The sequence below is a fragment of the Rhamphochromis sp. 'chilingali' genome, assembly GCF_963969265.1.
Source record: "Rhamphochromis sp. 'chilingali' genome assembly, chromosome: 10".
Lineage (NCBI taxonomy): Eukaryota > Metazoa > Chordata > Actinopteri > Cichliformes > Cichlidae > Rhamphochromis > Rhamphochromis sp. 'chilingali'.
In genome coordinates, this window is record NC_137937.1 from 20717969 (window position 1) to 21002649 (window position 284681).

Sequence of the window (284681 nt, forward strand, 5' to 3'; positions counted from 1 at the left end):
GTCTAGTGTTTGTATTTTAATGCCATGTGACAAAAACTCATTTCAGTATTTGGACTTCGTGTCTCTTCAGGAAATTGCTAAGTGTCAAATTCTTAAGCCAGACCTGCAATGCCAGCCTTTGAGTGATAATTATAGGCCCTTAAAATCACTCTCACCCACATTACACATATTCAAATTCAAGGCAATACAAACACAAATACACACACGCATACATTCATATCATAGTGAGGACATTCATTGACATTTTGATATTAAACCCTAAACCTAATTGCAACCCTAACACTAAATTCTTTACTGTCGAACAGCTCATTAAGTGAGGCTTGAACTCAAAGACAAACCCGTCTTTATAATGGTAAAAGTAACAACACACACACCAACTTGTACCAGTCAATACGAGATCAATGTGTGTGTGTGTGTGTGTGTGTGTGTGTGTGTGTGTGTGTGTTATTTGTTTGTTTAGAGCGCTTACTCTCCATGCGTATGATAAAAAATACAGATTTCAAAGCAGCTGTCAAGTGGAAGCTCAGTCGTGTCACCACCATCCATTCTGAACGTCCCCAGGAGAGCTGACCCACTTCATGGTGCAATTTGTCTCAGTGACATCCTCCTTCTCTTCTGTCTTTTTCTGCCACTGTCGCCATAAATAAGTGCAGATGACCTCAAAAAGGAAGTAAAGTTAACTTCTGTGTGTGTGTTTTTTTCTACCCATGATGGCACTGTTCTGACAGTAAAATCAATAAGGATCAACAGGAATCCACACCTCTGTCGGCGTGACACAGTTATCCCTGCTTGGCCCCGACTCTGATCTGCTTCAGTTCTTCCAGACACCTGCACAGATTCTGAACGGACCGAGAGCGACCGCAAAAAATGTGCATGAAGGTTAATGCTATAAAGTGGTTTCTCTCCATAGTGGAGATAAGCTTGACGCTGATGTTAACATGTTGTTCAACTCCCTAGAAAATGTTGTATTTTGTAAATTTATGAACTCAAAGCACAACTTCAAGCCTGCTAACTAGCCACATGTATGAGTTGGAGACTTAAAGTAGTGGCTGTATGGGGAAAAAAACATTAAGATATGAATAATTTTCCTGTTCTCTCATACCTTGGTTATGTAAAATGGGAGTCTCTTTTACATGTTTACTTACTGGGTGGTTGGCACAGCTCCACCAGCTCCAGTTTTAATGTTGGAGCTGGTGGAGCTGTGATACAGCTGTGATACAGATTTTTCTGTTGAAACTTGCTGTTCTCCTTTTGTTGGGTGACAGAAAAGTGGAAATATTGCACAAAACTCAGCTCTATAGATTTATTTTCTTAACACCCTCGTGGCTGCTTGGGGTGTTCCCCATGGATCAGTGCTTAGACCTTTGCTGCTTTTTACATCAGTGTTGTGGGGATGGTACAAGAATACAAAGCTGAACCATCTGCTGGGGACTGTTTAAATCCCTGCGAGGTGTCGGCATCCACAATGTAGGATAGACTTTACTCAGTTAAAAAAAAAGTTGTGCCCTTGACAGTCATCTGTATCAATCTTTTACAAGTACAGTGGATGCACAGAAGTTACATTTATTAGTGTGTCTGTGAAGGTTCTCAGTCATCCAGGTCATCGTAGTCAAAGGAGCTTGCAAAGAAAAGCGTCTGGACTTCTTTAAGTTGCTTGAAGACGTTTCACCTCGTTACACCACGTTTCACCTCAGGTTTAAATCTGGGACTCCCCACCATTTGACCTTAGAACTGAAGAAGCTTCTCGGATGAGAGGTGAAACGTCTTCAAGCAGCTTAAAGAAGTCCAGACGCTTTTCTTTGCAAGCTCCTTTGATTTATTAGTGTGGTAGATTTGGAGAATATATTTTTGCAATACTTGTAGAAAATTGTATCGTATTTGGGAAAAAAGGGGGGTATGGACTGCAGAACAAGTGAGGCTGAATTATGGAGGTGTTTCACGAAAATCTATTTAAATTGAAAAAAGGCAAAGGCACCACCCCCTCAAGTCAAACAGAGTGCAAATTTAGACAGGCATGCAGAAAAACCACAAACCTCAGGGCCATATTCAGCTCTGTCAGACTTATGAAAAAAGACCTGAATGCCTGTGCAAACTCATTAAGTTAGCATAGAAAAAGTAGTTTATTACTGCATCCAAGGAGATGGGAAAAGGGGAAATAATTGTGTTTCTTGTGGCTATGCACAGAAAATGTTGTGTGTCTTTTGCAAGGCATCTGTTCCAGCCTCGTCTAAAATCCAGTGAGTTTCTTTCCATGAGCAGAAGCACAACTGTTTTTTTCTGCCACGCTCCTGCATGAACAAAGCAATACATCCATTCTATACATGAGTTATTATGTGCATGCATATTCAGAGACACCTGCAAAGATGCAACTCTTTCCCCAGCTCACTCTCAGGACTTTTTGACAGCGTACCTTATTAATGCCCGTCTGTATATTTTATATGCGCTTCAATGCCCCGGCACATTTACCACCCAGTTACTATTTTCTATCATCTCATTAACCTGCTCTCTCCTCTCTGATTCATCCCTCCTGCACACCTGCAAATGCAACCCAGAGGAGGCGGGCGTATAGCACACTCTCAGCTCAAGCACGTCTCTTCATTTACTTCTTAATTATTAGTTGAGTTGGGAGTTATGAGTAGGCCTCTTTTAGATTTTGAGTTTATTAGTTTAGTTTGCTTATATTAGTTTAGGAGAGCAGTCTGAATCAGACAGTTTCATGGTGTGGGTGGTTTGTGCTCTTCTTTCTCTTTTGCTTTTGCTGGGGCTCCTCTTCCCCTCGGGTCTTCTCCGCATGTCGTATGTTAGGGTCCTTTAAGCCATGGATTTAGGGACCATGCCACTATATCAATAACAGAATTTACTAGCCATATTCCTGTCAAGTAACTTGTACTTGTATCATGTTAATTATGTGGATCTGAAAATTCTAAATAAACTCTAATGTTGACAAAGAGTTTAGATGTGGTATGCCCACAATTTCATTCACGTGGTAAAGTAGTATGGCTACAATGTCAAAGAAAATGTAATCTGTAAAAGAGCCAAACAGTAGTTCACATTTTTCACAAAGGTCAACAACTTATGCTGTGGGCTGCGGCCTTGTTATCAGCAGGAGGTGAGCTGCATTCAGCGACAGACTTTAAGCCTGAAAGAAACCACCCAAAATCTGCACAAAGCCAAGCAACAGTAGCTTCAAAAGCTTTTCTCTGCATATGGATACTCATGCACAGCCAAGATACACTAATGAGCACTATATAGAGTTAAAGTTACATAAACAAATATGCTTTTCCACGCATGGTGGACAAATGATGTCTGCGTTAATTATATACAGAAGTGGTGCTAAATGTTTGAATAGGCTGAGCATTCAAGCAACCAGCAGTTCCTGATGTTGTTTGCAGCAGTCTTACCAACGGCCACCAAAGTTTTGCTCAGTGCACATCAAATAAACCACAGCGGCAAGCAAATGAGCATTACAGATGCAGTGAAGAACAGATTTGCTTTAGAGATTTGTTTCTGCAAAATGAAAATGTGCTCAATGCAAATCAGCAGCCACACAGAAACTAGTTAAGAATGTATGCATGCATGCAGAGGCGTGAAATAAAACAGCACTTCAGGCCTTTATGACATTACTGTTAAAATCAGACTTGGGTTTGTGTGTACATAGTTGTATTGCTACATCGCCTATTTTATTCACAAGATTGCTCAATATATCCTTAGATATGTGTGGGTGACATCCTCCTCACAAGTATATATGTAACCTCTGAGACAGTAGACCATATGCATAGATACTCCTGTGGCTTCCTTTGATTAAGAAACTAAGTAGTTGTAGCTGTATCATCATGACACATGTATGTCAGTTGAGTGGATAATGAGGAAAAAGTCCCCTTCTTTGATGTACTACTTTGTGTTATTCTCAGCACCACTCCTGTGACCAGTAGCAGCAGGCATATAATCAACTTTGATCTCCACTTCTTTTACTTAATCATTTTCTGTCTCACCCTCTCTCGCACACATACAGACCCACACAGAGACATGCACCCTCATTAAAATTAAACCAGATGTGATCCTCTTACTTTCTATTAGTAGTCTGCAAGTTCAAATTCAAAGTTAGATGTTGAAGTAACAGAAAACTTGTTTACGAGGAAGTGAAATTGCTAACATTTCAAGTTTCTTCTCAGGCTGTTATATTTTGAGCCAGTGGTTTTCCTGGAGCACCACACAAGCTAGCGCTACTCAAGAAAGGCAAGATAAGATCTGAAACACCTCAAGCAGGTGTATCAGTTGCTGGTTCACCTCATTTCCTGGCACATATAAATGTCTTAACACCTCCAAACATGAGTTAGACAGTGTCCCATCTTTGCCTCCATTGCCCATTCAGGCTTGCAAACACTTCCCCTTTGCTATGGATAGCCATTAATTTACTTCCCCTTGGGTCACACAGTCTATAGCTATTGATCAAACAGCCTCCCAGCGCTAATTTAGTGCCTGTGACACATTCTGTCATGAGGGAAGCAGGAAGGCAGTATTGATTAACATACAGTTCTGCTAGGACCACTGCTGCAGCACTCCATGGCAAGGGCATAATTAACTTCCCAAAGCTCTTAGAGCACTGCATTCAGCTCTGCTCTCCTTTGCCTCGAGTGTTTCTGCAGCTCAGTGCATTGACCACAGAGACAGTTATCAGGACCTCAGCTCACAGTGGAGTCATTAAATCTAAACATGTGTACTGGTGATACTCGTAGACAGTACAAAGAAGCCATTTACTCAGTTCCATACTAACATATGCACATAGTCCCATTAGTGCATAAAGATGTCTCACCAAATGATTGCTAAAAGCTAATAATTTTGTCACTGAGGTGATTATAACTATACAGATATACACACACACACACACATATATATATACACATATATACACATATATATATGTGTGTATATATATGTATATATGTGTATATATAATGTGTATATATATATATCATTATGAGCACAAGTACAAATAACAAGTGCTGTATGCAGAGATTTCTCAAATCTCATCTCGCATTTTTTTTTTGCTGCTATGCTGCCCCCTAGTGACATTTGAGGTATTAATTCAGATAAACATTTGCACACTTCATGTTTTTACACAGACAGCACCCCAAAATCACAACATAGTACACATATGATTTTTTTAAGGAGGGCTTTAAAAAATAAAAAATAAAAATAAGAATGAAACCTGATATATTCAGCACATCACAACACATGGCTGCCCATCAAATATAAGCAAGACTTAAAACATTTCTGAACAAAATTATCAATTATTATTATCAATATTTTTAAGTTATTACATTAAAAGAGTTTTGCAATTTTTATGCAGATCATATTAAAATTCCAATTAATAAAAACTGTAAACACTGACCTCTTGTGTTGACAGAATTTATATTTAATTTATAAAAACTTTGTAAAATGTATAAAACTACTGATAAAAGTCTTATCACCTTCTTTGTATTAGTTTAATTTCAGTTCATACGGTCCGTCATCATTACAGATTTGGTCTAAAAAGGCACTCTTTGAATAACTACCAAGGAATTCTGACATTCAGGCCTGTACTGTAGTGCACAAGCTTTTAGCCAATCTCATATGATGGCATCAGTGCAATATTGATGTGTGATTTACTTACCAAAAATATGTAATTTAATTTTTTCTACTTACAAAACAAGACAAAAAATTAACACCGTGATGTCACAGTCATTATCAGTGTTGCTGTTATTTATTTCATTTTTTTAAATTGTTCTCCCAAGTTCTGTCAATCAGGACGAAAAAGTGAACATTATAACTGACAAACCAAAATATTTTTAGCACAGAACGTCTCCAGAACACAGGACTGAACATAAGGTCATGACTGAGACCTCACAGAGTTAAATCAAGGCTTAAAGTTCCAGCACTGGCTGAACCATGTTAATTACATTTAGACTGTGCTCTAGAGACCCTGGATCAGACATTAAAAACTGTACTTTCCACTACAGTGCAATCTTAGAGATAAAGCTTAAAGATAAATTTCTAGTAAACGGAAATTTTTGGCTTCTCCTTCAAGAAAAAAATAGAAATAAAAGTCATAAATTATCAGTTTTGGGGTCAAAACACAACCAACTTGAGTTACCAAATAAGTCCTTCCCCACTGAAGTTATTATAGACTTGTTACCTAGATTCTGTTTATAGCACTAGCTCAAAGGCCCCACTTATAACGTCTAAACTCTTGTGGGTTGCCAGCTTCAGTTTGGTTAAAAATATAATCAAACCTTCCTCTCATGGTTAGACCAGCTTATCCTTTATAGCAGAGGTAGGCAATACATTTTCTCAAGGGGCTACAGGAGTGGGACTGTGGATGGCCACACAAAATAATTGCAAAAAATGGCACGTTTCTGCAAAATGTCCACTTCAAACAGAGTGATATTTCTACTTTGGTTGTAGTTTAATACTTCATCTTCTTTTGTCTTGATCAGTAAGATTAATCTAGTCTGTTTTGGTCTTCTCAAGTGCATTAAAGTCAGGGTCAGTGGCCTTGTATGTGGTCAATGTGTCAGAGGTGGCACCGAACTGAGTAATTTTTCAGACGCCAGGTTGTCAAGGTTTTGTTTTTCCGGCAGGTGAGCCATAACATTCAGGTCTATTGTCGGAGTCATAGCTGTTTTCAGTCTCTGGGGATTAAAGAAGGTAAGGTTTAAGCAATCATCAGTTTGAAAGTAATGTTCAAGCAAAGATTTAAATAAATAATCAGCAAAAGGACTATCCGTAATATCTGACTGTCACTGGAGCCACTAACCCATCACCGAACACTGCCCTTTTTATCAGCATGATTCAAAAGTCAATGGCCGTGTTTGTTCACAAACATTTTACCGCACTACTGTGAAAATGTGACACTAGTTCCCAGAAGATTAGGCAGACTGACTTTAGTCATGTTCTGATCCACCAGCAGGTCAACATTTGAACAAACATTTTAAAAAACAAATCTTTGATAATACATAAGTTTCTGTCACATCCAGGAACAAAGCAATGCCACTGGATTAGGTTTAAAGTTTGCTAATTAACATGCTAGAATAAAAAAAGTAAACATATCAAATAAATAAGCCAAAGTCTGTACAATCATATTTGCTTACCTGAAGAAGGGATCCTTTATTGTTATAGATCTCTTGTATTGCACCAAATGGGATCCATACTATAGAGACCAAAGAGACGCCCCAGCCAACCCATTCAGCCCACACTGGGTACTCGTACTTCCCATAGTGAGGAGGAGTGTACTGAATAATGCTGGAAACCAGTATGCACTATATAGAGAAATGAAGAACAGTCTTATTAACTACTTTACTGGTGGTTTTAGGTGCATTATTTAAACAGGACTCACCAGCACCAACATGGGGCAGAGCAGCAGCCAGCAGACTCGGAAGTAGATATTTGGACTTTTTCCTAGCATCCTCCTGATCATTAAGGAGATACGTGGGATACCTGAGAAAAAGAAAGAGTTTAATTATTTAACCCCTTCTTGCAAAGCGTTTTGGCAGGTGTCCACAAAAATATTAAAAATAACCCACAAAGCAAGCACAATCGAGCCAGATATGGCATGCCATCGCATAGACAGTGCCATCTATGCCAAGCCCAGCCCATATCTGGATGACATACATCTTATCATGCCAGAAGTCAACCAGCAGTGCCGGCTTGTTGCCAGATCTGGGCCAGACCTGCTTGCTATGTGGGTATGGCCTCCTCCATGTCTCCTGATGTACTGGCCTGTATCCTGGTAGCACCTCCATGCTCTGGACACTATGCTGACAGACAGAGCAAACCTTCTTGCCAAAGCTCGCATTGATGTCCCAGCCTGGATGAGCTGCACTACCTGAGCCAATTGTGTGGGTTGTAGACTCCGCCTCATGCTACCACTAGAGTGAAATCACCGCCAGCATTCAAAAGTGACCAAAACATCAGCCAGAAAGCATAGGTACTGAGAAGTGGTCAGTGGTCACCACCTGCAGAACCACTCCTTTATTGGGAATGTCTTATGCTAATTGCCTATAATTTCTATTCCATTTGCACAACAGCATGTGAAATTGATTGTCAGTCAGTGCTGCTTCCTAAGTGGACAGTTTGATTTCACAAAAGTGTGATTGACTTGGAGTTACATTGTGTTGTTTAAGTGTTCCCCTTATTTTTTTTAAACATAAACGAAAAAGTGAACTTCATGTGAATTTTACCAAAGATCCAACAGATGGCAACAACCTCAAAGAAAGCCAAGAACACAAGAGAAACCACAGCAGTGTAGTGGTCCATCAGCTGAAACACGTAGATACCTCCCTGTAAGTAAAAGACAGACCTACATGACAAAACAGTGACTCTTACCACATCCCCAAATGTGTTTCCCTGAGAAGTGTCTTACATACTGTACCTTGGTAATGTGAGGAATCCCCAGTACAAAGCAAACAAAGCACACAGCCAGGACCAGCAGCTCTTCTCTCTTCAGGAACGGCAGAACTTTGACTCCAAATTCATCCTTTATGTATGTCACAGCTACCTCAACTGTGCCAAACTGCAGAACAAAAGATTTAATACAAACTTAATGGTTATCTGCAGACCTTGGAGTTTTAAATCATAATCACAGTCATTCAGATGTCGTACATATTTCTCCTTGTTTAGCCTGTCTGTCTTACTGTCTGTGTTGTGAGTGGCAGATATGGCAATACTCAGCCCTCAGTTCTCTAGCACTCAGCCTACCAGCTCAACTCAGACAGACGAGCATTCTCCAGGCTTCTCAGCCTGCATGCTCTATCTCTCTTGATCCATCTTAGCTTCATCTTAACACTTGTATATTTACATTCAAGCCTTTTATATTAAAGCAAAAGTAGTATGGTAATAAAATATCCAAACAGTAAAGGCAAACCACAGTGAGGGTAAGAGACCTCTTTTGATACAAGTGTGCAAATGTTTCCTTTATATTCAAAAGTGCAAAAGCTAAAGTTTGATGTAAAAAATTAAGTGTACAGCGCTGCAGATGTTTAGATGTTTACCTGACTGTCCACGCCCAGACACAACAGCATGATAAAGAAAAGTGGGGCCCATAGCTGAAAGACTGGCATGGTTGAAAGAACTTCAGGGTACACAACAAACACCAAACCAGCACCTGAAATATAACACAACAGAGGACTTGTTGCTATTTTACAATGCAGACATATACAAATGCAGGATATCCGTTGCTATTCCAGCTTAAGTTGGCTGTGCTGTACTGAGCTGTACTTTAAATGTGTGTTATTTGGAGCATATTTTGAGTTCTGTTAAAATATAAACTGGGATCCATTCAGTGACATGCACATATTTCTTTGCTTGGCAAGAGTTATGAGATAAATATTTAGCTTAGCTCAGTTTATAGTGAAGTAAAGGGCTCAGACATGTTTAAGATAACCCTAACTAAAGTGTAACAAAGCACAACAAGGTCCTTCATTCATGACATGAGCTCCTGAACTCCCTGGAATCATATAGCTAGACAATAAGATTTCGCCTGCACGTAGAAATTAGCGGCAGCTTAAAGAAGCACACTGCAAGACTGTAGTTGGAGACTCGGGAGGACGAGAGAACAAAACTAGTGTACAGTGAAAAAATATTTGCCCCCTCTCTGATTCTTAATATGTCACTTATTTGCAACACTTGAATGTTTCAGATCATCCAATACGTTTAAACATTTGACAAAGATAACCCAACCCAAGGAGTGAGCCCAACTCCTGAAAAACATCCCCACACCGCAATCCACTAACCTTTACACTTGGCACAATGCATTCAGTCAAGTACCGTTGTCCTGGCAACCATCGAACCCAAACTCGTCCATCAGAAACGCAAAAGCGTGATTTGTGACTCAAGCGAACATGTCTCCACTACTCTAGAGTCGAGTGGTGCTGTGCTTTACACCACGTGGGCTAAAGCTCAGGAGGTAGCACAAGTCACCTACTGACCAGAAGGTTGGTGGTTCGATCTCCATCTGCTCCAGTTTCCATGCCAAAGATACTAACCCCATGTTGCTCTATGAATGTGTATGTGTGTTAGATAAAAAGCCCTTACATAGAAAAACCCATTTCATTGCCCCGTAGTTCTGTAGCGATGGAAAGTTAGCGACCCATTCTTTCAGTCGTGTTTGTAAAAGCAGTCTGAATGCCTAGGTGCTCGGAAGTTATTGGAATTCAATGATTTGGATGGGTGAGTGAATACTTTTGGTAATATAGTGTATCTAACCAGCACAAACTGCAATCAAGCATTCTTGTCTAAGGGGCACTTATTAAAAATTACAATTTGTGAAGAAAGTTCAACCAATTAAGAGCAAAGTGATTTTTCAAAGTGAATCAGACCTAACATCTGATGACAGCTGACAGGAACAATTTGACATTGAGATCAGAGGATTTTATCTGAACACACGCAATCTGTCTTTAATAACTCACTGCTTGACTGCTGATGCTTAAATGTTGCTTAAACACTTAACAACACTTAACTAAATTAAACTACACTCTCTCACACAGGCATGTATACACAAGTTATGTACTCAAAAAGGGCACTTGAAAGATTTAGTACTGTTCATTAAGCTGAGAAAGTCTTGCAGTTTCGACTATAGTATGAAAACTGAATTTGCCACAGTGCAGTTAGATTACTCTACTTACAGCAACAGACACACAATTGTTTGTACAGGCAGTTGATGAATAGTACTCCTTATAGTGAATACAGTGAATTTTCCTTATATAATTAGTCGGGAGCCACTTTAGGAAACTGCATCCAGATGTGCACATCCTGAAATATGCCTTTATTTTCCATGGAAAGAAGAGACATGTTCCAAGGACAAGGAAAACAAACATCAGCTCTTAAAACAAGCCTGGGATCTGTCTCCAGTCTTGAACTATGATGATCTATCTCTCTTCTTTTTAAAGTCCTCAAGATAAAACAAAGCTACAAGTCTGATGTTGTTTTCAGCGACTCACCATCTGTAGCTATGTTGTCCACTGGGAGGTTATGTATATGAGACATGTAACCGACAGCTGAGAAGATCACGAAGCCAGCCAGGATACTAGTGAAAGAGTTGGCCACTGATACAATCAATGCATCCCTGGTAAAGAAAAAGGACAATGTCTGTGAAATGTAGTTTATTGCTCTCGTGTTATTGTCAAGCTCGCACTTTATCAGAAATGTCTGAGACCTTCAGTGGTGCACATGCAGCATTAGCACCCCAGGATCTTTAACAGCAAAGCAAATTTTGAAAGAAAATACAATTTGTTCCATAAATAATTTAACTTTGTTCCCCACCTGCTGTGAGCAAAACAGCTATATAACCACATGCCCTCAAATCACAGGCAACCAAGACCACTGCTGTTCATCAAGGAAACTGTCAAGTTTACAGTAACATGCTGTGTCTGTATTAACTACAAGAAAGAGGGTGATACAGCATCTTTTAATTTATTGTGTATTGAAGTCAAGTGAACCCACACTGTTCTTTTTCAGCATTTTGTGTCCATCTTATTAAAAAATGACTGCTTTTTCCACTCTGTTTGAGCTTTTTTTAGACAGAGTGTTATGAATGCTTACCTGAGAATGTTGTTGTTGAACTTGTTGTAACTTGCCATTGAAATCATCGAGCCAAATGCTATTCCAAGTGAGTTAAACACCTGGGCAGCTGCATTAAGCCAAACCTGTGATATAGACAGAGGAGAGCTGAAGATTGATACGAGTATGGTTTCATTTGATTTGGATTTGAAGGCCATGGAAATGTATTTTCTTTATAAGCATCTTCCTGCAGAGGTGAACAGTCTTGAGTGAAATCAGATGAGAAATCTATACGTTGTGATTTTCAGCGAACAAAGTCATGTCAAACATCTTTGTACACTGCCTGCAGTTTAGGAGCTATTGTTGCTAATAACTAATTACAAACAATGAAACTAACCATAATACCCATTAACATGTGACCTGTTGTGGTGGTCTGTGGTGGCCTGCACTGGGGCGCTGGCAGCAGGACCCCTGATTGTTGTCTGTATGATGGACGTAGTGAAGGAGGACATGCAGAGGATTGGTGTGACAGAGGAAGATACTACAGATAAGGTGAGATAGAGGCAGATGATCCTTAAAGGACCCAGTCAAAAGAAAGAGAAGAAGAGGTATTTGTCATGGTCTTCCTATCCTCACTGATTTTCTGCCAAGATTTGTTTCTTTTTCTCTCTCTCCCAATTCTACTTTTTCTGCATAATCCATCATACAACATGTAATCAAATGGAAAAGTCTGTTTTTAAAACTTGTTTTATTAGTTTAAATTTTTTAACTTTATGCATCAAGCAAAAATGTTATTATATGCAACATTCTCTGACTGGAAGAAATTTGTTTAACATTTAAACCTATTTAAACCTATTTTCTGCACATTCCAGCACACAAAATAAAATATTTTTTGTGTTAACACTTTTGTCACTTTTTATGGAATCAAACTTAAAGTAAGGTCAGTACTTCCACGCTTTAAACGCTGCACGCTCATACTCTCTCCCGCACTCGATATATTATCCATTGTTGATCTGCACACAGCTGTTGTCAGGAAGGTAGCACTCGCTTACATCACTGTCATGAGACATTCTCGCAAAAAACTCACGGTTTTAGTAATGCAGTAACGCAGCGTTCCTACGGGAAAGTAACGGTAATCTAATTGCAATAGTAATCCCTTATTTTACTCGTTACTTGAAAAAAGTAATCGGATTACAGTAACATGTCGCCCATCTCTGGTGGTGAGCCAGTCTGTCTGAGAGTGTTTGCTTTTAAAAATACATATTTTCTCTTCTTACAGTCATGTGAAAAACAAGGATTTCACAGGAATAACTACACCTATGATTCAATAGCTTGAAGCATCTTTAGCAGCGATAACTGAAGTAATTGTTTTCTTTTATCAATTTCTCACATCATTGTTGCAGAATTTTTAACAATTATCATGTTAAGGAAAGACTATAGAGTTGTAGTTCTTTGGGTATTTTTTTGCAGCAGTTTCTACTAGAGATGGACCGATCCGTCTGATACTGACCTAAATTACTGGATCGGATATCGGAGAGAAATAAAAAATGTAATCGATCCATTAAATATCAAAAAAGCACTTCACAAAACTTATGACATGGCATATCTCGGCTCATAACCGTAGCACGTCGGAGCAGTGTGCCTCACGTGATAGAGCGGCTGTGGCGTGCGAGACCTGCCTCTCTCTCTCCCTCCCTCTCCTGCTGCTACTTCAATCATGAAACTGATTAATGATCAGCTGATCGGCTTTTCTGTCGTGAATCCGTCTCTCTTGTTTGTTTATCGCCCACTTCGCACCAGAAAGAGGAAACCAGAGGCTGAACAACAGCAGCACGTTTAAGCTTGATCAGCTGTTGTTAGAATTTATTTAATATTACTTTCTACACCAGGATCTTTTTCTACTTAGCTGACGGCTGGTAACTGTGCAGGGGCGGATCTAGCAAAGTTTAGCCAGGGGGGCCGATAGGGCATTAACAGGGAAAAGGGTGCACAAAGACATACTTTTCTTTCTTATTCTCATTTAAAATGTCTAGCTTTTAATAAATAATTATCTGAATTATTCTCCTTTAAAATGTCTCGCTTTTAATAAATAATTATCCGAATCTTACACCCAAAGTTTTAATCTGATGTAAAATGTATAGAAGTCCATTACTGTATATAGTAACTATTAAGTCTAATATACCCTAGTAAGCTATAGTACTTTTTCCTTTGGGAAGGTACCATCTGTGCAGTCTGCAGTTCTGTTGAAGAAAGATGTTGAATCTATTTAATTATTCTTGAAAAATAATTGATTTCTGTGCATTTTTTTTCACCCTGCATCAAATTAAAGTTGATTATGTTGATTAAGCATCATGAGGTGGAGGGTGGTTCCCTATTTTTTATTTTTTTGCTGGGAGTTTGCAACCCTATTGGTTAGGTTGCTTATTCTTTAAAATACCAGAATAGGGAGGATGGAGTAGGTTTAAGTTTATTAGATTGATCAGTTTTGCTGAACTATGAAATATTTTGGGTGCAGTGTATTTTTTGCATACAGGTATAACAGAATAGCTTTAGTGTTTGTTTGTTTTTAAACTTGCGTATGAACTTATAAAAAATGCAGCAAGATATTAAAAAAAACTTTTATTGATTAAAAACACACTATATCGGATTCATATCGGTATCGGCCGATATCCAAATTTATGATATTGGTATCGAACATAAAAAAGTGGTATCGTGCCATCTCTAGTTTCTACATGCTTTTCTTTTCAAATCACTGTATGTGGCCAAGGAACAATCTCAACAATCTCAACGTTTAAAGAGTCCATGGCTGAAATAACCTTTTCAGGTCGGGTCTGGCATGCTTTAAGATTGACCCTTGAACAGACACAAGTTAAAAGCCTACTCTTTCAAAAGGGACACTTCAAGCTTCAAAGAAAGAAAAAGGTGACCTGATTTGTTTTTGTACGCAGACCAGTACAAACTAGTACAAATTGGGTTTTGGTACCAATGTTTAACCAACATCCCAGAGATAAGTAGTCTCACCTTCACTTCAAACAGTTTGCTCCACACCGGTGTGACAAAATAGAGGATACCATTCTTGGCTCCAGGAAGCTGCACATTGTTGATGAGCAGGGCAAACAGGATGAAGTATGGAAACACAGCAGTGAAATATACTACCTATAGAAAAAATGGCAAAAAAAACCAAATGGTGAATGTCAACTTGAAATCCCCCTAAAAAAAACCTTCATCACAATCACCATGACACAGCAAAAGTCATTTTTCTCACCTTTCCTGTGGATTTAACTCCTTTAAATATACATAAGTACACAATAACCCAAGCAAAGACAAGACACCCAAAGAGTTCCCAACGAAGACCACCTAATTCTTCAATACCGCGAGTCTTTTCCAGAAGTCCGTTTCTGTGAAAAGGAAAGAAAAACATGCGACTAAAGTATCTTCAAATACCCAGAAAATTCGAGATAACTGCGATTAGAACATATTAGTAAAGCCTGACCAGCATGCAGTACAATGCACTCACAGAGAGAAGAAAAAACTACAAAACATTTTGAGTTAAACAACAAAAACTGCTTTAAATTTGGTCAAAGACACTTTGCTAATGACTAATGACGGTTTTCAGTAACTTTAAGAAGAAGAACACAACATGATTTGAGCGAGCACTGCTTATACAGCACAAAAGTGCCATACAGAGTGAGCTGCAAGGAAGTGATGTCTTCTCACTCAAAGAACTGTTGGCTAGCAGACTGCAGGTGGGTATCATTGCCAGGAAAGCCACTCGAACAATTTCCAACAGCATTCCAGGTGTTGTTGCAGGACTTCCAGGGCAGAGTCTCCATTCCGAAGGAGTTGAATAAATAGTAAAGTGCCCAGCTCATGAGCACATTATAATAGGTGCAGAAAACGAAGGAGATAACAACTGTGGCCAGACCAACACCTGCAGAGTGACACGTGGGGATAAAGAGAGTAGTGAGAGACAGCTCTACAGGAGTCGTGCCAACTGTGGGAAAGAAGCTGTACGCGTTGCTTTATTCTCATACCCAAAGCATTACTGAGTGCCATATACTTGGGCCTGATAACAATGGCATATATCTTTTGTAGAACAACCAGAGAAGAGCCAGTATCATTAATAACCTCTGCCCAGTTTCCCCAATACACAGCCACAGACGAGACAAATTCCTGGGGCCTTTGAGTAGAAATTACGCCTTGTTGTTCAGCAGGTGAATATAAAAGACTACTGAGTGAGGTGAGATCAAAGCCATTCAGCAGATGTAAATTATTCAGTCTTTTAACACCTGTGGTTCTGAGCTGCGTGTCAGGTTTCAGACTGGGGCAAGTATATGTGTAAATACCAAATGCAAGTTTCAGCCTCCTCCTCAGGGAATTCAGAACAATGACTCGGTTAAAGAGCTCCCATCTGGAAGAGGTATACAGGGTCATTAATTAGCTGAAATATCAGCCCTTTTAAATACAACAAAAAAATCTGTTCATTTGCTGAGTCAGACCGTTTTATGTGTCGAGATCAATGGTTAGAAGACTATGCTGCCATCTTTCAGAATACACTTATTTGTGCGCTTTGGGAAAGTCACTTAAATGACAGCTAAAAGTCTGTAATTTAACACTTGTACAGTTGCTTTTCTTCATTTTCTAGTCTGTTTCCTAAATAGAGACTGTTGGTCATCTAAGCAAAGGTACTGAGGATTAAGAGACACAGTTTTGCACCTTGAGATTTCCAACTTTTGCACTTTTTTTGTCTGCCAGTTGTTTTTTTATGGACTTTTTGTGAATTTCTGCTGTTTATGTAAGATTAAACATTCACTGGAGTATTTTTTAACACTTGTGTCTGTACTTCTACTTAAGTAAAGAAAGCCTGTATTTCTGCCACCTCTGCACAGCTGCTGCTCATTGTCGAAAGGCTGAAATGCCACGCGCCACAGATCCATGTCTGTAAAATATACATGTCTCCATGTAGTAAAATGTGGAGGGGGAGGCAGCTGAATAACAGCTCTGAGCAAAGGAAAACCCTCTAATCTCCAGGATCAGTGCAAACCACTGCTTAGTAAGTGAGCTCTACTTCCTTTTGTTATCACCTGTTTGCCTCTTTCACACTAAATATTATTTCATATTATATTATTTCACACTGCCAAAAAATCTGAAACAGTTCAACTAAAGAAAAGCAAGGCAGAGTAATTAAAGTATTGCTAGGATTAAGGATTAGTGGATAACTCAGACATGGGTATATTTGCTATATTTGTGGGAAGCTGGGAAGCTGCATCATGGATCACAGGTACATGACAGTAAACTGCACTCAAATTGCACAGGTGAGTCATTCAGAAGAATATACAAAAAAAAGACTACCTGCTTTGGGCCCCTGTTTAGCACAGAGCATTAACCAGGAAGAAATGAGCGATAAATCAAGTGAAGGACCCAAACGTTTTGACCGGGTAGATAATCTCTGTCCTTAAGGAGATAAGAAAACTATGGAGAAAAATCCTCAAGTTAGAACAAGAGAGAAAGCATTGTCATTTCACACCCACAAGTAGAGATTGTTGATGGCTGGTCTCTTGTTTGATTTAGAGGGATTTGGACAGACTGTTGGTCCTCTCAGAGTCCATACTTTTCATTTTCTGGAGATGTAAAACTGTGGGAATGTCTCAGCTTCTATATTTTTTTTTAACAACAATCGAACTTTAAGGAATATACTGATCCACTTTATTGGCCTTTTTAATGAACTAATGCAGATTCAGAGAGAACATCTTCAGTCGCTCGTGATTGACTTAATTATCACGGATTTTACTGACGTCAACTTGATGGTTTGAAAGGTTCAATCATACCTCACAAAAGTTAAAATACATGCAGTCACAGAAGTTGAAAATTTGGCTAAACAAGTTCTCATCCATCAACATGAAAAAATATGAAAGAAAATAAAGCAGGATTTATTCAAACCAAAGCATTAAGATAAGATAACCTTTATTAGTCCCACACGTGGGAAATTTGTTAAGACACCTGCATGCCTTCACCGTGGCTAAATATGGATAAATAATTTAAATATTTATCTGAGATTGTGTAAGCCGTGAGACCAGTTTTCCCGTGATTCACTCGCGTACGTCAGTTTGAAGAGGAAAAAGAACTCCACGGGACTCCGATGTGAAAAGATGTAACAAAAAATTTATTCCAGTTTTTGCATCTTACAGGAGTGGTCAGGTTTAACTTGTCCTCAACAAAATAACCTACTACGGTAGGAAAACCGTGTGGCTCTGTTCTACCCTGCTGCCCCGTATAGCTTATGCCGTGTTAACTCCTTTTCTCTCTCTCTCCCCCTTCCCGCACCGCATGCACTAATTTGCATACATCCGTGATGCCCGGATTTTACTATAAACACGAGTCTTTAAGGCACATGTATTCATGGTACTACGTAACCTAGTTCCACCATAAACATGCATCTATTTCCTAAAATTATTAATTACACAAACAAGCTTAACAACAGCGAAATATAAATACTAAAACATATGAACTATCTTAACTTGGCTCCCACATACCGGCCCCTAATTGTGACCCTATTACACAATTACCAAATTACACTTGTGGAGCCAAGGTACACAAACTTCAGTCTCCGCAGTTGATTACTTCAGTCCGATTCCTGCAGAAGGCAAATCTTCGTAATGGGCCTGTCCAGTACACTCGTCTTGGTTTTGATCCTAACCTGCCGCACCATTCCTGCCTTGTCTGAGATAGCATGGATTACTTTCCCTGTAATCCAAGAGTTGCGTGGGGCTGTATCGTCAACAATAAGCACAATGTCTCCAACCAAAAAGTTGCGAGATGGACGGGTCCACCTTTGCCTCTCTTGAAGTTGTGGTAAATATTCCCTTGCCCATCGTTTCCAGAATATTTCCGACATGTATTGCACTTGCCTCCATCTTCTTCTTGCGTAGAGATCTTGCCTGTCGAACAATCCGGGAGGAAGAGATGGTTTGTTCCTGAGCAGCAACAGGTGATTGGGAGTGAGTACTTCCAGATCATTTGGATCACTGGACGCTTTGGTTATTGGCCGACTGTTAATAATGGCCTCCGCCTCACACAGAAGTGTATGCAGGCTCTCTTCATCCAGTGTCTGCAGCCTCAAGGTAACGTTTAGGATTTTCTTCACTGACTTGATCAATCTCTCCCAGACCCCTCCATGATGGGGTCCTGAGGGAGGGTTGAACATCCACTGAATGCCTTGTTGTTTTAGGTGGTCTTCAATTTTGGACACATTCCATTCAGCAATGGCTCTTTTAAGTTCACGCTCTGCACCAATGAAGTTAGTTCCATTGTCAGAACGAAGGGTCTTTATCTGGCCTCGTCTGGCTATGAATCGACGGAGAGCATGGATGAAGGAATCTGTGTCGAGGCTGCCATCTCCAAGTGTATTGCACGAGTGGTTAGGCAGGTGAAAATGACTCCATACCTCTTCACCGTACTTCGACCACGTTTGATCTCGAACGGACCAAAGTAGTCCACTCCGCAGTTAGTAAATGGAGGGTCATCTGGCAGAACTCTGTCTCGGGGTAGGTCGGCCATTTGCTGCTGTCCTGCAACTCCATGCTCACGCCGACAGGCAATACACCTAGCGAGTATTTTTCGTACTGCAGAGTTGGCACCGGGTACCCAAAACTTTGTTCTCAACTTGGAGATAACATGATTGCGACCACTATGAGCCAAGTTCTCATGTATTTCTCTGAGGATAAGCTTCGTGACGTGAAGATCCTTGCTCAGGATTGCTGGCCGCTTAGCCTCCTCGGGTAGTGCTGCTCTGCTGAGTCGCCCTCCGACCCTAAGGATGCCTTGTTCAAGTACTGGACTCAGTTTGAAAAGACTACTAGTCCTCTTCGTGCTGATATACTTGAGTACCGTGGTACTATCTGACCAAAATACAGATGGTTGGAGCGGAAGCTGCAATTCAGACGTCAGAACCCTGTCTATGCGTGCTGCCATGGTTGCTGCGGTAAGTTCCATGCGGGGAACTGTAATGGGCTTAAGTGGGGCCACTCTTGCCTTTCCCAACATGAATGCACAGTGGACTTCGTTACGGCTGTTCCTCTGTAGCAAGTAGCTTACTGTACCGTAGCCCTCTTCACTGGCATCAGCAAAGTGTTGCAGCTGATTGTATACTGACTCTCCAAAGCCCACAGGTTTAAAACATCTTGGAACGCTTATGTTCCCTAGCTGGCGGAGCTGGGTCTTCCACTTGTGCCACTTGTGAGCTAGGTCTGCAGGTATGATGACATCCCAGCCAATCTTTCTCCTGCAAAGCTCTTGCAGAATCTTCTTTGCTTGAAGCGTGACTGGTGACAAGATACCCAGTGGGTCGTAGACAGAACTCACAGTGGACAGAAGGTTCCTCCGAGTGGGTGCCTTGTCTGGCATTACAATCTTGAACCTGAAGCTGTCAGATTGAATACACCATTGGACTCCCAGCGCTCTCTCAATGGGGAGTGTGTCCTGATCCAGATCGAGATCTTTAACCTCCGATGCCCTTTCTTCTTCTGGAATAGCAGACAGAACTGCTCTGCTATTGCTTATCCATTTTGTGAGCCTGAATCCACCCCTCTGACATACAGCTCTAAGAGTGTGGTATAACTGTATGGCTTCCTCTTCTGAGCTCACAGCCTTCAAACAGTCGTCCACATAGAAGTTGTGCAGGACTGTGTCAACCGCTTGGCTGTTGGCTGGATCTCGGTTGTCTTCAGCACATTTGCGCAGAGCAAAGCTGGCGCAGCTTGGTGACGAAGTTGCACCAAAAATGTGAACCACCATCTTGTACTCCACCATATTCTGAGTAATGTCACCAGATGTCCACCACAGGAACCGAAGAAGGTCAGAATCCTCATCAGGCACCTTTACTTGGTGGAACATTGCTTCCACATCTGCCATGATGACCACTTCCTCTTGTCTGAACCGGATAATTACCCCAAGAAGGGTACTGGTAAGATTTGGTCCTTGTAACAGCTGATCATTTAAGGTGGTGCCTTTGTACGATGCTCCACAGTCAAAGACCACTCGAAGCTTGTGTTTCTTGGGATGGCAAACTCCGTGGTGCGGTAGGTACCAAACCTTTCCATCGTCACGATCAAGGTCCTGTTCTGGCACTTTCACTGCGTAACCGTTGGTTATGACGTTACTCATGAAAGCCGAGTACTCTGCGTGGAATGAAGTATTCCTCTCCAACTTCCGCTTTAGGTGTAACGCACGTTGCTCAGCCACTTTGCGGTTGTTGGGCATCTTAATGCGCTTGTTCCGCAATGGCAGAGCGATGCTGTAGTGTCCGTCCACAATAGTAGCTGACTCTGTCGCTATCTCCAGAAACTGCAAATCCTCTCTTGACATTTCCTGTTTCTCGTTTCTTTCACGCTCAGGGAAGTCACTTTTAAACTGCTGGTCCCAGAGTTCATCCAGTTTGCTAACTGATATTCGGTTTGCTGCAACCTGAATCAGTCCGCATGGTGCCTTTTGTGAACTGCTTCCTTGGAGGGGTTCGCTGATGGTCCAACCGAGCCTTGTCTTCACAGCATATGGACCGCCATTCTCACTGGCTATAACTTGCCAAGGTTCAACAGCTTTAGGTGCATTAGCCCCGATTAGCAGTCCAATCTTTGCTTCAATCCTAGGTATAGACACCTGCTGAAGATAGGTCCACCTGTTCACGTAGTCTTGAGAAGGAGCATTGTCGGCAGAAGCAGGAATGTCACTGTGACTGTACATTTCTGGCAACTCAAAGAAGTCATTGCTGTCTAAGCTGCTTATTTCCAACCCAGACACAATGTGGCTACTGACGACCTTTTCCTCTCCCATTGTTTTCAGCAAAATCTTTGTCTTTCTGCCAGACAAGTTAAGCTCATGCATTAACTCTTCAGTACAAAAGCACGCAGTACTGCCAGGGTCCAGAAAACCATAAGTGTGTGTCACCTTTTGTCCTCTTTTAGGTTTCACTTGTACTGGAACTATTGCCAAAATGTGCTCTGTTTTCTCTGCAGCGTGAGCAGGTGCTTCCATTTCAACAAATCCATTCACGATTGACTCTGTTTGGTCTTCTCTTTCTAATGATTCCACTTCAGAAGCTACCCTTTTGCTTGTAGCACTGGGCTTAGTCTTCATGTGTAACACTGTGGGGTGCGGTTGTGCACAAACCTGACAACTTGCCTTTTCTTGGCACGAACCACTCATGTGTCCCTGTTTAAGACAGCTGAAGCATAGTCCTTTAGTTCGCATGAAGTCAATCTTTTCCTTATGAAGTGACTTCTTCATCCTCTTGCACTGTTCCATGGTGTGCTCTTCACCACGACAGAAAAGACAGGGTTTGGAAAATGCACACACCTGCTTCCCGCTGACCTTGTTCCTTTCTTTAGAGGGTACGTCCTGTGTAGTGGTGATAGTTGCAGCTGCAGTGAATCCTTTTCTGTTTCCACTTCTCCTTTGCAACCTCTCATCCACTTGCCCTCTAACTTGGACCTTTAATGTGCTGTCCTTTATATCACCGAACAATGGATGCAAAACTTCTTTGGCCTGCTTATTGACAAACTCCACCAGATATCTGATATCTTGTAGGCATTTCCAAAGTGCTCTTCCAACAGTCTCTTAGCCGTTTGATATCCATGTGTAGGTTCCATATGAAGACAACTCCGTATCAATTCTCGTGGTTGCCCACTTGTGTATTGTTCCATGTAGTACAATCGATCCTTGTCGCTCTCTGTTCTGTCCTCCACACCATGTTCAAAAGCTCGCATGAACAGCCGATACTCTAATGGGTCCCCTTTAAACACAGAAATGTTCTGCGGGGGCAACGTAGCTAACTTCTGTTGCTTAGTTAGCGCTTCGACCACATCCTGTAGAGCACTTGGTGTCTGCGATGGCTGGGAGGTAACAGTGTGTGTTTGCTGTGCGTTTTGGAGAATGTTCTTCTTCTGCGCTTGTCTTTCTCGTGTGGGGGATGGGCTATTTGACTGCTGTGAAGTAAATAAATCTCCAAACTTATGTGATGCCACGTAGGAGTTCATTCCATCCCGAGTGGATACGCGACTGGATGCCTTGGATGCACGACTTTCGTATTCCGATAAGATCTTGATCTTTGCCTCATTTGCTGCAAGAGCTGTTTGTATTTCTAGCTCCTCCTTTTCAGCTTGGAGCTTAGCCTCCCTTTCCTCCAGCAAGCGTTTCTGTCTTAAAGACGATGCCTTAATCAATAAGGTAGCTCGCTCCACCTCTGCCTTCATGCGTGTGGACGACACCGATGACGAAGCGCAGGAGCCGCGTTCTGACAATGCCTTATCACTGCGTTTTGAGACAGATGCATTAGATATGCTGTCAGATGGATCCACATCTTCATTGCATTTTTCAGCCTCCACAGCGCGCATGGCCATCTTGTCAATCCAAGCCGAAGCTGTCTCAGCAAAAGCCTTAAAGGAATCAGCCTTAGGTTCAAACCAATTTTCCTGGTCTTTAGTTAAATCCTCCTCCGGCATTTGCTGGAGCACCTCTTTAACATTTGTGTTCAAACCACAAAACTCTCCAAACCGCTCATTAAAATCCTTCATTAACTGTGTTACTTCTGTTAGGCTGGTATCACATTCATTTTCCATCAGCTGGCGCACTTGTTTCACTGTGCCTGTTAATTTGGCTAGCTTGGCCTTCCGTAAATTGATAATACGTTGCAGCCTTTCCTCCATAGCTTTAGGTGTGATTTTCACCGCCCTAGCTTCCAATTCTGCTACTGTGTCTTCTTCTTCGTTGTTCATGCTATTAATTTCCCGAATAGCAACACCAAAATCCTTATTTTACCATCCAAAAATCATGCAGGTTGGCTACCACACAGTTCAGCATCCACCATGACTCAGCAATTTTTCCTCGTGAATTAGCTCCACTTACTCACGTTTGTTGTCGCTGCAGCAGCTCGGGTTTTTTCCTTCTTTAGTCGCGTCAATTACTCCACAACGAGCATGGTTTTCCTACAAAATGTGTAAGCCGTGAGACCAGTTTTCCCGTGATTCACTCGCGTACGTCAGTTTGAAGAGGAAAAAGAACTCCACGGGACTCCGATGTGAAAAGATGTAACAAAAAATTTATTCCACAGTTTTTGCATCTTACAGGAGTGGTCAGGTTTAACTTGTCCTCAACAAAATAACCTACTACGGTAGGAAAACCGTGTGGCTCTGTTCTACCCTGCTGCCCCGTATAGCTTATGCCGTGTTAACTCCTTTTCTCTCTCTCCCCCCCCTCCCGCACCGCATGCACTAATTTGCATACATCCGTGATGCCCGGATTTTACTATAAACACGAGTCTTTAAGGCACATGTATTCATGGTACTACGTAACCTAGTTCCACCATAAACATGCATCTATTTCCTAAAATTATTAATTACACAAACAAGCTTAACAACAGCGAAATATAAATACTAAAACATATGAACTATCTTAACTTGGCTCCCACAGAGATCCTTTTTTTACTTTACACTGAATGGTAATGTGGGCTTCATGGCTGGAGGAAAGCAGAAAATCCACACATGAGGTCTGTCATGTTTTACATAAATTATTCCCGTTTTTCATGATTGTCAAGTTTTTAAAAAAAACTTGCTTCTGTCAGGGTGTGGCAAGATTTCAAACCATCTCACTCTCATACATGGGTTGACTGCACTTTGTGCTTGGTTGTCTTTATAAAGTGTGTTGCTGTTTGTGTTTCTTAACCCCTTTGCAGCTTTAACTCATCCTTGGCTGAAGACTTTTCTTTTTTCCATTTCTGTGTGTCGTCTGATTCATATGCTATGTTTTAATGTTGACAGCAATTATCTTTGAAATAAACACAGATATAATCTTGTGTTTTCATTGTGCTACAAATTTTAAATACATCAAGCTTGTCTGACCTCTTCTACAGTTACCTGGGTTGGTAGGGCAGTCCATTTTAGAACTCACTGTTTAGACTCTGTATTGATCAGCTGGAGTTTCTGGTGCTGTTGGCTAATAATTAAATATTTGTCTGCAAATATATGAGTTGGACTCTTGGTTTTGGATTTTGAAATCTATTATAAATGCATACGAAGAAAAAACGTGTTTTAAAGGTGGTCCAACAACAAAAATAAATAAGTCCTGGATAGTAACTTACCTTTCAACAAGGGACAGATTTTGGCGAAAGCATGCACAGGCCCTAAACGAGTATACTGCCCAACAGTAAACTCCATGAAGAGCAGAGGAATGCCACACACGAGCACCATGGTAAGATAAGGAATCAGGAAGGCACCTGAAGAAAACAAAATTTAGCAGGTTTACAGCTCTTCTGAATAAACCAGCTGCAGAAAATTCCAAATAAATACTGCTGCCAATGTCCAGATGACAATTGTAAGCTCACAGTGATTGTTTTATAGTAGTCATATATTTATAATAACTAAGTAAGTAACTGCTGAATATCCTCTTTAACAAAATCTAGACAGCTTCTACGCTGTTTAGAAGTTAGTGTTTGTTCCTTTGCTTGCTTGTTTTGCTGATCATTTATGGTCGGTGGTTCGATCCCAGGCTGCCTCCTTGCTGCATGCCAAATATCCTTGGGCAAGATACTAACCCCATGTTTGCCTACTGGTGGTGGTCAGAGGGCCTGGTGGCGCCAGTGTCCGGCAGCCTCGCCTCTGTCAGTGCGCCCCAGGGCAGCTGTGGCTACAATGTAGCTTGCCATCACCAGTGTGTGAATGTGTGTGTGAATGGGTGAATGACTGAATGTAGTGTAAAGCGCTTTGGGGTCCTTTGTCATGGTCCTGGGTCGGTGACCCAGCGCTTTAAGTTTATTATTATCATTTTCCAGTTCATCATGATTATTATTGTTGTTTGAGTTCTACGTGTTATATTCGGTCTGTATCTCTGTCTATGGTGTCACCCCGTCTGTTTGTGAATCTGTTTAGTTCAGCGTCTTGTCTGGTGTCCTGTTTTATTGTGAAGGTCTGTGTCATATGTGAGTGTGTTCAGTTTACGTTTCCCCTGTCTCGTCAGCTGTGATTTCTCCCAGGTGTGTTCCCCTCCTGTCTCTCATCCCTTGATTACTGCCGTCTGTGTATTTAAGCCCTGTGTTTCTCTGTGTCAGTGTCGCGTCGTTAACGTCTGTTCACCCTCAACTTGCTGTGTGTTCATGATTTCCAGTCCTCCTGCATCTCAGTTTAGAGTTTTGTTTGCTTTTGTGAGTTTTATTTTATGTTGAAGTTTTGTTCCAGCAATAAAGCTGCATTTTCAGTTGAAACCTCGTTTCCTAAGAGTCCTGCACCTTGGGTCCACCACTCCTGCCTGCCTGCCACACAGCCAACCATGACATCCTTAAGGACTAGAAAAGCGCTATACAAATGCAGGCCATTTACCATTTTTCCATTTATGCAACAGAGTACAATTTCCACTAGAGGCAGAATTTGCTTGTATAATTTTTTTGTGATGATTATCAAAAAGCATACAGCTGATGCTCAGTTTCTATTTCCTAAATGCTGGTGTCAAATATTTTATTATTATGATAAATGATTATGATATTTTATACCAGAGCAATGTCATTTCAGCCCCAGATTTGAACGTTTCTGTCACTGTGCTTAAGGAACCCACGCACATGCATGTGCCACTTTTCAAATATGTGCATGAGGAAAAATAGCAGGAGCTGTAATTGCGGGTGTAAAAGTTTGAACAAAGTGTATCTGAGCATTATTGACGAAATAATGATGAAAAAAAGCATAACTGAAAACATAACTAAAAGTAAATCTGAAATGTACAGAAAATGTATTTCTTTTATGTTTGTGCCCATTTCTACTTATTTATTGAAGTAAGTATGAAATATTAAAGTCACTAAGAGTTAAACCCTTTTTATTGTCTTTGCATTTTCTCATTCAATTTTATATTACCAGTTATTTTGAAACAAAATCCATAAAAAACAAATCAGTAAATAACTAAATAACCCTTGCTGACCACTTCAATGTTAATCTACTGTTTAACAGACTACACAGTCACTGTTACATAACTGAAGAATCACGATAAATGATGGAGTGCAGGTAACCAATCATATGATGATTGTTAGGTATTTTAGTACCATGGGAGCATTTACTGGATATTGTTTTATAGTGACATTATACAGGAAAACTCTGTCATTCAATAAGGCCCCTTTGTTTTAGTTATTTTTCCTCTTTGACCCAAGAATTGATGTGTGAGAATCACAGGCTGGTACAAGGTTGAAATACCACAGAGATCACTCCCTCAGCTACATTAGTTTCTAAATCTCTTAGGAGACGCCTGTTGAAGGCCAGATGGTTTGTTTCAGAATTCACTAATGAAAGAACTCTTTATTTCGTGCCTTGAAAATATGTCGCTGAGATAATCATAATTGTAGCTGAACTGATAAACTATACAAAGGGTGCTTCTTCACCCAAGGGCAGGAAGACGCTCCCTTATCTTGGTCTGTACTGGTTTAAACTGAGAATCTGCTGACTCGTGAATTTTTCACTCTATATAAACTGTTGTACTTGAGAATAAAGTTGAGTCGATTTGGGAAGACAACCTGAAGCAGTCTCTGTTTTCTTGTTCTCCCAAGCTGCTCCCGAGCTCGTACTAACACGCTGAATGGCATGCTTGAATGTTACTTGAGAATATATTTGACTGTGTTACAGATTAAGGGACAATCTCTGCTGATAGACGCCCACGCCTCGGAGGAAGCCGATCCACGGATTAGGCCCTGGAAGCAGTTTCCTTCAATGATGATTTTTCAGTCCCGCCATGCAGAAGCCTAATAAACTAAAAAAAAAAAAAAAAAACACCAGTAGCTGCTGCTATGTTTACGGTCTGCTTCGTGCTCCGTGTCTTTAGCACTCTTACCTCCACCGCTGTTGTAGCACAGGTACGGGAATCTCCAAACATTACCGAGTCCCACGGCGTAACCCACCGTGGACAGGATGAACTCCAGCCGGCCGCTCCATGTGGGTCTCTGAGCCTCTGCGGTCATCTCGAGATCTGCAGTACCTGATTCCCTGCTATCAGAGGTTTCCCGTGAGTTCTCCACACCAAAATCCATTGTAGCTTAGTGATGAAGGTAAAGAGGGTTTTATTAAATCAAGATGATTCGTGCTTTAATTTGTCACAACAAATAAGTTGACTAGATTTGGTGGAGTGATGTAAAGACGAGAAAAATGAACTTCTAGAGGGTCTGAACCAAAGATGTCTGAGGATAAAAGGGGATGATATGCGCTACCAAGACAGCAACGACATCCCAACAAGGACTCCTAACCCAGACAGGTGTCATGTATGTTAAGGCAAAGCCCACTCCTTGTGTAAGCCTGCCTTTTCACCCTTTTGCCGGTGTTGCACAACACCTGGCTACTGTCAAACAAGTGTGGGTGTTTTGGATTGGCCCGTTCCCTTTCTTTCCAAAATAAAGGTCCAGAATCCCACCCTTTTCGTAATTGACAGACACATAAAAAGAACCATTAACGAAGTCTTCTGGCTGGTATCAGCACAAAATAAATATGAATGTGATTCAAAATATTCCACATCAAATGAGGAGAAAGTTTTAAACAGGGAAAAAAGAACAAGCTGCCACCCACGTGGAGTACACTAGCCCAGACAGTGTGTCACAGATTAGTAGGCAGAGGACTCACTCGCAGGACTCTGAAGTTTAGAGAGAAGGTGAGGGTTTATTTGCAATGTGGAACAGATAACGCGGGGCTCCAGGGAGTAGGGCGTGGTCCGAAGGGAAGGTCCAAGACGGGGGTACACACTCGCTCTTCTTCAACTTGATCCGTAACTCACTCCAAATGTCCACACCAAAAAGCTCACGCTCACTCACACACATCCACAGAAATCCAGACGGCAGGGAAGACGGGCAGGGAGTCTAGAAGGCCTGTACACAGAGAGAGAAAAAAAAAAACAATGTCAGGAGGAAACTCTAGGAGATCAAAGTGAACAATTTCATGGGCTAGGCTACACTGACGCTAGGTAGTGTGACGATCCAGCGAGGAAGCAGCCTCTCTTGCCATCTTAAGTAGTCTGCCAGGATCAGTGTGAATGAGCCACAGGTGCGTGTTCAGGGCGGGTTCAGAGGCGGGGAATCAAGGTCCAGTTCCGCCCTGGTGGGAGAGGCTAAGACAAAAAATACACACACCACGACCTCTCCAGATCTTGAGAACCATGACACAGTGGTAGATCGTCTTGCATCCCTCTTTTATTTTGAAAGGAACCCGTTAACTCTATTGCTGCTCCCGCTCCGCTTTACTGGCCTAATGCGAGTTTGAATCGTATGAATAGATCACTGGCTTTGTTCGGTGTAATATTTACCATGTAGACCAGTTTCCTTTACTGGCATAGGGAAAAACTCATAAAGAGGGATTACTCTAGCCAATATAAAGTTGAATTGAAGGTTCTTTTAAAGTGGTTTTATTTATGGTCCTTTCTGCTCTTTTTACAAAATCTATATTGGATGAGTGTGTGCAGAGTTTTATTGCTTAAAAGCAAATACACTATTCTACTCTGTTCTATAGGGTTTATGTTCCGTAAACGTGTGCCACAAGCTGGTTGAACCGCAGACTGACCCGAAGACTAATTTAGCTGTCAAGTAGCAGCCAATCAGAACGCTCCCTGCTTGCACGAGGAGACTGTTGGTGGTTGTTGGGAAAAGGGAATGGAAAGAGAGCATTGAAGGACTGTAGCATTGATTTATTCCTCAAAGATGACGGTGTGCTTTTGTATGTGTATGCGTGTGTGTACATGTATGCAAGCATGCATGTTGGTAACCAGTAAGCAAATCCAAGGCTTGCTTTCCATGCGCTTAACTGCTTATATTGTGTTTCTGACAACCTAGCTTTGTCCAACTTTGCAACATGTCAGTTGGTTGGAATGGCCTCGTCGGATGGTTTCGTTCCTGTTTATTAGCTTGTAAATTTTGACATTAGAGCAAGTTCATATGCTTTGCACAGTTTAGGCGTTGCATTGCTTTTTTGTTGCATTGTTTTAATGGACAGCAGGCAAGAACTACCGCGTAGCACCCCACATTATATAGAGGCCTCCTTGTTGCGTTTGGGTTATTTGTTTTTAAAGTTGCAGTGTTAAAAATGTCATCACTAGATTTCAGTAGATTGCAGACTGCAGTCAGCTGTTCTGTTTTCTTAACCCTCACAATTCAAATACATACTTTTTGATGGCTATCTGTGGTGAATGTAAGCTGCCAGTCCCCTGTTTACCTCGGCTGTTAGTAGACTGCAAAGCTTTGTGAAAGGGGTAAATAAATGAGAAGAAATCAATTAGGAAAAAAATATAATGTTCATGCACATTTCATGGGTCAGAGCCCTGACTTCAGTGCAGGAGATGAGGCTTGAGGTGTGTTTTCTCTTTCCTTCACGTTTTCACTTTTCTGGTGAAGAGCTGCCCAAGATATGAAGGCAAGGTCTTTCATATCTTGAGTCTGAAAGTACAGCCATGAATTAAAACATGCCTCTGCATTATGTTTAAGTTCACTGGCAAAAAGAGAAGTTTGTGTCTAAATATGTTATATTGCATGTTTACACAGCAGATGTAAACTTGAGGTTACTCTATTCCGTAACCCCTGTTCTCTGATAACATGAGTGAGGTGTCTCACTATGGGGAACGCTCTCTCAGCGTTGTCCTCAGAAGCCTCTATATCATTACTCCAGCCAGTATTGGCTGGCAGTCGTGACGCTTGCGTCAGGGAGGGGCCACCCTCCTCCCTATAAAAGGGTGTGACGCAGCGTCACCCGTCATTCAAGATAAGCTCACCTCTTCCTCGCTTCGTGCAAGGAGGGTGATCTGGTGAGACACCTCACTCATGTTATCAGAGAACAGGGGTTACGGAATAGAGTAACCTCAAGTTCTCTTTCAAACATTCGTTTCGGTGTCTCACTATGGGGATATGCAGACTCCCGTATTGCCAGATAAGCCCATCTGAACGACTGACTGCCAATTTAGGAGGTCTTGTGGGGACCCACACTTAACACAGCGTGGGCTAGAGACGGTGCAGTGACATCCAACCTGTAAAACCTTGCAAAGGTCAAAGGTGAAGCCCAGCTCGCAGCTGCACATATCTCTTCTATAGAGACACCCCTAAAAAGGGCCCAAGAGGTTGCCATCCCTCTGGCAGAATGGGCACGAAGTCCCTCCGGGGGGGGCAGACCCGTGCTGGAATAAGCCAATTGGATCGCCTCGACAATCCAGTGGGAAATGCGTTGTTTGCTAACGGGCTTGCCAAGATGTTGTTTAGCCCAGGAAACAAACAGCTGATCCGACCTCCTGAAAGCCTTCGTCCTCTCTATATAGGTACATAAAGCCCTAACTGGACAGAGAGCATGTAGGCGCTCCTGTTCAGGGGAGGAGAAAGGAGGAGGGCAAAAAGCTTCCAGCTCCAATGGGGTGCATTGAAGATAAGGATTTTTGGGCACAAAGGCCGGATTTGGCCTGAGTGTGACTCTAGAGTTATCCCGCGTGAATCGGGTGCACTCTTTGTGTATTGACAGCGCATGAATATCACTGACACGCTTCGCAGATGCGAGAGCCAGGAGCAATGCAGTCTTCAAAGACAGGATTTTTATTTCCACCTGGTTTAGTGGTTCAAATGGTGGCTGTGAAACTGCCCCCAGCACCAGGGATAAATCCCACGTGGGAACGAGAGGTTTAGACACTGGGTGGAGCCGCCGTGCCCCTTTCATGAAACGGCAGACTAGCGGGTGATGGCTCACCAGGCCATCCACGAAGCCCACATGGCAGGCTGAAATGGCTGCTAGATATACTTTAATTGTGGAAAAGGCCTTTCCTTTATCTAACAGTTCTTGGAGAAAGGAGAGAATTGTTGTCACAGAGCACTGAAAGGAGAGAGTGTGAGACTTTCCACACCATTCCTCAAATACCCTCCACTTGTTCTCATACAATGATCTTGTGGAGGGGGCTCTAGCACTCTGAATAGTGGCTATAACACCCTGGGGGAGTCCTGCCGTACTCAGATTCAACCTCTCACGGGCCAAGCCCACAGGGCGAGGCGCTCGGGGTGAGGGTGAAAAATCTCCCCCCTGGCTTGGGAGACTAGGTCTCGTCGGAGAGGGAGAGGCCAAGGTTCGCTCCACAAGAGGGGCATGATCTCCGCTAACCAATGGGACCTCATCCACCTTGGGGCGATCAATATCATTGTTAGCCCTCTCTCTCTCACTCTGGTTAGAGTGGGAGAAATTAAGGCCAGTGGAGGGAACGCATAAAGCAGAGCATGTGGCCAGTTGTGAGCTAATGCGTCTACCCCTAGCGGAGCCTCCTGGTCCCTCAGGGAGAAATACAGTGGACACTGAGCGTTCTCCCTCGAGGCAAACAGATCGACCTGTGGCTGGCCAAAGCGGGTCCAGATTTGGGTCACCACATGTGGGTGTAGGGTCCAGTCCCCGTACTGCGGGTTTCCCCTGGACATTAAGTCTGCTCCCAAGTTCAGGGCTCCTGGAATGTGAGTGGCTCACAGTGACAACAGATTGATGCTGCTCCACATGATCAGTCTGCGAGCCAGCATGTGCAAAGGACGGGAACGTAACCCGCCCTGTCTGTTGATGTATGCCACAACAGTGGTGTTGTCTGTTCTGATCAGAACATGGTGGTTTCTCAACAGGGGAAGGAAGTGTATCAGTGCTAGAAAAGCTGCTAGCAATTCTAGCCAATTTATATGAGCACCCCTCTGTTGTGAGTCCCAGCTGCCGCTCACTGCTCTGCCCTCGTGAGTGGCACCCCAACCCGTGAGACTCGCGTCCGTGGTCACCACCTTTCTGGCTGTGACAGCCCCCAGTGACACCCCCTGAGTGAGAAATGTGGGATTTCTCCAACAGTGGAGTGCTGCAGCGCAGTCTGCTGTCACTCTGATATAGCGGTTGGTATGGCGCTTTCGATTTAGTCTCAGTGATGCAACCCATCGCTGAAATTCCCTCATATGCAGTCTGCCTAGTGGGATGACTGCCAGTGAAGACGCCATTAATCCCAGCATCTGCAGGCATTTTCTGAATGGGAGATATCTTCCCAACTGAAAAATGCCGGCATGTGATAGCATTTTTTTTTTTACTCTGTCCACAGAGAGACACGCTCTGTACGAGGCGGAGTTTAGAGCTATTCCTATGAAAGAGATGGCCTGAGCTGGCTGCAGGACACTCTTTTGGTAGTTTATGGTGAAACCCAGAGCCATCAGATGATCCACTGTCAACCTGGTGTGCTCCCTTCCCATTATTTCTGACTCTGATAGCAGCAGCCAGTCGTCTATGTATGTTGCTATGCGGATGCCCCGCCTCTTCAGTGGGGCTATGGCCGCCTCTGTGCATTTCACAAATACCCGAGGGCTCAGTGAGAGACCAAACGGCAGGACCTGGTACTCGTACATTCTGCCCTGAAACGCAAAGCGCAGGAATTTTCTGTGAGGCGGGTAAATAGGGATGTGAAAATATGTGTCCTTCAGGTCTATTGATGTAAACCAATCGCCTGGGCGCACTACATGCAGCAGAGTGGTGGTCGTCAACATCCTGAATTTGTATGACCTCAGATGCTGATTCAGAGCCCGTAGGTCCAGTATCGGACGTAGTCCCCCTCCCTTCTTGGGCACAAGAAAATACCTTGAGTAAAAGCCGCATTGGCTCTGCTCCTGGGGTATTTCTCGTACTGCTCCCTTTGATAGCAAGGTAGTTATTTCTTCTTGCAGGATCCTGGCTGATTCGCCTTTCGCAAGAGAGAAAATCACTTTGTGAAATCTGGGAGGGGTGGTTGCGAATTGCAAACGATAGCCTCGCTCTAATGTCCTCACAACCCATTCTGGCGCAGCGAGAGCTCGCCATCTCTCTATTCTTGCTGACAGCGGCCCCAAAGATAGGCGCTCCACAGTAGACGGAGCTCTGGCTCCCTCTTGTGGTGGAAACTGGTCCTTCTGACCAGACCCGACTGCGCATGCGCGAGCGGCCCTCGCTTGACCAGCGCTTATGGGGCCGGACACCACTGAGGGAATCAACCCCGGTGGTGTCTGGGTGCGTGGGGACATTATGTTTTTCAACATACTGTAACGTTCACAAGAACCAGACGGTTGGGGTCTCAGTTTGTCCGTTTATTCGGCACATAAGCCAGCGGGTTGTTAACTCAGGGGGAAGCGCTCTCGAACTACACCTCTCTTCAGCCTGGCACACACACAGAACAACCAGGTCCCCCCACCCCTTCCTGTACACCACCCTCACTACTTCCTGCAGCCCAACCAAACATGAATCTTAAAGGAACAACAACAGTGTGCAGAGAAAACCAACATGTCACTGTCCAGTAACACTTAACCATCGTTACACTGCCCCCCCAGCAATAAGTTCCTCGTCCCCGAGGGAACGACACAGTCTCTGAGGCGGGGCGGTAGCCTACGTTCCCTCCTTGACCTCCTGAGCCCCTGAGGAGGACGCGGAGCTTCGGGGCTTTGGGGTGAAGAGTCCGAGGGGGGGGGAACGCAGCCCCGGTCGGGGGCCCCTCTGAGCAGGGTCATGGACGCTCTGTACACGTCCCTCTGGAAAGGAGGGGAGGGACTGTCCTCTGTAGGGGGCCATCCGGTCTCTGTGCAGCGCTACTATCCTCCCCCTAGGAGGCAACTGCACCCTGTAAACAACCTCCCCCACTCGCTCTAGGACGCTGCAAGGCCCCACCCAGCTGCTATCCAGTTTAGGACACCGTCCCTTCTTCCTCTTTGGGCTGTAGACCCACACCAGCTCCCCAGCACGGAAGTGCCTCCCTTTAGTGGTGATGTCGTAATTCCTCTTTTGGCGCAGGCCTGCCTTCGCCAGCTGCTCTCGGGCGTAGGAATGTGCAGAATCCAGCCGGTCCTGCAGCTTCCTTGCGTAGTCCCGGCCCGGTGGTGCCTCTGGCGCGTCCGGGGGTTTCCCAAAAGCCAACTCTGCAGGAGTTCTCAGCTCTCTCCCTAACATAAGCAGGGCAGGCGTACATTGGGTGGAGTCCTGCACTGCCGACCTGTAGGCCATGAGGGTAAGGGGAAGATGGTAATCCCAGTCCCGTTGGTGTTCTGAGGTAAGGATGGCTAGCTGCTGGGCCAGCGTCCTGTTAAACCTTTCCACCAGCCCATCGCTTTGGGGGTGAAGTGGGGTGGTGCGGGTTTTCTTAGTCCCAAGGCGTTCACACATGGCAGCAAATACCTTGGACTCAAAGTTACGCCCCTGGTCACTGTGGAGGGTCTCTGCTGTTCCAAAGCGGCTGAACATCCCCTCCACTAATACATCAGCGACCGTCTCAGCCTCCTGATCTGGGATGGCGTATGCTTCCGGCCACTTGGTAAAATAGTCCATGGCCACAAGAACATAGCGGTTTCCTCTGTCTGTGCGAGGAAATGGGCCCATGACGTCCACAGCTACTCGCTCCATTGGGGCTCCTGCTGGTTGCTGCTGAAGCTGAGCCCGGGACTGGTCTTGTGGCCCTTTGTGTGAGGAACATGCATCACAGCTGCGGCAAAAGTCCTCCACATCCCTCCGCTGTTGACCCCAGTAATAGCCCTGGCGGAGGCGGCGAAGAGTCTTGGAGACCCCAAAGTGGCCAGAGCCAGTGCTCCCATGGCAGGCTCCCAGCACAGCTGACCTCAGCGACCTTGGCACCACAACCTGCCACCTCTCCTCCCCCGTGGCAGGATCCTTCCAGGCACGCTCCAACACCCCCTCCTTCAGCCTGAGAGCTGCAAACTTGGCCCACAGCCCCCTGGTACAGATGGAAAACCCAGTGACCTCATCCCAAAGGGGTTGCTCCCCCTTCTCCAGCCACTGCAGGACCGGCAGCAGGTCTGTGTCTTGTTCCTGCCGTGCCCTCCACTCCGCTGCATCCACCACCAGAAGAACCCTGCAGGCGAGCTGTGCTGCTCCGTCTATTGTCGTGAGTTCCCGCTCTATTTCCTCTCGCTTCTCACAGTAACGGCAGCCAGCTGCAGCACATGGGCGGCGAGAGAGGGCGTCTGCGTTAGAATGGTGCGTCCCTGCTCTGTGCTCCACGGTGAAATTGAAGGCTTGGAGCTCCTCCAGCCAGCGAGCCACCTGTCCCTCTGGCTCCCTGAAAGACATCAGCCACTGAAGGGCAGCATGATCAGTTCTGACAACAAATGCTGTGCCGCACAGGTAGTATTTAAAGTGTCTCACCCCCGCCACCACAGCCAACAGCTCTCGTCGTGTGACACAGTAGCGCCGCTCGCTCCTGTTCAGGACCCGGCTGAAGTACGCCACCACCTTCTCCCCTTCCGGTCCAACCTGCGACAACACCGCTCCCAGCCCCACATTACTTGCGTCAGTGTCCAGGACAAAAGGCAGGGCGGGGTCAGGGGGGGCAAGGACTGGGGACTCTGTCAGCGATCTGCGGAGGGTGTCGAACGCCTGCTGACAGTCCTGGGTCCAGATGAAGTCACGGTCCTTCTGCAGCAGGTGGAAGAGTGGTGCGGCTATGGAGGAAAAGCCCTTCACAAACCTCCTGTAATAAGACGCCAGTCCTAGGAAGCTTTTGAGCTGTTTCTGGTCTGCTGGTGTGGGCCACTCGGTAATGGTGTGAATTTTTTCCTCCAAAGTGCTGATGCCCTCACGACCCAGCTTGTGGCCCAGAAACTCCACCTCCCTCCTCATGAAGTGGCACTTGTCGGGATGCAGCTTCAGGCCTGCAGCCGCCACCCTCTCCAACACTTGTCTCAGGGCATCCAGGGCAGCATCAAAGGAGCTCCCGTGCACTAGAAGATCATCCAGGTAAACCAGACACCGTTGCCGTGGGACGCCAGCCAGCACACTGTCCATGAGCCTCTCGAAGGTCGCAGGAGCGTTGCAAAGGCCAAAACTCAGGACTTTGAACTGCCATAGTCCCCTGTTAGTGCAGAAGGCTGTCTTCGGTCTGGATTCCGGGGACAGTGGCACCTGCCAGTAGCCACTCCGCAGGTCCAGGGTGGAAAACCAGGAGGACCCGGCTACTAAGTCGAGGGACTCATCAATCCTGGGAAGGGGGTAAGAGTCTTTCTTCGTCACTTTGTTGAGTGGTCTGTAGTCCACACAGAAACGCATCCTAGGACTTTTTTTCTTAGGCACCATCACCACCGCGGAGGCCCACGGGCTATCAGATGGTTCTATGATGCCCGCCTTCATCATTTCACACAGCTCCCTGTCTGCAGCCTCCTGATGAGCCAGGGGCAGGCGGCGGGGGCGCACTTTAATAGGCTGGGCATCCCCGGTCTCAATGACGTGCTCTACCAAGTGTGTCAAGCCAACATCACTTTCTTTCAGGGCAAAAATGTCACTAAACTCTTTTAGTACCTGCCATAGACTCTCTTGCTGCTGTGGAGTCAGCCCCTCACAGTTCTTTGACCAGATACTCCTCACTGCTGAGAGCCTCTCCTCCTCCTCCTCCTCCGCTCGCTGTTCTGCTGGCGGGTCTGCAGGGGTCTCTGCGGTGGAGGTGGACGCCGCGGCAGATGCTGTGCAGACCGGGGGAGGAATAAGCGGCACCTTCTTCCCATCAGGGAGTACGAGGAGGCCTTTGCCTAAGTCCAGTACACCACCAATGGCTCGTAAAAAATCCAGCCCAAGGATGCAGGCGTCCTGCACGTCAGCCACCCAGGCAGCATAAGACACACCGAGGTCCCCCACCTTGAACTGGAACACTCCCTTCCCTCTCATTGGGGCCAGATCACCGGTCACAGTCTTAAGTTGCACGTTAGTCGGTTGTACAGCAGCTCCGGTTGGGACAATATCGGGTCGGACCAGCGTTGCATTGGATCCCGTGTCCAGCAGGGCCGTACAGGACACCCCCGCAATCGTCACTGGAACATGGCAAAAGCCGCCAACCTGGGTCCAGCCCACAGTGATGGCCGCACCGGGTGGAGGTGGCGGTGGTGTGGGGATGTCGTTCTCCCAGGCCCGTGTACTCCCGCCTACACGGGCCCGTGGGCGTTTCCCTGAACCGCTGCAAGCTTGGGGCACTGCCTGATGAGGTGTCCGACTTGTCCACATCCCCAGCAGCTCTGAGGTCGGCGGTGTGGGCCAGCCCGAGGGGAAGGCGACTGCAGCGAAGCTGTCTGCACCAAACTGCACAGGCCCGCTGGCGTCTCCATCTGTTCCACAGGTGCTGACACAGCCCTCACCACGTGTGCGTCGTCAGCGCCCCCAGAGGATCCTGCAAGCATCTCCCTCTCCAACGCTAGCTCCAGGGCTGCACTGAGTGTGGCCGGCCGAGCAAGCTGAGTTTGCATGCGGAGCTCTTTAGGGCTCAGGGCCTGCAGGAACTGGTCCCGAGCTAACTCCGCCTGCACTGATGGTGGCATGCTGTCATACGCCCTCCGGCAAAGGCACTCGACTTCATGGGCCAAAATGCGGAGGGGCTCACCTGGCAATCTGCGTCTGTTGTGGAACTCCGACCTCAGCAGCACTGGTTGGTTATACTGCCCGAAGCGCCTCTGAAGTGCTCCGACCAGAGCATTATAATCTCCCCTCTGCTCCTCGGTCAGCAGCAGCAGGCATGCAGCTGCATCCTCACACAGGCACAAAGCCAATTGGAGAGCTTTATGTTCCTCAGACCAGCCAGCTGCAACAGCTAACAGCTCGAACTGTGCGATAAACACTTCCCATGGCGTCTTGCCGCTGAACTTAGGCGTTTTTATATTCGCTGCAGCTTGCTGGGCGCCGCCATGTTTGTTTACATCACGTGACGGCGCGCCAAGCGAGGTCGACTCCTTCCCGCCGGAATCGCGGCCGCTGTGCGAACAGTTCCCGAGCCTAGTCAAACCTGGAGAAAATCCAGCCTCGGCAGACAGCCGCAGCGCCGTTTCCCTCACTCCATGGGCGGGCGAGCGCGGACGAACCTCCCTCTCCTCCGTCTCCTTCTTAATCCTGCCCGGCAACATCCTCGTCTCGTAACGGCAAGCGTCGCCGGCAACAGGGTCTCGGGCGTTCTGGGGTTCTTTTTTCTTTCTTCACTTCTGACACCAATGTAACGTTCACAAGAACCAGACGGTTGGGGTCTCAGTTTGTCCGTTTATTCGGCACATAAGCCAGCGGGTTGTTAACTCAGGGGGAAGCGCTCTCGAACTACACCTCTCTTCAGCCTGGCACACACACAGAACAACCAGGTCCCCCCACCCCTTCCTGTACACCACCCTCACTACTTCCTGCAGCCCAACCAAACATGAATCTTAAAGGAACAACAACAGTGTGCAGAGAAAACCAACATGTCACTGTCCAGTAACACTTAACCATCGTTACAATACTTTCTGTGTTTTTCACACATTTTTCCCGTGCCCTTGGCAACATGCCTGGATGCAACGGGTGAGTTTTTTTAATAAACAGTGTGTTTTGTGAGACAGACATGCTTGATTCAGCTGAACAGCGTTTCGTCGTCTCTTTTTTGAAATCCGCTCTGTGGGATCCAACTCGAGTCCCAGGCGCTGAAAGGTGGAGGCAGAACACACTTCTCCGAACGGGCTCCGGAACTGAGCCCTGGAGTGAACTTGGAGCCCGGGCTGGTCCGGCTCCGATCTCCCCGTGGGGGATGTTAGGCAGTCCGCTTCTTCTTGCGGTCCGACTGCTTGGCTGGTGGTGGGGCACCCTGAGCGGCAGCAGGCGGGACGTGTTTCTTGGGCCAGTGGGTCTTAGGGTTCTGCGATCCTAGAGGACCCTGGGCCGCGACCTGCGGGGCTGGGCGGCGAGGGATTTTAAACGTCGGCACGCCGGCTGGACGGCTGGTGACCTGAGCGAACGTGCGGCGACCGGGTGGAGGCGCAGCCTGGGTCTTCCTAGGGAGACACAGCTGCAGGGCCTCTCCCTCTTTCTTCTTCTCCTCGCACCGTCTTTGCATGGTGGCAACGGCGGTCCCGAAAAGCCCAGCGGGGTCGATGCTTTCGTCCAGAATGTCACGTTTTTCTCTGTCCGAAAGCCCCGACAAGTTCAGCCATCTTGCCCTCTCCTGTAGGACGATGATGCTGAGGGCTCTGCCCGCCGCTTGTACTGCTGCTCTAGTGAGGTGGAGACACTGGTCCGTAACTACGCCCAGCTCTTCCCACAACTCGCTAGCATCCGGGTTCGCAGCAGCCTGGTCCTGGAGCTCCGCCGAGTAGGCTAGCAGGAGCGATGAGGCGTTCAATGCCCTCGCGGTGGTGGCAACCGATTTATACGCCTTGTCAGCCAGGGAGGACTGCAGGCGTTCGGCCTTGGAGGGCAGGGACGGACCAGATGACATGGAGAGTTTCTGGTTCGGGTGGAGATGAGAAGCCACCAGATTCTCCACTGTGGGAATTTGGTAGATGCCCTTCTCTTTCATTCCAGCGCAGTCAAACGCCGCCGCTCCCTGCACGGGGTTGGGTGACGAAAATGGCTTTGCCCAGCAGCGTGTGACCTCGTCCACGCATTCGGGGAAAAGCGGCAGTACCTGCTTAGTAGTGCGCTTTGCTTTGGGGAGCCTTTTACCCTCGTATCGTGAGGTGGAGGTCTCCGTTGTCACCGCGGGCCATGGGATTGCCAGCTTTTCAGCTGCCCGTTTTGCCACGTCAAATAGCTCCATGCCGCGGGACTGTGTGCCGGGGTTATCACAATCGGCCCCTTGTGTCGCAGAATTCCGACCAGAGGGGGCAAAGAAAACGTCGTCATCCTCGTCCGAGACGAGATGTTCCGACGCTCCCTCAGAGGATTCGCTGAGTAGCTCATCATTAGCCTCAAGGGAATCAAGCATAGCTTCGCAGCTGACCTCGGCATCATCCACCAGCGGGAGGACGACATCCATCTCGTCGCCCCAGCTGGTGCCTGGTGTGGCGGACTCAGTGTGCTCCATCGGTGGGCCGATTGGAGACAGCATTGAGTCCTCCTTCGACAGGCTAGCCTGGCGGGCTAGCCTTCGGCGAAGGCTTTTTAGGGTGAAGCGAGCGCAGTGTTCGCATATACCCGGTGTGGAAATAGCCGCTTGGGCGTGTTGCAGCCTGAGGCACATCACACACGCGTCATGTGTATCTGAACCTGAGATTTTGCAACCGCAGGGGCAAATTCTGGGCAGCGGTTTGCAGTCTGCCATATTAAGGAAGCTTGGTGTAGCTAGCTTGGAATGGCTGGACGGCTAACGCTGATCCTTTTTTTTTTTTTTGTTTCTTCTCTCGGTCGGGTAGCTATGGTGAGGTAGTATGACCTGGCTAGTGTGGTGGCTAGCGCTTGTGCTACTTGGCTTGGTGACCGTGTGTAGCAAAGACAGCTCTCCGACCTGGCTCTGTGGTGAAGAGCAGGCGACTCGAAACGCGAGCCGTGCTGGCGCCCGGTGACCAAGGTGTTAGCTTGCTCGTGTGGACAGTTAAGCTAGCACTCACGTTCGCAGTCAGGAGAGATGAGGTTTCTAAGAAGCGAGAAGAGGAAATTGAATGACGGGTGACGCTGCGTCACACCCTTTTATAGGGAGGAGGGTGGCCCCTCCCTGACGCAAGCGTCACGACTGCCAGCCAATACTGGCTGGAGTAATGATATAGAGGCTTCTGAGGACAACGCTGAGAGAGCGTTCCCCATAGTGAGACACCGAAACGAATGTTTGAAAGAGAACCTAGTTTATTATGTCATTTGTTTCTTGTTACAGAACCAACACACACAGAAGGAAGACCTGAAGTGTAGCTTGCTCCTATTTTTCAATACAAGAACATCTGCTTTTTAATTACCGCCCCCAGAAGGTAGAACTGCGGTAACTCTTAGAACAGGGTACTCCAAACAGAAGTTGCTTAATAATAGTGTTGTGTCAGGATGTGTATGGCAGCTTCATTGTAAGGTCCATCATGACTATTACAGTGTAACAACAAATACTGCCAAATATAATGTGTACCTTGTTTAAATAACAATGAATGGGCTTTCACGCAGCTGCATTCTAAAATCAAGAGCCAAAGACTTAATAATAAGCTTATCGTGAATATCGTCCTGGCTACTGTAAATTCTCCACTCTCAGTTTATTCTACCTTATCTCAGTTTTTCTCCATTACTTTAATGCACTGTTAACAATAGCCCCATTTTCATTAATATGCCACACAAATATTGAACCATGTCCCACGCTTCAAAACAGGAAATTAATGTTTCAGCCACAGTCAGTGAAACTGAGGAACTCATGACGCATTCATGTTCCTGCCTGTATACTGGCCCTTTTACGTAAACTGAAGATTGAAGACACAGTTCTACAGTTTTCCCAGTGTTGTGTGGCTTTATTTCGAACATGTTAAAATAACATAACAATAACAAAGAAAACAAAGAAACAAGCAGAAAAAATCAATGTGACTGTACTGTACTGTACAATGGCTATTTCTGAAGACTACTTAAAAAATAACAAGAAAGCTTGGCTGACAGAGGCCAGGCTGTGCTGAAGAATAAATGTGGATATCAAGCTTGTTGAACTGCGCAAACTGTTTTTTGCTCATATTTCCATATATATTTGCACATGTTTCAATAAATCACTACACCTATTCCCCATTTTCCAAGCAAGACATAATGAAATGAGGTGCGGCATGAGATTTCACAGCACTGTACTAATACTGACAGATGTTACAGTGAATAAGCCACATTTTTTTTTCAATAAACAAAACTGTATAAATTTTAAAATCTTAGTACATACCAGCATTTGTGTTGAATGCTTTGAAACTAAAGCTCATATGTGATTTAAAGGGAAACTAACTCTTTAAATTCAATCGCCTAAAGGTCAACTATGAGTCATGAATCATGTTATTGTAAAAAATGCTTGAATGCTTGTCTTCTGAATTTGGAAGTGTAAATTATAAAAGAAATATTATTCTGCATGGAGCAGAGAAAAGCAAAGAAACAACACGCGCACTTTGCCAGTTTAATGTGTGCTTAAATCTTCTCATTAGGTCTAATACCCTTTCAGTAAATAACATTCATTGCTATTCTGCCTGTGTTGAAATGGTTTTAAAGAGATGATGCCTACTGATTTCAGATGTTGCAGTGAAATTATTGTTTTGCCCAGCCCAGTATTATCAGTGAGCCTTGGCTATATAACAGAAATAAAACAATTTAGAAGCACTTTAAAGGCTGACTTGTTCCTACAGTTAATCCCATGTTTTCCATTTAAATAGGAAAAGTGCAAAACACAAATTGTAAAGCAAACCATTACTGATGATATAGCAGTCATTTATCTTTTATAAAATTTTAAAATAATTAAATGGGAATTTTAAAACAGAGAAATCCTTTGATACAACTGTAGAACTTCAGGAAAGACACTTGTCTTGCGTCTTATTGTACTGTACTTACTCTTTTGCTTTAAGAATGCAATAAGATCTGATGATTATATTATCCTTAATATATTATGACGTCAACACTTTAAAAGCATCCCATCGTTTTTATGTCGCGACAATAACATACAATAACGTTTCATTTCTATCCACAAAAGCCTAGCAACCACATAGCAAATCGTTGTGTAGTGCGGTGATATTGGCAGTAGATGGCGCCACTGTTTTTCCTTTCGCGTTTGGGCCCAAATCTCAGTTTTCTCCTTCTTCCAGGTGCGGAGGTTTGGCCTTTCCGCTCTCCGTACAGGAATGTGAGCACTGCATTACGTCAGTCATCCTGCCAGCGGCGAGAGAACAGCTCCGTCCAGGAGGTCTCAGCTCACTGCTTTCTCTCTCTCTCTGTGGAGGATTAAAGGCGTTTGTGTTTTCTTCCTGCTGTGTTTAGAGGTGGGAATCTCGGACGGGGAAGAACGAAAGCGTGAAGCGGCTCATGACAACTCTCCTCTTCAGTATGAGGAGTTAGTGAAAAAACAAAAAAAGGGACCTGAATATCGACGACACTCTCGCGGAGTAGATGGAGGAACCAGGAGGTAAAGTGGTATTCCACACTGTACCTTTACATTGAAGTGATGCTACATTGCAGTGATGTAAAAGAGCACCATCTCTCTGTCTGAAGCGCTCAGCTCACGCAATGTTTTTACCTTTAAAAACTGGGCTTTTTGGAGACCGAGCGCAGCGGCGCGATTGTTTGCTCGCTCAAATCCAGATCCCAGTTAAACCAGTATTGCAATTTTCACATGAGGTTTCTGCGCTACACCTATTTACAGGGGAGGCTCGTTTCTTTCTTTGCAGATAAGTGTTACTGTGTGGGCTGTAGAGGAAAGATTCAAGACTCGTTTCAAATGAAAGTCCTCCAGGACACTTGGCACAACGCCTGCTTCAAGTAAGTGGCTGCAGATCCTGATTTTAAGGACCCTCATTACTGTCATGAGCACAGTTTTGTCACTCATACTCCGATGGCTGGAGACTGTTTGTGTATAAGGAGGTGTTAGCTCGCGCTGACACAGACAGTTGTTTGTGTGGTTGATTTTGTGTGTGTGTTTGTAGTTTACTCTGTTTGGATGTACTTACAAATGGACCTGTGGATAATCCCAGAATTTTCTGTTCTGTCGCCTAAACACAGACTCGTGTCTGTTTTCAACTGTTCTCCATCGTTTTTGTGCACAAAATGTCCTCTGTAGAATGTCATTCGGCAGTCCCAGCTGACAGATCGCCTCCCCAGGAGAACTTTGCCCCTTCTGCTCTTAAGCTTAATGATTGCCGCCGTGGAGATGATGTGAGCTCTCTGGTTCGTACAGGTCACTGACCATATTTTTGTGTGCAGCAGTAAACCTGCAGTTTGATGTCAACATACTGCACATGCCAATATTATATAACACACAGAGGGTTTTTCCCCATGGAGATCAGTTGAAGGTTGTTGTTTTTTCCCTCCGTGTTAAATAAGGAAGCTCAGGTTGTTTAACAGGAATGACATGCGGTATTTCAGCTTACTGCGGGATCGCAGTTGCATTTGCTGGGTTGTATTTAACTAACTTTATAAAACTGATCAGCCAAAGCTGGCTGACTGAATCTGTGAAATATTGCTCATTAGTGAATGTTTTTTTTTCCCCTCTCTCTATCTCTGACTGAGAAGGCGCACCTAGCACACACAAGTACACCCAAACATGTGTTTGGGAGTGGATCAGGGTTCCTCTGGCACTAAAAATAGAACACATTTAATATTTTCTAGGTTGACTGAATCTTACAGCTGAAAAAAAGGGACTCTTAAGCCAGTATGCATGTGGCAGTGTCCTTGCACAACCTTTGATTTCACTCTTTTAAAGCACACACTTCTCAATAACACACAAAGCCTATTTATCTCAGCAGCAAGGTTCCTGACGCAGCTGCGTTACTCACCCTTGATGCTTTCCCTCCCTTTGTTCTTTTATACCTTTTCACATTTTTGGAATCCTGGTCATTTCTTTGTCTAATAACTTCCCTTCTTTAAAGTTTCTGCATATATGAAATATTTTTCTTGGGTGTTTGTTTTGTTTTTTTTTCTAAGCACCATTGTAAGCTGATGCCATCGTCGCTCACATTCTTTGCAAGACATAACTCGTTAAGCAAACAAAAATAAAAATGTCCTTGCAGATGTGATACCCTGTGGTGATCCCATTCTCTATTGTCAACATGCTGCCCCTCTGCCCTCCGTATACCTCCACCTTCTGTAACATTCTTGTGAGGTGGCGTCACTCTTGTTCCAGTAAACCTGGCAGTGTTATTCAGGCCTATAGGTAATGGCACATTCAGCTCTGCAGCGTTCTGCATTCCTAGACGGCGAATCAGAGATGTGAGCTCTCTGTCTCAAACACTACAGAAGCCTTTGTGTTGTTGGCTTTTTTTTTTTTCTTTTTTCTTTTTTTAGACAAAACTATTTCCTATCTTGTTCACTGCTTTCCACCTGCATAACTGCAGATCTTATTGCATTTTTTCTATGGTTAAAAATAGTCTTTCCCATACTGGGGAGAGTTGTTTAACCAAAAATAGAAGCCACAGCTAGATTTGTACAACGCTACTATTTTTCTTTTATGCCTTCATTTACATTTTGGTGTTGCCTCGTACTTATACATTATAGACTTTAAATTCAGTGAAATTCAACAATTGTTTTGCTTTCAAGGAAAACAACCCCCCCAAAAAGCCTTCTGCTTATGTACACGTTTACAGAGCACCGGGTGCACACGAGCATTATTTAGAAGATGTGGATGAGTGGATGTTTGCGCCTCATTTAGCCTACCTGTGAAGACATTGCATCTGGATGTGCTGTTGGAAGCAGGCCAGCCAGTGGAGGCTGTAAAGGATGCTTTGGAAAATGTGGAAAGTCTTATGTCCTTCTTGTGGAGGTTACTTAGGTACAAGCAGCATTGCAAGTACTTCTCCTGATGGCTGTGTCCTCTATTGGCATAATAAAAGTTGAAGGTGTTGACTTGGCCTCCAAATTCTCCATATCTGACTCCAGCCGAGCAGTTGTGGGGTGTGTCCAGTATAAACGGGTCTGATGGAGGCCCAATTTCACAACTTTGAGGACTTAAAGGAGCTGTGGTGAACTTGTTGGTGCTGATGCTGTTGCACACAGTGAAATACACCTTTGTCAGGCTTTCAAGGCCACATGTAAAAGATCATCTCAGTGTCTATTTCTATCATTACTGCCACACTTTAACAAAGGACTCCAACGGCAATGGATATTTAAGGAAACAAGTAATGTTTACTGTGTAGTGTTTGTGCAGCCAACGTGACTGTAACCACCTGAGTTAAGTGCACACGCCCATTCAGCACCATGTATACGAGGAATTTAGGTGTTTTTATAAGCTTACTTGCATTACTTAATGTAGATGGTAAAAGGAACAAAGTGTACAATACAATTTTGTATATGAATGCTTTTTGTTCAGAACAAGTTTTTCTTTGTATGTTTGTTTTCTCTCCTCCACCGAGACACACAGTATGTTGTACATTCAGTATTTTTGAAGAAATACACCTTTTTTTCTTCTTCTTTGTAACTATTGTATCTATTGAAGGGACAATGAGAGTGTTGATACCTCCAGTCGTTGTTGGTGCTGTGCTGACATTACTTGTCTGTGTGCTACAGTTTGACAAATACTGAATGTTTCAGGCTGATGGCAATGTCTGAGTGCTACAACAATCAAATGTGTATTGTGGCCTATTTATTTATTTTTAACTTAGTCACTTTATTAGTTACATCTTGTCAGTAATAGGTTGGACCTGCGTTTGTGTTCATAACTGCCTTAAGTCTTCATGGCATAGATTCATCTTCAGAGATTATAATCCACACTGATGTGATAGCATCACGCTGTTGCTGCAGATTTCTCAGCTGCACATCCATGATGTGACTCTCCCGTTCCACCACATCCCAAGGGTGCTCTATCAGGGTGAGATCTGGAGATTGTGGAGGCCATTTGAGTACAATGAATTCATTGTGATGTTTAAGAGACCAGTTTGAGATGATTTCAGCTTTGTGATATGGTGCGTTATTTCACTGGAAAAAGCTTTACTTTTACTTTCTTTTTTTTATTATTTTAGAATAAGAATTTATAATTATTATTGTGTGTGTTGTATATTGTAATATGTCAGGGGCAACCTTTTGGGAAATCTGAACAGGTACTAAAACAAAAGCACACAACCTTTTTAAAGCTGAAGACGCCGGACTCCATCAGGCAGCTAGTAATAACATTTTTACCAAAGCAACAAATTCTAAAAATGAGGCTTTTATTTGATTTTATTTTGTGTGAGTTTTCCAAGTTCGCAAAATCATTTCCGAATATTTTTTTCAATTTAAGTAGTTTAAGTTAACTAATATGTTTTTCACTTCTAGTAGTTTTTAGTTTTGTTTTAGTTAACTATAATAACCTCGTGTCAGACTACCATCCGAATGCTGCGGCAGAAACTGAGACTCATTAAGACCGGGCAAAATTTTAAAAGTTGGCACTGTAATTGTATTGCAGCAGAAACGAGTCAATAATAATATAATGCAGCATCTGTATTTTCTCCCACTCCTAATGATGTTTGATAACGTTATTAATCATTTAATGAAAATGCCAAATTTGTGTAATATTGTGTCACACCCAGACATCAGATGTTTGGCCTTTTAGTGCAGTTGTGACCACAGCAGCTTAGCAAGCGTTACTCATGCAATCTTGACTTCAGGATAATTGTTCTGCTCTGTTACTCCTCATCACAGCACAGTGTGATACACCAGGCTGTATCTTGTGTCCTTTTCTTTTATGTTGCTTTCATGTCAGAGGAAAAAGGTTTGTTTCCTGACACAAATATGGATCTGTTTCATGTCACGTCCTCTCTGCCTCAGAGCCAGCTGTTCCCTCATTCTCCACTTTTCTCTCTGCAGCACAGACACAAACATGTGGTCTTTCCTCCAAAGGACAGCTCCTTCTTAAGTAATGCCAGAAAACTCTGAAATATTTGGAGTCTGTGCCAAAGTCAATAATCCTGGATGAACTATACCTACAGTGGAGAGAACAACGTGATACGCGGGTCTCAGCTGAAGACTGGAGCCAGCACCAAAAGAATAAAAATGCGTACGATAAGCATTTAAAATAATGTTTTTGTCTTCATCGAGAATCTGATGCTTTTCATCTACAGTGGGGCAAAAAAGTATTTAGTCAGCCACCGATTGTGCAAGTTCCCCCACCTAAAATGATGACAGAGGTCAGTAATTTGCACCAGAGGTACACTTCAACTGTGAGAGACAGAATTCTGTCTCTCACAGTTGGGGGGGGAACTTGCACAATCGGTGGCTGACTAAATACTTTTTTGCCCCACTGTAACTGGCAAAATAATCATGCTGGGAACCACTCTAAACTGAAAGTAGTTGACTGTTTAATATTATAGCCGTTCCTCTACGCAGCCAGTATATTATCTCACATCTGCTGTTAGTTTTGTGCATAAGTTCGAGAGAAATCAATGCAGTGAACAGCTTTTTCTTTCCTGTTCAAGTCCAAATAGTCGACTGTCCTGACGTCTCTTTTTCACTGTGACTCATTTGTCTACATGTCATCACCAATACATCAGGATTCTTCTTCAGGTGAATGTGTAACCAAGGTGGAGAGGGGGAAAAAAAAAGCTTGAGGAATCATTTGCAAAGTCGGGCAAAAGTGGCTCCAGAGGCTTCAGTAAGCCGATCTCTCATAAAGTGGCTCATCCTGGTTCGGGCCCTGGCAGTTAAATCTGCTGCCATCATTTTTGCATAACCAGTGCAGCTTGTTCAAGGAGCGCTCAGTGCCTGCAGGTGCTTCCCAGTCTGCTGGTAACTTCAGCATTCTTCACTCTGAACACTTTGTCTCAGTCTCAGGCATTAACGTCCTCTTACCTCTGCCAAATATCAGTTTCGATTAGCAGCTAGTCATTTAACAGGAGCAGCAGTTGGCACTATTTATAATGGTAGTGCTAGCTTTTACTATCACGCTTTGTTAGACTGTTGAAGGAAGAGAAGTACAATGAGAGACACTCAGAAATCCTAAACCCCAGGATGGGTTTCTGAGCTAATGTGGCTAACGGCATGACTTGTTAGTATTTAATATGACCTACTTAAGAAAATGAACTGTAATCAAAAGCTGTATTATAGCCCAACTGGATAATTTGAGGACTTTGCCTCTGTAGAGTCTTATCTTGAGCCTGCTTATAGGTTGTTGTCCTGAATCCCATTAAGCACTGAATAAGGACTTGGCAGCTATAAAGGCACTGCGCAGTCATCAAGTAAGAAAAGTTCTCCCAAATCCAACATCTGCTTCTTCAAAAGTGGAGCATTTTTATTTAGTTAGTTACTTTTGTGATCCCTGCCTCTCTAACAGTGCAAGCCCCAGGGCATTTCAGCGACAAGGTATTCGTACTGTTGTACACCTTGTAAAACAAGGCATGTTATATGTGTGGAATTGACAATTGGCAAAGCGATCAGAATTTTTGTTACAGCTTTTCTCGTGTGATGCTTTTACTCAATTATTTTATTTTAAAGACAGTTCTTGAAAAAAAAGTTCCATATTCTTGAGACATTCATTGATAAATCAAAAATTACACTGAGATTCGTTAATATTTTTTGGTACATCACCAAGTATAAATGGTATAAAACACAGATATGGCACTGTGGTGTCACCCTTCGTTTTTGGACTCCACATTTTGAAGCTAAGCTGTAGCCATGTTTTTGTTTGTTTGTTTGTTTTAAGCCAGCTGTTACCTTTATACAGTTGAAGGGTGGAGTGCGATTCAGCAAACGTGGTTCACATGCTGCATTTATAAATTGTGTGGGTGCAACACAGACACACCTATCAGCTTATTAGTTCTAAGCAGTGGATTAATGTAATCTTACTCGCCAAGCAGGAGCACAAGCTTCTAGAATGAGCCAGCGAGCACGCAGCAAGCCATATCATTAGTCAGATAATCCATTTAAAAAGCTCCAATAGCACACACACAATGAAGAGGTTCAATCCAATGACCACATAATTTCCTCAGGGATTAATAAAATATTCTGATTCTGATTTCGAAGGTCTAGATGATGCTGATAACAGATAACTGAATTATATCCATGGATGAGTTATAGAAAGTTCAGCCCCAATATGATTTTCAAAGCTGTGAAGTTTTTGTCACCCTTTTTGGCTACTTGAGGAGTTGCAGTTTTTGCTACTTCTGCATTCGCTGAATTTTTCAGTTCCAGACGTTGACCCTTGATTACAAAGGCAGAGTGAGGAGGGTCTGCCAAGTGCAACAGAGTTAATGGACGTTTCACAGGACGCAGCACGTACAAACAAAAGTCCAAAGTTTTCATTCTTTATGTTTCTTGAAATTTTAAAAACTGCTAGATTAACAAGCAAAACCGATTTTATTTATCCGTGTTTGCTTATTTTTGATTCATTTTTAACTTGTAGACATCAAAGTCACTTGTAGCACGTTTGCAACTGATTAAACTTCTGATTAAAAACGTCAATATTTTTGCAAGAAACTGTCCACATGGCGTTATCACCACAGAGTAAAGGTTTTAAAGTCAGCAGCATCATTGAGGAGGCAGATTTCACTGGCTGACTGCCCACGCTGCACCCCTAGGTATGTGTGGCTGCCCTGACCTCACAGGTGGTTTACTGGATGAGAATTTAGGGCAGTTTGGATTTTGTTTTTTTGGTTTGTTTCCTACGTTGTGCATGAGAAACTGTTCAAAAAACACACTTTTTTTTTTTTTTTTAAGAGATATTGCGGATGCTGAAGTTAAGATAAGAAACATTAGAAATATTGGAAAATCTAAATGCTTGGCTGCTTTTGTGCACAGTCAGTATTCTCTATCAGCATCTTTGGCTGGCTTTTCCCCTGCTGTGGATGTTGGATGTACAACACATATGAGACATATGTGTTGTACATCCAACATCCATGCAGTCAAACAGGCTTTTGAGACTCTGAGCGCCTTCATGTCATCATAGACATCTGCTTCACATTTCAAAATCCATTCTGAAATCTTTTGTTCTGCCTCCGTAACCCTGAGTGTTGGTTTTTTTCTGTCTCCTTAGATGTTCTGTGTGCTGTGACCACCTGACTAACTGGTACTATGAGAAGGACGGCAAGCTGTACTGTCGCAATCACTACTGGGAAAAGTTTGGAGAGCTCTGTCATGGTTGCTCTCTGCTCATGACTGGACCTGCGATGGTAAGTCTGCTGCTTTCATTCTTTTACTCCATTGTATGGAGGGTCTTTTGTTTTTCTTTTTTTAAGCTGTCGCTCAAAGACACTGGAATCTGAGCCAACACCTAATCAGCCCAGACTCCACTAATTTTACATCTCCAAGCACTCTATGGCCTGTAAAAACATTTAGATAACATTGTTAGTTGCTTTTGGCTGAGACAGCACATGTAAGCTCGGGTGTGGTATGTGAAATAGATGCACATCTCAGGCAGTCAGGATGCAATTAAAGGTGCGATCAGGTTGCATGTTTTTTTTTGGGAGGGGGTTGTGTCTTGTAAATCCAATAGAAGTTTTTACACAACATTGGCTGGGCTTCTTTTAATGCTTACATGACACGCTGACCTGGCCTGGCACTCAGCCCTCTTGTGTTAAAGACTTGAACATAACAGAGTATCCATACTCTGGTGTAGAATGAGAATTACAACCCGCCAGATCGGTTTTTTTGCTCTTTGCGCGTCTGGTACGTTTTGTTTTTTCTTTTGGAGACTCTCAACACTGGGTCGAGACTGTTTGACCACTGCTGTTTGCATGTGATTGCCTGGCTTTCAGCGTCTGTCTTGCCATGATCTTATAACACCAGTTGCCAACCTTTTCCCTGCCTACTTAAATAATGCCAGAAAGCCCACAGACCATGTTAGTACGCTCTGTTCCTGTTTCTGCTTACTGCTCCAGATTAACGTGCGTTAAAAGGCAGGGGGCAGTGTTTTTTTTGTGGCAGTTATTACATTTACAGATGAGTGATACTTCACATGGGCTGCTGCTGGACTTTGCAGAATGCGGTCTAGACTTTACTTGTGAATTACTTTCCCCCCCTTGAGGCCCCATTATGTTCCCTCTCAGTGCAGAACTTCTCCACAGTTCTCTGTTAATGCATGCCACACTCTGCCACTCACATTATGATCCGTACTGATGGTATAAAGAACAAATGCGCCTGCTTTTTGGGGTTTGTTTCTCCACAAAGAGAAAATGTAATTGATCAACTTGCCTTTATATTTTTTATTAAAGTAAAGAAACTGACATCCATTAAATTTAACCTAAATGTCAGGCAGCATCGATTTTTTTTTTAATATCTACAAATCAAAAACCTAAAACTGAGGTGGCCACAAATGGGGTCACTTCTCTAGCATGGAGCCAGGCTCAAGTTTTTCTTTTTGCCACCAAGCAACACACATAATGGAGTCCTCTATTTGGTTCTGGCATTCTGCTTCATCAGCCAGCAAAGCCAAGTGTTTTTGGCAGGGCATAGCTGGCACCGGAGCCTCTCAGCCAGAAAGAAAATCATTGTGGTCCATCAGCGGAGGAGGGTCATGCAGCGCTGCTGCTTGTTAAGTATTCAAGTCCAGAACACTATTGTTTCTGTCCTGGTCCAGCTGATTGTTAGTTCATTGATTCTTTGGAGATGTTTTTGGAATTCAGAGCACCGTGTTTATGATCAGTTTATGCAATCCCGCTTTTGTTTTCCACTGCCATATTTTTCTGCCCACAGCGGGGTCACCGTTAATTGTCCCTCACTTTGATCTGGCTTTGCCAAGTTTTTACTGCTCCGCACTGCTGTCTGAGCCTCAGGCAGGTTTGTGGCTGCTCTTAGTCACTGGTGGATTTTCTGTTCCTGGCTTAAAGGCAGGGAGGTACTGACAGACTCCTGATATGTCACAATGATTTGGCTGACATCACTTTAATCTCTCTGCAGCAGCAGGGAATCCTTTCACAGCATGAAGTTTCTGACTCAGAGCTGTGGCAATAATGTGGGAAAAATACTGAGCAACTCCCCATGTGCTTATTGCAAATAGCTGAGATAACTAATCCATAGTTTTAGGACTTTTGTTTGCATCAAAGACAAACAAATATCAAAGCTTTTGATTTATTTTTTCTATTCCAAAACGGTGAGAAAATCAGAGTTGCTGCTCTTCTGCTGGTGCTCCCTTTAAAGGTCACCATGGCAGATTATCTTCCTCTGTCACACCAACCCTCTGCATGGCCACCTTCATTACATCCATAGTTAAACCAAGCCCTGGCAGGGTCCGATATGTTTGATCTGGCAAACATTTTATGCCGTATACCATTCCTGACGCAACTCTCTCCATTTATCCGGGCTTGGGGCCAGCACTAGGAGTACCCCCACCGCTACCAAGCTCTGCTCACAGCTTGAAAGCATTAATATTGAAATCTAAAATCCCGTCCATTCTAGCACTGTTTTGAAAAATCTGTCCACACAAAGAGGCCACATCAGGAGCATGTCGAAACAAGAGATGATGATATAACCCTAAATTTCTAGAAATGTTCTCCAATCAGAAGTGACAAATAAGAACGCGGGACACAGGCTGATGGCAGAAAAAAGGAGTTAAAGGTGCACGGTTCTGAGGTTGCTTTTATTGTCCACTTGTAAACACAGAAAATCAGTTTCTCTAAATCTTTATCCTGGAAGATTTTTTTTAAATTCTCCTTTTTCAGTGACTTAGTCCATTCACAACGACCGTTTTAAGGCCAAAATGCATAAAACAAAATACCCATCCACATGTGGACGGGGCCTGAAACACATGGCTGTATTGGGCAGGTTTTGATAATTGGCGGTCTGGTCTAACAATACCAGGTGAATGTAATCTTTAAACCCTCTCAAGTCCTACTGATCCCCCCCCATTAACTTTCAATCGCTTTCACTTTATCCTCCTCGCCTCCTCCTCCTGTTTTTTCTTGTTGGGTACAGTTTCAGCACTTACTCCCATTGTTCCCAGGTCCACCATTTCAACTAGCGGGAAAACAAGAGCGCCATCCTCTTCCTGTTTTGGTTTCACAATCAAGCCTTCATTTTTGTACCTGGTTGTAGACAAAACTGTCCAATGTGTGCAAGATTGCTAGGCAAACACTTTAAGCCCAGGCATTTTTGTGCAATCGACTTGTATTTCATCACAAGTTAAAACCAAAACTTTGTCTATTGCCTATTTAATTACATAAATAGTCCTGAAATCAACATTTTACTTGTTTGCAAAGGGTAGACATGATCTCATCTTGCATGAAAGGGATGAAAACGGTGTGATGAAACTGAAGTCCTGCATGCATGTCAGAAAGGGATATCGATGACTGATACTCAGGCAGTGTCGGTGAGAAGCAGCTGAAAGTTTCAGACCATTGAAAGGGAGAAAGCCAGTAAGACGAGTGTGTCAGATCCCCAGAGGGTGATGTCATAGCAGATTCCAGACAGGCTGAGAGTGAAGCAGGTGTTACGGCTATGTCACCGCTCACGGTGGGAGGGAGGAGGGCAGAAAACAACACGCAGCTCACAGCTCACCACCAAAGCACAACAGAACAAGACAGCAGGCTCGTCGCGTTACTTCTGAATGGAGAACTAGCCCGTTTGTTTCTGCTTCCAGGTGGCTGGAGAACATAAGTACCATCCTGAGTGTTTTGTTTGCTTGAGCTGCAAGGTGGTCATTGAAGACCGGGACACCTACGCTTTAGTCGAGAGGTCAAAACTGTATTGGTAAGTCACCTGCACTGGATTTCTTTAAAGCTGTTTGTTGAGAACTGCTTAGAGCAGCAATTGTAGGGCCTTAACATACGTGTCTTGGTATGTAGGCTGATTTTCATAGTCTATAAGTAAAGGTTGTAAACTCATTTATACACCACTCCGACAGCCGTCCCATGAAAAATTAGCCAAGTGCTTCCAGCTAACGCCACCAGAGTAAACTGTTTTTATTTTTTTCATGCAGTGTCTTTAGAGTATTTAGTGAAGCCAGATATATTTTTACCTTCATGTTTAGAGTATTTTAAGTTTTTTAATTAACAATCATTTTCCCAGCATTCCTAAGCACTCAGATACATAGATATAGATAATGGGTATTTTATTGATCACACATGGGTAATTAGTGTACATAAAATAATATGTACACTATAAATCTAAGAAAAACCACAGCATAACTTCACTCATGCCTGATGCGGTTTCATCAGTGTGCCATATCTAAACTTCTATTTAACAGCCATAAGCTACACTCACGAGTGTTAAAACTTGACTATATTGGAAAATTGCTTTGATCCAGGAGTAGTCACAGCTTGGAGTCATATACTGTACCTTTTTTTTTGGTCAGCTGCCTGTCCCACATGATGATATAAGACTTAAAAATTTACCCAGAATGCAGTGTTTGAATTTTTATATCCAGTGAGTTATCGCAAAAATGGATAAAGCAGCCGATACACCAAAGCTTGTTTCTGTAACTCTATGGCACTGATATTAAATTGGTGCAATATTGATAGTAAAGCAAAAAGCTGTTGAGCAAAGATTAGATTTTACTTTAGGTTGCAACACTTGGTTGGTCTAAACTAAACTTGATCTTATGTGTTTTTCAACCCTGGACATTTCATGTGGTTCTTCTGCTGCGATTCAGTTTTATAGTCCTTTAATTAAAAATCCTTGTCCCCTCTTTTTCTAGAACGTCTTACATTTAATTGTACTGGCCAATGCCAGGAATGTCTTAAAAAGTTAATGTTCACCCTCAAGTATGTTTGCTCACGATTAGTTGGTCACTTCTGCATGACTTCCTGTTACTCTGTGCCCTCTGAACCAAACTTTAATAAAATGTGCTTCTGCATTCTCCTGGTGTGAACAGCGGAAAGTGCTACAAGCAGGAGGTTCTCACACCCATGTTGGAAAAACGCTCGTACGACTCGGTCCTGGACTCCCTGCCCCACACGGTGACCCTCATCTCGATGCCTTCTGCAGCCAATGGGAAGAGAGGCCTCTCTGTGTCAGTGCTGAGGGATGTCAATGGCTCAGCGAGTGTTCAGGTCAAAGAGTAAGTGGGACCTCGTGATGTCTGACTCCATGCCTGTCCTCGAGGCTCTGTGGGAACAGCATGAGTAATGCTTTACGTAACGTTGATTATAGGTTGACTAAATAGCAGGTGTGTGTAAATAAGCCACTGAAAAAAAAAGTACTTATTGACAGATTAATAATATATGGGAGTTTCTCGAGTCCTGGTGTCCTGGTGGGCAGACAGGACCGGCTGTTTTTAAACCAGCACATTTATTTCATAGTCCTCACTTACTCATGCTGCTGCTGTTTTTCAGGGTCAGAGGAATGCTTATTAGTCCAGAGGTTCGAAATGCCATCCATGTTGGAGACAGGATTCTGGAGATCAATGGCCTTCCTGTGGCGACATTGATGGAGCAGGAGGTGGGCTTACATATTATCTCTGATACTTATGGAGTCATAAGTGAAGTCATTCAGCCAAAGCCGATTAGTTTCATCGTTAATGCAATTCCTTGAGTGCACTTTCGCATAGCAATGTTGTTATACAATCGCTGCACATTTGATTTTTGACATTCTTCCCATTCCTCGATCGTTTTTACATAAGCTGGGAGACAAAGGTGTGTAATGACTGCACTTATAGGCTCATTCCCACGATCTCAGCGTTTTTGTGTTCGACTGGTTGGTTCCTTTTTAATATTTTTGTTATGTTAAAGATAACGAAAATATCAGAACAGAATTTCACCTGAAAAATAAAATAATGCATTAATGAAAAGAAATGCGCAATAAAAGGAAACTCATGTTGGGCAACAACATGAAGTAAGTGACATCATCATGAGCTTATGAATAGTTTGCTGCTGTTGAATGAAGACTAACTCACAGAACTTGATTTAGCTTCTTACTTTACTCGTACCATTAGCTGGTCATCTTTACCTGTCAGACTCTGCTGTGTCAAAGGGTGAACAGAGACACTATTATAACATTGCATGAACTGGGCTTTTAGTTTCCTTCTTCCTCGAACAAAGCACATGGTGCTCAACACTGGGATGGTTGTTCCCTTTAAACGTAAGCATATCTAGACACTCTGATCACAGTAACTTGGTCACTGCTGTCAGCATGCATGTCACATGTCCTGCAATTTATGTGGTGGGAGTGTTACCACCTACAGTGCTGGACTTGCGTCACACAGGCTGAGCCAGTACAAAAACTATGACTGCACCTCAGATTTCACCATCAGTTGTCATTTGGATAAGCAAATACCAGACTTAAAGAATTGACGTTGAACCAGGGCTCTTTGACTGATGCTTTTAAGCATCAGTTTTGAATATAGTTATAAATTATACTGGTATTTATTTATTTTTGCAGTGTTGTTTAGGAAGTTTTATTACATTGCCATCAAATCATCCTAAGGGTGAAGGATGATAGTTTACAGGAAGTAATTGTGGGATTTGTTGTTAAAAAGCCTGAAAATAGTGTAATTGTGGAAAATCCATTAACCCTAGTTAATAAATATATATATGTATAATCTTTTTTTTTCTAACCAGGTGGATGATCTTATTCACCGTACCAGTCACACGCTACACCTTCTAATAGAGTATGACCCAGTCAGGCATCGTTTGGACCGGCTAAGGCTGGAATCACCAGGGAACCGGCTAGGAGTCCCAGCCACCTCCCGCATGCGCATGTCCTCACCATCTGACACGGTGCTGGAGAGGACAGATGTGGTTGACGATGGCACACTGAAAAGGAGGTCTTTAAGGTATGTTACAACAACCAAAAAGCATGCAACTTCCATATTTTGGACTCTGTAATGAAGAAGAGATCAGGGATGCGAGTTATCATTAATGAGCTATGTTGTGTTTCAGGCGCAGTAACAGTATATGCAAGTCACCGGGACCAACTTCTCCTAAAGACCATCCATTTATTACACGAGACATCGGGCGCTCGGAGTCCTTGAGATCCTCCGCTAGCTGCTCTCACCGCATTTTTCGGCCATGTGACCTCCTACACGGAGAGGTCTTAGGAAAAGGATTTTTTGGACAGGCGATCAAGGTGGGTCCTTTACTCTTTTACTCCTGCCATCGAGCAAGTTTTGTGAACTTCATGTAATTCATGTGTTCCTTCTGTCGCAGGTGACTCATAAAGCCACAGGCGAGGTGATGGTGATGAAGGAGCTGATCCGGTGTGATGAGGAGACCCAGAAAACGTTCCTTAAAGAGGTTGGTAATCTGCAGCTGGAGCCTCTGATTAGTCACTGAGAAAGCAGAGTCCACTGTCTCTGTATGGAGCTGTTTATTAATACACACCACTAAAGGCACGGCACATGACCCAGTAGTTAACTCTTTGTATTTGTTGTTGTTGCCAGTGTCTTGTGGAAACGCATTAGCTTGACTTGTATTTTATTCAGTGCTTTTTATCCCACAGACTCTGGTGTAAATCAATTTGGGATCATCTGCTTATAATAATCTGGAGCTTTTTTCTTTTTTTTTTCTGTCACACGTTTAATCTTCAGGTCAAAGTAATGCGAAGCCTTGACCATCCCCACGTTCTGAAGTTTATCGGCGTGCTATACAAAGACAAAAGGCTCAATTTGATTACTGAGTTTATTGAGGGCGGCACGCTGAAGGATTTCATCAGAGACATGGTGAGTCTAAAAAGCTGAAACACTCCTCACCCATAGTGAAGCAGAAAAACAGTGCCAGGAGTTATGTAGGGAGGGGAGGGAGGGTGGTGACCTGGAGTAAACTCTGCACTGATACAGGGCTCTGGACTCTATAATTGGCTGGGTTGCGTATCAACTGACCGGCACGTGGAGTGAGAAAAGTTCTAGAAAGTGTTCTCAGGTGAAACTTGGAGCAGTCGCGCTCCGCTCCCCCCCCCCCCCCCCCCCCCACTGCCAACGCCTATTCAGCACACGCCCCACTGAGGAGAGTGAGGGTGCTTTGTCCCTAATGAGGCTTAAAGCATGTGGGGGAGGACTATTTTAGATTTAGTTTATTTCATAAAGGTCTAATTTCATTTAACATAGCTGTCTCCTACTTGGTGTAAAATCATTATATTTAACGCTGTTATGGTCTCTCAGAGAGCTTCTGTTTGTCTCATTGCTTTTTCTTTTTCCTGACTAACAGGACCCGTTTCCATGGGAGCAGAGGGTGAGCTTTGCAAAGGGTATCGCTTCTGGCATGGTGAGTTGGCCTCCTGCAAAGAGCTTACTAGCTGCTACTGTCACCTGACTGTATGTGTTCAAACAACCACATCTATTAGATATTAAGTGCCACAAATGAGCCGGAAAATGAAACTAATGAATTCAAAGAAAAAATGAAGTTGAAAAACTATAACCATTAAGCTACTGTGTAACAAAATGCTTAACATAGCTGTAGATCAACCGCATGCTGTGACAAAGTGCAACCCTTTTATTCATCTTGTAAAGATCTGATGAAATCCGCGTTTAGAAGATTTAAGCAAATGAATAATTTATTTTTGGATTTACTTTGGATTCTCTGTGCTTACTTGACATGACTTTCCCCCTTTTGTTTTTAGGCCTACCTCCACTCAATGAGCATCATCCACAGAGACCTAAATACTCACAACTGTCTGGTTAAACTGGTAGGTGGCATTTCATCTTCTTGGCATTATAAACCCTGTTCTCTCCTATCCTGGGTAACTAGAGAAGCCTCGCTTGTAATCATTCAACAGGACAACACTGTAGTCGTTGCTGATTTCGGACTGTCCCGACTCGTAGTAGAAGAGAAAGTTAAACCTCCACCTGAAAAACCTACCAATAAGAAGCGTTATAGACGGATTGATCGAAAGAAGCGGTACACCGTTGTGGGGAATCCTTACTGGATGGCTCCAGAGATGCTAAATGGTGAGTGGACATTAAAAAGGGGGAAAAAACAGGAATGAGAGCTTAATTTGTACCCATTTTGTAATTACATTTATTTATCTGTTATTTCAGGTAAACGTTACGATGAGAAGGTGGACATTTTCTCCTTTGGAATTGTTCTCTGCGAGGTAAGACGCTGATTTTTACTCAGTTTACTCAAAGTAATGGCTTAACGAGCACATTTTGGGGTTAGATGACAGACCTTGCATGCAATTAAGCCTTTCAAAGTAAGCACTGATGCATTTATGTGTGAAAGCATTGTATGCACATCACTATCTGTTTAATTGACTGCCTACTGTTTATCCTCCTTACTGTGATTCAGATCATTGGACAAGTCTACGCGGACCCTGAGTGCCTCCCCAGGACTTTGGACTTTGGCCTAAATGTTGGCAAGTTTGTGGAGAAGTTTCTCCCTGAAGACTGCACACCAGCCTTCTTTCCTTTGGCTGTAGCCTGCTGTGACCTCACACCAGACAACCGGTGAGCCACAGCTTTTGTTTTAATGTATTACAGATTTCATTTAACTTGTTATGAAAAGTTAATGTTCTGCAGAGTTGCTGACCGGTAAGGTAAAGTTCTTAATAACCTGAAAGAGTCAAGAGATGTGGCCATATGAGAACTGTATCTGCCTTCACTCGAGACGGTATGCGGCCTTTTAATGAAACTGGTTGTAGGAGGAGGAGTGAAACAAAAACCCTTTCAGATGCCATCTCAACCTGCTCGCTGAGAGACACGCCTCTGCTACCAGATTGCTTCCTCATGTTTTCTCTCAACCTTGTCAGTCTGGTTTTAGCCTCAAACCCCTCTCTGTGCCCTCGTTGACCATTCCTTTTTCTCCCTTTTTTTATTCCTCAGTCCACCTTTTCAGAAGCTTGAGGACTGGTTTGCAGCTCTGTCCCTCAATCAGGAGCTGGGAATCCCCCTGCCAGCCGAACTGGATGAACTGCATCAGAGCCTGAGTCGACTTTATTGGCCTAAAGACGGCTCTCCAAACCAGAGCTCCGATCAGTCGTTAACCCCAGTTGCAGCCTCTCCAGATTGCTCGAGCACGACAGACAATGGCACCTAGGACTTCTGCCTGTTCTGTCTGTATTTACTTTAGTGACACCTCTGACCTGCTGCACTGTGGATGTGTAAAAAGAGGAAAGTTGTATTGAACCCGAGCCGTATTAAAACTGGATAACCTGAGGTAGCTGGATCAATCTGTGTTTTTGGGACTTTAACCCTGTGAATACCAGTGAACTGCAAAGATAGTGCAAAAACATTTCAGAATTACAAGTGTTTACTAATTCCTCCTGTGCCACTCATTACAAAGAAGATTGTTCACTCTGTATAAAGACAAAAGAAAAACGTCCTCCTTGGCAGAGGGAAAGACTCTTTCTTTCTAAGGCGGAGGACTTTATGCTCCCACGTGACAACAGTTTTATTTTCTGTCGGGTTTCTTTTGGCTCTGGAGTTGTTGTTGCTGTGTGTGGAATGCACAGATCGGTCCTTGCCCAACAGAGGAGTCACTTCACTTCAGCGGCAAAGAAAACAAAGATCCTTGACAGTCTAGCTCATTGGCATGTTCAAATAAACAGGGCAGGACACAAAAAAAAAAATAGGTGTGACCTTGGGCAGCAAAGAAAGCAAAACACACCGTTGCTGCTGAGAATTCACACATGATGGCAAAGAAATGTTCAGATTATGTTTATTCCAAGCATCACTCATCTCATTTTTGATCATGGATCTGTGTACTTTCTAGCTTAATTATTTTAATTATTTTACCAAAATGTGGAACGAACACCGTGCAGATGTTTTATTTCTGTCGGGGGGGAAAAAAACGGGACAAAAGCTCTTTTGCAGTTTAGGACTGTTAATAATGATTGTCGGACATAATCATGCAAGAGCTGACTGTTTGGAAAAAGAAAAGAACTGCCTTTGTACAGGACTGGATATTTTCTCCACTGTATATAAGTATGTACATATTGTAGCACTAATTTGACGTCTTGTTTTTTTTTCTTCTTTTTTTAATGGGACTTCTAGATTTGTATATTTTAGACATTTCGTCAGCGAATGACATTTTGGCCTTTTTTGCTATCATCATTCAGGGTACTGACAACCAGCTGTAACCACTATTATTTATATTAATGTAGTGTTTCATAAATAAACCTTCTGAAAGTTGCATTTTTAATTGTCATTATTCAGGTGCGTGGCATCAAACGCACTGAAGAGCGACGACACGGGGCGCCTAAGTTTGTGAATGCAACAACTCGAGAATGAGGCGATGTATGATTTTCAAATTCATGCATAGGTGCAGCTGTGACCTCAAAGGCAAGGTCAGAGGTTAAGTTATCTAAAAATCTTGTGAATGCAGTGACTCAAGATGGCAGTCTCCTGGGATTTTCATTTACCATACCTGAATCTACTTAGGGCTGAGGGATACTGGTGGCCATCAGCATTTTATTTTATTTATTTTTTGTCTCAGAAATGTAGTTTAATAAGCTCATTATTGTCAACTTAGGTCTTTAGTTTTAAGATCTGCCACTGGTACTCCTACTCATGGCTGTTGCGTGATGATCTACAGGGAGTGCAGAATTATTAGGCAAATGAGTATTTTGTCCACATCATCCTCTTCATGCATGTTGTCTTACTCCAAGCTGTATAGGCTCGAAAGCCTACTACCAATTAAGCATATTAGGTGATGTGCATCTCTGTAATGAGAAGGGGTGTGGTCTAATGACATCAACACCGTATATCAGGTGTGCATAATTATTAGGCAACGTCCTTTCCTTTGGCAAAATGGGTCAAAAGAAGGACTTGACAGGCTCAGAAAAGTCAAAAATAGTGAGATATCTTGCAGAGGGATGCAGCAGTCTCAAAATTGCAAAGCTTCTGAAGCGTGATCATCGAACAATCAAGCGTTTCATTCAAAATAGTCAACAGGGTCGCAAGAAGCGTGTGGAAAAACCAAGGCACAAAATAACTGCCCATGAACTGAGAAAAGTCAAGCGTGCAGCTGCCAAGATGCCACTTGCCACCAGTTTGGTCATATTTCAGAGCTGCAACATCACTGGAGTGCCCAAAAGCACAAGGTGTGCAATACTCAGAGACACGGCCAAGGTAAGAAAGGCTGAAAGACGACCACCACTGAACAAGACACACAAGCTGAAACGTCAAGACTGGGCCAAGAAATATCTCAAGACTGGTTTTTCTAAGGTTTTATGGACTGATGAAATGAGAGTGAGTCTTGATGGGCCAGATGGATGGGCCCGTGGCTGGATTGGTAAAGGGCAGAGAGCTCCAGTCCGACTCAGACGCCAGCAAGGTGGAGGTGGAGTACTGGTTTGGGCTGGTATCATCAAAGATGAGCTTGTGGGGCCTTTTCGGGTTGAGGATGGAGTCAAGCTCAACTCCCAGTCCTACTGCCAGTTTCTGGAAGACACCTTCTTCAAGCAGTGGTACAGGAAGAAGTCTGCATCCTTCAAGAAAAACATGATTTTCATGCAGGACAATGCTCCATCACACACATCCAAGTACTCCACAGCGTGGCTGGCAAGAAAGGGTATAAAAGAAGACAAACTAATGACATGGCCTCCTTGTTCACCTGATCTGAACCCCATTGAGAACCTGTGGTCCATCATCAAATGTGAGATTTACAAGGAGGGAAACAGTACACCTCTCTGAACAGTGTCTGGGAGGCTGTGGTTGCTGCTGCACGCAATGTTGATGGTGAACAGATCAAAACACTGACAGAATCCATGGATGGCAGGCTTTTGAGTGTCCTTGCAAAGAAAGGTGGCTATATTGGTCGCTGATTTGTTTTTGTTTTGTTTTTGAATGTCAGAAATGTATATTTGTGAATGTGGAGATGTTATATTGGTTTCACTGGTAAAAAGAAATAATTGAAATGGGTATATATTTGTTTTTTGTTAAGTTGCCTAATAATTATGCACAGTAATAGTCACCTGCACACACAGATATCCCCCTAAAATAGCTAAAAGTAAAAACAAACTAAAAACTACTTCCAAAAACATTCAGCTTTGATATTAATGAGTTTTTTTGGGTTCATTGAGAACATGGTTGTTGTTCAATAATAAAATTATTCCTCAAAAATACAACTTGCCTAGTAATTCTGCACTCCCTGTATGACAGTTGCCAATCCACGTGCATGGTGCTGACCTGTGAGTACAGGTCCCACTAAAGAACACCAGGTCCTCATGGAGTCTGTTTCTGACAGTTTGGTCAGAAACATGCACATCATCAGCCAGCTGGAGGTCATTTTGTAAGACTCCTGTTGTGCTCCTCGCGTAAAGGATTTAGATTCCGTTACCACCTGCAAGATTGTTCCCTTTCAGTGCACGTGTTGTCCCTTTTCATTTGTACCAGAGCAGGTGGAATGGATCCACAAAAGTTTAAGTTTTCTGATGTTTAACTGATTTTGTCCTATAAACAGTCAGCTAAACCTAAGCCTCAGTGTTGTGTTTAAGAACTGCCAGCAGGGGGAGCCAGTGCATAAAAACGTCCTTCCTTTGAACAAATCAGCTCTATTGTATTGTTTTCTTTATTGCAATAAATGTAAGAAAGAACATAGTGAGTCCAACACACCTTATAAGTTGTACTTTTAGCTTTTTTTTTTTTTTTTTTCAGTCTCGGCAGTGAAAATCTGCATTCATAAAAATACAAGTTCTAAATCCAAACGCTGAACAAAAGTATTTTAAACACACTGCTACTATAAACAATGATCGCAGCCAGCGCACAGACACTTAAAATAACGGAGCAGCAGTAACTAAACATTACCAGTGATACGGATCCAGCAATAATCACAAAACAAGATGCTCTGGAGTGATTGGATCATAACAAACAACATAGTAACGCAGTGAAAACTACCATTGCAAAATCTTGATGATGTCTAACGTTTTTAATTATTCTCAAGCAGTCATTTTAGTCCTGTTTTTTTAAGACACAATAAAAGCCTCAGAAGGGGAAACGTACAACAGGCAACCATACACATGCAATCATGTTCTCGAGTGTTTTTATGTGAACACCTAAACTTTGGACTGTTTCTACTATCTACTCCATTCCTGTGTCAACTCTAAAGCATCGCAGCGCACACCTCAAAAGTGTCAATCTAATCTAGACCTCTTCAGCTACACTGCCCTGCACTGCAAAGACAGATTTTTATGTTTTGTTTTGTTTTCTAAACGCGTCTGGTCTGTGTTGCGGCAGTGCTATTTCGTCTAACTACTGTCTCTCGTTCATCCTGAGGAGACTCTGGAAAATTTCCTGTCACTCCTTAACCTGTGAAAAAAAAATAGCAAGTCTTCTTTTTCACGTCTTCCCGGGACCACCATCGATGTTTTCAAATCAAATTTACCCGTCGGCTGAACACGAAAAACAAATCTCCAGGAACATTATAAAGGAAATACATTCAGAAGTATCATGCTAAGGCAGTTTTTTGAGTTATAGGCCTTCCCTTGTCTTTAGTGGGCCTGTCTTACCTCACACTCCCTCATCCTGTCTCAAGAGGGAGACTATTTTTGGACCACATCTGTATCACAAGTGTGCACGCAAGAAAAAGCGGTCTTTGTGCGCACAGGTTTCTTGTCTGTGCCTCCCCGCCAGCACAGCCAGCAGGTCACTACAAATCAAAATAAACCAGATATCCATCACATAATCAAACCTCCCTTGAAAAGCAAAAGGTTATGAACATTTTCCCCGTTCCAAACAACACCTCTTTACACACTGGTGTCATTACGTATTATTATAAACACTGACTTGATATTCGTATTGTTATTTAAGAGAATAGCCCTTATTCTCTTGGCTATCAAAAGTATCAGATATGAACATTAAAGACCTCCAGACGTGCTCATTAACAACAGATCCACTGTAATGGGTTTCTAGTTGTTAAGGCTGTGTCCACTGTGTGTGAACTTATCTTGTTTGTGCCTCACGTGTTAAGAACAAATACAGAAAGGACAAAGCTTCATTCAGTTCAAGTCTCCGGAGACAACACTGCCCCCTGCTCCTTTAAAATAGACATTACTCAGGGAGGTGGAAAGGAGAAACAGGGAGATGGGAGTGCTTTGGTCCATAAAAGAAAAGAAACATCATCAGGAACTAGATGCCCGCTCATGCTCCAGGGGTACCGGCTTGCTGGGCCATGAGAGGGTCTCCGCCATCCGCGTCGTCCTGCACGGGAGTGGTCTCATGCTCTGCTGTGATAACAATGGTGTTTTCATCTACAAGCTCACAGGTGGGATTGGAGAAAGCCGACAGGGGCAGGGTGATCCTCTGCATCTCACGCTCATAGACCCGCTGCTCATGCTGCTTCTTCAGGTCCCGACCCCTAAAGGCAAACACAAAACATAGATCGGTTATGATATCTCTTTATATATAGTTAACCCTCAAAAGATGAATCTGCAATAACTGATTTTTCTAAATGGATTTTTGTTAATTAACAGTAGCATTTGTTCATTCTCCCTTTTAACTCTTAGCTATCATGCAAACAACCAATCACAGTCAAGTCTTGTTTTGTTTTCAGCATCATGAAAATATCTATCATTCGCAGGCACTCAGAAGCCTTGTCGCTGATCCTACACACTGTATTTCTGGGCGTCACCCGAGGCAGCATATTCACGATAAGGGTCTTCAGAGAGCAGGATGTAGACGTAGATAACACAGCCTGTTACACCAAGCGCTGCATTGTCAGCAGTGGGACAGATGGCCAGAGGAACCCAGAACTCACAAGCTGGCAGGGAGTTTATCTACTCCAAGGCAATGCAGCGACGGGAAGCAGCACGAGGTGACCTTCTGCTGATCTGAAGCCAAAACAGGCCAATATACACCTATCTGCCTGCTCCTGTGCTGTCTTTGCTCTGCCTTGAAACACTTTATATCACCACAAAGTCTTTAGACTTCTCACAAATTTCCATTTCTTTTCAGGACCAGAGGGTTAGCGATACACGAGATGTAAAAAAAAGATTACTTGTACTTAATGCTACAAAATGAATCAGTGCACTCCTGGAGGTAATCCAAATGGATGGTGTTTGGGGTAGAAGGGAAGCCTCGAGGGGATTGGTTTCCTTGTCAATAAGCTATCTATTCCCACTGCAGGCTGTTTCCACTGGGATATAGTGTGCAATCTTTGCCTGGAGAAGTCTGGGGTGAAATCTTTCCTCAGCTCTTCTTTTAGGTGGCATAAGATAATGCAGAGTCAGTCAAAGACAGCGAATTGCAAAGAATGTAAGCATGTCTCCCACTCATCAAACTCATTACTGGTGGTGATGCTGCCAGTGTATGCTGAGGCCACTTATAAACCCTTTGACATAATATGCTTCTCCTCCTTATTAGTAATCACTTCCTAATAATAGAAAACGAGGACGGGGCAGCGCTAATCAGATAGGACAGCCCAACACAGATCCGGGAGGGCATTTTGTGTTTGCCAAAGGGAACCCGAGTTCCCTCTTTCGTAACATCGGGGCTAACGTTTTGCACGTTACATAACTGTACGCTTCCTGTCCCATTCAGCCCCTCCTGCTTAAAATAAACTGCAGGCATTTCATTTCATGCCACGTTTGCCCTCATGTTCTGTTGTGGTTTTTGTGAGAAAGCTCATAAAACTGCTGCCTTGCTTCTGAGAAGAACAACAGAGACCATCGGTAGGGAATCTATTTAATAGTCGATGGCCTAAACTTAAGAGTACGCCGATGACACGTGATGTCGTGTGAATGAATCATTCCGGTATTCCTCCTCCACCTTTCAAAGCTATCAAAAACACTACAAGCCGGTTTAAACTGGACGATGCAACTCTGAAGGATCGCATTTTGGCTTTATCTCACATCTAAGTAGCTCACCATCCATGAACAGACAATCCTGAACATCCTCATGCACACAAATCCCTCTGATACTGAACCAGCTGGCCTGCTGTGAGTAAGATGCTCACCTCTTATAGAAGTAGCCCAATGTGATGCCCACTCCAAGGACGATTATAATCCCCATCATGATGATAGCAAGGACATATCCTGAAAAACAAAAGGAGAAGAGGAAAATGGTTAAAACAGAAGATACAGATATATAAGAAAGACTTTCAGCTCCTTTAAAAACTAAACTGTGTAATTTATAATTAAAACGTATTCAAGCTGCAGGTTTGTGCACAATGCCAGCATCATACATGTTTTTAAAGTACAAAAAAGCACAGCATACCAATAGCGCCAAGGTCCTTCTTCTTTTTTGGTCCTGTATGAACTCGCTGGCTGATCCCCATCACTGGCTGCAGAGCTGGAACATCTCCCCGCGAAGCTTTGGCTGGCTGAGCGCTCTCTGTGGAGGGAGTGGTTGCTTTTGTACTGAGGGATTCAGTCTTTGCTGGTATGGAAGAGTATTGTTCTAAACATACAGCAAAACAACCTTTTAGTGGTCTTTCCCCAAGTCATGTTTTGCCATATAACAGAAGTAATAGGTTGTTTTTTTGGCCATAAAAAAACTTTTTAGTATACTGAGGATGCTTGCTAATCTGTGAAGGCACTATTAATGCTAAACATTGCACAGTGACGTGTAATGTAAAAGTAGTAACAGTCGTTTTGGAGAAACATATGCTGCCATTCCAGAATGTGAAGTCATTGCATGTTTGAAAAGGCAATTCCAATGAACATCCTGCAAAAACTACAGCAGCATGTCTGCGTAGTAAAACACTCTGGGTCTGAACCTGGAGTTTTTCCATTTCCTACCTTTTATCTCTACTTTTACATGAAGTAGTTCACTTTGGCAACCCTAACCCAAGAATATGTATTTATGCTTTTAAAACCTAATATATAGTTTTATTCTTTAGTGTGTGGCGGTACTTCAATTTGACCAGAAGTGGACCATGTGGTGTCCAATTACTGCTGGTCCAACAACATTACCGCTGACGCAAAAACAGCGGTAATGTTGTGGCATGACGAAAGCTCTGAGATTTCTCTCAACAAACTGTTGGGATGTAAATCAATAGGGGACTGACGAGCACGTGCCTTTTGGGTTGTTTTTTTCCAATGTACCAGACACAAACAAGCCCAGCACAGCCAACTGCCACTCCAACAGATGACAACGTCTGCTCTTTAAATCTTTTGTTCCCCGTTTCCTCCACAGAACTTGTTTATCAACTCTGCCCCAGTTAAAGGGCAGGAAGTCATAAACTGATTCAGCCAATTAGCTGCTGTCTCCGTGGGAAAAACCTCTCCTCTGTGCCAATAAGCTCGGTGCTGGGCGTGGTCAACGGCTTTCATCAAACAGAAGTTTGAGACGCGTGCGCTGGTGCTTTGTTATTGTATGACTTTTGTTGGCTCCCCAGAAGAGACGGAGACAAAGGTCACGCGAGATTCCTCAGAGTAACTTAACAGCGCCCAGCTGACCTACTACACTCTTAAAAGCAAGTCATCACTGATCCATCTGCAATGAGACTGGAACAAGTTTTAGACATGTGCTAGATGGAAACTTTGTTTTTTAAGTGATAAGAGTTTCCAACTTGGCTGCACACTTTTTGCATTGACTAATAAGTTTTACCTCAAGCTGAGAAGCTAGAAAACATCATTATTAGCAAAAAAAAAAAAAAAAAACCCATTTCTACTGCAAGGCCAGACAGTGCAGCTTATTTTTGGCCATGTTTCTACAAATGTCGAATTTGTTGTGCAAATGGCAGTTGTACTGTGCATACAACTCGTATAGTATTCATAATTACCGCTGTGTATAGGGTTTACCAACCTTTGCATGTCTCAAGTGCACAGGATTCTCTCTGAATTGCTCCATCTGGGCCAGCAATGTAGCACCAAGGCCTCTCAGAGGCGTCTGGGTTTCGGCAGTAATTGTGATCTCCAACACCTACGGGAGGAATGATAAAAAAAATAGCATGTGTCTGATACCATGCCTTGTAGAAATAAAGGCCAATCTCTACATGTCTGTCCCCACTGTGTGGATTCATTAATCATTAACACTACTTCATCACAGTACAATGAACGGCCTGGTATGAGCACAAACAAAGGAAAAGAGCAACTGGTGCATAAAATAGGCCACTTAACACCATCAACAGGCACAGATGCTGAAAATTCACATCTTTTATTGTATTTCACAGCCTTTCCTCTGATTTTGCCATGTCAGCACCTCAGCCAAGATGTTCCATGCTGTTTGTTATCCAGCACGGAAACTGTTGTGCCCAATAACTGTGGGCATTTCAAATCTGACTTCATTTTAAGGGGGGCATTAGATCTAATATAATTTTGTACCTTTTTCTGAATCTGGATGGATTGTAACATCATAGTCCCTTGTAGTATTGGTCCAGATTAGGCAGCTCAGACCTGAGGAGGAGTTCTGTTGTTCTCCTCTGTAGTCCACACCATGGGATCTCACGCAGTCTGAGCGAAACAGCAAAACAACAAGTGAGCGCAAGACATGAACTTATTTGTGCAAAGAAAACGAAAGGATAGAAAAATAATATAAACATTCACTCGGAGCACAGCTTTTAGAAAAACAAAAAAAGAAAGAGGAATTCAACACACACATACATAAAAATCAGTCTATAAAGCACAAGTTTACCTTTTTGGTCTCCATTTGATGCCCTGCTCTCCACCAGAGCCACGCTCAGGAAAACAACGTGTAAAGAGAAAAACACTTTGCAGAGCTGACGGGCTGATTTCACAGACAGCATTTTCCCTCTACACCAAAAATGTATATATATATATATATATATTTCAATATATACAAAGTGTTTCCGATGGAGGACGAGCCTGTGCTGGATTCAGACACACTGCCCCTCTTGCTGCAGTCCCAGCCCTTGTTTTTGTCAAGACGAGCTCTCAGCTTACTTCGTAAACAGCCTTCTGCGGTGGAGGCGGTGGTGGTGGAGGAGGAAGAGGTGTCCTTTGCAGTGCAAACCTCAAGGTCCTAAAGCCTCACCAGATTCCTATGCAACGCACACACACACACAATGAACATGCACAATGAAGAGCATACCCTGAAAAATAATACGTGCAGCCTTGATAAGAGATTGTTTTGCTTAAGCTGTGAGGAGAACTTATTTCCCCCCCCCCCAACTATCAAGCCTCGATCCTGTTCCTTAACCAAGACTATTTTCCACACTTACAGCCTTTTCTCTGGTTTCCTATAAATAGCTGCTCTACTTTTCCATTTCCATGAAAAAAAATTTAAAAACTTTTCCATTTTTAATCCCTCTCCAACTGCAAGGTCTTATCTGGCTCTAACTACTTGGTGCATTTATCCAAACTCCCTCTTCCTGTTTCCCATGCTTCCTCTCCACCCCAGGAGGCTTTCTTTTTTTTTTTCCCCTCCCCCCTTGTTTTGTTCTTTTTTAGGTGGATATTGTCAGAAGTTGACTCTGCTGAACCTAATAAAGCAGGGCTGCCAGTTGTCTCTTCCTGTGCACAGGGAGCTGTATGCTCAAAGCAGAGTGGAGGCCTGTGCCATTGTTGGCTGACTAATAAAGAGGGCAGCCAACCCGTGACTCAGTCAATGTTCACTCTGCCACTTTTCAAATATATGCTTACTCAGTTTTCAGGCAATCACCAGAGCAAACAGTGAACATGTGTGCCGTACGCTCCAGTACACTCTGGCCTCTCTGGATCTAATTATTTTGTCTCATTGAGACTATCTATGTCATAAACACTTGCACTTTTTATCAGCACGACTTTCTCCAGAAATGAGCTGCTGTAAAGAATTCTCCTAAGAAATTTCTCTCCATCGTGGTAAGGAATCAAAAAGTCAACATGACCATTCGATTATAGTTTCTCCAACCTGATGAGGAAGACTTCCTTACCTTCAGAAATGTGTCTGAGCCCTATCTGAAATCGACTAAATTATAATAAATATGCCTTGTTGGAGATTAAATGAAAGAAATCTGTGAAAACACATGTTGGCATTGTCTGCATTCATCTTTGTTCTCCTCCACAGAGACCTGCTGCGCTAAATGTTCACGTTAAAAGGCTAAACTTCCTGAAATGTTCCAGCTCATGCATATAAATTAAACAATTAAACTACTAAATCTGAGTGATCTGAAGCTTTAGGCTGTGTAAGGTTGACCATTCACATTGACAATCCAGATGCCTGTGCCTAATATTTGATGATTTAAAGGTTTGGAAAATGATAGTAAGCAGCACTAATCATATTAATGACTAACATTTTTCCAAAGTATCACCCTTAAAAAAGTTCTTGATTATATAAACTGCATAAGCTTTTTTTTTTTTTTAAATCAAGATACAAGAAGCTGTCATTTCAGATTTCATATAAGATTTAAGTCATTATAAAAAGAAAACAAAACTAAGTGTGGGTATTTTCTCACTGCAAACGCAAAGATCAGCTGGGTCCCTGTGGTAGAACAGTGGAAAAACATGACGTCCAAACAGTGCAGTGCACACACGTCAGTATTTATTTACACATCACATAAAAGGGGCTTCGCATTGTTTCACGTTGCCATAGTTAATCATTTCATTACCAAGGGCACGGGCTTACTGAGAACCCAGAGACTGTCAGTCACAAAGGCCGTCAGAGGCTTTTCTTGAAGCAGATGGTCATTTTCCAGTTTCATGCACTTTGCCTCCAGGAGGAAATCTCTAACCATCATGACCTTAAACTCACTTCTCATACTTTGTTTTCAAGTTTAAGGGGAATAAAGGAGCGTTCAGTCAAAAAAACACAATTAAAATAGCTTTTCATTAAAAGTACACTTTTATTTTCAGGCATGTGAAAAAGCTTTCAAGAGTTAAAATAACAAGATTATTAAAAAGTAGGAAAGTAAAGTGTGTTTAAAACTAAGGAAGGGAAGCATGGTTTTGTTTTTATCTGCAGCTGCAAGCTGTAGGCACTATTTAAACTCTTAAAGGATTCTAGATAGAATGATTATGTTTGTCCAAATATGGCCCCCACACTTGTGTTCTCCTGCTTCCATTATTTAAAATGAGCCGGTATCAACACGGCCCACACGGTTTCCTTTGAGGCTCATGCTAATCTCACAGTACTCAGGTGTGGATTTTGCCATGGCTCATAGAAGACACATTGCATAAGTTTAATCTACGAGCCATTAATACAAGCTTATAGTCATTACTGTTGCATAACCTAGATGCACACAAGTGCAGCGCTTCATATATGCACAGTGCAAGCACATATAGAGGTAGGTTCAGATACAAATAAACTGATAATGCTGCACTACTAATCATGTCCAATGACAGCATGTACACCCGCTTTGATGTCCCTGTTTATCTAATAACAAGAGCTGCCCATCTCAAACAAAAGCAGTGATGTAAGACTGCTCAAGTGTGCGGTCTATTGCAGGGCAACCGCCGGCTCTCAATCACATTCAAGTCCATAATCATCAGCCCTCATGTGGTTGGAAAGGGAACACTTATCCAGGCAGAAGGCCTCTAATGGAACAATAAAGCATGCACTGTATTCCCCTGGTGGGTAGCAGGCAGATAATTTCTCCAGATGCTGTTGCATTACATCACTGCATCACTCTGAGCCTCACTGCTGTCGATGCTCAGACACAGCAAACTTGTAGCTGGGAAACTGTTTATGGTGATCAAAGGCAGACCTGCTATTCTAGTGACTGTAGCTCTACAAGAAATGAACCAACCCTCAGAAAATGTTATTAAACTTTATTAAAAGGCATTGTATCATTAACATCCCTCTAGAGATTAGGAGGAGCAGCTGTTTTCTTTTTCTTCTCTTTTTTTTTTTTAAGCATATGTTCAGTTGGCATGAAGAGCCTGGATGGTCTCTTTTCTGTAGAGCAAATATTATAATGTCCAGAAGTGGTAGCAGCTCTTACATAACCTTGTACTGCAGCATCAGGATCTGCAATACTCATTCACGCCTTGGGCCTTATACGAGTATGCCATCATCATCATTCTTCAAGTGTCTGCAGGTAATTTTATCCACAGCCACATCAGCCAAAAAGGCTCTGCTCATTGAGCGCTCTGTCGTAGTGGCAGCTCTCCAGCCACAGCAGCTGTCAAAGCAGAAGGAAAGTGGACACCGTTCTGAGTGAGTAGACTACAAACGTCCTGTAAATGCGTGTTCACGGATAAAGGATCACAAAGGTGTTGTATACAATTAGATGTTTTCAGTAGTCGGAGGAGGAAGGCAGCCCTGGTCAACAGGCCACACAGGGTGCTGTGGAAACGGGGGTCCACAAGGAGAGCCAGCCATAAGGGGGTCAATGATTCAGCTATAGAAAGAATAAATAATTGAATTATAACATTGAAAATTCACAAATATGCAAGAGTATGTATATGGCGTTTGGCATGCTAATGTGGCACCTGGCTGGACTTCTTTGCAGACTGCAAGGCCGTCTACCACCTGTGCAGCATTGTCCTGTGCCCATGAATTCAGGCTCCGTGCCAGAGAAGAGGATTGAGAGTACTTTTCAGCCATCTGTAGCAGGTAAGGCAGTACATGCACGGACATCACAGAGGGCTCTGCAAACACATTGGCCTCATCCTGCTCATACAGACTGGAACACCTGAGAGAGGGAGCAATAAGCCACACGCAGTTAATATGGTTATATGGTTACGTTTGTACAAATGCATTGATTCAGTGATGAAACGTACCCCTCCACCGAGGCATGTCTCAGCACAGATCTGAGGTCAGACTGAGGCAGGTGACACATCAGCACCTCCAGTGTGCCAGGAGCATCCCAGCACTCCTCTAGCAGCACATCCAAGAGGAATGGCAGAGCTTGATTGACCTGCACAAGGTAGACATTCCTCTGGCTTTGGCCTCTTCTTGCATGGTGGAGCACGGAGGCGAAACAAGCCGCTTTAATCCTCACCTCCTGGCTTTGGTCCTGCAGCAAGTAAAGGCCTGTGTTGATCAACCTAGGAGGGAAGATTCAGTGTTCTGAAGTCTTGCTCATCAGAGTGCATCACCTGACGACATGCTTTGACTTCCTTAATACCTGATCATAATGGGAACCAGAGTGCTGTATTCTTTCATTGTGTGGCTCATGAGTGGCGCTCCAGCCACACACAGAGCTTCAGCGCATGCTATCCTGAGCACTTCAGGGACATCTGGGGCCCAAAGGCATTCCAAAATACCACACCAGCGCTGGATCATGGATATCTTTAGACTGATTGGCAAAAGAAAAGAAGAAAATTAGGGCTGCAGTGAGACGTACTCCAATATGGGACTTAATAAAGAAATAAAGTGGGGCAATAAAATGTGTAAAAACCTGGATTGTGGCCAATGGGACAGCAGCAGGCTAGCAGCAGAGAAAGCCTGGGATAGAAACTCTGGCCCGCCTCTCTGGTCCTCCAGGTCCCTAAGCAGCAAATCCAGACACTCAAGCAGAACTGGCTCTTCCAGTGGGGCCAAGAGTACAACACGCTGGGATGAAGCGGTATCACCTCTGGCCATCACTGCCACCAGGGCTGCAAGGTAGCTCCTGCAGTACTCCACACTGCGGCTCAACAACGCCTCCCTTAAATTTGCCTGGAAGTGGATTTGATTGTAAGACGTTCAGGTTCTTTTTTGTCTTTTAACAGATAATTTCTCTTTATTTTCAGTTTACTGAAAGCAGTGCTTATGCATTGTTACCAAATCAGATGAACAGGTTAAAAAAAAACTGCTGGAAAATAAACACCAAACCACAAAAGAATCATCTTTCCCACTGTGCAGGTATTCAGGATCTTATCGGATCTTTTTTAAAATGGGTGAGTAACACTGGCAGGAAACAATGCAGTTGGTTGATTTAGCGATAACATAACACACAAGTGATATAAAGGGAATATATCCTCAGCACGACTGTGCTAGAGTCGCCCTTTTTCCAAATTATAATAGTGTACGGGCACACCCTTTCTTTTGCCAGCTGTCAACCTCGGCTGGCATTATATTTAAGATTATCTTTGGCTCAAAGGTTTCCTCTCATTGTATTATAAGAAGGTCGTTACAAAAAAAGCTGCTCGGCTGGTTTTGGGAAAGTCTGCTTTCTCTGTGCTGCCTCAAGTGTAGGGAACAAATCACGTTTTACCTGCAGCACCCTCTGGACCACTTCTTTCAAGCCAGTCTGCCGCAAACTCTGCCCATCCAGGACCCATGCAACCAATGTGAGTCTAAGATCAGGGCTCGCTGAAGAGAAGTTCTCCCAGATTTTGCATGCCCACTGTTGATCTGCACATAGAAAGTGAATGGCTTTTTCATGGAAGGATGACATCCCAACCTGTGGAAACAGGTATAGACAGGCTCAATACAGAGCGGATTAGGCAAAAACAAAGAAAGACTTGTGGTAAAAGCAGCTGCAAATATATTTTCTGAATCAACTAGATACTGAGTGACTGAGATCAAGAGAAGAATCCTTAAAAAAAATGTAATTATATTGATAACAGTCACATTTGTGCTTATTTTATATAAAATGAAGGAGCTACATTTGCACCAGCCACATGTATCAGGCTTTGGAAGACCTTTTATGGGCCCAATAAACGGGTTAGTAATTCACACACCTGAAGACTCTGCTGAGGTGTTTGGAGGTGACGCAGGAGTGTGCTGCTGAGATCTGAAAGGTAGGTCTCACAGCAGAATCTTCTAAGAGCATCGACCACATCGAGATAGACTGCTCTCACCAGGGGGCAGCGTTGAGCTTCAGTCACCATCCACAGTGACGCTATTATCCTGCTCAGCACCTCAAACAGGTTATCTGAAGGGGTGCTGCTAATGGAAACGCAGCAGGATTTCAAAACCCGACATTCTGATGAATGAACAAAGCCCTTTGAAAGCCTGAAAGTGTGAGATGAAAGAATAAAGAGCTCTTTTAAGTCTCACCTGTTGCCGCAGAGAGCTCTTTCTAGAATAGCTTTGATCTGCAGCAGCTGTCCATGGAGCCGGTTGTGAGAGCACTGCTGCTGTGGACTGGGAAGTTGAGATGTCAGGTTGATGAGGATGTTCATGTACTCAGAGGGAGGAGTCATGGCAACCAGAGCCTTTGAGGCCATCATTCTCACACTGTAAATCGGACTGGCAGACAGCTGGAGTAAAGGAGGCAGGAAGTCTGACAAAGTTCTGGAAGAAAGGAGGAAAGCCAGGAGATTCACTTAATTAAATATTGCTCAATACAGAGATTTATTAATGTGCAACTAACATATACCAGAAATGTATAAATGAAACAAAATGCTGACCTATACAAGGAACATTTTGATGAATATACTTATTTTTATTCTTGTCAAGAATTCCAGCAAAATGAGATTGCTTATTTCTAAATGTTTTATTCTTGCTCTCAGTAGTTATGGTAGATAGCTATAGCTACATATTTACTGTGCAGACATGAGAGTAATATTGATTTTCTTATCTGACTTTAAGCAAAAAACCAAATGTGAAAACTTCCTAAAATGCCTTCCTTAAATCGCTGGTCTTCAGTGACATTGTAAAGTCACTGTAATGTTTCAATCTTACTTCTAATCAAACTGTTTAAGAGAAATGTAAACATTACACACTCTTCTGAGTCTTGAACACCGGGCTGGAGTTGGGCTAGCAGAGTGAGAACAGGGTAGAGCGAGGGTTTGAGATGTAGCTTGGCCTCATTGGGTGGACCCTCGAGGTCTTGTGCCGACCCTCTCAGCTCGCCCAGGAGGAAGGGCTGGAGTGCAGGATAGTGGAAGAAGAAGGCAGCAGGAGACATAGCATGCTGCGTGGGGCCAGCCTCTTCAGAGGTCGACCGCTGGCCGAGCATTCGTGTGCAGAGAGAACCTGGAAACAGAGGATATTTAGGGCTGAACTTAATAGCCATATTCCTCAATAATCAAAATCGGTTTCTTCTTTAAAAGGAAACTGAGGTATTTCTGGTATTTGTACAGATATTTAAAAATGGAGAAAACACAGTAACAGTCATGATGAAAAACTACAAATACATAGTAAAACTAAAACTCTAAATGAGTGAGTGTCTCACTGTAAAGTTGCAGAGCAGCGTTCCTCATGGCCCAGCAAGGAGAGCTGAGCAGAGTGAGTGACAAGATAGCTACATCTGACGCAAACTGAAGGATAGCTGCTCCCAAAGCCGTGCTCCGCACCAGAGCCTGCAGGGTGTGCACTGCACACACCTGTAAGAGGAAAGCACAATTATTCCACCACCTCTGCTGTTTTTTGTTTTGTCTTTTTTAATTACAAAAACCAACATCTTCCCTCTGTAGCTACGCACCTGTGGCAGGTCCAACGTTTGGTCCCAGTCATCATTTAGAGGAGTTCTGGCTGTTTCCAGCAAGGTTTGCATACTGTGGGCTAACAGTGGTCTTGCTTTACTCGCTTCTTCTGCAGACAAAATGCACAGGATCAGCATAGGCAACCCCGCAGCCCGCCGGGTCACAGATGTAGAACGAAGACACTGAACAACCTGCAGTCCCTGTAAACAGAAACGAGTGGAAAAACTCAATCTAAAAGCCAACAATCCGTGTAAAGCTTTCAACCCGGGAATGCACCATCACTTACTTTTTTCAGCATTTGGGCTGGGATATCCCTGAGCTCTGGATCACTGCTGCTCAATAGAGAAGCGCAGAACTTTGTGAAACCTATACAACATCCCTCTACTGCCCCCTGGTGAGGAAAAAATATAGTTTCATAAAGTTTAGAACATCCAGACTCAGTGCCTCTCAGTGGGCTCTATAAAACTTACCCAGTGACGGCATTTGAGAAGAATATTCTTGAATATTTCTGCAGCTTTGATTAGATCCTGTTTTGTTAGAAGGCACTTGCTGGGTTTGGATTGTGTGAGAATTTTCTCCACCAAAGAGCCTAAAAATATTCCTATTTCCTAATCAGAAAACAAATAATGCACATTTATCAAAGTGGTAAAAACATCTTCAACGTTCAGCAATCAGTTTGTGCATCTACATCTACAGCTATACCTTGAGGGAGACCCAGCAGCAGGTGAGAACAAGGCTGTGCTCTTCAGAGAGCAGGACACACTCCTCTCCCTCTGCCTGGCCACCTGCAGATGTTTGGGCTATCAGAGAGCTGATGGCATTTCCCATATCACAAAAGGAAGGCGGTGCATCTAGGACGAGACAGAGTAATTTCTCGAGAGGTGTAGAAATAAATCTCAACTAAGTGAGAAGTGTTTCTGCAGACTGTTCTGTTACCCTTCTCGCTGGCACATGCTTCCGGATCTCCGTAAAGAACACCGAGCAGCAGCAGAGAGATGTTCTCCAGCAGGCCCAGCACCTCCATGTTCAGACTGGGGTCAAGTGTGTCATATACACTGTTGGGTGTCTCAAGCAAACACCTCTGAAGAGCACTTAGAGCACCTGCAACCCAATTCGTGACAGGATTTAAAGGACTGAAACTTTTTTTGAGGTTTATCTTAAATGTCTCTCAGTCTCACCATGTATAGGCTTTTCTCTGGCAGCAAGCATCATGTCTGCCTTGGCTGTTAGATAGTGCTCCTCGAGCTCCTTCACCAGGACTTTAACCATGCAGAAGGCCTTTGAGTTACTTTCCCTACTGTTCAGCCTGCAGCCCTCACACTGGTGTTTTGATCTACAGTGACAAAAAAACGGAAATTAATTTTCTTCCTGGTGTCCCCAGAAAAAAAAAACGGCACAATGGATCCGATCGTCACACCACAGTGAATCTAAATAGTCCAATCAGAGTCCAAAATATACAACGAATAAATGTCATCAGTGAGAATGAAGCTGTTTTTAAGCAGTTTGTTCCAGTTTGATGTACATTACAATTATCAATGCTAAAAACAAAGCTCTGTTTTTATGTAAAACATTGCATGTCTGGTTTCATAATACTGTGTCTCCTTAGTTCATATTACCTGTGAATACAAACAAGTATTTTCAAGCCACAAAAGTTTCTTATATAGAAGACTAAACTGCACGCCATCCTTTCTGCACTGTTCTTCAATGAGCAGTGGCAGCTCTGTTTTGAGTGAGCTGGCTCTTATTAAGCGTGAGGTGAGAACAAAGCTTCTGGTACGTCTGTAAATTTTTAAAAAATCACATGTTCTTCTAGTGGAAATGTCTTTTTATTTTAGCAACTATATTACTAATCTGAGTTAACCCTGATTTATGTTTTTTCACAGAGTTTGGGTGTTCAGTAACTTCCCCTGCCAAAGAAATCTCACTACCTGTGAAGCATTTTCTAAAGTTCCTTTGTATTATCAGCAGGCAATGCAAACTGTTCCTTTGACTGCCAACTGCATCTACACAATCAGGAGTTTATGGACCTACAGCATCATTTAAAGAATCTTATCATTTCAATTCTCCAAAAGCAAGAAAAGTACTGTAGCATTGGGAATGCTACAGTATTGTGCAATAGTGACATATTGCAGGGGACCAAAACACACCACTCTCTAATAGACTGCAACTCTTAATTAATCAACAGCTTGTGCTTTGAATCCACATGCCAAAAAAAAGAAATATAATAAGAACGACAGCCTTTAGAGAGCAGTTCTTACTTCTGAAGGAGGATCTTCATCATCAGTGCTCCCATTTGGGCCTCCTGCACCCGGGGACTGCATAGAAGCTGTTTAGTTCTCGTATGCAGCACTTCAGTGAGATCATCTAGAAAACTGGGTGGAAAAAATCTCAACAATAACCCAGCAGCGAGCTCCCGAATCTGGGGGGGGGGGGATTCCTTATATTCAGCTTCGATTGATTTAAACCAATTAAAATTTCAAGGTAAGAAACGGCATCTCTACCTCATTTGTAGAATCTTCCAAACAGCTGAGAAGTACTAGCTGTTTCGTCCTGCAGAAGAAATCCCACTGTCCTCTCTGTCTGGCACAGCTAATGAGAGAACTGATATTTGCTGCAAACATGTTCCACAGATATCATTAAAAGCCAAAAAACAGGAGGGAAAAAATCTGTTAAGTGTAGAATATCAGCATCACATTTTCCAAACGTACCCGGAGGTTGTCCCTTCTTCCTGTCTGGGCTCCAGGTGTCTGTGCAGGTCTCCAGCACTGCTGAGAGCAACAGCAATGCCGTCTTCTTTCTCTGATAACTGTGTCCTGGTGCCAGATAGGTGTATGGAAGCTGACTCAGCCATTCCACAAATCCTATATGACATATGAAAAGAAGAAGTCACTCACCTACGCACTGTTCAAACCTGTTTGAGACTGCCTATCAATCAGAAGAAGCTGGCTTAAAGGAACGATCGCCTTAAAGGGAGGAGAGTTTGTTTCATACAGAGGACCACCTGACTGCCCTGGTGTAGGTTAAATGGGGATTATTTTGAATTGTGAATCATGCAAAGCTACTCTAGTATAGTCTAAGGACAAAAATGGGGAACTAGAAAGGTCTCATTCAAAAATGATGATTTTCTCACCTATTCCCTGATCTAAGAGATCCTGTGTCCTTTCCGAGTGAGAGGATTCTCCTTTCTTTTTGCCCTTCTGTCCTCTGACATATGCCAAACAGCCATCTCTGATCCGAATCAGAAATTTCTTCACTCCAGCCTGAAAATGTTGGCGAAAAGGCGAGGAGTCGCAGTTTAGATTCTGAGGTATGAACGTCCTCATGATCGCCATCTCCTGCGGAGTTGGTGTGTCTTTGGTCTTCGGGCAGCAGCAGAGCAGATTGAGAGCAGCAAGTCGTACTTTGTCATCTGCAGATCCTAGAGCTAGCTGGAGGGTCTCTAAGGTGGAACTACCCTGAAGGGCCCAGAGGGAGTCTCCAGTTACAGCTCGATAAGAGCTCAAGATGCAGGCCCAGGCGTGGAGGTGACCTGGGGTGTATGGGTCCAGGGAGGCCAGCATGTGGTCCACAGCAGAGGGGAACACCTGGAAGGTGCAGGGTAATAACTGCGTTGCACTGTTGTTCTGTAGAAGAGGCACTTCAGATGTCAGCGCCTCATGAAGGACAGATTGCCAACGCCGTGCCCAGTGACTCGCCAGATCCAGCTCCGCGTGTGAAGAAGAGCCATCACACAGCTCTCGCCTCTGCTGCTGGATCAGACTTTTATAAAGCTCTGACCCACACGGTGCCAGGTGATTGGTAGACAAGCACTTCAGGAGATGACTGGATATTTCAGGACACTGATCCAGCAGCTGAAGACAGGAAGGGCAAAAGAAAGACAGAAAAAGTAAACAAAGACATGGCCAATAATGACTAGCTCACAACATTAATTAACACTGTAACTGCCTTTAAATTCTCACCTTGTCAGTACCCAGATACGGCAGCAAGGCGCACAGGCGATGATACTTAGCTTTGGCTTCCCAAGGTAGCTTCATTATTCGCTCGAGCAGAGTAAGATAAAGAGCCCTCTTTGTGTCACAGAACTGTTTACAGTCCATCTCATAGAGATCCAGCAGCAGAAAAAATGCACTGCGAGCAGTTTCTGACACCCCGTCCACCTGCAAACACACAGTACGACAACCCTGGCTGTAATATGACTTTATTATTCCAACATCAAAATGGGCTACAGGGCCAGACCTTTGCCACATCTGGGTCAGTCTGACCACTTGTCACTGTTTCTAATCCCTGCATATGCCCCCCTCAAGAAAACTGCTCTTACCATCACAAAGAATATTACCATATGGCCAGAGGGTGCCTCTCAGCAGCTGCAGGACTGTTTTGACAGGACTAACTGGGATATCTTTGAACATCAGGACTTGGAAATGTTCACAGACAGTGTCCTCTGCTATATAAAACACTGCATAGGCACTGTTACAGCAGTCAAACGGATCCGGGCTTATCCCAACCAAAAGCCCTGGATGACCCGGGAGGTCAGGCAGCTGCTGAAGGAGAGGAACATTGCGTTCAGGTCTGGCAAAAGGGATTACTACACCACAGCCCGATCCAACCTGAAGAGAGGCATCAGAGAGGCAAAGGGGGACTATAGGAGGAGGATTGAGGACCATCTGAAGAGTAATACCAGCTGGCAGGTGTGGCAAGGCATCCAGCACCTAACCAACTATAAGATCAATCTCGGAGCTGCGGACGGTGACCTGGAGCTGGCAGAGGAGCTGAATATCTTCTTCGCCCGCTTTGAGACCAGGGTACCGGAGGTATTGGAGCCACAGCAGCAACACGCCACCCATAGCAGCACCACCCTCACCCTGGAAGAGCACGAGGTGAGGCGCATGCTGCAGGCTGTTAACCCGAGGAAGGCGGCGGGTCCTGATGGTGTGCCAGGTCGAATATTGAGGGATTGTGCAGGACAGCTGGCTGGGATCTTCACCAGGATCTTCAACAAATCCCTCGCACAGGCGACTGTCCCACTCTGCCTGAAGTCCTCCACCATAGTCCCCTTGCCTAAGAAGCCCCACATCACCGGCCTGAATGACTACAGACCGGTGGCACTCACCCCAGTGGTAATGAAATGCTTTGAGAAGCTGGTCCGCAGACACATCACAGCAGCCCTGCCCCGCAGCCTGGATCCACACCAGTTTGCCTACAGAGCAAACAGGTCCACGGAAGACGCTGTAGCCACAGCACTCCATGCTGCATTAACTCACCTGGAAGAGCATGGTAGCTATGTGCGGATGCTCTTCGTGGATTACTGCTCAGCTTTTAACACCATCCTTCCACACAAACTGGTGGCCAAGCTACAAGACCTGGGGCTTCCATACAGCACCTGCATGTGGATCAACAGCTTCCTCTCGGGCCGTAGACAGCGAGTCAGAGTTGGCCATCGCACATCCTCAGCCCTGAGTCTCAGCACTGGCTCACCCCAGGGCTGTGTGCTCAGTCCACTGCTCTACTCTCTCTACACACACGACTGCACTCCTCGCCACCACAGCAACATCTTTGTGAAATTTGCAGACGACACCACAGTGGTGGGGCTCATTTCCAAGGGAGACGAGTCTACGTACAGAGACGAGGTGGAGCAGCTGACGTCATGTTGTAAGGCCAATAACCTCCTCCTCAACACTTCAAAAACCAAAGAACTCATAATAGATTTCAGAAGGAAAAAGGCAGAGATCCAACCACTATTCATAAATGGGGACTGTGTAGAAAGGGTGGCAAGCTTCCGCTTCCTGGGAGTCAATATAGAGGAGAACCTTTCCTGGAGTGTGAACACCTCCGAGCTGCTGAAAAAGGCCCAACAGAGACTGTACTTCCTGAGAATTCTCAGGAGGAATAACATCACACAGAAACTGCTGGTGTCCTTCTACAGAGCCACCATTGAGAGTGTTCTAACTTACTGCATATGTATTTGGTACACTAGCTGCACAGGGGCTCAGAGGAAAGCACTCCAAGGGATCATTAACACCGCCCAAAAGATCACTGGCTGCCCTCTCCCCACACTGGAAGTTCTACACAACGCCCACTGTTTTAAAAAGGCCCAAAACATCATAAAAGACACCTCACATCCTGGCCACTCCCTGTTCGAACTGTTGCCCTCAGGGCAATCAGAGCAAGGACTAATAGACTCAAACACAGCTGTTATCCAACTGCAATAACACATCTGAATACTACAAAAAAATGTCCATCACGCCACTCTTGTGTTAATCTATGCACGGCCTGAAGCATGTGTGTGGGAATGTATGTGAATGTTTTACTGTTACATCTTATTAGTATTTTAAGTATTCTTATCTATTTTATTTATTGAATTTTATTGTTTTATTTATATTTTGATATTGCTAGGGATGATGCAATGATCGGGGACCATTCTTCATTTCATTGTTCTCGTGACAATGCCAATAAAGTTTCTGATTCTGATTTATTGAGCAGCTAATATGACATCAACCAAGACAGAATATAAACAAATTTGATTCCAATTACAGTCTATTTTAAGTCTTTTGTCTATCAGACATAAAAATATACAAGACAAACATGGTTACTAAAGAATTATAGAGGAGAGGAGTAGAATATGATAGGATATTTTTTCTGCTCCCCTTTCCTCTGCCTATCCTACTCCTGTCCTCTGTAATTCTTTCCATATTGCCAATTTTGTCTATCGAAGAGTTTGAATATTAAAAACGTCCCACTTCACTTAACAATAATAGTTCTGTTCTCACCGGGCTTTCTGCATTGGTCCAGATGAGGTGAATGAGCTGCTGCAGCAGAGTGCAGTTGTCAGGAAGAAGGCGAACACATGTCACCTTCCACAGATCAGCCAGACATTCTTTCACCTTCTTCAGCCATAAGTTTAACACTGCAACAACACCTCAGGTTTATGTAGGCCACAGAAGTGTTGCAAAGCATGAACAAACAGCTTAGGCAGCAACTCACCTTCGAAGGCAAAGTAGTGACAATCCAGCTTCTCCTCGCACAAAGTAAACACCAGAGGAAACAAACCGTGCAGCAGCAGGCGATTCTAAAGAGAAAAGTTTGGAAATGAAAGCAAACACAACCACAATGCATGCTCTGAGGTGGACTTCAGGTAGATTTACTTCTGGGGCGTCCTCATGTGAACTGAGCAAAATGTGAGGTCGACAGCAGGTCAGGAGACCTCTGCAAACAGCCAGTCTGGCCACTCCATCCTTCTCTGCAGGGTTGCACTGCACCCGGAGAACACCGACAGCCAGCAGCCAGGGCTCTGAGAAATAACAGGAAGTGGGAGCTATTCAGCAACGAGTGTCCACACACTTACAGTGTGCTGTAGAATCTGTGATAACACATTGTGTGCATAGTTTCTGATCAATTTTTAGACATAGTGCAACATATATTACATGTATTGGCAGATGTTCGCTTGGGTAAATATCTGTTCAAATTCCAGTGCTTGATTTGCTTCTACATTCATGTCACTGCTTCCATACCCAAGTGAGAGACCTGTAGCAGACTCCAGGCTGCAGCTCCTCCAGCTCCGTTCTCTGAGGCTGTGTTGATCAGCATGGCCACGGCGGTGCCGGCAAGAAGACGAGTGTCTCTGTTGCAGCTCTGCACGACAGGACACAGTCAGCATTAAGCTGTAACAGCTGACATTTATCCCGTAAGTGAGTGATTAATTAATTCTTTAGAAACCTGTACAAGTATTATGGCCATAAGGGTCTGCAGGATCTTTTGCACTGGGGCTCTCTGTTCCTCATCCCACACCAGAGGAGCAACATCACTGGACAACAGCTGGAATATCTGCAAACACACCTGCAGAGATTACAGTTCTCCGGTCAGTGACAGAGGTCACGCAGTAAGTTGATGATGATCCACACTGCTCCTCGCATACCTTGACTGTAATGTAGCACAGCGGTCCATCTCTCAGGGATTCTTGCTGCAGTGCGACAGGGAGTAACTCAGAAACTTTGTTCAGCACGGACATGTACGACTCTCTCCACACCTCACGGCCAACAGTGCTGTCTTCCAGGAACATACAAGCTGCAGACAGTGTGTGTATATATATATATATATACGCACAGGAACAACAGTTAAACACAAGTTAAAGGTGGCAACTTACTAAAAATAAATGTACGTTTAAATTTGTTCTGACCTCTTTGCAAATCCTCAAAACACAAAATCTGAAATGAAGACAAGGTCAAAGTTGGCTGCAGTCCTTTTATGGAAATGTGCGACAAACCAAAGCGAAGTGAGGACTCTGTACCTGGTCACTGTGGACTACGGAGTGGAAACACTCACGGGTCTCTCTAAAAACCAGCTGGTGGTCCACCTTTGCTAAATGTTGCAACATCTGTTAAGGAATAAAATAAAGGTGTAAATGTGCCTTTCTGTCTTTAAGCTGCGAACAGCCACATCGGACACAAAGTAAAGCCAACCTGGTCCACTTTGCGACAAGCTGTGGAGATGCCGACCATCTGCAGCTGCGTGGATATGAGCAGCCTGACGAGAAGTGTGAGATGGTCGTTTTCTAAACCAGACAGCTGTGCTTCAGAAAGTTGTCTCAGCAGCTGGACAGCTTCCTCCAAGCAGCGCTCCTTGCATCTCTTCACGCCGCTCCTGTTCACGGAAGCGCACTTATTCAGCCAAACTTTTCAGAACAGCATGCAGTGTTTTAGAAAATAGCTATGCGTGCCTGAGGTGCAGCTGCTACCTGGACGATTCAGACAGTTTCTGAAGAAACTGCCTCAGAGTCCGGCTGACGTTCTCAGCTGCTTCATTCTCGGAGATCACACAGTCCTGCAGACTTCTCAGCAGCTCTTCAAACCCCAGCATCATCACATCGATTCCACAGTACAGATGTGTACTGTTTCCAGACTCCCAGCGAGCACGTTGATTTACAGGTCACGTGACAAGACTCTTCTTCTACTATTTTTTAGAGCAGCTGTCATCGCAGACTTACAGCCACATGCTGCCACCTAGAGGCCGAAGTGTTATTGTTGCTATCCATAGATTTTCAAATTTGAAATGTACTGGTTTGCAAAAAAAACAAATAAGCAATTAAACAAAACAACAACAACAAAAAACCAAACAAACAGGAAAAATAGTGACAAACTTTTATTATTGGATTTTATGTGTAGTCTTGTTTTGTGACACACACAAGTGTGACACGTCTTTAATTACTGACCTTTTGCTAAATATTATATATACTGTCCTCAAATGTTGATCTATATATTGTTAATATTTTAAGTGTTTCTAGTTGATTTTGTGATGTTACTCATTATTCTGGTACTTTGTATCCACAGAATCGTGGGATGTATTGGCGAAAAATAAAATCAATCAATCAATCAATCAATCAATCAATCAATCAATCAATCAATCAATCAATCAATCAATCAATCAAATATAATGTAATATTTTGGTATGCTTTTCTTCACCAGAGGCCAGTGAGGTTCTGAGTGTATAGGTATAAATCACTCCTGACCAGATGATGTCGCTCTTTCCGTTAAGCGAGATCCTCTCCGGTCTCATCGTGGGCTGTGATTGGTTAAGGACGTTGCTAGGACATCACGAACAGTTTACAAATATGTCGACTTCCTGAGGCAAACCAAATGGCTAATGTGGTCGTATTATTATATTCTTCGTTCTTTACACATGTTTTACTCTTCGCTTGCGTGGCTTACACTCAAAACATTGTCGGTAAGACCTTATATTTAATTTGCTTTGAAATAGCTGACGGTACCTTCGCAAAACCTACCTGAGAAACGAGCAGTTGCTAATTTTTTAGTGAATTTTTGTAGCTAATATGTGACATAACTGTTTTGAAAGTTTTCCAGCCTTCCTTTGTGATTACAACGGGACCAGTGGTCACTGCAGTTTTGCTGGGAAACACCTCGGGTATCTCTCTTAGCCTGAGGACAGTTTCTCCATCCAACACAACAGGTAAAAGCTCCAGGACACCACATATCCTCTTTGGTCCACCAGCCCCCCAGCATCCCAGCATGGTCTGGCAGTGATATTGTTGTACTAGTTTAACTGCATTTTATAAATTCACAGCTTAGAAACTCGAAAAATGAGAAGAATTTAGCAGTAGTAGTTGTCGCGGTTCGAATTTTGAGGAAGAGACATACGAATGAAAGTCCATAGTGGGTCAACACAAATTATTTTATTAAAACACATATGTGGTGAAGATAGGCTCTGCAAAACATCAAGCTCCATCTTCCCCTTACAATAGGTGGGTGTAATATTTATACTTATGATGACCAGTACCTCGCGTCACTAAAACAGAACAGTTCCTCTTTCAGTTCCTCCAGATGCATCCTGTTATTCTACTTGTCCAGACTTCATCTGTGACCAGGCCAACTCCAGTGCAGCCTGCTGAATGCACACAGGCCACATGTAGTAAATTATACTGTAAACATGTAGGCAACCTTTCAATAGCTGAACTTTGCTCCATTGATCGGCCAGACATCGCGCTGCCCGTAGCTTCAAACCATTAATTAACTTACCCGAGCTTCAACCCTTTAATTATGCAATATGTGTATAACATGATTACAGTTGCACCTGCAATGAAAGATTATGTGCTTATGCTAACACCTGAAATACAGACTTTAATATAACCTCACCAGTTTCAATAAATGTGTCAATGAAATGATAACAATGATAAATCATAAATGATGCAACAATAATAATAAGGATTATGAATAGTGACAGTAAAATAATTTTGGATGCATTTGGTTGTTGTTGATGGTTTCCTTTTAACAGGAAACATTGGTTCTCCATCATGTGTAGCAGAAGAAACAAATTGGGTCCTCACAAGGGAGCAGCTGGGAAAGGTAAGAGACTTGTCCTGTCCTTTTTGTGGCATAAAATGGAGAAAATACACACCAGAGTTGTTAGAAGCATGAAGTTTATTTCAAATATTAATTAATGAATTGATCTGAGTTAAGAATGTACAGTGAACAGATGCAACAATGATGAAGTAAGACACAAGCACCTGAGTTAATTACAACAAAAATTTAATTTCATAAAGTTGATCCTTGGACATGCATTTTCTTCATGGTCTTGTTTGTCTCATTTGGTGTCCCAGACTGCAGTTCGAGTTCATCTAAGACTGAATCAAAGTCTGCATTTATGTGGCAACAATGATACAAACACAGACTGCTGTGAAAGAGCATTGTGCATCCTGGAAGCCCTTCAGGTGTCTGCCTGTGTGGACGGTACACCCCAGGCATCGCTGCTGATCCAGGCTAAGATACATGCCCTGTTGGTTCCTGCTAATCCAGGATCTGGTAATTCAAATGAATCTTGTGTCTCACTGTAATGTGCTTTCATTTAAAAAAAAAAAAATTCAAACAACAAAAATTGAAATCTCCATTTCAGATAATAAAACAGTTATTCCAAACCAAGTGTACCAGCCCCTGGGCCCTTGTCCTTGTGACCTGACATCCGGAGCGTGTGACATACTCTGCTGTTGTGACACGGTAATATTTTTTAAAAGACAGGTGTGGATGTCAGACAAATATTTTCTTCTGTGTTGATCATCAAGTGATTAATTTGTGACTTCCCCCTCAACAGGATTGTTCCAATGAAGATTTGAAGCTGTTCTCATCCCATTGTCTGCCAGGACCCTTTGGTGGGCAGGTCTCTCCTGCTCCAGATTATCAGTGTTCTGTGCAGTCCACAGGAAATTCCCCAGATTGGTTTCCATTTTTATGTGTCAACTCTCCCCCTGAAAACAACCCTTACCTTGGTCACTTTTACAAGGGAGACACAATGTGAGAAAGGTTTAAATATATTTCAGTCTTGCAACTTATCAAGGAATTTCATGTTTCATGTTATCATCATTTGTCTTTCACCTGTCTAGTGCACCTAAGCCTGGTCCATCATTCCAAAGTCCAGTTTTACCAGCTCCAGTCCCAGTTGATGTTTATATTCAAGGAAATCCAATTTTCACATTAAATGGCCAATACTTCACTGTTCCTCAGGTTAGTGTTAGCGTGTACAGTGGCCCCTCGTTTATCGCGGGAGTTACGTTCTAAAAATAACCCGCGATAAGTAAAATCCACGAAGTAGCCAACTTTATTTTTTACAATTATTATAGATGTTTTAAGGCTGTAAAACCCCTCACTACACTCTTTATACACTTTTCTCAGACAGGCATGAACATTTTCACACTTTTCTGTCTTGTTCAAACACTCTCAAAGTTCAAACCTTGTAGAAAAATAAGTGCAGTATAATAGAATGAAACCAAAGGGACCCGCAGGTGATGACATTTCGTCGACATTGTTGTGTTTGTTGGGGAGAAAACTTACAAACATACAGTACAGCACTTCAGAGTCACGCTGCTAGCGATCAAAGATTTATGTAAATTTGACAAGCTGAACGCACTTTGTACTGTACAGGAGTAACGGCACGAGATTGATTGACAATGGTCAGCTAATCGGGACACAGAACACAATGCGTTGTAAAAAGACAAAAAAAGCACGCAAAATTGCACCTCAAAAAAATCCAAGAAACAGCAAGGCTGCAAAAGGTGAACCGCCATATAGCGAGGGACCAGTGTATTTAATGCCTTTTATTATAGGAATGTTTTATATGTAAGTATTCCAAAGCAGTGACAGCTAACACTTAATGTAACAACTGTTCTGTTCAACAGAAGGTCCTTGGACTTTGTGTAAACAATGCTCCTGTAGCATTTCTGAAAAATTTCAACTATGAGTGTACAACTCTGCTGCTCTCCTGTCCAACTGGATATCCTCTACAGACACTGTCAGGAAACCTAAGCATTAAAGTGAAGAATGGACAAGGAGGTAGTTTTTAAATATAATAAATTATAGAAAAGCTTTGAAGTGTTTTAAAGCTATCTGAATGTCGAGCTGTTTAAAAATGGTTTTGTTTATTCCTGTATTTCAGGTGATGTTGTGGTGGATGTAACTGATGAAGTGGCTGCTGATACGAGTCCATTTATTTCCATAATAGATGCAGTTGCCCCCTCAGGTATCCACATTACATTACTGCATTACTAACACAACTCAAATGTTTAATTGACCTTAATGTTGGCATGTTTGGGCATTTTTTTCAAAAGATGAGATGCTGGTTTGTGAAAATTTGACGTTAGCGCTGGATTACAAGTTTTACTGGAGAGAAAATGGCATCACAGGCATCACGCTGACAAGGACTATTGGGACTATCATTTTAAATAGTCGTGGTAAGTGCTATAACGCTTGGCCGTTGTTTAGCTTGACTAATGGTTCTGACTAATATTGTTTTCTTTTCCTGTAGTTTAAACTCATTTTTGGTACTCTCTTGTCTTAACAGCAACATTAAGCACAAAGTATTCTGCCACATTTCTAAATGGAGAATTTTCTGGCAAGCCAAACTCGGGCAACCCAGGTAGGACCAAGAGGAGGTTTTGTATAAAATAAAGTATTTACAGTGCCTGGGAATAACATGTGTACACATTTTTAATGACAGGTTACCAGGTGGGAAGGCCTGTTGTTGCTGGAATTGTGGAAGCTTTGGACAGCAACAAAGGCTTAATAAAACGGACATCAGTTAATGTTTGGAAACCAGGTAAAACCCATAAAGATTGCTGATTAGTAGATGACTGCATGTAACCTACATACTGCCATATAAAAAAGAAGGTTTTCACAGGACTCTGTGCATTTATGTGAAAAACTATCTCATGATTCAGGAGCATGCAGAGCCATTTTTAGTACCAAAAACTTGAAGTGATCATTTTCTTTATGACTTGATCAGTCTTTCACATCATTGTGAAAGAATTTTAGTCAAGCCTTCTGGGCTTTGTTTATACACAGCTCTCTTTAGTCCTGTCACAGCATTTCAATCAGGGTGAGGTCTGGACTTTGAATGGTGCGTTGCAGTTAATAAAAAGTCTTTGATTAGGAGCCTCTGGGTGCTACTCACCCTCTTCATTACTATGGAACTATTAAGGGGGCACTTAGTTTTCCACGGGATTTCATGGAGTCCTGTGAAAATGTTATTTTTTACTTGACTGTAAGTTTCAGTCCAAACAATTTGACTTACTGTACATTGAAGATAACCAGTCCTCTCCATTTTCTGATCTGGCTTCCAGTGAGTGATGGACTCTGTTCCACTGCTGGGATGAAACCGGTTCTGTTTGGAGAGAATTCAACATCAGGGTGTTTGCTGCCTGTCAGCCGGCAAAATCTAACTCAGTGTAGCCTTCTGAGGTCAGTGGCTTTGCATGATTACTTCTCTAATGTATATATGTAGATATATGTGTTTTTTTAATATAGTTTCTTTCCTCTTTAGAGAGACTGTTACTAACCTACAGGCAGATTTGATTGCAGCCACATATGTGGCAAAGAGTGGAAACCCAGATTTTCTAACTATGGCAGATTGGATAAACATAAGTTGTAAGTACACAGTGCAAAGAAAGAATTTCCTTTTTTTTTTTTTAAAAAAAAAAAATTGTCTACTTTTTAATTATATTAAACTCCTTTTTGCCATTCTCGTTCTGCCATAGTATTTTTTTTATGGTTCTAAATGTTTTTCACAACATATAAATTCCAGTTGTGACACTGAACTCAAGCACAGCAATGAAAAACAGCACAAGTACATGTTACGATATTCCGGCCCACCTGCATATCCATATTTGGAGTGTTACCACCAGCGTGGTAGAGGGTGTGCCTCAGAGGGAAATTCGTGCTTTGCAAGTCAGGTATGTATTAGAAGGGGCTATTGATTATTGCACATAATGAGTCACTTCATATAAAGAATTCTGTTCTGTTTTAGCAATAGCCCATCTAACTGGGCGCTGGACTGTGGTGGAGGTGCTATCTCTTCATGTGTGGACCCAGAGGAGCCTCAGTTGTTCTCCATCACCTCCTCTGTCACATTTATTGACATTCCTATCAACACCAGACCAGCGAAAACCAGGTGCCTAATCCAGCAGAAACAGTTTTTATACCAGATACAGATTAAAGGCCGATTAAAAACTTCCTGTGTACTTTGTTTCTAACAAAGTGTTGCTTTGTTAATTAATTTTTCCCTTAGGTTTTACATAAACTTCACAGAATATGACTGTAACAGGAATGATGTGTGTTGGCCTGAACTCGCCTTTCCCATCACCAAGTATTACACAGGTGAGAATTTGTTAAATTCTAGAAACTGTGCAGTGTTTTTACTCTTTCCTTTTGGACGTTATTTAATCAATTAGGAAGAGTCCTTACCCAGAGAATAATTCCTCTGTATTCTATTTGTGGTTTTAAAATAATTTTATCCATTGTTAGACCTAAAAGCTTAAACAAGAGCAACACAGGCTCTACTCCAAATTACAATGTAATATTCAGTGTAATTGTACCAAAATCAGTTCTAGATTAATAGGATTCTGGTTAAATGTATCTTTAAATGCATTAGTGAATAAAACTGATCCTGAGGTGGATAATAAAAAAAAAAACTCTCATGTGTTTCACTTTTTCCCCCTAGAAACATTTCTAAAAGTTTGGATTACTGAGACTACAGTCAGTGACCTACTTTCCCTTTATCCTTCACAGGCGAGCCATTTTCTCAGTCGCTGGCTAAGGGCATGATCTTGGTTTTCTTCTTTATCGTTGCCTCAGTTCTTGGCACCCCGTGGAGACAAATCAGACAGGCGTGGAACAACTCTGCTCACTAAAACTCAGTGATGATGGTTTAAAGTGTCACTGAGGATAATGACACCTTTTCCTTAATAACATAGTAACTTACATGTTTATTCCTATGATTGTTGTAGGAGTATAAACTGTTGTATTTGTGAACCTTTTTGCAATAAAAATATTTTTCTATTACTTTCTCGTGCATGGGACTTGATTCCTGGTTGTTGTTTTTTCAGATTTCAGTTGTTCTCACATGGCTCAGGGTCATCACCCAGAAGCAAAATATTATTTCAGCGTCACACAGACAGGCAACAGCTGTAACACAGTTACTGTTCCTTAGGATTATAGACCTGGGTTTAAAGTTATTTACTATATTTTATAGTAATAGTAATTTAAATTACCTCAAAGTTGATGTCACAGAGTGATACTGAAATAAATCACCAGTGCAATTTAAATTAAGAAGCAGGAATATTAATAAAAAAAGTATTTATTTGTGAGACAATGTGCTGCTGACAGTATTTATTAATGTGGTATTTCATGCTGTAAGAGATAATCATCAAATCATTACTGAATGCCGCCTACAGGCCGATATTTATTGCAGCCACAGATGTGCATCAGTCAGCGTTCTGTTGCTGTTTATTGCTGCAGTGTGCACTTTGTGATGAGGTGTGTACGCAGCCACATTGCTTCCTCTTTTGTTAATTTGTGTTTCCTTTCCATTTTGCACTATTTTATTTTTAGAGTAATTGTTCTTTTTTTTTTTTTTTTTTTTAGTCATCACACTTATTGAATCTACATTTTATTTATTTTTACACAAACTATTCTGTGTACTATCTTCAAATGTCCACTAGATACACAGTGAAAATGGAACATAGTATAAATGAACCTCTGGCGTCTTCTTTACTGCTCTGAGTACACTAACAGCACAACAAAATGGAAACGGGGAAATTACACAAATGAACTCAAACAAAGGATTTGGGGCAATTAGGCTTCAGTTTGGGCTGTTAAATTACTACGTTATTCTTTTCATTTGTTTTTGGTGATATGGCTTGTACATACTCTGTGACAGCCAGTTACCAATGTATGTGCTAAGATTGCTAAAAATGCAAATGCATTGTATGAATAATGCAGTTCAATAGCCATTTTGGGGAAGTGCATATTCAAATGTAATTTTTAAGGAGGATCTCATTCTCTCAGTTTCTCTGTTTTTTCAGCAATACGTAATAAACTTCCTAATATTTTCAGTTCACTTCAGCAGCATCACAACCATGACTCCAAAATGGTTTTAGAAGAACCTAAATGATAAAATATAGATTTATTCTGTCTGTGAAATCAGATTTATGCGACCTATTTTACCTCCTGTAGAAGCTTGCTTCTGCCACTGAAAAGAAAGCCATCCACAAGTCAAAATTTGGGGTACAGTGCTGTGAAAAAGGATTTGCTGCCTTCCTGATTTTTTTTTTTACTCATTTGTCACATGTGTTTCAGACCATCAAATAAAATTCAACTTTAGACAAAGAAAGTAAAAAACTTTCTTTTTCTCAAGTAAATACAAACTCTAGTTCATTCATAGAAAAAAGCTATCCAAACATACCTGGCCCAGTTCTAAATATGCCCTCAAATCTAATAACTGGCTGTGCCACGCTTGGCAGATCTTTTTTTTTTTTCAGATCATTGTCCTGCTGCTTAATCTGAGCGCTCTTGAGCTTCAGCATAGTAACTGATGGCTGGACATTCAGAGTTCATGGTTCCATCAATTACAGCAATTTGAACACGTCCTTAAGCAGCAAAGCAGCCTCAGACCATCACACTGCCACCACCATGTTGGACTGTTGGAATGTTGCTCTTTTTTTGAAATTCTGTGTTCGTTTTAAACCAGATGCAACAGCACTCAAACCTTCCAAAACGTTTTTGAGAAAACTTTTCTCAAAAGTCTTGGGGATCATCACCATGTTTTTTTTGGCAAATGTGAGACAAGCCTTTGTGTTCTTTTTTGGTCAGCAGTGTTTTTCTCCTCAAACTCTCCCATGCATGCCATTTTTGCCCATTCTCTTTCTTACTTTAATCATGAACCCTGACCTTAACTGAGGCAAGTGAGACCTGCAGTCCTTTAGATGTCGGTCTGGGGTCTTTTTTGCCCTCGTGAGTGTGTCATCAGCACGATCTTGGAGTAATTTTGGCAGGCCAGCCACTGCTGGAAAAGTTCACCACTGTTCCATGTTTTCTCCATTTAGGGATAATGGCTTTCACTCACTTAAGTCTTACAAATGGCCTTGTAACACTTTGTAGACTGATAGATGTCAAGGACTTTGTTTCTCAGCTGTTTCTTTAGAACGTGGCATGATGTGTTGCTTCTTGAGGTCTTTTAGTGTACTTCACTTTGTCAGACAGTTGGTCTTTTTAAGTGATAACAGATTCTGCGGGTGTGGCAGTAATCAGGCATGACTATGGCTTTTTGCCACTGAATCTAGCTTTCAAAATATTGTGGTTAATCACAGTTAATTCACGATTTAACAAGTGAGGACAATTACTTTTCTCATATGGCGAGGTTTGGATTGGGTTGGGATTTTTTCACTTAATAAATAAAAGCATTATTTAAAAACTGCATTTTCTATTTACTTAATTTGTCTTTATTTATCAATATTAAAATGTGATGATCTGAAACATGTAAGTGTGAAAATTATGCAAAAATAGTAAGGAGGTGGAAAATACTTTGTCATTAATACTTTGTTATGTAAAAATGTCAACTTCCTCAGAAGTTTGAGTCTTTGCGTTCGGCTTTTTTTTTCAGTGGTGTAAACAACCTTCCATATAATTCTTGAAAGAATCCAATAAAAAACTTCTAAGAGGTCGAAGTTTTTGTCTCAGGTCATGAACCTTCAGTCAGCGTTCAGGGTTTAGCGTTATGTTGACTGTGTTGTGCGCAGATTCCAGGAGGCTGCCGTCATTGGTCAAAGGTACACTGGGTGCCGTGGAAGTTGATCGCATTCAACAGTGTGAAGTGCAGTGACGTGAGTGTTACGGACGTAGGCTAAAACTTCGTAAAGTCTAAGACTTTTCGCCACGTACTAGGATTTAGCGGTCGTAACACTTATTATTTCTTAGCTTCACATTCAACTTTACTGAAACATTTTTCCCCATCCAAGAGTCAACAACACGGCACTTGGCTAGCCAGTTAGCTAGCTAACAGCGATAGTGTGCTGTAATGATAGCTATGTAAATCAGGAGTTATGTAAGGGAAGTCTAGTTTTATCACCTGAGCCACATCATGACAAGGGCTACGGACTACTCGACTGAACATTGCTAACATAAAATCTGGAGAAACAGCACCGTTTAGCTTGCTAACATTAGCCCACCCGCGGAAGAGGGGAATATCAGATAGAACTGTCACGATGGCTTCTCTGCTCCGTGGTGAAGAGATGTGTTTGGCCCAGCTGTTTCTACAGTCTGGGTCTGCGTACGACTGCATCAGTGAACTTGGAGAACTGGGGCTTGCAGAGTTCAGAGATGTAAGTACGAAAACAGACCGCTTTGAATCTGCTAGAAACAGTAATTCATCACTTAAAAAGTTGTAGCTGAATTTTTTGACAGTAATCTAAAAGTTCTCTACAGTCATCAAATAATGCAGTGACGTTTGCTCAGTACATAAAGTGAACGCGGAAGTCACCGGCATATGTCTTAATGCTATCATAAATGGGATCATACATAGACTTATTGCACAGTTTTTTAAGTTTATTCATGAGATATGTTCAGAGTCCTGCATGAGAAGGTGCTAACGAACATGTACTTTTCACCTGTTTCAGCTCAATCCCACTGTTAACGCATTCCAGAGAAAATATGTCAATGAGATCAAAAAATGTGAAGAAATGGAGAGGATCCTCGGTAAGCATATGTTAGTCTTTGACATTTTAATAGTTCTTGGCTGCTTATGGTGGGAAGAAGATCTCCTCACTGAAGGTAAATCGAGTCATGGGAAATGTCAGCTGGTTGTAGATTTAGTTGAATGCTTAACTCGGTTAACCAAACCCTGGATTATTAAATTAGGAAGAGAGTAGCACACTGTCAGACTTGTCTTCAATGTCAGTGTTTTTCAAAGGCTGGTCACGGTGTTTGGAAGCGGTTATGATAGTTTCATAAAGTTAAAAATCGCTTGTTGTTTATAACAGGATACCTTCTGAGGGAAATCAAGAAAGCAGATATTTCACTGCCAGAAACAGATGTGAACCCAGCAGCTCCTTTACCCAAGCATGTCATGACTATAATGGTTAGTTACTATCTTATTATTATTTTTATCATAATCATCATTTTTAGTATTATTATTGCTGTCATGTATTGCTAAATATTACACGTTCCTATCGTTTCTCAGGAACAGCTACAGAGGCTAGAGATGGAATTAGGTGAAGTCACCAGGAATAAGGAGAAGCTGCAGAGGAATCTGCTGGAGTTGACAGAGTACACACACATGCTGCGCATCACACGCAACTTTGTCCAAAGAAATGCTGAGGTTTGTGTTGGCTCACCTCTTGAAAAACCCACATTCTCACTACGATGCCACATTGTTTTTCTTTCATGGCTCAGAAATTAGTGTGCTGGCTGATTTCATTTCAGTTGCCTTCTTTACCCTCCTGCGTCTTGTCTTCACTTATAGCGGGAGCCCTTGCAAGTACAGTATGAGGAGTTTCCCTTCCTGGAAAAAGACACATTGATGGACTACAGCAGCATGCAGAGGCTAGGAGCCAAACTGGGGTGAGGGATACAATTCTGTCAGCCTTATCAGTCAGCATTTTATTTATGTTATACAAAGTGAATGCTCCACATGAATGAGGACAGATGCACATTTATTTTCTTTCTGAATAGTTTTCTGTTTCCTTTTCTGTCTGCCGCTGCTCTTCTTACTCACAGATGCACTTTATACTTAGAACACCCACAAACAAACAAGCTATTCACAAAATGCTCTGAAACTGTGAGGCAGCTGTGGCTTTTTGAAAGAACTGATTAATGAAGCAAAAATATATTTAGACTTTGTAAAAACAGAGAGATAGTGTGGTGGGGCACAGATTTAGTTGAATGTGTAGTGACAATGAGGGCTCAAAGAAAAGGTGGCTAAACTTACAGTGCTAGTGCAGTCAGGATGTACTTGGTGTCATTCCCTTTATATTGATACATTAAATTTTTATTTATATTTAATTAATTTAATTGATCTTGATAGAGGATGAGGTCTGACAGCTGCTCGTTTGTCTTTTGCAGTTTCATTTCTGGCCTTATTCAGAGGGTGAAGATCGAGGCGTTTGAGCGAATGCTTTGGAGAGTATGTAAAGGCTACACCATCCTTAGCTATGCTGAAGTTGAAGAGTATCTGGAAGATCCTGACACGGTAGGTTAAACATGATTTGGATTCCAATTTACTTTTGTTATATTTTGTTATGTTTTACGGTGTGACGTAAAAACATGAGACAGAAAGAAACAAAAGAAGCTTCTTTTAAAATTTTGCCTGTATCTTATTTCCTAACTAGGCTTGATTAAGGATATTTGACTTTGTACAACAAGTTAATGAACCAGGTTTATTTGATTTAAATCAAATTAACTGTAAGTTAGCTTTAATAGCACACTAAAAACTTTAGTACAAATTGATTTTAACATCTTTGTCCACATGTAATAATGAGAAAACATGCTTATATACCTAAGTAACTCTCCCGCTATGCACATTACTTTCATTTCATGGTAGAAATGGGAAATAAACTCCCGTCTCTTTTTCTGTCTCCCCCCTCCCTTGCTGTGTGCACACATGGTATTGATGTTATTAAATATTACTGAGAACAAGTCCGTCTTGTTTTGCTGGAGATCAGAGGATGGAGGTGGGAGAGTATCGTAGAGAGTTGTGAATCATGGATTTGCTCCTCTTGGTGACCTGCATGTGTGGTTTGGCAAAGATTTTATGTAGGATGTCCTGACTTCCTGACACAACCTTCCCAGTTTATCCAGACTCGGGACCACCCAAAGCTTAAATCCCAGATTTGTTATGGGACAAAATAGTAGATGACTCTTTTGAAGCTCTTAAGTATTCTTTACTAGTTGTTGATATAAGCAGTGAGTGCTGTGATGTTGTCTATTCATAGTGAGAGATACCACTAATCCACTTGGGAATTTCCTCTGCTTGACCAGAGGCATGACCTCACTAATGGAATGTCAGATGGATTTTTACTGATGGAAGATCGGAAAGGCGTGCTAACGCTCATCACTAAACTCCACAAAAAGAGAGAGAGAGTCGTGCTTTTTCAAAAATTGGGGTTTTCAAGGTCAAAGAGCTTTCAGGTCATCAGCTGTATTTCCTCTCATTTTTTTTGGTAAACAACAGCTGATTGTACAAATGCATCTAAATCAGTTTTTTGTTTTCCTTAGATTTTTATTAAAGTTACATATATAAGTAAAACCTGAAATCCTTCTCATATTAAACTTGTATTTTTTGTGTCAGTGGTGTCTCCTTTATTTTTTTACACTTCCTTTTTCTGCAGGGTGAACCTACCAAAAGTGTGGTGTTCCTGATTTCCTACTGGGGAGACCAAATTGGTCAGAAAGTGAAAAAGATCTGTGACTGGTAAATATTTCACAGGACTCGTTAAAAGGCTGGCATCTGTTTTAGACTCTATGTCCAATAGTAGTAAGCTATAAATAATGGCATACTTTTTTCTCTCCACAGCTACCACTGTCACCTGTACCCCTATCCCAGTAACAACGAGGAGAGGGACGATGTTGTGGAAGGACTAAGAACTCGCATTCAGGACCTGAAAACTGTATGTCTGTTGTTTGCTTAATTATCTGATCATACAAGTGTTTAGTTAAGGACAGAAAAAGTTATTATGTGTGACAAGAGAATACTCTTTCTTTATGTTATACACACGATTTCTGCTTTGAACTTCTTTTCACGGTCAAAGAACAAAATGAAATGGTTGATCTGTTTTCTGAACGATTAACCTGGCTGTTGTTCTTGTTAGCCAGTGAGCAAAACTGCACAAACAGCTCAGCTCCTAACAAGAGCATTGCACTGTGAATCCTTTGGTAGCATTAACCCACTGTGACTGAAAGATGGAATTCCACTCAGCCGCTGTAGCACATGATCAACATGAGGCCTCAGCTGAAACTTTATACATGCCACTCTCTCTTTATCTCCCCACTGCTTTGTCTTTTGCCTGTTTTATAGCTTTTTCCTCTTATATTCACACACAAACACTCACAAAGGTCTAAATTTGAACATGTTGTTCTTTTTAAATGTCACATACATCATCTTAAAATAAAATAAAATGTTTTGTAACTTTTAATCTCTCTCTTTTAAAAAGAAATTCTTAATAATCTGAAGCTATACATCACACTAACAGTCGTGTTTACCTGTTACTGTATCCAGGTGCTTCATAGGACAGAAGACTACCTGAGACAGGTCCTGATCAAGGCTTCAGAATCTGTCTACATCTGGGTCGTCCAAGTCAAGAAGATGAAGGCCATCTACTATGTTCTGAACCTGTGTAGTTTTGATGTGACCAATAAGTGTTTGATCGCAGAGGTGTGGTGTCCTGTCAGTGACATTCCTGCACTGCGGAGAGCGCTAGAAGACGGATCGGTGAGGAACTTCAGCCTGACTGGAGGCTTTTCTGTTTATTTAACCTTTGCTGTTGTTTAAAGGGCTTGGTTTTATTATGATAAAAGCAAATGCTGTGTGAGGCATCAGTCTTTGCCCCACTTTATTTAAAGAAAAACACATTTTGCGTTGCTTGGGTACTGAGGGCTCACTATTGATTCATTTTGCAGGTTGAGAAGTGTAAAAGTGTGTATTTGTGAAAAAGAACTACAAAGATGTGTTATTGTTAATACATGTTTATGTATAGATTTTAAAATACATATAAAATATAAGTTATTTAGAGCTGGCGCACTTTATAGATCTAAAAACGGTACATTATACTGTCTGTACGGCTTTTTAAAAATGATTTAGAGTTCTGTATATATTTCTTATATGTACATTTGTGGAGAAAAGCTTCTTGTAACCTACTTACATGTTACATGTGTAACTTCCCATTGATGTTTCAGAGGAAAAGTGGAGCAACAGTTCCTTCCTTCGTTAATCGTATCCCCACAACTGACACTCCTCCCACCCTGATAAGGACCAACAAGTTTACCTCTGGATTTCAGAATATTGTAGACTCCTATGGAGTGGGCAGCTACAGGGAAGTAAACCCTGGTAAGTGAGATTTGTACCTGTCTGTCTATCTCTCTCACACACACACACACACACACACACACACACACACACACACACACACACACACACACACACACACACACACACACACACACTCACTCACTCACTCACTCACTATGGGCCCAACTAATGTATCAAAACCAGCACTTTATAATTCTGAATGTTTGAACGATTCTGTATTGAAAGTAAGAGCTGACGGCTACATCAGCACGCATTAAGCTAAGGGGGGCGGGTCCTGAGATACACTCTCTCAACTGACATGCCTATCAGTGAGAGCACAGGATACCAGTGATTGATACATTACACTAGGTGTCGGCAACCCTGGGCACGCGTGCCACAGTTGGCACGCAAAGGGTTAACTGATGGCGCGACCATTTGCCCGGTGGGCCGATGGTGAGTTTTCATTTTTATGGGCCGATGATTTTATTTTATTTTTTTTTGTAACGGTATAAACAATGAAAGGTGGTGGATTGGCCAGATGCTGGCCGTTGTGTAAAAATAAGTCAGTTGTTTGGTGGCGGATATGGCGGAGCTTCCCCAGGTTCAGTAACATTAGCAAGTGGTGGAGGCCAGCAGGTGGATGAGGGAAAGGGGAGGCAGGAGGAGGAGAGACCTGAGGCGGCCGCCGGTCCAACTGTCAGGTGAACTGAACTTCAGGTAAGAAGTTATGACCTGCAGTCTATCTGGGTCAAATATAAACCAAGTTTAGGTGGAGTTTATTTTTCATTGGGCTGACTTTTTACAGTCAGTTATAATAACTCGTACTGTGTATTAGCTAGCTATACAGCTGGGTGGGTGCTATGATGTTGCTGATAGTAAACTTTATTTTATTCATAAGGTTAGTTAGTAGAGTTGCCAACCGTTGCATAAAAAGACTGAATTGTCTGGTATTCAGAGAAAACATCACGCGTTTCGTGTTGAGCTGAAAAGGAGAACAGTTTGTCCCGTACTTCAGCTAGAATGGAAAAAAGACACAAAGCTGGAGTTATTCTGTCGTTACGCTGCACAGCTGCCTCTTCTTCTCTCATTCTCTTCTTTCAGTTTCTACTTCAATCATGAAACTGATCAATGATCAGTTGATCAGCTTTTCTCTCTTGTTTGTTGATCGCCCACTTTGTGCCAGAAAGAGGAAATCGGCGGATGTCGCGCTAAACAACAGCAGCACGTTTAAGCTTGATAAGTTGTTGTTAGAATTTATTTAATATTAATTTCTAGTATCAGCTGATGTTTGCTGGAGCCACAGCTGTAAAGCTGCTGGTCATGATATCGGTTTGGTTATCTGGTGAGAGGGAAACATGAGGATGAAACCAGGAGATGTCCTTACTGAATCATCAGAGCTGAACAGGTGATGGAGAAACAGATTTACCTTTAGGTGACATGAATGAGTTGAAGTTATGAACTGTTTCTGAGAGACAAATAACACCAGGATCCTTTTCTATGTAGCTGACAGCTGGTAACTGTGCAGGGGCGGTCCTAGCAAAGTTTTGCCAGGGGGGCCAGGTAGGGCATTAACAGAGAGAGGGGGGCACAAAGAAATACTTTTCTTTCTTATTCTCATTTAAAATGTCTGGCTGTTATTAAATAATTATCTGAAGCTTACAGCCAAAGTTTTTATCTGACGTAAAATGTATAGAAATCATACATATACCAACAAGACTGTACATCACTGTCACAACAGCGTTTGTTTTCATTCAAAGGCTTTATGGCTTTAATACCTGGTGGGCCGGTCTCTAGTCAAAATGTCCGGGCCGATTTTTGTTTGTCCCAGTCCAGCCCTGGGCACGACACGCAGTGAATTAATCTGAGGTGCATTAAAAAATAAATGGCCGGGCCAGCGGTGCACATCGCAAATAAGCTCACATAGAAACATTAGTTGTGCCTCTTCTTAATGACGGTATCTTAACTAACAACCCCAACTACCAGATTCAACTTGTAATTGGCTAAAAATAACTTGATGAGAGGGATGTTGTTAGCTTTCCACGTTCCGAAACTTCAAAAGCTTCAGGAGCTTTCCGCTCAGTGCAGCATCAGCACCACGGAAATACATGGATACATCCGTAGACTCGAGACAGAATTCACAATGTGTTTTTGGGACTTTCAGGTGTATGGACCAATGTTTTCTTTTCTGATCAAACCAGAAATCTTTAATGAGCAGCTGAATTTGTCTCGCATTAACTGGCCGAGTTAATGCCAGTTAATGCAACATCGAAATGCAGCTGATTGAATGGTAAATGGCCTGCATTTGTATAGCGCTTTTCTAGTCCCTAAGGACCCCAAAGCGCTTCACACTACATTCAGTCATTCACCCATTCACACACACATTCACACACTGGCGATGGCAAGCTACATTGTAGCCACAGCTGCCCTGGGGCGCACTGACAGAGGCGAAATGAAATGAAAACCTCGACTCTGTGGGGGTCAAAGTTTGCAGAACTACAAACGCAGCTGGAACCCACAGCTGTGCGTGTTCATGGAGCTTGCATTTTCACCTGCTGGACATCACTACCTGACAAGTTTAACTGTCTTCAGAACATTGCAGAGGCCTTATTGACAGTATTTGTTTCTACATATCTGTGTGAGCAGATTTTCTCTCACATGACTGTCCTCAGGTAGCTGTCTGAATGCTGGACACTCGGAGACCTGTGTCTGTGAGTGGGAGACCAGAGATCAGATTAACATGTGTATTAACAAACATGCCATATATCTACAAAGTTGTTCTATATAGTGTGTAACTGTTAATATAGAGCGTTATTAAATTTATTGCTAATGTAATCATATGGCACATTGACTTCTGAGGAAATTTTTAGATGGCACTCGTCATCAGAAAGGTTGCCTACCCCTGCATTACACTATTACCTAGGCAACCACAGCCTGAAATGGTCTGTGCGTGATAAGCAAATTGCTCCCTGTAACAATGCAGGCAACCTTCAGATTAGCTTTTTATGATATTTTAGATATAGCATGATTTATCTTAACTTAGTATTAGTAGTTTTAGTAGCTATTTTTCTGTTACTTTATAATAAAGAGATTTAAAAAATCCAAATGAGTAATAATTATTAAAAAAAATAAAGGTTCCAATGATCCAAAAACCATTTAATAATAGTATAATAATGTATTTGTAATACTATAGTAACCTCATTATAATAAATATCTGTACTTTATCTAGATTAAAAATGGTAGTATGGTGATAATAATAGGGTAACATGCTCATAATTATAGCATAATTAATATAGGTTAATTATTATAGGCTCCTATTAGACTAATATGTTTAAAATTGCACTAAAATTCTTGCAAGTCAAAGTTGATAACTATCATATTTTATTGCAGAAATGATTATCCTTTATGAGTGAAACATACCCTTTTGTTTCAATGTTAATATTTATATGTGTAAAAATTGGTGGAAGAGTCACAAAATTATATGTATATATGTGTATATATGATGTGACTTCTTATGTTGAAATGCAGTTTTTACAGGTGTTTCAGTATAAATGAGGCCTTCAAAACAGTTTGTTGTAGCTGCAGTGACATTACTTTACTATCAAGTTATTACATTACAGTTATATTAATACTAATGCCTTTGTTGTCCACCCTTGTACTATCGTATTTATTTTTAAAAAGCTTTAAATGATCATTCACTGTGCTTTTTTTCCCCCTTCTGCTTATTTTTAGCTCCATTCACAATCATAACTTTCCCATTCTTGTTCGCTGTGATGTTTGGTGACCTTGGTCATGGCGTTCTCATGGCTCTGTTTGCTTTCTGGATGGTTTTGTATGAAAACCACCGCAAATTTAAAAACACCAGGAATGAGGCAAGTACTCCAAAGTTTTTTGAAAATGCCCTTTCTAAAGTTTATTTGTGTTGCATGGGTAAAAGCAGTCTCTCAGAAGTATAATTAAGTGATTTTAATGTGCACGTGCAGATCTTGAACACATTCTTCGAGGGGCGTTATATCATTCTGATGATGGGACTGTTCTCTATCTACACTGGGCTGATATACAATGACTGTTTCTCAAAATCTCTCAACATCTTTGGTTCTGGATGGAGTGTGCTTCCCATGTTTAAAGAAAAGTGGAAGTAAGTACCTTTTAATAAGAAGAACTTCATATAACAGGAAGTTTACAACTGTGTTTTTAAAGATAAGATGAATATAAGATGAATTTTGTAAAATCAGTTTCACAATCACAGACACTACTACGGGTTTCATTTTTGCCCTACAGCAATAGTGTCCCCTGTAAGAATTGCCAGCTAACTTTGGATCCAACTATTCAAGGTGTTTTTAAAGGGCCGTACCCTCTGGGAATTGACCCGGTGAGTAGACAGTTTTAAGAGCTAGCTTAAAAATATGATATCATGTCATATATATACTGATCATGCATAACATTACGAACACTCACAGGTAGAGTGCATAACAGTGATTATCTCTTCATCGTTGGACCTGTTATGTTGGTGGGATACATTAGGGTGCAAGTGAACATTTTGCCATCAAAGTAAATGTGTTAGAAGCAGGAAAATGGGTAAGCATGAGGATATGAGATGACTGGGTCAGAGCATCTCCAAAAGTGCAGCTCCTGTGGGGCTTCCCCGGTCTGCAGTGGACAGTATCTATCAAATGTGGTCCGAGAAAGGAACAGTGAGAGCAACAGTGTTAGGCAGTTGGTCATAATGTTATGCCTGATTGGAATAATGGATTTTATCATTACTTTTTATGGTTTGGTGGTTTATAATGTGATTAATCTTAATTTTTGATATTTTGCACTTGAATCTTTTTATTGACGTGTGAAATTTAAATCCTGTTATTTAAAAAGGTTAAAGAAAATCAGTCACCAGGATGTTGTTGATACAGTAAACTGGATCAATTCGTAACTGATTAAACTCATTAAAAGCAGTCAGTTTGCTTGATAACCAATTTCACTCATACATTATCAGCCACACATTCTTCAATAAAGCAACATTTCTGGTGTCAGGGTTGCTGTTATTGAATCACTTAGGTAAAAGTAACCTTATTAGACACGCAACAGTAATAGTCTTATAATCCTCATGTTGGTAATGTATCACAGTAATAAGCAGAGCTACTTATTCTGTTTGCTCCAGTTAATCCCTGAAGTCACCAGTAATAACATGTCACCTTTCCTTTGTAAAGATTTGGAACTTGGCAACGAACCGGCTTACATTTCTTAACTCCTATAAGATGAAGATGTCAGTGATATTCGGGGTCATACACATGAGCTTTGGGGTAATCCTCAGCACCTACAATCATCTGTAAGTACTAGTTTACTGTTTTCATTACCCTGTGAAAGCCCTTAAGAGCCAGTATTTCGCTTTGGAACAAGTTGTCATTTTAGCTGCTGGAGCTGGGAAAGAATAGAGACATGTGTTCGCTCTTGTAGACGGCAACAGAACCTTTAGTTTTCTTGGCAAAAAATGTTTATAACTTCTTTAAGCCTACGCAAATTACATGCTGGCAAACATAGAGATGGAAGAAAGTCTTGCAGTGTAAAAGGTTATTTCATGTATTGTAGGAGTATTTTCTGTGGGAGAGAATACCTCTGTCCTATGTAGACATTGAGCTGCACAAAAAAGCATGATGTCAGCTCCTTAAGTAACATGATATCGTTTTTAATAGTCTGCCTTCTTTTTGTTTGTCAAAAAAACAGATACTTCAGGAAGAAGTACAACCTGTACTTGGTGTTCATCCCTGAGCTCGTGTTTATGCTGAGTCTGTTTGGATACCTGGTGTTCATGATATTCTACAAGTGGCTCGCCTTCTCGTCTGAGGACGCTCCGAGCATTCTCATCCACTTCATAAACATGTTCATCATGCAGGATGATAGTTCATTGAAGCCCCTTTACCCAGGACAGGTAAGCAGCTCCACTCTTTCAGCTGTGTGTTTACGTGCTTAATGAACACATTCAGTCTAATGTTATTTAAAATATCCCACAGAAGTCCCATACCTTCATTATTTAAATTATTTATTTATTTCTTCCAGAATGGTCTGCAGATATTTCTGGTAATCATTGCTGTTCTCTCAGTGCCTGTTTTACTCCTGGGGAAACCCATCTACCTTTATTGGCTAAAAAATGGAAGTCACCGCTTGGTAATGTACAGGGTAAGGGTTTGAGATTCATGCCTGCATTTAAAAGATGTGAAAAACGTCACCAAATATTTTTCCTTGGTGTAAATTTTCAAACACACTTAGTTTGTCCGTTCGATTTTAGGGATATGAGCGTGTGCGACGCAGCAGTGATGAAGATCTCTGCCTGATGAGGGCTCATGACATGGAGGAGGGCAGCAGTCACAGTGATCTGTCTACTAGTGAGGATCACCATTCAGAGGAGGTCAGTGTTGCAAACAGCTTGGTACCTTTTCATCTCGTATTTGCTCATAAGCAAACATTTTTACCAGTTGCTACATTCATTTATCTTTTTTATACAATAGTTTGACTTTGCAGAGGAGATACTTCATCAGTCCATTCACACCATAGAGTATTGCCTGGGTTGCATCTCCAACACAGCCTCTTACCTAAGGCTCTGGGCTCTAAGCTTGGCACATGCCCGTAAGTACAAGATCATTAATAATTATTATGTGTTCTAAAACAAAGTGCTTCTTCACAATGTTACAATGGACTTTGCTCTTAATTGTTACTTAATTTTTCAGACTTTACTAGGTTAGTCAAGTATCAAGTTGTGGCCTCTATTCCAGTTCCAGTATTTCTCACATAACCTGTTTTTACATTGTCCACATTTGTCCTTTCTAACATGCAGAGAAAATGATTAAATATGCAGGCTATGAGATGGCCACTCACTAGCAGTACATTCAGCAGACTATTAGCTGCCTTGTTTCATTTGTTGTCAGAAGCTTGCATGCACTCTTCATGGGCATGAAAGGCATTGTCATTTTTGGCTGTTAATGATTTCTTTGAACTCTAATCTTTTTCAAGGTTTCATAATTGTACAGGATACATTTTTAAGGACTTAAAAAAAACAAGAATAGTTTTGAATAGTTTGAATAGTTTGGCTAATCACACAGGGTCAAAAGTATACGCAGAGGCTTAAATATATACCTACGTCGCCACTAATGTTTGGTTAAATGTCCTTAAGGAAGCTGCGACTCAGTCAGAGGCTTTTTGTAGCCGTCAACAAAATTCTGGCGTAAATCTGGCAGAATATTTGACACTTCTTGGCAGAACTGGTGGAATTCATTTAAATGGGTCGGTTTCCTGGACAGAGCTGGCTTTTAAGCATAGTCCACAAATTTTCTATAGTGTTGAGGTCGGGGCTTTGGGAAGACCATTCCAGCAGCTTTATGTTAGGCTGTTTTATCAATTCCAAAACAAGTTTTGCTGTTTTCTTGGGATTATTGACCTGTTGGAACACTCATTGGTGTCCAGGTTCACCACCCATGACCATGACATTAATGTCCATGATGAGTGAGTGTAAAAAAATTTTCTTGACCTGTGATTTGCCAGAATTTTGTATTTCTCTAAATGGATGCTGAAGTAGATTTTATTATTTGCCATCACAGAGCTGTCAGAGGTGCTGTGGGCCATGGTCATGCGAATAGGACTAAGAATGGACACAAAACTTGGGGTTGTAGTCCTGGTGCCATTGTTTGGCCTGTTTGCTGTCCTCACTGTGTCCATCCTCTTGGTAATGGAGGGTCTCTCTGCGTTCCTTCATGCTCTTCGGCTACACTGGTAAGACAAAGCACTAAAGTACTGTGTGTGATAGGATCAATATGTTCTGAAGTATCTGTTTTCGTGTTTATAATTTCGGTTTCTCATCTTTTTATCCACAGGGTGGAGTTCCAGAATAAATTCTACAGTGGGACTGGCGTCAAGTTTTGCCCGTTTTCCTTCTCTCTCCTACCATCTTGCTTTGAGCAGGATGGGTTACTGTGAAGTGACTATTGAGAAATTGTCTTAGTTGGTAACCAGAACCAAAACAAGCCAACAGGGTTCTGTACTTGTGAAGACCTTTTCCAGAGGTATGATCAAATAGTTTGGATATTTATTCTCATTTTTTATTATTTACATTTCATGTAAAGAAATTTATGGCGAGATTCAGAAATTCGTGTAACTTTCGATTCTTTTGTGTCAGGATCATTAAGTTTCACTGCAGAGTGTTTTTCGGGTGAAATGTTAGCCTCAGATTTAACATGCAACTCATCAAATTTTTATAAGGTACAATTGTTAATGGTCATTGATGTCACTTGCATGGAGAGACAAATCTTCCAAATGCAGGATCAATATAGGAAAATGTAATGTATAAAATTTTAGTATTAGCCGACATTAGCAGTAATAAGAAAGCGAAGGGCCGTAACATTTGGCTACTTAGAAAACACCTTTGGGATAAATATGTTGGTAGTTTTGACCTTACTGTGGACATTTGTGATCTAATAAGATGGAAGTTTATTTATTACTTTGTGTTTCCTCATTTTCTTCTTCTTTAACAAGCTTTTGTCATTCATTTCAGCATCCTGGTTTATGTGTTTATATTAATTTTTTTTCCCCAAGGCGTTTTTGTTTTTGGCAGATTTGGTTTCCACACAGTAGAGAGTGAGCCAACCTCTCATTTACATTGCTCGACTTTATTGCACTGACTGCCTTACCAAAATTACCACCCCACGACAGCATAATGTATCATCCTTAATGCCCAGCTTGTAGTACCAAAACAAAGCAAAGGATCCCTGACTTTTAACTTTTGAAAAGTGCTTGAGCAGGTGTGTGAAGGGATGTAAATACTTTTACAGATTAAACAAAAAAAAAATTACATATATATTTTGTAATGTATCAGAATTGCAGATGAATGTTAAGGAATGTGATTATTACTTTCATGCATTCACAGTGTTGCCTTTGCACCTGCTACTTACTGTATAGCTTAACATTCCTACCATGGAAAAGCTCACATCCTTTGACTCAGCTCTGCTGGTCACGAGCCTTTTACTTTCAAACATCCTTTGATGGGTGAAGATTGGAGGTATTGTACTCGTGCCAGGCACTAGTGTTTGCTTATTTTCTAAAAGTGTACTGTTTAGGATTGGTATTGGAGTTGGTAAAGGGAAGTTCTGTCAGTATGTTTTTCTTTTTCTTTTCAGTGGTTCATTGTAATGTCAAATCTTTGAGACAGAATTAGCAATCTTTGTTTTGTTGAATCAAATTGTTTCATTATTAATTGATTCGTTAAAGCTAAATTGTTAAAATATAGATTGAAGGTGTATTGTAATTTCTTATGATGCTACCCTTTTAATATCATGTATTTTCTGATCATACACTTCAGGTTCTAACTCTTTTACAACAAACGTCTGTTCTTTCTTAATGTCAATAAAATGTATTTGAGGTTTGTTTGTTTTTTCCTCTTCAAGCCCTTAAATGTCTTCCCTCCTTGGGTTTATACAAGCCTTACTGAAGGGATTCTGTCAGGTCATGTTTCACATCCATGAGTTTTATGTAATGTAGTTACAGATCCAAGGTATTGTGGCACTAACACCACTGACGTGGACCCGTGGTTGGTGTGGTTCAATAGGTAGCCTTTAGGGTCTTTACTCTTTTTTTTTTTTTCACCACAAAGGAATAACGGGCGGATGGAATATTGTCGTCATTTGTGTGCATTTTGACTATTTTGCTATATATACCAGAAATTGAAATTGACCCTTACAGTCAAAGCTCCGGGAAATAATGCCTCTCACCATGTACGCCACGAGACGTTTGGTTGCCGAGGCAACGCAAAACACCGTTTACGGTGAGTTTCAGAGCTCGAAATCGCTGCCGACATGATGATGTTAACTAATGGTAAATAGGTGGATAAAATATTGTGGAAAAATATGGTGCACGACGATTTACGAGTGGAGTGGATCCTACAGCGGGTGTCTGCTGGGTTTAATTTAAGGAAATGTCCCGACTGTTTCGATGAACTGCTCAGTCGGAGAGATGGAGAAGAAGAAGAGAAAATTATCCGTTATTTGAACTTCGTCTCCGAGGAAGACTCTCCATCGTGTCTTCTGTTTTTCAAAACTGTTAGAGAGGAAGAACGTGAAGTAGAAGTTCCCGTCGGTAAGTCCTGGTGCTTGTGCCCTCACTAGGGCTATCAGTCACCCGCAGGTCAGAAAGCCCAGTGTCTCTGAAAGCTAATTCAAGTTTGCAAAAGTGAATAAAGTTTCGATGAACCCGTATCCTTTTACTGTATTGCTTTTGGGTTAATGTAGGATGTTTTTACTGGTACCTTTTACCATGTTTCAGCATACTCTCAGAAAGTTTATTACTTATGTACACTCAACAAAAATATAAACGCAACACCTTTGTTACTGCTCCCATTCCCCATGGGATGGACGTAGAGACCTAAAATTCATTCCAGATACACAATATAACCATCCCTCCCAAACAGTGGTCACAAATCAGTCCAAATGTGTGGTAGTGGGCACATCTGCCATATTGAGATAATCCATCCCACCTCACAGGTGTGCCACATCAGGATGCTGATCTGACATCATGAGTAGTGCACAGGTGTACCTCAGACTGCCCACAACAAAAGGCCACCCTGGAATGTGCAGTTTTTTGCGCTATTGGGGGTCTGGGGACCCAGAACCGGTCAGTATCTGGTGTGACCACCATTTGCCTCATGCAGTGCAACACATCGTCGCATGGAGTCTATCAGATTGTCAATTGTGGCCTGTGGAATGTTGGTCCACTCCACTTCAATGGCTGTGCGAGGTTGTTGGATATTCGTGGGAACTGGTACACGCTGTCGTATACGCCGGTCAAGCACATCCCGAACATGCTCAATGGGTGACATGTCCGGTGAGTATGCTGGCCATGCAAGAACTGGGACGTTCTCAGCTGCCATCTGCCCTGAACAATGTGAACCATGATTCATCCGTGAAGCGCACACCTCTCCAACATGCCAGACGCCATCGAATGTGAGCATTTGCCCACACAAGTCTGTTACGGCGACGAGCTGGAGTCAGGTCAAGACCCCGATGAGGACGACGGGCATGCAGTTGAGCGTCCCTGAGACGGTTTCTGACAGTTTGTGCAGAAATTGTTTGGTTGTGCAAACCAATTGTTCCAGCAGCTGTCTGGGTGGCTGGTCTCAGACGATCTTGGAGGTGAACCTGCTGGATGTGGAGGTCCTGGGCTGGTGTGGTTACACGAGGTCTGCGGTGTTGAGGCCGGTTGGATGTGCTGCCATATTCTCTGAAACGCCTGTGGAGACGGCTTATGGTTGAGAAATGAACATTCAATGCACGGGCGACAGATCTGGTTGACATTCCTGCTGTCAGCATGCCAATTGCACGCTCCCTCATTGCTTGTGGCATCTGTGGCATTTTGCTGTGAGACAAAACTGCACATTCCAGGGTGGCCTTTTGTTGTGGGCAGTCTGAGGTACACCTGTGCACTACTCATGATGTCAGATCAGTATCCTGATGTGGCACACCTGTGAGGTGGGATGGATTATCTCAATATGGCAGATGTGCCCACTACCACACATTTGGACTGATTTGTGACCACTGTTTGGGAGGGATGGTTATATTGTGTATCTGGAATGAATTTTAGGTCTCTACGTCCATCCCATGGGGAATGGGAGCAAAAACAAAAGTGTTGCATTTATATTTTTGTTCAGTGTAATTTAACAACGCTGTGGACATTTGGACCGCAAGACAACATCTAACAATAATGTTTACATTACCAGAAAAGAAAACTGGAGATCCTGAGCCAGGTGGGGCAGAGAACACCACCGACTTCATTACAAATGATGATAGGGAAAGTCATGTGAGATCAAACTTTAAAACTGATATAATTATTAATGCATTATTGATTGAGAGGCTCAAGATAGTTAAGGTTTAACATATTTCTGGTTTGGTGATTTCAGAGGACTGAGATAAATCTGGTCTATCACACTGAGCTTCACGTAGCTGTCAACCAGTACCCACAGAGATTTTTGAAATCTTGTGTCTTCTACTTTCTCAGGAACACAAAGGGTGAGATGCCAGTTCCTCATCGTCATACTTAAACATGTTCAAGCCTCTTATTTGCTCTCTTTAGGGGTCACCACCCTGGATCACCTGGCTCCATTTCCCCCTATCCCTAGCATCTTCCTCTGTCACACCAACCCTCTGCACATCCTCCTTCACTCCATCCACAAATCCTCCCTGTGTTTTTGCTCTTTTCCCTCTTCCTGTCAGCTCCATATTTGACATCCTTTTCAGATTAAATCCACTATTCACTCTTCAAATTCATTCTTCTGCACATGTCCAAACCATCTGAGTTTTGCTTCTCTAACTTTATTTATCCTTCTGATGTACTTATTTCTAATCTTGTCACTTCTAATGTTCCATATAAAAAAGCAATAAACAAGATACTGTGTTGTTGTATTATAAAACAGAGACTATTGTTGAACCACTGGACATGAATGAGGTCAATATCATGATGCCCTCGCTGTTTGACATCGGCATGCATTGTGGAAACCCTCTTCAGGTGCTGCAAAGCAAACTTGCCCATGTAAGAAAAATAAGAAATACAACTGATCAGGAGCAACTTTTGTTAGTAGGACTGAAAGTTGATGTCACAGCAGCATACTAGCTTTTAATCTTATTATTGTATATGGAAAAACATCAGATTTTCTAATGAATATTTGACTGCATCTCCTCTCAGGTCTATATACCCATGCTTACTGCCAACCAAATGGCAGTAGCTGGAGCAGGTGATCAAAGTGAGGAAGTTTCTCATCAGGAGAAGATGAATGGGAAGAGTGAAGCAAATGAAACAAAGAGTTTAGTGAAGCCAAGTGGGCAATTTATTATTCGTGATGAGTTGCTCAACATAACGCATAAACATTTGGGACTGCTGAACACGACTCTCCAACACCTTCAGCTTGAAGGTTCGTTTAATTACTTGAACCAAGGGCTTGCTATTGTTAAAGGCAACTCACCATGATTTTTAATTTTTATTAGAGTATATAGATTTGCAAGCAAATGCTTTTTCTTCTCTCAGTTTCCAAGCAAGAGTATCGACTAGTACTGATAAATGTCTACAGGACATTAGTTATTTTTTATGCCCATTCACAAAAAGTGATTCAGTCTAAAAGCATTCTACATGTCACAGATGGGATTTTACTGCACATTCCTGAGCTGGAGTTGGAAGACCTGCCTTCGAATCCAGAGATGGTAGAAAGCTTGGAGCAGTGCTTGATGAACTGGCAAACGCAAATAACCATTGTTATTGAGGAGCAGAAAAACAAAAAACCACAGGTTTGTAATTGTAATTTCGTGTTCTGAGATTCAGTCCAGGAACTAAAGCAGGAGAAATAATTTTTCTGCTAAATTTATGCAATATTGTCAAGAATTTAAGAAATACCCATCGACCTAAAAGGAAAACTTTCAGTTAAAGAATGTCTCAACTGCACCTGGTGACATGCAGTCGCTAGACTCAATCATTCACTCTCCATTTTCCTCCAGGCGCCTGGTCCTTTGGCTGAGATAGCACTTTGGCAGGAACGTGCGTCTGTCCTTAATGCTCTGAGTGAACAGCTTAATCATGCTGCAGTAGGGAAGATCGTGGAGGTGATGACCAAAGCAGGTGCAGGCATTGTTCTTACACTGGAGGGAGCGATTGCTGAACTTACTAAATACCGTTTGGAGTCAGATGAGAATTTACGCTTCCTCAAGACACTAGAAAGGCATTTCATGGTAAGAACATTATTGCTGACTATAAAAAAAAAAAGGTAGTTACATGAAACTAAAAGGTTCCATGAATCTATAAATTTTTTGCAAGGACAAAAGGAAAAGGAATCAAAAGAATGATTGTGGATCTGTTGTGTTAACTTCTCCTTCACTTTTATCAAAGCTACCATTGTCTGTTTCAGAATCTGGCTACTGGAGCAAATTTTGGTGTGATCTTGGAGACCATCCCTCCTTTAATGGAGAGCCTGCAAATTGTATGGATGATCTCCTACCACTATAACACGAACGATTGTATGGTCCCCTTAATGGAGCGAATTGCCTGGCAGCTGTGTGAACGTGTGACTCAAGCCATAGATGTCCACACGCTGTTCAAGTATATGTGGACCCATTTACATATTCTGAGACTTTTTAATTTATAGTAAAACCAAATTTATTGTTCAGTAGTCAAACAGAATCATTTATTCAAATGTGATGTTTTCTTGTGTCAGTATAATAGTGTGTTGTGCCTTAAACAGAAACAACAGGGGAGTTGCCAAATCCAAGGTCTACGAAGCTAAGCAGGTTTTAAGTCAGTGGAAGACATCCTACTTTGAGAGGCGTGCTGAAATTGAGCAATTGAGCAAGGCTTCACGTTGGGAGTTTGACCGTAAGAAACTGTTTGAGAAGACTGATTACATGGCTTCTATCTGCCAGGATCTGTACAATGTTTTGCAGGTTGGTGTGAATATTTATATGTATAAAATACATATATAATTCATAAATACTGACCTCTCACACAATATCTGAAGATTTGAATGTGTAAAATAAACTTCAGATTTTTATTTCTCATGTGTTTGTGTTGGGTAGATTTTGGAGGAGTTTTACAATATCTTTGGCCCAGAGCTATTGAGTGTGACAGGTGACACAAAACACATTGATGAAGTGCACCGCACAGTGGAAAATCTGGTTGTGCCCCTTGAGGAGGCCGTTTTTAGTCCTTTCAACATCTCTAAGATGAGCAGCTGGAAAATGATCATGCAAGACTTCAACACGGCAGTTCAGGTGGGTTTCAGATATTGCAGAAGCTGTTTGGTTGTTCTAAATGCACAAAGTAATTAAACAGCTTGGACAAATATAACTGTGCAATATTTCAAGCTGAATGCGTGTGTCTGTTTAGGCTATTGAGGCAGAAGCGATGCACTTTATTGATGAGTCTTTTAAGACACTGCACTCTTCAACTGATGCCTTTGACATGCTGCTGAAGTTTAAACACATTCGCACCAGAGAGGTCATCAGTAACCATCTGATGAAAAAGCTTGACGATATCTTGGAGCAGTACTGCAAGGAGGTAATATGCTATTGAATAAAACATGCTGGCATCTATTTAACATTAAAGTTACTGTTAAAATCATTTTGAAGCTTCAGCTGAGGAACAGTCCACCCAAGACAATGTGACTTAAGTTGGTGAGCATGTGTGTATAAAATAATGCTACAGCTAACTAAAATCTACTAACAAATGACATTTATTCTTTATACCTTTGATCTGTCAAGCTTTGGCTAACTTATCCTTATAAAATCTCGACGTAAACATTTCATAAAGGTAAATACTAAAGTTTTGTAATTTATGTGAGTGACACGTCATTTTGTTGGTGTGGTTGTAGGTGGACAGGACATGGGAAATTTTTGAGACAATGAAAGACAAACCACCGTTAAATAAGAATGAGCCTCCTGTGGCTGGGGCAATCAGATGGGCACGATTTCTATTCCATCGCATCAAATATGCCATCCTCCCCTTCTTGAAAGTGCCGGAGATGTTGGACTGTGAAAAGAACAAAGTGGTGAGTTATTTCAAAACGCTTTATGTCACCATTAATGTTAAACTGTTTATACACTAAAATGCTTTTTAAAACAACTTTCTGTGATTTTCTTTCTTTCTTTTTCTTTTCTTTCTGCTGTAGTTTGCTCAGGCCAGAGAGAAGTATGTAGAAGTGGCAGAGCAGCTGAAGGACTATGAGGCAGCAAAATATGAAAGCTGGATGGCGGAGACAGAACATAATTTGCCTTTGCTAATGAAAAAACCCATTTTGGCCATGGTTACCAGTAAAAACTCAACTCAAACAGAACTAGTATGTGTCTTTTGCTATTTCCTCATAACTGTTGTATCTTATATTGTGTGTTTGTGAAGGTTCTCTTATATTGTGTGTTAAGACTCTCTAAAATTCCCTGCATTTTTCTCACTTTAAGGACGTCCCGCCACCTGAAAGTTGCACACCAAAGGGTTTGCGATACATTGTGAACTTTGCTCCGGAGATCAAAGAAATAATTTCTGAGGCTTACAGTCTTGAAGCCCTGGGCTACACTGTGCCTGATCTAGCTCAAAATGTTGCACTTCAGGAAAACAAATTCATCAGGTGATGAGACTCACCCGTAACTGACTAGAAAACTCAAAAACCAGTACTTGATCTCCTTTCTCTCTTGAACTGTTTCGTCCTTCATCTTAGGTATGTCAGTGATCTGAGCAAGCTTATCAACCGCTATCACTCTGCATTGGACAGTTTGAATGAAGCACATGTCGTCATGCTGGCTCCACATATAAAAGTAGTCAGAAAAGGCATCAGTTTGGGATTCAAAAGACTCAACTGGAATTCCTTGGGTACTATTCATACAAAGGCTGACATCTCTGTTTATGCTTGCTGTCAGATGAAATTACTTTTGTATAAAACTGAAATCTGCTAATGTTTGGTTTTAGGCATCCAAGATTTCATCAACCAAAGCCTTCAGACTGTAACTAAGTTTGAGTTTGTCGTCAATCAGATTCATGAACATGAGAAGGCTATTGATTCTAAGTTGCAGTCCATGATGATGGCCAACTTACTGAAATTTCCATCACCAGATGCCTCAAACGACTTACCAGGTAGATGTATTAGAAGTATACTATTAGTTTACTGGAAATAAAGAATTTGTGCATACATTATTTTAATAGTTTCATATTTTTTCCTAAGCTATTAAGGGGTTCTGTGAACACATTGAGCGAGAGCGAGTCAAAACTGTGACGATGCTTGCCAAGAAGTATGCTGACATTGGAGTCCTTATAACTAGAATAGAACAGCTGAGTGTGGAAACCAGCACTGGCAGAGCCAAATGTATGGTAGATTATTACCAACACTGGGAACACAGAATACTGGACACTCTTACAAAGATGGTGCAAAGGTAATGAGTAATGGTTTTGAGCCTGCATAGATTGTGAGTGGTAATAATCACCACATTTCTAACAAGTAGAATGCTGTTAGTCTTAACCATTGCAACATCTGTCATGTTTGTTTTCATATTCAGAAACATTCAGGCCTTTAATATAACGCTGATGGGAGATAAAGCTCTTTTTCAAATCACCGCCATCCTGTCTGCACCTAAGATTGTGTTGCAGCCCCAAAGCAACGAGATCTACCGCCTGCTCGTGCAGTGTATCACAGACTGTGTAGTTAGCACCAAGGTGGGCTCATCACAGTGTTTTGTTTAGTCTTTTTGTCGCTGCATTAAAAAAATAAATGATTTTCAATTTACCACTAATAATATATCTTAACTTTGGATTTATTTTTGTGTTCAAGCAATTTGTGCGTTGGATGCATGGGACCTGCATTAAGTGCCCTCCACAACATGTGGGTGCTGAAGATAAGCTGGTGACATTTAATTTCTACAGTGACGTGTCCCAGCTTCCTCAGATCAAGGAGAGCTGTGTAACTGTATCTCAGAACATCCAGCGTCTGCTTTTCTCCATCGATCAGTACCTTTACCACTGGAAGCGCTATCGGGTTCTTTGGGAAAAGAACAGAACCATTGTCAATGAAAAGTTTGCTGCAAGGAAGCCGTCCTTTGTCATGTATGATTATAAGCTGCAGTCCCTTGCTCGTATCAAGCAGGAAGTGATGCTCGAGCCTCAGTTTAAGAATGAGCACAGCGTATGCCTAAACCTGGAGCTTCTGGCCCACACTGTGAGCGAAATTGCTGAAGCCTGGATCAGTTCACTTGGTAGCTTACTCAACAAGCCTGCTAAAGAGGACATCTTTAACTTGAGAGATGAATTCATGGTAGTTAATCATAATACACAGTTTGTGTTTACAGTCTTTATCCTAAATATTCTTTGGCTTTTATGTGATTTATCTTTTTTGTGATTATTTTGTACAAAAGCAACTGTCTAAGAAGCTGAAACAGAGTCCTGACACTTTTGACGACCTGAAGTCTGTCCTTGGCACCATCTCAGCCATCAAGAACATGTCATTAGAAGTGGAGATGAGAATCACAGATATCCAGGAACAATACAGAACACTGGCCATGTATAAAGTGGAGGTACTGTGTCTTTTTACAGAGAGAGAGTGTGTGATCAGTTTGTCTGTCTGTTAGCAGTCTGTGCAACTCACTTTTAATTTTTTCAGTATGACTCCCTAGAATGTCACAATGATGCCATAATATTTTACAAAATCACACACTGCAGGGATATATTTTAAAATCTCAAGTTTTATAACTTATAGAAGCCAAAGACTTCAGTCATTTCTGTTCCAATCACATGGGTGGAAATAGGAAAATGTTCAATTTTAGTATGTAATGCTTCAAGGTTATGGGTTAAAGGTCAGGGTTCTGCAAATTAGGAAAAAGTTTATTTGAGTTCGGATCATATAGTTCTTTAAACTAAAAAAACATTTATTTCAATATAACATTATATGAATTCACAATGAAAAAACAAAACAAAAAATACTACACTAGTTTTCCATATTAATATTGATATCAGCACAAATGATCTATGAAAGCAATGCCGGTGACATTATTGGGGATTTCTATATTACCGATACTAACATCAGCATGGAGTAATAAAAAGAAAATAAAACATCAACATTTCTTTGTATAGCCCTTGCCCTTTGGGGGGAGGCTCTGAGTGCTCTTGTATAAAACCTCAAAAGTGATCTTGTTTCCCATTTTAAAAAGTTTATGTCTTATGTGCTTTAGGCAGGTGAGGATGAATGGGAGCTGGTGGCCTGCATTGGCCAGATGTGGAGTGACCTTTTCATAGAAGCCAGACAAGTAGACCGAAGTCTGAAAGACATCAAGAAATCATTTACTGTGGTAAGATATCAATCCCATACAATGTTCTTAAACCTAAAAATAAACAGAAATGTTCTTGTCTTACATTTATGATTGCCACACTTGTCTCCCATCCACACACCCAAAGATCACAAAGGAGAATATCGAAGAGTTCAAACAGGAGTTGTCTGTGTTTGCCGAAAGCTTCAACATGCATGGTCCTGGAGCTGTAGGAGATGATTTGGAGAAAGGTACTTGGGCACTTAGATGAATGCTGCTGTTGCTGAGTAGAGAATAGTAGTGCATGGTAAATGTTGAAATGTAGTGGAGCAACAAGCCCGTGTCACTTTTATTTTTGCAGGACTGGCCATTATGGGAAAATACGAGGCAGATCTTGCAAAGATTGTAGCAGGTCAACAGGAAATAACTAATGCTGAAAAGCTGCTGGACTTGTCAGTCACCACTTTCCCAGAAGTTCTGAGCATAAAGAATGACATGAATGGCTTGAGACAGATATATGATATATATAAAGCTCAGCAGGTGGGATATGCTTGTAAAACACCAGTGCATAATACACATAAATGTGATCATTAAATTTTTTTTAAATTTTTATATATATATATATATATGCTTGTCCTGTCATCTTGCAGGATGCAAAGACACAGTGGTCTCAGACCTTGTGGATAGATTTAGACATCCAGCTGCTACAACAGGGCATTGAGGGTTTCATCAAACGCTTAAGGCTGCTGCCCAAAGAAGTGCGGGCCATGCCTGTGGCCTTTTTCCTAGACGGACGCATGAAGGAGTTCAGAGAGTCTCTGCCTCTTTTACTGGACCTGAAGAATGAGGCCCTCAGAGACAGGTCTGTCTCAAGATTGATACTAGTGAGAAACCAGAATGAATATAATACCCCCCCCCCCCCCCCCCCCCCCCAAAATTTACAGTTAATAACGTAGCTGGATTTGTTTTATTGTCACTTAGGTTTAAATTTATTGCTCCTAGCGGATTGTTCTGCAATACGCATAATATTGACAATAAGTAGAGTATTAAATACTCTACTTATTTAGATGTAAACTTTTGAATTCACGTGTTCAAATTATCTATGTCCAGATAAAACAAAAAAACTGAGAATAAAAATGTCTTTATATTCAAGGCACTGGAAGGAACTGATGGAAAGGACTGGCACCAGCTTTGAGATCAACCCTGAAAGCTTCACACTGGAGAACATGTTTGCTATGGAGTTGCACAAATATGCAGATGTCATAGGCGACATCGTCACCTCAGCTGTAAAAGAGCTTGGTATTGAGAAGGCAGGTTCTCTCTTTTTTAAAAACATTCTCAAAATGGAATAATCTGCCAGTTCTATCAGTTCATCAGGGAAATGACAGTTACTTCTAAAACATGTTATCTGTATCTGGTTCCAGGGAGTAAAAGGAGTGGTAGAGACCTGGGAAAACATGAAGTTCAATGTTCAGCCCTATTTCAAAGGCACTCAGGAACGTGGCTCCATTCTGGGTGCGGTGGATGAGATCTCACTGAATGTGGACAATGATGTCATGAACTTACAGAGCATGGCTGGCAGCCGCTTTGTTGGACCCTTCCTTGGTACCATACAGCAGTGGGAAAAAAATCTGTCTGTTATTTCTGAGACTATTGAGGTGAGTAAGACTGGCCAAATTTTCCTTCACCCTTAGGCTGATCCACAAAATACTTATAGGAAAAAAAATACGTCTTTCACAGGTCTGGTTGCTCGTGCAGAGAAAATGGATGTACTTGGAGAGCATATTTATAGGAGGAGACATTCGCTTGCAGTTACCTGAGGAAGCAAAGAAATTTGATAACATTGACAAAAGGTTTAAAGACGTAAGTGTTGCTATAATATTGGTCTTAAAAAATTAAAGTACTTTCTTCTAGACTTGTCAAAATTACATCTCTCTTTGTTTGTGTAGATAATGAATGACACAGTGAGGAATCCAAACATTAAGCGCTGTTGCCTGGTTCCCAACCGGCTAACAGACCTGCAGGCCCTGAGTGACGGTTTAGAGAGATGCCAGAAGAGTCTTAATGATTACCTGGACTCAAAGCGACATGCATTTCCTCGCTTCTTCTTCATCTCTGATGATGAACTGCTCAGCATTCTGGGGAGTAGTGACCATACCTGTGTCCAGGAACATATGATCAAGGTATTTGGCAAGTACAAGCGATGGTGGAGTGGTAGACAAGACCTTAATTTTTCAAAGTATAGATAGGGAGGCTCATTGTTTCCAATGTGTGTTTTTTCTTTTGTCTCACAAGATGTATGACAACATAGCATCTCTGAGATTTGACGTGGATAGCAATGGAGAGACAGTAGTTGGAGCCATGGTGTCTGCTGAGGGTGAGGTGATGGAACTAAGACAGCCTGTCGCAGTGGAGGGCAGGGTGGAGGAGTGGATGATGGGGGTGCTACTGGAGATGAGGAAGACTAACAGGCTCATCACAAAGGAAGCGATCTTCCACTACTGTGAAGACCGGAGTAGGTATGTGTAAATAACATGCACCAGAGAAAGAAACCGCTTGTGTTGTTATTTTTTATTTTTTTGAATATTTTCGTACTAGCCAGGGGTTTTTTAGTCCTCATCAATCAAAATGTTTGTTTCGAAACACACAAGGTCATTTCTGATGGTTGGCATGTCTTTGTCTTGAGCAAACTCTACAATACCAAGGTGATACTGGCCAATGTATATGCCCCCAATGTGGATAATATTGAGTGCATTTTCTCTTTATTGCCTGATCCGAGCTCATACTCTCTAATACAGGGTGGGGATCTTAACTGTTGGCTCCCCAACCCCATAACTTTAAGTAAATCTCCATCGTTTGTTCAGTCCTGTCTGTCTAATTGTGGTGTCTTTGACACCTGGCACTGTCTCAGTCCAAACTCAATTTTCTCACAGGTCCACCATACCTATTTTAGGATTGATTATTTTATTATTGATAATCAGTGGCTTTCATCGGTCCGCCCCTGTGACTACCAGAGCATAGTGGTGTAGGATCATAATTTTATAAAATTCAGCGAAAAAACAACAACAATCTTTTGTGTTTCAAACGAATACTACAAATGAATCTTCTAACCTGATTATTTGGGATACATGAAAGACGTTTCTGAGATAGCAAATAATTTCTTATTCAGCAAACATGAAAAGGCCAATACAGAGCAACTTGAATTACCCAACCAAATTAAAGAAATGCTGTATTTTCCCTCCACTGAGACCTGTGGGTATGTCCCCTCCTTACATGCGGAGAAGGCATTTGACTGTGTGTAGTGGGAGTATCTATTGTTACAAAAATTCTACTTTGGACCTAAATTTATTTATTGGATAAAATTGCTATATTTCTTCCCTAAAGCCTCAGTCCTTTTGAACTTCCAACGGTTACAGCCCACCAACCTCCAACAATGAACCTTGGCAAGGGTGTCCTTAAGCCCACTACTACTCTTTGATTTTGCTATAGAACCATTGGCTATCACACTCTGAAGCTATGCAGATGCCTCAGAGATTTGGAGGAGAGGAGTTGTGCATAAAGATCTCCTGGTCTTCCTAGTGGATCTATACCTTCTATGTTGTCAATTATCATTCAGTTTGGCCAGGACACATTTGGAACTTACATAAAAGTGAACTCTTCTGGGTAAATGGAGGAGAGTCTGGGCCAGGATACTCAAACTTCCCATTTAAAATAGCAGAAAACCAATTCACATATCTGGGCAAAACTGTTACAAGGAAGTACAAATTTTCTTACTTCACTAAATAATACAAAACAGTTTCTGACACAGTGGTCCCCCCTCAGCTAAAACTCTGTTAAAATGAACGCTCTTATTCAATTAGCAATAACAGCTAATCGTTCCACCTGGTGTGGAAATATTTAGCAAAGTTCCATCGCTACTCTTTAAGTTTCAACAAGGAAGGGATTCTCTTTTTCTCTCTCTCTCTCTCTCTCTCTCTTTAAATATATAATTTATTTATGTATGTGGATCGTCATTTATTTATATGTATATAATTATATAGAATATATACATATAATTCTATTCTTATTCTATATTATTTATTCTACATATATTTCTCTTTTTACGTAATCCAGCTTGAGGATGGGGTTAATTTTTGGGAAAGTTGTGGAGCATAGAATTGCACACTTTACCTTAACTATGTTACCTCAACAATAATCAAGTCTAGTTTTGTTCATTCTTAGAATTGAAGACCACTTTGCATTCAATGCTTTTTTGGATTTCTTTCTTTTTTTCCCTTCACAAGCTCTGCAATGTTGTCTTTTCTATTGTGTTTGTTATAAATGTGTGCAAATGTTCTGTTTGGTTAAACTTAATAAAAATATCTTTGAGAAAAAAAGTTTTTGATATTCGCTAAGAGGCACAGTGATGACACGTTTGTGACCGAAAGAAGTGCCTGAGTGTTTTTGTCAATGTCTGCGTGTGCAAGTCTGGCCCTCAGGTAATCTGTCATTGCAATGTTTTACAGGGTGGATTGGATGTTGCTGTACCAGGGCATGGTTGTACTAGCTGCTAACCAAGTTTGGTGGACCTGGGAGTTAGAGGATGTCTTTAAAAATGTGAAGAAAGGAAAGAAGCATGCACTTAAGAACTATGCTGAGAAAATGCACAAACAGATTGATGAGCTGGTGTCACGCATTATTCAGCCTTTGAAGAAAAATGACAGACGAAAGCTCAACACTGTGCTCATCATTGATGTCCACGCAAGAGACATAGTGGACAGCTTTGTGCTAAAAAGGTAAACTTGACTTTTGCAGGTTTGAACATTTGTTTGTGGCAGTGTGTTTTAAATAGTGAAAATAATAAAAGAACGACATTTAAAGTTCAGTTTCCTTCCAGCATAATGGATGCACAAGAATTTGAATGGGAAAGCCAGCTGAGATTTTACTGGGTCCGGGAAGATGACAACTTATTTGTGCGCCAGTGCAGTGCATCTTTCTCCTATGGCTACGAATACATGGGGTTGAATGGGCGGTTGGTTATAACCCCACTGACAGACCGGATCTACCTCACTCTCACACAGGTCTGGGATATAAGCAAATTTTTAATACCTAAGCATGTACATTTTTTCGACTAAAACATGCCTGTCCATGTGTATTTGGGATGAAGGCACTGTCCATGTACTTGGGTGGAGCTCCTGCTGGACCTGCTGGTACAGGAAAGACAGAGTCCACCAAGGATCTGGCTAAGGCTTTGGGCCTGCTCTGTGTTGTTACAAACTGTGGTGAGGGCATGGACTACTTGGTAAGAAGCTTTTCTGGGATTTAAAAAAGTGCAGTCATCACTTGTCATCACTCTAGCTTTTTACGTGAATGTCCTCTCCCTTTGTGTCCAGGCAGTGGGCAAGATCTTGTCTGGCCTTGCACAGTGCGGAGCTTGGGGCTGCTTTGATGAGTTCAATCGTATCGATGCCTCAGTGTTGTCAGTGATCTCCTCCCAAATCCAGACTATCCGCAATGCTCTCATTCTACACCTTAACAGGTTTTATGTAAGTCTGTTTAGTTATGTGGGACCAGCAGTGTTGGTCAAGTTACTTGAAAAAAGTAATCAGTAACTAATTACTGATTACTTCCCCCCAAAAGTAATCCCATTACTTTACTGATTACTATTTTCAAAAGTAATTAATTACTTAGTTACTTAGTTACTTTTTAAAAACACGATTTACAACCTGAAGAGGTGATAAAGCGATAGATCTTTCAGCCCAATTCTACTTTTTCTACATAATCCATCATACAAAATGTAATCAAATGGAAAAGTCTCTTTTTTTAACTTGTTTTATCAGTTTTAATCTTTTAACTTTATGCATCAAGCAAAAATTTAATTATATGCAACATTCCCTGACTTGAATAAATTAGTTTAACATTTAAACCTATTTTCTGCACATTCCAGCACATAAAATAAAATATTTTTTGTGTTTACACTCACTCTTTCAAATAGATGCAAGTAAAACACAGGAGAACATAAATAAAGTCAAAGACTCAGCGGTGCTGTTGCTCTATTTTCACCTGTAAAGCAGGACTGCGGTAGGCGGAGGTTTACCCTGGTGCAGGTGTGCCGCGGTCAGTTGAAGAATCCGCGACTTCCTCTGTGAGTTTCCCATTACGTCATGGCGCACTCGGTGCTTGCTTGGAAGTTTAGGGTTTTTTTTCGCTGTAAAAAGAAGTTTTCTTCCCACGCACAATGGACGCTAATGTTTTTGTCACTTTTTATGGAATCAAACTCAAAGTAAGGTCAGTACTTCCACGCTTTAAACGCTGCACGCTCATACTCTCTCCCACAATCGATATGTGATCCATTGTTGATCTGCAGACAGCTGTTGTCACTAACGGCGCACTCGCTTACGTCACTGTGTGAGACATTCTCGCAAAAAATCACGGTTTTAGTAATGCAGTAACGCAGCGTTCCTACGGGAAAGTAACGGTAATCTAATTACCGTTTTTGCAATAGTAATCCCTTATTTTACTCGTTACTTGAAAAAAGTAATCAGATTACAGTAACATGTTACAAGTAACGCGTTACTGCCCATCTCTGGGGACCAGTAATAAATATATATTTTTCATGTATGCATTATATATGTATTACACCTAAACACTTTCCATCTCCCTATACGCATCAGTTTGAAGGGCAAGAGATCAACTTGGATGACCGCATAGGAATTTTCATCACTATGAACCCTGGTTATGCAGGACGTACAGAGCTGCCTGAATCCGTCAAAGCTCTCTTCAGGCCTGTGGTGGTCATTGTGCCGGACCTGCAGCAGATTTGCGAGATTATGCTCTTCTCTGAGGGTTTCCTAATGGCCAAGGTACCACATGCACCCATGAACTTGCATTTGATTTCATTTGCACATGCTGTCAGCTGTACTGCAAGAAATGCATCATAAACTATGTACACGCACAGGTTATATTGTATTACTTTATATTGTTAAATAGTACAAAAAATGCATATGAAAATAGATAACTTGGAGATTTTGACTTTTGACTGATAATAGTGTTATTAATGTGTCTCTACTTCTGTTCTTTTCAGGTGCTGGCAAAGAAAATGACCGTACTTTATAAGCTGGCTCGTGAACAGCTGTCCAAGCAGTCTCATTATGACTTCGGCCTGCGCGCTCTCAAGTCTGTCCTAGTGATGGCAGGAGAGCTGAAGAGAAGCTCACCTGAGCTGAGCGAGGTACAGAAAAATAACAAATAAAACTTTTTCTTTTTCTTTTTTTTTAAATTGACAGAAAACCAAGTTGCTATTTGTGACTTCTCAGGTAAAAGTTGAAGGTTGATTTATCCTAGGAATATGTTGGACATTTGTAAAGGTTACCAAATGCTCGATTTGTCCTGTATCATCCAAAATTTCTTTTTTTAAGATGACACAGAGAATGTAAGATAGAGGTGCAAATCTTATATTTGTTTATCAATAGTTTAATTCTTATTATTTTACACAAAAGTTGGAGCTGTTATTTGTACTGAAAACTGTCCTTCATTAAACTATTGTTACATAGCCCCCATGTTCAAAAAATATTTGTGTGCAACAATTTTATAGGTTCGTTTTTTATTTTTTCAGTATTTTCAATACTGAAATATTATGAAGTTGATGTATAAATGCATAAATTCTTTTTCATTCATTCCGTCGTTCAGTTTATGTATTTATGTCTATCCCTCTGACAACAGGATGTGGTGTTGATGCGGGCTCTCAGGGACATGAACCTACCCAAGTTTGTGTTTGAGGATGTCCCTCTGTTCCTCGGGCTGATCTCAGACCTGTTCCCTGGGCTTGATTGCCCCCGTGTTCGCTATCCCAACTTCAATGATGCTGTGGAACAGACCCTGGAGGACAAAAAATATGTCATACTACCCAACCAGGTGCAAAGTCTCATATTTGATGTTGTCTATCAATTTCTAGCAAAGTTTTGCTGTTTAAATGTGTCAACAGTAAACTGTTGCATCCATCTGTTGTTTCAGGTGGATAAAGTGGTGCAGATGTATGAGACAATGATGACACGGCACACTACAATGATTGTGGGTCCAACAGGTGGAGGAAAATCAGTGGTGATCAACACATTATGTCAAGCTCAGACAAAGTCAGTTTAACTTTACATCGTCTCTCTGATCTTTTGTGTGAACAGTAGTAACTTTTAATCTATCTCACCATCAGAATGGGACTGCAAACCAAACTGTATCCTCTGAACCCTAAAGCCATGAGCGTGATTGAACTTTATGGTATTCTGGACCCAGACACGCGAGACTGGACTGATGGGATTCTATCCAACATCTTCCGTGACATTAACAAGCCTACTGACAAAAAAGACAGGAGGTAGACAATATTTTTAGAAGGCATGTAATCATCCATTTAGGATAACAAGAAATCATTTCTGTAAATCACCTGCTCTTTGACAAACAGGTACATCCTGTTTGATGGGGATGTGGATGCTCTGTGGGTCGAAAATATGAACTCAGTGATGGATGACAACAAGCTTCTGACTCTAGCCAATGGAGAAAGGATCCGTTTACAAAGTCACTGTGCTCTGCTGTTTGAGGTTTGTCTGAATTTCAAGATTTCTGTTAGTAGAATACAATTGCCTGGATTGTGCCTCAAAGAAAGCTTAATGTAAGAAAACTACCCACACAGGTTGGAGATCTGCAGTATGCTTCCCCAGCTACTGTTTCCCGCTGTGGAATGGTATTTGTTGATCCTAAAAACCTGCGATATACCCCATTCTGGCAAAGATGGGTGAACAGCAGACCTGATAAGGTTTGAGAAACAAAATCACTGTTTAAAATGCATACTTCTCTAGACTTTTAAATACTGTTGTCTCTTTTTTTTGTCTAGGAACAAGAAGTGCTTAATAGTCTGTTTGAGAAATATGTCCACAGCTCTATTGACATGATTGTGGATGGTGTTGTTGATGGGAAACAAGGAGAGAAACTTAAGACTGTTGTCCCCCAGACAGATCTGAATATGGTAGGATAATCTCATCCACTGTAAATGCTCCTTTGCACTTGATTGTATTTAAATAAGAAGAAATGAATGGAATTAATGGTATAGTCTCATAACCTGAACTTGAACTAACTATGCATGATATGTGTGTTTAGGTCACTCAGTTGTGCTTAACACTGGATGCACTTCTTGAGAGTGAAAACAGCACTCCCGAAGTCCTGGAGTGTTACTTTCTGGAAGCTCTGTACTGTTCACTTGGGGCTACATTGCTGGAGAGTGGTAGGATCCAGTTTGATGAGTTCATCAAAAAGCTGTCCTGCCTACCTACAGTTCATGATGAGAAAGCCCTGGCAGGGCCTGGCGAGATCCCAGGTAAAAGGGGACGATTTCTTCTTATTTTATGGTGAAAATGACCATTCATTCTCTTGGGTTTATAGTGGATTGATTAATGATTTATGGAGAAAAAAAGAACTATGATAAACCTTTTTCACAGGTATTTGTGCCAGTTTTTAAACTGTTTTACTTAATATTGTTAACGAAGTGACTTCATCCATATAGGATGCCTCCCAACCTTGTATGATTTTCACTTTGATGGAACACAGGGGAAGTGGGTTCCCTGGAATTCTCTGGTCCCCAAATACATCCACAGCCCTGAAATGAAGTTCATTGATATCCTAGGTAAAGGTCTTGTCTGTATACTGTGAAAACTGGGCAACATAGGTGTAAATACATGCATCATGAATTATACATTTCTGCCTTGGTACCTTCATTCTCTCTTTAGTGCCAACTATTGACACAACAAGAACCAGTTGGATCCTGGAGCAGATGGTGAAGATAAAGAGGCCGCTGCTACTGGTTGGAGAGTCTGGCACTTCCAAGACTGCCACTATTCATAACTTTCTGAAGAATATTAATGCAGAAACAAGTGTAAGTTGTACATCTTACTGTACACACAGTATGTACATATATTTCTTTGTCATATGGGTTTAAATGTCTTTCTTTCTGTTCCCAGAGTACTCTTGTCATCAACTTCTCCTCCAGAACAACATCATTGGATCTGCAGAGAAACCTCGAAGCCAATGTGGAGAAAAGGACTAAAGAGACCTATGGACCTCCCATGGGGAAGAGACTCCTGATCTTTATGGATGACATGAATATGCCAAAGGTACCTGTTTTAAGTAGTCTTTTATTCTTTAAAGTGCGATAGTGCTTACATGTTTGAAATGACTGTAATACACTTGTGCAGGTGGATAACTATGGCACACAGCAGCCTATTGCGCTTCTAAAGCTGCTTTTGGATCGAGGAGGCATATATGACAGAGGAAAGGAGCTTAACTTCAAAATCCTCAAGGATCTTGGCTTTATTGCTGCCATGGGAATGGCAGGAGGTGGGCGAAACGAGGTGGATCCTCGCTTCATCTCACTCTTCAGTGTCTTTAGCGTCCCCTTCCCTACAATGGAGTCCCTCCACCTTATCTACGGTTCTATTTTAAAAGGCCACACCAGAGTGAGTACCTCTTTCACATATAAATCAAAACATATTGAAATCTCAACCATCTGCATCACTTTAATTCTCCAATTTGTACGTGATAAAACATTTTAGCTGTTTGAGGACACCATACAGAAAGTTTGTGATCAGGTCACGTCCTGCACACTGGAGCTCTACAACACCATCATCAAAGATATGCCACCCACTCCCTCCAAATTCCACTACATCTTCAACCTGAGAGACCTGTCAAGAGTGTACAATGGACTCACCCTCACCAAACCGGACAGGTCTAATCTAGCATATTCACTCTTGTGACAGACTGACAGAGGTCTGTGATCCTAAATGTCTTTCCTTTCTCTGACTTACAGGTTTTTGACTGTAGCCCAGTTTGTACGTGTGTGGAGAAATGAGTGCTTGAGAATCTTCCATGACAGACTCATTGATGAAACTGACAAAGCTTTGGTAATATTTACTAATAATATTAGCAGATGTTTAATGTGAATTCTCCTTTTTAATGACTAAAGGCAAAACTGTCTTTCTCCTGTCTTCCTCCACTAACCCCCAACGGGTCGTGGCAGACCTCTCCATGAGACTGGTTCTGCTTGAGGTTTCTTCCTGTTAAAAGGGAGTTTTTTCCTTCCAACTGTTGCAAAAACACTTGCTCAAAATGGATCATGGATATTATTGTTGGGTTTTCCTCTGTTTTCTTTGTGTTATTGTAGGATCTTTAGCTTACACTATATAGCGCCTTGAGGCAGCTTTTGTTGTGATTTTGCACTATATAAATAAAATTTGTTAAACTGAATTTAATTAAAAAGGCAAATACTAAGTGGGTAATTGGTTCCATGTTGGATGTAACAATAAGACTCAAAATCTACTGATAGATACTGATACTGAAGATGTGTGTTTTTTTCCCCAAGGTCCAAAGGCACATAAACAACATGACTGAGGAGCATTTTAAGTCAGACATGGAGGCAGTTATGAGAGACCCAATTCTTTTTGGAGACTATAGGACAGCCCTCAGTGATACTGAACCAAGGGTGTATGAGGACATACAAGACTATGATGCTTCAAAAGCCCTGTTTCAGGTAAAGTTATTACCTTAACCCAAGTGGTCATATGGTTAGATTAATTTGTTTATTTGTATGTTTGTTATCAGAGTTACTCCAAAAGTATAAATGAGTTTGCGTGAACATTTTAGCAGAGGTGTGGCTTGGGCCAGGAGATATTTCTGTAAGGATTGTCTGCTAATGTGAGCTAGGACAATATTTAGTTTTCACGTTGTATCTTATACATACCAGGTTAAACAAATCTTGATGTTTTCAAGAAAATATTACAAACTATTCTGGGGGAAAATGTTCATCTTGGTGGAGGTGTGGGGTCTCAGACAGAAAAGTGAAGTAATACTGCCGGTTTGATTCACTGGGATGAGCAGCCAACCACATGCTGCATGGTGGAGAGTGGCTGGCCCGTGTTCAAGTCTGAACTGTGGCCATTTGCTGCATTTCTCTTTCTCTCTCCCTCCACTTTCCTGTAGCTCTTCTCTGTAACTGTCTTATAAAGTCAACAAAATAAAATAATGTAAGAGTATGTTTTGGCATTTGTTATAGTTGTTATACTCCTTTAACAGATCACTGTGTTATGTAATTCTGCAGGAAATCTTAGAGGAATACAATGAGAGCAAATCGAGGATGAACCTAGTGCTCTTTGACGATGCTCTGGAACATCTGACCCGGGTTCACCGCATCATCCGTATTGATCGCGGCCATGCTCTGCTTGTTGGTGTGGGGGGCTCTGGCAAGCAGTCCCTTACCAAGCTGGCTGCCTTTGCTGCTGGCTGTGAGGTGGTAAAATTCATGATTGGTGTGGCGAAGGGCAAATGACTGTCACTAACAAGTGTCATATACACTAAAATTACATTTTAAGCAATGCAAATGAATTTTACTAACATGTCTTGGGATGTGAAAGCTGCAATCTTGTAACTGTAAGGCTACTACATGAGGGCTTTCAATGTTAAGCAGTGCTAAACCTTCTTCACAAATACATTTCCAGCTTTAGATTTTTGGATCTGCTTTCCCCAGGTATTTGAGATAACGCTGAGCAGAGGATACAGTGAGTCTAACCTCCGTGAAGACCTAAAAACTCTGTACTTGAAGCTTGGCATTGAGAATAAGAAGACCGTGTTTCTTTTTACTGATGCTCACGTTGCTGAGGAAGGCTTCTTGGAGCTCATTAACAACATGCTTACCTCAGGTTGGATATGACTATAATCTCCTGACCTCCTCACTCTCTATTTATCTCTCTTAAAAGCTACAGCTGCAGTGCTCTCACCATGCACTCTATTTATAGGCATTGTTCCTGCATTGTTTCCCGATGATGAGAAAGAATCCATTCTCAACCAGCTTCGAGACGAAGCTCTTACAATGGGATCAGATCCCTCTAAAGACAGTGTGTGGCAGTACTTTGTCAACAAGAGTGCCAACAATCTACACATTGTTTTAGGCATGTCTCCAGTGGGAGATACCCTGAGGACACGCTGCAGGAACTTCCCAGGTGAAATATTTGGTCAGGCTTCAATTGACTTAATATAGTTTATAAATTAGTTTTATTAACCCGACGTACTTCTTATTTCTCCCAGGACTGATGAACAACACTGTAATAGATTGGTTCCTTCCATGGCCTCCGCAGGCATTACTTGCAGTAGCTCAGTCTTTTCTTGGTGTGTAATTAAACTTACTTCTATTATATGTATTTGTCGTGGAAAATGTTTATTTTAAAACAGGTGTTTCAGTAAGACAGTTGAAATGTTATATTATTATTGTCCTTCCACAGGTGAAAGTCCGATGATACCAGATGCACACTCTGCAGCTGTTATAGATCATGTATGCATGGTCCACGGCTCTGTGGATCACTACAGCAAGCTATTCCAGCAAAAACTCAGACGCTGCAACCATGTAACTCCAAAGAACTACTTGGACTTTATTAACACCTATTCCAAACTCTTAGAGGAAAAAGACCAATTTATTCTCGGTGAGGGAATGAAACCTGTTGTAAATGCAGGGTTTCTGTTGGAGTTAGTGTGCATTAGAGACCGTTAATGTGTCTTCTTCTGTTCTAGCTCAGTGCAAGCATCTGGAGGGAGGTTTGGATAAACTGAAGGAAGCCAGTGAACAGCTGGCTGAACTGAACGTCAAGCTGGCAGATCAGAAAGTTGTCCTGGCTGAAAAGTCCACGGCATGTGAAGCCCTGCTGGATGAGATTGCCGCCAACACAACAGTAGGTTAGTAAACACTTGCCTGCCGTATGGCCTTCATTAATACAGTATCCTGTAGTCTTCAAATGGAAATTAAGTGCAGTTCGTTCAAACCACTTATCAATAACTTTCTTTTCTAGCTGAGGAAAAAAAGGTTCTGGCAGAAGACAAAGCTAAAGAGATTGAGGAGCAAAATAAAGTCATAGCTGTTGAGAAGAAAGAAGCTGAGAGTTCCTTAGCTGAAGCTCTGCCAGCATTAGAGGCCGCACGTAATGCCCTGCAAGACCTGGAAAAATCTGATGTAACAGAGATCCGGTAAACTGTGCTCCTTATGAAGAACATTCTTTTCATTCTGTTGTAGAAATACATTACATGTAAATTACATTTGGCTCTTGGATAACATAAACCCTGAAAAGGAATACTGGACAGTGCAGAGCGGTTCATTTTCAAGAGACCTTAATGAGTCATCATTGATGCACAGCCATTGCTTATCATGACAATTAAGTCCTCTTTTAATCAGTGTTTTCCCTTTATCGGCTTTTTCCTGTTGGTCCAATGTGAAGATCATTTGCCAAGCCACCCAAACAGGTGCAGGTGGTTTGCGAGTGCATCCTGGTGTTGCGTGGCAACAAAGAAATCAGTTGGCAGTCAGCAAAAGGGATGATGTCAGAAGCGAACTTCCTGCGCTCCCTGATGGAGATGGATTGTGATGCGATCACTAACAACCAGGTCAGGACAGTCAAGGGTAAGTTGAATTTACGTTGAGTACAAAAGTAAAAACAAGTAATGGTGCTAGTATACTGTGCAAGAGAGTGCTAATTGAATTTGACAGATGCTCCACTTTTTGTTTTCTTCTCTTTCTGGCTAGGCTATCTAAAGAACCTCCACACAAGCTTTGAGGAAATGCAGGCCATCAGTAAGGCCGGCTCAGGAATGCTCAAGTTTGTCGAGGCAATCGTGGGTTACTGTGATGTTGCCAGGGAGATAAAACCCAAAAGAGAAAAGGTTATTAAGTTTATTAAATCGCCATTGAATTTTCCTGTTTTGGACGAAACACAGCTTAAACTGATGTATTGCCTTCTTATTTTCAGGTGGCTCGCCTAGAGAGGAACTTCTTTCAGAGTAAGCGGGAGCTGGAGTGCATTCAGAATGAGCTCAACAACATCCAGAAAGAATTGCAGACTCTTAGTAAGAAATACCAAGCTGCTATTTGCGAGAAGCAGCAGTTGCAGGAGGAGGCTGAGGTGATGGAGAGGAGACTGATAGCTGCTGACAAACTCATCTCTGGGCTGAGCTCTGAGAATGAACGGTGAGGTTGAAAAACATGCAGCACTTACTAACCAACCCTTTAACAGGTTGATTTTTAATTTTAAACCCCCTGTTTTTTCTTTTTCCCCCCTGTCTCTACCAATTATTTTTCACCCCTTCTACATACTCCCAACTTAGGTGGACAAATGATTTGGAGGGATTGAAGCAGCGGCGTGTGCGTCTCTTGGGTGACTGTTTGCTTGCTGCTGCATTTCTGAGCTATGAAGGGGCATTCAGCTGGGACTTCAGGAATGAGATGGTATACCAAAAGTGGGTTAAAGATGTGCAGGAGAGAGGCATCCCCTTGAGCCAGCCTTTCAAAGTAGAAAACCTTCTTACTGATGAGGTCGAAATCAGCAGGTGAAGTTGTTGCGTAACTTGCTAATAAATGCTGTACAATCTGACTTTTCTCTATCAAATAATGACAATTAGTATGCTAATTAATGGCCTAACTATGTGTCTACCCTGTGTTAGATGGGGCTCAGAGGGTTTGCCTCCAGATGAATTGTCCGTGCAGAACGGGATTCTCACAACCAGAGGGAGTCGATTTCCCATGTGTATTGACCCCCAGCAACAAGCCCTCAACTGGATTAAGAAGAAGGAAGAAAACAATAACCTCAAGGTACGGAAAGATTTAATGCTCATTGATGTTCTGGGATGACTGCTTTATGCAGCCTCCCATTACTGACAGCCCCTGTATCACCAGATTCGACAAACAGAGGTTTATGACTTGCAGACCTGAAAGTGTGATCATCAATTTTGTCCCAGGTCTCATCTTTCAATGATCCTGACTTCCTGAAACAACTAGAGATGGCCATCAAGTACGGGTTCCCATTCCTTTTCCAAGATGTGGATGAATACATCGACCCAGTGATTGACAATGTCCTGGAGAAGAATGTGAAAGGAGCAGAGGGAAGACAGGTCATCATGTTGGGTGACAAAGAGGTCGACTACGATCCCAATTTTAAACTCTACCTCAACACTAATTTAGCTAACCCTAAATACTCTCCATCTGTGTTTGGAAAAGCCATGGTCATTAACTATACTGGTAAGATGTTTTTGCGTACTGGTCAGATTTCATCTGTATCCTTAAACCACAGGGTCTAAATTGTATGTTTGCTTCTTCCCCATCTTTTTGCATCTTTTTACGTACAGTGACCCTTAAGGGTCTGGAAGACCAGCTGTTGAGTGTTATCATGGGGTTTGAGAAGAAGGAGCTAGAGGAGCAGCGAGAATGTTTAATCCAAGAGACAAGTAACAACAAGAAGCTGCTTAAAAACCTCGGAGACACCTTGCTCAGAGAGTTGGCCACATCTACAGGCAACATGTTGGACAACACAGAGCTCATTGAAACACTGGAAAAGACGAAGCTGAAAGCCAGTGAGGTTGGTATTGGCTTATGCATAAAGAGTAAAAGTTGTGGCGGAATATTATTTAACTGAAGTCACAAATCCCAGTTTGTTTGTTTCTTCATGTTTGACATTGTGATCATCAGGTATTTGAGAAACTAAAGTTGGCTGAGAAGACGTCCAAGGACATTGATAAACTTAGAGATGGCTACCGTCCTGCAGCCAAGCGTGGCGCTATCCTGTTCTTCGTGCTGACAGAAATGGCTGTGGTGAACAGCATGTACCAGTACTCACTTGCCTCCTACCTAGAAGTGTTTGACTTTTCACTGCGGAAATCAGTGCCAGACCCCTCCCTTCCCAACAGACTAAAGAACATCATGAACACTTTGACATACAGCGTTTATAACTATGGCTGCACAGGTAAAATATTTAAGGTGGAATAATAGTGAACCATGTGAGGGGCAGGAAAAAAGTCTGTTTTTAAAGGAATTTATAATTATTTTGTAGATTTTATAACCCTAACTGAGTTCTTATCCCCAGGATTGTTTGAGAGCCACAAGTTGCTCTTTTCTTTTAACATGACCATCAAGATCGAGCAGGCAGAAGGGAGGGTACCTCAGGAGGAGTTGGAGTTCTTTATAAAAGGTGAGCTATTCAGAGAAGTACAATATAGTACATACAATAGTGATCAACTATGCACACGAAAACACAATGTTCAAAGCACATTTCCATCTCGTGTATAAAGGTAATCTATCCCTGGAAAAAAGCCAGCGCAAAAAGCCGTGTGATTGGCTTGCCGATCAGGGCTGGGAAGACATTGTGAAACTTAGAGAGCTCTTTCCCGAACAGTTCAGCTCTCTGCCTGATGACATCGAGAAACATCCCACTGAATGGCAATCTGTAAGTGGCCACAGGGACAGAACTCACTACAGCCATACCTCTGAATCAACTGTGAGTGTAACTCACACTCTTTTTCTCTTCAGTGGTACGACTTGGATGGACCAGAACAGGCTCCGTTTCCCATGAAATACAAGGGGAACCTGTCTGCCTTTCAGAAGCTGCTGTTGCTGCGCTGCTTCCGGGTTGATAGAGTCTATAGAGCTGTCACTGACTATATCACTGTTATCATGGGAGAGAGGTGAAACTTTTTGTACTGTAATTTTTCATTTTTTGACTATCCTTACTCAGAGGGAAGTAGACTGAAAAACAACAAAATCATTTATATCAAATCAGTATTTGGTGTGAACTCTTCACCCATAAAAATACCAGCTTTTACAATTTTGTTTAGTTGTTTAAGGTACCTGGCAGGTAGTTTTTCTTTTAACTCCTACGAGAACAGATTTTTAGGAAAGCTCAGTGCAGGGTGACACTTTGTACTTCTTGTTTCCCTGGATGGATGTCTGAGATCGCTGCAGAGTTTTAGTCTCACATGTCTTTGATAACACATGGCTAAGAATCTAAAGAGCTGCGGTAAAGTTGCTAAAACTTTTGCACAGATCGTGTCATTGTGTATACAGTATATACAGTCTGTACATATAATCCACTCCTGTGAACAAAGTATAGATGACTGTGTGAATATTGAAACATTCTGCGCTTACAGATGTTTCTTATTGTATTTCTGCTCAGATATGTTCAACCCCCTGTGATCAGCTTTGATGCAATTTATGATCAGAGCACACCTTTCTCCCCCATTGTCTTCATCTTGAGCCCTGGCTCTGACCCAGCCGGTGACCTCATGAAACTAGCAGCCAGATCAGGCTTTGGAGGCAAGTTCAAGTTCCTTGCAATGGGCCAAGGCCAAGAGAAGGTACTCAATACTTTTTTCCCTATATCACGGCATATCTATATGAATATATGGATTACCAAGTAATCACATTGAATAACATTAAAAAGGGATGAAGTTGAACATAATTGTTTTCTGTACCCGGGGTAAAGGTGGCACTAGATTTATTGGAGAAGGCAGCCTCTCGAGGTCAGTGGCTGATGCTACAGAACTGCCATCTGCTGGTAAAGTGGCTGAAGGAACTGGAAAAGGCCTTAGAGAGAATCACCAAGCCCAACCCTAACTTCCGCTTATGGATCACCACCAACCCCATTAAAGATTTTCCCATTGGCATACTTCAGAAATCTCTAAAGGTGAAACACACATTCTCTTTACCTTCAGTAAAGACTTTTTGTAGATGTTTGTAAGTGGAAGGACTTCCTCACATTGGTGCTGTATTTGAATGGTTTTAACTGGGAATATGACATAACTCCATTTCCAGTAAAGTCAGGTGATAAAACAGTTACACATTCCCTTTACATGTCAACTATCTTTTATAGAAATTGATGTTTCATGGCAGATGAGACTGCATTAAGAACCTATTAACATGTTAATAGTAGAATATTTCTATTGTACTGGAAAAAGAAGTCTTAAAGGACTGCTTCTAGGAAGCAGAGATGCTTCAGAAGTAACAGATGGTATGACAGTATTCCTTCATTGTTGTGTGCAGGTAGTGACAGAGCCCCCCAACGGCCTCAAGCTTAACATGAGAGCCACATACTCTAAAATCTCCCATGAGGCCTTGACCACATGCCCGCACCCTGCGTTCTCCAGCCTGGTGTTTGTTCTTGCCTTCTTCCATGCTGTGGTGCAAGAGAGACGGAAATATGGAAAAATTGGCTGGAATGTCCCATACGACTTCAGCGAGTCTGACTTTTCTGTAAGTTGCACATTAGTCTAAGATTATTTTTGAAAGTATGTTTACACTACCGGTCAAATGTTTTAGAACACCCCAATTTTTCCATTTTCTTTAATTGAAAATTATGCAGTTTAATGTCTCATTGAACTCTGATATAAAAGAATAGTACAAATAAGGAACTGGAGTTAAAAAAGAAATCATGGAATTAATTTATAGACAATAATGTATTCTAAACTTTTGACTCATCTAAGTCTCCACCTTTGGCAGATATAGCAGCTGAACACACATTTCTTTCTACAATAGAAATCAAATATTCTTCAGAAAGTTCTCCCCATATCTGTTGCAGAAGTTGATGCAGAACAACTTTAAATTGTTAACCCATTTTATGTTCCCTGAAAAAGGCCTTTTTGTATAATTCTAAAATGTACATTATTTTTCAAATTTTAGTCACCTTACCTTTTTTTCTTTTCTACCTTTGGCAGTTCACCACTTACCTTTGTACCATTTCAAGCTATTCATTGGACTTGAATGACTTGAATTGCAATAAATAACTGGAAGAACTAGGTTGCTCTAAAACCTTTGACCGGTATATTTTAAATTAGTTTATGAGTGGTATAATATTTGCTGTATTTCACTTTTCAGTAGTTTAAACATAGTATCTGTGCTCTGACAGGTGTGTATGGAGATCCTGAACACCTATCTGACAAAAGCTCATGACCAAGGAGACATCAATATACCCTGGGGAAGTCTTAAATATCTTACTGGGGAGGTTAGTGGGGGTGAATTCGTTTATATTGTACATTTGAATAGTGTGCATCTGTTATACTACTACATGCTGTAAGTTTGGTGTAATTTATAATGTTTTGTCAGGTAATGTATGGCGGCCGAGCAATAGATAGCTTTGACCGCAGGATCTTGACTGTCTACATGGATGAGTACTTTGGAGACTTCCTCTTCTACACTTTCCGGCAGTTCCACTTCTTCAAAAACAAAGATGTAGATTACAAAATCCCTCCAACTGGACCAAAAAACGTCTATGTTGGTCAGCAGTTGTTTTCTTATTTCTCAAATTCTCTCACTCATAAAAAGGGGAGGGGGGAAATTTTCTGTCATCATTTAATGCTTTATGCTGTTAATGTGCTACAGATGAGATTGAAGCCATGCCACTGGCAAACACACCAGAGGTTATGGGTCTCCATTCCAACGCGGAGATAGGATACTACACAAATGCAGTTAAGGAGATGTGGACTCACCTGATAGACCTTCAACCTCAGACAGGTATGATTTTGCATCTTTCAGCTCATCCCTTGAAGTAATATATCCTGTTTTTCAGAAGTAGAAGCATTTATTTATTTCCATATGCTTTCTTCTTAGTGGCTGATAAATACTCTCTCATATCTCAGGTGAATCTGGTGGACACATCAGCAGGGATGAGTACATCAGCCAGGTGGCCCAGGACATTCAGAACAAGCTCCCACAGTTATTCGACATGGATGTGATCCGGAAAAAGTTTGGCATGGACATTTCTCCGACCTCAGTGGTTCTCCTTCAGGAACTAGAGCGCTTTAACAAACTGGTGGTCCGCATGCAGCTCTCTCTGGCTGAGCTGCAGAGGGTGAGATGGAGGGGCTGAAGACCCAAGATGCTCAGTAAATTAATCTGCAGGTGTTGTATACTTGTGCTTTGCTCCGATTGGGATTTGTTTAGATTCTCCTGTGTGCTGTAGGCCTTGGCTGGTGAGGTGGGGATGAGCAGCGAGTTGGACGAGGTCGCTCGATCCCTTTTTAATGGTCACATTCCGGTCATTTGGAAGAAGCTGGCACCTGACACTCTTAAGTCTCTTGGTAACTGGATGTCCCATTTCAAGAGGCGATATGAGCAGTATAACTGTTGGGTAAGGGTGACCCCATTTAATTTTTTTTTAAAAATAATTTTTCTACCATAACATTTTACAGTTAACAAATGACTTGTGCTTTGAATATACTTTCAAGTTGGTGTATTTTGTGCTCACCAGGTGAATGAGGGCGAGCCAAAGGTTATGTGGCTGTCAGGATTACATATCCCTGAATCTTACCTCACTGCTCTGGTCCAAGCTGCGTGCAGGAAAAATGGGTGGCCTCTGGATCTCTCAACACTGTACTCAGAAGTTACCCATCACCAGAGTGAGGATGAAGTCGCCGAAAGACCCAGACAGGGTAATAATCAGAGCTCATCACTTGCAGCATGAGCAGCGAGTAGTTGTAAAGACTGACAGTCTCATTCCCTGCAGGTTGCTTTCTGTCCGGCCTGTATCTGGAAGGAGCCGACTGGGACATAGAGAAGTGCTGCTTAGTGAAGAGTAAACCAAAAGTTTTGATCGTTGAACTGCCCATCCTCAGAGTCGTCCCCATAGAGACGCGCCGCCTCAGGCTACAGGTGTGGACAGCAAGCACAACAGAACTCCACACTAATTTATAGCTCATTATTGAATGCATCTATTTAATGATATTTTTGTGTGTTTTGCACCTCAGAATACGCTGCGGACACCTGTCTACACCACTTCGTTGCGGAGGAATGCAATGGGTGTGGGCTTGGTGTTTGAGGCAGACCTGTTCACCACCATGCACCTTTCTCATTGGGTACTCCAGGGAGTCTGCTTGTGCCTCAACACTGACTAAAGACAACTGTCAACGCCACTGAGCTGATTACTTGTAGCATAGTCAGCTGAAAATGTTAGTTAACAATAGCAATGTCTGCTTCCTGCTTCATGTAGAAAAATACTTAAACATAGCCTGTGTAATACATTTTATTTTATTGTTGTTTTATAACTTTAATTATTTGCCTCACTAGATGGCAGCACATAACAGAGGCAGTAGCTTCAGGCTGATCAACATCTCTAGGGATTTGTCTTTGAAGCTACGGTTGACTAATCTGCTGAAATGTTAAGGCTGTGAATGAATAAATAAATGGTTTTTACTTGTGTCGTGTAGGCTCAGAATCCCATTCGTGCTCTTAGAGGTCAGCAGATGAAAAATATTTCTGCTGATTTTGTAAAAAAAAAAAAAAAAAATCATAAACTGCTGCGTGCAGTGGAAACTTTAACAGTAACCAGAGGCAACCACAAGCAACTTTTTAGCTTTTCTCTGCAGTATAGGTAACGGGACATGTTTTATTACATCGTGCAAAGAGAAGATCCTGCACAGCACTGAGTAATCGAGGCTGCTGATGTGAGCATGCCAGCTCAGGTGAAGTAACCTCTAAAAACTCAGATGGTCCTAGAGGATGTGGCAGCTGGTGCAGCAGTGACGTTGCAGGTGCAGAAATAAAACTTGCAACAGTTTGGAGCCATAACTCACGCAGTATACATCGTGAAGCCCCAGGTATGAGAGTGGAGCTGTAATCATAGTAAGACTAAATTGCTTAGACTGAAGTCTTTATAAGCCAAACAACCAGCAGCATGAAATTGTTTTAGTTTCTTTAGTCTCTTCCCTGAAAAGTCCCAACCTGGTACACGATTACAATGTTTGTCATTACCATATTCTGCAGCCTAAAAGGATCTCTCTAAATGACAGAGGGGCAAAGGTTGAACAGGCCCCATTCTCACCTTCAACCGACACAAAAAGAGGGAAAATCAGGACATGTTTATGACCAAACACTGGGTGGGGGCAGGAGCAATTGTGTTTCCCTTTTTGAAAAGAGGGAATGAATGTTGTGTTGTGTTGTTTAATGAACCTTTACATCACTGGATGGAACTTTAGTAAAAGCAGACCTAAACAAACAATGGGCAATCTGGCTGTTTAACTTTGTACAATAAAGGGGAGGGAAATCATAAAAGTAAGAGTAACGACAGAAAAAGAAAAAAAAAAGAAACCCAGCTTGCTTCCTTAGAGGTCAAAATTATTTTCAGCTGCTCATGACTGCAGGGATTTACATTAACCCTAAACTGCTCTAGTTCCTGCTTGGCACCATTGTTTGCCCCGAGTGGCCTCGTAAAAGCGCCAAGGGTGCCCAGGAACAAATCCCCTCCCATGTGTGGTGATTGGGAGCAGGTGGGCTCATTAAGAGCCAGTAAAGTCAATGCACTGTTTTCCCCATTCTCCCTGTGGCATGGTGAGGAACAGGAATTAATCCCAGTCCTCTTCTGTGACTGTGAAAGTGTTAACATTATCTTTCAGTAGTTAAGAACTTAGCACAAAACTTTAGTAGACTGTATTAACAGGTTAGATAAGCACATTTTGCTGCCTGCAGCATCTTTTGCAGCTGGCCAGACTTAAGCCCAAGGGCTGCAATCACCACAGTCACAGACATATACAACTCATGTCCTAGTTTTTGGTTGCAGTGCCAGGTGTTTACTTTGGAGAAGGACCACAGATCTGTGGCTACTGGCTGTCCCAGATGCAATGGGCAGTGGGAAATGACACTAACCTCAGTTTTCTCTAACCACTGGGTACTGATGGCTTTGACAGACTACACCTGCTGAAAACAACTCAGGGGCAAACACAGACAGACAGACAGACAGATAGATAGATAGATAGATGTTGTTGATGATGTTATAAATAGGTTAAACTAACTGCGTTATATTTTAAATAAAGAAAGATGGTTGCATAGTATTCAAAATGTTCAAAAAAAGGTTTATAACAGATGTGATTAGCCTTAGCTGGGGGTTTAAACTCGTCATATCCAGTATTATCAAAACTTTTCGTTTCTTTTCTTTAAACATTCCGTTTTATTTGGTTTAAATGGGGGCCTAACTCTCACTAGCACCGCGCCTGTGATTTCAGAGGAGCCTTGAGAATCAGCAGCCCATAATTCATTTAGTGCAAACAGTACAATGCGTTAAGTGCCGTCGCTTTGTTCTCTGTGAGAAGTTGAAACGGGGCAGGGTAAAAAGAGACCCAGCAGGCTGTGCTTTTAAAAGACCGGAGGAGACTATAAAACTGGTTTCATACCCGCTGCTGTAAAGGATCGGCACGATATGAGCGCAGACAGACGGAGGTAGGCAGAGCACACTCAGGGAAGGGAGGACAGCACGCATTTCACACTCAGAGCATTCATGGTTCATTTTTATAAAGTCGGATCTCTGTCACAGACAAGCGTGGGTTTATGGGCTAGTTCACACTCAGCTCTATTACACATACATCGGGGGTTTTTTTGTGTGTGTTTTCTACTTTAGTGAAAAGGATGAGCGTCTTCTCCAGTAGACCAGCAGTTTGACACGTTTCCCGAGCTGGAGTCACTAAGCGGTCTGTTTTCCAAGCGGGGCCTCATTAAAACAGTTCTGCTCTTACTTTTGATGCCACGGAAATGGGATCGCACCAACGAGAGAGCGTGTCCGCGCTTTGCAGGAAAAGTTTGCTTTGGACAGTGCTGATACTCTGGCTGAGCACGCTGGTTAACGGGACCTGGAAGACGGGACTTTACAAAACCTATTCAGTCGGGACGCAGCTGAACAGAGACCAGACAGCAGCCACCCACAGCTCAGTCTACCAGAAAAGGTGAGGAAAGTACGCACAGCTGTCATATTGCACACAGAATACTTATATTAAGTTTTGTTTTCTATCTTGCTGCCACTGCATGCCTCCACGGATGTACTCCCATCTCCATCCATCTACCGGGCGCTATTGTCTTCCTGACAGTTGGTTTCCCTTTTCCTGTGCTGGCAGGCAGCATGTTTTTACTCTGCTGAGCCCCATCCACACTCTTGTCCCAGCTCACACACCTCTGCTGCCCCTGTGGCGTGTTATATGCTCTCTATCCATACAGCGCCTTTAGCCTCACACACAAAGCCCGCTCTTTTCAGCATCCCAAGGGTGAAGATTTCAAAAAAAGAGTGTTAAACCCTAAGTTTAAGGAGTGATTGATTATTTGTATCTCTATAATAAAGCGTGAAAACGTTTATCTTAAAGGATCACTGAATGAAAAGGGGGATAATAAGGCTTCAGAAAATGATGGATCATTCTGTGTAAGGGCAATCGAGTTGACAAGGGTGTTGAAAGAGAGTCACCAGACTAAACACGAAGGCAGGAGGGCTAACCGGCTCTGCTTTCCTCCTGGACAGAGCCAAGTTTAGTTGGAGACTAGCCACTGATTAATGATGAGAGGACGTTTCCCCATCTTGCAAATATTTATGCTGTCAGCTTGTGTGTGTGGGCTGAACGTGGCTGGAGGCTGAAATCCCTTCTCTCTGATGAGGTCTTTTGGGTGTGTTCAGGTGGTTTTCAGCGCCCCTTCGGTCACTCCACTGCCTCACTTCTCTGCTCAGCTCCCCCTGCCACTCAGAGCCAGAGGTTTGTGGACATGTTTGCTAAACACAAGCAGCTGGGACTCCAGCGCAATCTGAGCTTGTTTTGGGGGAAAAAAAGCAGAGGGGGATGAGTTTACAGTCAGTTTGCTGCTGTTAGTGTAAGTGGCCGTGCAGGAAAGGCAGGACTGAAAGAGGGAAAGCTGCTGTTGGTGTGAGTCAACCACCTTGTTCAGAGGTCACCGGGTTTGCAGTGACATGAGAGGAGCTGAAAGTCTCAGTCCACCTGCTGGCTGGCTGGCCTGATCGGTGAAAGCAGCAGTTTATTGGGTGTCAACAAACAGTAACAGCGGCGGTGTGATTTCAGAGATCAACCTCGGCGATGAAAGCAACCTGTCATTAGGGTTCAGGTGCTTAAAAGGAAACGCATATGACTGTTAGTGCACTGGGAAAGGGAAACCTTCACTAATACCAGCACTGTCTTCACACAGTGAATAGCACAATCAAAGGGGATTAACATCTTGTGGGTATTTTCTTTGCTGGTGCAGTCACTCTGTGAAAGAGCTGATAAAGCATTCCTTCACCATCTCTCTTAATGACTGCATAGCTTAGTAAACTGTGGGGTCACTGAGGGAGATGCTTCTTTAGTCCCTGTCTCGCCCAGTTCTTTATCCTCCCTCGGAGGACTTGTCATGGTCTGACAGGCAGTCTGAGCCCTGTGGCAGTCCTCATTCCTCGTCCATCTTGACCATATCCATGTTCACTTTAAGCATGGGAATGAAGACAACTGAGATTCCAGGATCTGCACGGCTTCAAGCAGAATGGCTGTGAAACTTCAAATGATGTGTATGCACAGGGAACCATTATTTGGATGGATGTCAAGAGGCAGTCACCAATTGTTCAGCTCCAATAATATCCACTGGCCGTTGATTACATTACTCAATTGAATTTGTTGCCTTTTTCTGTATTACATCACTGTCTTATCTTCTGTTTTTGGACGTGTCACTGGACAAAATATGAGATTCTTAAGACAGGATCTTGAACTCTTTTCTTCACGATTTACAGATTTTCATGTGTAATATCAGTCTTAAAACAAAGAATTAATTGTGGCAGCTCATCCTCCACAATGAGAAAAAAAATTGTTGGATTCCTGCTTATCAGATTGAATATTTGCTCATTTCTGTGGTTGTAGTCTGAGTTGCTTCAGTTTTTGGACAAAACAAGACATTGATGTCATAACTTTTAGCCGATTTTGTTTCCCGATGTCTTAGAGATTTGATACTTAGTATGAGCCTAATACCAGACCCCATATTGCATCCTGTGCACTGCAGGTGAGCAGTCCATAAAGTCAGCATCTCATTCACGGTCAGTGGAGCAGCTCAGCTCGACATGATGGTCCATTCACACTGAGCAGTCAGGATTCGTGGCGCTGTAGGTGTGATATGAGTGAATCCTTCATTTGAGTGGAATTCCTCTTTCACTTCCAGGTTCAAACACTTGAAGATGCCACAGACTGAAAACTCACAGGTGTCTGCACCTGAAAGCTCAAAGGAGACAAAGATAGATGAGAGTTTTCCTTGTTTATTCCATGCTGCTGTAAGGAGTCACTTAGCCCTGACCTTTAAGGCCTCGCTTCGGTGCTTTGATGCTCGTCACTGTCCGCTGCGCATGGAAAGCCCACGGCAGCTTTGAACCTGCAATATAATACCCCAGCAGCCGTAATGCTCTGAATTAATGTATAACAATTGTTCAAATACAAACTTAATACAACCTGTTTCTTTTGTTTGTCATTGAACCTGCAGGCCATGACTCTAGACCTGCAAAGTTTTTTTTTAATTTCACCTCGACTTGTTCTTGCTGTTTTCCTCTTTGTCGTTGGTTGTGGTGCCATATTTATCTTATGTCTCCTCTCAGTCCCACGGGAGCCACACTGCTTCATAATTGCCATCTCTGTCCCCACCGGAAGCTTCCTTGGATGACCTCTGCGATAAGTTGACCTTTGTCTCCTCTTTTCTCGTCTCCTTCCCGTCCTCTCCTTTGTCTGGCTATTTGCCACATCTGTCTTTTGTCCTTTGTTCTGCTCGAGTATTTTCCCACAGATAGAAATCCAGAGGAATTCCTTTTGCATTTCAAACATATCTCCGAGCGTTCAGGCCGGCTCCTACGATACGTGAATGAATGGGCGGAGGAAAGGGAGTTACTGTGGTGTTTTTAATCAGAGTCCCATCAGCGTTTTGCCCACATCAGCCTACTTGTCTGTTCACACGGCTTAACCCCTACCTTCTTCATCCCGGTGCAGTATGCTGAAGTAGGCGAACCGCCTCACTAGTGTGAACACGGGAAAATGTGGTCTGCATAGCGTAAAAGGTGAATAGAGGGCACATGCGGTAACGACAGCGCAGCATATAAGCGAGTTCACAAGCTTTCTGTCAGCATTTGCATACATTTAAGGATTCAGCACTTTTTTTGTTCCCCTCCAATATTTTACTGTCTTGGCGTCGGCAGCGTCGAGGAACAGATGGGCCAAAGCTGTGATTTCTCTTAACGGTTGGCTGTGGCTACATGTGACTGTGAGACATGGTTGATGATTTATTTAGCTTGGGCCCAGCATTCAGAGTGTGCCATGTGTGCTTAGAGACCTGATACTCACTGAGGGCCTGCTTGGTGTTTTTGCCAATGAAACAGCATGGTGCTGGTGGGTTTCACACTTCATAGAACAAGGGTGCCTCCAGTAAGAGGAAGGTGTTGACTACAAAGCATTTGAGATTGAAAGACTAAATGCACTTAGAGCCTGCGTCCCTCATATGCATAGATAATAACACAGTTATTGTTAGGCCTCCCCAAATCTGCTTGCTGTAGTGGAAGTGTTTGTCTTGCTGCATCGCACTTATTATATATTATATGAATCGGCTGCTTTTGTTCTTTCACTCATTTAAGGAAGAAGGGTCGGCATTTCCTCCTCGGTAATTGCATAAGAGCAATGCAAAGAGACAGGGAGACCATAAAATCCAGCGCCCCCTTCCCTCCTCGTACCCCCTGGTGAGACTCTTGTCCGTTCCCAGGTGAAGCCTCTTCTCGGCCTGGGAAACTCAGATGTTTATCTGTCGGGTCTGGCAGATAAGTGGTGGGGAGGAGTTGGGTTTACTACCCCCTCATCCCCTCCCCCTTCCTCCCAGCTCTACCTGACCACAGCTTCTTCAGTGTCTGAAATTTTCCACCAGTGATTAGAGCAATTTTTTCTGGACCAGGGAAAGCAATCATAGGGTAATCATACAGATCCACCGTCATTCTAGTAGATGTATGGCTGATGGATACGCTATGATACACGAAGGGTGGGCCTGTGTTTGAATAACATGTGGCGGAAGAATTCCTTTCCCCGCTTTACTTATGATTAATTCAAATAATGTCTTACGTTTTGCTGCGTTCCTTTGCTTTTTCCAGTAAATAATACAAAATCCTTTCAGTCTGCAGGCTTAAATACTTGCTACATGAATGGAAACAATCAAGATCGCTCAATAATAAAAGAGACGTTGTCATGTGATAAGGGAAAGTCGCTGCAGCTGTAGACAAACATTTATCAGCGGTGCTCCCGCGCTCTGGCTCAGGTATGTGTGTGTGGCCACCACGACATGTGGGAACGGTTAATGGGAGCCGGTTCAGGGCTGCTTCGCATCCTCTCCCTTTGGCGGTTTTTCTTTAGTGTAAACTGTCTCTCGTGCACACAAACATATGGTCTCCCATATTGACAAACAGACTTTGGTGGGAACACCCACCCACTCTTGCACACGTTGGCAGCAGAACAAAAAAAGTGTAGTTTCATGAGCTCCCTTCCTATGCATCTATTGATAATGTTATAAACACAGGCTGTAGTAATTGTTTCCGTGCTCCTCTTACAGCCACATGAAGGTAATGAGGATGTCTGTACACATCATTCTTAATAAAACCATTCTGATAATGTGGTCGCTCATCAGCCCGAGAGCGTCTCTTCACATTAAAGCCAACAGTTGTGTGTTTTTTCCTGTTCTGATATGTAGCAGAGAGAGAAGAAAGCTAAAGGCTTTCTCTAAAATGTTTCTCATAGCGCCTGTGCTATCAAGAACAGATCTGCTCCCTTTAAAAGGGACACTGAGCTCTCGGTGAGGATTAAGCTAAACCAATTAGCTCACAGTCTCTTCAGATAAATCGCACTTCCTTTAATTTTAAGCAGTCTCACTGAGACATTGATAAAATTTCGCATTTTGCTTCTGGAGGTCGAACTCGTCTGAATGTAATAGCTGCGGAGCGTTCTCATCCTCACTATCAGATCTCAACCTCTGACCTTAGCATCGTCGATATCTCATCGCAGGCTCTCCTCAATGAATTATGAAGGCCTTCCATTAAAGGGAGTGAACTCATGACCCAGCATTAACCCATGCTTAAATACCTTCATCTTTGTATGAGACTTTGTCTTCGTCTTTATCCCCTCCTGAGGGACTTTCGCTCCTCCAAGGTCCCATACAAATGCATGTGTACTGATAGAGGAGAGACCCCTGTGCAAATATAACCCAGTCCTGCAAACTCTGTGGCTGATTAAAACCGAGTGAACACGGTGAGGAAGTTCCCAAACAAAGGAGTTGAGGGGGGGCTGGAAGGACAGAATGAAAACCCGCGGGGAGACCGCAGTGTTTTTAGTGTGACAGCACTTGTTTGAAGGTGTTTTGGAAATTCGTTCTCCTGTGTTTAGTTTAAGAATCAGACTTTTTACTGAGTCTAAAAATAACAAACTGTTGAAATCCTGCTGTTGTTTTATTCTACATTTCTGACTCTGTTTCTTTCGGCAGGAACTGGTGTCCTCATACGGTCACTAAGACTGTGACCTGCCAGGTGCAGAATGGGACAATCCTCCAGCGGGTGTACCGGACATGCCCCTGGCCACAGGGATGTGCAGGAGGCAGGTGAGAAGACAGAGGCATCTTACCAGTACTGTTACTGTTTCACAATGCTTTTACGAAACCTTTAAAAAACCAAAAAATTTTTAGCACCGTATGATCTGAACTGGGTAGAAAAACTCTCATCATGAAATGTATTCAAGACGTGCAAGTTTCTGCTCAAAACTGTTCCAGTTCCCTGGAATATAAACACTTTGGAAAAACATAGAGTGGGTCTCATGGCTCTTTAGTGAGCCACATGTTTACAACTTTAAAAAGAAGAAAACAGTTGCCTGCTATCAAAGCAGAAAGCTTGGTGTAATGTGTAATTTTCTGTTTTTTAATTATACTGGGATTAAAATAGCAGAATAGTTGTTGTTTGAATGCTGTTTGAATCACTTAGAGGATTAGCTTTAAAACTTGTTACTGGAGCTAATGCTCTATTAAAAATCATATTAAGTTCAATCATATTAGCATACATAGCATATATATATATATATATATATATATATATATATATATATATATATATATATAGCAGTGGTATTCATATAGCTCTCCTATAATTAGCATAGTTCAGGATGCCACGCTGCTGCTCCATATGCTGTCTTTTAATTGAGATAAACCTAAAAGCTTTTATATAATCTGACACTTACTGATGGGACACATTGCCTAGAAATTTCTTTTTATCATTTAATTGAGACTGTGCGAATACAAAGACTGAAAATCTCACGATAATATCTAACCTTACCAGAGAGAGGAGATTTCCTTTCATTTTCCTTTAAAAATGTTATGTGTGTGTGCGCGCACGCGTGTGTGTGTGTGTGCCCATGTGCGTAACGGCTTTTGATTTTGTGTTTATTGTTCAGCTACAAGACCGTGGTCAGACCTTCCTATAAAGTGGTGTACCGCACTGTGACTTCCCTGGAGTGGAAATGCTGCCCGGGATTCAGCGGTGCTGCTTGTGAAGAAGGTGAGTGAAGACAGAGGACGCAGACACACTTCAGTTATACAACAGCTGACGGAAATGAATCGAACAGAATCGCCATCTTGCACTGAAAAATGATCGCAAGTTTGACTCGTGTCAGTAGCCCCCCCCCCTCTTTATGAGTCTTTGACTCGTCACCATTCACGTCCCTCTGGTTTGCATCGCCGTCTTAAAGCCTGCATTTCCAATATGCTTGTATGAGTGATTTCCATTAGGCTTACATAAGGCTACTTCTGTTCTTTGAATGAAATTAAGAAATAAGATCCCCCAGCATCCCACCACTTTATTAATCACTTTTTATGTCTTCATTCCAAGAGTCGCAGCACCAGTAAGGCTTCCTTCTTTACTGCGACTTTGAATTTTATTTTGCAGATTGAACTGAGTTTTTTATCCTCAAAAGAGCTATGCAAGTGCCGTTTACATTCTTAGACCACGGTAGCTGCCCACACACACACACACACACACACACACACACACACACACACACACACACACACACACACACACACACACACACACACACTCCTAGTTCATAATGACTTCCCCTGGCACCCGTCCTCAGGTTTCTGCAGTCTGGGGAGAAGGGTGGAGTGGTCTTTTTATGCTGGGAGCCAGGACTTGAATGGGTGTAACATAAATTAGTGGACCGTGCAGCACAAAGGGTTAATGCGATGGCCTTTTGTAGTGCCGAAAATAGAGGCTGTTTTTCTCTCTTATACTTTGAGACAAAAAAGGAAAATTTCTACCTGAAACTCAGTGAACAGAAAAAATGATTTTTTTTTCAGACTGATTATGGTAAACACTTGATCTTGTCCAATAAAGTGGGTTTAAAATAATCTGTTCAATTTATTTACTCAGTAAATGGCTAGTATTCCCACTTGAAGTAATTTGGTGATCACAGTATGCAACAGTGTTGTAATGCATTACAGTTCCTCCATTCAGAAGTCAGAAAACAACACACTTGACCTCAGTTCAGATGGGAAACAAAGCAGTGGCAGTCTTCTTTTGAGGAGCATAGATTAGTAAAGGAACATCGCGATGGTAAACGGCCGGCTCTAGTTTATGTTTTTCTCATTAGGAGAGGAATTTGTGCAGATATGGGGTATAAGCGGGCTGTAATGTTACTTTATTAATTACATGACAATAACTGTGTAATATAATGTTGAAGTAATTTAAGAAGTAGGCAGAAAATTATTTTCTACAGGGAGTTAATAGGTAATGCATTTGTTGTAGTAACTGTAGTAACTAATGACTGCTCCCAGGTGCTTTCAGACCTCCAAGTGGCCTCTAGTCTGCTGTAGTGTGGCTTCGACTGCTTGCTTGCACTTGCACACACCATCCCACCTTGGATATCACACTTGTTTCACACCCTCCCTACTGTCAAAGTCAAAAAACACATTCACAGTCAGACAACGCAGACTTTACCCAACAAAGGCAGAGGAACACACAGTGAAACGGGGAGGAAATTATCCAATTAAGTTGTTGCTGGAGGAGATTCCCCTCCGGTTGTCATGGCAGTAGGGGGCTGTCGAGCCGACGGGGATGTCGGGATTAGCCACTTATCTGAGCCTCGTTCCGGGTGGCTCAGATCACAGGCGGCGCTGAGTGGAAGTGACAGGTCCCATTCACAGGGCCTTTACTCTCCGGCACCATGGATCCTATCCAGGGCCACCAGTGCTTTGTTCTGCTCTTGCCGCGTGAGCAGAACCCCTTGCCAGCACAGAACCTGATACCCCGCTGCCGTCTGCCTCGTCCGCCCGCTCTAAGGAGAAATGCAAGCCTGCCACACGGGCAAAGCTGGTGACCGGATTGTGCTTAAAGCTGTTGCCACAGTGTTGCCAAGTGAAGTTAAAGCTGCACTAATAATTCAGTAGGTGCACGTTTCAAATCCAGGCTGTTAATACCTGCGTGCGGCTGTTTCCAGATGGCTGTGAGCACTTTTTAACTTTTAGTTGGACTGAGTTGAAAGACTCAGGCTTTAAAAAAACAACTCTAAACAAACATATTACTTTTGATCTTATTTGAGTCGCATAAAGAGCAACCAGGATGTATATACCTTTAAGGATCACTTTTGGAATTTTATTATTTGCTATACATCACTCTTACTCCTCTGCTTGTCTGCTTTTCACAGACTGTGGAAAATGTGTGTGATCCGCTCATTTACTGCCCTGCTTTTAACCTGCTTTTCCCACCAGGCCACCCCAAAAAGCCTCTAGCCATGTCTGACTCCCAAGGACGGTCTGCATTTCTGCAGATCTCAACAATGTCCAAAGCAAAAAGACTCTGGGGCTGGGGCTACGTTTAGGTTGAGATGCAGGAAAGTACAAAAAACACTGATAGGAATGTGACCGATATGATTGTGCTTTAAATAGGGATGAGAGAGTTGTTTTCTCTTGTGTTCCTCTGTTCTCACCCCTTGGCCTGCCAGCTGATAGGTCAACATGTATAAATCAACGGCTTGGTCCGTAGTGAAGATAACGAATTAAGTTTTGGGCTTTGCGTGTTCAAATCTACAGGCGCAAATAAATGAGAGTTCATTAAGGGAAGAGATCATGCATGCTGTCATCGAGTCATAAGCAGGCTTATGAGGATTTATGGCATGTCGCATTAGGAGGCTCCAAAAGCAAAGCATTACATCACACCCATACGGACACACAAACGTACCCCATCAGAGTCCAGGCAGGGTAAGATAACACTGCATTAGACAGGCACCTTTCACATTTGCTGTCTTTTTCTTCCTTCCACACCCCAACCTCAGGACTTGGCTTGAATACCGGTCCAATGGTGTAATTACTGGGTCCTAATTGTTTTCTGTGAGGTTTGGGAGATATTGTCTTACTTCTTGGTCTGGAACACAATGGTCTTTATCTCTGATTGAGTCTGAGAAAGAAAAAAGAAAAAGAAGACTAAGTATTTACAGATGTAGGCACTTTCATAGGCTGCCAGAAACGGGGATTTAATGTATGCCTGGTTGGCTTTGGCATTCCAAGTAAGTAAATGCTTGTTTTTAGTTGGGATATCCCAACATATGCTACATCAAGCACAAATATCAAAATTATACCCAATTTAGAGGCAAATATGTGGTATTAGAATATCAAATTTACCCCTCAAAAGTAATATTATTACATTAGCTCTGGCTCTAATGTAATAATTATCTGAAATGCTAGTGTTGCACTGATACCACGAGGGGTGACTGTGCGCTCAGGAGCCACGGATGTAAAATTCATTGACATTTTGAGCTTTTGGCCTCGATCTGCTAATTTTGATGGAGCCTGAAAAGTGTGGAAATGACACTAAGAGACAGGCGTTGATATACTGACCCTGATTTGATTTATTGAGGAAAGGCCTTAAAAGAAAAATAGCTGTGGCTTATCGCAGGGGGGAGGCCGCTGAGGAGCACAGCATATGGGGGAATGTAGACTTGAATTAGCACGGCTGTCAAAGCTCTGCCACGGGGGTCCCCATCAAACAGTATCTCGCAGCCAAGCGGAGGCTGTGGTTTTTGGGTTGCAATTATGAGGTGGCTGGGAGGCAGAAGCCCGCTGTCTTGTAATAAGCCATAGAAATGTAATCTGTGTTTTCACAGCTCAGGGTGGCTTATCACAAGCCCGCACGCTAAACCCCGTGCTTTAAACATCAGTCGGCTGCAGCTTGCCATTAGCAGAGGAAGAGTGGGAGTGCGTGGACGCCGGTGTATGCGTCTATCTGCCTGCCAGAGTCAACGTGTGGGTGGGAGAGCGAGGCGTTGAGGATTTCTATGCAGCTGTTTGCTGTGATTAGCAGCTTTAATGGCAGCAGGCTTTTTGGAGCTGTGAGTGTAGGGACTTCAGCCTGAGGTCAGAGGGGAGGAGGCTGAGCAAGAGCAGGTGACCAAAAGGCCCCCCACCACCAGCACTATCACCCCACACACTCCCACTCCTGCTAGACCACACAGTGGAGCGCTATCAAAGTCATATCAAGCAGAGATCCCCTGCGTTTGCCTTAGCAGGTGTTACACATGTTATCCTTTACTTGCTCCAGTTCATTCACAAAAAAAAGAAAAATCCCAGACTTGATGTCAGTCACCCCCGCATCAGCGTTTATGCACTCAGCAGATGAGATCTACGAAGACGCATGAATCACTTGAATGTAGCGAGGCAGGCTGCAGTCAACGTGCAGAAAAGGCCACAGCAGCTGATATTCGCTGTTATGTAAATGACCAGCACACAAGTGCTGAGCATAAATTGGAAGCAGCTGACATTAAGCAAACTGGGCTGAGGCTTCCAGATGAGATTCGGCATCCAGCCCCTTTCAGCCGACACTGCTCGGCTCTGAGGAATTATCATAAAAGTGATTAAGTAGAAAGAAAAACACAATCATTAGCTTGCTTTGTATTATCTGTATGTGATTAATAGTAACAACTCTTTGGTTGCTGTTTTAAGAACTGGCCAGATGTAAATTAGCCCACAAGTATGGCTCATTTACAGTTATTTTTCTGTTGATTAATGAGCATGTATACCTTTTAAGCAAACACATATATACCTGCAAAAATGACCAATCAGCCAACTTAAATAACAAAACCAAACAGAGTAGGAAGGTCTTTTTTCTTTCCTCACGTCCGGCCTGTCTTTCCTTCCATGCTGTCTTCTCCTTATGTAACGGTGTGCTGGTATTTGCTCAAGGTTTGTGGGGAAAAAAATCCAGAAAATTATAGTTAAATCAGTTGCGGGGTTCGGTAGTTAAACTGCAATATGCACTGATAATTTTGATAATATTATTACAGCATTATTTTTTAAATGTCCCATGAAAACCACCCTCAGATCACACACACAGACACACACAGTACAACAAAATGCTTTCAGGCTGTAACAATAATAGTCATGAGAATTATAATTATAAATTCCTATGCTCTTGTTGTTTTTTTTTCCTCTGCGTACAAAAAAGTTTCGATACAAGGCGAAAAAGACAAGCACACAATGGCAGGATATTATTTTAGGTGGATTTATTGTGCATTATATTAATCATCTAAGTGTTTTATCTGTGTGAAAGCCCGTCTGCATGAAGAACCATGTTTGATTTTAATACTTTATGCTGCATTAACAACCCGTGTCTGTTGGTAAGTCTAAAAAAAAGAAAGATGGCAGTGAACTTCAAGAAATGCAGATGCACAGCTTTTTCACTGAATCTTTCATACTTACTTAGCCTTGAATCTGAGTTAAGTTTTATGTTTCTGGCTCCTGAACTGGAAATGCCTCTTCTGCTTACTGATTTATTTATTGTTTCCCAAGACTTCCCTCAGGAGTACATTGAAAACAGTTTTTCCTGCAGTCTGAAAGAAATAAAGTGGGCCGAGTCAGCAGTGCAAAGAAAAAAAAACTTTTAAGGCATCAAACTAGACACACACACAAGTCTCAGCAGCTGTGATGTTCCTCTGTCGCCAATAAAGCGGAGGCATTTCCCTTCACCTGGTAGTGTGAGTGGACTGCTGTGCTGACTGAGTGGCCCACAAACATGCAGGCACTTTACAGCCTGACGCGTCGCACAGTCAGCAGCGGAGAGAAGAACGACGCTCTCTTCCTTGCCTGGCTGAGATAAGACCAAGTGAACTGGAAGCAGAGCTTTTCTCGTGTAGAAAAAAACTCCCCAAACTTTAAAATCCTGCCCTTTTTAAATCCTCTTCACTAGCAGAGGTGTAGGCTCTGCCTCCATCTCTGATCCTCTTGGCGACTGATGTGATTAAAGCTGCATTAACCCCGTCTGCCACCCCCCCCCACACACCCCCACCCTGTCCTTCAACATATCTCCATCTCTCAGCTTGCAGGTATAGAGTGGAATTATGTAGGTACTGTATAACACTGTGCTACTGTGCTTAGGTAGGCTCTGAGGAGGTAATGAAATGTTTGATGTCGGCGCTTAGACAATGGCAGCATTGATGGAGCAGGTACGCTCGGGATACTGCTGGTTCCATACAGCTGTGATGAGTTCAGGGCCCCAACTGCTGCCTGCAGCACGCTCAAAGCTGATACCCTCACTGACTGTTATGGACTTGCTTTAAATCATCTGTAAACTAATGCATAAAATCCTGAATATTTGACGTCCCTTTTTATTCAGCTTCGTATTTGCCAGATATTGCTTTTAGGTTCTCTGTTAGGGGTTATATTCATTAATTTCCTGGCAGATTTTGCAAGGCATCTGCGTTCCAAGCCATTTTTTATAATATGCCTGCAAGTTATGATAAAAAAAAGTCCATCTTTTTAACTCTGTAAGCCCCTAAGCAATATATTTTTAAAACGTCTCCCTGAAGTGAAGAAACACCCACAGTCAGAAATGTGAGGCCAAGAATAAACAATGTTGGTGTCTCGGGAGAGTTTTTACATGCTGAGAGTCTCTTTGTCTTTGTATGACTCAGTAAACATTAATCTTTACCAGACCTATTATAAAAATGTGAAACTCTTAACAAATGTGATGCACCAGAAATTCGCTCCTTTTATGTGGTGAGCTTAAAAAATGGAAACAGGTCAAGTTTTAATAACAGATCACAGTAACAGGGCCTCCAGAGTGAAAGGGGATAAGGTGATTTTGAGTATGGGTGCTCAAATATGGATAATATGGGTAATTATTATCTTAAAGGAACATTATTACATTAACCAATTCATTAACGAAACAGTCAGAAATCAATCAAAGAGGCTTAAGATGATGTTTTTAATTACGTTTGCTCTGTGACCGAACACCTATCCCACAGATATTTGATTAATTTTTATATAAGGAAAACAAAAACCCTTCATGTTTAAGAAGCAGGAGCAAGAAAATGTCAACAATAAATTAGTCACACAACTTGGCGCTTTCATTTTCTTGCTGCGCTCAGTAAAACCTGTAAAACCCAGTTTGTCTCCCCCTCGCTCTTCTCTCATCTCCCTGCATAGCGATATCCAGACCACAGGAACATAAAAGCACGGCATAAAAAAGTCGCTTTTAAGTGATGTATTCGTATTTTATGCTGCATCAGTCTGCGGTTTCCGTACACTCCCAGTAGTCCTTATAATCTAGCTCCTCATTTGTCACCGTTATAAATTCATAAACATTTACAACACCGCCACATAAGAAAACCTCGAGTGTTGTGGTGCAGACCTCCAAACATTCTCCCACTCCCACGACTGCTAAACCACAAACAGATCACCACATCACTTAGATCCTCCGCGGTGACATCATTTATGGCCTCTTGCCCTCCAACCCTTCTGGTACGGGCTCAGTTTCGTAGCCACTAAACGCTGCACACTTGAATAACACGTAGGATTTAAAAGCCATTGCCCCCGTCTGACTTTTGAGCGCTGCTCTGAGCTGGTCGCTGCGTATATTTCCATTTGCTCATGGTGGTTGATACGGTGCTCAGTGAGGATAAGAAGAGCGGTGCTGATGGCTGTGATTAGTCCTGGACTGAAGACGAGGAGAGAGACGAGGTTTGGATGAACTGCACCAGCAGTTGTTCTAATTAGAGACATGCCTGGTTGGCTTTCAGAGGTCAGACCTGACAGAGGAGCAGGCATTCTCCTCGAGGAGCCAGGCATCTTGACCAAAAAGAAATTACCTCACTTCACTGGTTATGAGAGGAAAAGGTAGAGGATTACAGAACTTGCCTCTAGATATCAAATATCAGACATGTAAAGGTGAAACTATAGATGGCTGGCAAGCTGTCTTTACAGCGCAGGTCACGTGCCATCCATTATATTCTGAAGAAGGCACACATATCCAAACCTGGATGAGTAACCACGAACAAATATGCAGCTCTAAAGGCTACAGGCTCATATTTAATGTAGCAGTGATGAGCTGGCCATCCATCCAGTCTGTGCCCAGCCTCTCGCCCTACGAAAGCTGGGATACGCTTCACTCCCCCCTGCAACCCTAAGCTGGATAAGTGATGAGGAAAATGGATAGGTGGATGAGTTTAAAGGCAAAACTGTGGCTTTAATGTTGTTATATTGTGAAGCACCCTGAATCGCCTTTGTTTAAAGATGTGTGCTTTTTAAGATAAACTTACTTTACATACAGTGTACTAAACCTATAGTTGTCCCTTGCAGCAAAGTTTCCATAAGTCATGCATTCACAGGTCTGTCTAAACTTTAGAGCATGTCACTTTGTATTGTTTTGTAAAGAGGCCACACCTCCTCTACAGTCAGCTGCATATTTTGTTCAGTAAAAAGAATGAAAATCTACGCTGACCTTCTCCTTGTTCAATTGACCACACCTACCTTATTGACCTCCTGGGTGCACTTTGTTTAGGAAGTATATTTAGTCCTATTTTTGTGGCTAGCGTAAGAAGTTGTGGCACTGATGCTGGGGGCTCAGAGCCAGAGAGGCCCAGCAGGGTGATCTCATTAACAACAGGACGTATCCCCGAACCTTTAAACCCAGGCCTGCATACCGTCCGCACCACTGCCCCCTGGGACTCATCCAGGGGGGCTTTAACAGCCCCGGTGTTTTCGTTGGACCCCTGCCACGAGCAGAGCGGCGCTGCACATAATGACCCTCCCCCTCTCCCCCGTCTCAATTGGGACCATAAATACAGTTGAGAGAGGATGCCTGTGTGTTCCTGCTTCCTCAGGTGTTTATGGCTCTCTGACTCGCTCACGCTGAGCTCGCAGCCAGGGCCTGGCAGCATACACACACTCACGCCTTGCACACATGCAGACAGGCATCAAAACCACCTGCTCTCTCCAGCTCAGACACATTTCGAGGCTCGTATGTGCAGACAGGCGCGTGACGTCCACTAAAAATTAATGTGGTCAAGTGCTGGTCAAACAAACATGAAAACAAACAAAAAACCCATAAAAAACAGCTGCACTTACTGGGTCACTGAATATATTTGGGACAGACACACGCTGACTGTCTCAATCTGTTTCCGCAGACATACATTCTGTATATCAGTTGCATGTGTGCCTTATGACGGATGGGATGATGGGGCTGTAAATCACTGCTGCTGTGCTAGATTAAGCTCATTCGCCTACATTCGCTGACTGTAGGACAAAGGAAATACGATGATGTCATGGCCCTTTTATTTCTCTTGGCTGCCCTCCATGTTTTCTTCCTAAAGGGCTCCATGTCACCTGATGGTGATCGGCTGTGGCCCCGGGAGACCCCGCCCAGTCAGTTTTGTGGAGACAGCTTGGCTAGCAGCCAGACCCGACAGTCATCAAATTACTGGGAAATAACCGTAACCACGATTTAACTGTAACAGTAGTCTGTGTTAATGTGGATTTAAAAATGGATATATGATTTAACATTCACTTTAAGCTTCACTACATGTGTGGTACATTGTACTTTAATTATAGCAAAGCAAGCAGAGGCTTTGCTACGTAGGTGTGTGTTTCAGAAAAGAAGACCGCTGAGCCTTTTGTCACTTCGGTTTATGTTATCATTGCTATGGATGATCTTGTTTTTTTTGTAGCTTTCAGTAGCTTCCTACCACTGCATGAAAAGGATGTCAGTGATGAGGTGGTACAGATGTCTAGAAGAACAGGTGTTATTTTTAGGTTTTGTTAAATACAACATGATGATATTTTGTAACTTATGGTCCTCATTGGAGTAAAAAAGGATGATACAGCAGGGTATGCTCCAGGAAAGGCGCTATTGTTTGAGCGCTCATTTTTTTTCATTTCAGAGAAGTCGGATCCAGATGAGAAAAGACTTTATTGATCCCACATCTGTATTTGTGGCCGGTCTAGCTGGTTATTGAGATGGACACCCAGGTATCTGCAGACTAATACAATCTCAATCTCAGTCTCCACTCCTTGAATGTTCACAGCTGTAAACTGCGTTTCAGTCAGGTCTGTCCCTTGCAAGAAATTCCAGTGGCAACAGCCAAAATATCAATGACATCCATCTTTGTGTACAGTCTATGGTCGGATATGCCTGACTCACTAGACAAAGTTCAGTTTTTGCAATGTGTGTTTGCATAAACAAAGTTACATAAGTATAGATCTGTGAGATCATAGTCATGGTGCTGTTTATTGTTTCCGTGTACAATACCCAGTGGTACGGTACTGCTATATCTCAGAGAACACGACCCTGTTTTCTGGGATATCACACAGGCCGCAGCATGTACTGTCCTCACCACTGGGGTCAGGGCACTGTTTGAGTGGGGAAATATCTTTTCCTCATCATCTTTAGAGCTTTAAAAGATCTGTAGACCTGTTGGGAGGAACACACAACACACAAACAAGCTTTTTACACGAACTTCTGACCTACAACAAGCTGCATGCCTTTTAAAACACATGCTTTACTTCCCTACTTGGATGGACAAACTGTTTTCAAGAACAGAAAGTGTGAAAGCAGAATTAGATTCAGTTCTTGAGGTCAGGGTGCAGCCAAAGGTGTAGGCTGCATTAAAACGGCCTGCTTGTTCCTGAAAGTAGAAAAAGGTTTCATCTTTCCTGGTGGCAATAAATCCAACATTTTTGCTTTTATTGCTCGGAAAAGAAGGAGGAAAATTGTAACAAGCACACGATCAAATATTTTCACTATATTTTAAGGTTTTATAGCGTACGTAATTAATTAAGTCCCAGATGAATCAGTCATGGAAACAATTATTAGCTGCCGCTCATTTTGTGCAGTATATATGTTACATGTTTCTTTATATTCTGTGTTCATAGGTTGTCGCTTTACTGTGTAACCCCTCTATAAATCTGGCTTTCAGGTTCACGCCTCACAGGGGCCACAAATACTGAAATATGCCTGAGGTCATAATGTAGTTTGGATAAAAATGTCTAGCAAATGGCATATGCTTCTCATTTTACGCGTTATACAACTACGAAAATAAGAGAGAACAGTAAAGGTTTAGTGCTGCTGTGAACACTCTTTGGATGCTCATTGTGTTTCTGTGTGTGTTTTTCATTTGTATACATTGTCTGGATACTTCATTCAGTTCCTATCTGAAATTGTGTGCTATCAGATATCAGACACCATGGCTGTCTAGTTCAGAGGATCTGGTACCGAGCCACTTCCAGTACACAGATTGGCCGCTCTGAGCCTTTTCAGAGTGGTTACCCTCTTTGGACATCCCCCACTATTACATCGTATTTACAAAAGACCAAAAGGATTATTCTCAGTTAATGCTTTTTATATGAACCCTTCACTTTGCCTGTGTAAACCGAGCTACTCAAGTAAACAGAGCTCCATTGAAGCGGTGTTACTAAATCTGCAGCCAGATGGGTCCTCGACCCCAAGACAAAGTGGAGAATTACAGTTTGTCCTGAAAGTCTGAGCTCAGCTCTGACCCCCTCCCTCTGAACTGGCCTCGCTCATGATGGTGGCAGTGGAAGTGGTGGTGGGGGATAATCTATTCCCTCGCTCTATCATGAAGAAAGAGATGAGTGTGTAAAATGAGAATGACTTTACTGGTGAAAGGATGGCATAGCTCCAGTGGGACACGTTTCCCCGAGTGCTGCCAGGTAGGAAAAAGCAGCAAGAGAGAGAACGGAAAAGAGGATGTGTTTTTCTTCCTCTCTTGTTGACACTTGCAAAGAAATGGGATGGCACTGTTCTTTTAAGCCAGATGAAGGAAAGCTATTATAAGGGACATTGGGAGAAGAGGGAAAAGAGAGTTTTTCTTAAGTGGAAAGGCCTGTTTGTGGTGCTGTTAAAAGGACAAAGAACAGACTCGAGCATTAACCACGATGAGCAACATTCATGCTCTCTATAACCACAATGTTCTTTTGAGGTAATTTATCTTTTCATAATGTTGTTGAACTAAATACAAAAAAGTATAAAATTAGATTTGTGGATGACTTGTCTTTGTATGCTCTGTCTGACCCTCTAACAGTCCACACACCACTACCCCATGGGTGCAGGCGGGTAGCCACAAGGACGCCGAAGGGGTGAAAGGATGGAGAATTGAGGGGTGAAGTGTTTGTGCTCTTCGGTGGAATAATGGCATGTGTTGTTCCTTAAAAGGCAGTGATAGGAACTGTGATAGGAAATATCTTGACATACTCATTAAGTCTCTGTCTTAGGTTTCTGAGTCACTTCAGAGCTTTATGTAGTTCGCTGGCCATGCTTTGGGAGTACAATGTATCTCTTTCTGTCCCACAGTATCAGTAAATCAAAAGAATGATTAAAGCCAACTAGTGCCTCAACCTTAAGGAGGATGATTGACTGAGATATCCAGGAAGAATTGAGTGCGCTCTTTGTTACTAACAGTCCTTTGTTCCCCTGTTTCCTCTTCATCTACGCTGTCAGGCTGAAATCTGCGGCCAGCGTGGATACCTGCCAGAGATACATCAGACTAATACTTTCACTGGGGATGTGTAATTTGCAATGGAGGCCTCACACACTCCCCGGGCTGCTCGGGGATGGGAGAGGGCACGCTGGGAGATGAATTACAAACATTGCTGTGGATCTTTCATCCATCAGAGCAGCAGTTTTTTTTGCCAAGCTGGAATTCCTTTCCTCTGGCTGCACCTGACAGTGCAGCAACCTTAGCCTGAGCTGCTGCCAATTCGCTATTTGTTCCAAAAGCGCAGCTGAGTTTGCTGGAGCTTTTCAAGAGGTTCTTAGTCAAGGCTGAGGCAGCTTCTGTCAGCAGCAAGCAGCTGCCCTCCTCTGTGGAAGCGGCTGAAAGATCAGTGTCAGGTGCCATGCAGGGAAATCATCAGCATCTTGACTAACGCTGTTCGAATACAAGTTGGGTGATAAAAAGTGTTGATTTTGCATAATATTGAATGCAAAAATGATATGAGAAATAAGCACCCAGAGGACTAGATTCATTGCATAGGATTCAATTCCTTCATTAGATAGAGACTGCACACTGTTTTTCTGTACTGTAGAAAAGAGAAGTGTTAGGTCAGATGATTGTACATCATCACCGTTCTTCACAATGTGAGTGTGGAAACAGGACAGCAGTATACACTGACAGCATGAGAACCTGAATAATGGGAAATCAGTGCAGTTTTGCTGTTTCAGTTGCGATGTATCCTGTGATATTGGTGCTGGAAGTTGATCATAGCGAAAAATACTTTCTGGTTTTAGACTGTGACCCCTCGAGTTGCTGTAAAATTGATTTGGGTTACAGTTGCCAGAAGATATGCTTGTGAGTTTAATTGCTGATTCTTAATTAGCCGTATTCTGTGTATTTGAGATATAGCAAGTCCGAAAAGGCGAAAGGGTGAACGTGTCTTGTAGGGTAGATTAGAAACACACTGCACGAATGCCGCTCCATTCCTTTTCCATATTTGAAAATGTTTGTGATTTTACCCCGTGGGACTGTCCTCACTGGGAAAGTAGCAGGACTGGATTGTTTGTTCGAATTGCCCAAAATACTCACATGTATGTTTATGTCTTCTAAATTATTGCAGCAGCAAAAGCAGAAAAAGCGTGACATTGTTGAAAAAACTATCAAGAGTCAGCTTTTATAGGCAATAACAACAGTCTGACTCTGAGCTTTTAGTATTTAATGTTAGTCACGGTGGCGACAAATTAGAAAACGGTCATGTTAATCGTTTTTCCAGCTGTCGTGTGTAGCTGTGTTAGAGCCACAAAGATCGAGGCAGATCAAAACAAAGTTTATATTTGGCTTTGAAAGCAACATACTCGTTTATTAAGTTTAGACCCTTTAAGTCAGGGGTGCTGAAACTACAGATAGCCTATAAAGAAAATCTTTTTGTTATTGTAAAGAAATTTAAGTACTTTATGAAAGTGTGCACATTACATGAATTCAGTTTCTAAAACTGACAAATATCCCTCAGTGTTTTCACTTTAGGCCAAGATGTTCTTTATGTAACTGAATAAAAAGATGACATGTTCTGTTAATTCAAAGAAAATTTCCTTTTTTTAAAAAACAAAGTGGAACCACATTGAATAAAATATCAAATAATCCACTGATATATTTAGGATGAAAAACCACTTAATTTATAGTTTTTTTTGTGGTGTGTTGTACTTATTTTGTAAAGCAGGCCGCAGGTGATGTTTTTGGCAGTAAAAATGATGACGATGGTTCCTCAGTTGGGATGTGATCCATTCTTAAGCACTAAATGCTGTGAAAAGTCCTTACTTCTTTGTAATTTTCACATTTTGCCAACCCATCCAGTCAGCCAGTTTGGAGCTTAGGCCATATATTTGACACCTCTGCTTCAAGGGTTTGCCTAGAAATCTATATACCTGTTGCACCAATTCTACCAGTACAGCGCTTACCATAAATCTCAGTGGTTGCACGAAGGTCCTGGAGACACAGAGCTTTCGTTTTCATGACTCAGGCGGTTCACATAAAGAAAGTTTATCACTAAACTTTTGCCGTTATGAAATCAGCCCTGAATCACCCTCATAACTCTGCAGAAACAGGGATGAGGTCTTGAGTGCAAAAACAGTTTAAAGTGACTTTAATTTTCCACTTGTGTGAAGTCTTGTTATCTCACCGCTCAGTGATGTCATGTGTAATACTGAAGCTGACATAAAACCTTAAACTGAAATACTTTTTAATAGTGGTCTGTTGTGTGGTTTGATGTAGATGGGCGTATAATGAGTTCTAAAACCTGCTTTGCCCTTGTGATTTTTATAGGTTTCCTAAGTAGTTTAACACTCGGTAGATAAAACAGAAACAGCCCACTAAGTCAGCACAATTAGCCCTCATGTATCGTGAGCAGATGGCGGAGCTTAATCTTCAATAAGAACTTTTATAAATCAATTAAAGATGATAAATTTGCAGAGAATAGAGCGTGAGTAAGAGCTCATAGGAGGTGTCGACGGTTGCGGTTGACCGCTGTGTTACTTCAAGACAGCAGCGCTCTGGATTTAAATCCCTCCGTCTTCACTCTTGTTTTCTTCAGACACACTCTTTCCTTATCTTGAAGTCCCACAGGCTTCATGTAAGACAGCAGGACACATTGATCCTTATTCACTGGAGCATCAAGCGTTTTGAGAGATCTGATCATAGTTACACACATTTTCATTCTAGAAACAGACTGAAAATGTATGTGAGTGGTGCGCACTGGAAACATGCACACACTCACACGGGAGACCTATTAGACAAGCCAGATGTTTTATCTCAGTACGTATGTGTCAGAACACTCGGCTCCCTGTGAAGGAGGAGTGTTAAATCTCTGGAGCGGGGAGCTCGGCACGCCGAGACAGCTGCTGTGACCGGGACCGCTCTGACGAATTACACCGCACTGACCGCTGAGGGCTTCACCTGTACTTGATTTAGCTGTGAAAGTCACAAAAGACCCCTAATATCATAAGTCTTTTATAGACCCTGCGCGACTTCTCCCTCGCGACTGTCTGGAACTCGGTAATGAAACTTTATCTTCACCCGACTGTCAAAATGTTACCAATTGTCTCTAAATCACGTTTACGCTGGCGCAATGATGTTATAATTACTGAAATAACAAAGCTGCGTTCATGATGATTAATACCCTGGTGATGAGTACTGGATGTGATTTAAAAAAATGCCAAACAATATCATGAAATATTGAAATGAATCATTTTATTCAGTCCAGATGAGTGATGCTGTTACCACCTAAACAGACTGCGCTGGTATACAAGGCTGTAATTTGGGATTGTGGCCTGTGCATGTGCCCCCAAATCCCAACACAGCTCTGAGCCTCATTGCAGATTTACTATCTGATGTAGGATCTGAATTATTAATGATTAAATACATGTAAAATGCAGTAAGTTTACAGCATAATAATGGATTTATATAACGCTTTTCAAGGCACCCAAAGCACTTTACAATGCCACTATTCAGTCACTCTCACATTCACACACTGGTGGAGGAAAGCTACAGTTGTAGCCACAGCTGCCCTGGGGCAGACTGACAGAAGCGAGGCTGCCATATTGCGCCATCGGCCCCTCTGGCCAACACCAGTAGGCGGTAGGGTAAAGTGTCTTGCCCAAGGACACAACGACCAGGACAGAGAGCCCAGGGATCGAACCGGCGACCTTCCGGTTACAGATACGCTTCCCAACCCCCTGAGCCACAGTTAATGTGCATTTGTTCTGAAGTTCTGATTAGCCCATTAACTGAAAGCTTGAACTGAATACGTTTATAAATAACCAAGCATTCCCCATTTACATTTTTTTTCATAACTGATGCATTATTCGATAACCTCGTAGGCTGAGGTCATCGAATCAAAACCTTTTAGTGTTCCTCCACACCCACTGCAGAACTCGTCTTTCCATGCTGTTGCACCCAGACTGTGGACAGACTGCCTCTATTTCTACAGAGTTTGGACTCTGAGGAGACTTTTAAAAAGCAGCTAAGGACTTTTAATTAGACCAGGGCTTAAATGCAATGCTCTATTACAATGCATTTCTGATTGTATTGTGTTTTGCTTTTGTTTTATTACTTTATTTGTGAAGCACTTTGTGGCATTCGTCTGTGAAATGTGCTACATAAATAAACTTTTACTTACTTATAGAGTAACTACAGGTACAGAGTACTGTATTTTGGCTTTTTAAATTCACTTTTCACATTTATTCACATTTCAATTCACATTTATCTTTATGTTTTTCAAATACATCTCTAATCCTCTTTTTCTTCCTGACCCTGTCTAATAACCTGTTTCTTCCTAAACGGTTGCAGGAGCACTGGAGCATTTCCTGGCTGTCACCAGAGTTCTTATAGTTTTGTATTTTCAAATTGGTTCTTTTTATTTCGTTGTTACTTCCTGTTTTTAATTTGGTTTCGTTTGAGTTAGCTTTCATGGTAGATTTGCTCGTATCAGTTTGTTTGAAAATATTTTGTTTCTGTGTTAGTTTTAGGTTTTTTTTTTAAGCATTTTTTGTAGTTATGGCTTGTGGCAGGTGCAGATTTAGAAAAGTCAGAATAAGTATTACATTGAAAACACAGAACTTGACTCGCAGTCTTGTAGACATTCAAAGTGTCAGTAAACATGTGCATGAGGCAAGCTGCAATAACAGATTTGATTAATTTAAGTTTCAGTTAGTGCTAGATTTGAGTCTAGGTTTGTTTGTTTGTTTATTTGTTTTGTCATATTTATAAGTTAAAATAACAAATATGCGCTGATCAGACTTCTCAGATATTAATACCTACTAATTTGGCTTTCTTTTAAAGACTTCTCTAACTTCTTCTTCTCTAGATTGATGATTTGTTTAAGCTATAATTGTATTAATATCGGCACAGAGACAGGAAAACTCTGATGGGTGTTTTCTTTGTTGTTCATGGACTAAAGAAGCAGGGCTTTGCAGACCTAGTTTTTAGAGGCACTAATGTTTCTGAGGCAGTTTGCCATGAAGTTTTTTTCCCTTCTTCGATCAGCAGTTTCTCACAGTGTGGGTGTGAGGGAGTGCAGGAAGGCTGTTGATGAAAAACTTTGTGAATGCCAGCAGGGAGGAGTATGAAGGAGAGCTTGTGTTCCTTTGTAATGCGCTGCTGAGATAAGGGCCGAGTCCACCACAGTCCCCGCTGGAGTCCCCACGGGGTCAGGTGACCCCTGTTGACCTGAAGCAGTGATCACACGGTGTGATTTATTAGGTGGCAGGAGCAGTGTGACTGATGGCTCGGCACTGTTGGCTTCGAGTTTGGCCTGTTGTTTCTTAAAGTGCTGTAAAGGCCGAGATGGTTCTCCCACAGTTTGATCTGTTATCCTGTAATCTGCTTCCACTCCCTGGCACGGCTGCTTTCATCCTGGTGTGTGTGTGTCTTCACACAGTCGGCCCTCTCTGTGGGCATGTTGTATTCAAGTGCTTTTCAGAGATAAGACCCTCATTCTAGTGTGATGGCAGACGGGTTGAGGATGAAGGGAGTGAAAACACTATGAATAGGAGCGGCTCATCTTCCTCCCCCTGTTTCCTTTACTCATCTCCACTCTGATCTTTACACCTTTTTCATGTTTCCCTGCAGTTTTCTCGTGTCTCCGGCGCAAACTTCCAGCTGCGTCCGTACCACCGAGAGCAATGGAGGATGGCTGTCACATTAACTTTGAAACACTCTGTCACATAGCAGCTTTTCTGGCTTGGCAAACCGAGGCACTGAGAGAAAGAGTTGGACAAAAAATAACATTAATGTAGGAATACTGAGAGTTTTCCTGGACTGAGTCATCCAGCAGCCCCCACTGCTGTGACGGGGCCAAAAAGTGAGCACAAAACCTAAATCCCTACATCTGCTCCACACCTTGCACCATAGGTCATTCAGCAGTTAATAAATCTGTCTTTGAAGGATGAAATACTCTCAAGTAAAACTGTTAATTTTCATTTTTGGGTGCGTTTCATTTCCCCAAACTAACTTTTACACCGTCCACTGCTGCTGTACTCAGTTCATAGTAGAGTAGCTGTTATACTTCATGATAGAAGAACATATACCATTCTCAAACATCCTCGTCCCAATACCTGGAATAAATTGGAACATTTCTCTTTTGATCTGCAGCTTCAGGACCTCTCTAGAAACAAAGTATAAAATAAAAGAGATCTCCCGTGCATCTGTCCTTTTGTCCTCTCCACTATCTGCTCTGGATGGCCCTCTTTAGCTTATCATTCCTTTGTAGAGCTCACAGAGCACGCGCACTTATCACCAATGGTGCAAAGCACAAACAAACTTGCCCCCATGAGGGCCCACTTTATTCCCGTCTGTCACATCAAGCAGACATGAGACAGGACGTGATGGTGGAGTAACAATGAGCAGACCTGAGGTGTCATCAGTGGGTTTTTATAGAAGTGGGTGTGGGGGTTGGTTTTGCTCAGAGGAGAGACAGATTGTGCAGATGCAAAAGAACATCTGTGTGGAGAGTACAGAGGGTGCACGATGGGTTTTAGCCCCTGTCTGTGCTGATAGAAAAAGAGAAGGAACACAACATCGGAATAACTCGTTGCAGCTTAAGTGGCGTGCACACACAATAAACAAATTTTTGTTTGCCAACGCATGCCTGCGGTGATTATTCTTATCTGTGGGGTTGTAAAATCCTGTGAAGGTCATTTTGTTTATTTCACAGGGAGTTTCCAAAACATGCCGTACATGTTTGTCGTCGGGATTGAGATGCTGCAGATAACTTTGGCTATACATAGGTTCGTTTTTGAAATTCCTACACGCAATAATTAGTCTCATCCTTTCACGCACCGTGTGTGTGTTTTCTTCTGTTGTTTGTGGTTTTTGTCTCTGAGGTACTGCACATGCAGCCCTAGTTTCCACTAATTTCCCTTTAGTAGCTGAGTATACTCAACGATGTACAGTTTATTTTCAGTCAGCCTAGAGGGCCTCGTCATATTAACCTTTTAAATTTGTTCCGTTTTTATCTCTGATAAAAGACCAGAACTCTTTACCATCTCTGTGTGTTTGTCTTGCTGTGGGCTATGTTGATAGTTCAAATGCTTTGCACATTGTAATGTCATAATAAAGACTTCCTCTCCTTCCTCTGTGTAGTTCCTAAATGGATTAAAGAAAAACCTCCAAACTTTTTTGAAGGGGGCAAAGGTCGTGAGCCGTACAGATCTCGCGGGGTGTTCTGAGGCCGTTGCAGATCAGCCGTCGTGTTTGTTTTGTCTGTCTTCTGTTTTCCTGGATGTAAGTTTAGCCACCGTAAAGCCTGCGCTGCTGCGCGAGAGATCAGGAGAATGAAGTCCAGATTGCTGTGCAGTCTGTCGCATACATGTTTCATTTATATCTTTCTCATGAAAGGCTCTTTATGCTGCGCAAACTGCAGGAGAAATGGGAAAACGACTGTTCGGATCTCTTGTTTGTGCATTTGTGTAACCCCGGTGAGCCGCGGCCTGGCATGCCTGCATTATTGCAGGGGTTAAAGTCTTACCTCCTGCGGGCCAGCCATCAATCACCAGAGCGGTGTTTACAACAGTTCCAGATTAGAATAGGTTTGACCCCCCACCAGGTGCGTGCAACCTGTGTCACCGTCTCACGTCTCAGCCGCGGTGTCGTGTTCCCCGGTGCCTCCCTGCGAGTCCACCTGAGCGCAGGCTCACCGTTCCACTGCTATCACCCTGAACCCAAAAAGCTCAGCCAGCTTTGATCCCACCCTGCGGCCCCTGCAAGTAAGTGGGGTCTAATCCCCAGAAAGCCTTGGAAAGACACAGAGGAATGCCTGGCACACAGCACACCATTCACCCAGGGATTAGACTGAGAGGAGCTCAGTCTTCACACAGTCATTTACTCCACTCACTCCGTGGGAGTGTATATACTGTATACAGTTGAGTTTATCTTGTGCATGTGTAAATTATGCATACACTTATGCATAAACAGGTTAGGTCAAATAATCTTACACGATTTCTAATTAACTAGGAAATCATAGTGAAACTAGTAAATAATCCTTTACAAACCATAAAAAAAGATAAATAGAAATGTTTAGTAATTATTACATATGTGATATTATATTTTTATTGATGCAATTTGTTGTTGTTTGGGTCAAACTTGTCCATCTTCTCATCAATAATAAGACAATATTAATTCCACGCTGATGATATTAGCAGAGTGAGCCTGTTTGCACACACACGCTGCCAAATACTGCTGTTTACACCAAACTGCTGATGTCTCAAAACAGAGATGTCGTCTTTTAATAATAGTGTGATGCAGCAATAGTGAGACTGGCCTCATTTCTAACTCTTCCTATTTTAGCCCAAACCACAATCTTTTCCTACGCACTCTGACCGAGTAGTTTCAGTGCCCAAATCTAACAAAAGGACTAAATAAATGCAAACAAACAACAAGCAAGATTAAAAATAACTAGTGAGTGAAAACAGACAGCTGTTTGATTTATTCCGCTGTCACCACATCTGCCTATTTACAAGCTCTTTAAATCAAGTATTACGAAAGTCAGTTTTCTTGCTTATAGCAACAATACAAATAAATAAATTTGACAGTTAGAAATTACTTCATAATTTTATTTTTTGTCAGCAATAAATCACTGTTAATTCAAAATAAATTAGAGCGCCACAGTTGTCCTGGGTTCGAATCCAATGGCTGGCTGGGATCTTTATGTCTGCGCGGGCTCTCTTTGGGTTAAATTGGCTGTAGGTGTAAATGTGAGTGTGAATGGTTGTGTTGTCTTTAAGTGTTAAGCCCTATATGTGCGGGCTGTTCCCTGCACTTGCCCTCTGACAGATGGGATACGCTAAAGCCTCCATGCAACTGAATGAGTGTTTAGGAAAATAAATAAATGATGATGATTGATGAAAAGTTACAATGAGGTGTTACCATGAGCCTTTTCAGACCAATGTGAGTTTCTGATCCATAAAAACCCCCTTAGAGGCCAAACGATCTGCACCAAGTCCAAAAAATTACATATGTAGTAACAGATCCATCTGTATCTTATAAAATAAATAAAATAGTCAAATTGTTGTTTAGCAGAATCACTCAGTGTTTCATTACATCAGACAAAATACATGTAAACCAAAACCTTCAGTTACTCATTTATTGTTTTCGTTTTTTAACTTGTGCAATAGAAATGTTTAAAATACCACAATATGTTTACATGTTATTGAATTATAGCCCATTTTTAGGCAGTGGAAGCCAAATATGACAGGAACAATGTTTTATTGGTGAGATTACTGAGATTTAAGCTAGCTTGTGTTACTTTTCCCGTTTAATTCCTGTTTCCTCATGAATTAAATACGTTTGTGTTTGTTTGTCATTTTGGATCCTGAAGCTGTTTCATAAACATCTGTAATCCGTGTAAAATGAACAGCAGCTGATCTCCATCTGGTTTCATCCCACCACCGTTCTTCTGAAACTAAAAATGCCATCCTGCTGTCTTTAATTACAGTTTCATTTTTTCGCTTGTATGTTACAAGAAGAGCTCGCTGTAAGCGTCTGATCTGTCAAAGCACAGAGGACGCTGTAGCATCCGCTGAATAGCTGCGGGCCACGGACCCACACTGTCGTGGTCAGCCTCTGTCACGTGCGCGTGTGTTTTAACAGGTGCAGAACTGCGCATAAAGGTGTAGCGAGGTAAAGAGTGATGCTTAGATTTGGCATGAAGAGGAAACGGCGTGCAGTGGACTCATCAGTCTGGAGTGTGAAGGGAGGGATGTTGATCCTGGCTCCGTGCCGCTGCTTCCACATGTGTGACTGCATGTAATGGAGTGATGGCGTATCAGTTGGTGGATTTGATGCGATCTAGTGGAAAGTGTGTGTCTGATGTTTTTCCCTTTCTCAGCTGGAACCACGAGATTTTGTGATCATTCCTTGGTTAAAGGGAGATTTCCATTTGAGGAAATGGTGCGAGGTGGCCAAATGAGGTGTTTTGAGATTCTGCTATGCCAGGTTTCTATCTGCAGGACTTGACAACATGCAACTCAATCAGGTCCACAACACACATCTCCCGACATGCACAACATGCAGCAGGTTGGACACACGAACACAGTTTTGCTTTTAAAAGCCAGGCTTCCATGCCTGCTTTACCTTAAATGCTTTACCTTTTATGGCTCTGAATTATTGGAGTGCAGATTAGGTAGAGCAACATTTTATTAAAACACTGCAAAAAAAAAAAAGAAGAGTAATTTGCTTAAAACATACGTCTTACAACACATTGTCAAGAGTGTTTGTGGCTGTTGGTTGCAGCTGCAGGTTGGGTAAAAGGTTGGCTGTCATAAAACACTGAAACAAAAGAATTATCCAGATGTTTATAGCAGTACACACTTTGTTTCAGTCTCAATCACCAAAGCCCAGTTTATATATACTTAAATTCTAATTTCTTGCCTGATAAAACATGTCTAAAGTCATTTTTGGCGGGATATTTCTGAACTAGCTTGTGGCAAAGTGCGGATATGATCCACATACAAGTGAGCATGCGAACATCTGAGTGACAAAACAGGGGCCTGGTCTGAAAATTAGACAGACACTGAAATTTAAAAAAACAGAGCAGTTGCTTTCAGAAAGTGACAAACGTTTAGTGAGGCGAAACCTTTTCTAGAACTACAGCCAAATTTTATTCCCCGTTCAGGTGCTAAAACCATTAAAATTCTCATTGTAAACCATAATTTCACCCGACACAATTACTTTGTTTTCACAATAGTTAAAAGTAACAATAAACGGGCGCTGCTATAAACGGCAAGACTCAGACTGTTTTTATCCAACAGTTTGTCTTTCTAAACACTGTTTATATTGGCGATCGAGCATATTTATGATGAGAAAATGATGCAAAGATGTTCTCAAAGATTCCTCTGCCTCTGTCCTGCTTTAAAGTATGTGGTGAAACAGTGGTATTTAGCTATTTCAGTGTGTTACATCTAGCATTTTTCACCCTGTCAAACCTCAGAGCGGACTCCAGTACCTCCACAGTAACATGAGCCATGCTTATGGAGGCAAAATGGAGATTAGGGTGTTACGTGAGAAATCCCAAAGGAAACTGACAAATCAAATGATTTGTTATGGTGAAGGAAGCGGACAATGCACTCTGGAAGAAGCTGAATCATGAGGAAAACTGAAACAATTGTGAAGAAAGATTTGGCCCACTTTTTACCACACATGTCTGCTGCTCTCGGTTTGTTTATAGCCCTGCAGACTGAGGCAGCTTTATGGTTTGCTATTGAAGGAGAATATCGTCCTGAGGGAAGCTGGAATATCTACAGTCTGGCAGTCGCGTCTTGGCTCTGGATGGACAAGTGCTGTCACTATCGCACAGTCATTGTGTTCAACTGGACCATTTGTATTTGGTTGTCATGGCTCCTTCTGCATGGTTGTCAGAAGAGACTCAATTGTTTTTATTGTTTACATGGGTGGTTAAGGAAAAATATCGGCTATTGAAACCTCGCTCTTAAGAAGACTTACTCTCATGTGTGCTCACACACAAATCATACCACAGCAGGGAAATTGTACTTGGCTGGTGTGGCAACAGGCCTCTGAGCCATAATAAGTGAGCTTTCAGACTAGCCTTGGACAAATAAACTGTGTGCTGGATGGGACTTGTCCTTCAAACAGAGGGCAAAGGATTTACTCACCGAGCACAGAGTGTGTACAGCAGAAGACGTGAGCCAGGACGTTTGGCTGAAGCGTTGTGGAGTAGCCTATGCTCTTCTTGGCTGTAGCTGTGGGCACAGAGCTTCTGTATTATAATGAGCAGGGTCAGAGTAGAAGGGCCTTGCGGCCAGGAATTCAGCAGTGTGTTTTTGCAGAGAGCTACAGAGTGTAAACTTTACCACTGCTCTGCTGTTATTTTAGCCATTGTTCACTTCAGCGTCTTTTATGTTTAGTCTTAATAGCCTTTGTTTGGATATATCTGCTCCTCCAAGATTTCCTGTGTTTAACATCTCATCTTGCATGAAATTGAAGCTTATTCGGTGCTAGCCACTAAGGCAGTTCATGTGAGAGACAGTGAAAAAAACAGTTAGGTCATTACATTTCATCCAACTAATGCTGCATTGCTTCAACATTTAAGAGCTCAGCCTGTATGCTGTTTCTGCAGAATGTGGACCTTAGAAAGTGTAAATGATGAGCGTACTTCTGGGTCTGAAAAGTAAAGCCAGCAGAAATGTCTTAAATCTGCATTCTTTCAGAGGCTCTGGTTTAGCTCACTGGGTTGAGTAGGTAACCCATATGTCATAGGCTAATGCAGAGGCCCAGGTTTGAATCTGTTACAAAGATATTCGTGTCTTCCCCCTGGGGTTTCTCCCCATTTTCCTGTTGCAATAAAGGCTAAAAGCACCCCAAAATCCATTTGCAAAGAGAAAGGCATTCTTCCTAGTGACCAGTAGGGGGAGACTCCTCTGGTTGCAGAAAGACTTCTGTGTATAGAAGACTTTTGTGTATAAAACAACCCTCAGCTCCTTCCTCTGTGAGCTCAGGAAACACTTTTCTGATGACTTAATGGCCTCAGTCACTTTTTTTAGATCACATTGAGTTCACAACAGCTGCACTCAGTCACAAGGCAGTAGCCAATAAGCATCCAGTATCCTCGGTTTCTCAGTGCAATCCATCCCTTACTAGTTTCAAAACACCAAGATGGCAAATGATGAGAAGGGTGCAGCTTTTACTTTGAAAGGTAAGAAAATTAGAGGAAAATTAGCTTTAGTGTAACATTTTTTTTTCTGTAGTAAACTGTGTTAAGTTAGGCCTCAGTCACACAGGGTTTGAGACAAGTATGCCTCCGGTCACTAGTGAAAAATGTGTATTACCTGACTGGTTCATGAAGGTTGCTGCCTGTCACTGGGTGAAATCAGCTGCAAAGGCAGTACAGCATCAAAAAACCTCCTTGTGATTCTTATGGTTGCTAGCGGGTTGCAGCACACACCCATGGAATAGAAGAGATCACCTTGTCTACAGAAACTTTACAGAATTTCCTTAGATTAATAAAGTATTCTGATTCTGATCGATTGCCATTTACTCTCCTAAGCTTTAGTGAAACCAGAAAATGTGCAACAAAAACCAGAAACGAAGACCCTGTGCCACATCACTGCAATCAGCACATTTCAAAACGATGCAGCTTTTACTTTGAAAGGCAAACAGTCTCCGTTTCCAGTTTGTGTTGCACTTTTCACTGTTTCACAACTGCTTGGAGAGTAGTTTACAAGTGTTTGCAGACAAGTTGGTGTTTTCTATATAAACTACTGGTGACTGCTGCGACCAAAACAATCACGAGGAAGTTTATGGTGGATTCTTTGTGACCAATTTCATGCCACACAGCCATCCTCTAGTGGCAGCTTGAAGAACTGCAATTTTTGCCATTTTTGTGTTGACAGTATTTCTAACTGTGAATTAGGGTTTAATGATTATAAATTGAATGAAACTTAAATAGAAAAAAAAAATACTGGACTTCATTGTGATGATGCCTCCGCACTCTCACATCCCAGCAGTCACGTGGCTGAGCACCTTGATATCACAGCGGACAGAATCAGAGCAAAATTGCAGTAGAAGCAAGCTGTTATAGAGCTTACTGTAGCACTGAAGATATTTAAAGCTTGTGTAGTCAAAAGCAGTATCTTTGAGTGAATAAGTCAGAGCTCGTGTGTGTTTGTATGTCTGACTAATTCTGTTCTTGAATATTTTCAGAGCTATGGTTTGTTGGTCTCCTCTGGCTGAGAGGAGCGGTGGGGTTTAATTGCTGTTGTGTGTCAGAAGTGTTTTTTATGGAGAGGTCACAGACAAGAGAATCAAACAGTGCTGGTGTGTAGCCATGCTGTCCTGTTTTCACTCGTTTCCCTGGTGACCGCAGAGGAGAAGAGAAAGTTTGCACATCACTGAAAGGGAGAACGTCGCCAAGCCAAAGTTTACTAAGCAGCTTTTTTTGGGTCAACAAGGATCAGGAGGGAGGAGCTGAGCTTCGTCGGACTTCTGCGTTATTGCGTCTCTCTTAATAAAGCTGAAGGGTGTGAGCTGGATTGTCAGCCTGTGCCACATGCTTTTATTACACATCTGCTGCTTTCAAGTGGAAATGTTTAAAGACTGTGGGGCAGATTTGTAGTGCACCCTGTCCCGACCACATACTGTCTTAGGTCAGCATGCTGCAGTTTGACAAATGCACCCAGCACTAATTTTAGCCACTTTACACAAACCGCAGCATTGTTTGCTTTCATGGCAAGGAGAAAATTGTTTCCATTGTGCCATATGGTGATGCTTTGTTTTCTTTGTTTGTGTGTGTGCATGCTACTTTTACTGCAGCAAATAATGTTTATTCCTTTTCTAAATTCATTTGAATTTTTGAGGCTTTACATAAACACCAGACCCGTTGTCTTTTTGTGGCTCTCTCTTTAAACACACGCTGCCTCTCCTGCTTTTTTGGACAATCAGGCAGCGTCTTGCAATGAGACAGCCAAGACACACTCACCCTTAAACAGGCAGTTAACAAACTGTGGAACAAGAGCTGCTCTGCTTAGTAATTAGAGGTGAACTTGGTGAGTGACTGGGAAACAAAGCTCAATTTTCCTCTAACTGGTATTTAGAAGTGCCTTGCAGGTATTCTCCAGTATCCAGTCTAAGCTGATGTGGGACAGATAGCTGCAGGTCTCTCGTGATGGAACTTACTGGAAAATGCAAGAAGCAGGAAGCTTGATGAGAGGGAGGGAGGGAGGGAGGGGAAGTTATGCCACATCCTGTGCAGAGAGGTCTACCTCACAGCTGTCCGTGCCAAGTGTGACCAGTCTCCTGTCCCAGAATGCCAATGGGAGCACATGTCTTTAGGCTAGACAAACACCTGCGGTCAGCAGACCGCAGTCACCCCACCAGTCAGACCATTCAGCCCAGCACTGCTCTGTAATTACACACCTCCGCCTGCTGGGGAGGGAGGTGAGAGGGACGGCCAGACTGAGATGCAGACCCCGTCACTGACATCAGCATCACTACAGGCATGTGCTGTAAAAACAGAGAGCGATAGGGAGAGTAAGCGAGAGGGACAGTGAGGTAAAGACAGCCCTGTGTGGGACAGAGAAGTTGGTGGAGAGGCGGGAGACCCTCCTCCTTCCTGTGAAAGATTAGAGGTTTTGTGTGCAAGCACATCTGGATGGGCTGGAGGAGCTGAAAGGACTGATGTGAGAATTGGCAGAGTCACAGCCCAAAGAAAACTTCTGCTCAAACTGAGCTGCATCTGCAGTATATGTATGTGTTTGCTTACAATGCAGGACTGTTAAAGAGATATCTGTGCAGGCATGCTTTTTTTGGGCAACTCCAAATCACATAAAGCACAATAATGGCCTTACCAAGTGAAAATGTGGTGATTTATGTATATACTTATATAAGCAGGCATCAGAGCGTCTTATAACTGCTCCCTTTCTTGTAAGGGATCAATTTGAATTGGCAAAAACCCCCAAAACAAATTAAATAAACCAGAATAAAATAAATTAGAATAAACTGTTTCCACAGCAGTATAGACTAGAAAAACTGCTGGAACTGGACTACCTTTTGCAAGAGAGTGAGCTAAAAATTTCACAATGCAGTCTAATTTATTCTCTGTGCACAATACGACTTTAAGTTTCTTTTCCCCAACTCTACAACAGGATAAAGTTCAAACTGCTTTAGTTTGACTTTCAGCGCAGAGCTGTGTCCTCCCACCTCTATGCAGTAAAAGTAATTACACAAACATCGCCATGCCTCACTGATTGCTTTCTTTTATTAGACTGTAATTCTGATCCTGAATGCTGAGTTTCTGTCTGGAGCATCAGAACATTTTCTTTACGCTTTTCATGGCACACAACTGAAACTCATTTCTGTTTCTACAGTTGCAGCCCTCTTCATTCTGACAAACCAACACTACAAGTGCACCAGTGTGGAAATCTCACAGCAGAGAACAAGTTAAAACTCTAGTACACTGTAAATTACAGAGATTTAACTCTCTAAATTTGTTTGGTAACAGGTTGAACATACAGGATGATTTATGTGTCCTGTTTAAAAACTAAACTAACTGTTGAGGACAAATGCAAAATGAAGCATCACATATTAAGTAAGGCATTTCATTTCTTTCGTTAATTTGTTAAAAACACATGTGACTAATATAAACAGAAAGCATGTCAGACTAAATGCAATCGATTATTTTCATCTTGATGGAGGTCCAGCTCTGTGGAGGGTGCGGTTAGATGCTGGGGTTCTGGTGTGCTGCCTTCCACTGCTCTGCGTTTTTGTGTCTGCACTGATTGATTATGTGAGATGCGTTTGCATGAGGCTAAAACCTTTAACCCTTCACACTCTCACCGCAGGGTCCCTGAGGCTGTAGCGTGGTTTCTTTTGCAGCGGGCCTTTCGATCACCTCAGCTAGATGTGTAAAGAGAGACCAGATGTGGGCTGGCTGCCTCCGTGTTTTCAAACTTTGCAATGTAAAAGTTTAGATCCAGTCTTGCTCTGTTTACCTCTTTTTTTGTTTCCCCCCCCCTGTTTTCCTCCATTGTTAGAGGCAAGGCTGCACTTCCTTCTTACCTGCAATTATGACTCAGACTTGGAGGTAGAAGACACAGAATGGCAATTCTGAAGTAAGGAAATGACGATGTGCATCCCACCTTTAAGTCAATCACCTAATAAAAGACACCTGCCACCCTGGGAAGGCAGAGTAAACAATGGCGCTCAGACACCAGACTGGGACCTGCCAGCCTTAGCAGGGAGGGTCTCCTTTAATAGACTTATACATAAGTTAAGACTGATTTGAGCCAAGCATCAAGAATGGATTGGGATATTTTGCTAATATGATCCTGTTACCAGTGCAGTACAATCCCAGCTGGCGAGAGATAGATAGACCCCAGACTACAAGGAACTCACTGGAACTCATTGGAATAATTTGAAGGGAGCACTGGTTTCTGTGGTACTAGACCGCAGACCACTGTGACTGAATAAATGTAGCTAAGTGTAAAAATACAGCATTTAATATTGGCAAGGACAACAAAAGTATATTTAATGTGGATGTGTCTCCTTACAGGAAGATTAATATTAAGATTTGGATCAAATGTTTGTCTCTACTTCATATCTCTCAGTTTATAGTTTCACATTTTTGTGTCTTTTGTATATTTTTTGATGTTCAGAAGTCACAAATACTGAATATAGTTTTTTGGGGGAAAGGAGCATTAGAGGTAGTGGAAGTGGAAGAAGAGCATGAATGAATCCATATCAGATTAATGTCTCAGAATAGACAAAAGAAACTGCTTGCTCAGCAAACATATGTTCTGAGCAGCCACCTTGTTCAACTTGACTTATTTCTAGGAGTCAGTGTTCTCTGCGGGTCGATGGTGTGTGAGTGTGTTTATCTGAAGGCGGCAGTCTTCAGTCTGTCCGGGGTCAGAGACAGAGACAAACGCCTCCCCCGGCCGGCTGTCAGCGCCTAGTCACTAATGATGCTGCAGCGCTGAGCTCAGCTAATTGACCAGACAGAGATGGATCGGATCAGGACCTTGTACTCTGCTGTGTCTGCTCGCTCCAGTGTGAGCGCGTGTGTTTGTGTGTGCGTTTTGATGTTTTTTGTTCACAGCTGCCTCCACACCGTGGACTGTATCTCCTAACAGGAACGTCCAACTTTGATGCATCACAGCAGGATGCAGGGAAACAGTACGGACAACCCTTTAAAGGCTCCTCAGGCATATCTTCGTATTTTCATCCACCATCTTCTGACAAAACTGCGAATGCTTCACTCGTACGTTCATAGAGGTAGTCAGTCCGCAAACTGTGGAGAACAAATAAACCTCGGGAGGTTATGAGCTTCCAGGATCAGGCAGTCAGTGCAGCTGGGTGTGAGATGTGTGTTTAAAGGCTCTGGTTGGCAGGGCTAACTGGCCTCTTAGCATCAAGTTTATTTTCACAGGGAGAGTATCACTGAAGGAATGACCTTGGTCCATTAATAACAGAGCCCTGTGTGTGTGTCTCTTTCACACTCACACAGACAAAATGCTACATAAGAGCTCACACACACACACACACACACACACACACACACACACACACACACACACACACACACACACACACACACACACCTTAGATCATAGAGATTCTGCTAAAGCCCTGTTCATTGTGCATTTGGCGCCGACTCAGTTTCAAGTAATGAAAATAACTTTTTAATAAAGCTGCGACCACAAAAAAAGGTGTTACAGTAAAACAAGTTTTTAATGCTTTTCTGGGATCCAAATTGAAAAGCTGCATTCTCTTAACTTTTCAATTTTACTGAAAAACCAGTTCAGTTTCAGGTCTTTCCCCTTTTGGCCCCGTTTGCACTTGGCATACAGTAAGCGTGTCTCTACTGTTGGCTCACAAAGCAGTCTGTTACCCTGGCAAGTTCCCACTCACTCTCCTTCTGTCTGCTTCAATGTGTCTTACTTTTGTTTTAGACTATTTTAAACATACTTTCTGTCAGTAAAATCCAAATGCAGTGACCGACATATTTAAAGCACATGCATAACTAAATGTTAGTGCGTTTTGTTTCTGTTGGAGAGTTTGGATATAAGATGCAAAGAGCACAACACGATTAGTTCAGCTCCAGTGTTGTTTTTTGTTTTGTTTGCGGTGGCGTGAGGCAGAGGAAATACAAGAGGGAAAGAAAGTCTGTTAGGGTTTCAACCGATGTTTACAAGGTTGCATGTGCGGCTTGGCAGACTTATTGCCCGGATTTAAGCATGCAGTTTCAATGGTCTAGCCTTAGCCACCGGCCGCATGCTTAAATGTGTGCGCAGAATCTCCCTTTGACTTTTGGATAACTTCAGAACTCCATAATAAATGTCAGATTAGGTCGAATAACTGATTTGTTTTTCAGAACCCTCATTAAAAGTTGTAACACTTTTGCCTCGATCCTTTTGCTCGTTCTCGAAAATGCACCCTCACTTTAAAATGGGTAAAGATAACCTTCTCTTTGTGACCTTTGCTCATCTCTCCCTCATGTTCCTCGGAGATTATTGCACCAGAAGCATCAAAGAAAATCCAGAAAGGGTTTGTAAACTCACTCAACTCTGTGTGAGATTTCTGTGCAAAAGAGAGAAAAGCTTAACAAGTGCTGGCTGATGTCAGCCTCTGGTCTGCTGAATTCTCTGCAGGGGTCTTTCTCTAATGAAGAACTCTGAGTCTGTCACTGATTGGAACCCAGTGCAACACGGGGTAAAAAGATCAGATGCATTCACACATTTTTTGATCCCCCTCTCACTGGGGCAATTAGCCCAGTAAGCTCAAACAAATAGGGGATACGATGAACCGTGTCCATCAGGGGCCACTCATTAACTGTGATGAAGTTATTGTTGGCCAGCAGAGCGATGGAGGCACTCTTGGGGCATCCCAGTCATCCTCACTCTTCAGGTCTGCATGCGTGCACGCCACAGGCTTTGTAGTAAAGTGATACTGTCTGAGGGGATGCTAAAGAAAAAAAGGGGTCTTGAAGATTTCAATATTTGTTGTTGCAAGACCGAGAGACAGAGAAAGTGTGCAAGAGGTGTGTGGGAGGCTATAGTTCTTGTGCCAAAGCCGGCATAATGCTTCATACAATAGCTCGAGTGTGGGTGAGGGGATCTTGGCGCTTGAATGTTCTTTACTTTAGAGGGAAAAGACGCGCTGTCAGGAGGGGAGGAGGGAGAGCTAGATTTCTTATCCTGAGCCCCCCCCACACCCCCACCTCCTACCTTTGTAATTGAATGCAGCCATCTATATGAAGTGGGCTTCACAGAGAAAAGCCTGCAGGATGTGCATGCACATAGACACGTCTCTTTGTCTCCTCTGCCTTCCTCCGTGTAGACTGAAGTACGCTGCAGAAGAGTGAAGCAGACATCGAAATGTCCTCGTCTCTGTGCAAGGTTTATGCTGTTACTGAAGCATGGAGGAGTTTTCTACAATCCGGAGGTCATGCCATAACATTACATGGTTTGAATCTACACTTGTAATCCTCTGAGAAATACCCAGAACCCAAAACAGTGAAATCATGAGCACAGAGGTCGAGGAGAGGCGGGGCCGGGGTATTATTGGAGCAGTCTCACTTTACCCTAAACCATGTGCTCTGTGTACTTTTCATACTCCTCTTTTGCCCTTTCACTCTCCCCTCTTTGGGTAATATCTGAACTCATTATGCTTTTTACGTCTCAGGTTTCAAAACGTTCATTCTTCCTTCATGACAGTAAGCGCTCTATTTTCCTTTTCCGGGCCTGCAGTGCATAGAGACAGATTATGACATCTCGATGCTACAAAACGCGAAGCTGTTTAAGAAAAATGCCGTTGTCCTACTTCACCTCTGTGTTGCAGGTGCTATTTCATGGCTTCGTTCAGTGTAGTACTTGGCGTCGACTGTGGCCACTGGCCACTGAATGGAAAGGCATGCTTCCTGGTGGCTAATGAGGTGCTGAACCCAGCCTCTTGTTTGTATCAGGAGCACCTGGGCCAACCACAGCCAGCCCAGGCCAGACAATGGAGTCAGTCTAGCATTTCCACAAAGGTCTGCCCATTCAAATCATCTACAACCCTGGGACACAAACTCCCACACTTCATAAAATGAAGGCAAAACAGAATGCGGACCGAGACTGCCCCATTCTTTTTCAACAAGGAAACTATTGTTTGTCTTCACACGCCCTCTTTCCCAGGCCTTGCGATGCTATCCTCCTTAAAGGAACGAGGCAAAAGCAAAACAATTCGGCTGAAATGCAGCACAGTGTTTGTTCTTTGGAAATGTAACGCATACAAGAGCTGCAACTGTCACTGTTAATTTCCCTTTCTGAGCTCTGTCTGGCTCACCTGGAGGACAGAAACAGCCCAGAGGTCATTTTCAATTTCATGTATGTGAAACGTCGTGATAGAACCCACAACACAGTCTGTAACTGAATTCTTGGAGTGATGACATTAGGTTAAACACAAAATTGAATGCTGAATCCTACAGTTTGGCGGTGAGAATCAGAGATGAGCGTTGTCCTAGTCCAGGGTTAGACAACTCCAGGCCTCAAGCACTGGTGTCCTGCAGGTTTTAGATCTCACCCTGGGCCAACATACCTGAATCAAATGATTAGTTCATTACCAGGCCTCTGGAGAACTTCAAGAGATGGTGAGTAGGTAATTTAGCAATTTGAATCAGCCATGTTGGATCAAGGATGCATCTAAAATCTGCAGGACACCGGCACTTGAGGCCTGGAGTTGCCTACTCCTGTCTTAGTCTCTTTACTTAAACCAGATGATGATGTATGGTTTCCTTTTCTTTCCCAAGCAATCATTTTAGCTCTAATGCCACTGGTAAACTAGAAAATACACTCACTAACCACCTTTGTGCAAAGGTACTGCTTATAAGGTTGGGGAAACCTGCAGTCAGCTGAGACTGAAGAAGTCACTGGGATGAGTGGCGAAACGTTTCCCACTGAAAATGCTACGTCCAGATGAACAGAATTAACCTTTTGGGATCTAAATATTATGTTGTCAAGCTCAGGAAATTATAAAAACTTCAAATGCAAAACACAGAACTGACATTTATTCCACTTTGTCTTTTGGTTTAAACAGATGCAGGAAACCGGCTTGTAGCTCAAGAGGCATTAAGAAAACCATCTACTCTACGCCGGCCACCTGCACGCACGGGAGAAGCAATCTCCAGTAAGTAACTGTGAATACGATATTATTTTGACTAGACGGCAATTCTCATCTCAGTTTTATTCTTGTAATGCCAAACCACAACAAAATTAATCTCAGGATGCATAACACAGTGAGGAAAAGATCTTTTAGGTACAAAGGTAGGGAGATGGTTTAAGTAAGAACTTGGTAATTTAGTTGGTAACAGAGGGAAGACAACAGCTCCCGTTTAGGAGGTAAAAACCTCACAACCAGGCCCAGGGTGGAAAACAAAGATATAACAATAACAATCAATAGCAGGGTGATGGGGTCAGCACATTGCACATGATACCTATAGAGGACAAAGAACAAACCGCAGGAGAAAGAAGGCACAAAGCTAATGACATTTCATCACACGGGGAGTGAAAAGAGTAAAAGAGCAGTGCTCAGTGGATCATGTGAGGTCAACCAGCAGCTTGAGCCTTTGGAAGCATAATTGGGGATGATTCAGGGTCACCTGATCCAGCTCTCACTATAAGCTTTATCAAAGAAAAAGTTTAAGCCTAATCCTAAAAGTAGGTATGCCACATCTTTACATGTCTGATTCCTCCAACTAAAATCTGTTTTTCAGATTGTCTCAACTGCAGTCGAATCACTGCTATGAGCGACAGGCTGAACACGCTGGAGGAGAAGGTGAAGACTTTTACTTGTTCAGACGCAGCATGTGAAACGCTGAGGAACGTGACTGGCCTACATTAAACAATCGTATTGTTTTAATTACCTGCGCTTGTTTTATGTTTTCCTGCACCAGGTCCAATTACTCACAGCTCCGGCCTCCATATCGCATCGCCACCTTCAGGGTAAAGTGGGAATTGCTCCAGAGACCTCGTTACTGATGGGGGCTGTGCCCGCTCAGGGAGCTCCTGGTGAGCAGGGACCTGCAGGTAGGTGTATCCTGCTCTCACGTGTCAAGTTTAGGCATTTCCATTTAGTTCCGTCAACGTTTACGTTTAATAATTAAGTCAGAAATCATTCCTTGCAGCTTTTCCTGCTCGCTACCTGCACACCTCTGATCGTATCCTGTTTCACCCAATGCACACGCACTTATTTCCTTTAACAAAAGTCAGAGTGCAGCTCTCTTTCAGCTCTGTGAGCGTCCTCTCCTTTCCTGGAGTTGAGCCCAGCACTGGCTGCAGCTAAAGACGCAGTCATCAGTGTTGTTATACCATCAGCAAGAGAAAGATTTGATTTACTGGACTTTCAAATTAAAGACTTTTATTTGTCTTAAATGAGACAAACCTGGAGAAATTGAGTGCTGTTTGGTCTACCGCTCTGGCTGAGTTACTCCCCAGTGCTCATCCACTGCTCCCTGTGTCAAAGAAAAAGCTCCCTGATCCATTTGTAAATCAGAAATATAAAACATCTTTCTGAACCAGTTCCTTCTCCCCACAGGATAAACCATTTCTAAACCAGCACCCTGTGAGTTTTCCTCTGGTGCCACCTTCAGGCCAAAGTGCACTCTTATGTAATGCATAGTGAAGGCTTGGTTTAGATTTTCCTCATTCTGCCTGTTCTTCAGCACCACTATGTGTGGGGTGTTGCTTAACTGTTCTGGTGGAGGTTCTGCTGAATAAGACCTTAATAGATTCTGATATAAATGAAATCATTTAATGTCTTTACGCTGTTCTCTGCAGGTTTTATACGACTGTTTCCAATAATGGAAGAGCTGCAAATGAAATCTGATGTGTAAAATTGCTTCCTTTTAATAAAGTATTCCCAAAATCACTACAACCAAAGCTTTACATAAACCCCAAGAGTTGCCTAGGTAAGGGAAATCAGTTTCCTGTGTTAGAATTAACTAGCCCTTTAAAATGTATATAAAATTGGCACTTTAAAAATGTTTTATTTTCTAGCTAAAACATTTAATGAGCCCTAATACTGACCTATAAACACAATGACACATTCTTCCTGTGACTGTTTGCACCTCATCCTTTGGTGGATTATACTTGGATTGTTTTTATCAAACCTCTCCTGTTTTAATTTCAGGTCCTCAGGGTGAAAAGGGAAGAGATGGGCTTCCTGGCAGAGATGGTAAATTGTAACTTTCAGTTGATGTAAAACTACTTAAGATGTAAACCAGTTAGGGCTTTGCGATTACTCATGGCTGTTTCCTTCTCTTAGGGAAGCCAGGGTCTCAAGGGCTGCCAGGTCCTATTGGGCCTCGAGGTGGGGCCGGGGCAAGGGGCCCGTCTGGAGCCCCTGGATCAAAAGGATCCCCTGGACCAGCAGGTAACGGTGGACTCAAGGAAAAGGTCTTTGTTAGCAGAGATAAGAGTAACAAATAAACCTCGTCCTGTTGTAAAGTTGCATGTGTGCCACTAAGAGAGAGGGTATGTCAGATCAGCTGTTTAGTTATTGCCTATCTAGTCACTATTGTCTGTGGAACAATGGCTAACAAGAGGCCAAAGGGCTATGAAAACAACAGGAGAGTATCTCCTCCTGACCTGTGATGTCCATATCCAGAGCGTTTGTCTTTCCCTCAAACCTCTCAGTCGGCGTGCAGACCCTCCAGCACTAAATGCTGGGACAATCCAACCCCCCTTGAGGCCTGCTGGTAACTTACTGGAATTTGAGTATTTTGCTGGTTGGCTTTGAAAATCATAGGTTTCTAAAAAGTGCATGCTCCAGAAGCAAAGTAGCAAAGTATTTGTTTTCTGACTTTATATAAACTCCCCAACATGTGTTGCTTTTCATGGTCGGCAGCCAGAACAGACACGGGATCATAAATCTGTTCCACAGATTCAGAGTTCAGTTGTTATGTACAAATAATAAATGACCTGCGGGGAAAAACGTAAATCCGGAGGCAGCTGTGACTTAAATAATGAATAAAGTAAATGGCGGTCTATAAGTGTGTCACAACATCTGCTCTTGCTATAAGCTGTTATTCCTCTGCTGTGGATCGTGAAGGGAGTGCCTCTCCTCTCAGGCTAACATGTGACCCCTGCTCTCTGCCTGCTGCTGGGTAAAGATGAGATTTGGAGCAAACGCTGAACTACAAACCCACCATGTGACTTCAATTGAAATGAACACAAGCGATACGTATACGAAATCCCAGAGCCTTATGATTTCCATATGCCCCTTTGGTGTTGGTGTTTTTCTATCTCCATTACTTCATAGGTATCCAAAAGCAGTGCTGTGGTTTTCTTATTTTACTGTACTGATTTTTATTTTTGTTTTTTTAACACTCAAAGAGAAAGATAAACACAGGCCTGGAATGCATCCAGTGTCATGCTAAATGTAGATAAATATGTTTCTTAAGCCAGAGGTTGTGGGAAAAATCAAAAGTGAACAGCTGTAGTTAGGAGAAGTGATGTTGTATGATATGATACGAGCCCTGATAACTTACAGGAGAGTCGTATTAAAATGCTGACTAATATTTTGCCATATCATCCCATAGTTGCTCTGGGGAACCATTATCCTAGAAGAAAAACTGAAATTGTTTTCCCTAATATGTCACAAAGGCTTTAAAGAGCTGCTTTTTCTGGCCCTCTGAACACTGTGCTGCATCTTGCAGCTTGCGATCTTCATGAAGTAGCCAAAGCAGCTGGTTTTGCTGCTGTTTCTTTACTGCGATCAGTAAAAATGTCAAATCAGATGCAATATATTATGCTGAAAATCTGTAAATAATGAAATGTCATTTAGTATATATACAAAAAAGGTGGTGGAGGGCGAGAGGTTGTGTTCAGCATACAGCCTGACCTCAGATGAATCCAAACAATGAGGTCAGATGTCACTGTGGTGCTTTTTTCCATCTTCAAAATAACGCTTGGGGGTGACGAGGGTCCCTTTTGCTTATGCGCACTTACAGATTTGCCATTTTTGTGTATGTAGAGAGCATTTAATTTACTGTGAACCAGTCCAAGCAACACTTTGCAGAGTTTATTGTGTTTATTTGAATTTCCCATTGTAAAGATGCCAGCACTGGTAAATTAAAGACCATCTTCTAGTTAACTATAGACAAAAGAAAGTTTATACACCTCTCCTGTTCAGTCTAGCTCCTGATCTTACTCCACATGTAGACACAGACACACACTCACTCCTAAGAGACACTATGTTGCATCACTCAACACTTTATCTAATCTTTTTCCTCTCTGTTGTTTGTCCTCTTGTCGTCACATAAGCCACAGTCATTTATCATTCTGCCATGAGCTGTGCCTCTTCAGAGGAAACTCAGGTCTTATTTCGCTGTGACACATCCCTGCTGTACAGAACGTCTGTCACCATGGTGATTTTTCTGTCATGCCTACTCCCAGGCCCCCGTGGTCCAACAGGACTGCCAGGAGGGAGAGGCCTTCCAGGCCCGCCTGGCCCACCGGGGCCTCCGGGCCCTGCAGGTTCCCCAGCACCAGCCAGTGCCCGCATCCCAGAACCAGACCACAGTAAGACCCTGCGCAACTAAGAGACCTCATGTAGTTATTATGACACTAATTCACTACAAACATTTAAAATACCCATTTAGGTTTTTGATAAATCGAATCATTTCACGCTGTTAAGGAGCAAAGTTCAAATTCAGTTTAGTAGAACTAGTAAAAAAATATTTTTTTATTCTAAACTTTTTTTACACCTTTTCGCTTAACTGCTGTTAACTGCTGTGCTACTACCTAGTAATGTAGCCATCAGCTGTCAGCCTCAAGCAAAGATGGGGATTTGGGGTACAACACTTCTATTTAACTCCATAAACCCCAATTTATTTTTTATTTTCAGTCTCTTTATTGTCAAACTAAAGCATCTCCATCTCAAAGGACGTCAGCTGTTAGGACTTTTTAAAAACAGCCCACTTCCGCTTGATTTGCTGTATATTCCATTTAAATGTGACTTTATTCCTTTTTGTTTATAAAAATTGGTTCTGCTCTTTTACTTTGGTTCCAGTTATGACTTTTCATAACCTATTATTAACGGACCTAGATGTCCAAATGGTAAATAGGTCCATGTCAGATGTCACCACCTTCTCGCATGAATTGGTGTGTTTTTGAGCCAAACCAGTCACTGTTACTCCACGTCCAAACAAAATCAGCTTGTGTACGCACACAGATTCAGGCAGGGTGACATCAATTTTAAAGACTTCCAGCTTGACTCTTTAAACTAATGTTCACGTGTCTATAGCAGCCTTACAAAAGAAACAAAGAGAATAGGAAACAGGCAAGATGACGTTAATCCTTTAACTGCTACTTGCTCCTTGTTGTCTACCAGCCAAGTAGGACAGAATCAAAGAGTGTTAAATGGAGTCAGAGACAGAGAGATTGACACAGACTTCACATGCTGGGATGAGAACCTGTCCACCCCTGATGTCACTCAACAGCTTCCAGATGTAGGTCGCTCAGGCAGCTGAGGGAAGAGGTGGGGGTGGAGGGGGTGACAGACAGATGGGGGCCCACACCAGCTCTTCCAAGGTCAGCACACAGGCGGGTTTTATACATGGGTTCAGTGGTAAAAACAAAATATGCAGCACACCCGTTTGCAGGCTCCGGGTTCCTGTGTGGAGACGCAGGCTAGAGGTTGGCATGATTATTTCCGAAACTGTGGGTCATTTCTTTCACATCAAAGTAACAGCAGGGAACATAAGACGGGGGTTCTGTGCAGAGCTTCCTTTGGAAAACACTGGATTATTTGGCTTCGACATCTGCATCAGGATGTTGGAATTCCCGTCTGCAGGACTGGAGAGGGTTCCTAAACCAGCGGCCAACACGTAGTACTTAAGAACAGGACTGTTTAAAAGCATGACCTCAGTGTTTGTTAGTGGTCGAGCAGATTTTCATGTTACGTCAAGCCACAGATTCCAGTTTGTTGTAAGCAGGAAATGAAGAGTATCAGATACAAAAAAGCAGCCCTGATTTTTTTTAGTGGTGTGCAACAAGAATCAGGCAGCTGAAGGATGTTTCTGGGTTCTCTTCCTCCACCTTCTCTCTAATTCTCCTGAGGCCTCATGCTGTGATTGGACCTGTGTTTCCTGACAGTATAAAATGACCCAACAAATGTACATTTCCTCTAAAATTCACACATGAACCACCCTCTTCAACTGGCCCTTCCTCTTCGAACACATGTGGCTGTGCATGCACAGTCAGTGCTGTTCAACAGTGGAAACTTTTTTGTTATGTCATGTTGAACTTTTATACGTATCAAACTACAGTTTAGTATATTTTACTGCCCTGGCGAAGTCGTGAGATTGAGTTTGACTGTTTATTGGAGTACACTGCCCTCTAGAGGTAAGGCTGATTTGTCACACAAAAACTTAACCATCCACTAAGATGCCTAACAGGGTGCATGTAGTTGGATCAAGAAGTTCATGTTTCTTATTATGAGATATTTTGCCATTTTGCTTCTTTATGAAATGTTGGTGAATGACCAATTTCTTATTTGGCACAGGCAAAATATGGCTCGCTTATCGAGCTTGGCTACCAAATTAGAACCTAATCAAAAACAGCACCATATGGAAATATAACCAAAATATAATTTGTTCTGTGGAGCTCATTGGGAGGACAGATGATGTTACTCATATCACAAGTCTCCTTTTATAGAATGAAACGCATGACAAATAAATTCAACTCAGTATTATAACTGAGGAAAATAAATTAATGGTATTTTAAGAGTTTGTTTAGATGGTGAAGCTACAAAAGTGGATTTTTTTTCTGCTTAAAGGAACTCATTTTAACTTTACCAATAGCTTCTGCTTTCCTTTAAACACACGTGCATTTTCTGTTTCAACTTCCAGATCGTGGAAAAGACCCTTTCTTCACCAACACCTTCCACGACTCTCGAGGGATACCTGTTCCAGGACCTCAGGGGCCTCCGGGACCTATTGGTGAGCATTAAACACTCTTAACAGCTTTATTAAAAAATATTAAACTACAGGACTGAATTCAAAGACACCACAAAAATCAAAGTGAAAAATTATGCAGCAGGTTAGTAGATTTTGCCAAAATATCAACAATAGTAGTTTGTATGGCCCCCCACGTGCTTGTATGCATGCCTGAAAACACTGCGGCTGCTAATGAGAAGACAGACGAGGTCCTGGGGGATCTCCCCCGTCTTCTGCACCAGGGGATCACTGAGGTGCAACGTGGGACAAAAAACATTTAGGTTTAGGTCAGGCCAGTGTGCAGGGCTCAGTCAATGGTATCAGTTCTTTTATTCTTTTATCCTCTCCGAACTGCCTGCATACTTCCCCTACATGAGGTCATTGTAGTACACCAGGAGGAACCCGGGAATCACTGTGTCAGTGTAGGGTCTGACAGTGGGTCATAGGATTTCATCCTGATACCTAATGGCATTCAGGGTGTTGTTGCCTAGCCTGTAGAGGTCTGTACATCCCTCCATGGATATACCTCCTCAGCTCATCACTGAGCCACTACCAAACTGGTGCAATGTTACAGGCAGTAAATGTTTTTCATTCTTAACCAGATGTCCAGAAAGAAAGAAATATCCTTCAAAAACAAGTCCACACACTGATGACTACACTTAGGTGTGGTCACAACTCTGTATACACTCTAAACAAACTCAAATATGCAAAATGAACACAGCCCCTTTGCATGTCTTACAGTTTGAATGAACAAACATCTTGTGCAGTATCTCACTGTGTTATGATCTTTTTCTGTGTTATTATATTTTTATTGTGTACAGTTTGGACACTGACACAAGTTTTGGTTTTCTACCTGTTTTCGGAAACATTCTATAATTCTAATAATAATTCTAATTATACTTCTATAATGGACATGGACAAAATGTGTAGACGCTTTCATTTCAGTTTTCTTTTAAGGGTATACGAAGCCAAAGCTCTCCATGCAGGCTGCACAAGCCATCTTTAAGCTGCGAAAACAGAAAAACCTATCCGAAAAACTGCCACAATGGCAGGAGAGGCAAAATCTATAGTTTGGTACATAATGAGAAAGAGAGAAAGCACTGGTGAACTCAGCAATGCAAAAAGACCTGGACGTCCACAGAAGACAATAGTGGTGGATGATTGCAGAATTATTTGCAGGGTAATGATAAACTCCTTCACAACAACAAGTGAACAACACTATCCAGGAGGCAGACATTTTGATATCCAAGTCTACCATAAAGAGAAGACTGCACGAAGACTGCGTGACATCCAAAGCAACCCAATAGTTTATTAAAGCAAAGAAGTGGAATATTGTTGAATGCCCAAGTCAGTCACCTGATCTTAAAGAAATTAGGCATGCATTTCATTTGTTGAAGATGAAACTTCGGACAGAAAGGCCCACAAACAAACAAACAGAAACTTAAAGCTACTGCAGTAAAGGCCTGGCAGGACATGAAAAAGGAGGAATCCCAGCATCTGGTGATGTCCATGAGTTCTAGACTTCAGGCTGTCATTGATGAATGACTGAGCTTTCAGTTATTAAATATGTCCAATTACTTTGAGCCCCTATAATGAAGGGATTGAGTTAGAAATGCTTTAGTTCCTCACATTTTTATGCAATCTTTTTATTCAACAAACTGAATTAAAGCTGGAAGTCTGCACTTTAACTGCATCTGAGTTGTTTCATTTAAAAGTCAATGATTGTCTCTGTCCATATTTTTATGGACCTAACTGTATATACTGATGCCTGTCAGTGATGCTTTTTATATTTATTTCTTTTAATATGCTTTTCATAATCTCCACTGATCTTTCTTCTCCATTTTGAAGATAAAGGCTTTGATAACATAAACTTATGAACACCTACAGGTTCTGTGTGTCACTATGTCAGGTTAAAAAGGTGTAAAACACAAAACTCTTGTGCTAATATAAATCTTTTAATCTGTTTGTCAGGTCCCCCAGGTCCTAAAGGCCCGGTAGGACCTCCTGGTCCAGCAGGACAAAATGTAAGTTTGCTCACAGCACAGCAGTGCACGATAGTCGCTGCATTAGATTTGTTTTTGTACAAATTTATCTGTGTCATTTTCAATTTCCTCTCTGCCTCAAAACAGGGAAAACCTGGAGTGCCTGGAACGCAGGGCCCCGTGGGGCCAAAGGGAGAACGTGGGGAGAGAGTGAGTAAAGTTTGGCTTAGATTATTGATTTGTTGGATGGAGGCACAGCGCATGTTAATTACATTTTTGAAAATATAAAAAGCTTAGCTAAAAGACAAGTTTGTAGACATATTCAGAGAAAAGTAAAAAAGCACATGCAGTGCAGTGCGGTACAGTAAGACAATATTAGTTTATTATTAATATTTATTAACATGTTCTCAATGCAGTTAAAGAACATAATATATGCAAGACAATCAGATGATTCAATAAGCAAGTACATGTTTATTTAGATTTATATGTGCGGTGCTTAATGTCTTCAGACTTTTATATCTCATACAACGATCAACCCATAAATATGTCACTTTGTGCGTTCTTCTCTTGCAATAATGATAATAATATAAATATTAAAAACACAAAGAATTAACATTTTATCTTCATGGTTATGTGTTCCTCATCATAATCCCCATCATTCAGAAACTGCTTGAACCACTTTTAGCAGTAATAACTTGAAGCAACTGTAATCAGCGTGAAGAATTTTGGCTCACTGTTATTTTGTTGATGCACAGCTCTCTTAAGGCCCCGTCACAGCATCTGAATCAGGTTTTTGACTTTGTCTGGTTCATTGCAACACAACGATTCTTTTCTCTTCCAGCCATTCTGTTTCAGATTTTCTTCGCTTCTCGGTTTTGTCTTGCTTCTGAATTTGGATTTGTTTTTGTTACATAAATAGTGATAGAATGTAATCAGGACTATACAATGATGATTTTTTTTTCTGCTATGCTCTAATATGTAAAACCTTAGAGGTGAGAGAGGATGTACTTTCTTTTTCACAACCATAATGTTAATGAGAACTATCGAAGGGGAAAAAGCTTTAGTTTGTTTTTTTGGTTTTTTTAAGGGACTCTTTCGAAAGATTTAGCTGTTTTTTCTTTGTTTGACAACTTAATGACACAAGTCTTTGATTTTTCAGGGACCTTCAGGTTACCCAGGAGAGAGGGGCTTGAGCGGCGAGCCGGTAAGCCACCTCTGCATGTAGAAAAGGGGAGAATATCAACACCCTGTCATATTGGGTTATTTTAGTATAAACTACATTCACCAGCAGCACTGTAAACCACATTGACCAACAAAGCTGCAATCAGAGAGAGAATGTGCTCTTTCTTTTGATGTGAACTGCTGCATCACACCAATTTTTCTGTTAACATTTCTTCACAGGGAGCACCAGGACCAAAAGGAGAACTGGGAGAGAAGGGATTGCCGGTAAGATGCCAGCTGCTGGTAGTTCACAGTTCAAATGGTGACACACAACCTGAACAAGAAGTCGTAGTCAGGAGGTTTCAAAAGTTTTAATATTAGGCATGAAACGTATGCTTAATCCTTACATTTCTTTCACTTGTTTCTCATTTTACAAGAGCAATCCAAATGTAAGATATTTTTATTCATGTCATCATCTCTTCACTGTGTAGCCAAGTTCTCAGTTTATGCTTTGATCTGTTTGCAGTCACCATATTTGTGGTGGTGATTGACCACAAAGTGGTGATTGAGCAGCATCTTTTTTTCTCTCAGGCTCAGACTTTTCAGACTGTTGATTGTCACGTGGTCTCTGCTTTACTTTGTTGTTTATGTTTGATCATATATGACTGTATCGTTTGATCTGTGTGTGTTTGTACGTTAACGTGTTTTTGTTTGGTCCTCGGGGTGTGCTCTGGACTGCTGTCCTCTTGACCCTAAAGCTCCCTCTGCAAGCTGCTGTCCCCATGGCTACCTTTCACAGTCATCTTTTCAGCATCTGACTTTGGCATATACATCTAAAAATACAAAAACATACCAAGAGAACAGCTCGATGCGGTCATGTCCTTTTAAAGGCAAAATTCTTTATTATTCCATGTGAATTAAAACAAACTGATTTCACAGACTATCGAATATTCAGTGACTCACAGAAGAAATGTGCGAAATGTATATGCCAAATCACTCCATATGTGTCAGTGGTGGGTGGTGTTGGTTTAGAGGTGTTGATGTGGTGTGAGTGGAGTGGATACAGCTATCCCCTTTTCTCCCCCAATGCAACCTTGCATGAATTTGTCCTAAATTGCTATACTGAATAAACTATTCTCTTATCTGGATGTGTTAATCAACTAAAAGTATATCTAATGACTAATAACAGAGTGCGGTTAAAAACAGAAAAAAGGCAAAGTAGATGTAAACTTCCAAAGAGTGTCTGTGAGGCTGCATTAAAGCCAACAAGCATAATATGTTTACTGATTTTTAGGAGGTGCGGCTTATTGATAGATTAAACTTATGACGTGATTGTGATGCAGGATGAACGGTCAGAGGATCAAGACTCATCCTGAGGGGATTTTGAAAACCTGTATCGAGCATCATGGCGATTAACCAATAATGCTAAGATATTTTACTAAAACGACAAATGCTCGCCTCCAGCTCATTCAGGAGATGATTCACAAACTAGAATTTGTTCTCTGGAGACCATCAGTGTCTTAATAACAACGTCCTTTGTCCCAAATCTGACATAGTTTAATCTGAATCAGAAATGCTGCTGCCATCTCTAAAGTTACATTGTTTATAATAACTTTGCCTTTTTTCTTTAAACATAAGGTTGTATTAATTGCTGCATTTTGTAGTGGGAATCACCCAAATCATCAGCTATTGTCTGCACGCTCTCTTTTGTGATGTCTACACTTTTAGCTGTCTCTGTATGCTCTATATTTCTTTTTCATCTACTTGTGTTCTGTTTGAAGGTATGACTCGTGAATTGTTAGCTCATCCTTTAACAAAAGACAACAGACTTGAGAGTAAATCTAGTCTGGCTTCATTCTGTCAGGTGATGGTGGGTTACTGTTGTAACCACAGTGCTAAGAATGAAACTGTAGCGCTAAAGCAAACATATTTTCCTGGCTGAACTGCTGCCTGACAAAAAGATGCAGATGGCATGATCAAATGCATATCCTGGAACAGTGTTATGTCACCAGCATGATGCAGGTCCATAATGTGCATGCTGATGTTGCCCAGCCCAGCATGGCAGAGACTGACTATATATGGAAGCATGCTCCGAGTATGAGGGCGGCGTAGAGAAATACAGGGAATGGATAATATCTGACAGTGCTGGGCAGATGTGTGGACTGTTTTAACCTTCTAACTGCTGGACTGTGTTGAGAAAAATGACTTGCACCTTGGCGAGCAGTTCTTTAGCTTGTGCTCCTTACCTTGACGGCTGTATCTATCTTCACAGGGGGACGGAATACATCAGATCAGAGAGGCGCTGAAGATCTTAGCCGAGAGGGTTTTAATCCTCGAGACTATGATCGGTATTCATGGTGAGTAGGAGGCCTGCGGCAGGGTCAGCTTTAGGCAGGGGTCAAAGGTGGGCGACTCAAACCCCCACTCTACCTACCGAGGGGTGGGAACAGTCACGAGCAGCCCCAGGACTCGGGCTCGTGTTTCCACACCCTCACACAGTCCCCCCCTGTCACTGCTCTCTGATAGGACATTAGCTTGCAGATGTTCCACAACTTGCAGGCAGACCTTGAGCTTCTGACTCGCAGGGTGACACTGCTGGAGGCTATCATCTGGCCAGGTAACGCTGAGACATCCTCACCCGCAGAACTGCTGGCCCCCACTTACCTTCTTGACAAGATCTAAAGTGTTAGAAGCTAAAAGCAAATTCTGATAATCAGTAACTGAACTACGAAATGTTGTTGTAGATGTGTTTTAAGAAATGCAATCCTTTAAATAAGCTGTTTTGGTACTATGACACATGTGAGCCTACAATCTTCTGCCAAGGTTTTACTTATAGATGTTTGTGGATTTTTCTCTTCTCACAACTTTAAGTTTGTCTCACTTGGTACACTTCTGAGCACCAATAATAATTAAAAAATATAAATATTTACCTAATATTAAAGAATTATCAGCTTGTTTCATAGTGAAGTAGAAAGACTCAGAGGTCTACACCCTGACAATAAAATGATTGAAAATAAAAATGTGCCAAACTGTCACTGGTTTTGGCTTTTCCAGTGTGATGAATTGGTGCTCTTCTTTTTTAAATTAGCTCATCTTTTGGACTCATTCTGGACCATTTGAAGGGTGCTGGAAAATTAAGATGGACATTTTTCCAACAAGTTTATAAGAAACACACAAAGCATATTAGTCAACAACATATTAGTCAGCTGCAGCTTGCCTAAAACAAGTTAAGAATCCACTTATAGGTTTGGATTAGGACTACAAAGTGCACACATACTGGTGGAGACGGAAGTGCCGTTCCAACTGCTGTCTTTCTTCAACAGAGCCTGATCTAGGGTCTGGGGATGGACCGTTTGGCACATCCTCCCCTAGTTTCTACAGAGATAAGCGATCAGGTTCAATTCCACATCGACTTGCTTCTCCTCTGTCCTCCGACACCAAGGTTCGAGGAAAGTAGCCACCCCCTGGCTCACCCTGAGGATCACAGGCGGGGGGAGAGGCTTGACTTCCCCTCCTATAAGTTTCATCAACACTCAACAGAGTTAGACGTTAACTGACACCCTCTCTGGGCTGTATCATCTAATATAGGATGGGGGACACCTCAGGGAAACTCCACTGGTACTCGACAATGCCCTGCTCCATCGGGAACCTGAGAACTAGTTCGAACCCCATCCATCGCCATAACCAAACAATTTACCTTTACACAATACTTCCAGCTGCTCTTTCTGTTTTTCATTTGTTTGGCTACAGAACTCCAAGCCTCACAATTAGGATGATGAAAAAATCTGAATCTTCTGTGGTGCTCCTCGAGCTACAAACGGTCCTGGAGAATAAAGGTCATTTAGAGTAATCATGTGAAAGAGAAGTCAGATGTGAGAAAAGTGACTGGATTTGAGTTTTTGTTGCTTTCACAATATAACTGCAACCTAAACAGAATTCATTATTTAAGCACATGGAGTCTGTACAGTTTGCGGGACACGACTACACAAACAAAACTCCTCCTATAGTATGTAATTTGTTATGCTTCTATCATATTGTTTAACTCAATGTTATGTAGTGCACTAAAAAGATTAAGTGATCCGTTCACTAACTGAGATAAGTGCTGATAACGGTGATTTGTACTGTTCTGGTCCCTCCCCTCCTCCTCTAAAGTATGTACTGATAAAGCGTTTCGACATTTAAACTTGGTAAACGTGCACAAACATTTGCATCTTGTTTAAGCCTCCACATATTTAGAAACAGCCATAAATGATGTTGCAATCTGGAAACATGTTGAAAGGAAAACAGACCTCACAGGATATTTCATGATCTTTAGCACACACACACACACACACACACACACACACACACACACACACACACACACACACACACACACACACATATGGAGAAAATGGCAAAACTGTTACGTTAACTTGAATATACTTTTACCACTGTTGTGCTGGTAAACTGCTTATACTGTTATGATGAAAAGACTTTTTTTTCTGCATTTATTGTGAAACTATTTAAAATGAACTGTAGTTTATTTTGTATGCTGTTGTGTAACCATTTCATACTTTTAACTTTTTTCTTGCAAAATGTTTTACAGTGTTAATATAATCCTGTTTAGATGATCGGTGTAATAAAATAATGTCCACTGTTTTTTATTTTTTATTTTTTTCTCTTTTTTACATGACACCAGTATTCATTAAACACTTTGATAAATAAAATGACATCCACTCTTTCCACCATACATTTATCTTTGCATATACAGAAAATCTAAACTCTGCATCTACACTCACGGCTGTAATTGTTATTAGAGATGGACCGATCCGATATTACGTATCGGTATCGGTCCGATACTGACCTAAATTACTGGATCGGATATCGGAGAAAAATAAAAAATGTAATCCGATCCATTAAATATCACGAAAGCACCTCACAAAACTTGCAACACGCCGTAACTCACCTCAGAACGTTAGCACGTCGGAGCAGTATGCATCACGTGATAGAGCGGCTGTGGCATGCGGGACCTGTCAGTGGTCTGGATAGCATTTGGAGCTTCGCTAGCAACCCGGCATTTCATCTCCGACAAAGTTATCCCCGAGAGAAGTAAAGCAAGTGTGTAAGTCCATCTCTGAATGTTTGTAAAGCATTCCTGCGTTAATCTTACCAAACGATATATGGAGCGACTGCCTCTTCTGGCTGCTACTTCAATCATGAAACTGCTTAACGATCAGCTGATCGGCTTTTCTGTCGCGAGTCCTTCTCTCTGGTTTGTTTTTGGCCCACTTTGCACCAGAAAGAGGAAACCAGCGGCTGAACAACAGCAGCACGTTTAAGCTTGATCAGCTGTTGTTAGAATTTATTTATTATTACTTTCTACTCGAGGATCTTTTTCTACGTAGCTGACGGCTGGTAACTGTGCAGGGGCGGATCTAGCAAAGTTTAGCCAGGGGGGCCGATAGGGCATGAACAGGGAAAAGGGGGCACAAAGACATACTTTTCTTTCTTATTCTCATTTAAAATGTCGAGCTTTTAATAAATAATTATTTGACACCCAAAGTTTTAATTTGATGTAAAATGAATAGAAGTCAATTACTGTATATAGTGACTATTAAGTCTAATATATATACCCTAGTAAGCTATAGTACTTTTTCCTTTGGGAAGGTACCATCTGTGCAGTCTGCAATTTTGTTGAAGAAAGATGTTGAATCTATTTAATATTTCTTGAAAAATAATTGATTTCTGTGCATTTTTTTTCACACTGCATCAAATTAAGGTTGATTATGTTGATTAAGCATCATGAGGTGGAGCGTGAGGGGTGGTTCCCTATTTTTTATTTATTTATTTTTGTTGTTGCTGGGAGTTGGAACCCTATTAGTTAGGTTGCTTAATATTTATGCTAAGTACTCTTTAAAATACCAGAATAGGGAGGATGGTGTAGGTTTAAGTTTATTAGATTGATCAGTATTGCTGAAGTGTGAAATATTTTTTTTTGCATACAGGTATAACAGAATAGCTTTAGTGTAGTTGTTGTTTTAAACTTGAGTATGAACTTATACAAAATGCAGCAAGATATTTAAAAAAAAAACAGTTTTGTTGATTAAAAAACATTATATCGGATTCATATCGGTATCGGCAGATATCCAAATTTATGATATCGGTATCGGACATAAAAAAGTGGTATCGTGCCATCTCTAATTGTTATCAATAAAATAGTTTTTCAATTAACCCATGGGGAACATACTGAAGCTCAGCAAAACCCAAGCATAACTTCGGTCCAGACTTGTGAGGCGAGTTAGGTGTTTGGTGGCAGTGGGCTCTTCCCCTTAGATACCACCACAGCTTGTTCTCCGATGCTGTCTTCTATAAGCAAGGAGATGGCGCCATCTAGCTGTTTTGATGCTGCTAGAGCCACAACAGCTTTTTCTGTGGGGAAGCCCATCTTCTCCAGCTGCTGAAGACTAGGAGGAAACTTTGTGTAAGTATATATAAAGTACTGTGCAAAAGTCTTGAGCCACCACTCACGACGCTGCGCACCGTGCTAAGTTTTCAGCTAATAGCTTTTGGGAATCACCTCATTGGTGCAAAACTATTTTATATTTGTCAAACTGTGTTTTCTTAGGGAGTTTTCAAAGATTCAAGCAAAAAAATTGAGCAAATGACAAATAATGTATTTTTGTGACGGGCTGCTAGTAACAAAGTGTCTAAGCACAACCTTTTATATGCTCGAATGATTGATAGGTCGGTGTTAAATGGTTTAAAAAAAACAAGAAAAAAGAAAAGCCATTCCTGGATTAAATAGAAAATACAGGGAAAAGCAGCCAATGTCAGAAGACCTTTAAACATTGCTCAAGACAACTTAAAAGAAAGTCTGGAAGCACACTGTAAAAACAAAGAGGGATGTCTCAAGACTTTTCCACAGTATTCTATGAGAAAATCGAGTAGTACTAGGTTTAAAAAAAAAAAAAAAATACATACACACACATCTGCATACTGACATAAAATTCAAGATATTAAGTTATTACTAACCGCAAAGAGGAAACCGATGATTTAGGAACCTCCACTTTTGCACCAGGATCATCGGGAGCATCCTGTAATGAGGCCAGTATCCCCGCTCTAAGCATCTGCTCCTCCAGCACCTCTGCCTCAGCAGTCACAGTAGACTCCTCCATTATCCAGGCAGGCAAAGGTTCAATCCATGAGCGGTGGTTTGAAGCAGAAGGTTGGTTCATTGGGACAGCAGCTGACTGATCTACGGGTATCGTCTGAGAAACTGGTTGAGATCTGTGACAACACACGAGGTTAAAATGTTCAGAATAAACACAGGTTAAGACCAATGAATGTTCATTGAGACTTGTGATGTGAACGAAATGAGTCACACCTGTGTGAGGTAGCGTAGCTAGGCAACCTTAACCTGGCTGTGGTGGAAACATACATCCAGTCAGGGATGAAATCCAAGACTCTGGACTCCTCCAGCTCCTGTAACATCCCGATAAAGGGCTGATGATCTGAGCGATACATTAAGTATTATATAGAAAGACTTATGAATATGGAAATGAACATCATCAAAGATTTAAACCTGGAGAAACAAATTGAGAGTTCAAGAAAAATAAGAGAAAAGTGAGCTAATAGTAAAAGTCCTAATAAGTCAAAAAACAAGTAAAATTGTTTCTCTATAAATCACAATATAATGCTTTTGGTTTCAAACAATTGCAAAATCGGGGTAGGATACAGTTGTGCCCAATGCATATTGCACAGAAGTGAAGCAGAGCTGGTGTCCCGGGCAGCAGCAGCAGACCAATCAGCAGAAAAAGCCACGGGAGAAACCAGACAGGCAGACATCTCAGCACCCTCCTCTGTGTCACCTGTCGACACTGTGCTGTAAATAAAGCAAGCTGGACGGCAGAGAAGCCAAAGATCCGGCTCGCCTCACCCCCACCAATAAAGAGGAGCAGGGTGTAAAGAAAAGGTAGTGCGATGATTGTCAGGGTGGAGAGGACGAGTAAGGCGAGTGTCCCCCAGCGGCGCTCCTGACAAGATCCAAGCAGCAGCACCAGAGCTACACTGACCAGCAGAGAGGGCAGCTCATCATGGCTGAGAGCATACAGGAACACATCTGAGGAGGGGAAGAGGTCATGCATATGTTTTGATTTTTACCAATTCTTGTCTGTGAGATCTGAACTCAAAAAAAGGGTTACCTGTGAACCTCGGGAAGTCTCCTCCTGGACCAACACTGAGACTTGCCTGGATGCCCCCAGCATACATCAGTAGCATGAGTGTTACCAATAAAGAGGTCCCCAGGCAGAAGCCAGGACGACCTGATCCAAACCAGAACCGCACTGACGACATACAGTCCAGCATTATTCACGATTATTCACGATCAGCTGTAGTTTCTCTACTCACTTTTTGGAGGGTTTGTTTTTTGCTATAGTGGCATAATATTGGTAAACAAACATATGCTGGTTTGCATAACACGAAAAATAGTTTGTGGCATTAAACTGAACCCATTATTGTCCTCACAGCATTAAGACAGCCCGTCAAAGATCCTTCAAACTGAGGTTAGTGCCTGCAGAAATTCCACCAAAAGACATGAAATATCTAACTAGTACGACAACCTCTAATTTCTTCTGATCGTATATAAAATAGCCATATCCTCAAAGCGTATGTGATGAAATATTTTAAGGAAAAAAAGAATAATCAAAGCATAACTAATAAAGTCCTACAATTATAAACAAATCTCCAGTGTGAAAATATTCAGAAAATGAAAGCAAACTTCCGCGTTACGTCTTTTTCTTCGCAGTAAAACAATAGCATAAAGATGCACTACCCCCACCTGCTGGACATACTGCTAGCAAGCCGTCAACCACCAGAAGGATTTAGATTATTATTTGAATGAACTGTTTTCAAAGACATTTTTTAAGATCTGGCCAAGAGGGCAGAAGAGATGGAAACAAATATATGAAAATTGTTCTATAAAGATTTTTTTAAGTGGCCCACGAGAACTGGTCTAGTTACGATCTATTACCCAGAGTGGGTATAATCACGCTAAGTCATAAGGATACTTGAAAAACAGGTATTTATTTTACTTCTTGTATAACCCCTCCCTAAATCACGTTGACTTCCGAATATTTACAAATCAGCGTTTTTTTATGTTGTTTAAAATTTAAAAGCACAGACTATGCGGCTATTATTGTAAACGTACGTGTCGATTTGTGTATCTAATCTGTAATGCTCTCGCTACAGCAGCCCCCAAACAGTATCGCGTTATGTCGCGAGATTTCGCGGTTGCCGCGAAGAGAAGTGCGTTTCTGCGGCAGCATTCTTCGTCCATTCGTCTCTTGTAGGCACACTAAAATGGCGTCTGCTTCGGGTGAGTAAAAAAATTGCGACAATTGCTGACTTTTAAAGTAAATGTTGGTTTTCATTGAAACATTAATTTACATGAATGTATCCTAATTGTGAGTATGTTTGCATAGTTTGTCTTTTTAGCCACTTTTCTTCATTGAATAACATGAACTTAGTCGGCTCCGCGTCCGAGGCCTAGACAAGTTAGCTCGTCGAGTCTTTGCGGTATTTACTCCGGATATGTTTTTTCATTTGTGCACACTGCGTTTTTCCGCATATTACCAATTTAAAACGAATCCTGTTTAACGGGTGCGTCGATCTCTGAGTGGTTTCGTTGGCTGTGAAGTAGTGTATAGGTTTAGTGAATGGTCTAGTTGTCTCCGTTTTGAATGGCAACCTAAGAACGGGCCTGTAACGTGCGGCTCGCGCGCTAAGATCTGAAACTATTGTTTCTTGTTTTATTTTTTTAAACTAACCCTTTTTCCCCATTTACAGATTACAGCTCCTACAACCAGACCGGGGCTCAACAGGGGTAAGGTTTTTCAGTTACCTTTATTAAAATGGCTTTGAGATTTTTAACCATCCAATATGACCTAATTCTTTCGAAGAAAGGAAACAAAGCGGAGATTAGGGTGGATGCAAATGTAAACCTGTATATATTTTTTAAAACCAATATGCAAACATGGATTACTTTTGGTCGTTTTGTAACCTTCTTTAGATCGTAGTAAACATCTTTTGGATAAAGACCATTTTAAACAGCGCACAGCATGATATTTTTTTCAGGCAGTACCCGGATTTCTGATGATCCTAAAATTTTGATGCATATGTTTACAGGTATGCTTCCTATGCTGCCCAGCCCTCACAGAATTATGGACAATCTGCTCAGGTACCATTATTGATTTAATTGTGCAGATTTGATCAAAGCATGCCTTGTGCTTAAAACATTTAATGATTGTGGGGGAAACTTGGGATGGTTATTTGTTTACTGCTGGCAGTCATATAGGTTGTTTGTGCTTTAAGCAAATGGAGCTTTTAAATAATGCTTAGTTGAGGTTTATTGTGCCTAATGGCTACTGTATTTGGTCTTTCAGCAAAGCTATGGCCAGCAGAATTATGGCTCATATACCCAACCTGCTGCAGCAGCTGCTGATAGCAGTTACAGTCAGACAACACCTGCAGCTGGAGGCTACCCCCAGCAGCAGCAACAGTATGGATCTGGATCATATGGCCAACCAGCATCAGGTCAGTTTTTGTTTTGTTTTAATTTATTTATTTTTAATTATTCTGTTGTTAAACAGTCAAATTACAATGTGAACAGGAATGAATATCAAATATCTTTTTTTTTCTCTTTGTGATATGTGATGTCTTTTGTATAGCTGGCTACCCTGCTGCCCAGTCTGCTACTCACAGCTATTCACAGTCAACCCAGGGTTACGGAGCCAGTGGTTATGACAGTACTCCTGCTGCTGCTGCTCCAGCTGCCTCCCAGTCTTATGGCTCTCAGCCAGGATACACGGCTCAGTCTGCCTACCCTGGTTATGGCCAACAGGCTGCTCCCACTGCCCCTCAGAGGTATGAACATCTCATCTGACAACAAAATAACACGTGAATTCCAGAAGAACATGCTTATCGGATTACTTACATTTTGTCTGTGCTTTGTCTCCATCAGTTACAATGCTAACAGCCAGCCGGCTACTTACAACCAGAGTAGCTACTCCCAGCCAGCAGCATATGGTCAGCAACAACCTGGTTACCAAGGCCAGCAGGCAGGCTACAGCCAGCAGCAGGGATACCAACAGCAGACCCAGCCACAGCAACAAGCTCCTCCTGCTTACCCTCCCCAGGCCGGTGGATCATATGGGCAGCCTCCAGCCAACCAGTACAACCAGCAAGGTGGACCACCCAGTTACAGTCAGTCCGGCCATTACAGTAAGCTTTGCTTTCCTCCTGCCTAAACAGCTGCTCTCTCAACTAAGCGCATCTGTTCGATTCCACTGTGATCATTCTGTGATGACTGCATGTTTTGATATTGTTGTTCCTCTTGTAGACAGTTACAGGCAGGACGGGCAGGGTGGAGGTTCTGGTTATCCAGGCTCTGAGCTTACGAGGTACCCTGGAGTAGGGGACAGCAGGGGCCCTGGAAGGGACTTTGACCGTGGTGGAATGATGCATCGTGGGCGTGGAGGCATGGGGCGCGGCATGGGGTAAGTGTCTTTCTTAAGCACTTAATCTCACATTTATTCAGTCTTTGCAGGTGCCGTTGCCATTTGAGGCAGAGCTGAGACAAACCCTGCTGTAACGTCAGAATAATACAGGAAAACATAATGGCAGTCTTGTAAGGGGAATTTATTAGCATTTGATACTGATTCATCAGCAATCGGTGCTAATGAATTGCATATAGCTAGTATAATACATGCAGTGGCATATGTTGTATATGCCAGCAATAAGAATGAGTTTTGTCTCAACCCTGCCTCTCTCTTGGTCAAAGGTAAGAAGAAGAAAAAAGTGCCGATTTTGATCAGAGACCTGTGCATAAAATTTAGGTTGGACAGCTTATATCCTAGACCACGATTTGATTACTGGGCAGTATCAACAGTATAGCATAGGAAAACGTAGTTTCAGATTTCAACGTTTGTCAGGGAACATGGTACAATCTGTAAGAATATCTACATAAAGACATACAGAATTCTAACCCTACTTTCTTTAGTTTCCCACCAGTTCAGTTTGTCAGCATGCTGAATTATTCTCTGTAGAGTGACTAACTGGAATAATACAGTTAGATGCTGGAGTCTAGTCCTGTAAGGTCATATATTACGACAGGTATTTTAAGAAATGTATAAATGGACGCTGGGCTCATGTAGCACATTAAGTTCCATTTCACATGCACGTTTGTGTTTTACTAGAGAGCAGTATTTGGGTCAGTACATTTTCTTGATAAGTTTTATTTATTATTCATTTTTTTGGCAATTCATTGGTGGTTTTTCAGAGTCTCATAGGTTTCTAAAGGGCAACCGGTGACAATATGTATTTGTCCCCATTTCATTGGGTTGAGAAAATGCCAAAAAAGGCGGGAAATGGCACTTTAAATTAATCTAGATGTTTAAATGGTTGTTTAAAGAAACACCTCAAAAGTAAATGACATCAATTACAAGAAGACAGAGTAATTAACCATCTATTTTAAGAATTTTTGTCATTTGCCGCTCTGACATTACTCCCAAAAGTAGTTTCTCATTTGATGTCATCTCTTGGACCAAAGTAAGTTTTTGTTTTTGTTTTAAAAAAAATAATCTCTTTCAAGGGTTACTTTGATGTTCAGATTTATTTATTTATTTATTTTTTACTAACCATTAAAGCAAAAAAACAAAACAAAGGACAGTAAGAACGGTAAGCCTATATTAATGGCAAAACACTCAGAGGGAAGTTTTAATAAATTTCAAAATCCTGGTTAATTTTCTGATACACGTGGTTATTTTCCAGCCATATACTGGCTGTTTTTTGGTGTTTTTGACAGCTTGAGGAAAGAAAAATGTAGGTATAGTGGTTTTTTGACGTTGAAGGCATGGGAAAACAGGGCTTATTGAAGGTATGCACAGACCCATCTGTTCCAAAAAATATATAAAGATTTCTCATGGGGTGGTTAGTGTGGATGCATTCAGTCCAAAGTGGATTTTTGTTTTGTCATTAGTCAAATCTCAAAACAGCTTTTGGGTGCACTATACTTGTTTTAAGGGTCTTGTGAAAATGTATTTCTCATGATAAGGAAATTGGAACACATCCTGGACACTCTCTCTGGTACTTCCATTTAATAGACAAGAAAATTGTCTACAGATTGAGCATCGGAACAGGTTTTCTATTGTGCAGATGTGATTTTTACCAAGTTAAAACGGTTACAGAGACACATTTCAGGTGTTTGAAGTTCATCAGAGGGTTGTACCGTCATGTTGTACTGCACATTTGGTTTGGTTTAGAAGAGCTGTTTAAAGGTTTAAAAATACTATTTAAAATTCATACTTGCGCTATCAAGTTTTACATCAGCAGCCATTAACGTGACTATTGGTAACATGACAGGGGTTTGGGTTTTTTTTGGTTTTTTTCCCTTCTTTTGGGAAAGAATCCTGCCCAAAGCTTGAATGAGCAGTTTTGTGGCAGAAATGCACGGGCATCATCGGGTGTTCATTTCAGGTGTCCATTTTAAGGTGTGTTTAGAATTTTTCATGGTTATTTTTCAGTGGCAAAAGTTGTTTTTTTTGGGGGTTTTTTTTTTTTTTTTTTCTCTCTCCTTCCTTTCCTTTTTAAGAAAGAGGGTTCTGCATGACATCTCTGGTTTTTGGTGGCGCAAATGCACACACACAGACACTGAAGTATTTCAGCAAATCTCATACAAGGCCACACTTTAAAAGTATAATATAAACAAAATAGTTCTCAGTTAGAAAGCATAAATAAAATTACATCATTGTATTTCAGATGCAGTGTAGCAGGTTTCTATCATTAAATTTGAAGATTAGCTTAGGTTTAGCTTTGCACAGGTATATTTATATATTCTGGGGGGAGGTGGGGGGCACGTTATGTCATTCTGAAATGTTTTGAATTGTTTTTGTGGTTTGGAATACAACTGTTTGATCACTTTCTTTTGAGCACATTTTTAACATGCTTTGTCACATTTATACCGTACAGGTAACAGTGAGAGCCATTTAAAACCATCTTTTCTCTAAAAAGTATCTGTACTCAGTACAGAGCCGCCAGCTTAAGCAGCAGAAGGAGCTTTAACAAAGATTCAAGGTCTGCCATTTTTCAAGAACTGAGGATGGTGGTTTTTATGAGCATGATGGGTTCTTTAAGCGACCAAGTCTTTGTTTTTAATTTCCCTTGGTAAACTATGTTTAAGAAGAAGAAGAAAACGAAAAGTTTTGGTGTTTTGTTTGGAAACATGTATACTTGTATTTGTTTTTATTACCTGGTGAATGTAATCACCAGGCCTTCTTGTGAAATTTCAGATGCATTGTCTTATTTTACATGTGTAATATCTGCTTGTGCTGTAATTTTCCTTAGAAGTAATGTTAGTGCGGCCATAGTTTGTTTCTGGGTAAAACTGTATTCCGTCAATGCATCTGAAATCTTTTCTATCTGTGTACAAATGTTTGGGTTTTGTCACAATTTAAATACCAGTAAAAAATGTTAGTTTTTTATTTATTTTTTTTTCATGTGTATCCTCTACTAAAAAATGTTTCTGAAGTTGTTTTTAGCTAACTAAGGAATGGCGCATAATTCCTAAACTAATACCCTCAGTTAGATTATGTATTTCTGATTATGGGGAATTTTTATTATGTGAAAGTTGCTGTCCGGCTAGTTAGAATGTTTTGATTACTCCCTCAATCAAGCCACTTTGCTCGAGCCATGGAAGTGGCTGTAAAAGGGAAATCGCCTTCATATCTCCATTTATTCCCCCATAGCAGCGCTGGAGACAGAGGTGGCTTCAGTAAGCCTGGTGGTAAGTTAACGAGTATTACACTGGTTAGTCCTTTCAAAGACTTAAACTTTTTTGAGCAAATATGCCTCGAGTATTGATGTGACATACTTTGTGGTCGTCAAAATTTATTTATACAAACACATCTGAAAATATTGGAAATTATTTTTTTTCCCATTGCCTGAGACCATTCTCTCTGGGGTACTGTATAGTTCAGTCATTGCTTATGGTTTGACACTTGAGTTTTCAAAAGGTTAATCACAAATTTCAACTCGAATGCGTTTTGTTACTGCTTTAAGAAATCTGAGCAGAATTCATGGGGTTTTTTGAGGATTTGCTACTGGTCTAAGAGGCTTTTCAAATGACACACAAATATTTGCCAAAGGGTCCAAGGTGTCCTATTTTCAATTCAATATATCACTTGTGGGAATTGTGTGTACCTTAAGGTGCTATTTTCAACTTTTCCCAATATGGCTGATGCGTCTATAAGGGAGTGTCTGGATTATGTTTTGTAGTACTCTTTAGGTGGAGTTTACTAAACAAGAGTTCTCAACACTGACTTGTATCAATCTGTTTCTTTCCTCCTGGCTGATGGACCACAGGACCTATGGGCGACAACGAGCGTGAGATGGGTGAGTCACTAAACTCCTGTTAGGTTCCTTGAAATTGGTGTTTCATAAACTCTGTACAGCTTGTTTTTTTGTTTTTTGTTGTTGTTTTAAAAAAAAAAAAAAAAAAAAAAGCAACTGTTTAAAAACAAAAAAAAATTTGTAAATGGGTTTCCTCGTAGGACGCCCAGAGGAGCAGGATGACTCAGAGAACAGCACAATTTATATCACAGGATTGACTGAGAAGGCTAACCTCGAGGAAATGGCTGAATTCTTCAAACACGTCGGTCCGATTAGGGTAAGAACACTTTATTCTAAATGTAGTTGCAAACACACCTAATTAACAATAAAGTAAATGTTTTTTTTCCTTCCCCTCTTTCTACACATCAAGATTAACCGCAGACTTGGCCAGCCTGCGATTAACATATACACAGACAAGGACTCTGGAAAGCCAAAGGGGGACGCCACTCTGTCCTATGAGGAGCCAGTTTGTGCCAAAGCAGCTGTGGAGCATTTTGATGGTACATTTCATCGACATCAAATCTTTATTATTAGTAGTAGTAGTATTAATATTATTAGTAAACAATTTCTTCTTTCTTTAAATATTAGGAAAAGAGTTCCAAGGCAGAAGACTTAAGGTGTCCATGGCACGCCGAAAACCCATGATGGGTGGAATGAGAGGTGGTATGCCTATGCGAGATGGCATGATGGGACGTGGAGGTAAATTTTGGTAGTGATGGACTGTATTTTATGCTGTTATTGCTGTACTTGTGTAAATCTTAATTGATGGTAGTTTGAATTTAGATAAACTCACACAGGAGCCCTGTAGCGTGTTTTATGTGAACTGCATGCTAAAATAGCCTGAGTCCAGCTTCATGATTTAAAGGTGCTGTGATTTCCCTATAATATCAGGTATGATGGGCCGTGGCGGAGACCGTGGTGGTTTTGTCCCACGAGGTGGTCCACGTGGTATGGGCAGAGGTGGACCGACAGGAGGCAACATGCAGCAGAGAGCCGGTGACTGGGAGTGTCCTAATCCGTATGTATTTTTTTCATTGTGTACCATCTTGGTTTTTTGATACTTTGTTGGTTTGTCAGAACTTTTTAATTCATGTAATCTGTGCTTCCAGGGGTTGTGGCAATCAGAATTTTGCCTGGAGAATGGAGTGTAACCAGTGCAAAGCTCCCAAACCAGAAGGGTTGGGTGGTGGCCCTCCATTTCCCCATGGAGGTGACCGTGGCAGAGGTGGAATGGGAATGCGTGGTGGCAGAGGTATGGACCGTGGCGGTCCAGCAGGAGCCGGAGGGCTCGGTGGACCCGGCGGCCCTGGAGGATTCCGTGGAGGCTGGGGAGGTGACCGAGGTGGATTCAGAGGACGTGGTGGAATGGACAGGGGAGGGTTCCGTGGGGCCGGCCGTGGAGGACCACCGATGGACCGAATGGGTGGCAGAGGTGGAAGAGGAATGGGACCACCAGGGGGCAAGATGGATATGAGGTAGGGTTTAGGCTACCTGAAACGTGAACTTTAGTGCCAGTCTTATTACTCTAAGTAATTTTATGACTACCTTCTAATGCTGAATTTGGACATGGAACTGAAACTGAAGTCTTTGCTGTCCTTCCTTGGTTTTGTTTGCAGGGATCATCGTCAGGAGCGCAGAGACCGACCTTACTGAAGGAGAAGCTCTTGATCGTTTCTCTTGTGGAATTTGATTTTTAGAAGAATTTTCTTTTAATTTATGGTTCCGAATTTTGATGGTTATAGAACTGCTCTCACGCAACCTGTGCAGTTACATTCATATCGTTTCCATATTTTTTTTCCTCGTCATTAGTTTACCCATGTTTATGCTAAATCTTGTATTGTGCATGTTTTGTTCTTCCTGTTATTGCTTTTCTTTTTTCTTTTTTTAAAGATGCAGATTAGGTTTGACTTTGTGTTGTAAAATCCAGTATTTTTCATTCATTAACGAACTGTCCTTTCCCATAACTAACTATTGTATGTTGATAAATGTGGGAAATAAAATTTTACTTAATTAATGTTGAGGTTTTTTTGCTTTTACTCAACTGTACAAATTTTAAGCACCTAAGTAATTTAAAATCATAAAGGGACCTCTGTACACATTCACACTACTTACATAAAATAACATCTCTGAACTGTACATACTCAGAATTGTTAAACCAAAGATTTTGGCACTTCAGTATTTCTTTGAGGCTCTTTCTGCTTAAGGTGTGTTTGGTATGTTCTTTGAGGAAACACGATGTTAATCTTACTCAAATATTTGATGGGGATTTTAAAATCATGATGAATGAAGAAATTTATTCCAAAAAAACTGGAAGCAGTGTCGTTATTGTAAAAAAGGTATTTCCTAAGGAGCACAGATGAATGTTTTTGGTAATTGAGAGATGACATTAATGCAACTTGGTTACATTCGCATAACTTGGGAAGGCAAATTCTTCCCGTAATTAAAAAGTACTAAATTGAATCTTTCCCACTAAATTTTGGCGCATTGAGGCTGGTCAGGTTTTTATGGAGTCCTTGTGCTATTGCACACTTTGTATTTCATCTGCAATGTTTTCTGAAGGGTTTTGCACATCAGCACACACCAACCAGTTTGGGTGTCATTTGTGCCAGTTGAAAACAGGATACACAGCCTACAATTTTAATGGGTTCACCTTAAGTTGGACAACAGAAGATTTGGAGTGAGTATTAATGAGTATCCATTCTGCCTTGCATCAACGGTTCAGTCTGGCAGGGGTGTAATGGTGTTAGGGATACTTTCTTGGCACACTTTGGGCCCTTTACTACCCATCAAGCATCATTTGAACACCACAGCCTGCCTGAGTCTTGTTGCTGGTCATGTCCATCTCTCCATAAACAGTGTACTCATGTTGCTGTGCCTGAAATGGCATCCAGTCACCAGAACTCAGTCCAGTAGAGCACCTTTAGGATGTGGTGGGACCGGAGATTCACATCACGAATGTGTTTCAGTGGTAACCCACTCCACCCTGCCTTCCTTTCAGCCTGTTTGCAGGCATTGGAGGGCTGGTGTAGTTCACTTTCCATCAGTGATGCTGGAAACACCTGGGCCCAGTGTGCCAGAGCTCTATAAAAGCCCTCAGAGCTTTCTGTGGCTCTCCTTCCTGAGGCATTCCTGAGCATTGCATACACAGGTTTTCCACCCTGGTACTCGTTAACACCATTGATTGTACTGACTACGCATTTGTGTGTATCTCATTTTTTGTTATGGGGAAGTTTTCATCACTCGCTTTACAGTGAAATGCCTTGAACAAAAGGTGACCGAGTCAGGCTGTGAGCCCTCTGTAGGCCCAGAATAGCGTTCTGTTTTGTTATTTTTCCATTAATGTAGACGATGTAGCGCAGTTGCAGGTCTGAAAAGCCTTGCAGTTACTTTTCTTGCCAGCAGGTGGCGCAGGTTAGATTCAAACTTTGCGTGAATCAGTGCAGCTCAGAATCAGATGAGAAGTTTTACATCAGTGACAGAACTGCAGTAAAATACAGGAAGTCGTGTAAGTGTTTAAATTTTTAAAGGATGGATAATTCAAATTTACTTCTGGTCTTAATAACACTGTTACTTTAAATAGTTGCTGCCATTCACAGCAATAAAATTGTAAACTCTCAGAACAAAATTCACAAAGAGCCAATGGTTAAACTATTTCTTTGCTCGTTTCTCTTTTGTCCTCAAACTTCAATGACACTCACTCTCATTACACTGCTTGTTAAACTCAGAATCATAGCCCTGTGAGGCCTTCAGCCTAAATTAAGCAGCACTGCTAATCACAGACGTTGATCACTGGCACATTTAAAACAAAAAAAAGAAAAACATCTGTGAAACATATGGCTGCTGAGTGTGTTGCTGTTTTCATTTTCATACACTGCTCATGTTACCACTGTAAACTCCTGCCTGCTGGGGTTTTAGTGTAGTTAGGATTTGATCCTCAGATCACCTCTAATACTTCTAGAACCTCTGAAGACAGAAATCATTGTGGATCTCACAGCATGTTTAAGTCCTCATGAGTGCAGGACACAAAACCTACTTCAGCTCCTGTTGTTCTGGTTCTCATTCCAACCTTTGACCTTGTGGCCAAGTCGGGGGGGAAAAAACATTTTTTAACTACTTGATTATAAAGACCTGATATTCAGTCTCACAAGATTGTGCATCAGTAAGGATCTGGACTCGGAGTCGTGTTAAAGATAAGATGCACTAATCAAGATGGTGTCTGTGTGTCTCTTTTAAACTCCGCCACTCTCAGTAGTGCCTTGGCAAAAGCAGCCACAGCTGACATCTTCAAGTCTTTCTCATTGGCTGCGGCTGGTTGTTCATGTAGATTAATTAAGTGCTGAACTCTCTCTCGTTCTCTCTCTGCACTGACAGAAAAGCTGATTCATCCAGGCCCAGAAAATGATCTCATCAACCCCACCTTCTCCCTCTTTTTCTCTCACTGTCTGTCTCTTTCTCCATCTCTCTTCCGCTCCCTCCCTTCCTTTCATTCTCGCTCTCTGTCTGTCTTTCTTAAACGGACACATCCCTCTTTTTAAATGAAAACAAGCCCTCCTTCTTGGCAGCTGGTTGCCTAAATTTAAAAAGACACACTCGAGGAGTGAAGAAGAGAGCTCAGTGTGAGTTAGTACACTGAGAAAGAGATGGTGTAGAAGAAGTAAAGGCCTGGTCAGACTGTTTTTAACTTATATGTATTTTATAGGTTAATAATTTAGGGTGTATGTAGTACTCAACAGTTTTCATGGCATTCACGACACTTAGAGTTCTATCAGTTTTGCCATCCAGTTTCTGTTCATGTTTATCATAGTATTGTATTCCTCTTAGTTTATCCTGCCTCCCCTGTTTTCCCCGTGTCTTGTGATTCTTTGCCCAATTTGTTACTCATTTCCTGTTTTACTTACTAGTTACTAGTTAGTTCTCTCCTGTGTTTGATATTAAGGTTATGTTTTTGGTAGTGTTTATGTGTGCTATCATCATTCTGTGTGTAAACACAATAGCTCAAAACGGTGCGTGGAGCTATTTAAAACTGTATCTCGCTGCCGTTGTTTGTGTTGACAACAAATAGGTTATGTGGGTTACTTTGGACCTCTGACCTCTTTTTCAGGGTCCAAAAAGTTCAACATTTTATAAAATGTCTTTTATATTTAAAACGATTAAAAGTCTACTGCCTTTAATTGTACTGGCAACTTTTAGGGAGTTTTACTAGTACATGGGGAAGATAAATATCATATTATAGTTGGCATCCAAATGTGTCACATTTGACCTCTGACCCCACTTGAACATTCCGCATTTGCACACTGTGTGTGTTGTCCTGTTGTACTTTTTTCTTACGTTTCTGGTTTTTCCCATTTGTTCCTAGTTTTGTTTAGTATTTCAGTTTTGGTTTTACTTATGAACTTTAATCGGCCAGAATAAAAGGCTCACTTTTGGTCTGCCTTTGGGTTCACTGCAGTCATGACAGACCTGCATATCAGATATCAGATCATAATAAGAACATTCAACAGCATCAAGAAATATTAAACACTTAGTCTGAGCCTGTAGGATTTGTAACTTTTTCAAAATGTGCGCTTTAAATTTTGCCTTTAAAAAAAAAAAATCTGCTTCTATAGTAAAAGATAAAAGTCGAGCCTTTTGCACCAAAGTTTTATCCCAGTTCCAGCTCTTATGTTTAACTGGAAAGCCTTTAGTATTTAACAACAACCAAAACAATATGTAATGTGCATTACTATTCTGGGCTTAAATAGTTTGAGGTCACATGGGGATGATAAGAAGAGAACTCAAACACACTTTAGGCAGCTTTTTCCAGAGTTAATGCAACCTAATTCAAAAGTGCCTCCTAAAAGTTCTCCACTGCCCTGCCCTGTAATCATCTACAGTAAAACCCCCACAGTGTTTCTTTCGTGCACAGAGTAAATCATGTGCTCTTTTATTGACTGCTTTGTATTTCACTCAGCTGCATGTTTGACTAGACTGATCACTCTTTTGTTATTCACCACTCTTCTCCTGTTTGACTACTTTGATTTGGGCTGTGCCTAAACAAATTGTAACCACACACTCATTGCAAAACTACAAAGCTTACAAAGCTGGCACAGGTTGACTACTTCAGGGTCATCATGAGTTGTAAGCATATATATCTTGACTGTGCAGTCAGAAGGGTCCAATATGAACGCTTTATTTGCCTTTTGGGTGATTTGATAAAGAGACAAAGATTTCATTATTGAGAGATGATGATGATGGTATTTCTGAAGATTTCCATTTTTGTCAGCGGTAAAAGTAGTTTACCGCTGACAAAAGATACTGCATAGCCAAAGTACACTGGAAAATCTATTGTAAAGTTATCTAAGTATGATCATTAATATAAACAGTATTAAAAAATAAAGCACCAATTCATAAAAGGTGCACATAGCCCTTCACGATTTCTGCACTACTTATACTACTAATGCTTATGCTATGCCAAGCTTTTTAATATAAAGTCCTATTTATTTATTTATTTATTACTGTTACAGCTTTTTCATTTTATTTTTTTTATCATGGATAATTAATAGTTCCAGTAATAATTGGTTTGTAAAAGAAAAACATATTTTTTTCTGCCACTTCAATAATGAGACTTATATTTGCATTATTTTATCTTACTGGTTGGTTTAATTTGATTAAAAAACAAACAAACAAACATTTTATTATTATTCATATTGAAGTTATTCCATAAAGGCCGTGAAGCAGACGAGCAGAAGTCGAGAGTGGCGTGGAAATAAACCGACAGAGTAGCCTACTTAGACTACACCACTGATTTCCTTTACTGTTAAACAGCACTGAGGGAAACAGGGGGTTAAGTTTTCCTCTCTTCCGTTTATCCCTCATAATGGGATGTGCCACCGAGTCGCTGTGCTGGTCTGAGCCACAGCAGGTCAACATATTCAGCGCAAGAGGCGGCGCATCATGGGCCGAGCCTGTTCGCAGTGAAATGAGTCGAGGACTGCGCGCTGCGGAGTGCGTTTCATTTCACTCTGCTCCGGCTGACCGCCTCGCACACTGATATGGCGACACGTGGGTTTCTGTGGGCGCGAGGACCCACCGGCCACAGTCTGGATTAACTGGTGGTCTCGCGCGGGACTTGGCGATGCGTTCGTTAAAGGAAACAAATTCCGCAGATATCCGGAAAACGCATCCATGCGCCACGGCCGCTCCGCATCCCGATGTGCTCGTGACGATACAAAGCCTGGCTTCAAGGAGCTTTCATGGCACGTCGGCGTGGGTGCGTTCACGCGGTTGTTTTGCTCTTCTTTGCGCGTGAGGCTTCGGAGCGCAGCTGTGCAATGAGACTATCGGGAATTATCAAGTAGACTTAATTGATACATAATCCGACAATATGGCTGATCAGAGCAACATCCAATCCGCCGCATCCAAGAGTATCCGGCCCTTTAAATCCAGCGAGGAATACCTGTATGCCATGAAGGAGGATCTGGCTGAATGGCTTAACACCCTGTATGATCTGGATATCACTGCGGACACCTTTATGGAAGGGCTGGCGACGGGCTGTGTCCTCTGTCGGCACGCCAACAACGTGAACCGCGCCGCGCACGAGTTTCAGCTGGAGTATCCCGAAGCTGCACAGGCAATGAAGCTGCCATCTAAAGATGTCGGCTTCCAGTTTCGCAATGTTGTCCCCGGCTCGTTTGTAGCGCGGGACAACGTGTCCAACTTCATCACCTGGTGCAGACAGGAGCTCTGGATCAAAGACGTCCTCATGTTCGAGACCAACGACTTGGTGGAGAAATGCAACGAGAAGAATTTCGTTCTGTGTCTCCTTGAGGTGGCGCGACGTGGGTCCAAGTTCGGTATGCTGGCCCCCATGCTGATCCAGCTGGAGGAAGAGATCGAAGAGGAGATCCGGGACCAGGAGAGCCTGCGGATCGATGAAGGGGAGCCAGCTAAGCAGAGCTCGCCCAGCAGGTGTTTCAGCCGGAAGGAAAGCAGTAAGAGTGTGGAGGATGAAGAGGAGCCAGATCCAGAGCCCTTCATCTGGCAGCAGAAGAGAGTTTTATGTGACATGCGAAATCTGGATGAACTGGTGAGTTTAACAAATGAAAACCCAAAATGTGTCATAACTGCTTTATGAGGAAGGTTAAGTGCAGCCTAATGATCCCTCTGCTCAATTCCCACGCTGTTCAGTCTTAAGTGTGGAAGTGGATTTGCAGGAAAGCTTTATTCCTATTACCGGTATAAATGTATAATAGAGGTTTTCCATCACGTGGCCTCGGTCTACAGCAAATATCAACCGGTCTGTTTTGACTGGTGCTAAAACAGCGTCTAACAGCTCACAGAAGACCCATTTTCTCCCACAGTAAAACACAAAAATGTGCCAAAAGTGAAATACTTGCTCTGAAAGTACCATGTCAGTGATATAAAGAACACAGGAGCCTGATAGATCACCTGTGGGGGGGTGCGTGCAAACATCTGGGTTTGTTTTAAGACGTGCTGTTAAATTCCTTCAATTCTGGAGGGCCTGTGTGCCTTGCCCTCTCCTACAGGAAAGCGTTGAAAAGTCACAGGTCAAATCGGCTGCATTCTTCTGGAAATACCGGTCCTGCATCTCAAGAAATTCCCTGAGACTTAGTATTACTTCTTTCTTTCATTTAGCTTGACATCAACACAATATCACAAGCTTCCTGATTATGTGGCATTTCTGTATCTGCTCAATCAAGATGCCGGGAATGTCCCTCTGGGCAGTTTTGCTTCTGAAACACTCTCTCTTCTCTGCAGTCAAACCATTAACTCTTGTCATTCATTGTGCTGAACTGGTTGACCTTTGACAGAGCATGCTGCACATGAACATGTGATGGAGGCAAAGATCTTACCAGCGCAAAGCTAATGAGCACAGCCCAGCACAACGCACGCTTGTTAGGTTGTGAGTAGGGGGTAGATGTAATATTGTCATGTTGATGTCTGTCTTTGACACCAAAAATGTGAGGGACACCAGAGAGGGAGGAGGGGAGACAGTCAGCAGCCACACTCATGCAGAGCCATTTTTAGTGTGTGACCTCCAAAGAACAAGAGAGCACATGGAGGAAGATGTGCGCTGTCCTTATCCCTCGCTCATATGACTGAGGGTTATACAAGCGAGCTACATTTTTGGGAGAGAATCATCACAGGAAAGTTACAGATGCTCATCCCCATTTTTCCGTTTTGCCGTGTTTTACACTGACAGCATCCCTCGGCTGTGATCGAGACACAGATTTGACTGTTTTTGACTGGTTTAGGGATGGAATTATCTGTTATCATCTGTGTGATGAATAAACTCTCCATCCTCTTAAAAAAATTGATCAGGGCACTTAGACCACAGGCTGCAACATTAAAATAGTACACTATCATCAAGCATGTTGTATATTGTCTGCTGAGTTGTATTTAGTAACACATCCTGTCTAATTACATCAGCTGTTGGTGGCAGACTATGTGTAATATATATTTCCACTGAATACCTCTTTATTTCCTGCACTCTGACACAGGGTGTTTACCAGGAAATAAAACCCACATTATCATCTACATAGTTTGATCAATATCTGCTACCCAGTTCTAGCTGCAAGGCTCAAGACCTCTTCTCCCTCTATAAGCACAGTCACAAGTTTATCCACCAGGATACTTTTGTATTTACAAGAGATGAATCTAAATTCACATTGACTTAATTTTGTTTCTACATTACAAATAAATAAATACATAATTTATCAACCTCTCCACAAACCGCTTTCCTATGCATACCCAGTAGCATTATTGATAAAATATCATCAATTAATTATCAGCCTCTTATGTCATGAAAGATCCTGGTAATGTGAGCGTTCAGTGTCCATTTAGCTTCTATGTATTCTTATAGAAAATATTATTAATGTGAGGTAGTGGAAGGAGCTAATACCCACGCACAATCACTGATTAAAGTCAGGATATCATCTTTTCATGTTTACCCGTAATACTTTCTTTTTTTTTTTTTTTTTTTTTTTTTTTTTAAATGACATCAGAAACAGCAGTATGCGACATTACGTGATGGCAGAGCTTCAGTTCATCCTTTGTCATTTTTTTTTTTTTTTAATAAATAGGACAGGGGGAATGAATGAGAGAAAGAGGGGGAGAGAAAGAAAGAAAACCAAAGGGGAGAAGAGACGGTGAGAAGGGGGGGGAAGAGAGAGAAGAAAAAAAAAGAACTCCTGGGTCACCTGTATGGAGAAAAAAAAACAAACAAACAAAAAAAACAAACAGAGGAGACAGCAAACAACAAAGAGTAACATAATAATAGAGAAAACAAAGCACCATCACAATAAACTAGCTAGTCATAGATATCAATATTTACTAAATAATAAACGATATTGTGCAGCACGCAAGATAGACAGCGCACAGTGTGCTTTGAGGCAGCAGCCAAGAAAGCTGTAGTCCGCGTCTGTGAATACCCATGTGTGCATACCTGTGTGGATCAGCATGCTTGCATTCCAAAGGTTTCTCCATGTAATGATCTGCTAGGGAGTGTGGGGGGGCCACAGCCCCGTCCTCCAGGGTGTGAAGCGGGTATGGAGGAGATCAAAACTCCAGACATCCAGAGGCCCCCAGAACACAAGAGACCATGGAAGACCAACAGAGGGGCAGCCGCGCCACTGTCCCAGTAAGAGCTGAGGAGAGTCCCAGATGAGGGCTCGCCCAGCAGCCGCGGAGCAGAAGTCAGGGGGAGTTGCAGTGACGCGCCCGTGAGCTCCGCCGGCCCCCAGCTGTGCCTGAGTGACCGAGCCCCAGGCCGAGAGGCCGGGGGCACCCCACCTCCAAAGGGGCCCGAGCGAGCCCCAGGCCCCAGGCCCCGACAAGCGGCCGCCAAGGAGTGAGCCGGTGTGTACCCGTAATACTTTCAATTAAAAGCAGGAAATTGGAGCTGCGCTTTATATCTATGAAGAAATGTTTATTGTAAGGCAGCTTCACATGAGACTGGGATACAGGATATTTATTTATTGTTCAATTATGAAAGAATAGATCACACTTTCATATAAAGTCTCTGAGCTAAGAAACAGAGAAATACCCTGCCACAGTACCACACAGTGTTGGTGTGGATGACTCTCTGTGTCTGTGATGGAGCACGTCTCTCGCCCAGTATCAGTTGGGATAGGCTCAAATTATACGGTCCTGTGGGATAAGCAGTTAAGAAAAAGTATGCATGTATGGATGTTCTTCAACACATTGTTTAGTGGTTAGTCAATCAACTTAATCCTATTACTGAGACAAAGCAAGTGTGGTGGTAATAGGATTACATGTCGTTATTCTAATTAGTTAAAGTATACAGACAGGCCACGATAACTCAAACTACAGCTCCCTCTGTGGCTCTTCAGCAATCACAGAAGTGTCACAGAAGTTGTAATTTGTCCCTGACTACTTGGCTTATGCAAGAATAAAGTGACTCAGTAAACAAATGACTCGCAGTGCAGACAGTTGATGTGTCACATCAACTACATGCTCTATACAATAGGCATAAGCTGTTGACATTCCTGGTTTCAACACACCCTCTCCAACAGAGTCTGCCACTAATCTGTCAATGTTAAGGTTCCGGCTGATGCTCCAGTGCTCCACTTTGATGTTGGGGAAGTAACTGACTAAGACTTCTGAGTGCAATAAATGTTCCTCCTCTCAGTCCCAAAGATGTTCAGACAGCAGCTGGCTCACACAGATGAGCTGAATATACCCACACGTACTGTTTATCCTTTGCATTAGGGGCTTTTCTGTCCTATCATCATCATACAGGGATTATGAAAAAGACATTGATTGGCTGAGGCAAAAAAAACCCCCAAAACACACATTGTACCCTCACAGATATCATTTAGTCTCTTTTCCAGGTCTCTGTGCTTTTTTCTTATTTATTTTATTTAATGTTTTTTTTTAACCAGGTAGTCTCTTGAGATTAACATTTCCTTTTTCAGGAGAGACCTGGTCAAGTAGGCACACCATCACAGCGTTACAACTTAAACATCGAAAATTACATAAAAGAAGATAAAACAAGTCAGAGTCAAAACAATACAAATTCAAGGTCCAGGTTCTGAGTAGCAGTTACACACTTCAGCTACAGAAGTCTTTATGAGAGCTCTGAATTCTTCCAGGGAGACGAAAGCATTCGGCTTTAATGCGCTCTGACCAAGATGCAAAATAGCCAAGTAGAGCACCGCAAATCATAGCAGCTGTTTGAAGATGTTGAGGGTTTACACAGATATAAAAGGAAGCTGTACATAAAAATATAACAGTGAAGTTGTCTCTTTAAAACTAGCGAAGGCCAAGAAACCAGATTATAAAGTACACAGCGACAACAAATTTGATATGACACTTAAAAAAAGCTGCGAGTCTAGACAATGAAACGTAAGCAGCGTGCAGATGCCACCATAATCAACGACATTTAAGAATGTCACCTGTAGAAGTTTTTTTTTGCCAACTGATAAATTAAAATTGTCCAGATTTCAATAATAAAAACCCAATCTAACCTTCTACTTTTCACAAAGTGCCCAATATGCACTTTAAAGGAAAGTCTGTCATCCAACCAAATGCCTAAATATTTATAGGATGACAGTCTTTCAGTAAAATCTCCTCCTAGGTGTTTTTCATACGCGAGTATTTGCATGTCTGAATAGTAAAATATGCTTGTTGTAGCTATACAAACTGCAATCTGTTGATTCCAAATCATTACAAATTATGGATGCTAACATGCATTGTTTACGCTACCTAAGCAGTTGCACATTGATTGAGCTTAGAAACAAAAGATTTTTTCCATTCACTCCACATCTTTGCTTCTTTTTGCTTACTCATATAAACTGGTTCATTTCTTTTCACACCCCGGGCTTCAACATTCAGTCTTCGTTCAGTTTTTACACTGAGCCCTCGCAACCCATCCCCCCACATCTGTCCCTACTGGAGATGATGAAGCAAAGAGTGGATCCGTATGTCTCATTGGGTGCATGGAAGGAGAAAATGAATAGCTACTGTTGGCAGTGAGGTAATCAAAGGCTGACATCTTGATCTTTGGATGGAAACATCAGCAGGGCAAAGGGGGAGGGTGATAAAGACATAACGTGTGTGTTATGACTACATGCATGGACACTGCTCCGTTAACCTTATGGTCTCATTCGTGCATTCGCGGTATACAAGGGGGGGGGGGGGGGCATGATAGAAAATGTGCCTAGAGTGACTTCACTGTACACTCCGTTAAACCTGACTAGAATGGATGTGGCTCTGGGAGGGAGAGCTACAGTAGAGAGGGTGAAATGGAAAAGTAGGTCATGCTTTGCATCGGGTCACACTCAGATGCTTTGCCGAGAGAGCGAAACACCCTTCACTCTTTCTCCTTTCTTTGCTGAGTGGACTTTGCTTTTAAAGGGGTGCGCTGTTATCAGAGGTTATTTGGCACAGTAATACTTGTCGCCATCTCGTTTCTCATCGCTATTTTCCAGACAGCCCGGTGCACATGGAACAGCTGAGTCCTCAGTTTTGCATAATGCCCACTTTATGTCTTTATTGTTGTACTTGATGCTATCAGCTGATCGTTTGCATGTTTATCGCTTAACTGGGTGTCCGTCTGATCTGCCTCTTTCTGTCTGTATGAACAGTGATTCGCTGGTTATTTTCTGCACCCGCCTGCAGCCTCTACAAGCTGGTCTCAGGTGGGGATTAAACATAAATTCCTCTAACCTTGCCTGCCACAAGGAGAGCGCTGAGTGTTGTTGATCCTCATCGAGACAAACCAGCAAATCAGCCCAACCTTGGCCGGATAATTCATTTTCATGCACTGAATGATGATATTGCTCTTTGACTGGAGCAGCTGAATAATGGTGTTATTGCTCTTAGATCACATGATGCCCATCAGACTCTTATATTGCTTCAGCCTAAGTGGGTGCTTGTCATGTGGCCAAAAAAAAGGCATTGATTTACAGAGCACGATTTCCTTAAAGCAGTAAATGATAGCTATCCTGTAGCAGGTATGATTACACTTTCACCTCTGGGCAAACATACAGTACAGTATAAAACAGCAAAAAACATCTACTGAGATCTTAGGAGCTCACCAATTAAAACATTATATGTTAAGCACATATTTCCAGTTCTGTTTCATAAAGATTAACAAACAAATCCACCATGTTTATGAGGTGGAAATGCTTTTAACCAGGGCACTAAGCTAAGCCAACTAGCTGCTGCCTATAGTTTTGCATGCTTACTTTCCCACTTTGTTCCAGAGTTGTTGTTTTAATGCTGCTTTTGACAGAATACAGTACTGTATGAAACTTTAATGTTGTGCTACCAGGAAGCCAAACTTCTAACACTGACCTATAAATAGTTAAAGCATAAAAACTTAAATGATGAACCAGTGTTGTGTCTACACATAACAGACAACTTAGCAAAGAACTAAGAACTTTGAAATGGTATCTTTAGACACGTTGATACTGGCACGCTAAAGTACCGTATGCCAATCTGATTTAAGTCCGGACTTTGACTACGATGCACCACCACACTGCCACGACCGTGTTTGACTGTTAGTATGAAGTTCTTTTTAAACAGATGTTTTAAACCAAATTTAAGGAAACACAAACCTTCTAAAAAAACCTTTGGTCTTGTCAGTCTACAGAATATTTTTTGTGGGGATTACTTTTTCACACAGGGCCTGACAGGTTATGATAACCTTTTCCCCTCAATAAATGAAATTGTTCTAAAAATATCATTTATCTTTGTCTAATTGTAAAATGAAACACAGAAATCTGACAAATACGCAAGGAAATAAGAAATCGTGGCACTGCAGGTCAGAGATAAAAAACACTCCTAATTGTAGGCGAGCTTATCAGCAATCAGACCTCAGTGGTGCCGCACTTCCAGTCCCATCCCCTAAGTTCCTCCCCGGATGCAAGTGTCCACTCTGCGGTACCGCCCTGCGTCATTATCAGTTATTTTCCACAAGGAAGATAAGTGATATACAACTCAAGACTGAGAAATAAATAAACAAACACATCAGTAAACGAGTAAGTTAAAAACATAGTAAATACTAGACAATAAACAAAGAAATTAGTAGAAGAGCAAGACTGTTTTTGTGAGCCTGAGATGGAACGAAAATTACATGTAGATTTATGATATTTTCCAACATAATAGTGCTTCTAATGGTAACAGATGTAACGGAGGAGCAGTAGAAAATACAAATGTTTCTGAGTGGGTTTAAAGGTTTTGCTAGAATGTGTTGCATTTATTTACCCTCACGGCAAAACGGTATTAAAGCCTGTGTGTGTATATGCACTTTCCCTCAACAGCACAGCAGACTGCTGCCTTCAGAATGATTGTAAATGTGTTTATTCCTTTTCTCCTCCCCATGTAAGGGCATTAGGTGACCTATCTGACCCCAGGGCACTCATCCAACTGTTTTTCCATTTCTTCTCTCTGCTGGTTAGGCTAGGCTCTTACTCCAGGAGACTAACTGTGTCTGAACACTCTTTTAGTTCATTCCCCTGGGCTACAGGTCCAACATAATTAGAAAACATAATTATCATTCATTTAGCCATTCATCACCTCCCTCCACCCCCGTGTTGTTTAACGAGATCGTTTGTGCGAAAGCTGTTCCCAGTTTATGAGAAAGCGTGGTTGTCCACGGACAAGTCATTTATACAGGCTGTCGGGGCAGCGGTTTAATAGGTGGATAAGGTTTGAAGCGCTTGCTTATGGGTGGTGAAGCAATAACCCTTCAAGTTCCAAAAAATCTCCCTTACACAGCAGGAGCCTCTTGTGGCCTAGTTTTCTTGTCTCTTATCTGACGGCATGCTTGTTTCATCCCGGGAAGCTTCCAGGCTTCGGGGCATGCAGATAAGCTAAGAGAAGAGTCTTGTTCTGTCATTTGGAAACATCACCTCGGAGCCACATGCTCTTTTATTAACGCTTTTGTATCACCGAGGGCTCAAAAGTCGAAATCTAGAAACGCCCTGTAGAAAGAAATTCCTGGGAAGTGAGTTGTAATGTTCACTTTTTATTGTTGGAATTTAGCAATGAGTATCCGTCCCTTTATACTCATAAAAGGGGCCATTTACAGGAGCCAGCACACCTATGTTTGGTGAAATGTGTGGCCATACGTGGGTGTTGACTCATGAAGGGAGCAGACCATTATTCAAATGGATCTGAGAGTACATCTGGTGTTTGTGTGTTTGCATAACAACCACTGGCTTCAAACCATACAGCAACAAATAGTAGAAAAAAACTGGAAACCCTGGACATTCCTTTGTGATGATGACATTTTGTTCAGATGCAAAGTCAAGTCTCAGCGTTGCACACTTGTCTTTATTTGAAATCAGCACAGAATATGCACAGAAAACAAAACCGAGACATCTTTAACTCCTCCGCTCCCATTTCCTCTGTTCATCCTTTTCTATGAGTTGGCCTTGCAGTGTTTGCAGGTCAGGAAGGAAAGGACCGAGGACACTGTTGACTCATACTGCGCAGATAGGACAAGATCTGTGCTGTGGGATTGTTAAAAAGAACACGTGATCTTAATGTTAAATTCCTCAGAGAAACAAATACAGCTTTTCAGTTCAAAGGAAGCATCACAAAACCTTCTTGAAAATATTCTTTTTTGTCTTCTTGCAAAACCATCTCTGCATTCCTATCTTAAGATAGATGCAGGAGATTTCCAGTATTGGGGCATGCTGTGAATTGTTCCCTCATCTTCCTTTTTTTTCTCTCTCTTCCTTCTCAAACATCTGCAGCTCTCGCTGGAAGCGTCTCTCGTGAGACCAGCAGGCATCCATAATTTCTCCCCCAATTCTTCCCCAGTGTTCCAGCTCCACTTCCGCATGTTTCCCGCGTGACCCCATCTCTCGCCTCCCTTTTCATCTCACCCCCACCCCCCACCATATGCAGTGCATGCCTGTGTCCGTGCGTGTTTTAGTTTCAGTTTATCTGTCATTGTTGACACAGCGAAGACATGGGAAGTGCAAGTATTTCACAGCAAAGAATCCACTGACTAAATACTTTAAATGCAAGGGCTGCTCTTTGAATGGGTTACTATTAAAAAACACTTCAAATGTACATCCTGCTCAGTGCTCAATGTGACACGTTAAGAGGAAAACCTAATCTGAACAGGACCAAGGGAGAGAGACTTTACTATGGCTGCGGTGGAAAAAAAAAGAAGGGAAACTGTATGGTCAGAAAGGGAAGGGTAATGCTATGTGTGCGTCTGTTGCCATAGCAGTCTTTCCATTAACACACAGACTAGGGTTTTTCCAGATAGGCCTAGTCCACCTACTGACAGAATGAAAGAGTGGGTGACTGGGCGGACAAAAAGAGAAGCAGCAAGCAGCTGTAGAAATGTAAGCAAAACCAAAAAAAAAAGAAGATAAATATAGGTCTGGTCAGGCAGTGCACGGGCTAAAAATAGAGGCTGATCTACAACAAAGCAGACGAGAGAAGTAAGAAGAAGTAAAGGAGCCTCGATACAAACAGGTGAGAGGCAGAACAGAGGTGCAGGTGAGATGTGAGGCTTAGCTCTGAGGCCTCCCTCTTTAATTAGCACGGGATAGAAGAAGGGTGCTATTTCAAGAAAATAACAAGGTGACACCTTAATCCTCTGAATACACCATACCGGTTATGCGGTAGGTAGAGCGAGCACACACACACATACACAAACAAGCAATATCCCTTGAGCCCTGCGGATAGCATGAAAGGTGCAGTAAACAGCTAAAGCGGAGAAGCTACAATCAGGTATTTGATCAGATTAATATCTACATGCACCCCTCCCCTTGTTTTTACACCTATGAAGCAGTTATTCATCCTTCATCCTGCTTCTGTGCTCTCCTCGGTCCACTTTGCAGCTTTACTTTCTCTCCCTGCTGCGCGACAAGTGCGCACACGCCTTTGTCTGACGGAGACGCCAAGAAAAACATCAAAGTTGTCCAATCCAGCAAGAGCGGCAGGCCTGCGCAACAAAGCGAGCGATCTCACTCCACCCTGCAGTTGTGTCTGACTCTGCTTGCCTAATAAGCACCCGTAACCACAGCAAGGGCACCGGCTCTGACTCTCTCGATTCAAACCCCATCTGGCAGCACCGGCCTGCTGACATCATCGCCACTAGTCTGGTTTCCGTGCTCTTTTCTTCCCTCTAGTTGATGATGTCACAGAGACAAACACGGTCATGTAAAAAGCCAAGAGAGCCAGAAAGGGAGAGTATTAATTTGCACATCCAGTGTGTATTTTGTGTTTTTCTTGGTTTTTTTGTGACATTTAGCGGTGAACTTAATGACCAAATGTTCTGAAAAGACGAGGTGAGAAAAGGCTTTTATTGTGGTGAGACAGCGGGGCGCGGTGCTTGATCACCCAGTGGGGGGGTTGGAGAGAATATTTTGGCAGGAAGATGACACACACACACTCCAACACACTCGTCTACTTAGGAAGACTGCTCATTTCTCATAACGTAAAACAGAGGCTTTGTGCTTTTGACACATAACACTCACATTCAGCAGCGCGTTGGTCATTGTTGCAAGTTTGTGACTAATCATGATGTCATGTTGGTAAAAACAGGAAAGGATCATTATCAGCTTCCTCTTAGGTATCCAACATCATGTGTGGCTCATCTGAATGTTAAAAATGCTTTGTTTTTGCTGCTGTAGCTCACCTGGCCTGGGTTTGATCGTGCCCCCGCAGTCGCTCCCTGGTGTCCTGTTGAATAAATGTTAAAGTGCCCAAAGAATAAATAATCCAAAATCTAAAAAAATCCTTTGTTTTTGTCCTTTACAGGTTCGGGAGATTTTGGGGCAGTGTTCCTGTCCAGCTCAGTTTCCTATGATCAAGGTGTCAGAGGGGAAGTACAAAGTGGGGGACTCCAGCGCACTGATCTTTATCAGAGTAAGTCATCGCCAAGATAAACCCTAGCATCATCAGATATTTGTCACTGTGATACACATCTTTGTATGCTTTCATTTTACTTATTGTTGTGTAAGAATACCCACATTACTAGTTTTGTCATGAGAATGTAAAAAATGTTGAGAGAGCTCTTTTGAAAGTCAAAAACATCACAAGTACTCAAACCTAATGACTTACTACTCCTTTTACCTTTATGTTAATTTAATGTTTGTTAGACAGTTGTTCATTTGAATGCCATTTTATTAAAAACACACTTAGGCAAACAAAAACTACTGTGATCAACCAAGTTTTACATAATTGTGCACAGATCCTGTCCTACAAAGGATTGCCCTCAACATTTCTGCTCTTCCCAGGAGCTTATCTCAGAATTCTGGGGTCTGTACATAAGCAGCCTCTGTGGGCCCCCTTCCTGTCCCCATCCATCCTTTCCTATCTCTTTGTTTTGCCTTTTTTAAACACATAAATAAGCCGACGACTGTCCACAACAGTTTGGGTAGCCATTGATCCTTTAGTATATAACATTTAATAAAAAAACGCTCGCCACCTGTCGTTTCTTAGCATGCTGTATTCATCTTCTTGCTCACTGATGCATAGATATAAGAATGGAGTTTATAGGACTGATATTAACTACTTAACCTGCTTACAGCACAGTCCTGTTTTGAACCTTAGAGATCAGACCAGATCACCACATCACACCAGAAAAACTGTAAATAGTATAATTACCTTAATAATCCTTAATTATTATTAAGGATTAATACCTTAATTATTATTATTAAAAATAATGATGAAAATTTCAATGAGCATCCAAACTTTATTTGTGCTCACATTCAGCAGCCAACTATAACACTATAATTACAGTAGCTTAGCTAAGTAGGCCTAACAGAAGTATGTAAGAATCCATTAGATTAAATTAGGTTTATGATATGTGCAGTGACATGACATATAATAGCTGGAGATGCCATATATTGCAGTCTAATGGTCATTTGGACATGTAGGCCACTGGCTGATTTAGTAATGTTTGAAAACATTCAGAAAGGTGTACACAGGTATGTTGGTGTTTAGCAAAAGCTAAGTAAATGCCTCCATCGGCATACGAGTGAATCTGATTTAATATCTGTCTCCTAATATTTCTGGAACCATCACTTTGTTGTCACGTTGTCAGATGTGAAAACTTCAGAAATCAGTTTCAGAAATCAGATGACTGATTTAAGTTTTATTACCAAATTACTAAAAATAAATAAATAAAAATAAAGCATGAGCAGTTATGCACCTGGATTAGGACGATTTCTTTTAAGGTTTTCAGAGCCAGGTATGTGGCATGTGTAGTTCGACAAAAACCTGCATTGAAATTTCAGCATTTTGTTATAGAAATGGTCTGATTCAGGTTTGTGGTGTAAAGAATGAAAAACTCCGTGAAGGGAATAATATGCAGCAGTTAAATGGGTTAAGGGTTGGAGTTTCTCCTGGGATGTTTGGATTTCTCTGTGAAACGAAATGTCAGCGCCTACATGTCTGTGCCCCTGCTAGTGGGAGGAGCTTATAACATAGGGGTAAGCTGCAGGGAAGAATAGTATATATTCATATTTGTTTCAGCTGACAACGACCACATACTATAGAGATGTGGGACAAATTAAAAGAAAAACCTGAACCCTGGACCTCTAACATTCGGAGAGCTCTGTTCTGCTGGGGAGGGCAAGACAGCAACGTCATCAAAAGACATAACGAGGGCGCAAACTTTTGGAAGAATGGCGCTGCTCCTGTTTCTCCTGTGCTATAGATTTGGAGAAATAATGCAAGTGATGCATTGAAGCTGTTCATGTAGCATGCATGTGATGGTCCAACATCTTACTAAGTCACCTGTTGGCTTTTCCTTTATTTTGTCACATGTGCGTGTATATTTGGCACATAGCACAGCGGGCATACAGCAATTACATGGAGCCATATGGTAGCACCATATGGGATCATTTGTTGGTTCATGAAGAGCAAGATAATATCCCAGCAGAAATCCCTCAGCTGTTTGGCTGAATTAAACTGGAACAGTACTATGATTTCTCTCTCTCTCTCTCTCTCTTGAGTGTTTATGAACTGCCTTCATCTGGCCCACTCCCAGGATTGTACTTTTTCCATCCAGACACAAATAGAGGTTTAGGTCACTTCCTGAGTTTTCCTTATCTTGGCTGTAGCCTGTTTCTCTTGGACTGTTGGTCTCGTTTTCAGTTCAAAAGCTGCCACTAAACCCACACCAGGCCTCAGAGGACAGTGCAGGAAGGTCGTCTGATACCAAAGATTGATTTGGTGTCACTTACCTAACATGTACCACAGCCTGATAATGGACTCTTTGAACGGCTTTCCGGGTTTGCTGTAGGCGTGCCTGACTGCTCTAATGCCAGTATTTATTTTTTTTCACTTTTAGAACCACCACTTGGCCCACACTAGGAGATGTAATGTAAAATATATGATTACATTTTTGGTAAAATTATCTTTGTTTAAGAAATTGAGAATTTTTTTTATACATATTGAGTTATAGATAAAAAAAAAAACATCTTTCAAATGTGTTGTGTGTAATGTGTCCTTAATTTAGAGACTGTGAGGTTTGTAGTTGCTTTCCCACATACAGGTTAGGCCAGTCCTACACCAAAAGGAAAAATCAATGCAGATCCGGGACTACAAAACTGAGCTGTTGTGTTTAAAAATGGGTTGACTCGTCAGTGTTTTACAAGGCTCTTCTCAGTGTTGTAATTGTGCTCTGTGGGCATTCTCCTTGGCCTAGAAAAAAAGCCAACACCGTCAACTTATATAATGAAATGTGACACATGTTTGAAAAACAAATTGTGTGATGTACGTTAGTCATTGTGACAGCCAGGAGTAACGCACCGATCGCACACTCAGAAACACCCACATACAGCTACACCTCACTCATCCGGTTTACACATTCAACATTCAACAACATCCATAAAACGGCTCCAGCTCTCAGTTTGACAGGACAGTTACGGAGAAGACAAACGGAGGGCAGTTTTATGGAAGACAAGACGGCACCAGTCCATTCCTGGAACAAGGGGGAATGAGGCGTGGTTGTACCATGGGGGTGTTTCTGGGTTTATTTACATGTCTGCAGCAATCAGAGCTCCCTGGCTGCTACAACAAGCAAGCTTCCATTTCCAGATATGTGGACTCAGCATCAATAATCAATTTTCCAGCATTTTTGTTTGAAGATTTAAATTTTTATATAGCATTTTTCAAAAACACCTTACCCAAGTTGTAGTAAAGGCTGGTCATTTCCAACCTTTTTCAATCCCTGCAGCTCTGGTAGATATGAAGGATAAATGGGTTCTTTAGTCTTCATGTGAAGACACAAAAAACACTTTGTGATTACATTCAGCTAACCATAACCATCAGTTGTGGGTAGGACACTCTCCTTTCTACCATTTCTGCATAGCTGTTGGCCTAGTATTGAAACCATTCATCCACGTGTCACTGGGAAAAGGACCCAAGTCCAGGACATGGAAGCAAAAAGCATTTATTCACTGACAAAGAATCTGAAAATCTGTGAGGTCCAAAAAGGTAATCCAAAACAGGTGCACCAGAAGGAAAGCTATGGAGAAGTCATGGAGTACATACAAATGCAGTGTTACAGATTAATCAGCCACGGTTTTACCCTCTGCTTCTGAATCTCCAACATTAACATTTTGTCATTAGTTGCGTGGGTCAGTATACACATATATGCAATTAATTAGTGGTTATAAAGGAGGAAACTGCCATTAGAGGCTATTACTAATACACTGTCAGATTATAAATGTGAGTTTAATGGCATTTTAACACAGGAATCTATAGACATTATTTGACTGGTGATAAGACACGGATGCAAAACAAGCAGACACAGGTGACAGTAATGAGATCGAGGCAAAAACATGAAGTGAGAGCTGAACGAGACAAATGAGAAAACTAACATTCAGATTAAAAAAGGAAATAACCAAAAGATAGAAGTAACAATGAAATACGATGAGTAGCACTAAACGTGATGGCAGACACATGCAAAAGGCTCGGGAAGAAACAAGTAAAAACTAAAGAATGGCAGTTTTATTTATATTGTGCATTTCATTACAAGCAAATTAAATATGCTTAACACAAAAGAACCCAAGTGTAGGCCTGTGTAGTTAACAAGATTTTTAGTCTGTTTTTAACTGTATACACAGATGTAACTGATCTCAGGTCAGCAGTCAGCTTGTTCCGAAAACCATAACCTCGGTAAACAGAAGCACCGTCGCTACACTTACGTTTAATTCTAGGAAGAGTTAAAAGATCTGCCCCTGATCACCTGAGAGGTCTGACTGACTAATGAATGACAGGGAGCGTGACATGAGCACTTTCAGTAACTGCTGACGTTTATTATGTCTGAGTACGGTTTATCCTTTATGTTATTTAAAAATAATTCAAATATTTATCTGTGCTTTTATCTAATAATATCATCGGTGCACTTTTTTGATTTCTGCCTTCTGCTCATCCGTTAGTTAAGTCGCTTTTTTTTAAAAAATGTTATCAGATTGCTAAAATTGTAATTTTCAAATGTAATTTGAGGGTTTTTTCAGATTAGTTGAGCTGTAATAGCACCCGATGTCTACTGCATGAGTATTCCCTGGAGTATCCCTGGGTTAAGTCATTGATGTAGTCTAACCTTTTTATTCAACTCTTTCAAAAAACTTATAGTGGGATATAAAATTGAATCACCATGTTGAAGTTATTAAATTCATGCTTCTGAAAACCTTTATTGATTTTTAGCTTGTTTGAAATAATTAATAATTCATGGGATGAAAACTGAAATTTTATCCTCAAAATCAGGTATGTCAAACTTAAGGCCTGGGGGCCAGAATCAACCCGGTAAAGAGTCCAATCTGGCCCACTGGATGGCTTTGTAAAATGCAAAGCAGGACAAACTTAACTTATAGATTTCTGTAACTTTAAACATTTAGGTCTTACAATATATGGCTGAAGAGTCTTGCCAGTTTCATTTCTGTAGACTGACAGAAAGGGGAGATCAAAGTGGAGTGTAGTAAATGTAGCAAATTCGATGTGAAATGAGTTTGACATCCTTGCTCGACATGCTTTTATTAGCCACTGAGAACAGTTAAAAAAAGTCACTGTCGTCTCAAAATATTAGACCTCCCCCTCCTCAAAATAGATAAAAATACACACAGTAACCTTCCCCTTTATTGACTCCACATAATTCGAATGCAGTCCTTGAGATGGTGTGTGACGTGTTTTATAAGCAGTTTAATCAGCATAAGCATGTGTTCGCCTGTTGCAGCAGCCATTTAAAGTAACATTTAAATTTGAGAATGGGCTTTGTGTGTTCATGAGTGTGCTTTGAGCCTTTTACTTGTCAGATTGGCTGTGTGCATGCTGCTCCGCCTTCCCCCTGACGCCTATCTGGGGATGACAGAGATTACACATATGCTCAAGCAGCTACAAGTGCACCCAACACGCTTCCCTTATTCTTCTGATGGGAGGAAACGGGCAGTCGCCTTGAAAGCCAACAGACCCCTATTCAGCTGGCGAGGCTGTAAGAAGAATCTCGGGCTGAAAACAGGGAATGAAGTCCTAAAAGCGAGTGAGCAAGCCAGCCGTATGAACACGGGGGGCTCAATAAAGCATCTTTGTCCTTGAGGGAGGTTGCTCCCTAGTGGGAGGCGATACATTCACAACAGATGAAATGAAGCATGAGCTCAATTTTTTAAGTCACCAGCATGATTTAAGAAGACGCTGGTTTATCACGCCCCCGCAATGATGACAAGAAGTCTCTGTTCACTGTTGCCATAGAAACAGGGATTGGGTCTCTCTACTGGTGATACCCCTCCGTTGGTTGGGAAATCTGGCAGCTGAGCGCTCTTTTAAAGTGGAACATGGTCCCTAAACATCTATTCAGCCTCAGTTGACTCCTCAGCAGTTCTGCGGCATTCCTTTTTAAAGGGGAAATGCGTAATAACCTTACTGAATATGGAAACGAGACAAAGAGAAGTGAAATGAAAAGAACTATGTGATGCTGTAGTTTGTGCATTTGCGTAAAATGTGTAATCTCTGTAATCATGTTTCAGCATCTCACATGATAAAATGGGGATTATCCTAAACACACAGTACCTTTCTCTTGTTAGGAGACGACAGTGAAGTTGCTTTGTGCAGAGCCTGTAAATTAATACAGCACAAATAGCATTTTTAGACCCCTAGTAATTTTCTTTGTAGTCATTATACTGCAGTACAAATTGAAATTTATCGTATGAGGCTTTTAATATCTGGTGCCATCATGAGAGCTTGTGCAGTTTTCAAAGTAAAATCAGCAAGATGCTTTTATTGGGATGTTTTTTATAAAAGACAGAAAGTTTCTCATCTCAGAATAGGAGGTAATGTACAGTAAAGAAAATTATTACTTTGAGTTATTGCAGCTAAAGGTCGCTCTACAAGCTGTTGAACCATGGGAAGTAGTTAGTTTTACACAGGATTGCGTGGAGTCCCATAAAAACTTTGTTCACATGACTGTATCAGTTTAACAAACAAGAATGTATTATGCTTAAGAAAATGACACCCAGTTTTAAAAGTTGGTAAAAAAAAGGGGGATAAAAGTTTCACTGTTCAAAAAAATGTATATAAAGAAAGGAACGAGAAAGAGAAAAAGGGAGAGAATATACAGCAGAGATATTATTGTAAATTAAAAACAAGTCAAAATTTTCTTCTGCAGAATTTCCAGGAACAGTCTGTCCCTCGCTTTTTTCAACCTTCTACCTTTTTGATCTTTTTTTTGTAACTGTTAGTACTGCAGTGATGAATATGATGATATATTAAGAACATTGCGCAACCCTGCTTTTCACTGCTGGCTCGCGATGGCCTCGCAGCATCACAGAAAGCATAAACCTGTTACTGACATAAGGCCAAAGCATTGGAGAATAAGCAGTTTATGCTTCCACGTCTGATAGAGATAAGCAGATCAGCTGTTTTTACGGATTTGATGTAGTAGCGGAGCAAGGCCAATGAAATGACTTGTAGTGGATTGGCGGGGATTGTGCTGGGGAGAAGGTGGCGTCAGACTTCGTCGCACATGTCTGTGCCCTCTCTCTGACCAGGGACACGGAGATGCGATGCTGTGCAACGTGTGATTTGGTGGAAATAAACTCTGTGCCGGCTTGCACAGATTCGCCATTATGACTTTGCCCTCTGTGGCCTCAAAGACAGGGTTACAGCCTTCAAAACATGTGGCTGGCAGACTGTGTTACACAACACAAGGTAGGGGGATGCATCCACGGGGCTGTCACATCAAGCTAGCAGTGTTGCTTCGGTGAAGGCAGCTTCTGCCTGGAGGGAGTGAGACTGATCCTATGGAAGTGTGCACCTCATAGAGGGGAGGAAGGGACATATCCACCAACCCCCTCTGTGTTATGGCTCTCCTGGCCCCCTCTTCTCATTGCCCCTCTCCCTGATAACTGAAGTCTCAGCAGAGGGGGACAGCAGGGGTGAGTTATTTCCATGCAAATTCACCCTGCTACCCCCTGAAAACACGGGGAAGACAGCTGAGAGGCATGAGCGAGAAGCGGCCAGAGCACACTTCGAGCTCTTTGTTATGCTACCGTACTTTGTTTAATTGTGGGTTGGCATAGTAATGAATACCCCTCATAATGGCAGCAGCTGGGGGTGATGCTGGAGAAAGAGGAGTTGTGGGGAAAGGAGAGATGGGGACACATGCAGGGGCACATCTAGAGGTTATGTAATACTAAGGGCCAGCCAGGCAGCCTTCAGCAAGCTGCCCTGTTTGTGGAATATGTTTACTCGTGTGTGTGTTGGCGCAGTTTACTCAAAGGTTTAGCAATTTTTTAATGTATGAATATGCATGTCCATGTTTTTTCTCTATTGACGTCTCTTTTTTTTCCTATTTTTCCGCTACAGGTCCTTCGTACCCATGTGATGGTGCGTGTCGGAGGGGGCTGGGACACATTAGAGCACTATTTGGACAAGCATGACCCGTGCCGTTGTGCTGCTTTCGGTGAGGTCATTTCCTATTCTCCACTAGCCCCTTAGAAAACACATTTATTGTCATGGCTCGGGTTACATAAATCATGATACATTACAGATTATGATTCACATCTGATTTGCTGTGTTCCGACTACGGCAGACATTGTGGATCATTGAAAAACTGTATTTGTCATTCAAGCCCTGCGGATATAAAACCATGATATAAGAAATTCTAAATTTCGTCTTTGCATCTATCAGATTTTTACTGTTTGACTTATTTTTTGAATAGTTATGTCACCCATCAACAGTCAGTCTGTGTCATACCGAACCTCGAGGCTCTGACTTTTTAATAACTCGTCTGCTACATGATCCAACAACACATCTGTACAGCAACTTTGAACTTTTTTGCTACTTTAATTAGGACACGTTCATGCCTAAAACTCTGAGAGAGTATACATCCTGATCTAAAGTAAGAGGCCATGCTGAAGATAATAGAGTTATAAGCTGTTCTAAGTGTTTTACATGACAAATCATTGTCTGATTGGCTAGTTCGACTAGTGAGTCCATCTTTGTGGGCAGCAGCTGCTGTAATTTATCTGCTAATAAAGAGCTAGATGCCACAGTAGTGTATTTCTTGACCACTTGATGTCTTTTATCCTTGTACAGGCTGTCTGCCAATGTTGGTTAGAAGTCTTTCCAAACCACTTGTTGACAATCTGTCTCCACAGCCCACCGCTACCATCAGGCTAAAGCTAGTGGCCAAGGTCAGGGAGCCCAGAGCAAGTCCTCGAGCGCCCACTCCTCCCGCTCCACCAGCCCGGGTCCACACTGGCGAAATGATGGCATCGCACCCTATAAACCTTCTGACAGGCGGTCCCTGGAGCCCCACTCTGCTCAGTGTGCCTCGTCATCTTCCTCTGCACGACCAGGCCGACCTCAGAACTCTTTAGAGCTCGACTCTGGCGCAGCACGTAGTCTTCTCCCAAAGCCGCCAAGAGATCGCTCAGAGCCCCGCCACTTTAATCCTCTCAGGTGAGTGCGTGTGTGTGTCTACCCAAGTGTGCAGGCAAGTGTGTGGGTAAGTGTGATACGATGATAAGAAATGAATCTGCTATGGGTAGCCTGGGAGAAATACTCATTTTTGTGACCTGTGATTTTGTGTCTGTTGACAGGCACACACACACACAGACACACACACATGCACACACAAAGAGTGGCATACACACAACAAATACACCAGAAAGCCCCAGATTAGAGCAGAGCAGATTTCTCTAATCTCAGGTGACATTGCCCTGATAAATCTGTAACACACAGCCACCCTACAGCACCTCCTTGTGGCTGCAAGGTAGAGATTATAATGTTTAATCAGCTCTCTTAAGGACTTGTCAATTCCCTTTCATTTTACTAATTCGATTTCTAATCATCTATCATGGATTCGATACTGAGGGAACTGTTGCTTCAGCTTTTTTTTTTTTTTTTTTTTACATATAAAGGCAAACAGATGATCCGTAAAGTCAGTGTCAAATATAACCACAAACTTCTGAAGCGCCCTATCAGAGAAAGGGTGGTAATACTGAGATCTTTATCAATGGCGTTTATTATATGGATATAGAGACAATAGATAAAATAAAGTCTTCTAAGTCTTCTAAGTCTAAAATCCATGAAGCTGGAAAAATGTTCCACATACCTCTGAATATGTCAGAGTGTGTGGGTGCCTTTGTTTAACATAATTACGATCTGAATGGTGGTTTACTTTGGCTCTAAGCCAATATCCAGCTCATTTCTGTTATGAGCGATAGCTCAGACCAGACGTCAAGGCAGCAGCTCATTTCAATTAACTCTGTGTGTGTGGAGAGTCCACTTTCAAAGATAAAGACTAATCTGACAACTATCCCTCGACAACTGGTCAGCTAAGTGGAGAAGTAGGTCAACAGGTGGGCTCCATGCAGATAAATTAGTAAGCCTGAATAAATACAAATATAGTTTCTGAAGGATAACCACAAAAGTCAAGCATGACCCCCAAAAGTCTCTCTAAATCAGTAATTAAAAGTCATCACAAAGGAACACAGTGGGCTGTTGTGCTGAAATGGTCTTATAGGCTTTTTAAGTTGTAATAAATAATGTGTCTGCTTTCTTTTCATGCTGCTTTTATTTTTTAAGTGAAAATTCAAGTTATGCTCAGTAAAACATGCAAATACACTTTATTAATATTATTTAAGAAACAGACTGAGTGCTGTATAGAAAATGTAAGAATGCCTGAAATCTTCCATCAAACAAATATCAAAGCCTTTGCTAGGTCTTTAAATAACCAGCAGTATGCTGTTGATCAATACTCATGGGATCTATTTAAGTTTCTCCTTCCCGTAATGTGAACTTTGAGCTGATTAAACAGTTAAACCCGATGGTCCTGCTGGTGCGTGACAGTGGAGTGTGTTCTGGTCAGGAAAGCGCAGTGGTGTGTGTTGGGCTAGAAAAACTATGAGACCTCTAATCCTGCCCCCACTTGTTCTCATCTTTGCTGTAATCCCTCTGGCTGTCACTGCCCACTGTTCCAAGAAACACATGAGCCTGAGGTCGGACACGCTGTCTGTGTGCACCAACGGCAGGTTGGAAATACTCAAAAATCCCTGCATATTACACATTATAGGTCACATGCTGGTACAAAGGAATATGGTGACTCCGAAAATCTGGGGGTGTCTTGGGGGTTGTATGCTACCACAGGCGTGTAGACTGTACCGCCTGTGGATATGAACACAAACTCAATAAGAAAATATTACTTTTATAGATGTGGTAGGTATTATAAATATAAATGAATCTGTTTCTTGCTTATGTTCCAGGAACAAGGAGACGATTACACCACTAACAAGACGTCTGTCTGGTGACAGTGACTCCTCTACGGCCTCCTCTAAGGGAGGAGGAGGAGGAGGCGGGGGGCGCCAGTCTCTTGGGGGTGCTTCACGGCGCTCGGGTGAAGAAGTAGTACTGCTTGTCAATCGTAAAGAGGGGAAACATATGATCGAGAGGCCTGTAGCCGGAAGTCAGAGCCCATCCCTGCGTCCCTCACTCCCTCGTGCACGCAGCCAGTCACGGGAACGCTCTGCACTCACACCGATACTCAAACCCAACCCACCTCAAGATTCCTCTGAAGGAGTACGGCTGCCTCGAACAGAAAGGGGCCGCTCTCTTGGAAACGAGGGCCCAAGGAGGCTTCTTGGTCCACGGTCCCACAGCCAGAGTAAGTTGACCAGCCGTACTCGGTCCAGTGATGCCAGCCCAGGACCCGCTCTCTCCTACAGAGATCCTCAGCCTCCACCTTCAGAGAGACGAGAAGATCTTCGGGCCAAACAACTGCCCCCATCCTCTCCGAGAATGGCTGCTGGGTTTTCCAAAAGGCAATCGTCCTCATGCTCTAACTCACCTATTAAAGGGGTCCAGAGTAACAATAGCAGTAGTCCCAGCAAGAAGACCATAACTACTCCTAGGCCTCCTGCCCCTCGCTCACCCTCCGTAGGAAAAGGCAGATTGTTACCACCTGTGACATCAGGGGGGCGACGTTCACCACACTCATCTCCTCGCAACTCTCATCATCATGCCGCTCGCTCCTCTCGGACCTCACAGGGCTCCCGCTCTGCTGGGAGAGGCCACCATAAGAACGCATCCGGTCTGGAATGCCAGGAACCCGAGGAGGAAGGGCTGGGCTTTGGCTTCCCGTTGCTGCCAGCGCTAGACCCCCAGAGGGAGCATGATCTTTATCGCAGCTTTGAGGCCGAGTATCTTGCCAATACACAGCAGGCTAGAGCAGTGTCTAATAAAGCTCCTGGTGGAATCACCTTGCAGCGAGCTGGGATGCATCCGGCAGCAGTACTCACTGATCTTAATGTCAATGACTCTGCCTATTCCTCTTCCAACTCATCCACCTCCTCCTTGAATGTGGGGGCCAAGATGGGAACTCTTCCTGACCTCAGGGAATCCAAGAGAACTAACCCTCGTCACTTCCCACTGGAGGACTCCTTAAATTTACTTTCTGGACACAATTTTGGGGGACCACACAACTTTAGTCAAGGAGAGCCTGAACACTGGGGGGAGTGTGGAGGGGGTCACAAGAAGCTCCCAGCTATCTCCAGCTCCATGGAAGAGAGAGAAATCACTTCTTCCTTGACTGGCCTTCAAGACACAGAGTCAGATAGTTTGATGAATGACATTTCCTCGCAACCTGCTTTTCAATGTGGGAATATGAATGGAGAACATGGATGTTCTCCTCTTGAAGGGGGGATGATAGATCAACAGGGTCCTCTTGGCTGGAGCACACAGCCTGAAGGAGATGTTCCACTGGAAAATCACCAGCCAGACTTACCTTATGACATGGAAAATGGTGACGGGAGTGTTGACCTCCCAGCCTCTGAGGATTGTCCATCATCTCTTCCCCTTCCCCTCTCTGAGGACTGCTCCTTCCAGGATTCCTCAAGTGAAAACTCTTCCATGTGCTTCAGCTTGAGCGAATCCCGCTCCGAGTCACCTCCACCAAATTTGCCCTTGACTAATGGGGACGCTGATGGAGAAATGCTGGAGGCTAAGAAAGGGCCAAAGAGAGCAAACAGGCTTGACCCAATCCCTAAGCACAAACTGGGGACCCGATTCAGGCCCCGCACTGACAACAGGCCCGAAAACGGCCCCTCGCGCATACCCACCCCCGTCAGCTACAGAGACCTGCAGGCGAACAACACTCTTTCCCCCTGCCACACCCCACCGCTGTCTCCTCAGAGCTCCCATCCTACCAGTCGCCAAGCCACATGCAAGGGCCTGCACCAGGCCTTCGCTGATATGATCCATCCTCATCCTCGTTCCTCAGCCATGGGCAACAAAGACTGCGCCTACCCTACACAGTCAGGCAGCGTGGACACTGAAGCTTGGATGTAGCACAAAACGAAACTGTGGGTAGTACACGGGAGGGGGGTTGTTGTCATGAATTTTAACTACTGTGTTTAAAAAAGAGAAAAACAAAAAACCCAACAAGATAAAAATGGAGACTGTTTTCACTGCATGTCAAACGCTCCTTTTTTTCTCCATTTAGGTTCTCCCCTGAATAACTGCAGGGCTTCACATTGCTTTTTTGCACTCAAGCCAAATTATTTATTACCAAAGGAATGGTCTTTAAGTTACTGTAATTTTTAATTTTAATGTGTGCATGGGGATGCTTTTGCCAATCTTTTTTTTTTTATAAGTCACTAGTGAAATTCTCACGGTTGATACACAGAAATAGAAACCGAGAGCATATGTGCTGCCATGTGCCTCACTAAGGGGGCATGGTAAAGTGCCAGGGGTTGATGTAAACACTAGTCCTTGAGTCATGCAGACTGGCTCCCTCTTGTGGTTTGCCATAGCACTTCTGCTTGCCTTATAGTGAAAATACTGGCATGATGACTGTGATGTTTTCAGTCTGTCCACATTCATATATGACTCACTATACTCACATTACAATATTCAGTAACATAGACTAAGGTACACTCATCTCTGGCTCTATGAACATTATGCGCACTACCAGTTTCTGTACAGTTGTTTCATGTTATTATTTAACAATGTCAGCTTTTCATAATAATAAGCTGTTCTAGACAAGATAGATGCTTTTTGTTTGAATGCTTAATGTCTCACCGGTTTTTAAGATTATGTTTAATGCAGTAAAATTTTAAAAAGTTTAATTTAAATGCATTGAGTGTACAACAAAAATATGAGGAGCATGGGGGAAGGTTATATTATTTTATATAGTTGTCACTGACATTTGAAATGTTGAGTTCCTCCTCTGACCAAACTGTACTCTGGAATTAAATGCTAAAGAGAATGAATGTGTAAATACATGCTGAGAGTGGGTATTTTGTAAAGACAAGGCTTGGAATATACAGTCTAATGTACATATTCACTGTATTCAGTGCTGTGCAGCCTTAGCTATGCAATACTGGTGTTGAAAATGCCTTGAAAATTCCCTTTGCCTTAAACAATTTTTCACAGGTTAATTTTTTTTGAATGTTTTTAGCTAAACATCACTAAAATCTGTTAGGTAACACTACATTGCCATCTTTAACTGTTTCTAATAATTGGACAGTTTGGGTGTGAATGTGAAGGAGAAAAAAAACATTACCAGCCAGTTTCATTTATAAGTTATACCTGAGGTGGATGTGCAAATAATGAAAACCATATATATGATGTATTTCTTCTGAATACCCTCGGTTGTTTATCGCCTGTTTAACAGATGGATTTCAATGATATGCCGCAATTTATGGTGACATCTAGTGGCAAAAAAAAAGAGAGAAATGTTTTATTCAGTGGTAGAAAATGTTGTCTTGATATGATACTGAAATGTCCTGGTGCTGATTAGAGCCAATAATGGTCTGGTATGACATGGTATGGTTTGATAGATGAAGACTGACTGGCTTTAACTCGAGTGTCTGCATGTGTGCAGGGGTGCATGAATAATGGATACTGTAACTGGAAACTGAGTCTACTTTGTGAAGCTCTCACACAATCGTCATCAATATGACAAGCCAGACTCCAGCTACAGAGCCTGCATTACTAGCTTTTTTGGTATTTTGCATGTGTTGAAGGGTGTAAAGTTGGAAAGCAGTTGTACTGTTTAGTGGGCTGCAGAAACCATAGAATCTCAAGAGCTTCTGAATTTGAGTGAAGGAAAAACTGATATTAATATTTGATGATTGTTTTCCACACAATGTGGAGGCAAAGAAAAGAAAATGTTGATAAAATCGTTTTTGCTGGACACTAACAGAGCATGGCCTGGGAATGGAGAGTGTGTATATCTTTATGTACATACTGTATGGGAATATGTACAGATTTGAAGTAAAGAGGGAAGTAGTGCTGGTCTAATTTATTTATTTATGAAATCAGCTTTCATGGGCTCACATGACATCTGTTTCTCAAGTTCGAGACAACAGACAGAATCAGTGGAAATGTTGTTAGTTAAAAATGAGAGTGATTTGAAGGCAAAGTGAACTTATTTATATGGTGTCCCATCTCTTAAAGATACAGTAATTTTATCATGTGTTGACTCCTCACTGCTACAAATGATTCATGATGTATCAGTATTGTTAGAGCGACATTGATTGCAATATGTAGCCGGTGGGCAGTTTAGCGTGTATAAACACATTACACATGTACTCTTAATTCTTTTTATTTTACATTTGTTTTGGCTTGTTCGAACACCGATTTGGTGTTTTAAATGTACAGGCTAACTGAGCCATGACTTCTACAATCTTAAAACGATTGATTGTCCTAATCCGCTCTTTCTGCCTACAGAGGATTTTATGAAATGTTCATAAACATTTGGATTTTGCCCCAATCAGCAAAATCCGAATGTTTGTGATCAGATGCCATTTTCACTAAAACTTTGGTTAAATGTACAGATTGCTTGACATTGTGGAATTTGTGTGTATGAAATACCAATACTACAATGTTTCACTTTTTTTTTTCTGAATTTGAAAATGCTGTCAAATTGTTCTTGTAATAAATCTTTTGCTCTGAAGTTTATGATGATGCTCTGGCCATTTTTTCATGTGTAGCTTTTGGCACAGCAGTGACTGGATTTTCTGTGCTACAGTGCATGTCAGAGAAAAGCAAAGAAGTGCTTCTGTTATTCTTCATGCACAGTGTTACTCACTATATTTTTATACATAATAAATAATTAGTTGCATAAGTAAGACACGACTAAATATGGCAATGCGTCCTGCAGATTTTGCTTCGTGACGTTCAAAATGGAGTTAAAATGCTGCAGTTGTTTCTCCTCACAATGTGCTTGAAATGTTCAATTTTTATTACTATTTATTTGGATAAAATAATTCAGCTAATCCCTACATAGTCTTTTATAATTATAAGTTCAAAAATATTGTAAACATTTTTGTTTTAAACTTTTGTTTTAAACCTTCCAGTGTTTAGTCAGTCTGGAAACTAGAGCCTTAGGAGCTAGAGCCCATCCCAGCTGTCATAGGGCAAGAGGCACAGATAACCATTCACACCAAGAATTTAAAATCACCAGTTAACTTGACATGTCTTTAGAATATGGCACCCAGGGAGAGAATGTAGACCATTCAGAGATGACTGGACAGCAGGACCTTTTTGCTGTCATGCAACGGTGGACCAAAGTGCTATCTTTTTGTAGAAATTAGTATTTGGTGATCCTCATTTAACGCCTCATTTATGCACATAAACACTTGCTATCTCAATACAGTATAAACTGATACACAAAACACTGGCATAATATTATCAGTCGAAAGGTTTAGGCCATAGATTTTATTTATTGTATTTAGGTAGTGTTTTTCCTCAACTTCCCAAAAAACTACTCTGTATGTAGATTTAAGTAGCCGGATTGGAACTAAAAAGAAAAGCGCACAGCGTTGACAGAGTTCCTGAATTTCTTTGTCTCATTATGACCAGCCCTGCATGAATGAGAGCTGACGTTGCCTGCCTGTTGTTATTTTGTTAAAAGACGGAAGTAAATCAAGTAGGAGGGGACGAAGGCCATCACAGTAACTGCTACGCTTGTCACGGTAAGATATTTGTGCTTGCTGAATTCACTGTATGGCGAGTTTAATTTTAACGCCAGAAGGTACGCTAATTCGTTGAGTAAGGTCTTAATTACCCCGACAGATTAAGAGCTTAACTGTCCCGGCAAAGGCTTCCTTAAGTCCCTACTTAGAAGGTCATGTCTCAGCTTTGCTAGCCAGAGAAGTGGTCAGGCGCTAGCTGACACTGACAGGCACACTGCACCAGGCTGCTATCCTTTAGCATTAGCTTCATTCATCTACTCTAACTGCTGCAAACATGCAGGAGTGGGCAAATCAGTTATGCGTGAGTAGTGGATTGAAATGCACTTTCAAATGCGCAAATATCGGCTGCAATTTAGCTCATTTTGGGTTAACTACTCAACTACGTGTGCCTTCTGTCGTACAGACTCGAGCCAGCTATGCTAATGCTGTTCTAGCCTAATGCTAGCCAAGTAGAGAACATTTTCTCAACTTTGTGTTTTATCTATCTGTGTAAGGACAGCTTTTGTTAAATACTTATGTTGTAAGATCAGAAGCTACGTAAGAGTACACGAGAGTTTCGGTGTCAATTTAGGGCGGTAGCAGTGTGCTTTATCGTACAAACGGATCGTAATCGGCTAACGTATTGCTAACTACGTCGACAGTTGGGCTCGGTTTTGGTTAACTTATGGCTAGTTAGCGACTTGTCGGATGTCGACTGGTACCTGAAACCCGGTGCTCTAGTTAATGTGTTTTTCAGTACCATTAATAACAAGTTAACATGTCAGTCTAACAGGATTCATTCATAAATGTAGACGTGTGTTGAAGAGCCTAAAGGGTTATTTTGCGGAATATTGTGAAGGAATTTTCTCTTCCTGTGTTCTATCATTTGACTGAACTGAATATAAGTGGGATTAATGAAATCATTATGGGTTTGTTTATTCACTGCAGCAGTGTTTTTACATATTTGTAACACAGTAATAATAGATATTCAGTGCATAGTCAAGGAAACACTAACTTATTTCCATATCAGAAAGACTTTAAATTCCACATGTTAGTATGAACAAGCCATATATATGTTAAACATAAACTGCTGTCCAGTTAAGCTACTAGTTGTAGGTGGTTGAGTTTAAATACCTGATGCCAACCTAAACATTGGCCAGTGCTTAAGAAAGGTGAAGGGGATGGTGCAGGCAGGGTGGAATGGGTGTAGTTGAGATGTCAGGGCTGATTAGTGACAGAATACAACAGAAAGAATGTATGGTGGGATTGACAAACAGACAGGAGGCCAAGCTAAAGGTGGCAGAATTAAACATGTCTTTTCATTTAGATTGACCAGGATGGATAAGATTAGTAAAGAGTACATCAGATGGACAGCTCAGCTCGAGCAGCTTGGAGTCAAAGTTAGAAAGAAGGCTGAGGTGTTGTGGATGCATTGGGAAAAGGATGTTGAATATGAAGCTTCCAGGCAGGATGAACAGACGGAGACTATAGACGAGATTTATGGATGGAGTGTGTGACAGGAGGATACTAGGGATTGGGTGAGATGGAGGCAGATGATCTGTTGTGGAGACCTCCTAAAAACGACCAGCTGTCCATAAGCCAAAAATGTTAAAATTTCATGTAAAAACACAGGTTTTATTTTTCCAATAGTATTTTAATATTTTACAATTTTCTCTGAAATGTGTCAAGCAGGCATCTTTGTACCTTAAACTTAAAAGAAAAGTAAAAATAAAATGAAATGGTGCCTCGAGGGCAACGGGATGAGGAAGTATAGCTAATGATACCCAGAAGAAAACATTTAATGTTGGCTGACAAGAGTTATTGTTGGCCCCATACATGCTGACCAAGATGATTTTTTTTTTTTTTTTTGTAAAGAGAAGATATTAGTGTCTGATTTCTTAACAGAATCCATTGTTTTGATTTCCGATAGATCCCTACCATTTATTCAGAAGAAGACAGGAATTCCTTTTATTTCCCTGTGCTTGCATTTCTAGTATTTCCTGTTGTTCTCGTGATGCTCCAAGTTTCCAGTCAGGAAAAGATTTCGCTATCATCTTTCTCATCCTGTCATTCGTTTGCAGGAAAATCGACAATTTGGATCCAAGATGACGGACTCCAAGTACTTCACCACTACCAAGAAAGGTTTGAAACTTTGTTCTTTAGAAGATTTAACATGGTAAACTCCTTAGTGCAAGATTATAATTATTGTTGTTGGTACCTACACATTATATTTATGCGAGTGCTTTGGGATGTTTTTTTTCTCGCTGATAAAAAAAAAAGTTCTGTAGATTCCCAGTAAAATGATTTGGCATGTATTTACTAACTTCAAGTCTATGAAACCAAGCACATTTACTTGTTTCAAGAGCAAGCATACTGTGGTATAACTAGGAATGTTACCGAACTATAAGATAGATTTAAGTAAGGAAGAAACAAACAAAACAAAACAGAAAATGTACCTAAAGATGTCATCTCACAGCTTTGTATCAAAGTTGTTCCCAAGAACAAGAGCTTTGGCTTTTGTATATCAGATAAGACGTAGTGAGAATTAGCTCTCAGTGAGATAACTGCTAGGCCTCCTTGTATTTCAGCAGCTCCCCTCACACAATGTTGCTCTGGGAAAGTCTAGAAGCCCTCTTTGTTCTCTCACACAGGGCTTAAGAAATATAAACAGATGCTAGTAAATGATAGTGTACCAGACTCCTTGGTTTTTAAGGATTACCTGAGACATAAGAACAAGTTTCCTTCAAAATCTTCCCCCCGTTGGATCTGCCTGATGCTGTGTTGTGCAGTGTGGAGCTCACATGCAAAAGAGACTTTGAGTATTAATTTGCCTGGGAAACACTGAAGTCTGCCGATTCAAATTTAAGCTTATAATTTGCAGTTTTCTTGCAGTGTGTAGTTTGTACCCTAATTAGGCAGCTGAGTTAGACTGCAATAAAAACTAAATTAAACGTGATTCTCAAATTAAAAAAAATAAAAAATTCTGTGTACAATTCACCACAAATAGGCAAACACACTCCTTTTGTGTTTATATTTGACAGACACTGTATACACTCTGCTTTAATAACACTGTTCTTTACTAGCTTTGTGTTTACACAAAGTCCTGCGTTTCCTCATCTCTGCACATGTCTGAGATAAGCTCAATGTAGCACAGATGTGCAGGATGAAAAAGACATGTTTGATATCTTTGTGCACCCATTGTGCAGATAATGACATTATTGTAACTGTAATGTGGCTGTTGAGTTTAGTATAGTAATGTGATTACAGTGCAATGCTAATTGTAGGGCAACTGTATGAATTGGTTTCGCTAAACTGCTGAAAGGTTTACAGCAGCAACATAAGTGCTTCTGTAAACATTTGCTGATGAACTCATTCACTCTCCAATGAAAAGATTACATTTTAAACTAATTATGGTTTTAGATAATTCAAGGAAATAATTGTTAAGGAAATAGCAACCTCCCAGAAGTATTTAGATGAAAACTACAGGTCTAGGTGTTTATTCTACAACCCACTCCATTGTTCTGTCTGTGGGAGAAAAAGCTCTTGCACCGCGTTCATTATGCTTACAGCTGACAGCCAGTCAGCTTTCTGACAGAGAATTGTAAAATGTCAGCCAGTGCGTCCACTGTCTAGTTTGCACATTTTAATGTTGACAAAGCACTTTCATCCTATTTGTGTACCAGTTGGATTACGCAATAAGATGTTTCTAATTAAGATGTTTCTAAAAGATGCCCCTCCCCCCACTGGGCTCCCAGGCCTATCAATCACACATTCGCAAAAAGAACAATTTAATTATTGCTAAATACTGTAGTTCATTTAATAATAGTTTATATTTTCTATTATACATCTACACATATCAGAAGAAGGGTGTGCTTGAAGCTTTAAAATAAATTTAGTGGAGTAAAATAGAAGTGCTTTTCAGCCAGTTTGCTTCACAGGTCACTGACCCAAACAGGACTGGTGTTGACCAATCAACTCGCCCAGCATTTTTTTTCTAGCCATGGACATTTATACCATTTCATGTTTTTAATCCTATCTCTGTCTCTTGTGTACAGGGGAGATCTTTGAGCTCAAAGCAGAGCTCAATAGTGATAAGAAAGAGAAGAAGAAGGAGGCTGTAAAGAAGGTCATTGCATCCATGACGGTGGGCAAGGATGTCAGGTGAGTTAGAGGGGAAAATATCAGTGAAAATCATGTCTACAAATGTAGAGTAGAACTGCATACATGAGCTCTCACTGTGAGTCATAAGTTGTATAACAGCTCGTCTCTCCTTCAGTGCTCTGTTCCCAGATGTTGTGAACTGCATGCAGACAGATAACCTGGAACTGAAGAAGCTGGTCTACCTCTACTTGATGAACTACGCAAAAAGCCAGCCAGACATGGCGATCATGGCTGTTAACACCTTTGTGAAGGTAAAGCTCAGTTTGTCATAAATATGTAGATGCTGTAAGAAATGATCAGCTTTTTAGGTGATCTTTGACTCCTGTTTTTTGTTTTTTTGTTTTTTAAATTAATTAATTAATTAATTAAATTTTGGGACAGAAATATTGTGGACCATTTTACATGGTCAAGGATTTTGATACAAACAAGAGTTAAATCAAATTTAAAAATTGCTTGTGTAATGCAGGATTCTTTAGAAATTAATAAAATATTTGCAACAGAACTTCTGACCTCATTAAATCACCCATTAGGACTGTGAAGACCCCAACCCTCTCATCCGGGCTCTTGCTGTTCGTACCATGGGCTGCATCCGTGTGGACAAGATCACAGAGTACCTCTGTGAGCCTTTGAGAAAATGTCTGAAGGATGAAGACCCATATGTGAGGAAGACGGCTGCTGTTTGTGTAGCAAAGCTTCATGATATCAATGCCCAGTTGGTGGAGGATCAGGGCTTCCTGGACACCCTTAAAGATCTCATCTCTGACTCCAACCCTATGGTACGACTTTTTAACGAAGCCTTTTTAGCTGGCTGTTGAGCCAGCCATGTTTCTTGCATGTGACAGAGCTGCCTACAAGCCATAGCTCTATCGTTCACTGATAAGCCCATTGTTGGCGTGCAGATGTTGAACATGATGTCAGTGATCTCTTTTGTAAGTGGGCATGGTTTTCTTCCTGTTAGCATTTATCTGTGGCTTTGTCTTCATTTGTAGGTTGTCGCAAATGCAGTAGCAGCGCTGTCTGAGATTGCTGAGTCTCATCCCAATAGTAATCTAATGGACCTGAACCCTCAGACCATAAACAAGTTGCTGACAGCTCTTAATGAGTGCACAGAGTGGGGACAGATATTCATTCTTGACTGTCTGGCCAATTACACACCTCGTGATGACCGGGAGTCCCAAAGGTAAGGAGACGGCTTAGTCCTTGTGCTTGTCATTAAGTTCTATTCACTGTGGATTAGTTTTAATTTTCTGCTCTTCCTTTTCCAACATTAATAACACCTGCTAGCATCTGTGAGCGTGTGACCCCACGGCTCTCGCATGCCAACTCTGCAGTGGTGTTGTCAGCGGTTAAAGTTTTAATGAAGTTCATGGAGATGCTGCCCAAAGACTTGGACTATTATGGCACTTTACTGAAGAAGCTCGCTCCTCCACTGGTTACACTCCTCTCTGCTGAGCCTGAGTTGCAGTATGTGGCGCTGAGAAACATCAATCTCATTGTCCAGAGACGGTAAGCCTGAGGAGAGGGTCTCTTTGCCACGTCTTTAATAAACTGTCATATTTCAGTTAGACTCCTTTTTTTTTTTACTTTGTAAACAAGCAATGTTTAATGTGTCATTGCAGCCCAGAGATCCTGAAGCACGAAATGAAGGTTTTCTTTGTCAAGTACAATGACCCCATCTACGTCAAACTGGAGAAGCTGGACATTATGATTCGCCTAGCATCTCAAGCCAATATTGCTCAGGTAAGAAACCCACATCTATAATGCAGCATTATCTAAGGATGCTCCCAAGAATAAATCTATTTAATAGAATCCAGTGAGTGACACACATCTGTCCTGCTGTAGGTGCTGGCAGAGTTGAAGGAATATGCCACTGAGGTGGATGTGGACTTTGTGCGTAAAGCGGTCAGAGCCATTGGCCGCTGTGCCATCAAAGTTGAGGTAAGCGAAGGTGATGTCATCAGACGCTTCATTGGTTAAATATTTGTGTTAGCTACATAGTGAATGCCTAGGTTTGTGTGTTCACTTCGCTGGTAGTTGAAGATCACAGTGCTGTAAATAGTTAATCTACTTGCCACCAACCAGTAAGACGGAGTTTCAAACACAAGGTGGTGCTGTCATCATGGCATTGTTATGTGTTAGTTCCTCAGACAAATTGAACTACAGCTTATTAATATTTCCATTTTGGGGAAGTATGAGTATCCAGCACAGGATTCAATAGAACCTGTTACCGTTGACATTTAAAATGTGGTTTCATTGTGAAGTGAAATTAATCTTCAGTAAAACCAATGAAATCATTTTCTGCGCACTACACAGATGTTATCTAGCACTGTGCATCAGGAAATATTCATGACTGTTTAAAAAAAGAAATCCAAAACAAACAAAAAGCAAGTGTTGATGAACCGCTCTGCTGCTTCATGCTGTGCTAGTATGACTTGGTGGAAGTCCTGCTTTAACCACTTGCAGGCTGCAATTTCACCATAGACCCCACACTCTGTATTCTCCTGCTCTCCTCTTTCCTCTATTCTAACCCTTTCTACTCCATTGCTGATTCCACGGCTGTCAACTCGGTTCTGTTAGCACCTCGCACAGAGCGCAAACATCAAATCCTGTGTCAAACTGACTCAACCTTCATGTCAAGGATCATCGCTGGGAATCTGGCTGTGACCCAGAGACCGAAGAGCAGTTTTCAGTAGAAGAGCCCACACTGTCACAGCCTGAAGGCAGTGCATCAAGTCCAGAGTAGCATGCCAGCATATTAACATTCATAGAGTTGTACACCATGAATTTGTCTCCTGGGATCCAACTGTCAATGCAAAGTTCTGCTAAAATGACCTGAGGTGTCTGAGGGACAACTTTCAGCAGACACGAGCTGAGCTGTGGTACATAGCATTGCTCATGCAATTGTGCACCCACCAACACAGTGACCACCCACTAACCCTAACCCGAAATAAAATCTTCTTTTAAAAAATGTACTGTTTAGACACAGTGGATGAGATCCAGCATGTTTAGAGTGAGACTTTCAGGGAGTAATACAAAAGTAGCAGGACTGTAGAAAGCGATGTGTCAAGGCTCAAGGAGATGTCCTTCAAGAGAATCTCATCCACATTAAAATCAAGTACAATTTTTTTTTTTTTTTTTTTTTTAAACAAGAACACTTACTGAACTACTTAATCTGCACACCAGTCATTTTTTTCTTTCTCTCTCTCTGTTTGTTAGCAATCAGCCGAGCGCTGTGTCAGCACACTGCTAGACCTCATCCAGACTAAGGTCAACTATGTGGTGCAAGAGGCCATTGTGGTCATCAAGGACATCTTCCGCAAGTACCCTAACAAGTAGGTTTCTTCTTGGACATGTTTGTTTTCACATTTTCCACTTTACTTAAAACTCTCTCTGTGTTTATATGAATAATCCTCACATTTATCAAATGTATGACAAAGACTTATAACCCTTATTTACATATGCTGTTATGCACATGTAGTCACCTCATCATTAATTTCCTCTTGATCTTTAAATAAGCAATGAAAACCTTTTGATCATAAAGACAAAGTGTTTCCCTCTAAAAACCTGCTTGTAGTCGACGGTACTTGATTGTACCTGGCTCAAAGGGTATGTTGGTTTGTCTGGAGTCCAACTTTGGCTGTGGATTCAGGGGAGTGCCTACACAGCTGCAAGGCTGTGAGCCTCTAAGGGAGCAGCTTTGCAATGTTTCCAGATCAGCATGCCTTGTGCGTTGAGCGACACGAGTCACTGCCCAGGACAACCTTTGGATTTTCTATTAATTAGGCATTTGTGCTGTAGCATTTTTTTTAATGAAAGCAATATGTAAATGGACTAAATTATTATCAAGCATTTTATGCAGATCAGAAATTCACCAACCACTGCAGAAAACTTCATAGTTTGGCATGTTGCCTGCGAAAGACAAGGAAACAGAGCTAAAAGGAGAGTGAATAATACATTTACATTTGTCAGGGTGCCAGAAAACACGACTCCAAAGCAGTGTTAATGTTGTTCTATGTCTGCTGGATATGAAAGTAGGCAGTTATTTGCTACCACGTATTACAAGCCAGACATGTGGTTGTTTGATCAGATTTTATTATAGTTATTTTGGTCAATCTCGGCAACAAACAGATGAATGCTGTTCTAAGAAAATAACTGCAATTTGCATTTTGTCAGTCTTGCGTTTAAGTGTCTCTGAATCTGATGCACTGATGCTTTGTGTCACTGTTTGCAGGTACGAGAGTGTGATTGCCACTCTGTGTGAAAATCTGGACTCTCTGGATGAGCCGGAGGCGCGTGCCGCCATGATCTGGATTGTAGGAGAGTACGCTGAGCGCATCGACAATGCTGATGAGCTGCTGGAGAGCTTTTTGGAGGGTTTCCACGATGAAAGCACTCAGGTGTATTTAGGAGGGTGTGGGGAGGTTGTTATTTGAAAAAGTCAATATTTAATGGAAGCTGCAGTAATAATTTGCCATCAGTGCTGGGAGTAACAGATGCGTCCTTTCAAGCAGGAAATCATTAAAACCACTGGTTAGCTGTAGCAAAGGATGAGAAAGCATAAACCATTTTGAAAGTACCAGAGACCTTTTTTTCTTTTTAGTGAGCTTGCTCAATGATTAAAATAAGAAAAAATAAAGAAACAGTGGAACAAAATTTCTTGTGACTAACCGTGATTAATGAGAAGGCTTTACAATATTTCAGTGTGTCACTTCTTATATGTGGCTCAGGGGCGTATTTGTTGAAACGCCAGCCTTTACTCTGAAGATCTTTCTGCCACAGCTCACTGTCGGATTACACAGCTTTGCTTGGTGTTAGACTCTCCCTAAGTAATTGATTGATTCCCATATTATTGCCTTGGAAATATATTCCATTTTTATTATTGACTGATGAAGGAAAAAGGACACGTTAAGCGCACTTACTCATTGTGTATTCTGTGAACATTACGCAGACCTAACACAAGGGACTGTATTGTCTGAGCTAACCAGTCAGATATTAAACAATTTGTTTTTTGTGCAGTGCATGTGTAAAATAGTCTTAAACTATTTACTGCTAGAAAGGTGTGTCATTTATGTAAAACATGTTAAAACCTCACTGCGTGTCTTAAACTGTCGCACAGTGTTAAGGTACATCTTAATGATCATTTATTCACTTGCTTTTAAAAGCAGTGCGTGAGCATTTGTAACACATTTGGTGTTCTCACTGGCCTCTAGGTGCAGTTGCAGCTCCTGACTGCAATCGTCAAATTGTTCCTGAAAAAGCCAACGGAGACCCAAGAGCTGGTGCAGCAGGTGCTAAGCCTAGCCACACAGGTGAGGGGGGGCGGGGGAATAAGCAGTCTACGTCATACATGCTATTTTTCCTGTCAGCGCATCCTTTATTGTCTGCTTTTTGAACTTTGTTGCTTATTTCTTTTTTCTTTTAGTTGTGTCATTTAAACGTTATTAAAAGGGGCTTCCTATTTCTGTTCCAAAATCCAGACCTTTTATAATCCTCTCACAGATTTACATTTATTCATTTATTTTTATTTTTCCAGTACTTGTGTATACTATTGGCAAACATGCAAAAAAGAAAATGGTAATTTCACCCCTAAGTCCAATTTTTATGCACACAAACATTTATTTTTTCTTGTAAAAGGCTAGCAGAAAGCAGCAATGTAGAGACGATGTGCCTCGCAACTTCAAAGAATGAATATATTGGCTATTCACTGAAGTAACTTTTAAGCTTACTTGATTTTCTTAGAACCCTGGGAACTTTGTGCTTTTCTATGCTGAGAAAAAAAGTACAGTGTCAGATTGCCTCATACATTATCCAAATCTTACCACTACCCTAAGGCAAACTCCGTTTTTGATATCTTTGTATAACTTCTGGGCCAAGACAGAGTCGAACATTAAGTATTTATTAAACATACAACATAAAGACATTCCTTATGACTCATCCCTTTTTCACAGGACTCTGATAACCCAGATCTAAGAGACCGAGGCTACATCTACTGGCGTCTGCTCTCCACAGACCCTGTGGCTGCCAAAGAGGTGGTTCTGGCTGAGAAGCCGCTGATCTCTGAGGAGACAGATCTGATTGAGCCTACACTGCTGGAGGAACTTATCTGCCACATTGGTACTCTGGCCTCTGTCTACCACAAGCCTCCCAGTGCCTTTGTTGAGGGCAGCCGCGGAGTTCAGCACAAGAGACTCCCTGGCAGTACTGAATCGTGAGTCATAGACTTTAATTACTTTGACACTGCAGGCAGAGGGCTTAGTTTACTTGAGTGGAACTGCCCTCTTAACTATGGTGTTTTGCTTTCAAGAAAATCTGCTGAGTATAACTTGCATATAGTGCCAAGCTGTGGAGCATTTCTTTGTTTGTTCCTTCTTTCGGATGTAATTCATTACATCCATCTACCATTATTCATATGAACTCGATTGAGTTTTATCAGGAGTTTAATGACAAATTAGGGGCTTCATAATAACCAAAGTTGTCATAATGCATATGGCTTAAACATCATTCCCCCCCCCCCCCCCCCCCCCCCCCCCCCCCTTGCTTTTACCAGTGGGGAGAGTGAGAGCCCTGACACAGCTTCTGCTGCTGCAGTTTCTGATGCCCCTCCGGCTGTCATCCCATCCCAGGGAGACCTGCTGGGAGATCTTCTCAATCTCGACCTGACACCTCCCACCACCACTGGACCACCACCACCAGCCTCTAGTGGCATGCAAATGGGTGCTATGGACCTTCTTGGAGGAGGACTTGACAGCCTGGTATGTCTTCTGAACATGATTATTTAAGTGAAATTGAAAGGCTGTTTATTTCACCCAGAGGTTTAACATTAAAGACGCCCAGTAACGATAACAGGGGGCCAAGCAGCCATGTAACATGCATACAAGCCGCTTCTGGTAAACAATTGAAGTGAATGTTGGTGCACTAAATGGAGAAGTGTTGACTGATTCTTTCCACAAAGTTTTATGGCTGTGCCTCAACTGTAACCAGTAGGTTGCAGCTGAAGATCCATTTATGCGAAAAACAGGGAATCACTTTGATAAAGCCAAGTTTATCAATGCTCATGGCTACTTTTGACATATTGGATTTTAAGAAGTTTCAAAACATTTTTACAGGCCATTTTTTTCCAATTGGGACAGATCCAGGCACATTCAGATTTTTCAAAATCTCAGTGTTTGATATATTGCCACCAGACTTGATGTATGGACTCTCCATGTCATCTGAAAGTTGTCTGACCACTGATAGAACAACACATTAATAACAGGGGGGGAAAATTGACATGATGAGCTCAAGTTGCCATGGCGACTGCTTGGCCTCCCCCTCATCACTGCTTGCAGCTATTGTATCCTTGTATTGTGTCCTTTTCTACCTTTTGGTGCCTTTTTTCTTTTGACTCTTGTATTTATTCCCTTTGTTCAATGCTGCACCTGCAGATGGGGGATGAGTCTGAGCCGGTAACTACGTGGAAGGGGAGGGCTTAACATTTATAAACCATATCAGGCCATTATAGAATATAAAAACAGTTTTATTATGTTGTTGTTTTGTTTTGTTTTGAGAATGTACCTAAATCTCTTCATTCATCATTATCATCTTTATTGTCCTGATATATGTCGTAAACATGATGTCAAATCCTTAAGTCCATCTCTTATCTCTGGGCTCTGTGGTGTCTCATCTTTCAATCAGCCGCCCATTCCCCTGCGGATGGACACTCCTCAGTCACCTCAGCTCCCACATCAATCCCCATCGCCCCCAGATTACAGCCCCACTGAGGTTGGTCCAGGGGACCGTGCTGGACCACTAAAGGCCAGCACCAGTCTTGAACCCTTCTCTTGTCCCCTGTTGTGCCACCGTGTCCCCTCTGAATAGTCATCCCACAGTGATATTAGTCTGTTTGCACTTTGCACTGTCAGTCCCCCCCCCACCCCCCACCCACACTCCCTGTAGGTGAGATTTTAATGACTCACACCTGTGTTTTTGGTCAAATTTCTTTCCGTGCACAGTAGTTTAGCTTTGTCACAGTGTGAAGTCGCAATGACAGTACACCTATTTATTGAGCAGCAGTTTAACAAAAAGCTCTTGGATTTCAACAACCAGTAGGCAGAACTTGTGGATGGTAAAAAGTGAAGTACATAAAAGGAGTCTTACTGTTCTTTTATCTCCTTTTTGCTGTTACTTGATATAATGATATAAACCCCATAGCTGTCATCATTCACTGAAAGACATTTTAGACTTCCACCCCCCACCCCTCAATCCACCTCTTTAAACTTGTCAGAAAATAATTTAATACTGCACTAAATAACTTCAATTACTTCTGTGCTTTTTCATTCTGCTCAGCTTGGAGGAGACCTTGGTGGAAGTCCTGCTGTAAGTCATTTTTCAGAATTGTTGTTGGCCTTTGATTGCTCAGTACAAAGTGACATTGAATGTGAACATGTTGCTGTGTAACCCACAGATTGGGGCTGGTTTTGGTGCTCCCCCAGCTGCAATGCCAGCCTCTTTCAGTGCCCCTGTCAGCGGCGGTCTGGATGACCTGTTTGATCTCGGAGGGGGAGTTGGTATGCCTATGGGAGCCTACAGCGCCCCCAAAACTGTAAGTTTATATAAGCTGGGGAAAGATAAAAAAAAAACAAAAAAAACAGAAGAGATCCTTCAGAAAATAAATGATCTTGTCTCTGTTAAGGTTTGGCTTCCAGCTTTGAAGGCCAAGGGCTTGGAGATATCAGGCACTTTCGCCCGCCGTTCTGGGGTCATCCAAATGGAGATGACCCTCACCAATAAAGCTATGAGTGTCATGACTGATTTTGCTATACAGTTTAACAGAAACAGGTAAGACCAGCTAATAATCCGTACAGGGTTTTCACAAGATTGAAGCTTGATACGATAGACCTTGAGCAAACCCTGCAATGGATGCTCATGTTTGCCTTTTTCTCTTCTTTGTCTCGCTTAAGCTTTGGTCTCGCTCCAGCTGGTCCACTGCAGGTTCTAACTCCTCTCAGCCCAAACCAGAGTATTGAAGTGACTCTTCCCCTCAATACTGTGGGACCTGTCATGAAGATGGAGCCTCTTAACAACTTGCAGGTATAACCTTCACTTGTGTTCATTCCCCCTGAATTATTTATGACATTGCTACTTTTTGTTTTGCTTGAAATGACAGTGTTATTCTGTCCTTGCTTCTGTATTCGTTTTCCATGAATCCAAACTTGGCTGAACTTTTCAGCGTCACAGTGTGGCAGTAACATAAGCTATCAAACACATGACTGGTGTCGAGAACAAATCGGAATAAGTGGTTACATATTTCCACTGTTTTTGAATTTTCAACACTTTATCGTCCTGAAATTTGACTTTATATTATGACACCCATTGCATAGATTCAGTAAGTTTAAATGGATTTGGCATGGTTATTTAAGGTTTTTCATAATTAAACAGAAACATTACTCAGCTTAATCTGTCAAATTCTAAATTAAAGTTCACAAAATTTTAACTTATGAATCATTTAACCTGATATATCCAGTGGACTTCACATTGTCTTTTGAGGCACTGACCCGAAGATATGACCATATGTTCTAACTGATTAGTCAAGTTATACTGCTGAATTCCCACACTGTAAACTGTAATGTGATTAAAGCGTAAAACAGACTTCAGAGCCATAATGATTTGTTGAAAATGTTAAAAAAAAAAAAACGGCAGAGCCTGTCTGTTTCTTGATTAGGGCGGCTCTTTTAACTGGCCAGCATGGTGGATGGGTGCTGTGTGCAGCTGGAGAGGGAAGATAAGAGCGCCTTAGGGGGCGATGGAGGTGGGATTGGTCATTAGCGGTCTCACAGCACATGGCTCTTTTGTTTCTCCTGGCCTCAGTAGCCTCGCTAACCTTTCTGCGGTGCTGCCTCACGGCCCCGCTTTGATGGTTACTGTTGTGGGTTTGACATCTCCTGAGATATGTGTTGTATTTTGTTGTGATGAAGGTGTCACATAATATTCTGAGTGCTCTTTTAACTATTTACTTGTCGAAGCAGTTTGTTTCTTACACTCGTACGCTGGCAACATCTGGACACAGCAGTTAACTGAGTCTCATCCAAATAATAATAATGCTGCAGTGGAGACTTTACCTGAAAAATGGCAAGCTACTCCTGCGTCTTTTTGTCCATAAAAGGGGACTTTACAGAGCTGGAAACTATTGTGCTGCCAGTAGATTAACTTGAAGGCCGTGTGTCAGATACTATTAGACTGGAAGTTTGTTTTTTCTTTATTTCATTTCTCTACAGTAGATGTCAGACCCCCTCATCTTGGGCATCTAACCCTTTTTAATAGACCGCTAGATCAGAATGGAGCTTTGTGGTCTTTTTTTTTTTTTTTTTTTTTTTTTGTGCTGTCCTGTGTTGCACTCAGGAATAAGATGCCCTGTAATGAATAATTCATGAGCCATTCTTCTGCCATGCTCTGTTTGAACTCGCTGTTCTTCTTTCAGCACCTCTTTGTTCAACAGCCCGATCAGTATCACTGGCTGACGCTTGTTACTTCGTGTGCTCGCTTTCAACCACAAGTTGCTAGAGTGTTTCTGTGTCCTGTAGTTTTTCCTTGCATAGACTATGAATTGTCTGTTTAAAGCCTGTGGCCAACACATTTTTTTTATAATTTTATATGTGGTTGTTGTTTTGGACAGTTTTCAGATTTTATTTTTAACACTGTCTTCTGTTGTGATCTTTCTCATTTTCATGTTTATTTATATCTTGTTGTAAATCATATTTCAAGGCTGTTTGTAGACTGTTAATTTGATTATATTTAGATCTTTGGTGATAAGGTGAGGGGCCAGTTATGAACACGACTTTTAGTAATGATGTTATAAAGTGGAGTCCAAAAGTTTTTTTTTTTTGTTTTTTTTTCCCTGTATTTCTATGTCCACCTGCCAGTAGTGGGAGTTTGGTGCTTTAGGAAATGTTCAGGTGGATGTGATGTGCTCATTAAAAGTTGAATCAAGTACATAAACTAGCAAATATTCCTTGGTTGCTATAAAAATAGCTCCTTTTCAAGTTTCCAGGCTTGTAGCATTGTGATAGTGAGAAATGTGCCTTCAGAACTAAGTGAAAGTGTCAGAAGTCAATTTGTTATTCTGAGAGATGAGAGGATTTCTCTGTGTCAAGTCATGTCTGAAAGTTTCTGAGGGGGTCGTGCATTACACTACTCTAAAACAGGGTGCGGAAACTGGATCAGTTTCATCCAAAGCATGGTGAGACGCAGCGTAAGTGAGCACACCATCACAAGATCAACAAATCAAGTTTTGTTTTTTGTTTTTGTTTTTTTTCACTGAGAGGTAGAAAAGCAACTTCAGCACTGATGCAGAATTTCCTGAATAAAGAATAAAAGGCTTGAAAACTTGTGTCAAAACAAGGCTGTCTAGTACTCAGCTGTTTTGCAGCTTTAAAACATTTGTCAGGAAGAAAAACAAAATCAAAACACTCGGTTAGCTTAGAAATAGCAGTGGAAGGAAAAAAATACTATTTGCTATTTACCATTTCCACATTTGTGGCTGTGACAGAGGAGTGTATGTAAAGAGAGAAACCCTGTGGGCTGCATCTGTGTAGTTAAGGATTTGTACTGCTGCAGCCATAACCCACCTTAGATGTTTTCCACAGTGATCTGAAGACCAAGCAACGGTCCCCGTCCTGGACCTTCCTCCTTTGTCATGTTATGTAAACTCCTGAACATTTGCGGGTACTTGAACACTGAGGAAGCGAAGCCTCGGTGTGCTATCAAAAACGACTCTTTGTATCATTGTCAGATCACGCTGGGATAAAATGGTTTATCCGCTTTGAGCAAATGTGTCCATTTCCAAGTGGCTCCAGGGCTGCTGTCATTAAAGTAAAAGGAGGCAAACTAATACGTGGTTATTCTGAAAATTGGAGATGGAGCTTTTCAGTCAAATTGTTAAGCTGGTATTAACATTTTGTAATGAAACATTAAGGATTAAATTTGAATCAAATTCTTAATCGGAGCAGTGGCCTCAGACTGTTGGGCTCCACCGTGTTAATACCTCCGTATTTGTGTTTTTGAATGCACAAGTTATCGTAACAACTTTAGCTGGTTATTTAGTAGACAGTGCACATAAGCAGTAATGGCCATCCTTGGAGGGCACTTGGAATGTAATTACTCATGTAATGCTTCATGCTTGTCCTCCCTTCCCCCTCTTTCGATGTAATCACTCTTGCAGGTGGCTGTTAAGAACAACATTGACGTATTCTACTTCAGCTGCCAGTACCCCATCAGCATGCTGTTTGTAGAGGACGGGAAGATGGGTGAGTGTTCCTTGGCAAAATCTCTTCACTTAAAAAGGCCGAAGCCCATCTGACGTCAGTGATAGACACGTACGTTAGTGTTTGAGTGAAGGTGACTGTTCGGCGCATGTGAAGCAGTCAGTGACGTAGATGTATGCAAGTGTCCAGCTGCTTGAACTCACTCACATCTCGGGGCTGCACAGCTAGTACTCCTCGATTGCACACCAGTGATATTTTCTGCCTCTTTTTTTCACGTTTTGTTTCTTGAGGTCATTTGATTTATTCTGTGAAAACGTGTTGGCATTTCTCCCTGTGGAGCTTTCTGATGGGGCTAGCAGCAGGACTGCAGCCAGAGGCTGAGATTTAATGCTCCAGAGCCTGAACAACAACAGGAAGTCTTGTGCTAAGCTGCTCACTCATTACTTGGACTTTTTGTTTTTTTTCCCCTCTTTAATGCAGTATGTACATTTTCCTTTACGAAAAAATCGACTATGCTTTCAGATGTGCATTTGATTGTGTGCTCTGACAATGCACTCATCACTAATTATATCTCCTCCTCCACAGAGCGGCAAGTTTTTCTTGCTACATGGAAAGACATTCCTAATGACAGTGAGGCCCAGTTTCAGATCAAAGACTGTCATCTCAGCTCAGGTAAGAAGGATGGTTGGAGAATGGAGAGTGCACTTGCTTAAAAAAAAAATCCTATCCAGACATATTCAGTAGCTTCTGTAGCCAGCACAGTCCACAGCTCAGAATCAGATCCTCGGTAATGAAGCAAATTGTATTTGATGGGAACTCATCAGCTGCAGTCCCTATTTATGTGTGATAATTTAGTTTTACACAAGTGTGAGAGCAGCTGAACTGGAGAAGAATTCCTAATGATGGCCTAATGGAGATTTTCCCCCCAAAGATTAAATTTCATCCTGATGAACATAGAGAGAGCATTTCATGTCCTGCTTGGGCACAAGAGTGAGACGATGGCTGAGGGGAAAATTCTAAATGAGTCTGTTGCACTGACAGCCTGGAGTGAAATTTTAAGAAATGGAAATAAAAGAAATCCGTAATGATTTGGTGCGTTTTAATAATGGTTTTAGTCGCTGATCGTGGCAGAAGTCAGTGAGTAACTCCATATTAAGTAATTGCTAAACTAGATTAAACCTGCAATTTAAGAGTGTTTCATTATGCTTCCTCTACAGATGCAGCCTCTAACAAACTGCAGGGTAGCAACATCTTCACCATAGCCAAGCGCACAGTGGACGGTCAGGACATGCTGTATCAGTCCATGAAGCTCACCAATGGCATCTGGGTGCTGACTGAGATGAGGGTGCAGGCAGGAAACCCAGTCTACACAGTGAGTACTGCTGCCCTGCTGCCTGTGCTGTGGTACTTACTCATGACCAGGAATATGGCTCCTTTCAATATTTTGATGTTGACAGTAAATTATCACAACTACAGCATATTCATGGGCATTTTTTTCTGCTAAAGATGGTCCTTGTAACCTGTTCTGGGATAACATAATAATAATAATACATTTTATTTATAGGCGCCTTTCAGACCCTCAAGGTCACCTTACAGTAGCACGTAAACAATACCATAAAAAACATAAGAAAAATGTGTATATATAGCAAACATGGTAGATAGAATCTAGACATAAACAGTCATAAAAGTCTAAAAGCAAATATAAAAACTGAGCAAGGTAAAAATGGCCTAAGACAGATCAGGTGTATGCAATTCTAAACAGATGGGTTTTGAGTAGTGATTTAAAAGTGGTGAGATGGTGTGTGTGGTCCGTAGAGCAAGTGGAAGTGCATTCCAAAGTCTCGGGGCAGAACAACTAAAGGCTCTGAGTCCCATGGTAGTCAGGCGAACAGGTGGAACAGACAGAAGGGAAACTGAAGAAGAGCGGAGTGTACGAAGGGGTGAGTATGTATGGAGAAGATCGGATAGATATGGAGGAGTAAAGTCATGAAGCTCCTCAGAGACAAATTGACATGGAGGTGAACTGGGAGCCAATGGAGCTGTTTAAGAACAGGCGTTATATGTTCAGTGGATCTAGTTCTGGGAATAATACGAGCAGCTGTATTTTGAACCAACTGCAGTTTATGGAGGGATTTATGAGGTAAACCATAGAGAAGAGAATTACAGTAATCCAGACGAGATGTGACAAGAGCATTGACAAATATGGCGGTACTGTGTGGTGTGAGTGAGGGACGAAGGCGGTTAATATTACGGAGAAGAAAGTAGGAAGACTGAGTGATATTATTTATATGTGCTGTGAAGGACAGAGTGCTATCGAGAATGACACCAAGACTCTTAACCTGAGGGGAGGGTGTGACAACAGAGTTATCAGTGGATAACGAAAGACTGGTTGGAACTGTAGTCAGTTTTGATCTGGTGCCTATTAAAATGAATTCTGTTTTATTGCCAAAGTTGTGAGAAAACCAGACCTTGATTTCACTTAAACAGTCAGAAATGGATGTGGGTGGGAGAGTAGCTGTGGGTTTGGAGGATAGGTAGAGCTGGGTGTCATCTGCAAGCAGTGAAACTGGATGTTATGCTTCCTAAAAATATTACCTAGGGGTAGGAGATGGATGATAAAAAGTAAAGGACCCAGGACAGAGCCTTGGGGTACACCGGAATTAACTGGAGTAGATACTGATCTGTGAGGGAGTAATTGAACAAACTGTGAGCGGCCAGAGGGATAAGAAGTAAACCAGGCGAGTACTGTACCATTGATGCCAATAGATGCTAATCTGTGAAGGAGGATGCAGTGGGAGATGGTATCGAAAGCTGCTGTAAGGTCAAGGAGAATGAGGATGGATATAAGTCCAGAATCAGCTGCAAGCAAAAGATCATTGGTGATTTTTACTAGGGCTGTTTCTGTACTGTGACATGAACGGAAGCCGGACTGAAACTGTTCGTACCAGTTATTTCCAATGAGATGATGATGAACCTGTGCAGCCACTATCTTTTCAAGAATTTTTTTCTAGGAAAGGGAGATTTGAAATTGGCCTGAAATTATTTAGATTGGAGGGATCTGAACCATTCTTTTTCAGTATTGGAGTTATTATTGCAGTTTTAAGAGAAGAAGGAACAGAACCAGATATAAGAGAGGAGTGTACGATATTAGCAATCAGTGGGGCAAGAGACGGGAATGAGAGTTTAACAAGATTTGTTGGCAATGGATCAAGTTTACATGATGATAACTTTAAGTTAGTAATTATGGAAGATAGCTGAGTTATTGTGGGAAGTTCAAAATTGGATAGAGAGGATGACAGTTGAGAAGGACAAAAAATGCAGATAGAACAATTGACCATTTCACAGGACGAGGGCAATTGTTGATGAAGATTCTCAATCTTGGTGTAAAAAAAAAAAAAAAAAAAAAAAAAAAAAAAGAAAAGAAAAAAATCCATAAATTTGTTGGCAGAGCATGTATGTATGGCAAAGGTATCTGGGGGTTTAACAATATTATGCAATATAGAAAACAAAGTGCGAGTGTTTCCTTCAGCAGATTCAATAACAGAGGTGTAGTAAGCAGGTTTAGCATGATGAATAGCTTCTTTATAGTGTTGTATATGACTGAGATACATGTCCTTGTGAATAGTAAGTCCTGTTTTCCTGGAGAGACGTTCTAGGCGGCGTCCAGTAGCTTTAAGTTGGCGAAGTTCAGATGAGTACAATGGCGCAGAGTGAGAGAAAGAAACAGTTCGAGTTGCACCAATTAAAAAATAAAAACATGTAAATTGTATGCTAAATGACCTATTTTACTTTTTTTTTATTTATTTTTTTTTATTCATACTTGTTGTCACATAATGTTTTTCAAATTTACTTTGGTTCATTTAAAAGAAGCATTTACAGATTTTAAAGAACTGCTTGTTTCATACACAGTAAGGCAGTATTATACAAGCTAATTTGACTAAAAAATAGTCCTATTCCCCAGATATTCTAAGCTTTGTTGGAAATTTGATGGTGCTGTAAATGTCCCATTTTCTAAACAAGCTCTATTATTACATTTATTCACATTAACATTATTGGGCAGCTGTAATTGATGCCCTCCATAATAACTGAAAATTCCCATTTTGTTATGTTTTGAAATATTCATAACTGATGAATCAGACAGACTTGTCTATCAGCCACATCCTGAATTCTCACAGTCATAAATAACGCCGTAAAGAGTGAATCCTCCGATTTGCACTTTTAGCAGAAATTAAAGCCCGGTTAGAAAATTAAATCGGTATGATGGAGTTAAATAATAGTGGGCACTGCATATTACAGATGGAGACAAATGACATTAATATCAGATCTGACCAAGCAGAGATGTGACGGGGATTAATGTGAAGTACTGAGCAGTCGATGTGCACTAGGGACAGGGATTGGATGGCGATGTGTGGTAGTGGGAGAAGTTTGCCTTCGGGCTTCCTGTCAGACAGCTTTTTTGCTTTTTTTTTCACTTGTAGTTTGATTTAGGTTAGGCAACAAAACCGCTCGGGCGGGTTCAGGAAAAGATTGGTTTGGGGCAAAATACACCGTTTAAAACTACGTCTGACCGACACGAACCGGTCTGAGGGAAGGAAACTTCTCTGATGTGCGTGGAGGGCTGTGGAAAAACACTGGCTATGACTTACCCGTGGTGACTCATCTGTGTGCGCATACATGTGTTGTTGTGCAGTTGTAGGGTTAATTGTTTGTGTGCTGTGTTGTTGCATGTGTCTTGCTTTGTCAGCACGCTGCAGTCGCCACTCTTGATGGATTGTTTTTTGGCTTAGAAATTCTGTATAACTCGCCTAGAACGATGACCTTGGTGTGACTCTCCTCCCTGCTCATCACTCAGTCTGCTTTCAGGTCATGTTTTATGTATAAGGTGGCATTAACTGTCTTTTTGTTTTCTTCTGTCTAGACTAGGCAATTTGTTAGTTGCGTTAAAGTCTCAGAATTTTGAGGTGGTTTTACACCCACCACGGTTAAGCCTCTTTGGTCAGATCACATCCTGATGTGATACAGGACAAAATGTGACTGAAACGGGGAAAGCAGAAGGGGTTTGTTTTCTACCTTGTACCCTCTGATCTCCACATGGTTTCTCGGTGTGACTGTAAGTGCTTTTAACAAACGTATATTCAGCAACGATAGGACCAGACTTTAAAGTAAACCACACGCACAGTATGTATCCTGACGTTCGTCCCTCGGAGCGACTGCCTGCTGCACGGGCCCCGCGCTCTCTTGGCACAGAACATTAAAGCCAAGCTGCCAAAGCCTTTTGTCGGCAGCTATTTTTAGACCCGAAGAAGCAAAGCCGTAACACTGTTTTCTGGGTTCTATTGCACGTCTGAAGATGAGACATGAAACTGTTCTAATTCACTGACATTAGTAGACACGTATGGTGACATGCTTGAGTTTTGCTGCTGCTTACACATGCAGTTTTTAAGGGTTGAACATAGCTGCCCTATTTTCCTCCTATCTTAAAAGTTGATTAGCTTCAGCTCTTCTATGACGCTGTGTCCCAATTCCACATCCCATGCTGCTTCCTGCTCGGTTTTATTCTACGCTTCACTAACAATGGAAAAGTGAGTAAATACTGGAAGCCGTGTGTGTGGAACAGTGTTTTTTACATAGTGGAACAGTGCTAAGAAGTGCTGAAGTGTCCTACACAAGCCTAGGAATGATTATGAGCACTAAAGAAAATCTACCTGCAAATTGGCAGCATTGTAAATGTAGCATTTGAGCTGAGGGTAGCACATTAAGGTGTTAATTCTTTATATGAGCAACATCACAGTCTATTGTGTGTTGTCAAATTGTTTTCAGAGTGTATTTTGCCATCTTGCCATTATGGCAGCTGTGGATTTAGGAAATTGTCTGTCGCTCCCAGATTTCATTAGCCTGGGAATCAGACAAATCTGAGAGCTCATGCTTCATTTTCGCTGGCACAGTGTGTCTCGCCCCCTCACCCGTTCACTCAGATTTCCACTCACTGTTACCAGTAATGGTGGCCTAATTATAGCCATTTTTGATAATGCGAGGTGGCTTTTATTTGATGACCAGCATCTTTGCATGCTGCATCTTGTTTGTTTTTCCATCGCCAAGTCCCGTGTCATACGTTTGGCTGCTCTCAGTGTTGTACATTGGTCCGCTTCCTGCATTTAGGTCCGTGTTTGTTGGCAGTGCAAGTTCAAAACTGAACTGAGATCCCAAACAGGTTTGTACCTGCGTTTCTCATGCGACACCAAGCTGACGTTCTCATTTGACTCTCTCAGTTAGGCTCGTGTACACTTTACCGTATTTACAGTGGCGAATAGGGATGCTGCTCATCTTTTTGACATCACGCATGGTCTTATCTGCCATGTCCTGTCCCCATGGCAACAATGTGACCAGTGTTGTGGGCTGACTTATTTATTTATTTTTTCTTCTACCCACCACTTTAGCTGGTAAATCTGAGGGGTTTTGGTAAATAGAGAAGTCTGCTGAAAACGAAACACGTGAGCAGTTTCTCAACATAAACGTGGATGAAGAGTTTTCTTAAAAATCTCTAATCAGAATTGAATCTCTAATAGAAGGGTTTGTGTATGTCACTTTGATACCATTATGGGTAGCATTATAAATCAATGCAACAGACTGCTGAATTATTTTGGAGATTTTACATGAATATTGCATCTAAAATCAAATTATTTAGATAGAATTTTATTTCAAACATGCAAAAATAACTGAAATAACAAGAGGAAAAAAACTTAAAAATCATCAAGTTTTCATGTGTATATTTATGTCTACAGAATGTGTGTGCTCGAAAAGGAGTAGGATGAAGTTTACACTTTTCCTCTTCCTACCCCCTTATTTCAAATTTCATTGCTTACAAATCCATATCCAGAATTCAATTTTATTTGATCCATACATGTTTAACTATGTACAAGTCTAACACATCGAACATACACAAATAAAACCGTTTTCAGCACATAAACCAAAACAGTAACAAACTACATTTTTACATAAACTAATCACCCTGTGTTTTTGTTAAGTAGACGTACATTTCAAAGATGAGCTACAGTTTCATTATTTTATTTTTCCAATGCAAAGAACTGCTGGGCACATCTGCACATGCGTTCAGTTCATCTACATCAGAGTGTCAGTGGGGCACGGGCTGCTGGCCTGCTTTTGCTTTGAATGTTTTTGTTTTACTTGTTTCAGACTGTGAATTTGTCAATAAATACTCAGCTCACCGACTCCACTGTTAGAAAAACGGCCTCAGACATTCCCATCTCTCCTGAACCCTCAGTGCAGTCTGGTTTGGGTTTTTATTTTTCATCTCCGGCCTTTTCCCCACACAAACCTGCTACCAGCACACTGATGTAGATTAAATGGGTACATCTTGGAAAACAAAAATCCTCAGACAGTGTTTGTCTTTCTGTGCATTTTTTCCCCCTATTTTCTTTGAGCTCATGAATGGCTTCCACCATGCTGTAACCTTACCTGCTGATTCTGGCCTGTGTGCTATGTTGTATCTGATCATTGTTGTTGATATCTAAAGAGAACCTTTTTTTCTCCTCCGTTTTATTCACACTTATGCAAATATCCAATCTGCTGCTGTTCTGTCTGGGTCTGCCTTCTGTTCTCACTCACAGTCCTCCTCTTACAGCTTTTTGATAAAAATCCATCTATGGAGGATGGATGACATTTGCAGACGTAAGAATTTCCACACATCAATTTGAAATAATCTTCTGCTGAGCTTTTTGAACCTTTGACCAAAACCCCGGCACAACAACTTGGAGTTTAAAGCCCAGTTGTTTTGTTTTTCAGCTCTTTCATATCAAAGTATTTAGACGTGAGCATTTCATACGAATTTCAAACTTAATTGCAACACAACAACAGTTTTACTTTAATGTCGTTGCCTTTGATTGAAGTGGATATGGCACAGTTTGATTAGTGTTCCATGTAAAAATCGTTTTCTTACACTCGCTGGCCAATTCATTAGGTACATCGGTTCAATTATCCATTAATGCGAATATCAATTAGCCAATCACATGACAGCGACTTGACGCATTTAGAAATATAGATGTGGTGAAGACGACCTTCTGAGGTTCAAACTTAGCATCAGAATGAAGAAGAAAGATGATCTGAATGTGGTATGGTTGTTGGTGCCAGACAGGCTGGTTTGAATATTTCAGAAACTGCTGGTCTGCTGGGATTTTCCCACAGAAGCATCTCTGAGATTTGGCTGAAAAATATTCAGTTAGCAACAGTTCTCTGGGCAGAAATACCTTGTTGATGTCGAAGGAGAATTGCCAGACTGTTCGGAGCTGATTAGAGGGCAACAGTAACTCAAATATCCACTCGCTATAACCAAGGTATGCAGAAGAGCATCTCTGAACCTACTATGGATTATAGCAGCAGAAGAGCGCATCAGGTGCCACTCCTGTTCGCTAAGAACAGGAAACTGAGCAGGTTTGCACAGGCTCCTGAAAAATTCCACAATAACTGATGGGGGAAAAATGTTGCCTAGTTTGAGTCTCAATTTCTGCTGCAACATTCAGATGGTAGGAGTCAGAATTTGGTAGAAACAACATGAAAGTGTGGATCCACAGTTCAGGCTGCTGCCGGTGCATTGATATGGAGGATAGTTTCCCGGCACACGTCGAGTACCAACTGAGCGTTATTTTCAAACGGCCTCCAGAGTCATCAGATCTCAGTGCAGTAGAGCAGCTTTGGGATGTCGTGGGATCGGAGATTTGTGTCACGGATTTGCAGCAACTGTGTGACGCTGCCATGTAAATATGGATCAGAAACTCTGACAAATGTTTCCAACCTTTTGTTGAATGTTACTGTTCTTTTAACAACTGTTGCTAACAATGCATCTAACATTTAAACAGTCTCGGTTATTTTAAATAGTTCAACAGTCCACATGCTTTTTGAAGACAGGGTTTTTATCATACTGTATCAGTCTGTCTTTGCTTTGCCTTATTGCAGTGCTGCTGTGCTTCATCACAGTGTAGTGGCTCCAAGTCTCCTTTATGCAGGTTTTACAGCAGATCTGCATCATTTTCAGACTCATTAATTACTCCAAAAAAAGCACATCCTGCTGGTATTTATGCAGTGTTATGTAAAGCCCGAGACTGTCTTGAAGAGCGATCTCCCCCTCTCACTCAGTCCATCAATAATAGACACAAAGATGTATTTTTCTTCCATTTCCTCATCCGATAAAACAAACATTTTAGCAGCAGGCTCTTGGCTGCAGACTCGAACACTGCAGTTTCTCGCAGTTGCTCTCTAACCAGCGGCTTGTTCACAGTGGCTGGAGCTTCTGCGTTTCTTCACATCTTCCTGATAGGAGCGTCTAAATGTTGCCAGCAGCAGCATGCATTAATAAAGAGCCTTGAGTGTACCAGTGCAGCACTGAAGGAGCTGTGCACTGTTACTGCTTCAGCTGACTGCAGCAAGCATTCCATACTCCATCACCTGCCTTTGATATTAATATTCAGAGTCATAGAAGGGGCCTGGTGTGAAATTCCCATCAGTCACTCATCAAATTCATTACTGATCGTTAGAGCAGGGCGATATGGCCAAAAATATTTATCACGATATATATTTGAAAATTTGCGATAACGATATAACTGACGATATAATTGATGCGAGACAAAATACAACTCCACAACATTACTAGCGCAAAAAGACAACCTATCATTTATTTTCACTTAAACAAGAAGCTGGTTTTTATGTACATTAAAGCTTTATAAAAATGTAACAGTGCAAATGCAAATTCCTTGCTGAAAGTTTAACCCAAAGGCATTTCCAGTAGAAATGGGCTGACATATCCTGAGCATAACCATGTATAATAGCCACTGAAGTTAAAAAGAGGTGCTTTGCAACATTAAACTGCAGTGTGCAGTACGTATTTTTCGGACCATAAGGTGCACGGGATTATAAGGCACATTAAGCGAAACAAAGCAGTCAGATAAATCAAACTTTATTAAACTCATTCTTCTTGCTTCCTCCACTTCTGTACCATTGATTCATTAATGTTGAATTCTCTGGCAGCTGCTCTATTCCCATGTTGTTGCAGTATATTAATGACTAACCTCGTATTGTGGATGGATTATCTCAGTTGTTCTCCTGACTGAAGTTTGGTCCGTTTACAGCATCCTGCCATGCGATTGCATTTGTCTCTAACCATGAGGAACCTTAACGTTAACTTTTATAAGTGGAAAAGTGTTAGTGTTCGTCCTCCAGCTTCACTGTTTATGTTATGCTAACATAGCTGTGTCGCTAGCGATCACGTAGCACATCATTATATACCAGCTAGCCCAACTTCAGTAACCCTACAAAGGTCACTGCTGTTTAGTTTCCTGTCTTCATTTATGTTGGAAGTGATAGCAGAGCTGTACGTTTGATTTTTTTCAGAAATCTCTCAGTCAGAACATGCAATATCATGCTTAGGTAACTAGCGAAACTAGCGAGCTAACTTCCGCTAGCTTCCTGCTAGCTTCTAACTCCGTTAAATGTAATACATTTTGTTTTCATGGATGCCTGGAAGTTAAACTTCATAGTTACACCTGGTAAAGCAGCAATGCTGATCGTTTTATTAAAGATGAAAGAATTTAGACAGTTTTTAAACTCTCAGTGATGCTGCAGTGTTCGTTTGACCTGAAGCATACGGAGTTTAGGACCCAGATTACTCCCAGATTTAAGGGCATCTTAGTCCGACGGCCGCTTGCATGTTCTGCAAAAAAATGTGCTTTGTCGTGTATCTGACGGACAAACACCAAACCAGTTCCACATCACGGAAGTTGCACCATTTTTACAAACCAATTCTGGTTCATCTGTTTCACTCAACAATCGGCCATGTGCGTATGAAAACAAAGGCACTGCGCATGCGCGTTTTACTCATATTCTATCGCGATATTTCATTTTCCTATCGTAGCCTAACATTATACCGGTATTACCGTGAACGGTATAATATGGCCCAGCCCTACTGATCGTTTTAATTATAATAATGGTGCCAAGTGTCAAAGTGTTTGCTGTGTAGTGTTGGTGCACTGAAGAAAAAACAACGGTGAAATGATAAAATGTTAGAAGCTCGGGTCATCCTGTCCTTTTAGAATAAAGCACACAGATCCATTACTCGTATTCAGGTACAGATTTAAAAGCAAAATGTTAAAATGCAGGACTAATCTGGACACGACACTCCAGGATTTAATTACTTATCTTCGAGTGCCGTTTTGTATTTGTCGCTGGAAACTAGAGTCACCTGGGGTCGGCGCTTATCGTAGGCGTGCTCGCCATGTGACCTTCAGACTATTCCAGCTCCACTCTAGCGGAACAAATGTGATTCTAAGAAATGACAGTGATTAAAGCCAAAAGGCTCGCACTCTGATGATTTGTGAGCGCCGTCAGGGCAAGAAGAATGCAGGTTATTCTCTTCACTATGCCTTTTCGCAGAGACGTGGGGGTTATTAAGGGTTCCACTCGTCTTAGGAGAAAGCGCGGCTGGTTTTCACTGCGCACCAATTAATTAGCAAAACACTTTTTAGATTATTCAGAATCACTGTCTTTTGCAATTATTACACTTTTTTCTTTGTGTGCGTGTGTGTCCGTCCTGCAGCTGCCTTATGCTGCCTGTAAATAGTGTATTTCTGGATCTGAGGAAGTGACATCTGCAGAGTGATTGCAGTAAGATGGGGTGGAGGATGGGGGGGCACTTTGTGAAGCGCCATCTAATCCTAAACCTCCTCCCAGCTGAGACTGACATCAAAGAGAGAAGAAGCCTTCTCTGTTTTCTCCTGAGCGTATATGTTTCTGTGTGTACGTCTGTCTGTGCTTTATAAGGCTGAATGTGGGTGGGGGTAGGAGTGGGTGTCATCTGAGGCCTTTTTCCTTATAAGGTGGAAAATTAGGAATTTAATCTTCTATAAGTATAAAAGATGAGGTCATTTATTCACCATAAATCCAGGAATCTGGAGAAATGTTATGTGAAGTTGCCCGATGAAGATATCAGCTGAACAGCAAAGATTTAAGATCAAACAATAAGTTATCGCCTTTTCTGAGGTGCTTTATATAACCCGCAGCAGGCCTTTAAAAACCTGCTTTTTGTTCATGCGTCAGTCAAAGCACTGCCTGCCAACAGACTGCTTTATAAATCAAATCATGCTCACCCTAACTTGTCTCCCTCAGGTCTCTCTGAAGTGCAGAGCTGCAGAGGTTTCCCAGTGGGTGTTCCAGAGCTACGAGGCGGTGCTGAAGAACTGAACAAACAAGCCCGTGCATCCACCCAGCCGCAACCCTTGCAGACTACCATCTCTCTCTCATTCTCTCTCGCCTGACCCACGAACCACATCACAGCCTCACGCAGTGCCGGGAGCCGCTTCCCGCTGCGTTCGGTCGGGACACTGCGGTCCTCATGTTACCCAACCATTTCATCAGGATGGTTAATGGGTCTATCGGCCCTTCCTTTCTTGCTTGCTTTCTTCCTTTTTTCCCCTCCAATGCTGCAGAGAGATGTGGTTCACTCTCTTGGCTGCCCTTATCCTGTCCCCATCTTTGTTCACACCACATGCTTCGGTTTCAGGAAATCATCCCACATCCCCTGTTCTCCCCTGTCCGAGCCATCCTTAAACAATCTTTATTCGTTTTTAGGGGTGGGGGGCAGACGGCCGTGAATGTTTCTCTGCATGAGGCTCCTTTATCATTTTCAAGCCCTGCTTTTTTTCTCTCGCTCTCTCTCTCGCTCATATATATATATATTGGAGTCTATTTTTAGCACCTGTGATCAGCAGGTGAATCATCACTTTCACCATATTTATTTAGGGGTTAATTTCAATTAAGATGTCAGACAGGAGAGGCTTTGACTGTATTTTAGCTTCTCTCTGGATCTTAATAGAGCCACATAATTACATCTAAAAAAAACCCATTACACTATTGTTTTTGTCTTTTATAGTTTTCTTTTAGTGTCTGGTTATCAGGGGGCTCGTCGTCTGTCCCCGAAAGCAGAATGTGTGTTTCCGTGTGCATGGAAACTGTGTGTTACTGCGTGTTTAATTTTTCATCAACATCGCAACATTTTATAAACTAGCAGCAGTTGTCCTCGGACTACTCTCTTACTCGGTCATTCCATGGTTAAATTTTTGTTCGTAGTCTTGTTTAGCGCACATGCTGCAAACTGGGAGAGAGGCTCAGGTGGCGAGAGTTTTATAAGTGTCGGCGCTCTCTGCGTCAGCAGCGCCGGCCACCCCGGGCTCTCTGCCACTTTGCTCTCCGTGTATCCACGCTGCAGCTCTCTCGAGGTCCACGCCTTACCTGACATGAAGGCTCAGGTGGAAAATAAAGCAAAACAGCTGATGCCATAGTTTGTAACACTTCTGAGTCACAAGCGCACATGTAGGTAGCAGGCAGCGTTCGCTAAAACAAAGCTGGATCAACATGCGGCGTCTCTGTTTGAGCTACAGGCTCCGCTGATTAATTGGATTCCTTTTAGCGAGCTGTTACAGACTGTACCGGCTCTACAGGATCAGCACGGAGGCTGTGTATTCTGAGTGTGTGTCTGTGTGTGTGATGCAGCTGATACTTATGACATGCTGTACAAAAAAATCAATGTTTAATCAGATGTTTGTTTTTTCATTGTGTGTACATCATTTGAAGAACCATTAAAAGTCTTGATTAATTCACGTGTGTGTGGTTGGTTTTTTTTGTTTTTTTAAGTAGTTGTATATTGTCACAGATTCCGTTTTAAAAATGCAGAATTTTTTTTCCCTTTCCTGTTGATGCTGAAGTCCCAGTGTTAAAGGATGTGAAACATTATCTCAGTTTTATTTGCGCCCCCCCCCCGGGGGGGGCCTGGAAATCGATGTGCACCGTTTTCACACACACGCCATAATCGTTGATGACCTTTGCGGCATTCAGCGCTTTTCTCTCTGGGCGCCACAGCTCTGCTCTGGTGTTGTTGACCGAACGGTGTCCGCAGCTTTGCACACAGAAGTCAACAGACTCAGTTGTGCTCAGCCTCATTCCAGCAGTGAAATCTGAGGTTTATCCGTCAGAGTGCACCCTCCTTTTCCTGAAAGTCCAACCTGCTTTGGAAAGCTTAACCAAGATTTCCTCTGCATGATCCAATTGTGGTCACAAGCACTTCTCAGCTCGGATCTCTGATTGCGTGAATCATAAGGTCAACAGAAATCACTAACCAGAGCAAAGTGAAGCTGTGAACAGTGTCAGACTTTCTTCTGCTGCTGTAATGAATGATCCATAATATTGATCCTGTTACTTTACTGTCTTTTAGTAAACGTCTCCTCTCTATGAGAGCACAGTCATTAACTACCAAATCACAAATGTAATTTGTGTTACTAGCAGGGAAGTAATCACAGTATTTTATCTCTTAAATAGATTTTCTGAAGTGTTGGGAGGAGAAATCCCTTCTTTTAAACTCAGTTCTTTTCTTCTTCTTTTTTCTTTTAAATGTATCCAGATCACTTCCACTATTTATGGTCAGTCCAGGAGTGTCACACTCATTTTAATGTCGTGGACTCAGTTTCAGTGAAGCTATTTGCTCTAAACTGTTCACCTTAGTTTGATTGTAAAAAAAAAAAAGTTTAAATACATGTTTAATTTCTGAGCTCTCTTAAGAGATAAAGAAGTGCAATTAAAGCAGCAGGTCTTTATTTATTTTTTTCAATGTTATAAAGAAATCTTGCTGTGGAAAATCAAAGCAACTTGCAAGTATGGACTGACTGGGACTACACTGTAAGAAATAGAGGTCTTTATCCTAAAGTTAAAAAAACAAAACAACTGTCACCACCAGAAAATGGTGTTAAAGACGGTGGAAAAGGAACATTTCTGTTATTAAACACTAACACCAACAACCTCCATTCACTTAATGGTTTATCTACTACTCTGGCATATGGGGTTACATCTGTCAGTAAGAAGATTGAAACGGATGAAGAGACCGTTAAAGGTATAAAATGTATGTCCTGCTTTTTAGAACTTTCCACATTTTCCAAAATGTAGCTGAGCTCAACAATGTGGCAGCTGGTTCTTATGTAGCGCTTTTCTACTCTGAGCACTCAGTGCTTCATACAACTTATCTCATTCTCACCCATCCATATAAGTCCTTTCTATCTAGCATTCATACACAGTCATACAGCAGACAGCAACTTTGGTTGGTATCCTTCCAAGGATATTTGGTATGGAGCAGCCAGCGACCTGCTCCACCTCCTGATCTACAGCCACCCATCATCGGCTCTTATGTGTTCTGAGAGTAATCTCATACATTCGGCTTACTCTTTATCTTGACATTTTCCAGATTTGGCATTTATCACTCGGTGGCAGCACGTCTATAGTCCTCATTTGTGATGTTTGATCATCGATTTTCTGATAAAACATGTTTGGAAAGACAAAAATATCTTTACCACCGTAACAACATACTGTCATTTATTTTAGCTTTAATCTCCTTCTTGTAACACAGTTAAATGTGGATTTATTGAGCTTTTTCTTTGAAATATTCTGTTTAAATAACGTTCTTCCCTAGTGTCCTTTTTTAAGACATTTGTTCTGTGATATATTTATTTTATTCAGCCAAGTTGTTTTTCATATTTTAGCTGCTGTAACATGGTCAATTTCCAGCTTTCAGGACCAATAAAGCTTTTATTTTATGTTCATTAAAGTAACTCAAATGCTTTCTACATATTTTAGGCTGCCGAGTTGTCAAACATCTCCTTGGCTGATATTTAACCAACTTCAGCATGTGACACTTGCTTTGTTATTTTTAAAGGTCCTTTTTGTAAATACCCTTTCCAAATTTCCACTAAAACTCTCACCATCGGGGGCATTACCAGTGAGTATGCAGAAAAAGCTTCTGTTCTTTTAACTTTTGATATTTCTTTTTAACTACTCCCATTTCCTCAAGAGCCTTCGCCTATTTTCCATATGTCTGTCTTATTAGTACCTTTACACATTTCACCAGTAAAACCCTAGAAATTTTGCTCCAACTGATTTGCATTCAGACATGTGTAAGTAAAAAAAAAAAACCCCACCAACAATAGGTTTGGAAAACTGGATCTAAAACGCTGTACTTGTTAATAATAAGAACTAATCTGCAGAGGTGTGAACTAAAACATGCAAACTTGAGGTGCAGAGGTGAAACGTCTTCAAGCAACTCAAAGAAGTCCAGACGCTTTTCTTTCCAAGCTCCTTAGACTACGATGACCTGGATGAGTGAGAACCTTCACAGACATAAAGCATGCAAACCTTTCACAGAACAGTCTCACACTTCTCTGGAGCTCATCTCAGTTATTCTGAGGAACCATAAACTGAATTGCGTTTATTGCTCAGCTTTGTCTGTGGTGCTCCGCTGTCAGCCGTGATTGATTCGAACACACCCCCCCTCGCGTGCCCCGGGACCCTGTCCGGTCATAAGTCACCTCACAGGTATGATGTTCAGTCCTGCGCCGCCTCTCCGTGACCCTGGCGCGGAGATGATGTATAGTGTGTGGCCTCTTCCACAGCTATTTGTTTGCGGCGTATGGGAGCTCAAAGCTTTCGCACGCCTTGTGCACTACGTGATCCTATTGGACGAGCGGGGCAGTGGATATTGCAAATGATGATGAGGGGGGGAGAGAGGGGAGGAGGTGGAGAGCTCCTGTCTTTCCAACGGCAGACACGCAGCGCTCCTTAAGACTCCAGATGCCTTTACAGAATACGCGCCGCTGTTTTCTGTGCGAGTTGCCTCTCCTGTCTTAAATCGATCGTTGTGTTATCGAAAACCAGAAGATTATGGGGATCGCGTATTATGCGGGAACACGTGGAAAGCTTATGAGACGAGCGGCTGCGCGCCCGTCCTCATTGTGATGGAGGAGCGCGGTGGTGCATCGCTGGGGATGAGTGAGAGGTGCGGAGGAGATAATCAACGAAGACACTGAGAGCTGTGCGTTTGGACAAGGTCATCGGAGCCCAGCCTTGGCAGGATTATGTCCATGTGGAGGCGGCAAGGGCGGACTTTTATGCTTCCTCTCCGGGGACGAGGTTGCCTGGGGTGTCCCCTGAAAACCAAGAGTTTCTCTCCTTGCGTTGGCTCACAGAGGCGGCGAAGAGCCCATCTATTGGTGGCTGAGCTGTATTTTTGACTATCTGCGTGTCTTGGAGATAAAAGTTTCCCCGCTCTGCTCGACGGGTGGGTGCTCTATTCTCCCACCGACTCTTCTATTGAACGCAGCTGAAGCCAGTTAAGGTGATTTAGTGGGTGCTGGTTAAAGGGGCAGCGGCGGCGGGTGGGTTGAATTCCACCAGAGAAACAGCAAGAAAAAAAAAGAAAAGAAAAAAGACAAAATAAAGATTTATTTTTTAAAAAGCGGCGGCCAGCTGTGTTTCTGGACTACCACATCTGCCGTTGTTGTCGCCGCTGTCCATGGTGCTGAACTCGGGCTCCAGGAATGGTGGAGACGCTGAGTATCGCAGTGATCGGTGCTCCCGGAGTGGGGAAAACTTCTATAATCCGCCAGTTCATCTATAACGACTTCTCGGAGGTGTACACGCCGACCAGGACCAGATATGTGTACAGACCCTCCGTCATACTGAACGGGAACATGTACGAGCTGAAGATTTTGGACGTCCCGCCGATCTCCTCTTTTCCATCAAGCTCCAGTCAGGTATCACGTCTCTGTCTCGGGAACTTTATCAGAGGAGGATTTAGACAAGCTTAGAGAGGAGGGGGTCCATTCTCTGATTGAACCCGCTTCTCATTTATTTAATCACTGCTTAATCTTACAAGTGCCCGTCTGTTCACAGCCGCTAACATCCCTCAAAGGCAAAAACACCAATTTTATTTATTTCTCTTTCAGTATCAGATGTCCCTAGTCTACTAGTTGCTATGGAGACCTGGCTGACTTAAAGCCTAAGAGCTTCACTTTGGCGTTTTTAAACTCTCTTTGTCTCTGTCTTTCAGCCCGTTTATGAAGACAATATGCAAACTTGCAATATGCAAACTTGCATATTGTTATGTGTTAATCATAACATGTCTTCTACACACTTCTAAGAAACAGCAGTGCTGCTGCTGATATTTGTGTTGATTCTGCAGCATTGTGCTTCAGGCATGGCCACAGCACCTGGTTAAAACTCCCTTTTTAAAAATAGAGCAGACTGCCCTTTTATTCCTGACCACAGGTCAGATGCCACCCCTCATTAGATGGAGGCACATCTGGTCGCAGGATCATAGCAAGATGAAAAAGCACTGTGAATGCTGCGGCTTTGCAGTCACTTTTTTGGAGCAGATTTTTGGCTTTCTTTATTTCTTGACAAGAATTGGAGGTGCTTGAAACAGTCCTCGTGGCCATACTGAAAGCATTATTAGATCCTCTAACTTTTTTCACCCTCCCGCCTTACAGATCCTTTGTTAAACAGTCACAACCAAGGAGGAGACCCACAGAGGCTTCAAAACACCACAGACTTCTGAACCTCTGTTTTCAAAAACACAGCCAGTAAAAAATAAGAACAAAAAACCAGAACCAAGGATGTGGGAGAGCTGCTTCACCTGCTTCTTCAACTGTCTGAATCAGTCTAGGGGATAATCTTTTAAATCCTCTTTGTGTTATTATTCCGCTTACCTTGTGTGAATCAGACATATTAAGCATTGTTTTAGTTATTTTTTTACATGGAATAAGAAGTGCGTATTTTGGCCCTTGACACTTAGAGTGAAATCGCATTAAATCCTCTCTTTATTGGAAAGACATCAGCTCTCCGCTTTCCCTTCCCTCTTAGTGGCCAAATGTGGAGAGTAGGATCTGTTACAGCAGCTGAAATCCTTCCAATCTACACATGAGCATGTGAGAACTGCTTTAATATCGCCTTAAAAATGTGACTCTATCCCTCGAGACAAATGATCCCCTTGTTAAAGTCCTCTTTGTCATTTTTCCCAGCCCATTAAGTTGCTGAATATAATGCGTCCCTCTCTTCGTATGCATGTGTGCGGTGCTTGAAACGGCGCATCCCACTGCAAGTCTCTGCTGACGCGAGGCACGTGTTTGACTCTTGTCCACTGTGACCTCATTGGAAAGACCGAAATCTCCAAGGTCACCACAGCAAAGCCATTGATTTGCTGCTGCTGACTGTTTCTCTCCTTCCCTCCCTGTCGGTGTCACAGATAGGCCTCCCAAGAACAGCTGCGGTTATCTACCGCCGGCGAAAGTGCCACTGAGAAAATGAGATCAAGCCAAGCAGGAGACAACAAAAGCACAACGAGAAAGAGAGACCTCCCAAAGTGCTGGTTTTCTGTGCGCTCACAAAGCTGCGGCGTTAACACAGAAAACATCTGACAGGGCAGAGCAATCATCTTGTCAGAGTTATACAAAGCTTCCCTACTAGATTTAACATTTTATTGGAAGGTGTTAAGAGTTCTGCAGACTGCTTACGCTACAGATTCCTGCTGGGAAGGCACTGAGTTTCCTTTTTTCCAGCTAAAGTGCTTTGAACTCCCATTAAGCAATAAGCAGGAGCAGCTGCAGGAACAGGGGACGAGGTGCATCTGATGAGTTCAAGTGTCTCAAAGGTTGAGTCACATTTGAGGGGTTTCCTCCTCATTTGATTGTCTTTGGTTAAACATTTCATGCTAATGTCAGAGTGGTGGTGCAGGCTCTTTGTCGAAGGTATACCAGCAGAGAAATCCATTAGCTGAGTGTTGCCACAACATTTCCATCTGACAGATTTACGGTTACTCATTTGGTAAGGAACAACACCTGGAAGGCCCGCTGTGCTTTGTCTCGCTCGTTCTTGCTTCCTCTGGTGCTTCATCCTCTATTCACAGCGAGAGACACGGGGCATTTTCGAGTCACTGCCCTCATCTGCGTTTAACCCTGCGACCACAGAAATGTAACGTGGATCAGGGGCAGTTGGATGTAATGAGGGGTGAGTTGAGCCAGCACAAAGAATCCTGATTGAATTTTACTTGCTGAAGACAGCAAATTAAATATAAGCACACTTCACTGTTAGAATACAGTCGGGGAATAAGAGAGGAAGAAAGGAGAGAGGGGAGGGAGAGAGCGGGAATTTGTTTTGGTCAATTAGAAAGTTTAATGGACACCGTTGAAGCCGGGGTGACCAAATGAGGTTTTATATTGTCCTATAAAATTTGTGATGAATAAGCTGCAGAATAGAGTGAGTCAGTACGCCTCCGCGCTGATGTAGCCCGGCAATTTCTCATCAGTTCAGATTATTTTATAAGAACAGCAGTGGCGTTCTAGCAGGCGACTTGTGACCTCATTTCAACAACATACAGAGACATTAAAAAATCTTTTTTTAATGCTGGAAAGAGGCAAGATTTGTATCATTTTTCCCGTGAAGCTGGGTTGGTGTAATGATTTGTTTGCTTTGTGGCGTGTGTGTCTGTTTCTGAGAGTATTGCATTGAGAGAGCATCTGTCCTGGTGTGTCAATACGATGTGATGACAGATGGATTTAAGCGTGACGGAAGATTCAGCATGATTTTTTCTTGTTCTTTTCTTTTCACTTTCTCTTCTTTTCCCTTTTTGTTCTTGCCATAATGTATCTCCATGACTTCCTCCCACACAAAATGCTCCGTCTCCTGCTCTCTTTGGGCATTTTTCTCAGCTATCTCTGTCAATACTTTCATATATAACAGCGAGGAAACTATCGTATTTCACGCTTGCAGATGCAGCAAGAAAGATGTGTGCGTCTGTGAAGTGCACATATCGGTGAAGCGTTAAGTGCTGACAGGATCTGGAAGTGAAACTGAGCACAAATGTATAATAATCATAGTGGATCATTCATTTTGAATTGCATTTAATCTGTTTTTGCTGATATATACACAAATATCATTATACTATCTGCAAAGGCACAGTTTTTGTAGTTTTCCCTGTGCACACCTTCACAGTTGATTTTAAATGAAACATCCAGAGGTGATAGAAGTGCAGACTTTTAGCCTTAATTCAAAGGGTTTAACAAAAATGTTGCATTAACAGTTCAGCAGTTACGGTTTATACACAGTCCCTCATTTTCAGTGGCTCACAGTTAGTTCTACATTTGATTGACGAGCGGTTTCATGGCTGGGTGAGGCACGTTCACTTGTTATTTCATAATAAATGAAGCAGATAGAATATCTGAAGTGTTGAATTTGTATTTCGTAGCTTTTCACCGAAATTTTAAATATGAGTCTCAAATAGATGTCGGTGCAAGTGAAAGACATTGTCACTGAAACAGCAAAATTATCCTCTCAGAGAGAGAGCAAAACGCCAGGATCGGTTAAATCAGCAATCTTTTATGCCGTTAAAAAAGAATAAATGCTCAGAAAAAACACAGAGGATGATTGCAGAATTATTTCCATGGCTAAAGAAACAACTTTATAGCACCTAACAAAATTAAGGATACTCTTAAGGAGGTAGGAGTATTGTTATCGAGGACTACAATCAAGAAACACCTTCATGAATGGAAATACAGAGAATTTACAATAAGGTTCACACAGTTACACTGAGGAACAGGAAGGCCGGATTAGAGTTTGACAGAAAACATCTAGATGATAAAAGATGAAACCAAGATTAACCTGTACTAACATAATAGAAGAAAAAAGGTCTTGAGGTCTTGTGACCAAGGCCTGCTGGCTGTCCAGCATACAAGGTTAAAAACTAAAGGTGACAGAGCGTTTGTATCAGAGGTGGGACCAAGTCATTGTTTTGCAAGTCTCAAGTAAGTCTCAAGTCTTTATCCTCAAGTCTCAAGTCAAGTCTCAAGTAATGTCAGGCAAGTCAGAGTCGAGTCTCAAGTCACTGGTGTAAAAGTCCGAGTCAAGTCACAAGTCTGAAACTTTGAATTTCAAGTCCTTTCGAGTCTTTAAAAAAAACAAACGAAAAAATAATGTTGCAGTTATATGCTAAATGTAAATATTAGACCATGTAATTTTAAAATCTGTGTTTTTCTCAACACATACAAAATAGTGAACTTAGAAAATATACACAAATTGTGAAATTGCACCTCTTTAAAATGCAGCTCAATTAAACCTAGCTCCAAGAATAATTTTCACCGACAGTTC

At 42.0% G+C, this 284681-nt stretch overlaps 13 protein-coding genes across 36 annotated transcripts in view; 9 read left to right on the plus strand and 4 right to left on the minus strand.

Moving 5' to 3' along the window:
* Window positions 1-5041: 5041 nt before the first annotated feature.
* LOC308404570 (sodium- and chloride-dependent GABA transporter ine) lies at window positions 5042-28711 on the minus strand. Of its 9 annotated transcripts, none has more exons than XM_080894694.1 (15): window positions 28499-28711; window positions 28167-28408; window positions 27388-27542; window positions 24665-24799; window positions 15253-15466; window positions 14801-14933; window positions 14557-14691; window positions 11578-11681; window positions 10977-11101; window positions 9030-9142; window positions 8411-8551; window positions 8220-8319; window positions 7376-7476; window positions 7131-7298; window positions 5042-6671 (listed from the first exon to the last, which is right to left on the minus strand). In XM_080894694.1, exons 3-15 carry the CDS (start codon window positions 27512-27514, stop codon window positions 6546-6548), a joined length of 1722 nt encoding a protein of 573 aa, XP_080750820.1. In that variant the 5' UTR covers window positions 27515-27542; window positions 28167-28408; window positions 28499-28711; the 3' UTR covers window positions 5042-6545. The 9 variants fall into 9 exon arrangements, 8 of the variants coding, with proteins under 8 accessions (XP_080750820.1, XP_080750818.1, XP_080750819.1 ...); XM_080894692.1 differs by having other exon boundaries at window positions 27388-27588; XM_080894695.1 differs by lacking the exons at window positions 28167-28408; window positions 28499-28711 and adding an exon at window positions 27074-27306 and having other exon boundaries at window positions 5043-6671; window positions 27388-27403.
* Window positions 28712-43114: 14403 nt separating this feature from the next.
* On the plus strand, window positions 43115-61878 carry limk2 (LIM domain kinase 2). 2 transcript variants are annotated; one of them, XM_080894090.1, is made up of 16 exons: window positions 43115-43362; window positions 43625-43715; window positions 50890-51025; window positions 54430-54539; window positions 55663-55848; window positions 56123-56228; window positions 57347-57561; window positions 57668-57854; window positions 57935-58021; window positions 58315-58446; window positions 58931-58987; window positions 59343-59408; window positions 59499-59670; window positions 59761-59816; window positions 60011-60168; window positions 60544-61877. In XM_080894090.1, exons 1-16 carry the CDS (start codon window positions 43347-43349, stop codon window positions 60755-60757), a joined length of 1989 nt encoding a protein of 662 aa, XP_080750216.1. In that variant the 5' UTR covers window positions 43115-43346; the 3' UTR covers window positions 60758-61877. The 2 variants fall into 2 exon arrangements, with proteins under 2 accessions (XP_080750216.1, XP_080750215.1); XM_080894089.1 differs by having other exon boundaries at window positions 59343-59670; window positions 60544-61878.
* A 2335-nt stretch (window positions 61879-64213) lies between these two features.
* On the minus strand, window positions 64214-70941 carry pik3ip1 (phosphoinositide-3-kinase interacting protein 1). Of its 2 annotated transcripts, none has more exons than XM_080895270.1 (7): window positions 70781-70941; window positions 70234-70600; window positions 69924-70052; window positions 69406-69522; window positions 67873-67989; window positions 67613-67691; window positions 64214-66016 (listed from the first exon to the last, which is right to left on the minus strand). In XM_080895270.1, exons 2-7 carry the CDS (start codon window positions 70343-70345, stop codon window positions 65800-65802), a joined length of 771 nt encoding a protein of 256 aa, XP_080751396.1. In that variant the 5' UTR covers window positions 70346-70600; window positions 70781-70941; the 3' UTR covers window positions 64214-65799. The 2 variants fall into 2 exon arrangements, with proteins under 2 accessions (XP_080751396.1, XP_080751395.1); XM_080895269.1 differs by having other exon boundaries at window positions 67873-68055; window positions 70781-70939.
* Window positions 70942-72144: 1203 nt separating this feature from the next.
* LOC308403560 (tRNA (32-2'-O)-methyltransferase regulator THADA) lies at window positions 72145-86762 on the minus strand. 5 transcript variants are annotated; one of them, XM_080893100.1, is made up of 32 exons: window positions 86566-86762; window positions 86291-86471; window positions 86119-86205; window positions 86008-86035; window positions 85747-85895; window positions 85548-85667; window positions 85343-85463; window positions 84977-85122; window positions 84816-84900; window positions 84602-84738; window positions 81794-81991; window positions 80965-81685; window positions 80543-80695; window positions 80336-80445; window positions 80093-80253; window positions 79013-79167; window positions 78771-78935; window positions 78537-78685; window positions 78305-78442; window positions 78121-78225; window positions 77834-78034; window positions 77585-77735; window positions 77133-77385; window positions 76465-76701; window positions 76146-76353; window positions 75677-75865; window positions 74879-75138; window positions 74606-74776; window positions 74259-74525; window positions 73968-74170; window positions 73760-73876; window positions 72145-73657 (listed from the first exon to the last, which is right to left on the minus strand). In XM_080893100.1, the coding sequence occupies exons 1-32, from the start codon at window positions 86688-86690 to the stop codon at window positions 73614-73616; spliced, it is 5535 nt and encodes a 1844-aa protein (XP_080749226.1). In that variant the 5' UTR covers window positions 86691-86762; the 3' UTR covers window positions 72145-73613. The 5 variants fall into 5 exon arrangements, with proteins under 5 accessions (XP_080749226.1, XP_080749225.1, XP_080749224.1 ...); XM_080893099.1 differs by having other exon boundaries at window positions 72145-73876; window positions 85554-85667; XM_080893098.1 differs by having other exon boundaries at window positions 72146-73876; window positions 76146-76350.
* A 633-nt stretch (window positions 86763-87395) lies between these two features.
* Window positions 87396-93667, plus strand: tctn2 (tectonic family member 2). The gene is made up of 18 exons (XM_080893865.1): window positions 87396-87551; window positions 87681-87794; window positions 88617-88687; window positions 88942-89143; window positions 89235-89335; window positions 89430-89629; window positions 89719-89839; window positions 90511-90664; window positions 90768-90851; window positions 90940-91062; window positions 91173-91247; window positions 91329-91427; window positions 91951-92068; window positions 92151-92254; window positions 92412-92559; window positions 92634-92777; window positions 92895-92983; window positions 93395-93667. The coding sequence occupies exons 1-18, from the start codon at window positions 87464-87466 to the stop codon at window positions 93514-93516; spliced, it is 2157 nt and encodes a 718-aa protein (XP_080749991.1). The 5' UTR covers window positions 87396-87463; the 3' UTR covers window positions 93517-93667.
* Window positions 93668-96437: 2770 nt separating this feature from the next.
* atp6v0a2b (ATPase H+ transporting V0 subunit a2b) lies at window positions 96438-110265 on the plus strand. Its single transcript, XM_080894465.1, has 20 exons — window positions 96438-96984; window positions 97279-97357; window positions 97642-97739; window positions 97842-97979; window positions 98124-98221; window positions 98723-98849; window positions 99988-100070; window positions 100173-100266; window positions 100875-101087; window positions 101552-101702; window positions 105393-105532; window positions 105644-105798; window positions 105942-106032; window positions 106865-106983; window positions 107379-107583; window positions 107712-107831; window positions 107941-108060; window positions 108161-108278; window positions 109247-109418; window positions 109520-110265. Exons 1-20 carry the CDS (start codon window positions 96868-96870, stop codon window positions 109620-109622), a joined length of 2541 nt encoding a protein of 846 aa, XP_080750591.1. The 5' UTR covers window positions 96438-96867; the 3' UTR covers window positions 109623-110265.
* Window positions 110266-111419: 1154 nt separating this feature from the next.
* dnah10 (dynein axonemal heavy chain 10) lies at window positions 111420-142442 on the plus strand. Of its 3 annotated transcripts, XM_080895243.1 has the most exons (78): window positions 111420-111773; window positions 113410-113489; window positions 113590-113698; window positions 114103-114218; window positions 114372-114597; window positions 114822-114967; window positions 115175-115405; window positions 115582-115772; window positions 115915-116113; window positions 116246-116440; window positions 116556-116726; window positions 117040-117216; window positions 117337-117504; window positions 117623-117789; window positions 117880-118031; window positions 118128-118292; window positions 118381-118588; window positions 118712-118868; window positions 118984-119463; window positions 119564-119722; window positions 120377-120493; window positions 120600-120702; window positions 120813-120991; window positions 121102-121313; window positions 121605-121765; window positions 121880-122109; window positions 122192-122314; window positions 122401-122634; window positions 122747-122970; window positions 124957-125226; window positions 125328-125511; window positions 125598-125732; window positions 125824-125976; window positions 127105-127293; window positions 127515-127661; window positions 128153-128344; window positions 128444-128562; window positions 128637-128795; window positions 128883-129018; window positions 129111-129233; window positions 129312-129443; window positions 129575-129791; window positions 129978-130097; window positions 130201-130346; window positions 130432-130584; window positions 130666-130926; window positions 131023-131195; window positions 131277-131370; window positions 131829-131996; window positions 132564-132752; window positions 132990-133161; window positions 133258-133461; window positions 133547-133627; window positions 133741-133938; window positions 134027-134188; window positions 134302-134476; window positions 134725-134906; window positions 135030-135166; window positions 135253-135470; window positions 135608-135829; window positions 135944-136091; window positions 136238-136517; window positions 136625-136854; window positions 136965-137238; window positions 137359-137463; window positions 137564-137718; window positions 137802-137956; window positions 138445-138625; window positions 138754-138954; window positions 139311-139520; window positions 140173-140268; window positions 140370-140541; window positions 140646-140777; window positions 140903-141114; window positions 141226-141393; window positions 141514-141694; window positions 141769-141914; window positions 142010-142442. In XM_080895243.1, exons 1-78 carry the CDS (start codon window positions 111545-111547, stop codon window positions 142154-142156), a joined length of 13713 nt encoding a protein of 4570 aa, XP_080751369.1. In that variant the 5' UTR covers window positions 111420-111544; the 3' UTR covers window positions 142157-142442. The 3 variants fall into 3 exon arrangements, with proteins under 3 accessions (XP_080751369.1, XP_080751370.1, XP_080751371.1); XM_080895244.1 differs by lacking the exons at window positions 114103-114218; window positions 114372-114597; XM_080895245.1 differs by lacking the exons at window positions 113410-113489; window positions 113590-113698; window positions 114103-114218; window positions 114372-114597.
* A 1631-nt stretch (window positions 142443-144073) lies between these two features.
* On the plus strand, window positions 144074-199833 carry emid1 (EMI domain containing 1). Of its 5 annotated transcripts, none has more exons than XM_080894177.1 (17): window positions 144231-144473; window positions 144652-144973; window positions 150540-150653; window positions 151496-151599; window positions 185396-185485; window positions 186072-186133; window positions 186252-186384; window positions 187487-187531; window positions 187622-187729; window positions 189754-189879; window positions 192210-192299; window positions 194268-194320; window positions 194426-194488; window positions 195438-195482; window positions 195680-195724; window positions 197966-198056; window positions 198763-199833. In XM_080894177.1, exons 2-17 carry the CDS (start codon window positions 144783-144785, stop codon window positions 198894-198896), a joined length of 1494 nt encoding a protein of 497 aa, XP_080750303.1. In that variant the 5' UTR covers window positions 144231-144473; window positions 144652-144782; the 3' UTR covers window positions 198897-199833. The 5 variants fall into 5 exon arrangements, with proteins under 5 accessions (XP_080750306.1, XP_080750303.1, XP_080750307.1 ...); XM_080894181.1 differs by lacking the exon at window positions 198763-199833 and adding an exon at window positions 197712-197796 and having other exon boundaries at window positions 144236-144473; window positions 197966-197988; XM_080894179.1 differs by lacking the exon at window positions 197966-198056 and adding an exon at window positions 197712-197796 and having other exon boundaries at window positions 144242-144473.
* On the minus strand, window positions 199747-204639 carry rhbdd3 (rhomboid domain containing 3). The gene is made up of 5 exons (XM_080894182.1): window positions 203623-204639; window positions 203157-203540; window positions 202806-202932; window positions 202454-202708; window positions 199747-201885 (listed from the first exon to the last, which is right to left on the minus strand). The coding sequence occupies exons 1-5, from the start codon at window positions 203783-203785 to the stop codon at window positions 201720-201722; spliced, it is 1095 nt and encodes a 364-aa protein (XP_080750308.1). The 5' UTR covers window positions 203786-204639; the 3' UTR covers window positions 199747-201719.
* Window positions 204640-204723: 84 nt separating this feature from the next.
* ewsr1b (EWS RNA-binding protein 1b) lies at window positions 204724-212876 on the plus strand. 3 transcript variants are annotated; one of them, XM_080894174.1, is made up of 15 exons: window positions 204724-204794; window positions 205265-205301; window positions 205604-205655; window positions 205861-206011; window positions 206146-206341; window positions 206439-206698; window positions 206817-206973; window positions 210148-210257; window positions 210836-210865; window positions 211024-211139; window positions 211233-211362; window positions 211451-211561; window positions 211754-211880; window positions 211972-212337; window positions 212479-212876. In XM_080894174.1, exons 1-15 carry the CDS (start codon window positions 204779-204781, stop codon window positions 212513-212515), a joined length of 1896 nt encoding a protein of 631 aa, XP_080750300.1. In that variant the 5' UTR covers window positions 204724-204778; the 3' UTR covers window positions 212516-212876. The 3 variants fall into 3 exon arrangements, with proteins under 3 accessions (XP_080750300.1, XP_080750301.1, XP_080750302.1); XM_080894175.1 differs by having other exon boundaries at window positions 210220-210257; XM_080894176.1 differs by having other exon boundaries at window positions 210223-210257.
* A 4607-nt stretch (window positions 212877-217483) lies between these two features.
* Window positions 217484-245255, plus strand: gas2l1 (growth arrest-specific 2 like 1). Its single transcript, XM_080894493.1, has 5 exons — window positions 217484-218927; window positions 229616-229723; window positions 237668-237764; window positions 238462-238765; window positions 240571-245255. The coding sequence occupies exons 1-5, from the start codon at window positions 218226-218228 to the stop codon at window positions 242648-242650; spliced, it is 3291 nt and encodes a 1096-aa protein (XP_080750619.1). The 5' UTR covers window positions 217484-218225; the 3' UTR covers window positions 242651-245255.
* A 954-nt stretch (window positions 245256-246209) lies between these two features.
* On the plus strand, window positions 246210-276319 carry ap1b1 (adaptor related protein complex 1 subunit beta 1). Of its 2 annotated transcripts, none has more exons than XM_080892939.1 (22): window positions 246210-246282; window positions 248343-248403; window positions 250317-250422; window positions 250538-250673; window positions 250953-251198; window positions 251412-251602; window positions 251707-251928; window positions 252042-252162; window positions 252265-252360; window positions 253639-253754; window positions 254654-254819; window positions 255633-255731; window positions 256371-256630; window positions 256970-257174; window positions 258748-258777; window positions 258866-259003; window positions 259094-259239; window positions 259362-259491; window positions 262619-262703; window positions 263247-263333; window positions 263879-264033; window positions 274833-276319. In XM_080892939.1, the coding sequence occupies exons 2-22, from the start codon at window positions 248367-248369 to the stop codon at window positions 274905-274907; spliced, it is 2847 nt and encodes a 948-aa protein (XP_080749065.1). In that variant the 5' UTR covers window positions 246210-246282; window positions 248343-248366; the 3' UTR covers window positions 274908-276319. The 2 variants fall into 2 exon arrangements, with proteins under 2 accessions (XP_080749065.1, XP_080749064.1); XM_080892938.1 differs by lacking the exon at window positions 246210-246282 and adding an exon at window positions 246563-246583.
* A 2972-nt stretch (window positions 276320-279291) lies between these two features.
* Window positions 279292-284681, plus strand: part of rasl10a (RAS-like, family 10, member A) — a 21057-nt gene continuing 15667 nt past the window's right edge. Inside the window, exon 1 of the mRNA XM_080893137.1 lies at window positions 279292-280294. Coding sequence (XP_080749263.1) covers window positions 280079-280294 — 216 coding nt within the window. The 5' untranslated portion in view covers window positions 279292-280078. The remainder of the gene's footprint in view (window positions 280295-284681) is intronic.

Excerpts from the sequence above, each read along its gene's own strand:
- limk2 (XM_080894089.1), top strand. Across the intron at positions 43,716-50,889 it reads TGGCACAACGCCTGCTTCAA|ATGTTCTGTGTGCTGTGACC; the intron begins GTAAGTGGCTGC and ends CTGTCTCCTTAG. Across the intron at positions 55,849-56,122 it reads GCGAGTGTTCAGGTCAAAGA|GGTCAGAGGAATGCTTATTA; the intron begins GTAAGTGGGACC and ends GCTGTTTTTCAG.
- gas2l1 (XM_080894493.1), top strand. The coding sequence starts at position 218,226 with ATGGCTGATCAGAGCAACATCCAATCCGCCGCATCCAAGAGTATCCGG. Across the intron at positions 218,928-229,615 it reads TGCGAAATCTGGATGAACTG|GTTCGGGAGATTTTGGGGCA; the intron begins GTGAGTTTAACA and ends TGTCCTTTACAG. Across the intron at positions 229,724-237,667 it reads GCGCACTGATCTTTATCAGA|GTCCTTCGTACCCATGTGAT; the intron begins GTAAGTCATCGC and ends TTTCCGCTACAG.
- tctn2 (XM_080893865.1), top strand. The coding sequence starts at position 87,464 with ATGGCTAATGTGGTCGTATTATTATATTCTTCGTTCTTTACACATGTT. Across the intron at positions 88,688-88,941 it reads CAAGGGAGCAGCTGGGAAAG|ACTGCAGTTCGAGTTCATCT; the intron begins GTAAGAGACTTG and ends TTGGTGTCCCAG. Across the intron at positions 89,840-90,510 it reads AATACTTCACTGTTCCTCAG|AAGGTCCTTGGACTTTGTGT; the intron begins GTTAGTGTTAGC and ends TCTGTTCAACAG.
- atp6v0a2b (XM_080894465.1), top strand. The coding sequence starts at position 96,868 with ATGGCTTCTCTGCTCCGTGGTGAAGAGATGTGTTTGGCCCAGCTGTTT. Across the intron at positions 97,740-97,841 it reads AGCATGTCATGACTATAATG|GAACAGCTACAGAGGCTAGA; the intron begins GTTAGTTACTAT and ends ATCGTTTCTCAG. Across the intron at positions 100,071-100,172 it reads GTGAAAAAGATCTGTGACTG|CTACCACTGTCACCTGTACC; the intron begins GTAAATATTTCA and ends TTCTCTCCACAG.
- LOC308403560 (XM_080893097.1), bottom strand. The coding sequence starts at position 86,690 with ATGATGCTGGGGTTTGAAGAGCTGCTGAGAAGTCTGCAGGACTGTGTG. Across the intron at positions 84,901-84,976 it reads CACATGAGGACGCCCCAGAA|AATCGCCTGCTGCTGCACGG; the intron begins GTAAATCTACCT and ends TTTTCTCTTTAG. Across the intron at positions 80,696-80,964 it reads TCTCTTAGATCAGGGAATAG|GATTTGTGGAATGGCTGAGT; the intron begins GTGAGAAAATCA and ends TATGTCATATAG.
- ap1b1 (XM_080892939.1), top strand. The coding sequence starts at position 248,367 with ATGACGGACTCCAAGTACTTCACCACTACCAAGAAAG. Across the intron at positions 248,404-250,316 it reads CTTCACCACTACCAAGAAAG|GGGAGATCTTTGAGCTCAAA; the intron begins GTTTGAAACTTT and ends TCTTGTGTACAG. Across the intron at positions 259,004-259,093 it reads CCTACAGCGCCCCCAAAACT|GTTTGGCTTCCAGCTTTGAA; the intron begins GTAAGTTTATAT and ends GTCTCTGTTAAG.
- dnah10 (XM_080895243.1), top strand. The coding sequence starts at position 111,545 with ATGGTGCACGACGATTTACGAGTGGAGTGGATCCTACAGCGGGTGTCT. Across the intron at positions 120,992-121,101 it reads ATATATATAAAGCTCAGCAG|GATGCAAAGACACAGTGGTC; the intron begins GTGGGATATGCT and ends GTCATCTTGCAG. Across the intron at positions 137,957-138,444 it reads ACTGTTATCATGGGAGAGAG|ATATGTTCAACCCCCTGTGA; the intron begins GTGAAACTTTTT and ends ATTTCTGCTCAG.
- LOC308404570 (XM_080894692.1), bottom strand. The coding sequence starts at position 27,583 with ATGGATTTTGGTGTGGAGAACTCACGGGAAACCTCTGATAGCAGGGAA. Across the intron at positions 9,143-10,976 it reads GGACAACATAGCTACAGATG|GTGCTGGTTTGGTGTTTGTT; the intron begins GTGAGTCGCTGA and ends GTTATATTTCAG. Across the intron at positions 8,552-9,029 it reads GTCTGGGCGTGGACAGTCAG|TTTGGCACAGTTGAGGTAGC; the intron begins GTAAACATCTAA and ends TTTGTTCTGCAG.
- rhbdd3 (XM_080894182.1), bottom strand. The coding sequence starts at position 203,785 with ATGCTGGACTGTATGTCGTCAGTGCGGTTCTGGTTTGGATCAGGTCGT. Across the intron at positions 203,541-203,622 it reads AGACTTCCCGAGGTTCACAG|ATGTGTTCCTGTATGCTCTC; the intron begins GTAACCCTTTTT and ends TCCCCTCCTCAG. Across the intron at positions 202,933-203,156 it reads AATATGCATTGGGCACAACT|ATCATCAGCCCTTTATCGGG; the intron begins GTATCCTACCCC and ends TGTATCGCTCAG.
- emid1 (XM_080894177.1), top strand. The coding sequence starts at position 144,783 with ATGGGATCGCACCAACGAGAGAGCGTGTCCGCGCTTTGCAGGAAAAGT. Across the intron at positions 150,654-151,495 it reads CAGGGATGTGCAGGAGGCAG|CTACAAGACCGTGGTCAGAC; the intron begins GTGAGAAGACAG and ends TTTATTGTTCAG. Across the intron at positions 198,057-198,762 it reads GGAGGCTATCATCTGGCCAG|AGCCTGATCTAGGGTCTGGG; the intron begins GTAACGCTGAGA and ends TTTCTTCAACAG.
- pik3ip1 (XM_080895269.1), bottom strand. The coding sequence starts at position 70,345 with ATGCTGTCTGTGAAATCAGCCCGTCAGCTCTGCAAAGTGTTTTTCTCT. Across the intron at positions 67,692-67,872 it reads GAAGGACCTTGGCGCTATTG|GATATGTCCTTGCTATCATC; the intron begins GTATGCTGTGCT and ends TTTGTTTTTCAG. Across the intron at positions 66,017-67,612 it reads TTGGGCTACTTCTATAAGAG|GGGTCGGGACCTGAAGAAGC; the intron begins GTGAGCATCTTA and ends GTTTGCCTTTAG.
- ewsr1b (XM_080894174.1), top strand. Across the intron at positions 205,302-205,603 it reads CAGACCGGGGCTCAACAGGG|GTATGCTTCCTATGCTGCCC; the intron begins GTAAGGTTTTTC and ends ATATGTTTACAG. Across the intron at positions 206,974-210,147 it reads GGCATGGGGCGCGGCATGGG|CCACTTTGCTCGAGCCATGG; the intron begins GTAAGTGTCTTT and ends CCCTCAATCAAG.